This window comes from Manihot esculenta, chromosome 7 (assembly GCF_001659605.2).
Source record: "Manihot esculenta cultivar AM560-2 chromosome 7, M.esculenta_v8, whole genome shotgun sequence".
In the NCBI taxonomy this organism is placed as follows: domain Eukaryota; kingdom Viridiplantae; phylum Streptophyta; class Magnoliopsida; order Malpighiales; family Euphorbiaceae; genus Manihot; species Manihot esculenta.
In genome coordinates, this window is record NC_035167.2 from 29925183 (window position 1) to 30195754 (window position 270572).

The window sequence follows — 270572 nt, forward strand, 5'->3', positions numbered from 1 at the left end:
AAAAAAACTAAAATTACTCATTATAGAAGGTTGGTGGATGATGTAGACCCATAAACCCGTAAACTATTGTTTAGGATGGATTCAGGTTATCCATCATTGACTGGTCACTACATTCACTGGATCTGATTAGATCTTGATGATTCAATTATGAAAGCGTGATCTGGAGTATAGTCACATCTATCCACCAGTGATGTGGCGATAAGCACATAAATATAATAATTTATTTGGATAAAAACACATCGCCTCTCTTCATCAGGACAAATTCAAACAGCAAACGTGTCACGTGCGATCTTTTGATTTTGCTCATCACCGTTTGGCTAAAATGATTCATTCTTTTGACGTGTACTTCAGAGATTCTGTGTAGTCAGATTGGATAAGTCCCATTCGATTATTATATGGAAAGCTAACTTATAATTTAGTTAAGATCTATACATTATTTTTATATTTAAAAAATTAATTTTTAAATTTTTTAAAAATTAATTTTTAATTTTTTTTAAAAAATAATATATTAGTCCTTATCATGAAAAAATACAGTTAAATAACAATTATTGTATTATTCTAGTAATTGATTTGTTGTACATATTTAAGTTATGGAAATTAAATTATTAAAATGTATGAAATTATAATGACTAAATTTTAAAAAGAAGAAATAAAGCTTACTATTAGAGACTAATTTGTTGATTTTAAAATTACAAAAAATAAAAATTCTGACTTCTAAACGTATAAAAATTAATACACTTAAAGGTTTAGTTTAATGGTAAGTGTATTTGAGTAAATCTGAAATATTTCAGATTTTCTACTTTCTCAATCTTCAATTCTCGTTTTAAAATATATATATATATAAGGATTAGTGTAGATTCCACTCAATTTTAAATCAGAAATTTTAATCAATAAAATTTGATTAAGATAATATTCAGAAAATAAAAGAGTAGAGGTTAAAATTTCTTATTAAATTTTTAAAAATTGAAAAATGTCTTAAACAGGTAAGAAAATAGTTATTTATGATAGCAAAAATCTTAATATAAAAAATTATGAAAAAATTTAAAAAATAATTAAAATATAAAATTAACTCTTAAATGATGAAATTTTCGTCTCGAATTTTATGACCAGACCTGTGACTCTCGTTACTCTTTTGAAAGTCGTGCATCTCGAAATTTTCTTTCTGAAAAGTTATCGTGAGCCTTCAACGGATGTCAACAGCAGAAGTTAGACCTAGTTCAAATTTGCCGTAAAATCCAAAATTAATTGCTCCGCATCATTCCCTTCTACTTGTAAAGAACTCGACCTCGAGTTGTCGCAACAGGGTAATACTGAAATAGATCTGCTATATTAAATGTCTTGAAAATTTTTATATCATCTGGGAGGTCAATCATTAATCTTCTGAATGATCCAGAATGGACCAATCTTCTTTGGGTTAAACTTTTTCTATCATTTACCATGTTTCTTGTGCAAATACATTATAACTTGATCGCCAACATTGAAAGATTTGAAACATTTATGTTTATCAGCTGCAGCTTTATACTTGTTATTGGCTTCCGTAAGACATTGTTGTATCTATTTAAAAACGTCCACATGCCAATTTGTCAAGTTGGTTGCTGCAATACTATTATGAAAACCTATAGGAAGGGAAATAAAATCAACTGTATGCGCAGAAAATTTCATGTATACAACTGCAAAATGGTGATATATTTGTAGAGCTGTGGACAAAACCGTTGTAAGCAATTTCTATTTGGGCAAGAATAAGATACCAAGCAGTTTTCTTATTACTGTAGATGTAGCGCAAGAAATTACTAAGAGTACAGTTCACCACTTCAGTTTGATCATCAGTTTGTAGATGAACAACACTATTGTATCGAAGTTAAGTTCCAGTTCTATAAAGTCACCTAAAAATAAGCTAGAAACTTTATATCTCTGTTAGAAGTGATAGTCTTAGAAATGTTATGTAAACGAACGATCTCTTGAAAAAATAGCTTTGTAATATGAGAAGTACCATTAGTTTTTTTACAAGAAATGAAATGCACTATTTTGTAGAACCCGTCAACAAAAAAAATGGAATCAGATCCACATCGAGTACGTGGAAGGCCAAGAATAAAATTTATAGACAAGTCCTCCCAAGGATATTATGGAATATGCAATGGAGTGTATAAACCCGTATTTTATAAATGATCTTTCTGAATTTGACAAACTGAGCACTTCTGGACCATCCGATTTGTATCTTTTTTTAATTGTGGCAAATAAAAACGCTCTTGTAAACTAGCAATAGTCTTATCATATCTCAAATGACCACTCAAACCTCCTCTATAGACCTTTCGAATTAATTTTTCCTAAAAAAAAAATAAAGAATGCATAACCTGTTCTTCTTAAAAAGAAATTTATCATGTATTAAAAATCCACCAGCAAGCTGGCGATCCTGAATCTTCGCCAATATATTAATAAAATCATCAGCATGCAAATCTTCCGAATCTTCGCCCATATATATTAAATATAAAATAATTTTTTTTTAAATATATTATTATTATATACATATATATTAAAAAAATAAATTTTATTTATAACAATTTTAAATCGCTGCAGAGAAAACTCTAAAATATAATAAGACAGATTGCATTTATTTATAGCAAGTACTATACATCGGAGCATATGTATGTATGTTAGATTGATTTCATTTTAACCAATTAAATTATGTAAATTTGATTCTTTAACCCTTCATTTTGTCGTAATTCATTTTAAAAGAAAATAAATTATATAAATTTATTTACAATAATAAATTAAAAATTTTAAATTAAAAAAATTTCATTACAGATAAAAAAATTATTATAAAAAATAATTAATTAAATTATTTATAAATTTTAATTAAATTTTTGTGAAATTCTTAATTTTAAATAAAGATTAACCCTCTTTTTGAGATGAATAATTTTATAAAAAAGAATTTAAATGAATTTTTGTATATATGATAAAAGATTTTTAAGTTAAAAAATTTTAAATTTTTTTATTTTAAATAAAATTTTATAAAAAAATTATTGAATTGAATTTTTATAAAATCTTTAAATTTAAACGAAGATATGTGATTTCTTTATTACTAAATAAATCATGTAGAAATAATTTATTTCAGCACATAAGGCTGTAACAAGTTAAATGCTAGAATCATTTCTTTAAAAATTGAATTATATAATATTGTATTGTGGACTAATTTTTTTAGGAGTCTTCTTCAAGCCACTCAATTTTAATTTTTTTATTATTAAATATATAATTTAATTTTCTCATTCTAATCTTTTCATTATTAATTTTTAATATTTAATTTTTATAAAAATATAATTCTTAAATTTTATAAAAAATAATTATTTAAGTATAAAAAATTAATAAAAATAATATCAGCTTATTTTTATTAAAAAAATAAAAATATAAATTGTGTATTTTATATTTACATGCAAAAATTAAATAATTATATTTTTATAAAGATCATTTATTAAAGATTAATTATTATGCTAACTATTTTTTATATAAAAATTAAACATCAAATTATATATTTAGCTTTCTTAAAATTCCTTCACATTCAATCTCAATATTACTAAAGTCTTTCTTTTCATATCAATATAAATAACAATTATTTTTCTCCCATCTCCTCTCTCCTAATATAAATAATAATTTTTTATTATTTTATTAATGTGACTATAAATATTTAATTTTATTATATTTATTTAATATTATTGTTGATTTTAATATTATTAATTATTATAAGCCCCTGCTATGAAAAACAATTAAAAACTTTTATCTAATTAAATATTATTTAATATTAATTTTTAAAATAAAAAATAATAAAATGAATATAAGCAATATCAAATTCATCATCTTTTCTTTTTCTTTTTTTAATTTATATCCTTTATTTGCAGAAAATACAATATATTTGTACAAAATATTTTCTATGAAAAATATTTTTAATTTTTAATTATTTGATTGTAATGTAAAAAAAAAGGAATATACTACTGTTGACAAAATTTTTAAATTTTAAATTATTATAAAAAATAAAAATTTAATTATAATTTTTTATTAATAAATAATTAATAATTATATTATAAATATATTAAATGATCGATAAATAAGTTGATATTTTATTTTAGTGATTATTTTTATAATAATTTAATTGATAAATTTTATTTGTTGTATTTTTATTTTTTATTAATAAAAAATTTTATAAAATATTTCAAGTAATATGTGACAAATATAACTAACTTCACAAAGCATGAGTAACTTCTCGTGGAAATGTGGATGGGCATTAAAAAAAAAAAAAAGTCATAGGGTAGGGAAGTGGGAGCACTTGCATCGACTTCTCCATTATATCCTTTTGAATATATTTAAAAAAAAATCATATGATAATTTGAGTAGGCCCCACTTTTAAAGTTAAATATATTTAAATATGTGCTTCAATAATTATATTCCTATTTAATATTATCCACTTATTCCCATAAAAATTACATTTATTAAATCAAAATTAGTAATATAATTTAATTATACAGTTAAATCTTAACATGATTTGTCAAATATTTTCAAATTATGAAATATTATTCTAATTATTTTTTTTTCATTCAATCATATCCATTAAAAATTTATGTGCTAATGGATCAATTTGCACAATAAATTCTGATAAATTTTAAATTTGATTATTCAACAAAAACTCGACTAAGGCTTAATTAGAATTTAAGTGCCAGTGGCTAGCAGTCATCGAATATTAGTTTTGAAAATAAAATTAATAATAAATATAATAAAGTTAATAACTATGATAAAGTTATAGTTTTAATGAAAATTATAAATAAATTAAACAAAATTTAAATTTTGATTGATAAAAATATACAAAAATTTTAAAACTTTTACAAATTTGGCTAACCATACCAAAATTTACACTTTTGAATTTTAACACTAAAAAAAAATTGACATATCTTTGTAATTAGGCCTTTTTTTTTTATCTCTATTATTTTTTCTATTTAATTAAATGTAATGTAATGTTGTACAATATTTTTCATATTATATTGTAATTTTCACTTTTTGGTTTTTACTTATAAATCAATTACACGCATAGAATTCAATTAGAAATAAATTTCACTATTCCATATCAATTTAAAATGTAGAATTTAGTTAAATTTTATTTAATTTGGCATAATTTTATAATTAAAATTCATTTCTTACTTTCTAAATTATCCTCAATAATAAATTTATAATTTGTTTATTTATTAAAAACGTGCGTATATCTAACAAATCAATAGAAATTAACAAAAAATTCTTCTCAAAAAATAAATATAAATATTAATTAGTTAATTAATAATATATCTAACAAAACGTGCGCTAATTGATAAAATGCTCTCTTATCTAAGATGAAAATGAAAAAAGGAAAAGAGAAAGCAGGGATTGAGGAAGGTTTGTATTATAAATGTGAATATCGACATTGTGAAGTCCTGACTAATTAGATTAGGTATTAACTGAGGCACGTCGTATTGAAAAATATTTGATTTAGTTAAATTTAAAACTAAATTGAAATTATTAATTTTTTAAATATTTAGCGACCAATAAATTACTTAAAAAATATCACCGATAAATTATAAAATTGATCGCTAAATATAGTTCAATACTCTTTGACGAACATATAGCTTAATCATCGCTAAATTAATAGTTGATATTTAGAAACTATTCCCCTCAACATTCAGTATTTCAATACTTTTTTGACACATTTTTTTATTGTTTACAAATTTATAAGTGCAATCTTTAATATATATACCTTCTTTATTATGACTTTTCATTATTCTTTATATTATGTTGTGCAATAATATTATTAATTATTTGTGGTGTGTTAAAAAGATATAATTAATTTATTAATTTAAAAATATTTTATATTTTCTACCATTAATTTATATTAGTGTGTGATTTTATGTTAATACTAGAGTAATATTTATTTATATTTTTGTTGTTATTTTATATTTAATAATTAATTTAATATTTATTTTGCATCGAATGCTTCTACTTTAAATCACTGTATAAACAAATTATGACTACCTACTATTCAAATTACTGTTATATCGAATAAGTTTTAAAATAATTATTATTTTAAAATTATAGACACTAAATAGTTATATTTTAAATTATAAATATTAATTAAAAATAAATAAATTTTTCTTATTTTATTTATAATAATAACTTAAATAAATGAAATTATTAAATGATTGACGGTTTAAAAAGACAAGTTACTATTTAATGTGTTTTAAAAATAAAAAAATTAATTAATAAATTTTCTTACATAAATAATGCCATCGTTATATATATATTTTCTAATATTGCTATACTACTTCCTCTAAAAATATTTTTATTTTCTATTAAACTAACTTTACAGGCACTCACAAGTTTAGTCTAGTGGTAAGTATATTTGAGTAAATTTGAGATGTTTTATATTCTATTAATTAATTAATATTTTCGTCTCTCTATTTTTATGACTCAACATTTAAGTCACTCACATCCTCTTCCGTCCAAATTCATAAATTTTTCGTAAAAACATGACCGTTTGGTCAAAGAATTTAGAACGGAGATAAGATTTTTTATCAAAAATATCCTTAATAAACTTAATAAAATCACTCTCAATGTAAAATCTCTCGATTCTTCTTCTCCCTCGTTTCTTTTCTTTTGGGCCATTCTTTATTTAGTATTCGGCTTGAAAGATGAATAGGCACATATTCCAGGATTTTGTTCAAACTACACCGCATCTTCCTTCGGCAACCCATGCTTCTACTCCTTCACCATCCTTGGTGTCTATAAAAATGGCAACCTTATAAAGTTTCAAGGCAGTGACTACCCAACTGGGCTTTTCCCACCCAAAATCAACCTCATATAATGGTTGTTTGCACCAACTACTGAAAGAAAATGGCAACCTTATAAAGTTTTAAGGCAGTGACTACCCAAATGGGCTTTCCCCACCCAAAATCAACCTCATATAATGGTTGTTTGCACCAACTACTGAAAGAAAATGTAGGGTATTCGCCGAACTCCCGGCCTATTTTGCTCGGTCGCTGCATGTACTCACCATCACTATGGATCTTTTTCACATAGTCATTATTTACCTTCCCTATTGACTCGTGAAGCTTTCTTGCTAAACCATTATAGTCTGGCAGTTCCTCATCATTCTTGGAACAATAAGCCAATGCTACTTCATACATGTTTCCAATTGCTAGCTTTGGTAGCTGTGGATTCATTCTTTTTCGCATACCCACCGGGCATGGATGCAATACTTGTCCTTTTTTTTTTTTTTGATTTCAGCTATCACAGCCTTCCAAATGAGGGCTGCTATAGCCTCAAATCGTGTTGGAGGATTCAAACACGGTCTACTGGCTATTTCTTTTCTCAGGGCAGCTAACTTCGAGCAATCAAACACGAACTTTTTCACCATAATGTTTCTTAAGTTCTTTTTGCGAGACTCACAGAACGAGAAACCTTGCAAGTCTAGTGGAGGGAAAAGCGAGGTGCAATCAAAGGTCACACCTTTAATATCGTTACCGGAACCCCTGGCAATTGCAGCTCAATAATTGCTAAAAGGAGAATCAACGACAGAAAAGAAAAGAGAAAATACCAGGAAGAAGAAGAATGGAATGGAGGGATTTCAAGTTTATTAAGGTCATTTTTTGTAAAATAAATTTTTATTTTTTATTTTTTATTTTAAATTTTTTTATTAAATAATTATTTTTTATGAAAGGATTATGAATTCGGATGGAAAAATAAATAAAAAATTTAAATATTGAATTGTTAAAATAAAAGAATAAAAGTGTTAATTAGGTTAAAGTGTAGAGATTAAAAAATAATTTTTTTAATAATAATAATAATAATAATAATAAATTTGTAACTTAAATAATTAATTCTAAATCTGATTTTAGAGGTTTAATTGTGATAAGTTTTTTTTTTTGAGAATTGTGATACGTTTAAATAAGTGAAAGAAAATATAAAAAAATATTGAAATTAGTGAAAAAAATTGATGTGTTAATAGGAGTTTTTAATATTTTAAAATGATGAAAATATAATATAAAATAAGAATTTTAAAAATGATTCCATTTTTATTCTGCATTTTTTATTTTATTATAATATATATATATATATATATATTATTTTAGTAACAGCAATTTATTGTAAGTAGCCGTTACTCGTCGTCACTAATCTACAGGGTGGATTGTAGCCCAAAATTGAGATGTACAGATGGCCACGTCTAGCTATGAGTTGCCTTGCTGAGGTAATCCACCAGAACACCTCAACCTGTTATAAAAAGCCTACTTTTAGTGGGAACATGATGATATGAACTTAAAACTGATTTGATGCACTCTCTCTGTTTTTTTCTTTTTAAGGAATTTAATATTTAGTTGCAGATATGAAGAAATTTATTAATTAATTTATTAATTTTAAAAAATATATTAAAATATTTTTAAATTTTTAAAAAATGTATTAATTAATTTTTTTTAATTTTAATGGTTAAATGCTTTATAATTGATTTTCTCTAATATAAAAAAAATCAATTAATGAATTCTTTAATTTTATATAGATATTTAATAATTAACTTTTTAATATTGAGAATTATTTTTTTATAATTTTTAACAGTTTAAATTAATTAATAAATTTTTTAAAATTTTAAATATATTTTAATATATTTTTTAAAATTAAATGACTAATTAATAAATTTTTTTATATATTAAAGAGATGATTAAATAATGATTTTTACACATGACTAGAAATAGATATATCGATTAATCTGCAAAAGAAAAAATATGATATGGTTAGCGTTCGTTGACAGTAATTTTGACACTTAAATCAATCAATTAATGAAATAGGCGAATATAATGAATCGCTTTTTGATTAAAATGAGTGTATTGAAATATATATTTTAAATTCGATATATATTTATTTTTATATCGTAATTCTGTTGGATATTCAACTGGTATAGACCAATAAACAAAATTCCATGTTTATAAATGCAGTGAAAATTTATTTAGATTACATTTACTAACAATAACTTTTTATGAACACTCAGCCCGTTAAAGTAAAAATGAATTTTGATAAAACATAGAGTGTTACGGTATTCTACTCTTCTTTTTTTATGGATAAAACTCCGCAACTCTTATAAAGTAATCCAATATTAAAACGACAACTCATTATTTATTTTAAAAAATTATTATACAGCATCAATTACTTGATTTATCCATTATGAAAATAATTTTAATATTAATAGCCCTATTTTTTAAAGCATATTTTTTATATATAATAATAATAATATTATTATTATTATTATTTTGTTGGCATATAGTAATGGCTATTGGTTGTAGGTTAATGGGTTCTCCATGCTAATCCACGTTACATCTTTGACAAATCAACTAGCCTCATCACGCAAATATACATGGTCGCATGAGTTGTATCTTTCCTTTTGCCACCTTCCTTCAAAGTTTAGGATAATAAAAAAAATCAATTATTATTACAAAAATTGGATTAGGATAGATGTAATTATTTTTTATTTAAAATAATTTTTTATTATTAAATTCATTCAATTTGTTTATTATACAAATTATAAAATAAATAATTAACATACCCTTAACTTTTAAATTTTAAATAATTAACATGTAAAATATTTTATTTTTTTTAAATGAAAATTTTAAGAATAAAATTTAAAATCTCTTAAATATATTTAAATATATTTATTATTAGACTAAATCTATGAATATAATATTTTATTTTATTACATAAATAGATAGACAAATTAATAAGATGATTTATGGTCTTATTAGAGTCGCATATTCTTTCTGCTATGTATAGCGTCTTTCATTTTTTATAAAGAAATTAAATTATAAATTATTTTTTTATTTAAATATAAATAAAAATTTGAACTTTTTAACTTTTTCGATTTTTTTAATTTCTAAATAAGGAAGTATTAGAGTTTCCTTTCCTTTTACTTTTTGATAGAGTTCTATTCTTCTCCTATCCTCTAAAAAAACAAAAACCAAAACAAAAATAATACACACTTTTTTATTTTATTTTCCACCCTCTATGCTTTCCCTCTAAAAAATTAGCTGTAAGCTGCAAAATAAATAATGGTGGTGAGAGGAGAAAGAGCAGACGCACAACTTAATACATAGACGGAAAAAAAAAGAAAAAACAGAGTTTCTGGCTATTTCTTTCCCTGTTTCAAAATTACATCATTTTCTTCCTGTTTCACGAGTTCTCCAGATCCTTGAATTCCACCAAACTCTCACTTCTCGAGAAGGAAAGCTTTTAAACTCTTCTTCTTTTTCACGTTCTCGGGATTTGCAGAGATTTTACAACAGGAGATGGCAGCAGAAAGAGAGAATTTCTATCTTCCTTCCTCACTCTGTTATTAGCAATCAGCCCTCTCTGTTTGGTTGCCGAGAAATATATTTCCAGTTGTGTTTTTCTTCCCTTTTTCTCCTTTTACGTTATACGTGCGTTTTCTTTTTCTGCATTAGTGAGGAACTGCTTTAATTGTTTGTTTTTTCTTGTATTTTCCCAGTTACCAAACAAAGAGATATTAAATTGAATTATGAAGGTCCACTTTTGAATACTTCATGCATATTTCCTTCTGAAAAATCTGTGAATTCTCGCTTCCCTCTCTTTTCTTTCTTTCCTTTTATTCTTACATTTAACGGTCTTGTTATGTTTAAATCTTTACTACATTTCCATATATATATATATATATATATATATTTCTTTTTTTTCCTTGGTTGCTTGCGAATTATCCATCTTCTATCTCACTTATACGTGATCGGAATCAAATTTTTTGCAACCCATTATCGATTGTTGCCTTATAAAAGAAACCTTCCAAAACAATATTGATTTTATTTTGTTTTCTTGGCAGAAAACCTTCTGCTTCATAGCGGGATTCGTCTCCCCTGCCGTGAGTTCTTGAGTTCGAGTCCCACCCAGAGCCAATTGAAATTATTTCTTGAGGTCCTTCTTCATTTCCTAGAATTCATTTCTTGATTTTCATTCTAATATTTACCACCACAATCGTCTTTATGTATATCAGACAGATTGGTTTTGCAGGGGAATATTTGTGAGAACAGAGAAAATGAAGAATTCTGTTTCGGAACAGAGCTTTTACATAGAGAGCGATGAGGAGGAAGAACAGAAGGAGCTTAACAGAGGTGGAGAAGGTGAAGAAAACGATGAAAATCCATCAGATTCTGATAATTCTTTAGCCGATAACCGGCAGCAAAGCAAAACTGGTTCTTACAATACTACTTGGCCTCAAAGCTACAGGTTCCCCCCTCTCTCTCTTTCTCTCTCTGTTTTCACCTTTTAGAGTCTATGATTTAATTTTCTGTTTGGTAGGGACAAAGTATGAATAGCACCACAAAAGCTTTGAGGGAAAATTATGAGGGTGGGGTAAATTTAATAGGTCTAGAAAGAACAGAGTACTGTGTTCATATATTATTTAAAAAAAATGATTGAATGATTTATCAATATCTTAATTAATGGTTTCTTACCCACAATTGTTCACTGATTTGTATAGGCAGTCCATTGATCTATATAGCAGTGTACCATCTCCAAGTATTCTTCTGGGAACTCCTACACTGTCAAGATTTGGGAGTTCATTCTTATCTTCTTCCCTAACAAGAAGACACACCCCTGAAACACTCCCTTTTGCGACAGAACCTTTAATATCAAAGGCAGAAGATGAGAAGTTGCCTCAACAAAGGCGCAGTTCTCATGCTCTCCTTCCTCCAATTCCCCATAGAAGATCTTCAATTAGAAAGGGTGAGAAACCATCCCAGATTTCACATGAACTTCCCATTTCTCGCCATAGCTCCTATGGACAAGCTGTTCTTAATGGTAAGTTTGAGTTAGCAGAAATATTCATTATTACTATTTGATCTAAATCCCTCAGTTGTTTGGCTTAATAGTGCTGTAGAAAGTTTTTTGTTTGGATTCTTCAGTATTAGTAAGTTAGTACGAAATAAGTGAATGCGAGAGAATTTTTTAGAATTTTTTGTCTAGACCCGATCTGTGGATCAGACACAATATATCCGTGAGACCCACATGTAAAATAAGTGGATCTAGATAGGAGTTGTCCTATGATTGTCATTAGCGGTCATCCAACATGTGCAAGTCGTGCCACTTGCCGCATTACGATTAATACAACTTCCAAGCTTAATCCTCTTTGAGCCCTACAAAATTCAAATGTAGGGACCACATACACCAATCATGTAGAATTTAATATAATATCCTATCAATTCTAAGAAAATCATTCCTCTTGCTGCAAAATTTAGAAATGGCTGTCTGCTACATGATTCAGCAGCAAATATGACTTGCATGTTTCCAAACTGATAGAAAAACTCCTTTGTTTGTATGAATAAATACAGGACATATGAGTTGGTGCTTTTTGTCTTTTGCTCACTATTATTTTACCCAATAGATATAAAGACAATCTTGCATATATTGTTCATGAACTTTGATCTGATTTATCAGTCCCAATTGCACATGCTGCACATGAAAATGACCAACTAAACTGCAAGAATGCCTCATGCCTGTCTAATTGTTCTTGAACTTTATGCCTCTAGAAATAAATCTTTATGTTACTATAGAGTTACATTTTCACGGATCTTATTCGCTATTTGCTAATTGTAATTGATTAACTAAAATCAAGTTCATTTCATCATCTTTGAAATGGGTAATTCTGGTATAAAATACAGGCATGAATGTGCTGTGTGGAGTTGGGATCTTGTCCACTCCTTATGCTGCCAAAGAAGGAGGATGGCTTGGGCTCTCTATATTGCTCATATTTGCAGTGCTTTCCTTTTATACCGGCATGCTCTTGCGTTACTGTTTGGATAGTGAACCAGAGCTTGAAACATACCCCGACATTGGTCAAGCTGCATTTGGCACTGCTGGTCGGATTGCCATATCTGTAAGTCTAGCTCAAAATTTCAACTTCTGTGGAGACATTAAAAGATCTTAATAAAATGTTCAAACAATGCGCAATCTAAATTCTTTAGCTATTTTCAGAACATCAGTAAGTAAAAAAAATAAAGGGTGTCCCTAGTGCAGGAGGCTTCCCTCTTTTCAAGGGTCATTTTCCTTGTTACTATTCAAACCCGTGACCTTCTGTTACAAAGGGAACAGAATAGCAGAAAGAGAACAGTATTAAGAAGTGAACAAGTGATAGAGAATGAGCAACACATTGCTTCTACACCATTCACTAGTGTACAAACATGAGTAGTCACTAATCTTTTGCTTTGTTTTCTTCTTGTTGCAGATAATTTTATATGCGGAGTTATATGTAAGTACAGCTGGTGCTTTTCATATCTGACTCATCATTTGTGAATTGTGATCTCTGACCAACCAAGCATTCTTGTCTTGGAAACATTTGTATTTAATATGATTTGGTCCCAAGATTTGGACCACTTTATGTGACACAAGCACCAGAGGCCTGCCTCACATACACAGATACATTCCTTTTTGCCTGTATGATGCTGGATCAAATCACTTGCCTCTCATCTGCATGTTTGGCTCTCGTTTCCAAATGCCAATAGATTGATTGACATTTCAGTTTTAATTTTTCCTACTTCAGTTAGGAATTTTATTTTAGTTTTCATATTTAAGTTAGGACTTAGATATTTAGTTTTAGTTCTTTCCTAATTTACTTAAATTCCTGTTGTGTTTGGGGGTATCTAAATTCCTAATTAGCAGATTTATATTTTCCTAGTAAGTTTAGGACTCTAAGCTCTATAAATGCTCCTCTAATTCTATCAATGAATGAAATTTTCAGTAGACGGCTTTCTTTCTAAATACTTTGTGTGAATGGATGTTATTTTTATGCTCACAGAGAAACACATATTCACAGATAAGTGTTCGAGAAGAAAATTCTTTCTTGGAAATTCTATTACATAAAAATTGAACTTCAATGCATGGAATTGTGGAGCATTTATAAGATTTAGGTTTCTAAATAAACCAGGAATTTATATCTATTACTTTGTAATTTTAGATAAACTAAAATACAGTAGGAACTGTTAGATAAAATAGGCAATAACTAAATCTTACGTGAAATAGGAAAAACTAACATCTAAATCTAATGGAAATAGGAAATACCAAAAAATTAAATCTGCATATAAATCTTGTCAAAATGGGAATAAACAAAGAAATGAAATTGATCTTCCCACACCTGTCAGCAAGAGACACATTCTGCCCGTGTTTCTTGGCTCTGGAGCAAGCTCCGGGCGTGTTCTATCCTGCCCCAAAATATGCCTCAAGGGCAGAACAGAACACGTCCAGGGTGTGTTCCTTGCTGGCTATTGACACAATGTACGGATAAAAATGCCCCAGGCAATTTTCTCCAGCCCATACCCATTTTGATTTCCTCATCAGCAAGATTTTTAGCAGGTATTATGGTTTTAATGTTTCTTAATTCTGTTAGGATTTTTATTTTCATATTTTAATTAGAAATTAACTATTTCTTATTTTATTTAGGATTTTTAATTCTTTTCTAAATTATCTAGAATCATCATTTTGTTGAATGTTTGTAAATTTCTATTTGGTAGATGATTTATATTTCATTAGTTAGTTTAGGATTCTAAACTTACTTTCTTAATTTCATGTATTAAAATTTAGTTTACCATTGATAGTTCTCTTTCCAAAGACTCTTGCATCTTAGTTGTATTATTTCATGTTCACGGAGTAACACACACACACACACACACACACTCACAAATAAGAGTCTCTGAGAGGAAAATCTTCTGCTGAAATTTTATTCAATGAACTAAACTTTAATACATGGAATTTATGGGGCATCTATAGGGTTTAGATTTCTAAACTCACTAGGAAATTTACATCTACTGTCTAGGAATTTTATATAAATTAAAATGTAATGTAGTAGGAAAACTTTAGATTAAATAGGCAAAAGTGAATCCTAGTTGGAATTGGAAAACTTAACAACTAAACCTAATAGAAATAGGAAACATAGGAAAACTAAATAGCCCCTAAATCTTTCCAAAATAGAAATAAACATAGATCTGGAATTGATCTTCCTGCCCCTTGTCTAGCAAGAAACAGTCCCTGGTTGTGTTTCTTGGTTCTGGAACACGCCTAGGCATGTTCTGTTCTACCCAAATATATGCTTTGCATTATGACATGGTGTCAATTTGAAAGGGCAGAGCATAGCACGCCCAAGGTGTGTTCCTTGCTGGCTCTTGATAAGATGTACAGACCAAACCCACCCCCACCCCCATCAGGTGTGTTTCTCCAGCTCAGACCCATTTGATTTCCTCACTGGGGAGATTCAGATCGATTTTATAGTTTTAATGTTCCTATTTCAGTTAGGATTTTTATTTAGGGATTTTTTTAATCAGGACTTAACTATATCCTAAGTTATTTAGGACTTTAGTTCTTTCCTAATTTATTTAGGATTACTGTTTTTTTTTTTTTTTTTGGGGGGGGGGGATGTTTGTAAATTTCCCAGTCAGAGGATTTATATTTCCTGGTTAGTTTAGGACTCTGAACTCCAAAATACTACCTTATATCCATGTATTAAAGTTTAAATTTTCATTGAATAAAATTTCCAGCATAGTGTTATTTTGTGAGCTTCACCCTGTGTTTTCTAGAGGGGAATTCGGTATCACTAATCAAAATCTCTTTTATCATTATAGTTTAGTTGCTTATAACATCAAGAAATTTTGGTTGCGTAAAACCATGTATGATGTATATCAATTCTTTGAATATCTTAACATGTTGTAACTAGGGGCAAATTCAAAGGAGAATAAAGATTCACATGGTTTTGCTTCTTTTATTTAGATGGTCATGCTTGGTGAATGCTGCTACATGTTTTTCATCCATTTTTCTTTGTCTTTTCTAGTTCCAATAGTGGAGTATACTCCTGACATTTTTGAGAATTCTTCATTAGTAAGTTCTATCTGCTCATTTAAATCTTCTGCATATGCAGGCTTGTTGTGTTGAATATATAATTTTGGAGAGTGATAATTTGTCCTCCTTATTTCCAAGTGCACATTTAAGTCTGGGTGGATTGGAGCTAAATTCACACTACTGCTTTGCTATTCTGACCACCCTTGCTGTTCTTCCAACTGTTTGGCTTCGAGACCTCAGTGTGCTTAGTTTCATCTCTGGTGAGAACTCTTAGCTCAATACTAGATTCTGCATTAATATATATATATATTGAGGCCCAGGTGATCTAAATCAGAATCCTTCTGAACCCAGCTTCTATAGGTCTCATTAATCCATCTCATGTGATATTTCTGTCCACATCCTTCCAATTCTTGCTCCACAATTTCTCAGAAGCGGTGACATACTGAGTATTTTCTTTGAGACAAAAGCTAAAGCTTTTGAGATATTCTTATTCTCTGCAATTTTCTTGCAGCTGGTGGAGTTATTGCATCAGTTCTGGCGGTCATCTGCTTATTTTGGGTTGGTCTGGTTGATCATGTTGGTATTCATAGTAAAGGGACAGTACTGAACCTTGGAACTCTTCCAGTAGCTATCGGTCTCTATGGTTATTGTTATTCAGGACATGCTGTTTTCCCAAACATCTACACTTCAATGGCACAACCTAACAAATTCCCTTCGGTCCTTTTAACATGGTAAGCCAAAAAAGAAACTAAAATGTTCTCGATCTAATGGAGAATGCCAACTAATGGAGCCTGGCTTGATTTTACTATTCCTTCAGCTTTGCTATTTGTACTCTAATGTATGCTGGAGTTGCTGTTATGGGATACACCATGTTTGGAGAATCAACAGAATCTCAATTCACTCTTAACATGCCTCAAGATCTAATCGCCACAAAGATTGCTGTGTGGACTACGGTATGTTCATTAGATAAATCTCAAGTGTTTTTGAGGAATGGTGATGTTGTTAAATTTGGAGAAGATGTTGAGCATATTAGATACTAGATATTATTCATTTTATATGGGCTTATATAAATAATTAAGTTGCTTTACACATCATAATAACTAGCAAATTTAATGTTGCAACCCAACCACTAAATTCAATATTTCGTAGTTATCTACAACGATGGTATTCATTCTCAATGCACCCTCTTCAAGTGAAACCACATGGTTAGCACTTGACAATTAATTTTCATTAACCCAATACAGGCCTAATTATAGGCCTTTTTGGGCAACTGAAACTCACCACCCAAATATGCACTAATACCGTGTTAAATTTAGAGAGTTCTGAGCCCCTTCAAGTGCAAACACATGGTTAATACTTGACAACTAATTTGCATTAATCCATTGTGGACCTAATTATAGAGCCTTTATAGGCAGTCCCATAACTCGGATTTGATACCACGTTAAATTTGGAAAGTGCAAACACATGGTTAATATTTGACAACTAATTTGCATTAATCCATTATATAGGCAGTCCCATAACTCGGATTTGACAACACATTAAACTTGGAGAGAGCGTTGTGCACATTAGATATTAGTTCATTTATATGGGTTTACATAAATGGTGAGTTACTTTGCCTATCAAAATGATTAGCCAATTTGATATTGCAATCCTACCATATATATCTACCATTTCATGGTCATTTGTTTCCAATGTGGTATTCATTCTCAAAAGCTGTTCAACTGCAACCATTTTAACATCATTAGGTATTTGATGTTAAAAGTTTAAGATTTTTGGTTACTTCTATCTTACATCAAGTTTTTATCTTTTAGTAGTAAAGCTAACATGTTAGAAGTCTCTATGGGATTTGAATTGTTGCTTTTCAAGCATGTTACGAATGTTTATCTTAGTAGTATGCAGAATTGGGTGTTTAGAAACTATTTACTAATGGTTCTTCTGCAGGTAGTGAATCCATTTACCAAATATGCACTAACCATATCTCCAGTGGCAATGAGTCTTGAGGAATTGATACCATCAACCCATGTCAAGTCACACATTTATGCTATCTGCATCAGGACATCCCTGGTTATCTCTACCTTGATTGTTGGTCTCTCCATTCCTTTTTTTGGTTAGTCTCCCTTGATTTGGCTCTTACTTTTCTGTGGTTTTCTTCATTTTTTTACTGTATGAAGATTATATTTTCAATCTTGTATTCCATTTAATTGTAATCGTTTTCATATCAGGGTTGGTGATGTCTTTGATTGGATCTTTGCTCACAATGCTAGTAGTAAGTTTTCTCATTGTGTCCACTTAATAACTATTAAATACCTCAGTTGTATTATATTAACAAAGTAATTTCTATCGCAGACCTTGATACTTCCTTGTGCTTGTTTTCTGAGCATCTTAAGGGGTAAAATAACCAGATTTCAGGTATTGAAACCATCTCTACGATTTTCTATTATCAGCAATTTTTTATAAGAGCAATCTTTTAATCAGAATAGTCCATTTTTCCATAAAATGAAGTAATTTCATTGCTAAGAATTGTGCTTTTGAACTTGCAGCAACACTTGTTTTCCATTTCTTTTTTGCCTTTTTGCATTTTTAGAAGCATATAAATTCTAAGATTTTTATCATTACATACAAGTTTTCACTGTACATTTTGAAGCCTATGTCAACCAGCTATATTGGTGGCTAATATTCTTTGATTTCCAATTTCTGATATGATTTCTTCTTTCCTCTTTTGTAGGCTGCACTCTGTATTATTATCATCATAGTGGGGGTGGTATCATCAGCGTTTGGAACCTACTCGGCCCTCTCCAAAATTGTTGAGAGTTTGAGAAGATGAATTTTTGTGTTTTGTCTCCATCAGTAAAGAGTAGATCTTGATTTTGTATACTTTCCAAATTCCTGGAGGCTTTTTTTTGTTATTTATTTTTCTTTAAATTGCATCCCCAGTTCCCTTTAAAGAATTTGTAGTCTGCAATTTTGGTATGTCTATCGAGTATTATTCACAAAATTGGAAATGGTTGCCATTTAGTAATCAAAAAATTCTTACTTGCCTCTACTGTACGACTTTATTTGAATTTTTTTATTTCAAATAAAAGAATTATAAAAAAAGAAATAAATTAAATTAATTTCTTACAAAATTCTATTAGGGAAGTTTAGTATTTTATATTGATTTCCATAAACAATTGTATATTATTAATTGAAGATGTGACATCATGAACCTTATCTATGATGGAGTTAATCTCCATATACATACATACATACATACATATACATACGCATGTATTAATTTGCAGTTTGGCTTTGAGTTTGATCCATTTCAAGCATAAACATGTAACTATGAAGTATAACTGTGATGAAGACAGCATTCATCTTATTTCAGGCAAATTATACAATGCCTTCACTCACAGACATGTGGGATCTACTTCTCATAATTTATGGAAGTGTTCACCTCTATATAAGAAGGTGCATCTAATAATTTTCCATTCAAATACATTCTACTAAAAGAGATTATTAATGATGAACTTCAAGTTAATGTAATGTTAAATTATGCTCATCTTATGATTTCATCTTGCCATGCCTCTTCTTTCATTCACAGCAGAGAAAACAATAATAAAATTAAATTTTTTTTAAAAAAAATTAAGAACTTATCTTTTGACGATAGCTTGTGTGCTATTTCTGCTGCCATTCTTGCGCAACAATCATCCTCCATTATAGCAATTACAGGAGCAAGAGTCCACCCAATGCCCGTGAAAAATCCTTCCATTCTTCACGAAAAGAAGATGCCGAGGGCTAATACCTTTAGTTTTTATGGGATTGAAAGCATTAATTGCGTAAATGGAGAAAAGGGCTACGATGAGCAAATGGCAGATCCATAGAAGAAATGGACGAATCTCCAAAGGAGGATGAGTCGCAGAGTTAGCAGGACAAAGAGACGACTGAGCGATCAGCGAAAGAGTGGTGACCAAATCAAAAATAGAGGAAGAAAGTGCCGCAAAGCTGCAGGTATAATGATTGAGCACATTTGGGAATGAATCAAAGAAGAGGAAGGAAGAGTGAAAGAGTCTTAGAGAGCTCCAGAGCTCACAAACCGTTTGTGACTAACGCATGATCTTGAGCTTATTCAATTGTATAACCTAAAACACTCACTCAGTTTGATTTCTACGCTATCGCTCCTTACTTGCAAAATTTCAATTCAATTGGTTACTTTAAAATAGAAATTTTAATCCTTTGAAAGTTAAATTCTTACCGTTAAATAAAAATTATATACAATGAGCTAAATTATATTTCTAAACTATAATAGAATTATGGATAAATTATATTTTTAAATTATAATATAATTAATAGATTAATTTTTTATTTTTAAAATCGAATACTTAAATACTTCTATTTTCATTCTGTCTCAATTAAAATGCCACTTCATCTATTAATTTCTCAATTAAAATGCCACTTCATCTATTAATTTAGAATAAATGAGTAATCAAACATAATAAAATATATTTTCTTTTCATAATATCTTTATTATATATTTAACAACGTGCTTAAAGAAAATTTTTATATTTGAAAAAACAACTCCTCTTCTTTTCTCTCTCATTTTATTTTCTAAAGGATAGTTGTAAGTAAAAAAATCACTATTTGAAATAGTTATAAAATATTTTGTGATGTAAAAAAAAATTAAGAAAGGTTTTAAAATTATTTTAGAAAAGTTTGAAAGGATTAAAGGTGTATTAGAAAATTTAAAAACTTTATTTTTAATTTGTATATTTTCATGACGTGTGGTAATAGCAAAAATAGTTTAGTTATATAAAAAGTTTAAATGAGTAAAAGCGTTAATTTTTTAATAATTGCTATGGTGTGAAAGGTAAGAGAAATTAAAAATGGTAAAAAATTTGAAAATATTGTAAATTTTATTTGCAGAAATGAATGTATTTTAATATATAAAATTGCAGAAATGAATGTATTTTAATATATAAAATGTGAAGGATGTAGTTGAATTTTATATCTAAAAAATTGCAATAAGAAAATTTCAAATTATTTTGAATAAGAATATATTTTTTAATGTATCACAAAATGAAAGAGTTAATTGTTATATGATTAGTTTAATTTTATATTAAAAATAAATTGAAAATGGTAAAAAATTTAAGAAAAGTTGTAAATTTTATTTTTAGGGACCAATATATTTTAATGTATAAAAATAAAAAAAATTTAAATATTTAAATTTTGAAGCAAATAAAATTAAAAATTACATCAAATTTGAGAATGGAAAATTTTTAAATATTCAAAATAACTTTAAAATTTTAAAGTTATTCAATATTCATTCGGTTCAATTGCAGTTTTTATTTTGATTTTTTAAAATTTTAATTTTAGTGGAAATTTTAACTTTATAAATAAAATTATAATATTATTATGTTTATTTTATATATAGTCATTGATTATATATTTTTAAAAAAATATATATGTATAATTAATATTTAAAAATATATTATAATATTAATATGTGATTCACTCATATAATATAATTAAAAATTATAAAATAATTATTATATTTATAGTTTATATATATATATATATATATATATATATATATATAATACATTATGATTAACTAATTAAATTATTTAAATCATATTATTAAAAATTTTTAATAACTAATTAGATTATATAAAAAGAGTTATATTTAAATTATATATATAATTTAATTTATAAAAATAGTTAAATAGTATTAAATATAAAAATAATTAAATAAAATATATATACACAAAAAAATTAAATTTTTATTAAATTTGAAATAACTCTTAAATAATTATTTTATTTCTATTTTTACTTATTTATAATTTTTTATTATATATCATTTAATAATTTATAAAATTAAAATTCATTAAATAAAATTTTATAATTTTAATAATATAAATTATATTATATTAAAAATATATAAAATATAAAATATATTAAAAAATTATATAATATAATTATAATATCACTAAAATTATTTAAAAAATATATAATATTAATTTTTTAATACAATTTATTAAATAATTAAATAAATTTAATTTGATATGATTCCATTCATCTCATCCGGATCAGTTTTCTTTTTTGACTTTCAGTGCACTTTTCGATTCAATTCGGGATTAAAAAAAATCGTACACAGCCGTGATAAGTATATAAAACAAACACTTTCTATCCAAAAATAAAATAAATATAATTTTAAAGAAAGCTAGCTGTGAACGTTTCGAAAAAATCTCCGTTGTCCATGTTCGTTCTGTAAATTCTCTCTCTCCATCTCTCAATCTATTATTCGATTCTTGGAAATTTGTTCTGAATTCTCCCTATATCTACGAAATAACTTTTCTCTCCCTCTTTTTTTCTTTTTTTTCTTTTTTGCATTCTACATTGCTGTTCAAGATTTCATTATAGAACCAAATTATTATAAATTTTACGTGCATTGATTTTTAGTTTGAAGCAGCTCCTCTCATTGTTTGACGCGGTGCTGTTTCATCAACCTTTCTGTAAGTGTCCCTCAATTCTCAGAGATTTTTTTGTGCCTTTCTTTTTAATCTGTAATTTTGATATGTATTATACATTTACTGATTTTTCTTGTAAATCTTTTTTGTGGATTTCAGTTTTTGTTTCAGATTGATTATTTTATATTTTGGACAAGTTTATGTGGAGATTGGTATAAAAGGTATTGCATCCTCGTCGACGCAATTTCGTGGTTTATTGGTTTGATTTTGATAATTTGTTTGAAGCTCTTTGGCTGCAAAGAAAACGCAAGAAAATAAGAGGAAGTATGTAAAACACGAGAATTATGAAATCTCAGTTGTGCCCTAATTGAATTAATTGTGTTTATTTTATTTGTTATATAATTTTCTACAACCCAAGATAAATTTTTTATTTTAATTTTTAAAATGTTGGTCATTTTCTTGCTGGGAAGGGGAGGGGTAGCTTTCATTACCTCTGGATTTACATACGCACGTCACTATGTAGATAACAATGTTGCAGTTTATCATTTTATGTTAATTTATAAGCTTGGAGTCTAGAATTTTATGCAAACACTCAACTTTCTTCAATTTCAATAATTCTCCAAGTTTAGATTTTCTCACTTTTGTGGGAACTAACAGTATATAAATGGAAGATTTATTTACTTCATTCTTTCAAAAGTTCATAATGAAAGCAAACTGAAAATCTCTATCAAAGCTTTTTTTTTTTCTTTCTTTCTTTAATCTGGTATTTATTGTATTATTTTTCTTGTTGCCTGGAGCAAATTGCAGTTTCAGAGATGGTCCCTGGGAGCAACATAGATATGCCACTGAGCCTAGATGATCATCTGCAAGGGCCCAATGGTAATTTAGAAGATAGTTTGCATAGTGAGCTAGAACTGATACTACAAGCGCACCGCAATCAACATTTAATTAATGGAGAAAAGGGTCTCAATATATTTAGGAGTGGCAGTGCACCACCAACTGTTGAGGGATCATTAAGTGCTGTGGGCAGTCTTCTTAGGAACCCCAATTATAGTAACATTAGTAGCATTAATAATAGCAGCAGTTTGACTGATGATGAGATTCGCTCACATCCAGCATATGTTTCGTATTATTATTCTCACAATATAAATCCGAGACTACCCCCACCATTGTTATCAAAAGAGGATTGGCGTGTTGTCCAAAGGTTTCAAGCTGGTGGGTCTTTGCAAGGAGGCATTGGGGAGTCGAGGAAGAAGTTGGTAGATGAGGGCAATGGTTCATCACCTTTTTTGACGCAGCCTGGACTTTCTGTACAGAAGTTGGAGAATGATTTGATGGAAGTAAGGAATGCCAATAGAAATAATTTCTCTGTGCAGAACTCGGCTGAGTGGCTTGATAGGGGCTCATGTGGTTCAACTGGTTTGCAAGATGTTGGGCTTGGTGGGAGGAGGAAGAGTTTTGCTGACATTCTTCAGGTAACATTTCTTGCATTTCATGTGTTCTTTAATTGCTAACATATGTAATAGTCTTTGATGGTACTTTGCTTAGATGTTCTTAGACTGCATAGCATGAGGATTCTTTTCTAACGTATTTGGTGTTAACTAGATTTGTATGATTGTATCATCTTTTCATGTGTTGGACCTTGATAATTTTGTTACTTTGGGCGATTACTAGAAAACCTCAATATGTATTTGGTCATCTTTTGTTGGAGGATAGATTGGATTGTGCATTTTGAGGAGGTGATTCCTTGCCACATTAGTAGATATAAACAAGCACGATTACCTGTGCCTTGCCGCAGGTTGGCACAATTTGTATATATTGATACCATAGGACTAGAATATTTTTTTTTCCAAGAATTAACTAGCAGATCTTAACAATTAGTGTTGTTTTTATGCACTAACAAAATGACATGTAGCAATATTTGTAAGGGGTATTGGACAAAAAATATTCAAACGTTTATGTTTAAATCTCGGATGATAAAGCTAAATCCTTTCAATTTGCTACAATTATAGTCAAGAGTACTAAATTGAATTTGTATAAATTAATGGTAAATTACAATATAATCCCTAAAGTTCTATTTGAATAATAAAATAATTCTTATATACATATTTTTATTGCAACAATATCATTTTTTATTAATTACATTATTTACTCCCTATTTTCACTTTATATAATATCGTAAATATTAATAAAAAATTTAAAATATGAAAAAAATAGAACTTTACAATTTAAAATATATAATATTTCATTTTATTTAGAATATTATTAGGAAAAAGTTTTCTAAATATAAAAAATGTACACATAATGGATAATATTGAGTATAAATATTCAGAAATATTTTAATATATATTATTTATATGTGATGTTTAATATAATAAAAATTTATTCAATATAATATATTTAATAGTACATATAATAAATATAAAATATATTTAATTTTAATATAAAATTTAAATTAAAGGATTATATGTTTTATTAATAATATAAAACTTTAGGGATTATATTGCAATTTACCATTAATTTATACAAATTCAATGTAGTCCTCTTAGCTATAATTGTGGCAAATTGAAAAGAACTATCCAAAATTTAAAGTATTGGATATAAATGTAAATTACAGTAAACGTTTGTATTTTTTTTATCCAATACACCTATTTGTAATTACTAACTAATAATAATAGTAATAAAAAAAGCTTTTAAAAAGGAAATCCTTTTTATATTAAAGACTAATTGATCCAAAAAGGTCCAATGTTTGCGCGAATTTACATTTTAATTTAAGTCTTTTAATTTTAATTTAATTGGCTCAACTTTTGCCTATTGGTACAATTTTAATTCATTTACAAATTTCTAAATTTTGATAGTTTAGCTCACATGTGTATTATTATTATTATTTTTTATATAAACTAATTATCAAATCTGAAAAAGGCCCAAGATATATATTATTTTGCATTTTAATCCAAACATTTAAATTTTGGATTAATTGGCTTAACATTTGCATTTGGGTGTAATTTTACTCAATTTTTAAAATATAAAAATACTCCCTCTATCCCATAATTTTTGTCTACTTTTTTTTTAATTGTCCCAAAATTATTATCCACTTTCTTTTTTTAGTCTATGGTAACATATAAATTGACTATTATAACCCTATTTTATTTTATTTTATTTTCAAGAAACCTCTCAAAATATCTCTTAATATTTAATAAAATTTAATATATTTAAAATAGATATATTTGGAAAGTTAATAAAAGAGATTGTATTTCTCAACATATGTGAAAAAGTAAAGTGAACAAAAATTATGGGATGGAGGGAATATAAAAATTCAGATAGAATGCCAAATGTAATATTTTATTATCTAAAATTTAAATATATAATAATAATACACGTTGCATGTCAGTTAAACTATCAAATTGCCACATAGACTATTAAATTTAGGAATATGTAGATTGGCTAAAATTGCAAAAAATGCAAAGGTTGAGCCAATTATACTAAAATTAAAAGATTTGGATTAAAATATAAATACGAGTAAACGTTGGGTTTTTTGGATCAATCGGCCTAAATTAAAATGTAAAAGTTAGAAAAAGAGAACAAAAACTTGATTAGATGAGAGTAACTAATTTTATTAAACTTGAGGTCATTTACATTTTGCAGCTCACACCTCACACATCTAGTCAATGTTTGGTTTTATGTTTGGAGATATCTTACTTCCTTCTTTTTCAATAAATATAAAATTGTTTAAGGATAATGAATATAAAGTCTTTCAAGGATACAAGATATAGTTACGATAAGCATATTTTATATGAAAAATTATTATGCACTCATTTCATTAGAATTTTCTTGAATTTCAATTATTATTTTTAGAAGGTAAAATCTTTTTAAAAAGTTTCTTTCTTTCTCTTTTTAAATCAACTTATTTATGATTTATTTTGCATTGTTATTTTTGGCTACTCCATAAATTTCATCCTTATTTATTGCAAAATAAGAACTAAAATTCAGTTACATGTTTAAGTAAAAATGAAGTAATTTATAGTTCTAATTTCCAAATACTGGGTAAAAGTAATGGAAATTGTTTTCTGTGCATCTTTTTGAAAACGTGGAAAACGATTAGCTTAGAAGTGTATGGTAATCTACTTACGACCACTTGGCTGTTGATCACTTGTACTGTGAAAATGTGATTTGACATGAATATTATCAAAGTATTGCGTATTTTTGTTCTTACTTTTCTATGATGATTAACAATTAACATTAGTATGGTTTGCAGGAGGGACTTGATAGGCCTGCTTCTTTATCAGGCCACCTATCACGCCCAGCCAGTGATAATGCCTTTGGTGATCTGCTGCGCACCACAGGGATATGTGATCCCCATCGACCTGAGTCTTGTGGTCGATTGGAGTCCTTGGAGGGCTTGCGTTCAGGATCTGCTTCTCGTAGCTTGGTAGGAGTTCAAAGCCATGGAACAACTGTTTCTTTCTCATCTGCAATTGGTTCATCACTGTCAAGGAGTACAACACCTGAACCGCAGTTAGTTGTCAGGCCTCTTAATTCTGGTCTTCCTCCTGTGGGGAACAGAGTTGGCCCTTTTGAGAAAAAAAATGTTGTTGGCTCTACTGCCCCGAATGGTCATTCTTCTGGCACGACTGACCTTGGTGAGACTGCGGCAACGTTTTCTGGCTTAAACCTATCAAAAAGTAGGCATGCAGAGCAGCAGGATTTTATTTTCAACACATCCAGTGGTCATAACCTTCTGCAGCAAAAATTCATAGAAAAATCCAATGCAGCAAATCTCTTATTTTGTACCAACTATGTCGACGTAGCAAGAAAAAACAGGGTCCTGCCAAACCATAATGTTGCTGATTTTTATTCTCATAGGGAGGTTATGATTCCCAAAAGAACTTGTTCTTTTGCAAATCTTCATTCGAACATGAACTCCTCAGGCATTGGAGGTTCGGAAAGATCAAACGGTCATCATCAAAATGCGAACGTTCATAGCATGGATTTTGTCAGCCATGTACCTGATGCCTACCCCATCAATTACAAGCGAGAAACAACATCCCTAAACCATCTTGATGGAGGTTAGCTTTGTTTTTTTCTTTTTGAAGCTTTGCTGAAACTTGTATATGTCAATAAATTTTCTTCTTGTTCCATGTTCAGCTTTAGGTGGTTATGGAATTGGGCATAGTTTGAATAGAGCAGGAAATCAAGCAGGGCCTCAACTTCATGCTCCAGTTATAGACTCGTGTTATATTCAAAATTTTCAAAGAACTCCTGATTTTGCAACAATTACAAATGGTCCTCAGGTTAGACACTGTTCTGCAACTTCAAATGGAGACTTGGATGTGATCCAGAAAGCACACCTTGAAGCATTGCTAGCTCAACAAAACCAACAATATCAGCCTGCAATAGTTAAGTCTGGCAGTTTGAATCAGGGGTACCATAGGAATTCATCATATGGTGTTGGCATGCCATATCTGGGGAATGCAGCGGTAAACTATGTGCTTCCTGCAGTTGGATGTGGAAATTTTCAGGATGAGCAAGTTGCACACTTTACTTCTATGGTGAGAAACTCAATGGGAGGATCTATTGGGTCGTGGCACTCTCATGTTGGCAACAACATGGAAAGAAAATATGTTTCATCCTTATTAGATGAGTTCAAGAACAATAAATCCAGGTCTTTCGAACTCTCAGACATTGTTGATCATGTTGTTGAATTCAGGTATCATCAAATGCTTGCTTTGGTTTTGTTTCATTCATGAAGCAATTGCAGTATTCAGCTTAACATCCTTGCATGATGCAGTACCGATCAGTATGGGAGTCGTTTTATTCAGCAGAAACTAGAAACTGCTACAGTTGAAGAAAAGAGCAAGATATTCCCTGAAATTATCCGTCATGCTCACACCTTGATGACTGATGTTTTTGGAAATTACGTCATACAAAAAGTATTATACTCATTTGTTTCAAATACTCAAACACTCATTAGATGTCAAATTATTTATTACTTGTGTTTCATGTGCAGTTACTCGAGCATGGTACAGAAAGCCAAAGAAAAGAGTTGGCCTGTCAGCTTACTGGTCATGTTTTACCACTCAGCCTTCAGATGTATGGGTGCAGAGTGATTCAGAAGGTGCTTTTTCCAAACTCTTGTATCAATGATTAACTATAAAATCATAAACTGGCATAAGCATATAAGCTTATTTTTGTGTTCTAGGCTGTTGAATCCCACATCGGTTGTGGAAAGGGGTAATGTGCCCCTTATATGGGCTATAGGCACTCCTCCCTCTTGAGCTAGCTTTTGGGGTGAGTTAGGCCTGACCCAAATTTAACATGGTATCAGAGCCTCCCCATCCGATATTGGGCGCCCCATAAATGTGCCACGCACCAGTAAAAATTCTGGGAGTGAGGGGTGTGTTGAATCCCACATCGATTGTGGAAAGGGGTAATGTGCCCCTTATATGGGCTATAGGCACTCGTGAATTAGGCCTGACCCAAATTTAACATAGGCAAATACTTATAAGATGAAAAATAAAAAAATATTACTGAACCTGAACACGAACTCGTTTAATTTATTCAATTCCATAGCCAGTCCAAAGCCTGATTATTATTCCTTGAAAAATACCTGAACCAGTTTAATATCATAAATTTAGCTTAATAATTTACTTCTATTTATTTCGTGTTAAAAAAGTATAAATATAATATAAAGTATATAAAATATTTTCAATTATTTATTTATATGAAATGGATTTGGATAACGGATACCCAATATATAAAAACTGAATTCTACATGAACCCAACACAAGTGTTATTTTTAAAATCCGAACACATCCTATATTTGATAATATACTACTCAAACCTGTTCTAAGAGGTTGATCAGATAGGACACCCAGAAAACCCCGACCCATGAACATCCCTAATAAAAAGTAACTGTCTGATAATGTTGTGAAATTTGCTACGATCTTATGGGATGATCACTATTGCATCTATTTATTTTGGCTGTGGAAAGTACTGACCACTGTAGAAGTGATCACAGGCGTTGGAGGTAATTGATGTGGATAAGCAGACTCAGATGGTGGAAGAGCTTGATGGTTCAGTCATGAAATGTGTTCGTGATCAGAATGGTAACCATGTTATTCAGAAGTGCATAGAGTGTGTACCTGAAGATCAAATTCAGTTTATAATCTCAGCTTTCTACGGCCAAGTTGTGGCACTTTCCACTCATCCTTATGGCTGTCGTGTCATTCAGGTTGAAATATATAACTTATGTATACGTACTTGGCAGTGATGTATGACATTCTTGACTTGTCAATAATTTCTTTAGATGCCACCTTTTGATGCCAACAGAGGGTCCTGGAACACTGTGAGAACACGAACACACAAAAAATTATTATGGAGGAAATCATGCAATCTGTTTGCATTCTGGCACAAGATCAATATGGGAATTATGTTATTCAGGTATTTAAGGCTCCTCTTAGATTTTCTTCTACACATTATTCGAATTTATATGTGCACTATAGAATACTAAAACTCCATTTGTTTTTTTTAAAAACAAAAAATACATGTGATAAATATTTTCCATTGAAAAATATATATTTGCTAAGAAAATAACTCATTTTTTATTGTTTGATTGCAACTTAATAAATTACATATACAAATTTAGTATTATTAATAAAATTTTTAAAGTGAGAAAATAACTTCTCGGTTAAAGAGAAGATGCCATTTGTTGTCTTAAACATAACTTTTAATTTTCTATTTGATCAAGAAAATGTTTTGTGTTGATCAATTTTTATAAGTGTCTAAACATCAAAAATTATGGAATATTTTTCTTTGGAAAATATTCTCCATGAAACAAAGATAGCCTCACGGTCTAACTGAAAATCAGATTGGTATGCAAAAGCATCAGAGTTTTTTATTTACCATTTTAATGAATCTTGCTAGGTTTCATGTTTAATCTCATTATGCATATTGTATCAAATTATTTTGGTACTTTTAAGAATTGAGAGTTATCCATTTCAAAAAAGAAAAAGAATTGAGAGTTATATTTTGTATGTTATTTTTTTATATAGTTTTTATTGGTGCATCATTGTATTCTAATGTTTATGCTTTTGCTGCTTAGCATGTACTTGAACATGGGAAACCGCATGAACGATCTGTTATTATTAGGAAGCTTGCGGGACAAATTGTAAATATGAGTTGCCAGAAATTTGCTTCTAATGTTGTGGAGACGTGCCTAAGCTTTTGTGGTCCTGACGAGCGTCAAATATTGGTGACCGAGATCCTTGGTTCCACTGATGAAAATAAGCCCTTGCAGGTTTTTACTACCCTTCGCTTCATGCAAATAACTTTTTTTTTTATAAAAAAAAAAAAAAAAATTGGTTCAATGCATAGTTTTGAATTATTTAATTCCCACAATGTAGGAGCAAGTGCTCAACTATCAATTGTGGAACAATTTAACTCCCATGACGTGCCATTGAGTAAATATTATATCTAATCACATGGATTAAATTATTTCAAGTTGAAGGAATAAATATTATGTCTAATCACATGGATTAAGTTATTTCAATTTAAAAGTTGAAGGAATAAATATAATAATGATAAAATTGATGTGGTAAAATAATTTTTGATGAAATTGCGAGGGAAATTACATTTATAGGGAATGACTTTTTTAATTATTTATGTGTATGAGGAATGGTTAAGTAATCATGCATTGCTAGTGTTTTGATCAATTCCCCCCTCCCCAAAATTTGGGAAAAAAAAGAGAGAAAAAGATGGACTATGGACTATGTTCTTTTCCTTGGTTGTTTGCATTTTATTGTTTATCAAACTTATGTAGCAAGTTCTATTATTGGAAAGCGTTTGATAATATCTAGCATAAATTTGCTATCTTATTTCTGGATGTATGGAATGGAAAATTGCAGGCCATGATGAAAGATCCATTTGGAAATTATGTTGTGCAAAAGGTTCTTGAGACTTGTGATGAGCGGAGTCTTGAGTTGATTCTTTCTCGTATCAAAGTTCACTTAAACACCCTCAAGACCTTCACTTTTGGCAAACATATAGTTTCTCGTGTTGAGAAGCTCATCACAACCGGAGGTGAGGAATTCTTGCACTTCCTTTAGGCACGCACAAGAAAAAAGAGTATTTTAACTATCATATTATTTAGCCTTGACAAAAGATCTAAAGGATTTGATTTTTACTGGAACTAAGTAGCTAATTTTGATAAAACACAGGACCTATAGTAACAAACTTATCATTTGCAGAAAGGCGCATAGGATTGTCATCCTCAACCTCATTTTCCTCATAAGGTACACGAGCTAGAAACTTCAGAGGCAGTTTTTCGTTTGCGGTAGCTGAATGTCAGTAAAAGACTAGGAGGAATAATTTTTGCACAGTTAACAGTAGGCAATTTTCACAAGTTTGTCATCTCATCTTTTATTTTCTGCAAAGATTTTAATTGTAAATAAAACCAAAATGAAGGCCTACTGAATGAGATCATTTTGTTTATAAATTGTATATTCAGTTTTCCCTACGTAATACACAATTGTCTTGGCTAGAAATTAGTTAGAGATCAGAGAGGCAATTAACATTTGCTTATTCATTTGAAGAGCACAATATCAAGTGTATATGTATTAGACTTTGTGCATTGAAGAATAACAACACAAATCTTTTTCAGATATTTCCTCTCTCCCTCTCTCTCTCTCTCTCTCTCTCTCTCACACACACACACACACAGATTTTCTCTTCTGTATCCATTTTTTGATGCGTACCCCAACAGGCAAAAGAGAGCATGCTCAAATTGCACCTTCAATCTATCATGGTTAATGAAATATACTAGTGAGGTTTCTCATTATTAATATTCCAGTGTTAATATTTTGGCGGTTGATAGTATATCTTGTAGTAGTAATAAATGTTTCCTAATATATGATGTCGCACTTTAAGAAAGATGTAAAACTCAAAACCAATCAAGATAGTAAAGTCATAAATCACCATTCACGACAAATCTATCAGGTAATGCAATCTACTGGGATATTATCGGCAAATCAAACTCAATCCAGCCACGAGTATCTGTTGCGAGGTTTTAGTTTGCTTCTGCTACCCGAAGGTTTCTGTTTTTATTTTCGCTTGGCCAGCAGTGGTTCACTCTCCATGCTGCTGGTTTCGCGTGTAAAGTTCTACTGATGATGTGTGGCCAAATCTGCAGTTTCAAGGAGAGGGTTTCTAGGTTTTTGCATGGCTTTACTGCTGGGTCTTCCTAATCTGTCTTTGGTCGTAGGAGATTAATAGAGCCTTTGGTATTAGGACACGGCTTGACCCTGTAAGTCGATTCTCCATGGCTAAAAAAGACCGTGACTGTTGTTTACCCCAGCGATGCAAAGATTTCAATGGTACTGCCTGCTTGTCCCAATGAAGAATCTGCTCTGTTAGTCGGCCGCGATTTACTGTTATGGCGATGGTTGAGGCTCTTGTATTGGGGTTGGGCTTTCTGGAGCTTTGTGGTTAGGGAGGCTCTGTTTGTATCTCCCGCCGTGTTAAGCTTTTAATGCAAGTCAATTTCATGATAAAATAAAATAAAATAAAATAAAAAAAAGTTGCTCTCTTCAACATTACATATAAATCTATGGGGGTAATGCAAGTTACCTACCCACAACCTATGATAACAACCAGAACCAGTGAACAGCATATAAAATCAACTTTCAACTCTAAATACTCCCTACACCAGAAACCCTCCCATATCTCCTCTTCTTTCTTCATTGACAGAATCCATTCCCAAGACCAACTTCCTTCAACGGATTGTTTGCTCTTTTCATTTTCAAGATCACATCTGATTCCTTCATCAACTTAAGCCTCCTTAAGAATTGCTGTGCAACTCTTGTTCCTAAAAGACAAGTAACCTTTCAAATGTCTTGTGCATCTTCTGGGACAATCCACTACTACTTAAGGCACAAAATCTTCCTTTCAACTGAATGCTAACCAACAAAGCAAGCAATTTATGAAGAAACCCAACTCTTTTCGCTGCAACATCACTATTATTATCTACATGTGAATAATCTCCATAGGGTGTATATATTAGGAAAGGAAGCTTTTAATCAATCCTGAATCTTCCACCTCAACCTTAAACCCGTTGATGGGAAAAGGGGAAAACTCACATCGCCTACATTGGCTCTCCTGGATATAACTTTTCCTCATTGCATTTTTCTGCAAAATTGACAAAATCTTTCCCATGCTTTCAACACCCAATCCCTTTAATCCATCCGCCAACTCCACAACTCCAAAAGAACCATCAAGATTCTTACCTCAATAAAAATCCTCTCATAAACCCAAATAACATAAAATGCCTTTAATAATCTTGAAAGGCAATACTTCTCCTTGTTAACATAAAATTTTCTAATGTCTGTCTCCAATCCTCATTGACGCTCCCAAGCACCCTTTTCTTTTTTCCTTCAATAGCAGCAGCTTCTGCAGTCTATCTATCAACCTTGATTTTCACCCTTTTCTTTTTTCCTTCAATAGCAGCAGCTTATACTTGGGACTTGCGACCAATGAACTCCTCAAAGTTAGTATGTATCACCTCAAAAACCTAACAACCTTGATTTTCACATCAAAGTGCAGTCCTCTTTTTGATACATCACGAATTGGGATACAACCATCAGGGTTATGAGCTATTAAATCTTCCAAAGAAAAGATAGGTTTGAGCAATTAATATATTATTTTTAGAACAACCATAACTAAGTTAAATATATTTATACCTTCAAAAATATAATCACTAATATAAATATTTTAGTGAATGAGATACTTGGTTACCGTTTACATCATTTTTTAATAAATATATATTTTTTATTAATAAAAAAAATAAAGTGAGACTCAACATGGAAGAGTTTTTTTTTTTTGTCGGACACTGGAAGAGATTTTTTTTTTTTTTGGGTCAAAGACATTGCAAGAGTTGAATCCCACTTTTTTTGGATTCCTTTCTTGCCTGATGTGGCATTAGTAGGACCCAAAAAAGTGTAATTAGGGACTTAAACCACTGTAGATGTTCTTACAGACATGTGCTATCATTGACTAGTGGACTTCATGCATATACTATTTTGTAAAATTATTTTTTTGTGTGGGGTGAATGGTTTAATAATCATGCATTTGGTAGCGTTCTAGACTTCTAGATCAAATCTTTAACCAGCATTTTTGCCCTCCTTTCCAGCTAACAGATGAGGTAAAAAAAAGGGGAAAAAGATGGAATACTTTGGTTCACTTGGACGTTTTGCATTTCATTGTTTATCAAACCCGTTTTAGTTTGCAAAATTTTCCCAGTTAAGTTCGAAAGTGCCCAATAGTGTTTAGTATACAATTTGACTTAGGCAATTGAATATAAATGAATAATTCTCAATTGCATGAAGCTGGTGTGTCCAATATTCTTTACATTGATTACCAAGATGGAGGGAACTCTATAACAGAAAGTGACCTAGGAGTTTGCAATTATTTTAAATTGGTAGAGCTCAAGTCATATGAGCTCTAACAGCTACTACGTTGCCACACATAGTTTAAATAGGCTACCAGGATTTGTCATTGTTAACATTTCAATGTTCATATTATGGTAGTTGAGAGTATGTCTAACTATATATATTACATCACACTTTTAAAAAAATTTATAAAAAAAAAAAAAAGAAAAGGAAAAAAAGATAATGAAACTCATACCTATCAAGAATAGTATAATGACCAGCCATCCAAGTGTATAATGCTGCTTTCTCTTCAATAATAGATACAAGTCTATGGGGGGTACTACAATTAGCCTATCCACAATCTATAATGAAAACCAAAACCAATGAGTCACAAATGAAATAAATTTATTAAATAAATAGATTCACATAAATTTATTATTTTATTAATCCGTCTATTAATATTTTATTATATTAAAATAATTACTATATGCTAAATCGCCACCTGAAAATATTTTAAAATAACTCATTTAATTTATGAACATGAGCATTAACAATTGTACATTTTTTTCTTAAAAAAAAATCAAATTAATAAGTAATATTAAATATTATTAGGATCAAAATTTTAGAGCGGAGATAATTCTTGGGCAAGTTTGTATCTTAGCATTTTTTACGATAAATTTTATAATATAATTATTATATATTAAATAACGTTGGTATAATTATTAATTATGCTATGTTTTATATAAATTTAATAATTTTTACTTCACAAAATATGCATGTTTATTTTTAGAAAAGTATAATTTTTTTAAAAAATAATTTAGAAAAAACACATTTTCTAATAATTTTTAATTATATATATATATTAATTAAAATGATATGATTAATTTTTTTTAAAATGAGAATCGAGAATTAGTATAGTAAAATTTGAGATTTTTTAAATTTATTTAAATACACTTATTATCATACTAAATTTGTAAGTGCAATAATTATAAAGTTAATTAATTAGACTTTATATTTATATGGACATTTTGTTAAGGTCGTTCGAGCTTTTCCTATGAGTATGACATGGATTACTTCAGTACCGTAGCGTTTGGTACTCGAATATTGACTCGAGATATTTTCTCTACTTTTTTTTACTCTGAAAAAATAGGGACACCGTACGTTTTTGAACCGATAATCATCTTTCGGCTAACCTAATCTCCTCTGTTCCTCGGGACCAATAACGGGTAAGAAATTTTTTTTTTTAATTATTTTTAAAAAATTATACTGTTCTGAAAATAACCTGCATTTCTAATCATGAAAAAATATTTTTTTATGAATTAAATATTAATATGATTAAATTTTTGGAGTTAAGACAATTTTTGGATAAATTTGTATTTTTGCACTTTTCTATGATAAATTTTACGATATAATTACTATATATAAAATAATTTTATTATAGATTTTTATTATAGTGAATCTATAGATTTAGTATAAATCAATAATCACTATTTAAATATTATGCATACAAAATTTTTTTTTTTTTCACCTTCCAGTCCAAAAGAAAAAAGATAAATAATAATTTAAATCAAAGAAAAAAATTATTTATTTTCATTCTTATAAAGGAACATAAATTTAAATGCAGGAATCAAAAACCAAAATTTTAAAATTATTTATAAATGAACTCAATCTGAATATATAATTTCATTTTTCAATTTCAGTTTTAAATAAAAAATCAACAAACCGAAATTTTTTTATTTTAATAAAAAAATAAACCGATTTTCAGTTCATACTAAACATAATATTTTGATTTAAATAAGACATTGTGTAATTAACAGAAATTCAATATTTTTGTTATATGTTAAAATACATAAAAATATGAATAAAAATAAAATAATTTATAATTAAGCTAATTTCAAATATTGGGTAATTTAATAATATGATTTTTTATATATATTTTTTAAATAATATTAGTTTTTAATAAATCATAACGGATTAACAAAATAATAAATCATATCATAATTGAAATTTACATATATATATATATATACATATATATATATATATATATATACGCACTAAATTAATTTAAACATTCCTAAATAGTTTCAAATCACAAGATTTTTTTAATAAAAATATGTATATTTATTTCTCGAATAATATAATTTTTTAAAGTATAAAATAAAAAAAAAATACTTCCTAATAATTCTTAATGTTTGCTGCTAATGATTTTTTTTTTTTCAAGAATATTAAGAGTTTATATAAGAAGAAAGTTTTAAAAAATAAATAAATATTATATATATAATAGGAATAGGACTTCAGACAATGGGTTTTATTATTTTTGAAATAAACATAATAGTTTGAAATATTTTTTTTAATAATTTAGTTAAATTTAAATTTTATATAATAATATATACAACATTTTTTACTTGAATAATAAAAAAAATTGTAATAACCCATTGAATATAATTAATTTATCAATCAGAAAATTCTAATTTATTATTATTTTCAATAAAAAAACAAATCATAAACAATTTATTTCACTAGATTGTTACCTTTTATTTTGTTCAATTTTTAAAGAACTAATCATTATAAATATACGAATTGAATAATTTTTTAATTTCTCTCATTTTTATATCTAAAGAAAAAAATAAATAATTTTTTTACTTAATTTTTATTTATTGATTATTTTAAAATTATTATTTATTTTTATTTTTTAGATTATAAATTAACTATTATAATTTTATTTATTTTAAAAAATATTTTAAAAATATTTTTTATTATTTAATAAAATTTGATAAAAGAAATTATAATAAAAATTATAAAATAAAGGGATAAGTTAATTTAATTATTTTAAACAAATATAATAATAAAGTAAATTTAAATGCAAAAATCCAGAACCAATATAAATCAGTTCAAATTGAATATGAGATTATCTCATTTTTCGATTTCAATTTTGATTAAAAATAATTAAATCGAATTTTCTTTTTCCTAATAAAAAATATATTAAAAATATAATCTCATTTCCGATTTCAGTTTTGATTAAAAATAATCAAATCGATATTTTTTTTCCTAATAAAAAATAAATTGAATCTCAAATCCCACTAAACATGATATTTTGATTTAAAATTAGCAATTATCCGTGTAGACAAAAAATTAATATTTTTTTAATAAATTGTAATATTATTTAGAAATTTATATAGAGATATTCGTATTAAATTAATTCAAAAATTTTTAAACAGTTTCAATTCAAATTTTTTTTTTACTAAAAAACATACATACTTATTTTCAGAAAAGTATAATTTCCTAAAATACAAATTTAAAAATAAAACAGTTCCTAATAATTCCTAATTAGTAGATATATATACATATAAATATTTATAATAAAGGTTAATAATCAAATATTAAAGGCTAATAATCAAATTAATTAAACAAATATGATTGATTATAATCTAATTATTCCTAGCTAATTAGAAATTATTTTTAAATTTATTTTTTAAAAAATTATAACTAAATATTAATATAATTAAATTTTTGGAGTTAAGACAGTTTTTGGATAAGTTTGTATCTTGATATTTTTCTATGAGAAATTTTATGATATAAGCACTGTATATAAGATGATTTTATTTTATGGTAGTTTATTTTATTATAGTGGTTTAATATAAATTAATAATCAATATTTAATTATTAGTTAAATAATTTTTTTTTCACCTCTCAATCCTAAAAAAATGATAAATAATAATCTAAATCAAAGAGAAAAATATTTATTTTGATTCTTTTAAAAGGAACATGAATTTAAATGCAGGAACCAAATTCCAAAATTATTTATAGAAGAACTCAATCTGAATATATAATCTTATTTTTTAATTTTAGTTTTGAATAAAAAATAAACAAACTGATTTTTTTTAATAAAAAATAAACTGAATTTAGACTCATAAAAAATATGATATTTTGATTTAAGTAAGCTATTATATGTGTGATCAACAGAAATCCAATGTTTTTATTATATGTTAAGATACATGAAAAGTATGAATGGAAACAGAATAATTTATAATTAAGCTAATTCTGAATATTGGGTCATTTAATGATTGTGATTTTTTTATATTTTTTAATAATATTAATTTTAATAAATTATAATATCAATATATGGATTAACAAAATAATAAATCATATCATATAGAAATTTACATATATATATATATACACTAAATTAATTTAAAGATTCCTAAACAGTTTCAAATCTTATTTACTACAAATATACTTGATTATTTCCTGAATAGTATATTTCCTGAATAGTATTCTTTTTCCTGAATAATAATTCTTAATTAGGTAGATATATATACATATAAATATATTAGAATTTTCAAAATTTTATTCTTCAATAGAGTGTTTGAAGTTTCAATGACAATCCTTCAATTGAAAGGCAACTATTGCGTTTGCAAAGGACATGAGAAACGAATAACTAAAGTCTTGTCGAAAAATAAAGGTAATTATTGTATTTATAATTAGTTATATTATTTTTTTAATTTTAATTATTATTATTTGATTATATGATTATTAGCGCTAATTAATAGTGATTGATATTGCAGGACTTTTCATCAAGAATCTAGATTTAGAAAATGGATTCATTCATATAGATGGAGATATAGATATTGAAAAAGTAATAAAAGAGTTGCAAAAGAAATTTAAAAGTATGCAAGTTGAAGTGGTCGAAAAGACAGATTCGGATGAAGAAACAGATTCAGATAAATGTGAATCGGTACCTCAATCTTTCTTGACCTTACAAAATGGCATTGGTTATAGTGCACCAAGACTTGAATGGGCTGATGCGGGTGGTCAGAGCAGATTTGCACTAAGACCATACGTAGGACTTAACCAGTTAAGGTATGGTGGATATGAAACTACATCAACATATAGTTATGGTAGGCAGAATTATCAAATTGATAATTCAAATTATTATAATCAGCCTGATGATTTAACAAAAATAATTAGGGATGAAAATCCTAGTATTTGTTCTGCTATGTGAGATTGTTATGCTAATAACTTTCTTAAAAATATTAAGGGAAAGTATAAAAATAAATAAATATTCTAGTGGAATAAGACATCACGCCATGGGTTTTATTGCTTGGCCATTTATAATTTTTATAATAAATGCATTAATGATTTTATTTTAATTTTATTTTATTAAAATATATTTATCATATTATTTGAAATAAATTCTTTTAATAATTTAGCTAAATTTAAAATTTATATCATAATATACACAATATTTCTTACTTGAATTAACAAAAAAAATTAATAATCCATTAAATATAATTAATTTATTAATTAGAAAAATCTGATTTATTATTTTGTTCAATAAAAAATTAAAAAACAAAAAGTGTTTACTCTTTACCATTAGCTTAAAAAACAAACGTTTATTTCACTGTAGTATTACCATTGCTTTCTTCAATGGCACATGAGTATCAGCCATGTCTTACACGTAAAGCTTACAGCATTCATAGCAGATTCTTATTTGTAGTACAAACCTAATAACATGGAACTGCTACATGAGAAGTTTAACTGGCTTGTGAAGAACAAATGCAAACTTCATGTATATGCAACAAGAACTATGTTAATATGGAAAAACTCAACAGACAATTGTTATCTTTCCTATATGGCCTCTTTCTTATTAGGGTTCATCTTCTGTATCCTGTAATTGCCACCGCAACAAAATGTTTTCTTCTTATGTAAATTTTGCTGAAAGCTATAGTGGAACTATCTTGTTTGCCAATGCATGACTATCTCCTCCAAGTGTATGTAAGCCTACCGCAAAGATGGAGGAGGCTCTGTGCATTTCTGATATTGTTCTTCAGAGCTCATTTCCATATGATGTCTCCCAAAAATTTAAGTGCTGGACCTCCTCTACATCTCTACATTGACTAAGGGTGCCTGTATCATTGTCAAACTAGAGAGTTCGAGATCATTTAGTATCATTTCAAGGGCACGCATCTGATCCTGAAACGGTTTTAACAGAAACTATTAATGTTGAAATTTGAATATCTTCTTCTGATACTGCTATTACTAGTTTGAATATAAAATTACTATACCCTTCTCTTCATTGCAAATGTGGATATTGCAGTTGTAGAAGTACATATAGCCTGGATGTCCTTCCCCATTTTTGCAAGCAAAGCAGTTTGCATGAGTACTTTCATTCATGAAATAAGAAAACGAAGGTTTCATGCCAAGCTTACAACAGCAAGAATATTCATCATCACTTAATGTATAGATAATACTTAAGTAACTGTAAAAATTTATTACCGTGGAAATCATAACTATGACAAACCCTAGAGTCTGTTTCATGAAAAACCCTACTGGGAGTAGGTGTGCTTCCAGAGAGTTCCTTACACGTCTATGCTATCCTTAACTAGTTGACTTCATGCAAAAGCAAATATTATTTCGTAAAATTATTTATGTGTAGGGCGAGTGTTTAATAATGATGATTTGGAAGTGTTCTAGATCAATCTCTAACCAGCACTTTTGTCCCCTTTTGCAGCTAACAAATAAGGGAAAAAAAAGAAAGATAGACAGTGTTTGTTTACTTTATGTTTTGCATTTCGTTGTTTCTCAAATCGTTTTGTCTTACAAAATTTTTTCGGTGAAGTTTCTAAATGAGAAAAACTTCTAATAATATTTAGTGTCTAAAATAAAATAATATTATTAAATACATGGATTAACGTAAATTTATTATTCTTTTAGTTTTATAATTTTATCCATTTTACTTTGTTATACATATTTAAAAAATAATTTTTTTATTAATTTTTTAATTGTACTCATTTTAAAATAATAAATTTTATTAAAAATAAAAAAAAATTAAGAAATTTTTTAAAAATAAAATAAAATAAAACAGAATTGAAATAATTAATTTATATATATATATTATTATAGTGTAAAAAAATAGAAAATAATTTTGTTACAAATAATAACAAAAAATTATAAAAATAGTTATACGTGAAATCTTCACACGTAAGATATTTAATAATAATTCATTTAATTTATATATATGAATATTCACAATTATATAATGTCCTTTTTTTATATAAAAAAAATCACATTAACAAGTGATAGTAAATATTAGTTTGATAAAATTTTTCTGAGTTAATATAATGTTTGGGTAAGTTTGTATATCAGCACCCTCTGAGAGAAACTTTAGAATATAAATTTTTATTATAATTATTAATAATGTTTGAGTTAGTATAAGTTTAGTATAATTAATAAATAATATTTAATTATTATAAATGCAAGAATTGAATAATTTTTTAATTTCTCTCAAGAAAAAAGATAAATAATATTTTTTTTTCATAACTTTTATTTATCTTTCTTTTAGTTATTTTAAAATTATTATTTTTTTAGACTATAATAATAAATAAATTAAAAATTATAATTTTAATTAATTTTATTATTTTAAAAAAATATAATAAATATTTTTATTATTTAATAAAATTTAATATATTTAAGATGAATATAATTAAAAAATTAGTAAAAAATTATATTTTTTAATATATTTAAAAATTAAAATAAATAAAAATTATAAAATAAAGTGAATAATTTAATTTAATTATTAAAAAAACATAATAATAGAATAAATTTAAATGCAAAAATCAAGAACCAATATAAATCAGCTCTTTGAATATAAAATCTCATTTTTTGATTTCAGTTTTGATTAAAAATAACCAAATCTAATTTCCTTTTCTTAATAAAATATAAACCGAATCTCATACCCGACCAAACATAATATTTTAATTTAAGATTAGCAATTATCTGTGTAATTTACATTAAAAATATGAATTGATAACATGATTATTTTTTTTAATATTCTTTTTTTGAATAATTAATAGTCCTTAATTTTGAAAAAAATTAATATTTTTTTAATAAATTGTAATATTATTTAGAAATTTATATATAGATATAAGTATTAAATTAATTCAAAAATTCCTAAAACAGTTTTTCAATTCAGAAGATTTTTTTTTTCTAAAAAACATACAAACTTATTTTCAGAAAAGTATAATTTCCAAAAAAACAAATTAAAAAAAAAACACTTCCTAATAATTTCTAATTAGGTAGATATATATACATATAAATATTTATAACCATGTGATTAAAGGTTAATAATCAAATTAATTAAACAAATATGGTTGATTATAAAGTTAATTAGCTTTAGTCTTGGACAAATTAGACTATGTATTTATATGGATCTCATCTACCTAATTAGAAATTATTTTTAAATTTATTTTTTAAAAAATTATATTTTCTGAAAATAATAATGCAGGTTTTTAATAAAAAAAATATTTTTTATAAATTAAATATTAATATAATTAAATTTTTAGAGTTAAGACGGTTTTGGATAAGTTTCTACCTATGTAGAAATTTTACGATATAACCACAGTATATAAAACGATTTTATGGTAGTTTTTTTTATTATTATTATAAGTTTAATATAATAATTAATAATTAATATTTAATTATTAGTTAAATAATTTTTTATATTTTTTCACCTCCCAATCCAAAAATAAGACAATAAATAATAATCTAAATTAAAGAGAAAAATATTTACTTTGATTTTTTAAAAGGAACATAAATTTAAATGCAGGAATCAAAATCCAAAATTATTTATAAAAGAACTCAATCTTAGTATATCATCTTATTTTTCAATTTCAGTTTTGAATAACTAAATAAATAAACCGAATTTTTTTATTTTAATAAAAAATAAATCGAATTTAGACTCATATCAAACATAATATTTTAATTTAAATAAACCATCATATGAGTGATTTACAAAAATCCAATATTTTTGTTATATGCTAAAGTACATGTAAAGTATGAATGGAAACAAAATAATCTATAATTAAGCTAATTTTGAATATTGGATCATTTAATGATTGTGATTTTTTTATATTATTTTTTTAAATAATATTGATTTTTAATAAATTATAATATCAATACACGGGATTAACAAAATAATAAATTATATCATAAAGAAATTTACATATATATACATATACTAAATTAATTTAAACATTCCTAAACACTTACAAAAAAAAAATCATCAGATTTTGTATACTAGAAACATGGTTGATTATTTCCAGAATAGTATAATTTTTAAAAAATAAAATTTATAAAAAGAGATAATTCCTAATTAGGTAAATATATATATATATATATATATATATATAAATATATTAGAGTTTTTAAAATTTTATTCTTGTGTTAAAAGTCTGAATGACAATTCTTCGATTGAAGGGTAATTTTTGCGTTTGCAAAGGACATGAGAAACGAATAACCAAAGTCTTGTCTAAAAATGAAGGTAATTATTATATTTATAATTAATCATATTATTTTTTAAATTTTAATTATTATAATCATATAATTGTTAGTACTAATTAATGATGATTGATGATTCAGGACTTTGGATCAAGAATCTATATTTAGAGAATGGATTGATTCATATAGATGGAGATATAGAAATTGAAAAATTAGTGAACGATTTGTAAAAGAAATTTAAAAGTATGCAAGTTGAAGTAGTTGGAGATTCAAATGAAGAGACAGATTCAGATAAATGTGAGTCAGGGCCTCAACCTATCTTGACTTTAGAAAATGGTGTTGGCCATAGTGTACCGAGACTTGAATGGTCTGATATGGGTGGTTTAAGCAGATCGGGACTAAGACCACACGGAGGACTTACTCAGCTGGGATACGGTGGATTTGGAACTACTTCAACATATAGCTATGATGGGCAGAATTATCAAATTTCAAATTATTACAATCAGGATAATGATTTAATAAAAATAATTAGGGATGAAAATCCTAATGCTTGCTCTACAATGTGAGATTTTTCTACTATGCTAATAGCTTTCTTAAATATTATATATGCAATATGTGGAATAAGACATAAGGCAATAGGTTTTATTGCTCTGCAATTTATAGTTTTTTTAATAAATATATTAATGATTTTGTTATTATTTTATTTTATTAAGATATATTTATTATACTATTTGAAACAAACCTTTTTAATAATAATTTAGCTAAATTTAAATTTTATATTATAATATATATAATATTTCTTTCTTGAATTAACAAAAAAATTTTAAACATTATCTCACATGTACATATCACCCTACCAAACGTTTGAATGTTTTTATATATATTTTTTAATAATATTAATTTTCAATAAAAAAAACTTCTTAATTAGGTAAATATATATACATAATAAATATATTAGGGTTTTCAAAATCTTCTCTTTTTAAATAAAATGTTACAATTCCAATGACAACTCTTCAATTAAAAGATAAATTTTGCATCTTAAAGGGATGTAAAACTAAAATTTTGTCAAAAAATAAAGGTAATTATTATATTTATAATTAATCATATTATTTTTTAAAATTTAATTATTATCTTTTTGTCATATGATTATTAGCCTTAATTAATGGTGATTAATGTTTTAAGAATTTTACTCAAAAATTTAGATTTAGAGAGTGGATTGATTCATATAGATGGAGACATAAATATTAAAAAATTAGTAAAGCAGTTACAAAAAAATTAAAGGCGTGTAAATTCAAGTGTTGAAGCTACAGTTCGGATGAAGAGAGAAATTTGAATGTGAGTCTGCATTCAACCCAACTTGATCTGAAAAAAACAGTAGTTATAATGCACAAAAACTCGAAAGGCCTAATGTGGGTGGTCAGGACAGATTAGGACTAGGAGTAAGACTACATGAACCTAACCAGCTGGTTTAGGATGGATAGGAGGGTTTGGAGCTGCTACAAAATATAGCTGTACTGGACAGAATTATCAAATTTCAAATTATTATAATCGGTCTAATGGTTTAAGTAAAATATTTAGTGTTGAAAATCCTAATGCCTGATCTATAATGTGAATTTATTCTACAATGCTAGCAGTGGTTTTAAAAATATTAAGAGGTTATATAAAAAAGTTTTAAAAAATAAATAAATATTATATATGTAAGTAGGAATAAGACTTTTGGTGATAAATTTTATTGCTCGCAATTTATAGTTATTTTTTTAATAAAAGTATTGATTATTTTGTTTTATTAAGCTATATTTACATGTTATCTAAATATACTCTTTAGTAATTTAATTAAATTTAAATTTTATATAATAATATATATAATATTTTTTACTTGAATTAATAAAAAAATTATAATAATCTATTAAATATAATTAATTTATCAATTCAAAAAATCTGATTAATTATTATTTTTCAATAAAAAAAAAATTATTTTCACTCTTTACCATCAATTTCCAAAAAAAAAAAGGTTAATTTCACTATACTGTTAATTTCTCCTTTGCTTTCTTCAATGGCATATGAGCACTCTTACAGGTAATGCTTATTTTTATATTGGCACGCAAGGCAGAACAACTGTAGTCATAGTAGCTTCACTTAAATTTTATATAGAAACTAGAAGGTTACCCACTGTCGCAGCTTCAAAATACTTGAATTTTTATGTTTGACAGCAGAGAAAAATAAGATTATCCTTTTCAATAATAAATTTTTATACATTAATGACAATAATTAGGCTAGTTATTTTTCACAAATATGAATCATCATTTGTAGTTGTTGAGTAGACATAGGAATGTAAATGAATCAAACTGTTTGTGAGCTATTCGAGATTCGACTCGATAAAAACTCAATCGGGTTTAGCTCGTTTAGAATTTGAACTCACTTTTTAAACTCATTTAATAAACAAATCGAACTTGAATTTAATAGTATTCGCCTCGTTTAAGATCGCAAACTCGACTCATTTTCAAATTTGTAAACAAACTTGTGAATTGACTCACGAATAAGTTCGTAAACAGACTTGCAAACAAACTCGTGAACATATTCGTTCACCAACACTAATTCCACGCCGAAAATTAAAGAGATATAGAGAATTGTGGCTTCTCTGTAAAAACACAATCCTTCTAATTTTTTTTTCAATAGTTTTGAATTTGAAAATTTTTAATTAAATAAAAGAATTTAATTTTAAAAAATTTAATTTAAAAATATCTTAATAACCTTATAATTTAAATTTTATTTTTAATTTAAATTTATTTATAATTTAAATTTAATTATAATTTAAATGAATTTGAATTATATTGAATTTATTTATAATATAATAAAATTTAAATTCAAATTTTTTTTAGTGAAATTTTAATTGATCTCGTTAATTTAATAAACGAGCATATTACGAATTAAACTCAAATCGAGCTCGAGTTTAATATTTAGTTCGGTTCGATTCGATTTGATTACAGCCCTATCGTTTTGCAATGTTAGGTAAATGCAAGGAGAAAATGCTAGGTCAATGCAAGGAGAAAAAGGAGAAGACAAAAAAGGCAGCAAAGCAGAGGATGCCGACTGAATTTTGAGGGCAAAACATGAATTCTCTCAGCCAAAATCAATTCAATTCAACTGTTCATTTCACCGTGCAATGGCTAACCGCTCTTTATATGATACTATATTAATTTGTAGTATAAACTTTAAAATATGGAACTATTGCATGAGAAATCTAACTGACTTGAAAAGAACAAATACAAACTTCATGTATATGCAACAAGAACCATGTTAATATGGAAAAACTTAACATGCAACCGTTACCTTTCCTATATGGCTTCTTGATTATTAGGGGTTTCATCTTCTGTATCCTGTAATTGCCACTCAACGAAATGGTTTCTTCTTACGTAAATTTTGTTAAAAGCTGTACTGGAACTATCTTGTTTGCCAATGAATGACTATTCTTATTTTCTTTGGTAACTTAGCTGCTCCTCCAAGTGTATGCAAGCCTACCACAAAGATGGAGGAGGCTCTCTGCATTTCTGATATTGCTCTTCAGAGCTCATTTCCATATGATGTCTCCCAAAAATTTAAGTGCTGGCACTCCTCTGATCTCTACATTGACTAGGGGTGCCTGTATCGATGTCAAGCTGGTGAGTTCAGAATCATTTTGTACCATTTAAAGGGCGCGCACCTGATCCTGAAACGGTTTTAACAGAAACGGTTGATGTTAAAATTTCAATACTTTCCTCTGATGCTGCTAATACTAGTTTGAATATAAAATTACCATACCCATCTCTTCATTGCAAATGTGGATATTGCAGTTGTAAAAGTGCATCTAGCCTGGATATCCTACCCCATTTTTGCAAGCAAAGCAGTTTGCACGAGTACTTTCATTAATGAAATAAGAAAAAAAAGGTTTCCTGCCAACCTTACAACAGCAAGAATATTCATCCATCACTTATCGTATAGATAATACTTAAGTAACTGCAAAAATTTATTACCCTGGGAATCATAACTTTTCCTCATTGCATTTTTCTGCAAAATTGACAAAATCTTTCCCATGCTTTCAACACCCAATCCCTTTAACCCATCCGCCAACTCCACAACTCCAAAAGAACCATCAAGATTCTTACCTCAATAAAAATCCTCTCATAAACCCAAATAACATAATATGCCTTTAATAATCTTGAAAGGCAATACTTCTCCTTGTTAACATAAAATTTTCTAATGTCTGTCTCCAATCCTCATTGACGCTCCCAAGCACCCTTTTCTTTTTTCCTTCAATAGCAGCAGCTTCTGCAGTCTATCTATCAACCTTGATTTTTACCCTTTTCTTTTTTCCTTCAATAGCAGCAGCTTATACTTGGGACTTGCGACCAATGAACTCCTCAAAGTTAGTGTGTATCACCTCAAAAACCTAACAACCTTGATTTTCACATCAAAGTGCAGTCCTCTTTTTGATACATCACGAATTGGGATACAACAATCAGGGTTATGAGCTATTAAATCTTCCAAAGAAAAGACAGGTTTGAGCAATTAATATATCATTTTTAGAACAACCATAACTAAGTTAAATATATTTATACCTTGAAAAATATAATCACTAATATAAATATTTTAGTGAATGAGATACTTGGTTACCGTTTACATCATTTTTTAATAAATATATATTTTTTATTAATAAAAAAAATAAAGTGAGACTCAACATGGAAGAGTTTTTTTTTTGTCGGACACTGGAAGAGATTTTTTTTTTTTGGGTCAGACATTGGAAGAGTTGAATCCCACTTTTTTTGGATTCCTTTCTTGCCTGATGTGGCATTAGTAGGACCCAAAAAAGTGTAATTAGGGACTTAAACCACTGTAGATGTTCTTACAGACATGTGCTATCATTGACTAGTGGACTTCATGCATATACTATTTTGTAAAATTATTTTTTTGTGTGGGGTGAATGGTTTAATAATCATGCATTTGGTAGCGTTCTAGACTTCTAGATCAAATCTTTAACCAGCATTTTTGCCCTCCTTTCCAGCTAACAGATGAGGTAAAAAAAAGGGGAAAAAGATGGAATACTTTGGTTCACTTGGACGTTTTGCATTTCATTGTTTATCAAACCCGTTTTAGTTTGCAAAATTTTCCCAGTTAAGTTCGAAAGTGCCCAATAGTGTTTAGTATACAATTTGACTTAGGCAATTGAATATAAATGAATAATTCTCAATTGCATGAAGCTGGTGTGTCCAATATTCTATACATTGATTACCAAGATGGAGGGAACTCTATAACAGAAAGTGACCTAGGAGTTTGCAATTATTTTAAATTGGTAGAGCTCAAGTCATATGAGCTCTAACAGCTACTTCGTTGCCACACATAGTTTAAATAGGCTACCAGGATTTGTCAATGTTAACATTTCAATGTTCATATTGTGGTAGTTGAGAGTATGTCTAACTATATATATTACATCACACTTTTAAAAAAAATAAAAAAAATAAAAAGAAAAGGAAAAAAAGATAATGAAACTCATACCTATCAAGAATAGTATAATGACCAGCCATCCAAGTGTATAATGCTGCTTTCTCTTCAATAATAGATACAAGTCTATGGGGGGTACTACAATTAGCCTATCCACAATCTATAATGAAAACCAAAACCAATGAACATCATGTAAAATCAACTGCATACTCTAGTTAGTACCTACTTTGTCTACTTGAAACCCTCTTGTTTCTCCTCTTCTATTCTTTCTTCATTGATAATATCCATTTCCAAATCCAACTTCCTTTATTGAACAAATGGATTGTTTGTTCTTCTCCTCTTCAAAATCACCTCGGATTCCTTCATCAACTTAATGTACTTCTTCCTGATCATTGCCATTGGATGCCTCTCCATAGCCAGTTCATCATCACCATATGCCTCCTTAAGAATTGCTGTGCAAGTATTGTTCCTGAAAGACAAGTAAAACATGTGGGGATGCCTTTCAAATGCCTCATGCACCTTCTGAGGCAACTCAAAATACTTCTTAAGGCACAAAAATTTCTTCCTTTCTGCTGAATGCTCAACAAACAAAGAAAGCAATTCGTGAAGCAAACCCACAACTCTTTTCTGTGCAATATCACTATTAGGGTTTAAATGTGATTTATCTTCATAGGGTGATACATAAGGAAGTTTCTAGAATTCTTTAAAACCAATCCAGAATCTTTCTCCTCAACCTCAAACCCTTTGATGGGAAAAAGGGGAAATCAATTGTCTCCATTGGCTCTCCAGAATATAATCCTTTCCTCATTGCATTTTTCTGCAATACTGACAAAAGCTTTTCCCTGCTTTCAACACCCAATCCCTTTAATCCATCTTCCAACTCCACAACTCTGAAATAACTGTCAAAATTCTTATCTGGATACTGCAAAAAATCCTCCGGTAAACCCAAATACCATAACATGCCTTTAATAATCTTGAAAGGCAACACCTTCTCCATACTCATTAATATAAATTTCTTCAATCTCTTTCTTAAATCCTCTTTATGCTCCTCAACCACCTTTTTCTCTTCTCTATCAATTGCAGCAGCTTCTTCAGTCAATCTAAACCAAGGCAAATTATATTTTGGACCGAAAAACTCCTCAAAAGATTGAGGGATATTGTCTCAAAAACCTAGCAACCTTGATCTTCACATCAAATTGCAGTCCTCTTTTTGATACATCAAAGATTGGTACACAGCCATTTGGGTTTTGGGCTGTGAAATCTTTCAAGAAAGGATGGGTTTGAGCTCTTTGGACTTGTGCATGTGCTCTATCCACTCATAGTACGAATCTTTCTTCCATTTCATGTACACATCTACATAGTTGCAGGTTTTCTTGTACTGTTGTGGTAGGTTTTGGTACCGATGATTTGTAAGGGAAAGGAACGGGTTTTCAAAGGTGAAAAAGAACAATCGTTTCAGGACCCTAGAGTTGGGTTGTGCGAGGGACATGAAAATTGAGAACTGCCAGCTACTCTGTGGCAGCAACTATTTGTACCAGAAAGCTGCAAGTGGAGACAAGTAGTGGATTTTAGTGCAGGGTAGTTTGCTTTTGAAAATGTATATATTTATTTAATTTAATTTAGTGAATTCCTTATTTTTATAATAAAATTCTATCATAATTTTTTAAAAGGAAAAAAGTACAAAAACATACAATGTGACTTACAATTTGATATTTTAAGTAAAAAAATAAAAAAGATATCATGTAATTAACACATGAGAACTTAAAAAGTATTAATTATATATTCCTCTAAGAACTCTGAGGTTGTAATTTCTAACCCTCTAACCAGGGAAATGTCCTTCCTTTAACTTTTGCTCCCTTGCTAATAGCGCTCCATTCTCATAATCCTTCTTCATTCCCACTCCTCTTTTATCTTGTATCTCAATCCCTTAAACCTTCGCTCCTCCTCAAAATTTCATCCTCACCTTCTGTTGCTGTTTACATGATCAACCTCACCTTTTATTCCCTGTTGCTCCCCTACTTCTGATTCCTTCTCTTTTGCCAACACTCATCAACAACATGACTATAACATGACTAACCTAATAGCCAAAGCCTAGGAATGGAAATGGGTAGAGTACATGCAGAATACTCAAACCCAAACCTGATACATGTAAAATACCCAAACTCATCCCGAATCCAATAAGAATTTATCTTTTGCTGCAAGTACATGTTCCAAACCCATTATTACATTTGCATACTACTTAAACTTGCTCAAACCTGATCATTTTGTGTTCTACTGAAAATTGTATTAATTATTTAATTTTGTCTTAGAATTTGTGTGAAATGATTCAGATACCCAAACCCAAATCCAAAATATTTAAAAAGCATGAGGAAAATTTTAGGTCCTAAAACGATTAAATAATAATACAACTTCATTTCACACAAATTACATCAGATATATCAAAAAAAAAAGTTAACCATATAAAAGTAATGATAATCATACCAAGTTCAGCAAATTTTTCATAATTTAAAGGAATAAAAAACATAAACTAAAGCTAAAATTCATCATAATCATGATTAAAAGAGCTCTAATTAACTACAAATTTTAATACATAAAGAGGTCATACACATAAACTAATCATTTAAATTACTTGCACTTCATAGAAATATAATTTAAAACTACAACTACGACTTAAATTGGGGGAACAGAATGAAAGAAAACAGGAAAAAAGAAATGAAGAAGCATTCTTGGCTATTTGAAAAGTTTGTATGTGGCTTCTTTCTTCTAGGAATTCAAATTAATTAGAGTTTGCTAGGAATGAAATATTACTGTTAAAAAGAATAGCTCACTCATTTTACAGTAAAAAGGATGTCTTACACATTCCGAATGCTGCAAAATATTCTCATTCACACATTACCAATCCTCAGGTAAAACTCTACAGTAAGTTGACGTGGTTACTGGAAAAAACAAACATTTGTCTAATTCCCTCTGCTTTTATGATAGGAAAATTTATACATAATTTTCTGTCCTCTTATCATCCAAATGCAGAATTTAGTATTATGGATTCAGTTAAAATGAAAACACAACCGAATGAAACTCAGATGCACATATGAGGATCACTTAATTATGGAAGATCTTATACTATCCCTGCAAATTTTGCAATGAAATATGCTCTAGACTCAGAACTTTATGATTGTACTTTTGCAAGAATAATTTTATTACTATGAAGCAGGCAAAAAATTACATGCAACAGCAGGGCCAGGGAGCAAAATGGACTAGTACCGCATTTAATCAACTGAATGCTGAAGTACTGAAATGCATCTGATTGCAATTTGATAACTACGAGCTTGACGAAGAACAGTAGAAGGCAGCAGCAGCTCAATTATTCGCGTTGCAGAAACTCGGTCGACAACAAGAGAGACATAAAGAAGCGGGGAATTAGAGCCATGATAGCCACCGAAACCCTAAGTGGTACAAAGCTCAAGCCAAAAATGGTGATTGGCAGCAAGAAAGGGCGGGATGACGAGAGGGATTGAGGGAGGCGACCGCTCCCGTTCTAAGTAAAAGAGAGGGTATATCCGTAATTGTAAATGGAACCTTATCCAAACGATGCAGTTTTCCATAATGACTTGAACATAAACTTTGAAAAAAAAAGTTATATTTTGTCAATAAGCATTAATCTAATTAGGAATTAAAATTGTATAAGAATCTTTGAATGACTCACAAATGAAATAAATTTATTAAATAAATAGATTCACATAAATTTATTATTTTATTAATCCGTCTATTAATATTTTATTATATTAAAATAATTACTATATGCTAAATCGCCATCTGAAAATATTTTAAAATAACTCATTTAATTTATGAACATGAGCATTAACAATTGTACATTTTTTTCTTAAAAAAAATCAAATTAATAAGTAATATTAAATATTATTAGGATCAAAATTTTGGAGCGGAGATAATTCTTGGGCAAGTTTGTATCTTAGCATTTTTTACGATAAATTTTATAATATAATTATTATATATTAAATAACGTTGGTATAATTATTAATTATGCTATGTTTTATATAAATTTAATAATTTTTACTTCACAAAATATGCATGTTTATTTTTAGAAAAGTATAATTTTTTTAAAAATTAATTTAGAAAAAACACATTTTCTAATAATTTTTAATTATATATATATATTAATTAAAATGATATGATTAATTTTTTTTAAAATGAGAATCGAGAATTAGTATAGTAAAATTTGAGATTTTTTAAATTTATTTAAATACACTTATTATCAGACTAAATTTGTAAGTGCAATAATTATAAAGTTAATTAATTAGACTTTCTATTTATATGGACCTTTTGTTGAAGGTCGTTCGAGCTTTTCCTATGAGTATGACATGGATTACTTCAGTACCGTAGCGTTTGGTACTCGAATATTGACTCGAGATATTTTCTCTGTTTTTTTTTATTCTGAAAAAATAGGGACACCGTACGTTTTTGAACCGATAATCATCTTTCGGCTAACCTAATCTCCTCTGTTCCTCGGGACCAATAACGGATAAGAAATTTTTTTTTTAATTATTTTTAAAAAATTATACTGTTCTGAAAATAACCTGCATTTCTAATCATGAAAAAATATTTTTTTATGAATTAAATATTAATATGATTAAATTTTTGGAGTTAAGACAATTTTTGGATAAATTTGTATTTTTACACTTTTCTATGATAAATTTTACGATATAATTACTATATATAAAATAATTTTATTATAGATTTTTATTATAGTGAATCTATAGATTTAGTATAAATCAATAATCACTATTTAAATATTATGCATACAAATTTTTTTTTTTTTCACCTTCCAGTCCAAAAGAAAAAAGATAAATAATAATTTAAATCAAAGAAAAAAATTATTTATTTTCATTCTTATAAAGGAACATAAATTTAAATGCAGGAATCAAAAACCAAAATTTTAAAATTATTTATAAATGAACTCAATCTGAATATATAATTTCATTTTTCAATTTCAGTTTTAAATAAAAAATCAACAAACAGAAATTTTTTTATTTTAATAAAAAAATAAATCGATTTTCAGTTCATACTAAACATAATATTTTGATTTAAATAAGACATTGTGTAATTAACAGAAATTCAATATTTTTGTTATATGTTAAAATACATAAAAATATGAATAAAAATAAAATAATTTATAATTAAGCTAATTTCGAATATTGGGTAATTTAATAATATGATTTTTTATATATATATTTTAAATAATATTAGTTTTTAATAAATCATAACGGATTAACAAAATAATAAATCATATCATAATTGAAATTTACATATATATACGCACTAAATTAATTTAAACATTCCTAAATAGTTTCAAATCACAAGATTTTTTTAATAAAAATATGTATATTTATTTCTCGAATAGTATAATTTTTTAAAGTATAAAATAAAAAAAAATACTTCCTAATAATTCTTAATGTTTGCTGCTAATGATTTTTTTTTTCAAGAATATTAAGAGTTTATATAAGAAGAAAGTTTTAAAAAATAAATAAATATTATATATATAATAGGAATAGGACTTCAGACAATGGGTTTTATTGTTGGATGATTCATAGTTTTTTTTTAATAAATATATTAATAATTTTATTTTTATTTTATTAAAATATATTTATCGTATTATTTGAAATATTTTTTTTAATAATTTAGTTAAATTTAAATTTTATATAATAATATATACAACATTTTTTACTTGAATAATAAAAAAAATTGTAATAACCCATTGAATATAATTAATTTATCAATCAGAAAATTCTAATTTATTATTATTTTCAATAAAAAAACAAATCATAAACAATTTATTTCACTAGATTGTTACCTTTTATTTTGTTCAATTTTTAAAGAACTAATCATTATAAATATACGAATTGAATAATTTTTTAATTTCTCTCATTTTTATTTCTAAAGAAAAAAATAAATAATTTTTTTACTTAATTTTTATTTATTTTTATTTTTTAGATTATAAATTAACTATTATAATTTTATTTATTTTAAAAAATATTTTAAAAATATTTTTTATTATTTAATAAAATTTGATAAAAGAAATTATAATAAAAATTATAAAATAAAGGGATAAGTTAATTTAATTATTTTAAACAAATATAATAATAAAGTAAATTTAAATGCAAAAATCCAGAACCAATATAAATCAGTTCAAATTGAATATGAGATTATCTCATTTTTCGATTTCAATTTTGATTAAAAATAATTAAATCGAATTTTCTTTTTCCTAATAAAAAATATATTAAAAATATAATCTCATTTCCGATTTCAGTTTTGATTAAAAATAATCAAATCGATATTTTTTTTCCTAATAAAAAATAAATTGAATCTCAAATCCCACTAAACATGATATTTTGATTTAAAATTAGCAATTATCCGTGTAATAGACACAAAATTCAATATTTTTTACATTGAAAATATGAATGGACAACATGATGATTTTTTAATATTATATTTTTAAATAATTAATAATTCTTAATTTTGACAAAAAATTAATATTTTTTTAATAAATTGTAATATTATTTAGAAATTTATACAGAGATATTCGTATTAAATTAATTCAAAAATTTTTAAACAGTTTCAATTCAAAATTTTTTTTTTACTAAAAAACATACATACTTATTTTCAGAAAAGTATAATTTCCTAAAATACAAATTTAAAAATAAAACAGTTCCTAATAATTCCTAATTAGTAGATATATATACATATAAATATTTATAATAAAGGTTAATAATCAAATATTAAAGGCTAATAATCAAATTAATTAAACAAATATGATTGATTATAATCTAATTATTCCTAGCTAATTAGAAATTATTTTTAAATTTATTTTTTAAAAAATTATAACTAAATATTAATATAATTAAATTTTTGGAGTTAAGACAGTTTTTGGATAAGTTTGTATCTTGATATTTTTCTATGAGAAATTTTATGATATAAGCACTGTATATAAGATGATTTTATTTTATGGTAGTTTATTTTATTATAGTGGTTTAATATAAATTATTAGTTAAATAATTTTTTTTTCACCTCTCAATCCTAAAAAAACGATAAATAATAATCTAAATCAAAGAGAAAAATATTTATTTTGATTCTTTTAAAAGGAACATAAATTTAAATGCAGGAACCAAATTCCAAAATTATTTATAGAAGAACTCAATCTGAATATATAATCTTATTTTTTAATTTTAGTTTTGAATAAAAAATAAACAAACTGATTTTTTTTAATAAAAAATAAACTGAATTTAGACTCATAAAAAATATGATATTTTGATTTAAGTAAGCTATTATATGTGTGATCAACAGAAATCCAATGTTTTTATTATATGTTAAGATACATGAAAAGTATGAATGGAAACAGAATAATTTATAATTAAGCTAATTCTGAATATTGGGTCATTTAATGATTGTGATTTTTTTATATTTTTTAATAATATTAATTTTAATAAATTATAATATCAATATATAGATTAACAAAATAATAAATCATATCATATAGAAATTTACATATATATATATACACTAAATTAATTTAAAGATTCCTAAACAGTTTCAAATCATAAGATTTTATTTACTACAAATATACTTGATTATTTCCTGAATAGTATATTTCCTGAATTGTATTCTTTTTCCTGAATAATAATTCTTAATTAGGTAAATATATATACATATAAATATATTAGAATTTTCAAAATTTTATTCTTCAATAGAGTGTTTGAAGTTTCAATGACAATCCTTCAATTGAAAGGCAACTATTGCGTTTGCAAAGGACATGAGAAACGAATAACTAAAGTCTTGTCGAAAAATAAAGGTAATTATTGTATTTATAATTAGTTATATTATTTTTTTCAATTTTAATTATTATTATTTGATTATATGATTATTAGCGCTAATTAATAGTGATTGATATTGCAGGACTTTTCATCAAGAATCTAGATTTAGAAAATGGATTCATTCATATAGATGGAGATATAGATATTGAAAAAGTAATAAAAGAGTTGCAAAAGAAATTTAAAAGTATGCAAGTTGAAGTGGTCGAAAAGACAGATTCGGATGAAGAAACAGATTCAGATAAATGTGAATCGGTACCTCAATCTTTCTTGACCTTACAAAATGGCATTGGTTATAGTGCACCAAGACTTGAATGGGCTGATGCGGGTGGTCAGAGCAGATTTGCACTAAGACCATACGTAGGACTTAACCAGTTAAGGTATGGTGGATATGAAACTACATCAACATATGGTTATGGTGGGCAGAATTATCAAATTGATAATTCAAATTATTATAATCAGCCTGATGATTTAACAAAAATAATTAGGGATGAAAATCCTAGTATTTGTTCTGCTATGTGAGATTGTTATGCTAATAACTTTCTTAAAAATATTAAGAGAAAGTATAAAAATAAATAAATATTCTAGTTGAATAAGACATCACGCCATGGGTTTTATTGCTTGGCCATTTATAATTTTTATAATAAATGCATTAATGATTTTATTTTAATTTTATTTTATTAAGATATATTTATCATATTATTTGAAATAAATTCTTTTAATAATTTAGCTAAATTTAAAATTTATATCATAATATACACAATATTTCTTACTTGAATTAACAAAAAAAAATTAATAATCCATTAAATATAATTAATTTATTAATTAGAAAAATCTGATTTATTATTTTGTTCAATAAAAAATTAAAAAACAAAAAGTGTTTACTCTTTACCATTAGCTTAAAAAACAAACGTTTATTTCACTGTAGTATTACCATTGCTTTCTTCAATGGCACATGAGTATCAGCCATGTCTTACACGTAAAGCTTACAGCATTCATAGCAGATTCTTATTTGTAGTACAAACCTAATAACATGGAACTGCTACATGAGAAGTTTAACTGGCTTGTGAAGAACAAATGCAAACTTCATGTATATGCAACAAGAACTATGTTAATATGGAAAAACTCAACAGACAATTGTTATCTTTCCTATATGGCCTCTTTCTTATTAGGGTTCATCTTCTGTATCCTGTAATTGCCACCGCAACAAAATGTTTTCTTCTTATGTAAATTTTGCTGAAAGCTATAGTGGAACTATCTTGTTTGCCAATGCATGACTATCTCCTCCAAGTGTATGTAAGCCTACCGCAAAGATGGAGGAGGCTCTGTGCATTTCTGATATTGTTCTTCAGAGCTCATTTCCATATGATGTCTCACAAAAATTTAAGTGCTGGACCTCCTCTACATCTCTACATTGACTAAGGGTGCCTGTATCATTGTCAAACTAGAGAGTTCGAGATCATTTAGTATCATTTCAAGGGCACGCATCTGATCCTGAAACGGTTTTAACAGAAACTATTAATGTTGAAATTTGAATATCTTCTTCTGATACTGCTATTACTAGTTTGAATATAAAATTACTATACCCTTCTCTTCATTGCAAATGTGGATATTGCAGTTGTAGAAGTACATATAGCCTGGATGTCCTTCCCCATTTTTGCAAGCAAAGCAGTTTGCATGAGTACTTTCATTCATGAAATAAGAAAACGAAGGTTTCATGCCAAGCTTACAACAGCAAGAATATTCATCATCACTTAATGTATAGATAATACTTAAGTAACTGTAAAAATTTATTACCGTGGAAATCATAACTATGACAAACCCTAGAGTCTGTTTCATGAAAAACCCTACTGGGAGTAGGTGTGCTTCCAGAGAGTTCCTTACACGTCTATGCTATCCTTAACTAGTTGACTTCATGCAAAAGCAAATATTATTTCGTAAAATTATTTATGTGTAGGGCGAGTGTTTAATAATGATGATTTGGAAGTGTTCTAGATCAATCTCTAACCAGCACTTTTGTCCCCTTTTGCAGCTAACAAATAAGGGAAAAAAAAGAAAGATAGACAGTGTTTGTTTACTTTATGTTTTGCATTTCGTTGTTTCTCAAATCGTTTTGTCTTACAAAATTTTTTCGGTGAAGTTTCTAAATGAGAAAAACTTCTAATAATATTTAGTGTCTAAAATAAAATAATATTATTAAATACATGGATTAACGTAAATTTATTATTCTTTTAGTTTTATAATTTTATCCATTTTACTTTGTTATACATATTTAAAAAATAATTTTTTTATTAATTTTTTAATTGTACTCATTTTAAAATAATAAATTTTATTAAAAAATAAAAAAAAATTTAAGAAATTTTTTAAAAATAAAATAAAATAAAACAGAATTGAAATAATTAATTTATATATATATATTATTATGGTGTAAAAAAATAGAAAATAATTTTGTTACAAATAATAACAAAAAATTATAAAAATAGTTATACGTGAAATCTTCACACGTAAGATATTTAATAATAATTCATTTAATTTATATATATGAACATTCACAATTATATAATGTCCTTTTTTTATATAAAAAAAATCACATTAACAAGTGATAGTAAATATTAGTTTGATAAAATTTTTCTGAGTTAATATAATGTTTGGGTAAGTTTGTATATCAGCACCCTCTGAGAGAAACTTTAGAATATAAATTTTTATTATAATTATTAATAATGTTTGAGTTAGTATAAGTTTAGTATAATTAATAAATAATATTTAATTATTATAAATGCAAGAATTGAATAATTTTTTAATTTCTCTCATTTCTATATCTAAAGAAAAAAGATAAATAATATTTTTTTTTCATAACTTTTATTTATCTTTCTTTTAGTTATTTTAAAATTATTATTTTTTTAGACTATAATAATAAATAAATTAAAAATTATAATTTTAATTAATTTTATTATTTTAAAAAAATATAATAAATATTTTTATTATTTAATAAAATTTAATATATTTAAGATGAATATAATTAAAAAATTAGTAAAAAATTATATTTTTTAATATATTTAAAAATTAAAATAAATAAAAATTATAAAATAAAGTGAATAATTTAATTTAATTATTAAAAAAACATAATAATAGAATAAATTTAAATGCAAAAATCAAGAACCAATATAAATCAGCTCTTTGAATATAAAATCTCATTTTTTGATTTCAGTTTTGATTAAAAATAACAAAATCTAATTTCCTTTTCTTAATAAAATATAAACCGAATCTCATACCCGACCAAACATAATATTTTAATTTAAGATTAGCAATTATCTGTCTAATTTACATTAAAAATATGAATTGATAACATGATTATTTTTTTTAATATTCTTTTTTTGAATAATTAATAGTGCTTAATTTTGAAAAAAATTAATATTTTTTAATAAATTGTAATATTATTTAGAAATTTATATATAGATATAAGTATTAAATTAATTCAAAAATTCCTAAAACAGTTTTTCAATTCAGAAGATTTTTTTTTCTAAAAAACATACAAACTTATTTTCAGAAAAGTATAATTTCCTAAAAAACAAATTAAAAAAAAAAAACACTTCCTAATAATTTCTAATTAGGTAGATATATATACATATAAATATTTATAACCATGTGATTAAAGGTTAATAATCAAATTAATTAAACAAATATGGTTGATTATAAAGTTAATTAGCTTTAGTCTTGGACAAATTAGACTATGTATTTATATGGATCTCATCTACCTAATTAGAAATTATTTTTAAATTTATTTTTTAAAAAATTATATTTTCTAAAAATAATAATGCAGGTTTTTAATAAAAAAATATTTTTTATAAATTAAATATTAATATAATTAAATTTTTAGAGTTAAGACGGTTTTGGATAAATTTCTACCTATGTAGAAATTTTACGATATAACCACAGTATATAAAATGATTTTATGGTAGTTTTTTTTATTATTATTATAAGTTTAATATAATAATTAATAATTAATATTTAATTATTAGTTAAATAATTTTTTTTATTTTTTCACCTCCCAATCCAAAAATAAGACAATAAATAATAATCTAAATTAAAGAGAAAAATATTTACTTTGATTTTTTAAAAGGAACATAAATTTAAATGCAGGAATCAAAATCCAAAATTATTTATAAAAGAACTCAATCTTAGTATATCATCTTATTTTTCAATTTCAGTTTTGAATAACTAAATAAATAAACCGAATTTTTTTATTTTAATAAAAAATAAATCGAATTTAGACTCATATCAAACATAATATTTTAATTTAAATAAACCATCATATGCGTGATTTACAAAAATCCAATATTTTTATTATATGCTAAAGTACATGTAAAGTATGAATGGAAACAAAATAATCTATAATTAAGCTAATTTTGAATATTGGATCATTTAATGATTGTGATTTTTTTATATTATTTTTTTAAATAATATTGATTTTTAATAAATTATAATATCAATACACGGGATTAACAAAATAATAAATTATATCATAAAGAAATTTACATATATATACATATACTAAATTAATTTAAACATTCCTAAACACTTACAAATCATAAGATTTTGTTTACTAGAAACATGCTTGATTATTTCCAGAATAGTATAATTTTTAAAAAATAAAATTTATAAAAAGAGATAATTCCTAATTAGGTAAATATATATATATATATATAAATATATTAGAGTTTTTAAAATTTTATTCTTGTGTTAAAAGTCTGAATGACAATTCTTCGATTGAAGGGTAATTTTTGCGTTTGCAAAGGATATGAGAAACGAATAACCAAAGTCTTGTCTAAAAATGAAGGTAATTATTATATTTATAATTAATCATATTATTTTTTAAATTTTAATTATTATAATCATATAATTGTTAGTACTAATTAATGATGATTGATGATTCAGGACTTTGGATCAAGAATCTATATTTAGAGAATGGATTGATTCATATAGATGGAGATAAAGAAATTGAAAAATTAGTGAACGATTTGTAAAAGAAATTTAAAAGTATGCAAGTTGAAGTAGTTGAAGATTCAGATGAAGAGACAGATTCAGATAAATGTGAGTCGGGGTCTCAACCTATCTCGACTTTAGAAAATGGTGTTGGCCATAGTGCACCGAGACTTGAATGGTCTGATATGGGTGGTTTAAGCAGATCGGGACTAAGACCACACGGAGGACTTACTCAGCTGGGATATGGTGGATTTGGAACTACTTCAACATATAGCTATGATGGGCAGAATTATCAAATTTCAAATTATTACAATCAGAATAATGATTTAACAAAAATAATTAGGGATCAAAATCCTAATGCTTGCTCTACAATGTGAGATTTTTCTACTATGCTAATAGCTTTCTTAAATATTATATATGCAATATGTGGAATAAGACATAAGGCAATAGGTTTTATTGCTCTGCAATTTATAGTTTTTTTAATAAATATATTAATGATTTTGTTATTATTTTATTTTATTAAGATATATTTATTATACTATTTGAAACAAACCTTTTTAATAATAATTTAGCTAAATTTAAATTTTATATTATAATATATATAATATTTCTTTCTTGAATTAACAAAAAAATTTTAAACATTATCTCACATGTACATATCACCCGACTAAACGTTTGAATGTTTTTATATATATTTTTTAATAATATTAATTTTCAATAAAAAAACTTCTTAATTAGGTAAATAGATATACATAATAAATATATTAGGGTTTTCAAAATCTTCTCTTTTTAAATAGAATGTTACAACTCCAATGACAACTCTTCAATTAAAAGATAAATTTTGCATCTTAAAGGGATGTAAAACTAAAATTTTGTCAAAAAATAAAGGTAATTATTATATTTATAATTAATCATATTATTTTTTAAAATTTAATTATTATCTTTTTGTCATATGATTATTAGCCTTAATTAATGGCGATTAATGTTTTAAGAATTTTACTCAAAAATTTAGATTTAGAGAGTGGATTGATTCATATAGATGGAGACATAAATATTAAAAAATTAGTAAAGCAGTTACAAAAAAATTAAAGGCGTGTAAATTCAAGTGTTGAAGCTACAGTTCGGATGAAGAGAGAAATTTGAATGTGAGTCTGCATTCAACCCAACTTGATCTGAAAAAAACAGTAGTTATAATGCACAAAAACTCGAAAGGCCTAATGTGGGTGGTCAGGACAGACTGGGACTAGGAGTAAGACTACATGAACCTAACCAGCTGGTTTAGGATGGATAGGAGGGTTTGGAGCTGCTACAAAATATAGCTATACTGGACAGAATTATCAAATTTCAAATTATTATAATCGGTCTAATGGTTTAAGTAAAATATTTAGTGTTGAAAATCCTAATGCCTGATCCATAATGTGAATTTATTCTACAATGCTAGCAGTGGTTTTAAAAATATTAAGAGGTTATATAAAAAAGTTTTAAAAATATAAATAAATATTATATATGTAAGTAGGAATAAGACTTTTGGTGATAAATCTTATTGCTCGCAATTTATAGTTATTTTTTTAATAAAAGTATTGATTATTTTGTTTTATTAAGCTATATTTACATGTTATCTAAATATAATTTTTAGTAATTTAATTAAATTTAAATTTTATATAATAATATATATAATATTTTTTACTTGAATTAATAAAAAAATTATAATAATCTATTAAATATAATTAATTTATCAATTAAAAAAATCTGATTAATTATTATTTTTCAATAAAAAAAAAATTATTTTCACTCTTTACCATCAATTTCCAAAAAAAAAAGGTTAATTTCACTATACTGTTAATTTCTCCTTTGCTTTCTTCAATGGCATATGAGCACTCTTATAGGTAATGCTTATTTTTATATTGGCACGCAAGGCAGAACAACTGTAGTCATAGTAGCTTCAAAATACTTGAAGTTTTATGTTTGACAGCAGAGAAAAATAAGATTATCATTTTCAATAATAAATTTTTATACATTAATGACAATAATTAGGCTAGTTATTTTTCACAAATATGAATCATCATTTGTAGTTGTTGAGTAGACATAGGAATGTAAATGAATCAAACTGTTTGTGAGCTATTCGAGATTCGACTCGATAAAAACTCGATCGGGTTTAGCTCGTTTAGAATTCGAACTCACTTTTTAAACTCTTTTAATAAACAAATCGAACTTGAATTTAATAGTATTCGCCTCGTTTAGGATCGCAAACTCGACTCATTTTTAAATTTGTAAACAAACTTGTGAATTGACTCACGAATAAGTTCGTAAACAGACTTGCAAACAAACTCGTGAACATATTCGTTCACCAACACTAATTCCACGCCGAAAATTAAAGAGATATAGAGAATTGTGGCTTCTCTGTAAAAACACAATCCTTCTAATTTTTTTTTCAATAGTTTTGAATTTGAAAATTTTTAATTAAATAAAAGAATTTAATTTTAAAAAATTTAATTTAAAAATATCTTAATAACCTTATAATTTAAATTTTATTTTTAATTTAAATTTATTTATAATTTAAATTCATTTTATTTTTAATTTAAATTTAATTATAATTTAAATGAATTTGAATTATGTTGAATTTGTTTATAATATAATAAAATTTAAATTCAAATTTTTTTTAGTGAAATTTTAATTGATCTCGTTAATTTAATAAACGAGCATATTACGAATTAAACTCAAATCGAGCTCGAGTTTAATATTTAGTTCAGTTCGATTCGATTTGATTACAGCCCTATCGTTTTGCAATGTTAGGTAAATGCAAGGAGAAAATGCTAAGTCAATGCAAGGAGAAAAAGGAGAAGACAAAAAAGGCAGCAAAGCAGAGGATGCCGACTGAATTTTGAGGGCAAAACATGAATTCTCTCAGCCAAAATCAATTCAATTGAACTGTTCATTTCACCGTGCAATGGCTAACCGCTCTTTATATGATACTATATTAATTTGTAGTATAAACTTTAAAATATGGAACTATTGCATGAGAAATCTAACTGACTTGAAAAGAACAAATACAAACTTCATGTATATGCAACAAGAACCATGTTAATATGGAAAAACTTAACATGCAACCGTTACCTTTCCTATATGGCTTCTTGATTATTAGGGGTTTCATCTTCTGTATCCTGTAATTGCCACTCAACGAAATGGTTTCTTCTTACGTAAATTTTGTTAAAAGCTGTACTGGAACTATCTTGTTTGCCAATGAATGACTATTCTTATTTTGTTTGGTAACTTAGCTGCTCCTCCAAGTGTATGCAAGCCTACCACAAAGATGGAGGAGGCTCTCTGCATTTCTGATATTGCTCTTCAGAGCTCATTTCCATATGATGTCTCCCAAAAATTTAAGTGCTGGCACTCCTCTGATCTCTACATTGACTAGGGGTGCCTGTATCGATGTCAAGCTGGTGAGTTCAGAATCATTTTGTACCATTTAAAGGGCGCGCACCTGATCCTGAAACGGTTTTAACAGAAACTGTTGATGTTAAAATTTCAATACTTTCCTCTGATACTGCTAATACTAGTTTGAATATAAAATTACCATACCAATCTCTTCATTGCAAATGTGGATATTGCAGTTGTAAAAGTGCATCTAGCCTGGATATCCTACCCCATTTTTGCAAGCAACGCAGTTTGCACGAGTACTTTCATTAATGAAATAAGAAAAAAAAGGTTTCCTGCCAACCTTACAACAGCAAGAATATTCATCCATCACTTATCGTATAGATAATACTTAAGTAACTGCAAAAATTTATTACCCTGGGAATCATAACTTTTCCTCATTGCATTTTTCTGCAAAATTGACAAAATCTTTCCCATGCTTTCAACACCCAATCCCTTTAACCCATCCGCCAACTCCACAACTCCAAAAGAACCATCAAGATTCTTACCTCAATAAAAATCCTCTCATAAACCCAAATAACATAATATGCCTTTAATAATCTTGAAAGGCAATACTTCTCCTTGTTAACATAAAATTTTCTAATGTCTGTCTCCAATCCTCATTGACGCTCCCAAGCACCCTTTTCTTTTTTCCTTCAATAGCAGCAGCTTCTGCAGTCTATCTATCAACCTTGATTTTTACCCTTTTCTTTTTTCCTTCAATAGCAGCAGCTTATACTTGGGACTTGCGACCAATGAACTCCTCAAAGTTAGTGTGTATCACCTCAAAAACCTAACAACCTTGATTTTCACATCAAAGTGCAGTCCTCTTTTTGATACATCACGAATTGGGATACAACCATCAGGGTTATGAGCTATTAAATCTTCCAAAGAAAAGATAGGTTTGAGCAATTAATATATTATTTTTAGAACAACCATAACTAAGTTAAATATATTTATACCTTCAAAAATATAATCACTAATATAAATATTTTAGTGAATGAGATACTTGGTTACCGTTTACATCATTTTTTAATAAATATATATTTTTTATTAATAAAAAAAATAAAGTGAGACTCAACATGGAAGAGTTTTTTTTTTTTTGTCGGACACTGGAAGAGATTTTTTTTTTTTTTGGGTCAAAGACATTGCAAGAGTTGAATCCCACTTTTTTTGGATTCCTTTCTTGCCTGATGTGGCATTAGTAGGACCCAAAAAAGTGTAATTAGGGACTTAAACCACTGTAGATGTTCTTACAGACATGTGCTATCATTGACTAGTGGACTTCATGCATATACTATTTTGTAAAATTATTTTTTTGTGTGGGGTGAATGGTTTAATAATCATGCATTTGGTAGCGTTCTAGACTTCTAGATCAAATCTTTAACCAGCATTTTTGCCCTCCTTTCCAGCTAACAGATGAGGTAAAAAAAAGGGGAAAAAGATGGAATACTTTGGTTCACTTGGACGTTTTGCATTTCATTGTTTATCAAACCCGTTTTAGTTTGCAAAATTTTCCCAGTTAAGTTCGAAAGTGCCCAATAGTGTTTAGTATACAATTTGACTTAGGCAATTGAATATAAATGAATAATTCTCAATTGCATGAAGCTGGTGTGTCCAATATTCTTTACATTGATTACCAAGATGGAGGGAACTCTATAACAGAAAGTGACCTAGGAGTTTGCAATTACTTTAAATTGGTAGAGCTCAAGTCATATGAGCTCTAACAGCTACTACATTGCCACACATAGTTTAAATAGGCTACCAGGATTTGTCATTGTTAACATTTCAATGTTTATATTATGGTAGTTGAGAGTATGTCTAACTATATATATCACATCACACTTTTAAAAAAAATTAAAAAAAAAAAAAAGAAAAGGAAAAAAAGATAATGAAACTCATACCTATCAAGAATAGTATAATGACCAGCCATCCAAGTGTATAATGCTGCCTTCTCTTCAATAATAGATACAAGTCTATGGGGGGTACTACAATTAGCCTATCCACAATCTATAATGAAAACCAAAACCAATGAACATCATGTAAAATCAACTGCATACTCTAGTTAGTACCTACTTTGTCTACTTGAAACCCTCTTGTTTCTCCTCTTCTATTCTTTCTTCAGTGATAATATCCATTTCCAAATCCAACTTCCTTTATTGAACAAATGGATTGTTTGTTCTTCTCCTCTTCAAAATCACCTCGGATTCCTTCATCAACTTAATGTACTTCTTCCTGATCATTGCCATTGGATGCCTCTCCATAGCCAGTTCATCATCACCATATGCCTCCTTAAGAATTGCTGTGCAAGTATTGTTCCTGAAAGACAAGTAAAACATGTGGGGATGCCTTTCAAATGCCTCATGCACCTTCTGAGGCAACTCAAAATACTTCTTAAGGCACAAAAATTTCTTCCTTTCTGCTGAATGCTCAACAAACAAAGAAAGCAATTCGTGAAGCAAACCCACAACTCTTTTCTGTGCAATATCACTATTAGGGTTTAAATGTGATTTATCTTCATAGGGTGATACATAAGGAAGTTTCTAGAATTCTTTAAAACCAATCCAGAATCTTTCTCCTCAACCTCAAACCCTTTGATGGGAAAAAGGGGAAATCAATTGTCTCCATTGGCTCTCCAGAATATAATCCTTTCCTCATTGCATTTTTCTGCAATACTGACAAAAGCTTTTCCCTGCTTTCAACACCCAATCCCTTTAATCCATCTTCCAACTCCACAACTCTGAAATAACTGTCAAAATTCTTATCTGGATACTGCAAAAAATCCTCCGGTAAACCCAAATACCATAACATGCCTTTAATAATCTTGAAAGGCAACACCTTCTCCATACTCATTAATATAAATTTCTTCAATCTCTTTCTTAAATCCTCTTTATGCTCCTCAACCACCTTTTTCTCTTCTCTATCAATTGCAGCAGCTTCTTCAGTCAATCTAAACCAAGGCAAATTATATTTTGGACCGAAAAACTCCTCAAAAGATTGAGGGATATTGTCTCAAAAACCTAGCAACCTTGATCTTCACATCAAATTGCAGTCCTCTTTTTGATACATCAAAGATTGGTATACAACCATTTGGGTTTTGGGCTGTGAAATCTTTCAAGAAAGGATGGGTTTGAGCTCTCTGGACTTGTGTATGTGCTCTATCCACTCATAGTACGAATCTTTCTTCCATTTCATGTACACATCTACATGTTGCAGGTTTTCTTGTACTGTTGTGGTAGGTTTTGGTACCGATGATTTGTAAGGGAAAGGAATGGGTTTTCAAAGGTGAAAAAGAACAATCGTTTCAGGACCCTAGAGTTGGGTTGTGTGAGGGACATGAAAATTGAGAACTGCCAGCTACTCTGTGGCAGCAACTATTTGTACCAGAAAGCTGCAAGTGGAGACAAGTAGTGGATTTTAGTGCAGGGTAGTTTGCTTTTGAAAATGTATATATTTATTTAATTTAATTTAGTGAATTCCTTATTTTTATAATAAAATTCTATCATAATTTTTTAAAAGGAAAAAAGTACAAAAACATACAATGTGACTTACAATTTGATATTTTAAGTAAAAAAATAAAAAAGATATCATGTAATTAACACATGAGAACTTAAAAAGTATTAATTATATATTCCTCTAAGAACTCTGAGGTTGTAATTTCTAACCCTCTAACCAGGGAAATGTCCTTCCTTTAACTTTTGCTCCCTTGCTAATAGCGCTCCATTCTCATAATCCTTCTTCATTCCCACTCCTCTTTTATCTTGTATCTCAATCCCTTAAACCTTCGCTCCTCCTCAAAATTTCATCCTCACCTTCTGTTGCTGTTTACATGATCAACCTCACCTTTTATTCCCTGTTGCTCCCCTACTTCTGATTCCTTCTCTTTTGCCAACACTCATCAACAACATGACTATAACATGACTAACCTAATAGCCAAAGCCTAGGAATGGAAATGGGTAGAGTACATGCAGAATACTCAAACCCAAACCTGATACATGTAAAATACCCAAACTCATCCCGAATCCAATAAGAATTTATCTTTTGCTGCAAGTACATGTTCCAAACCCATTATTACATTTGCATACTACTTAAACTTGCTCAAACCTGATCATTTTGTGTTCTACTGAAAATTGTATTAATTATTTAATTTTGTCTTAGAATTTGTGTGAAATGATTCAGATACCCAAACCCAAATCCAAAATATTTAAAAAGCATGAGGAAAATTTTAGGTCCTAAAACGATTAAATAATAATACAACTTCATTTCACACAAATTACATCAGATATATCAAAAAAAAAAGTTAACCATATAAAAGTAATGATAATCATACCAAGTTCAGCAAATTTTTCATAATTTAAAGGAATAAAAAACATAAACTAAAGCTAAAATTCATCATAATCATGATTAAAAGAGCTCTAATTAACTACAAATTTTAATACATAAAGAGGTCATACACATAAACTAATCATTTAAATTACTTGCACTTCATAGAAATATAATTTAAAACTACAACTACGACTTAAATTGGGGGAACAGAATGAAAGAAAACAGGAAAAAAAAAATGAAGAAGCATTCTTGGCTATTTGAAAAGTTTGTATGTGGCTTCTTTCTTCTAGGAATTCAAATTAATTAGAGTTTGCTAGGAATGAAATATTACTGTTAAAAAGAATAGCTCACTCATTTTACAGTAAAAAGGATGTCTTACACATTCCGAATGCTGCAAAATATTCTCATTCACACATTACCAATCCTCAGGTAAAACTCTACAGTAAGTTGACGTGGTTACTGGAAAAAACAAACATTTGTCTAATTCCCTCTGCTTTTATGATAGGAAAATTTATACATAATTTTCTGTCCTCTTATCATCCAAATGCAGAATTTAGTATTATGGATTCAGTTAAAATGAAAACACAACCGAATGAAACTCAGATGCACATATGAGGATCACTTAATTATGGAAGATCTTATACTATCCCTGCAAATTTTGCAATGAAATATGCTCTAGACTCAGAACTTTATGATTGTACTTTTGCAAGAATAATTTTATTACTATGAAGCAGGCAAAAAATTACATGCAACAGCAGGGCCAGGGAGCAAAATGGACTAGTACCACATTTAATCAACTGAATGCTGAAGTACTGAAATGCATCTGATTGCAATTTGATAACTACGAGCTTGACGAAGAACAGTAGAAGGCAGCAGCAGCTCAATTATTCGCGTTGCAGAAACTCGGTCGACAACAAGAGAGACATAAAGAAGCGGGGAATTAGAGCCATGATAGCCACCGAAACCCTAAGTGGTACAAAGCTCAAGCCAAAAATGGTGATTGGCAGCAAGAAAGGGCGGGATGACGAGAGGGATTGAGGGAGGCGACCGCTCCCGTTCTAAGTAAAAGAGAGGGTATATCCGTAATTGTAAATGGAACCTTATCCAAACGATGCAGTTTTCCATAATGACTTGAACATAAACTTTGAAAAAAAAAGTTATATTTTGTCAATAAGCATTAATCTAATTAGGAATTAAAATTGTATAAGAATCTTTGAATGAGTCACAAATGAAATAAATTTATTAAATAAATAGATTCACATAAATTTATTATTTTATTAATCCGTCTATTAATATTTTATTATATTAAAATAATTACTATATGCTAAATCGCCACCTGAAAATATTTTAAAATAACTCATTTAATTTATGAACATGAGCATTAACAATTGTACATTTTTTTCTAAAAAAAAATCAAATTAATAAGTAACATTAAATATTATTAGGATCAAAATTTTGGAGCGGAGATAATTCTTGGGCAAGCTTGTATCTTAGCATTTTTTACGATAAATTTTATAATATAATTATTATATATTAAATAACGTTGATATAATTATTAATTATGCTATGTTTTATATAAATTGAATAATTTTCAATTCACAAAATATGCATGTTTATTTTTAATAAAGTATAATTTTTTAAAAATAATTTAGAAAAAACACATTTTCTAATAGTTTCTAATTATATATATATTAATTAAAATAATATGATTAATTTTTTTTTTGAAATGAGAATTAAAAATTCGAAAGTAAAATCTGAGATCTTTTAAATTTATTCAGATACACTTATCATCAAATTGAATCTGTAAATATAATAATTATAAAGTTAACTAACTTTATTCTAGACAAATTAGACTTTATATTTATATGGACCTCAATCTACCTAATTAGGAATTATTAAGGGGAGAGATTTTTTTTTTAAATTATTTTTTAAAAAATTATACTGTTCTGAAAATAACCTGCATTTCTAATCATGAAAAAATATTTTTTTATGAATTAAATATTAATATGATTAAATTTTTGGAGTTAAGACAATTTTTGGATAAATTTGTATTTTAGCACTTTTCTATGATAAATTTTACCATATAATCACTATATATAAAATAATTTTATCATAGATTTTTATTATAGTGAATCTATAGATTTAGTATAAATCAATAATCACTATTTAATTATTATGCATACAAAACTTTTTTTTTTCACCTTCCAATCCAAAAGAAAAACGATAAATAATAATTTAAATCAAAGAAAAAAATTATTTATTTTCATTTTTATAAAGGAACATAAATTTAAATGCAGGAATCAAAAACCAAAATTCTAAAATTATTTATAAATGAACTCAAATTTAATATATAATTTCATTTTTCAATTTCAGTTTTAAATAAAAAATAAACAAACCGAATTTTTTTTTATTTTAATAAAAAAAATAAACCGAATTTCAGTTCATACTAAATATAATATTTTGATTTAAATAAACTATTTTCTGTGTAATTAACAGAAATTCAATACTTTTATTATATGCTAAAATACATAAAAATATGAATAAAAATAAAATAATTTATAATTAAGCTAATTTTGAATATTGGATAATTAATAATATGATTTTTTTTATATATTTTTTAAATAATATTAGTTTTTAATAAATCATAACGGATTAACAAAATAATAAATCATATTGAAATTTACATATACATATATATATACACCCGCACTAAATTAATTTAAACATTCCTAAATAGTTTCAAATCACAAGATTTTTTTAGTAAAAATATGTATATTTATTTCTTAGTATAATTTTTTAAAAAATAAAATAAAAAAAATACTTCCTAATAATTCTTAATGTTTGCTGCTAATGATTTGTTTTTTAAAGAATATTAAGAGTTTATATAAGAAGAAAGTTTTAAAAATAAATAAATATTATATATATAATAGGAATTAGACTTCAGACAATGGGTTTTATTGTTGGATGATTTATAGTTTTTTTTTAATAAATATATTAATAATTTTATTTTTATTTTATTAAAATATATTTATCGTATTATTTGAAATATATTTTTTTAATAATTTAGTTAAATTTAAATTTTATATAATAATATATACAACATTTTTTACTTGAATAATAAAAAAAAATTGTAATAACCCATTGAATATAATTAATTTATCAATCAGAAAAATCTAATTTATTATTATTTTCAATAAAAAACAAATCATAAACAATTTATTTCACTAGATTGTTACCTTTTATTTAGTTCAATTTTTAAAGAACTAATTATTATAAATATACGAATTGAATAATTTTTTAATTTCTCTCATTTTTATATATAAAGAAAAAAATAAATATTTTCTTTTACTTAATTTTTATTTATTGATTATTTTAAAATTATTATTTATTTTTATTTTTTAGATTATAAATTAACTATTATAATTTTATTTATTTTAAAAAATATTTTAAAAATATTTTTTATTATTTAATAAAATTTAATATATTTAATATTAATATATTTAATAAAATTTAATATTAATAAAATTTAATAAAATTTAATATTAATAAAATTTAATATATTTAATATTAATAGTTTTTGGATAAGTTTGTATCTTGATATTTTTCTATGAGAAATTTTATGATATAAGCACTGTATATAAGATGATTTTATTTTATGGTAGTTTATTTTATTATAGTGAATCTTATATAGGTTTAATATAAATTAATATTTAATATTTAATTATTAGTTAAATAATTTTTTTTTCACCTCTCAATCCTAAAAAAATGATAAATAATAATCTAAATCAAAGAGAAAAATATTTATTTTGATTCTTTTAAAAGGAACATAAATTTAAATGCAGGAACCAAATTCCAAAATTATTTATAGAAGAACTCAATCTGAATATATAATCTTATTTTTTAATTTCAGTTTTGAATAAAAAAATAAACAAACTGATTTTTTTTAATAAAAAATAAACTGAATTTAGACTCATAAAAAATATGATATTTTGATTTAAGTAAGCTATTATATGTGTGATCACAGAAATCCAATGTTTTTATTATATGTTAAGATACATGAAAAGTATGAATGGAAACAGAATCATTTATAATTAAGCTAATTCTGAATATTGGGTCATTTAATGATTGTGATTTTTTTATATTTTTTAATAATATTAATTTTAATAAATTATAATATCAATATATGGATTAACAAAATAATAAATCATATCATATAGAAATTTACATATATATATACACTAAATTAATTTAAAGATTCCTAAACAATTTCAAATCATAAGATTTTATTTACTAAAAATATGCTTGATTATTTCCTGAATAGTATATTTTTTAAAAAAGTAAAATAAAAAAAACAGTTGCTAATAATTCTTAATTAGGTAGATATATATACATATAAATATATTAGAATTTTCAAAATTTTATTCTTCAAAAGAGTGTTTGAAGTTTCAATGACAATCCTTCAATTAAAAGGCAACTATTGCATTTGCAAAGGACACGAGAAACGAATAACCAAAGTCTTGTCGAAAAATAAAGGTAATTATTATATTTATAATTAGTCATATTATTTTTTTAAATTTTAATTATTATCTTTTGATTATATGATTATTTGCACTAATTAATAATGATTGATGTTGCAGGACTTTTTATCAAGAATCTAGATTTAGAAAATGGATTCGTTCATATAGATGGAGATATAGATATTGAAAAAGTAATAAAGGAGTTGCAAAAGAAATTTAAAAGTATGCAAGTTGAAGTGGTTGAAGAGACAGATTCAGACGAAGAAATAGATTCAGATAAATGTGAATCGCTATCTCAACCCTTAGAGAATGGTGGTGGTTATAGTGCATCAAGACTTCAATGGCCTGATGTTGGTGGTCAGAGCAGACTCGGACTAAGACCATATGGAGGACTTAATCAACTAAGGTACGATGGGTATGGTGGATTTGAAACTCCTTCAACATATGGGTATAGTGGGCAGAATTATCAAATTGATAATGCAAATTATTACAATGAGGTTAATGATTTAACAAAAATAATTAGGGATGAAAATCCTAGTATTTGCTCTACCATGTGAGATTGTTATGCTAATAGCTTTCTTAAAAATATTAAGAGAAAGTTTAAAAATAAATAAATATTCTAGTGGAATAAGACATCACGCCATGGGTTTTATTGTTTGGCGATTTATAGTTTTTGTAATAAATGCATTAATAATTTTGTTTTAATTTTATTTTATTAAGATATATTTATCATGCTCTTTTAATAATTTAGTTAAATTTAAAATTTATATCATAATATACACAATATTTCTTACTTGAATTAATAAAAAAAATAATAATCCATTAAATATAATTAGTTTATTAATTAGAAAAATCTGATTTATTATTTTATTCAATAAAAAATTAAAAAAAAAAGTGTTTACTCTTTACCATTAGCTTAAAAAACAAACGTTTATTTCACTGTACAATAACGTTTGCTTTCTTCAATGGCACATGAGTATCAGCCATGTCTTACACGTAAAGCTTACAGCATTCATAGCAGATTCCTATTTGTAGTACAAACCTAATAACATGGAACTGCTACATGAGAAGTTTAACTGGCTTGTGAAGAACAAATGCAAACTTCATGTATATGCAACAAGAACTATGTTAATATGGAAAAAACTTAACAGACAATTGTTATCTTTCCTATATGGCCTCTTTCTTATTAGGGTTCATCTTCTGTATCCTGTAATTGCCACCGCAACAAAATGTTTTCTTCTTATGTAAATTTTGCTGAAAGCTATAGTGGAACTATCTTGTTTGCCAATGCATGACTATTCCTATTTTGTTTGGTAACTTGGCTGCTCCTCCAAGTGTATGCAAGCCTACCGCAAAGATGGAGGAGGCTCTGTGCATTTCTGATATTGTTCTTCAGAACTATCTTCTTCTGATACTGCTATTACTAGTTTGAATATAAAATTACTATACCCTTCTTTTCATTGCAAATGTGGATATTGCAGTTGAGTCTAGTATAAGTTTAGTTATTTTTAATAAATTTGAATATAAATTTTTAGAGTATAAATTTTGAATATAAAAGAGAAACTTTAGAATATAAATTTTTATTATAATTATTAATAATGTTTGAGTTAGTATAATTAATAAATAATATTTAATTATTATAAATGCAAGAATTCAATAATTTTTTAATTTCTCTCATTTCTATATCTAAAGAAAAAAGATAAATAATGTTTTTTTTCATAATTTTTATTTATCTTTCTTTTAATTATTTTAAAATTATTTTTTTAGACTATAATAATATATAAATTAAATATTATAATTTTAATTAATTTTATTATTTAAAAAATATTTTTATTATTTAATAAAATTTAATATATTTAAGATGAATATAATTAAAAAATTAATAAAAAAATTATATTTTTTAATATATTTAAAAATTAAAATTAATTAAAATTATAAAATAAAGGGTATAATTTAATTTAATTTTTAAAAAAATATAATAATAAAGTAAATTTAAATGCAAACATCAAGAATCAATATAAATCAGCTCAAATCGAATATATAATCTCATTTTTCAGTTTTGATTAAAAATAATCAAATCGAATTTCCTTTTTCTTAATAAAAATTAAACTGAATCTCATATCCCACCAAACATGATATTTTAATTTAAGATTAGTAATTATCTGTGTAATTGATACAAAATCCAATATTTTTTACATTGAAAATATGAATTGACAACATGATGATTTTTTTTAATATTCTTTTTTTAATAATTAATAGTCCTTAATTTTGATATTAAATTAATATTTTTTAATAAATTCTAATATTATTTAGAAATTTATATATAGATATACATATTAAATTAATTCAAAAATTCCTAAAACAGTTTTTCAATTCAGAAGATTTTTTTTTCTAAAAAACATACAAACTTATTTTCAGAAAAGTATAATTTCCTAAAAAACAAATTAAAAAAAAAACATACAAACTTATTTTTCATAAAAGTATAATTTCCTAAAAAACAAATTAAAAAAAAAACACTTCCTAATAATTTCTAATTAGGTAGATATATATACATATAAATATTTATAATCATGTGATTAGAGGTTAATAATCAAATTAATTAAACAAATATGGTTGATTATAAAGTTAATTAGCTTTAGTCTTGAACAAATTAGACTGTGTATTTATATGGATCTCATCTACCTAATTAGAAATTATTTTTAAATTTATTTTTTAAAAAATTATACTTTTCTGAAAATAATAATGCAGTTTTTTAATAAAAAAATATTTTTTATAAATTAAATATTAATATAAATAAATTTTTAGAGTTAAGACGGTTTTGGATAAGTTTCTACCTATGTAGAAATTTTACGATATAACCATAGTATATAAAACGATTTTATGGTAGTTTTTTTCTTATTATTATAATGGATCTTATATAGGTTTAATATAAATTAATAATTAATATTTAATTATTAGTTAAATAATTTTTTTATATTTTTTCACCTCCCAATCCAAAAATAAGACAATAAATAATAATCTATATCAAGGAGAAAAATATTTATTTTGATTTTTTAAAAGGAACATAAATTTAAATGCAGGAACCAAATTCCAAAATTATTTATAAAAGAACGCAATCTTAATATATAATCTTATTTTTCAATTTCAGAATAAAATAAATAAATAAACCGAATTTTTTTATTTTAATAAAAAATAAACCGAATTTAGACTAGGGTGAGCATCCGGTCGGTTTGGTTCAAAATCGAACAGAACCGAATAAACTAAAAATCGAAATTTTAGTATTTATAAAAACCAAACCAATTTTGGTCAGAAACCGAATCAAACCGAACCGGTCTGATTCAATTCGGTTCGGTTTGATCGATTTCAATTTTTAATATATTTTTTATTTTTTACACTTTACTTTTAATATTTTAAATTTTAATTAAAATATTTTAATTTTAGTATAATTTAATTTCTCTATATTATTGAAAATAACATATTATTATTATCATTAATCGGTTCGATTCGATTTTTTAGATTTTTTTCTAATTAAAACCGAATCGAACCAAAATAACTGAAAATTTTAAAATTAAAAATCGAACTGAACCGAATTAAATAAAAAATCAAATCGAATTTTGAAATTAATTCGATTAAATCGATTTTTTCGATTTAAACCGAATATCGATAACCCTAATTTTGACTCATATCAAACATAATATTTTGATTTAAATAAACCATCATATGCGTGATTGACAGAAATCCAATATTTTTATTATATGCTAAAATACATGAAAAGTATGAATGGAAACAAAATAATCTATAATTAAGCTAATTTTGAATATTGGATATTTAATGATTGTGATTTTTTTATATTCTGTTTTTGAATAATATTGATTTTTTAATAAATTATAATATCAATAGACGAATTAACAAAATAATAAATCATATCATATAGAAATTTATATATATATATACTAAATTAATTTAAACATTCCTAAACAGTTACAAATCATAAGATTTTATTTACTAGAAACATGCTTGATTATTTTCCCGAATAGTATAATTTTTAAAAAATAAAATTTATAAAAAGAGGTAATTCCTAATTAGATAAATATATATACATATAAATATATTAGAGTTTTCAAAATTTTCTTCATCAACAGAGTGTTAGAAGTCTCAATGACAATTCTTCGATTGAAGGGCAATTTTTGCGTCTGCAAAGGACATGAGAAACGAATAACCAAAGTCTTGTCCAAAAATAAAGGTAATTATTATATTTATAATTAATCATATTATTTTTTAAAATTTTAAATATTATAATCATATGATTGTTAGTACTAATTAATAGTGATTGATGATTCAGGACTTTGGATCAAGAATCTAGATTTAGAGAATGGATTGATTCATATAGAGGGAGATATAGAGATTGAAAAATTAGTGAACGAGTTGCAAAAGAAATTTAAAAGTATGCAAGTTGAAATAGTTGGAGATATAGATTCAGATGAAGAGACCGATTCAGATAAATGTGAATTGGTGACTCAACCTATCTTGACTTTAGAAAATGGTGTTGGTCAGAGTGTACCAAGACTTGAATGGCCTGATGTAGTTGGTCAGAGCGGATTGGGACTAAGACCACATGGAGGACTTACTCAGTCAGGATATGATGGATACGGTGGATTTGGAACTACTTCAACATATAGCTATGGTGGTCAGAATTATCAAATTTCAAATTATCCCTACTTCAACATTAGGGATGAAAATCCTAATGCTTGCTCTACAATGTGAGATTTTTCTACTATGCTAATAGCTTTCTTAAATATTATATATGTAATATGTGGAATAAGACATAAGGCAATAGGTTTTATTGCTCTGCAATTTATAGTTTTTTTAATAAATATATTAATGATTTTGTTTTTATTTTATTTTATTAAAATATATTTATTATACTATTTGAAACAAACCTGTTTAATAATTTAGAGAAATTCAAATTTTATATCATAATATCTACAATATTTCTTTCTTGAATTAACAAAAAAAAAAAATTAAAGCGTTATTTCAAATGTATGTATCACAAGACTAAACGTCTGAATCCTTTATATTTTTTTTAATAATATTAATTTTCAATAAAAAAATACTTTCTAGATATATATACATAATAAATATATTAGGATTTTTAAAATCTTTTCTTTTTAAATAGTGTTACAACTCTCACCATAACTCTTTAATTAGAAGGTAAATTTTGCGTCTTAAAGAATGTGAAATTAAAATTTTGTTAAAAACATAAAAGGTAATTATTATATTTATAATTAATCATATTATTTTTTTAAATTTAATTATTATCTTTTAATCATATGATTATTAGCCCTAATTAATGGTGATTAATGTTTTAAGAATTTTATTCAAGAATTTAGATTTAGAAAATGGATTGATTCATATAGATAGAGACATAAATATTGAAAAATTAGTAAAGCAGTTACAAAAAAATTAAAGATGTGTAAATTCAAGTGGTTGAAGCTACAGTTCGGATGAAGTGAGTCTGTACTCAACCCAGCTTTACCTAAAAAAAACAGTGGTTATAATGCGCAAAAACTCCAAAGGCCTGATGTGGGTGGTCAGGATAGACTTGGACTAGGACTAGGAGTAAGACTACATGGACCTAACCGGCTGGTTTACGATGGATAGGTGGGTTTGAAGCTGCTACAAGATAGCTATACTAGACGGAATTATCAAATTTCAAATTATTATAATCAGTCTAATGGTTTAACTAAAATATTTAATGATGAAAATTCTAATGCCTGCTCTATAATGCAAATTTATTCTTCAATATTACATACAAAAGTAGGAATAAGACTTCTAGTGATAAGTCTTATTGCTCGCAATTTACAGTTGGTTTTTAATAAAAGTATTGATTATTTTGTTTTATTAAGCTATATTTACATGTTATCTAAATATATTTTTTAATAATTTAGTTAAATTTAAATTGTATATAATAATATATATAACATTTTTTACTTGAATTAATAAAAAAATTATAATAATCTATTAAATATAATTAATTTATCAATTAAAAAAATATGATTAATTATTAATTTTCAATAAAAAAATTATTTTTACTCTTTACCATCAATTTCCTAAAAAAAAAAAAAAAGGTTAATTTCACTACACTGTTAATTTCTCCTTTGCTTTCTTCAATGGCATATGCGCACTCTTACAGGTAATGCTTATTTTTACATTGGCACGCAAGGTGCTTATTTTTACATTGGCACGCAAGGCAGAGTAGCTGTAGTCATAGTAGCTTCACGTAATTGTTATATAGAAACTAGAAGGTTACCCTGACTCTCAAATACTTGAATTTTTATATTTGATCGATAGAAAAAAATAAGATTATCCTTTTCAATAATAAATTTTTATACGTTAATGACAATAATTAAGTTAGTTATTTTTCACAATCATAAATCATTTGTAACTGTTGAGTAGACATAAGAGTGTAAATGAACCAAATTGTTCATAGACTATTCGAGATTGAATTTGATAAAAACTTATTGGATTCGACCCATTTAGAATTCGAACTCACTTTTTAAACTCGTTTAATAAATAAACCGAACTTGAGTTTAAAAATATTCGCCTCATTTAGACTCGCAAGCTCGGCTCGTTTTCAAATTTATGAAAAAGCTCGCGAACTGACTCGTGAACAAACTCGTGAATATGTTCATTCGCCTATTTTATATTAAGTTTAAACTTATCAAAATTCAGTCCGGCTCGATTACACTCCTATCGTTTTGCAATGCTATCAATGCAAGGAGAAAAAAGGAGAAGACAAAAAAGGCAGCAAAGCAGAGGATGCTGACTGAACTTTGAGGGCAAAACATGAATTCTCTCAGCCAAAATCAATTCAATTGAACTGTTCATTTAACTGTGCAATGGCTAACCGCTCCTTATATGATACTATATTAATTTGTAGTACAAACTTTAAAAAATGGAACTATTACATGAGAAATCTAACTGACTTGAAAAGAACAAATACAAACTTCATGTATATGCAAACAAGAACCATGTTAATATGGAAAAACTTAACATGCAACCGTTACCTTCCCTATATGGCTTCTTGATTATTAGGGGCTTCATCTTCTGTATCCTGTAATTGCCACTCAACGAAATGGTTTCTTCTTATGTAAATTTTGTTAAAAGCTGTAATGGAACTATCTTGTTTGCCAATGAATGACTATTCCTATTTTGTTTGGTAACTTAGCTGCTCCTCCAAGTGTATGCAAGCCTACCACAAAGATGGAGGCTCTCTGCATTTCTGATATTGCTCTTCAGAGCTCATTTCCATATGATGTCTCCCAAAAATTTAAGTGCTGGCACTCCTCTGATCTCTACATTGACTAGGGGTGCCTGTATCGATGTCAAGCTGGTGAGTTCAGAATCATTTTGTACCATTTAAAGGGCGCGCACCTGATCCTGAAACGGTTTTAACAGAAACTGTTGATGTTAAAATTTCAATACCTTCCTCTGATACTGCTAATACTAGTTTGAATATAAAATTACCATACCCTTCTCTTCATTGCAAATGTGGATATTGCAGTTGTAAAAGTGCATCTAGCCTGGATATCCTACCCCATTTTTGCAAGCAAAGCAGTTTGCACGAGTACTTTCATTAATGAAATAAGAAAAAAAAAGGTTTCCTGCCAACCTTACAACAGCAAGAATATTCATCCGTCACTCATCATATAAATAATACTTAAGTAACTGTAAAAATTTATTACCCTGGGAATCATAACTATGACAAACTCTGGAGCCTGTCTCATGAAAAAGCTCATGCACTTTTATCATCCTCTCCCTCCTTAGTTCCAATTTGTCGGACTGCAAAAAATATATATCATAAAAGTAGAACGAGTACAAAAACTACAAGTACTGGGAGCAGGTGTGCTTCCAGAGAGTTCCGTACAGGTCTATACTAACCTTAACTAGTTGATTTCATGCAAAAGCAAATATTATTTCGTAAAATTATTTATATGTGTAGGGCGAGTGGTTTAATAATGATGGTTTGGCAGTGTTCTAGATCAATCTTTAACCAGCACTTTTGTCTGCCTTTGCAGCTAACAAATAAGGAAAAAAAGGACAGATAGACAGTGTTGGTTCACTTTGTTATTTTGCATTTCGTCGTTTATCAAATCATTTTGCCTTACAAAATTTTCTCGGTGAAGTTTCTGTCTAAGAAAAGCACCTAATAGTGTCTAGAATAAAATTTGACTTGGGCAATTGAATATAAATGAATAATCCTCCAATTGTATGAAGCTGGAGGTCCAATATTCTTTACATTGATACACAGGATTAGATTTTTTCTTCCTTTTTTTTTTCCGTTCAGGACATGGTAACATGCATGCATTGCATTTTTTTTAGTAATATAATGTTGATCACAAAGATGGAGGGAACTCTATAAAATAAAGGCAATGAACATCACGTAAAAGCAACTTTAACCTCTAATTAGTCTCTACCAGTCTGCCTGAAACCCTACTGTTTCTCCTCTTCTCTTCTTTTTTCATTGACAGAATCCATTTCAAAATCCAACTTCTTATATTCAAGAAATGGATTGTTTGCTCTTCTCCTCTTCAAAATCACCTCTGATTCCTTCATCAACTTAATGTACTTCTTCCTGATCATCGCCATTGGATGCCTCTCCATAGCCAGTTCATCATCACCATATGCCTCCTTAAGAATTGTTGTGCAAGTCTTGTTCCTGAAAGACAAGTAAAACATGTGGGGATGCCTTTCAAATGCCTTATGCACCTTCTGGGGCAACTCAAAATACTTCTTAAGGCACAAAAGCTTCTTCCTTTCTACTGAATGCTCAACAAACAAAGAAAGCAATTCGTGAAGCAAACCCACAACTCTTTTCTCTCCAATATCACTGTTAGGATCTAAATGTGAATTATCTTCATAGGGTGATACATAAGGAAGTTTTTGGAACTCTTTCAACCAATCCTGAATCTTTCTCCTCAACCTCAAACCCTTTGATGGGAAAAGGGGAAATTCAATTGCCTCCATTGGCTCTCCATAATATAACCCTTTCCTCATTGCATTTTTCTGCAATACTGACAAAATCTTTTTGGTACTTTCAACACCCAATCCCTTTGATCCAACCTCCAACTCCACAACTCTAAAAGAACTGTCAAAATTCTTATCTTGATGCTGCAAAAAATCTTCCGGTAAACCCAAATACCATAACATGCCTTTAATAATCTTGAAAGGCAATACCTTCTCCTTACTCATTAATATAAACTTCTTCAATCTCTCTTTCAAATCCTCTTTATACTCCTCAAGCACCTTGTTCTCTTCTCTATTAATTGCAGCAGCTTCTTCCGTCAATCTAAACCAAGGCAAATTATATTTTGGACCAACAAACTCCTCAAAGATTGAGGGATATTGTCTCAAAAACCTAGCAACCTTGATCTTCACATCAAATTGCAGTCCTCTTTTTGATACATCAGAGATTGGGATACAACCATTTGGGTTTTGGGCTATGAAATCTTTCAAAGAAAGGATGGGTTTGAGCTCCTTGGACTTGTGTATGTGCTCTATCGACTCAAAGTATGAATCCTTCTTCCATTTCATGTACACATCCACATAATTGCAGGTTTGTGTGTACTGTTGAGGTAGCTTTTGGTAGAGGTGATTAGTACGGGAAAGGATTGGATTTTGAAAAGTGACAAAGAACAATTGTTTCAAGACACTAGACTTGGGTTTTGGAAGGAACATGGAAATTGAAACCACTGGCTACTATGTGGCGGACCCTTTGTACCAATAAGCTGTAAGTGGAGACAAGTAGTGGATGTCGATGCTGGGTCATTTGCTTTTGAAAATTTGAAAAACATAATCAAGTTAAGTGGTTTGTTTAATTTAATTCAATGAATTGTAGTTCTATAACAATTAAATTCAATCAAAATATTTTTAAGGAAAAATACAGAAAAAAAATATTATCTGATTTAGCAATTTGATATTTTAGGATATGTAGTTCAAAAAATATCAAAATGGTACCATGTAATTGTCACCATCAGCAGTTAAGAAGTATTATTTAAATCTTCCTCCAAGAACTCTGAGGTTCAAGCCCTCTAACCCGAGATTTCTCCTCCTTTCTATTTTCAAGGAAAGGTCTTACCTTCCTATGACTTATGCTAATTAGCTATACCCTCCATTCTCAAAGCCCTTGCTCATCCTCCTCCTATTCCACCTGCAATACTCCTTAACCTTTCACCCTCACCTTTTGTTGCCGTTTACATGACCATGCTCATCTTTTGCTTCCCGTTTCTCCCTTCACCTATTTCCTTCTCTTTTGCCATCACGCATCAACAGTATGACTAGACAAGAACATGACTAACCTGATTGCCAGGGTAGATTACGAGCGAAATAAAGAATACTCAAACCCAAATCTTGTTATATAATACCTGAAATCATCCCAAGTCTAATTAGAATTTATCTTTTTATACTTGTACCAGTTCCAAACACCCTAACAATCACCTGCATAAGACCCATGCACGCTCGAACCAGATTATTTAATGTTTTTTTCTCAAAAGGTAGTGTATATTGGTTATTTGAATTTAGATAACCGAACACGAAATCAAAAAAATTAAAGAACATTACAAAGGAAAATTATAGATTTTAAAACAATTAAATAACGATACAATTCCATCTCATACAAACAGGAATCATTTGTTAATTCTTTCTAAAGTCAGCAAATATGTTCCATAAATACTTTCTACTTATCCCATCCTACTCATCCTTCTGTTATTTAATTTGACACAAATAAACATGAAGATTTTTGGGAAAATTTTGAGTATTCTTGTATTTCACTCTTGATTTGTACAATATGTCTACATGGCTATTTATACACAAAGAATCATATCTAAACAGGAAGCAAATAATCAAATAATAATTACAGAGATAATTAAGGATCCTAATCAAATCAAATCAAATCTCTAGAATCAATTAGGATTAGCAAATAAGTCAACACTCCCCCTCAAGTTGGTGCAAAGATGTCACACATGTCCAACTTGCAAATCAGATTATGATAGATCTTGTTGTTAAGCCCTTTAGTAAACACATCCGCAAGTTGCTCAGTAGAAGTCACATGAACTAGGCTCAAGACACCGTCTGTTAATTTTTCTTTAATGAAGTGCCGATCAATTTCAATGTGCGTCGTTCGGTCATGTTGGACTGGGTTTTGTGCTATACTTATAGCAGCTTTATTGTCACAATACAAGGTTATCTTGTCTCTCTCGGACAATCTCAACTCTTCCAATAACTTCTGCAACCATAAGAGTTCACACACTCCTTGGGCCATTGCTCTGTATTCTGCTTCCGCACTTGATCGAGCAACAACACTTTGTTTTTTACTCCTCCAAGTGACAAGGTTTCCCCCCACAACTGTGCAGTAGCCAGATGTGGATCTCCTGTCATCGAGAGATCCTGCCCAATCAGCATCTGTAAAAGTTTCAATTCGGAGATGACCATGTTTGGAATAAAGAAGCCCTTTCCCTGGCGCAGACTTTAGGTATCTCAAGATGCGAAGTACAGCTTGCATATGAGTCTCGCGAGGGTCATGCATGAATTGGCTGACTAAGCTAACAGCATAGGCTATATCCGGTCGAGTGTGTGAGAGATAAATCAACCTTCCTACCAATCTCTGATATCTTCCAATATCCACGGACTCACCAGTTCCTGCTTTCAGCTTGTGATTACTTTCGATGGGAGATTCTGCTGGTTTACACCCCATCATACCAGTTTCTCCCAAAAGATCCAGAATGTACTTTCTTTGAGAGATGAAAATTCCTTTTTCTGATCTAGCCACCTCGATACCTAGAAAATATTGCAGTTTTCCCAGATCTTTGATTTCAAATTCCTGAGCTAACAACCTCTTTAGTTGAGCCATTTCCTCTTTGTCATCACCTGTCACCACTATATCATCAACATACACAATAAGAAGGGTGGTCTTACCCTTATGATGTTTGATAAACAGAGTGTGATCAGCATTGCTTTGTTGGTAACCGAAGGACATCATGGCTCTGCTAAACCTGTCAAACCAAGCTCTGGGAGATTGTTTTAGCCCATACAAAGCCTTTTTTAACTTGCACACCTTTCCTTGTGTCTTCTCATCAGCGAACCCAGGAGGAATTTCCATGAATACTTCTTCCTCTAAATCTCCATGGAGGAAAGCATTCTTCACATCAAACTGTTGCAAGTCCCAGTCCAAGTTGGCCGCGCAAGATAACAGAACTCTGATTGAATTCATTTTTGCAACTGGGGCAAATGTCTCTTGATAATCCACTCCATAGGTTTGGGTGAAACCTTTAGCAACCAATCTGGCCTTAAATCGTTCAATTGTACCATCAGCTTTGTGTTTCACTGTGAACACCCACTTACAGCCAACGAGTTTCTTTCCAGGTGGAAGAGTGACGAGCTCCCAGGTCTCATTTTTAGCCAATGCTTTCATCTCTTCAATCATTGCTTCCTTCCATTTAGGTTCTGCAAGAGCTTTCTTCCAATCCTGTGGAATAGACACAGAGGAAATAGACAAGGCAAAGGCTCTATAGGAAGGAGACAAGGATTCATAAGAAACAAAGTTAGAAATAGGATGTTTAGTACAAGATCTGACCCCTTTTCTTTGTGCAATCGCTTTATCTAAATCATTGAAGCATTCAAGAGTTGTGGATAACTCACCAGAAGAAGATTCTTGACTCTGAGTAGACTGCATAATGGCTTCTTCTGCCTTGTCTCTCCTTGAATACCTTCTCAAATCTGGCTTGTCCAAACGACCAATTCTTCCTCCCTGATTGGACATCTCCCCCTGTCGATTAGAACTCAAACTCTCTAGTTGAACCATATTATCCGGAATCACACAATTTTGGATCATCACCTCTTCTTGCTCATTATTCTCCCCCTGAAGAGGTGAGTGGGTGGTATTGAAGTAGGGTTCAGTTTCTCGAAAGGTAACATCCATACTGACTAAGTATTTTCTAGAGGGAGGGTGATAACACCTATATCCCTTCTGTGTCGGAGAATACCCAACAAACACACATTTAAGGGCCTTGGGGTCCAATTTCCCTGCCGTTCTAGTATGGACAAAACAAACACACCCAAATACTTTTGGTGGAACAACGTATGAATTCTTCCCTTGTAGAACTGCCAAAGGACTCATAAAGTCAAGGGTCTTGAGAGGCATTCTATTTATAAGGTAAGCAGATACAAGAACTGCATCTCCCCAATATGCTTTGGGTAGATTCATGGTGAACATAAGAGATCGAGCTACCTCCAATAGATGTCTATTTTTTCTCTCAGCAACGCCATTTTGAGCACTAGTATAAGGACAACTAGTCTGGTGTACTATCCCATTACTCTCCAAATAGGCAGAAAAGCTACTATCCATATATTCTCTTCCATTGTCAGTTCTCAAAATTTTCACCTTAGTATCAAATTGAGTACAAATCATCTTATGAAAAGATTGAAAACAAGAAAAAACATCACTTTTAGCTTTAATCAGATAGACCCAAGTCATTCGAGTGCAACAATCAATAAAAGTGACAAACCATCGATTACCAGATAAGGAGACAGTTTGAGTAGGCCCCCAAACATCAGAATGAATAGTTGCAAAAGGAATTTGACTTTTATTATGACTCAAAGGATAGGATGTTCTAGTGTGTTTAGCATACTCACAAGCATCACAAAATAAAGAGCCAAAATGGGTTTTAGCAAACAAATCAGGATAAAGTTTTTCTAAGACAAAAAATGATGGATGTCCTAATCGCCGGTGCCATTGTATTATTTCCCGATTGACATCCTTATTTTCTCCAAAACAAGCTTGAGATATCGAAGAACCCGGATCACTCTCCAACATGTATAAGCCATCATGCAGCCTACCATTGCCAATCCTCTTCCCTGTGCGAAGATCCTGAATAACACAATGATCAGGAAAGAATTCAAGTTTACAGTTAAGGGCATTGGTGATAGCACTGACAGATAAAAGGTTGACAGGAAAGTGGGGAACATGAAGGACAGATGATAATTTAATGTTGGATGTGCAAATAACAGAACCTGTTCCGAATATTGGAGTAAAAGAGCCATCAGCAATTCTGACACTATCTTTGGTTAGAGAAGGAGAATAATTGAGAAAGCCTTTAGAAGAGCCTGTCATATGTCTATTCGCACCAGAATCGATAATCCATGGAACATTATTAAAAGAGGAAGCATTACCTGACTTTACAAAGTTAGATGTGGCACCAGAGGATGAAGAGGTGTCAATATGAGACAAGAGACGCTTGAGACTCTGAAGTTCATTAGCGGAAAGAAACTCAGTCGTTGTTGTCTCCTTAAAAGGCTCCTCCACAGTTTCTGCTAAAGTAGCTTGATTTCTAGAGGTACCTCGTTTTCCTCCACGACCTCTAGTGGGACGACCATGTAACTTCCAACAAGTCTCTTTGGTATGCCTCGGTTTCCCACAATAGTCACAGTGTAATTGATCTTTCTCAGAAGTAGGAGGCTGTGGTGTGCTCAAACTAGTAGTCAACCCAGCCTTTTCAACTGGTGCAGTATAGAGCATAGCATGTCGACGACTTTCCTCTTGTTGAACATGAGCGTGGGCCTCTTGTAGAGAAGGAAAAGGATTTCTTCCCAACACTTGGACTCGAATTAGATCATATTCATTATTCAACCCTGCAAGAAAATCATAGACCCGCTCCTTTTCAATCATTCTCTGAAATTTGACTGTATCTCCAGTGCAGTCTGCCTGAAAGTCTTGATAGTAATCAAGTTCCTGCCATAAGCCACATAACTCAGAATAAAATTGGGAGATAGTCATTTCTCCTTGCTTAGTACCATGAATCTTATTCCGAATATCATAAATTTGGGCATCATTCCCAATCTTGGAATAAGTTAAGGACAAAGCTTTCCATATTTTTGCAGCAGTATCAATTAACAAATAGGACTTAGAGATATTAGGTTGCATCGAGTTCAGTAACCATGTCATAACAAGACAATTATTTGAGTCCCATTGAGGAAAATCTGGATCACGCTCATCAGGTTGCTTTTTATTACCAGTGACATAACCCTGCAGCCCTCTAGCCTTGATAAACAACAAACAAGACCTTGACCAAGCAAGATAGTTGGTTCCATCAAGTTTTATGGGACTAATTTGCAAGGAAGGATTATCAGAGTTAGGAATCGAGACCCTTTTACCTTCTGCCATAGTAAAGATTTATGAACCCTGAAAGAATATGAGGTACCCAAGGTTGTACACACAAGAGAGCCCAATTGATTCACCAAAAAGACCGGGTAACAGCACGGGAAGGCCGGAAGATGGTCGGAATCGTCGCCGGAGTGATCGGAGCGGCGAAGCAGTGACAGACGGTGGGTCACGCGCCAAGAAGCGCCGGGTCACACGCCGGGAAGAGGTGGCGCGTGAGCCTCACGCTCAAGCTTTTCCGGCGTCGGAGCAGGTCGGTCGGCTGGCGGCAGTCCGGCGGTTCTTCTAGTGCCGGCGGTGAGAGAGTGAAGGGCTCCTAAATGGGTTAGTACCAAAAAAGTAAATCTAGGGTTTTGAAACCCTAAAGAGGAAAAATTGAATTTGAACCCAAAAAATCAGTAACCAGGCTCTGATACCATGAAGATTTTTGGGAAAATTTTGAGTATTCTTGTATTTCACTCTTGATTTGTACAATATGTCTACATGGCTATTTATACACAAAGAATCATATCTAAACAGGAAGCAAATAATCAAATAATAATTACAGAGATAATTAAGGATCCTAATCAAATCAAATCAAATCTCTAGAATCAATTAGGATTAGCAAATAAGTCAACAAAACATATTAAAGAGTCTGTCAAGTATATAACAGTTTATAAAAAAATTACTAACAAAGAAAACAGGAGTATTATAGCCTAGCTCACTTTCACCCAAAATTCAAATGGGAACATATCCACAAAGAAAAATGTTTAATCATTTTCTGGTCTTTCCCCTCAATTCCTTTTCAATACATTATGCAGCTACTTTCCCATTATTTTTACTGTAATTTCACTGCCAAAAGGATAAACTCCACCTACATCATCATATACTAATCAGTCTCCCACTTCTATTTTTAACAGTCTCAAGAAACCAAACAGATCATACCTACATTACCCCCTCTCTTGCATACTTATTCACACCAAATGGAGGATCAAAATCGCAAACTTATCTACACCTAGCCGCTTATTTCAAGAAAAAAAAAATCATGCCCGCAACCACAACCATCATAATGGAGGATCAAAATAAAACCCATCACCATTTTTGGGCAATTGCTTTTGCTAGTTGGTAGGTTAATTAACGACAAATCTAAGTAGAAAATATTAAATCATCAAAGGCAAATCTAATAGCAAAGGATAAGAAGAAGAAATAAACTCTTACTACAATAGCAAGGTCGATCGAGAGTTTTGGTCCACTGGTCCTTAGCAGAGACAACAGCGGAAACGACAATCAAGGAAAGCGCAGTAGCAGGCAAGGAGCAGAACCAGCAAGCAACAACGAACCAGCGATGGATTTGCTTCTTCTCAGGTGTCACTTGGTCTCAATTTCTTCCCGAAAATGGCTTGAGAGAAAGGATTTCTGGTGATAAAGAAATTATTTCTCTCGGTCTTGAAGAAGAGTTTGCTGGTGATAAGAGTATTTCTCTGGGTCTCGAAGAAGAGCGTGCTGGAGAAGGAAAGGAAGTTAGGGTCTCTCCATATTAGGAAACGACGTAGTATTAGTAATTTTCTGCATAACTTAAAAATTTTAAAATTAATATTTAAAATAAAATTTAAAATTGCTTGTTTTATAACTTAGCAACCAAATTATCGGTCCCATTTTGTCGCTAAATCTTAAACAAATAATGTTGTTCCAATCATTCAGCTACAGGTGTCAAAATTCTTTAACCACTAAACTGTTAACTGTTGATTTGTCGCCAAATAGACACAAATTCGTTGCTCAAATTATTACAAAATATGGCGCCATACTTTCATCAGGAAAACGTGGCCATATCATCGCTACTTTAGTCACTGTTATTTTGCGCCATATATTCCTGCTAAATTTAATGATTATTAAAAATTTTATCACTCTTTAGCGACGAAATAGCTATTGGTGAATTTCTCTTTGAATAAATATAAATTAGCTAAATTTAATTATTATTTTATTATTTTTTAATGATTAGTAATTATTACGAAGAATGAGATTTTTTTAAAAAAAAAAACTCTTTTATATTTCTAATTAAAAAAAATATTTTTTATAAATTAAAATTATATAGAAACTTTTGAATTAGTATCGAGTTAAGTATATATTGTAACATTTTATAGAGCAAAAAAGAAAGTTATAAGTTATTAACGCTGTATATTAATATTTTGTTACATAAAATGATTTTATTGTGATTTTATTGTAATTTTATGATATAACCATTATACATAAAATAAAAAAGAAATTTTACAATATAATCATTATATAAAATAATTTTATTGTAATTTTTTATTTTGATAGGTTTTATATAGATTTAATATAAACCAATAATCAATATTTAATTGTTATGCGTATAAAGATTGAATAATTTTTTATTTTGTTTCACTTTTAAACCCAAATAAAGATAAATAATAATCTAAATAAAAAAAAAAAAAAAGAAATGCTTATTTTGATCCTTCTAAAATGAACATAATGTAGTAAATTTAAATGCATGAACCAAGAATCAAAATTTGAAAATTATTTATAAATAAAATCAAATTGAATATATAAATTTAATTTTCAATTTCATTTTTGATTAAAAAATAAACGGATCGAAATTTTGTCCATACCAAATATGATATTTTAATTTAATTTAAATAGCCATTATGTATGTAATTGATAAAAATTCAATGTTTTTATTATATGTTAAAATACATGAGAGATATGAATTGAAACAAAATAATTTATAATTAAGCTAACTCCGAATATATAGAAATTTACATATATACAAATATTAAATTAATTTAAATATTTCTAAACAATTTCAAATCATAATTTTTTTTTACTAGAAACATGCATGCTTATTTTCTAAATATTATAATTTTCTAAAAAATAAAATTACTAAAAAAATCACTTCCTAATAATTTCTAATTAGGTACATACATATATATACATTTAAATATATTAAGATTTTCAAAATCTTCTGTTTTTCAATAGTGTTAGAAGTTTCAATAATAACCATCCATTAGAAAGATAAATTTTAAGTCTGTAAAGAATGTGAGAAAGATAATAAATAAAAGTCTTATCTAAGAATGAATTTTGTTTTTTTAGTAATAAAAATGAATTTTATTTTTTTAGTAATAAAAGTGTTTTATGAGTAATATTTGATTATTTAATAAATTTTTTAAACTATTTAAATTTTAAAAATATAATTTAAATTTAAAAAATATAATTTTAATAAATAATAAATTAAATATTTAAATTTTAATCAATGAACAATAGATAAAAATTATTATAATTTTAATATATTATTATTAACTTTTATAAAAAGAAATTGCTTATTTAAATCCACCTCTGACTTAAATTTCTAAGTCCATCGCAACACTATTCACACCCCAATTAACAAATAAATTTCAAATCTCACCCCTTTAAAAGTTATTTTCTTCTCACAATATCCTGGCATATGAGCATAAGCTAAGTCTTGCATGTAAAGTTTATTTTTTTATTGTCATGCAAGGTAAAGTAGCTGCCGTCATAGAGATGATTTAACTTATAAACCGGTTTAACCAGTTTATAGTAGTTTCACTTGCCAAAAAAACAACTGATGCACATTCAAAAGGACTTGGTATATGCTACAAAAACAATAGAAATTTCAATTAGCATATGCTACAAGAACCATGTTAATGTGGAAAAGTTAACCGGCAAAACCAGAGTTGACTCTTTAGATCCCTGATATCATACAGCTTTTCACCATTCAAATTTGCTATCAGGGTCAACTGTTACCTTCCTTACATGGCTTCTTGCTTATTGAGGGCTTCACCTTCTGTGTCTTGTAATTGCCATTGGAACAAAATGGTTTCTTCTAATGTGAATTTTGCTAAAATCTGTAACGGAATTTGTTTGCCAATGCACGAGTATTTTTGTTTGGTAACTTTTCTGTTCCTCCTGAGTGTATGCAAGCCTACCACAAAGATTTGGGAAGCACTCTGCATTTGTGACATTGTTATTCAGAGCTCATTTCCATATGATGTCTCCTAAAAATTTAAGAGCTGGGACGCCTCTGATCTCTACATCAACTAAGGGTGCGTGTATCAATGTCAAGCTGGAGAGTTCAGGATCATTTTGTATCATTTCAAGAGCACGCATCTGATCCTGAAACGTTTTTAACAGAGAATGTTAATGTTATATCTTCATTATCTTCTTCTTATACTGCTATTGGAAGTTTGAATAATAAATTACTATACCCTTCTCTTCATTGCACAAAACTTGCAGTCGGAGGCAGATGGAGGAAGAATTTGATTAACAATAAGCCTCTTAACAGGAACATTCTCCTTTTGCAGGGAGGCGCGCAACCTAGACGACTCACTAACCGCCATTACCTGAAAAAGATAAATCGTGTAATAAGAGAATGTCACTGAATATTTGAATTTTGGACATTCAAAGGTGGATATTGCAGTTCTAAAAGTACATCTAGACTGGATATCCTTCCCCAGTTCGCAAGCAAAGCAGTTTGCATGAGTACTTTCATTAATGAAATAAGAAAAAGAAAAAGAAAAAAAAAAGGTTTCTTGCCAAGCTTACAACAACAAGAATATTGGGCTTTTTGTAAATTTAAGGGCGGGGGAATTAAAATTTACTGATTTGGGGTTGGGAAAAACTTATTGACGGATTTGGGGTTCGCCTGCCACGTGGCAGGCGAAAAGAGAGTCTGGCGCTTCTTTGAGAAGCGCCAGACCCTGGCTCCTCTTTGAGAGGCGCCAGGGCCATCAGGCCACGCTGGCGCCTCTCAAAGAGGCGCCAAGGCTGCGTGGCCTGTCGGCTCTGGCGCCTCTTTGAGAGGTGCCAAGCTTGCCATGCATCAAGATTATATGTGTAATATAATATATTTATATCTAAAATTAATTTAAAAGATAAGAACATTAATAATAATTAAATTTAATTATACAAAAATTGACATAATATTCTGAATGATGTCTAATGATGATTATGCAAATGACCGCCCGTGCCACAATGTCTTAGTCTTCTCTCATCAGGACGTCTTGTGTTGTACCGACAACCGTCAAATGATGGCTCCTGTTGAGTTTCTTGAGAATTGCCAACATCATCGTCAGCCATAGATATATTTAAATCAGGAGGTTGAGATCGATGTCTTGAACTCTCCCCAACAAGTGGATCCTGAGTTGCAAAGCCGAAATCTCCTGAATAAGGGGTTGCCGAAAATAATTCAGGAAAATCCGAGGAAAACAAGCTAAGTCGGCTTGAGGGATCATCCAGTGATTGTCGAGGGAATGCTGGAAAAACAGACTCTGATGGAGTATGTGGTTGCGCAGGGGAGAAGAAGTCGAATGACGTGCTAGCCATGCCTTCCCCTCCAGTCTGATCGTAATTGGAAGGAGTTGGAGTAAACGACTGAAAAGGCATAGAAGAAGGCCTTGGTGTCCATCCTGTATACTGACTATGAAAATCGTCTCCATAAGTTGGCATTTGTGAAGATTGACCCAATTCTGTATATGAGCCGTATGGATGGAATGCAACTGGTGATGGTATCTGCATTACAACAGGATTTGGCGTAGGCTGTGGAATTTTCGTCTCCCTTGATGGTCTGGTAGTGTGGCGACGATGTCGTGGAGGATTCCTGGAGGAGGAGGGTGCGTCATGTACGTCATCCGGAACCGGTTGGGAAGGTGGCGCAGGCTGTGGAGGTGGTATTTGGGAAATGCGATCGAACAAACGAAGTGCATGAAACATTGAATTAACTGCATTTCCAATCTTGTCTACTATTGGGTGACGAACTTGACTAGCCCATAAGCGGCAGTTCTCCAGACCATCCTCCTGCAAAATGTATTTATTAAGATATGTATCCCAAAAGTTAAGTAATGTAAATATTTATACAATTAATACAAAAATCAAAGCGCCCATTACCACAGCGCCGATTGATGCACCCTTTTGAGACACCCACCGACGTGCAATCATTCTGTACCATTCCATATACTGTGAATGGTAATGTAACGGCTGGGTCATAGTATTGCTGGCCACAATCCGTCGGTGCCTTGATTCCTAGAGCGTAATCCAATGTTGGTTCTCGGTCATCCAGTTAGTAGCTGAAGAAGTCAATTTTATTGAATGCATATCATCTATTTGACGTGGTGGTTGTGGAATGGGTTGAGAAAATCCAAATTGTCTCAGCACCCTGTCAGGTTGATGCCACTCAACAATATGAAAACAAATCAGTGGAACAACCGATCTCCATATTTGTCTACCCTGTAGACAGTAATCTGGCATAGCGTCCACCACATCATCAGAGTATGGCTCCCATATAAACTGTGTAGATAAGATAATGTCAAATATAAAAATGATATAATTTGAATTGACATGTAATTTAATAGTATCCAATGATGACCTCTTCGGCTTCCATGCGGTCCAGTTGGTACCGAAGTTGCACCAGCACATGCGTTGTAACTTCGATAATACTTCTAGCATTACTCCACCTACACAATTTATACTTTGGAATTAGTTACAAGATGCTGGATTTGATGGTGTAGTAGTACAATCTATAGCCCTCTTGTTGCTGCCGATGAAATTGATGCCTTCTTGTATCGAAATAATACGCACATTGATAAAATATTTTTTCAACCATTGCTGTAATAGGCAATGCTCGAAAGCCTTTCAACATTCCATTGACAGACTCAATGGTGTTAGTTGTCATTGATCCATATCGCTTCCCACCATCGTGGGAACGAGTCCACTTCTCCAGAGGTATCTTCACAGCCCATTCAAAGGTCTCGAGATTGAGTTCCTTAATTTTATTCATCGCGTCATAGAATTTTCTCTTTTGGTTATGATTAGCTGTCACGGTAATAATATATCATTGAAAATGAATAGGTAGCATACAATAAAATTTAAAATTTAAAATTAGACCACGCAGATAAAGATTTACCAGCCTTTCGCAAACATTCCTTCATTGTTGCATTCTTGAATTTTGTATTGTAATTGCTCAAAATGTGCCGTATGCAGTATCGATGGTGTCCACTTGGTGGTTGCCACCAATCTTGTTCCATAGCCAATTAAAGCGGCGCCAGGTTTCTCGGGACTGCATCCTGGCGCCACTTTAAGTGGCGCCATGATGGTTTTGTAGCTGTCCCGAGGCGTCCAGTGTTGTACGCCTCGGGACAGCATTTTGGCGCCACTTAAAGTGGCGCCAGGATGGTTTTGTAGCCGTCCCGAGGCGTCCAGTGTTGCACGCCTCGGGACATCATTCTGGTGCCACTTTAAGTGGCGCTAGGACTTTTCTCTTCACGCCTCGGGACTTTTCTCTTCACGCCTCGGGACTTTTCTCTTCACGTCCCAGCGCACCAGTTCGGCCCCTCTCTTCATAGCAGAGAATCTCTGACATGAAGAGACGAACTGTTCATGGCAGAGATTCTCTGCCATGAACAGTTCATGGCGCCAGTTTAAGTGGCGCCACGAACTCTTCTCTCCATGAAGAGAAGTCTCTTCATGGCAGAGATTCTCTGCCATGAAGATGAACTCTCTGCCATGAAGAGAGTTCATGGCGCTATTTTAAGTGGCGCCACGAACTCTGTCAGGACGTTGCATGGCCAACTTTTTTTTTTTTTATTTTTTTCTTTCAAATTAATTAATAAATGACAAATTTTCAAATTATAATTCTTTATTTATTTATTGGTCTTATAATTAATAAACTCTGCCAGGACGTTCATGCATGGCCAATTTTTTTTTTTTTTTTTACTTTCAAATTAATTAATAATTGACAAATTTTTAAATTATAATTCTTTATTTATTTATTGGTCTTACAGATATTGTGATTATAATACTTCAAATAAAAATTTTAAAATGAGTCAAAAAATTAATTATTATTAATTATAAAAATTAATTATTTTTTTTCTCATTAATTATATAGTTATGTACCTTATAATTTACTACAATGTAATTCTTTTATTAAAAATTTAATATTTTACATATGTGAAAAGTATAATTTTTAATGTACTTTAATTTTTCAATGCATTTATAATTAATTACAATTAAATTAAATATATTTTTTTAAATTTTAAACTTTATTATTTAAGAACAATTACTTCCATATTATATTATATACTTTTCATTATAAAGGCAGTTTTTAAGTTATTATCCAATCAAATTATAACAAAAAAAATTTTGAATAAAAATTTTAACATTAAATATATGTAACATAACAAAATATACATTTTAAAATAAAAAAGATAATATAAATTTAAAATACTAACTCATTACATATATTTTCATTTTTCTATTTATTTTTACATTTTCCAAATTTGCGACCTTCGCTTGAACGTTTAGCGGATTTAAATGTTTTTCCCCTTCTTTGTTCCAAATAGTCATACAGATTCGCTTTATAACTGGTACGTTCACCTCCTCCTGAAATTAATAAGTGAATATAAAGTTAAAAATATACATTACATTAAATATTAAATTTAACTAAATACGTACCTCTTAATCTTCTATTCTCTCTTTTACAGAATTCTTTTTGCGAAATAGGAAGACTGTGTTGCAGACGCATCCAAGGTTCATAATCCAATTTTTCATAAACACGAAAATAATAATTAACTATATCAGAATAATTTTTAATTTCGGGTTTTGACCAAATAAAATTTAAAATTTTAAAATAACATAACGGAACTGTTTCGATCAAAACATTAATCATTTCTATATTCCGAATATTATAACCAGAGCAAATTATTTCTTGTAAATAATAATTAAGCCATAAAATATGTTGAAAAAAATTATTTTCAGAATCTACTCTTAATTTATATATTTCTCTCCACATTTTTTTCACTCTATTTTTAGTTAATTTATCTCGTAAAACTTTTGAAACAACATAAATATAAGCCATAAGTTACCTAAAACAGAAAAAACAAATAATAAAAAAGTGTGCAAATTAATTATCAAAAAATAAATAAATAAAAGGAGAGGGAAAATATGAGAAAGAACAGAAGAAAATCAAGACTCGTGGTGGAGGGGTATTAAGTCAAAGGATAGGTAAATATGAAGAAGAGTAAAATGGTGAAGAAGAGTAAAATGGTGGATATGAAGTCTTGTAAAAGGGAGCAGGAAAATGGTGGTGGAGGGGGTATTTATGGGGTCGGGGTAGGGGGGTTGGCGCCTCTTTAAGAGGCGCTAGGAATGTGTCCCGAGGCTGACTCTGGCGCTTCTTTAAGAAGCGCCAGGTATGTGTCCTGAGGCGCCAGCCTGCCTCGGGACACAGACTGCGCCTCGGGACACAGACTGGAGCCTCAGGAAGCGTCAGGCGAAACTTCCCGAGGCGCCTAAGTCAGGCTGGCGCTTCTGGCGCTTGTGTAAGAAGCGCCAACCTGATCTGGCGCTTCCCGAGGCGCCACGGTCAGGCTTGCGCTTCTTAAACAAGCGCCAGCGTGACCTGGGAAACGCCGGTCAACGCTTCCCGAGGCGTCAGGCCACGCTGGCGCCCCTCAAAGAGGCGCCAAGACTTAATCTGGCGCCTCTTTGAAAGGCGCCAGGGTCTGGCGCTTCTCAAAGAAGCGCCAGACTCTCTTTTCGCCTGCCACGTGGCAGGCGAACCCCAAATCCGTCAATAAATTTTTCCCCACCCCAAATTAGTAAATTTTAATTCACCCGCCCCTAAATTTACAAAAAGCCCAAGAATATTCATCCGTCACTCAAAATATAGATAATATTTAAGCAACTGTGAAAATTTATTACCGTGGGAATTGTAACTATAACAAATTCTGTGGAGTCTGTATCACGAAAAAGCTCCCGCACTTTTATCATCCTCTCCCTCGGTCGTTCCAATTTGTCAGACTGCAAAAAAAAATATATCATAAAAATAGAATAAGTACTAAACTAGAAGTACTGGGAACAGAAGATATGCTTCCAGTGAATTCCTTACGGCATCCTGTCGAGTTACTTCTTGTCCAAAAACAGATTTGATGGCAGACGTGGCAGAGGATATTTTTTGTTTAAGCTGTGATGAAATGCAAAACAGCTGGAATCAATTCATGGTAACCAAATAAACAATTGTTTCAAATACAATCCATTGTAAAATCATGCTAGACAAGAAACCAGGACAGAAACTAAAATGGTTGTCCAGTCAAATGTAAAAATGAATTAACCACAGTAATAGAATTTTAATTACATTAATTTTATTTTAATTTTATTTTATACAATAATATATACAACTTTTTTTAGAATAACCAAAAAAAATTGTAATAACCCATTGAATATAATTAATTTATCGATTAGAAAAATCTAATTTATTATTATTTTCAATAAAAAAACAAATCATAAACAATTTATTTCACTGGATTTTTACCTTTGCAGTGATTGTATCTTCCAAGGATTAGATCATGGTAATGAAGCAGGTAAAAGAATTAAATGCAGCAGCAGGGCCAAGGAGCAAGTTTATATATTAGTTTGATAAAATTTTTCTGAGCTAGTATAATGTTTGGGTAAGTTCATATATTAGCACCCTCTAAGAGAAACTTTAGAATATAATTTTTTCTTATAATTATTAATAATGGTGAGTTTTCGTATAAATTTAATATAATTAATAAATAATATTTAATTATTATAAATATATGAATTGAATAATTTTTTAATTTCTCTCATTTTTATATCTAAAGACGTAATTTTTATTTATTAATTATTTTTATTTTTTAGATTATAAATGAACTATTATAATTTTATTTAATTTTATTTTTTAAAAAAAATATTTTAAAAATATTTTTTATTATTTAATAAAATTTAATATAATTAATATAATTAAAAAGTCGATAAAAGAAATTATAATAAAAATTATAAAATAAAGGAATAAGTTAATTTAATTATTTTAAACAAATATAATAATAAAGTAAATTTAAATACAAAAATCCAGAATCAATATAAATCAGTTCAAACTGAACCGATTTCAATTTTGATTAAAAATAACTAAATCGAATTTCCTTTTTTCTAATAAACAATAAATTGAATATATAACCTCATGTTCCGATTTCAATTAAAAATAATCATAGCGAATTTTTTTTTCTAATAAAAAATAAACTGAATCTCAAATCCCACTAAACATATTTTGATTTAAAATTTTACCCGTGTAATCAACACAAAATTCAATACATTGAAAATATGAATTGACAACATGATGATTTTTTTTAATATTTATTTTGAATAATTAATAATTCTTAATTTTGACAAAAAATTAATATTTTTTTAATAAATTGTACTAGTGTTGAGAAATTTATATATAGATATACGTATTAAATTAATTCAAAAAATTTTAAACAGTTTCAATTTAAAAAAAAAATATTTACTAAAAAACATACATACTTATTTTCAGAAAAGTATAATTTCCTAAAACACAAATTTAAAAATAAAACAGTTCCTAATAATTCCTAATTAGGTAGATATATATACATATAAATATTTACAATCATGTGATTAAAGGTTAATAATCAAATTAATTAAACAAATATGGTTGATTATAAAGTTAATTAGCTTTATCCGTGGACAAATTAGACTCTGTATTTATGTGGATCTCATCTACCTAATTAAAAATTATTTTTAAATTTATTTTTTAAAAAAATTATAACTAAATATTAATATAATTAAATTTTTGGACTTGAATGGCCTAACACTAAAACCATATAGAGGACTTAACCAGTCGGGATATGGTGGATTTGAAACTATTTCAACATATAGATATAGTGGACAGAATTATCAAATTTCAAATTATTACAATCATGTTAATGATTTAATAAAAATAATTAGGGATGAAAATTCTAAAGTTTACTCTATAATGTGAGATTCTTCTACTATACTAATAGCTTTTTTAAAAAATATTAAGGTTTATGTACGATAAAGTTTAAAGAAAATAAATAAATATTATATATGTAAAATGTGAAATAAGACATCAGCCAGGTTTTATTGCTTTGCGATTTATAATTTTTTTTAATAAATACATTAATGAATTTATTTTAATTTTATTTTATTAAGATATACTTATTATGTTATTTAAATTAAACTCTTTTAATAATTTAGCTAAATTTAAATTTTATATCATAATATACATAATATTTCTTATTTGAATTAAAAAAAATTAATAATCCATTAAATATTATTATTTTTTAATTATATAAAATCTCACATTTGAAAAAAAACTATTAGTAACACAAACATCTCACACTTAAGAACAAACATTAAAATTTTCATTATTGAATATTTATTCTAAATAACTCGCTTAATTAATAATATTGATTTTAATCATTTTACTGCAAGGTTGGGTTTGGTTGAAATCTAAATGATTCACCAAAATCTAAATGGATAATAATTTTGAGATAAGTGATAATTAAAAAAATTATAAAAATTATGAGATGAATAGAATAATTTATTAATCTATTTATTAATATTTTCTTATAATAAAAATAATTATACGTTAAATCTTCACACAAGTAAAATATTTAATAATAACTCATTTAATTTATGTTAATGAACATTCACAATTATATAATGTCTTTTTTTTTATAAAAAGAAAATAAATATTAGTTTGATAAAATTTTTCTGAGTTAATATAATGTTTGGGTAAGTTTATATATTAGCACCCCTAAGAGAAACTTTAGAATATAGATTTTTATTATAATTATTATAAATGGTGAGTCTTGTATAAATTTAATATAATAAATAAATAATATTTATTTATTATAAATGTAAAAATTGAATAACAGTTTAACTTCTCTCATTTTTATATCTAAAGAAAAAAGATAAATAACATTCTTTGTTATATAATTTTTATTTATTTATTTATTATTAATTGTTTTAAACTTATTATTCATTTTTATTTTTTAGATTATAGTAAAATATAAATTGATTATTATAATTTTATTTATTTTTAAAAAATCTCTCAAAATATTTTTTATTATTTAATAAAATTTAATATTAATATAATTAAAAAACTAATAAAAGAAATTATAATAAAAATTATAAAATAAAGAGATAATTTAATTTAATTATTTTTAAAAAATATAATAATAAAGTAAATTTAAATGCAAAAATCAAGAACCAATATAAATTATAATAAAAATTATAAAATAAAGAAACATGCTTGGTTATTTTCCAAATAGTATAATTTTTTAAAAATAAAATTAAAAAAAAAAAAAGAAACAGTTGCTAATAATTTCTAATTATGTAGATATATATACATATAAATATATTAGAATTTTCAAAATTTTCTTTTTTAACAGAGTGTTTGACGTCTACAACCCTCCAATTGAAAGGCAAGTATTGCATTTGCAAAGGACATGAAAAATAATAATCAAAGTCTTGTCGAAAAATAAAGGTAATTATTATATTTTATAATTAATTATATTATTTTTTTAAATTTTAATTATTATCATTTGATTATATAGTTGTTAGTACTAATTAATGGTAATTGATGTTTGAGAATTTTTTATCTAAGAATTTAGATTTAGAGAATGGATTCGTTAGAGATATAGATATTAAAAAATTAATAAAAAAATTATAAAAGAAATTTAAAAGTATGCAGATTGAAGTGGTTGAAGAGACAGATTCAAATAAAGAAAGATTCAGATAAATGTGAATCTCTATTTCAACCTATTTTGACCTTAGAAAATGGTGGTGGTTATAGTGCATCAGGACTTGAATGGCCTTTTGTTGGTGGTCAGAGTAGACTCGAACTAAGACCATATATAGAGGACTTAACTATGGGTATGGTGGATTTGAAACTACTTCAACATATGGTTATAGTGTGCAGAATTATCAAATTGATAATTCAAACTATTACAATCAGGCTAATGATTTAACAAAAATAATTAGGGATGAAAATCCTAGTATTTACTCTATTATGTGAGATTGTTATGCTAATAGTTTTTTTAAAAATATTAAGAGAAAGTTTAAAAATAATTTATAATTAAGTTAATTCTGAATATTGAGTCGTTTAATGATTGTGATTTTTTTATATATATTTTTTAATAACATTAATTTTTAATAAATTATAATATTAATAGACGGATTAACAAAATAATAAATTATATCATGCTTGGTTATTTCTTAAATAGTATAATTTTTTTAAAAATAAAATTGAAAAAAACAAATCATTCCTAATTAGGTAGATATATGTACATATAAATATATTATAATTTTCAAAATTTTCTTCTTCATTAGAGTGTTAATGAAAAACAAATAATCAAAGTCAGTGTTAAAAATTGAAGTAATTATTGTATTTATAATTAATTATATTAATTTTTAAAATTTTAATTATTATCATTTGATTATATAGTTGTTAGCACTAATTAATGTTAATTGATATTTCATGACTTTTCATCAAGAATTTAGATTTAGATAATAGATTGGTTCATATACATGGAGATATAGAGATTGAAAAATTAGTGAATGACTTGCAAAAAAAATTTAAAAGTATGCAAGTTGAAGTAGTTGGAAAGATAAATTCAGATGAAGAGACACATTCAGATAAATGTGAATCGATGCCTCAATCTACCTTGACCTTAAAAAATGGTGGTGGTCATAATACACCAAGACTTGAATAGCCTAACATTAAAGCCATATAGAGGACTTAACCAGTCGGGATATGGTGAATATAGTGGATTTGAAACTATTTCAACATATAACCAGTCGAGATACGATGGATTTAACAAAAATAATTAGGGATGAAAATTCTAAAGTTTGCTCTATAATGTGAGATTCTTCTAAAATACTAATAGCTTTCTTAAAAATATTAAGAGTTTATATAAGGGAAAGTTTAAAAAAAATAATAAATATTCTATATGTAATATGTGGAATAAGACATTAGCCGGATTTTATTGCTTTGCGATTTATAAATTTTTTTAATAAATGCATTAATGATTTTATTTTAATTTTATTTTATTAAGATATATTTATTATGTTATTTAAAACAAACTCTTTTAATAATTTAGCTAAATTTAAATTTTATATCATAATATACATAATATTTCTTATTTGAATAAAAAAAATTAATAATTCATTAAATATTTTTTTTTTAATTATATAAAATCTAACATTTGAAAACAAATTATTAGTAACACAAGCATCTCACACTTAAGAACAAACATTAAAATTTTTATTATTGAATATTTATTCTAAATAACTCGCTTAATTAATAATATTGATTTTAATCATTTTACTGATTATAATCACCATGATACTGCAAGGTTGGGTTTGGTTGAAATCTAAATGATTCACCAAAATCTAAATGGATAATAATTTTAAGATAAGTGATAATTAAAAAAATTATAAAAATTATGAGATGTATAGAATAATTTATTAACCTATTTATTAATATTTTATTATAATAAAAATAATTATACGTTAAATCTTCACACAAGTAAAATATTTAATAATAACTCATCTAATTTATGTTAATGAACATTCACAATTATATAATGTCTTTTTTTTTATAAAAAGAAAATAAATATTAGTTTGATAAAATTTTTCTGAGTTAATATAATGTTTGGGTAAGTTTATATATTAGCACCCCAAGAGAAACTTTAGAATATAGATTTTTATTATAATTATTATAAATGGTGAGTCTTGTATAAATTTAATATAATTAATAAATAATATTTAATTATTATAAATGTAAAAATTGAATAACTTTTTAACTTCTCTCATTTTTATATCTAAATAAAAAAGATAAATAACATTTTTTGTTATATAATATTTATTTATTTATTTATTATTAATTGTTTTAAACTTATTATTCATTTTTATTTTTTAGATTATAGTAAAATATAAATTGATTATTATAATTTTATTTATTTTTAAAAAATCTCTCAAAATATTTTTTATTATTTAATAAAATTTAATATTAATATAATTAAAAAACTAATAAAAGAAATTATAATAAAAATTATAAAATAAAGAGATAATTTAATTTAATTATTTTTAAAAAATATAATAATAAAGTAAATTTAAATGCAAAAATCAAGAACCAATATAAATTTGCTCAAATCCAATATATAATCTCATTTTTCAATTTCAGTTTTGATTAAAAATAATTAAATCGAATTTCTTTTCTCCTAACAATTATCTGTGTGATTCACACAAAATCCAATATTTTTTATATTGAAAATATGAATTCACAACATGATTGATGATTAAGCTAAGTCCTAATATTACATGTTGTTTAATGATGTGATTTTTTTTAATATTCTTTTTTTAATAATTAATAGTTCTCAATTTCGATAAAAAATTAATATTTTTTAATAAATTATAATATTATTTAAAAATTTATATATAGATATACATATTAAATTAATTTAAAAATTTCAATTTCATTTCAGAAGATTTTTTTACTAAAAACCATACATACTTATTTTCAGAAAAGTATAATTTTCAAAAATAAAAAATAAAAAAAACACTTCCTAATAATTCCTAATTAGGTAGATATATATACATATAAATATTTATAATCATGTGATTAAGGGTTAATAATCAAATTAATTAAACAAATACGAGTTGATTATAAAGTTAATTAGCTTTAGTCTTGGACAAATTAAACTGTGTATTTATATGGATCTCATTTACTTAATTACAAATTACTTTTTTTTTAATCAAAATTACAAATTACTTTTAAATTTGTTTTTTAAAAAAATTATACTTTTCTAAAAATAATCATACAGGTTTTTAATAAAAAATATTTTTTATAAATTAAATATTAATATAATTAAATTTTTGGAGTTAAAGACGGTTTTTGAGTAAGTTTGTACCTTAATGTGTAGAAATTTTATGATATAATCATTGTATATAAAACGATCTTATGATAGTTTTTTATTTATTTATTATAGTGATCTTATATAGGTTTAGTATAAATTAATATTTAATATTTAATTATTAGTTAAATAAAATTTTTTTTCACATCCCAATCTAAAAAAAGGCCATAAATAATAATATAAATTAAAGAGAAAAATGTTTATTTTGATTCTTTTAAAAGGAACATAAATTTAAATGCAGGAACCAAATTTTAAAATTATTTATAAATGAACTCAATTTAAATATATAATCTTATTTTTTAATTCAGTTTTAAATTAAAAAATAAACAAACCGAATTTTTTTATTTTAATGAAAGATAAACCGAATTTGTACTCATATCAAATATGATATTTTGACTTAAATAAATCATTATGTTTGTAATTCATGGAAATCAAATGTTTTTATTATATGCTAAAATACATGAAAAGTATGAATGAAAACAAAATAATTTATAATTAAGCTTGATGATCGCTGGATTTCTTCACCCCGGTATAAAGGCCAGGCCCATAAAAACAGTCCATGATCCGAAGGCTTCAATATTCCCCTCGAGAGCCAGGTTCAGCCCGCTCAGTCACAGGGCCGGACTCCGCCTAGACTCCTCAATCAAACCGGCCCAAGCCTCTCGGCCCAGTAATCAGGCCCTCACCAGGCTCAACTTCAGCCCTACTATTCAACCCAGCCCGGAAAGGGGAAAATGACCAAGATGCCCCGCTGGTAGGTCCTTCCGCATGCGTATCAGAGGAGAATTAATGGCCGTTACGCGTGGAGCAGGCGCCTGATACATCCGTACAAACGGAGCTAGGCGACAGAAGACAGCTAGCATTGTGGCAGAGAGACAGACATATATATCACGGTAGAGGCCACACAGGGAGGGGCTCTCTTCTTCTTCTTCTTTCTCCTTCCTGGACACCATTTTTATTCTTTCTGTAACCCTTGCCTAAATATATTACTCTGAGCCATAAAATCTGACTTGAGCGTCGGAGGGCCTCTGCCGGGGCACCCCCGGTAGGCCCCTGACCATTCTTTCTTATTTTACAGATCCTTTCACTAGGTAGAACATGGAGAGACCCACCAGGGAGCCCAACAAGAAAGGACCCAGAAGAAAACCAGATCTATCATGGACCAGGAAGTGGAAAATATTTATCAAATGGCGCCGTCTGTGGGAACCGAAGGGGACCTTTTCGTCACCGGAGTTCCTAAATCCACCCATTGAGATCCACATGGAGGTATGAAAGCTTATGCGAAAAAGAAAGCTGGAGATTTACAGTAACCCAGCTGAAAAGAAAGACCCACCTGGTTTAAGAATATCTTGACAGCCTTTTAATCTTCATTTTCCTACCCTCATTGTTTATTTTAACATTTATTGAATTTTATTACTACTAACTTTTTCTTTGAGATCTGACGAGGTGAAACTTCAGATCGAAATGCTTGTCCCTGAGTGAGTGTAGATTTTAATCTTTTTTGTAAAAGGAAAAAAGAATGAGAAGTATATATATATTTGTTGAAGTTGTGAGGTCGGCTGTAAAATTCCAGGTTAGCAAGTTAGAGAGAGAATTAATAAATAAAAAATAGGCGAGGTCTGGCTAACATTTCAGGTCGGATAAGGCATTACGTCGGATGAGACACGATTCAGGGCCATCCAACTCGGTTGCAGAGCAGCGCCCCTCAAGCATCGGAGCAACATGGAGACAATGAGAAATGAGACAATGAGAAATGATCAAACATCCGGGCTGCTCGAGATGGATCAAATCAAAGGTCGATTAGGTTACGAGGTCGGCAATCCTTCAACCTTTCATTGAACAGACCTGTGTTAGCACCAGGACGCTTGATCGAAGCATCGGGAAATCTGTATGGTCAAGCCCTTAGATTGGACACCCAAGAGCTAGACAAGTTTCGGGAAAGTTTGAGCGGATAATCCAGCTGAAAAGAAAGGTTCATTATGCTAAAGAATGTTTTGATGGTCTTTCAGATAATTTATTTTAATATTTTTTAGATTTTACTATGGCTGGTTTTTTCCTTTCAAGTCTGGTGAATATTTTCTGTTAAAAAGAAAAGAGGGTGAGTAGTATATGTATTTGTCGAAATCCTGAGGTCTGCTGTAAAAAAAAAAAAAAAAAGGAGGCGAGAGAAAGAGAAGAGGAGTCCGTGAGAAAAAAGCAGGTCGGATGGTGGGAATGGCAATAGTAGAAGGAGCTCGAGCTGTCAAAGACGCGCCGACCTGAGGAGGAAGTTGCTAGTCTGGTCGAGCTCCAAGAAGTAAGGTCGGCGCGGCGCGGAAATGGGCTAATGGACAAAAGATGCATCGATCTGATGAGGAAGTCGCCGGTCTGGTTGAGCTCCAAGAAGGTCGGCACGGCATGACCAGGTAGCAATCCGACCTTGTAGGTCGGCACGGCATGACCAGGTGGCAATCCGACCTTGTAGGTCGGCACGGAAAAGAACAATGTCGGGACTGCCGATTTCGCCGCCATCGATCTTGGGATGACCGGCGTCACTAGCGCTCCAGGGCACGAGTCCTTCGAATTTGATGTCCGGAGTACCACTCTCTCATCACCACCCATCTCTTCTCTTCCGCCTCTCGACCCACCCTCGAGTCCTACGGCCAGGATTCTTAAGAGGGATTGGCTTCACAAGCACCGCACTGGGGTTACCGCTGTCGTCGCCTCTATTTATTTCCGACCATGTTTATAAATTTGCATCCCTGAGAAATCAGTGACTCCCGCGGCTGCAAGAGTTGGCGAAATCGCCAAGAGAGAATCGATTGCCGTGAACTGGGTAAGGATGGTCGACTTCCTGCGCAAGGCCCAATCGGAAGAAGTTATTTTGCTGCCATGAGCTAGGGGCAGGGCCCCAAACGACGTCGTGGCCATGGAAGAAGGGAAATTGTAGAAGATTCCCGGCTCTCGAGAGAGAAGGATAGAAAACAACTCCGGATCTCTGTCGATGAACAGAGAACCAAGACTCATGTGAGTTGACTGCGAAAATTGGGAGAAGAGCAATTTGGGTCCCGCAAGGGCTAAGGTTTGTTTTGTGGTCTGAAAGATTTGACCACCAAATTCAATGATGGTAATATCTGTCAAACAATCATGGGACCGCCCCAGCTAGGAAATCCCAACCGAGAACAATCCTCTACAGCCATGACCACTTCCGAAGAACGGATCAGACGTCAATCACGCTTTGACCCCACGATCATGGTTCCTCGAGGACACAGAGGTACGATCCCATAGAACGAAGAATTACTATTTTAGTTTTTAAAATTAATAATATTTAGATAAAAATAAAACAAGATAAATGTAAAATAATTAATATATTACTCAGTAAATAAATAGATCAATAAAACAATAACAGCATAACTTTAATTATTATTTTAAATGCCCATGATATATATGCTCCAGGACCCAAATGGCATGCTTCGCATGTAAATAGTAAGACTAAGTTTAATATACCTCTATGACTCTATGAGTTCGGATATCCTGATAGTGGCTTATATTTTATAGATTGAAAAATCCTGGAGATTTACACATGCAAAAATATTGTTCATTGCATCCCTGAAATTGCATGAGTTAATACTTGCATGCATCTGAAAGATGAAACCGAGTGACATGTGTGACATATTATTTATTGACGGATATTATTGAATTAACAACAAGCATTCTCGTTATATACGCTCTGTGCAAGCTCTTATTTTGCAGAAAAATTCAGAAAAATGAACAAGACCTCAGTTAGGCACAAAACCAGCTGAGATGACAAAGCGACAGTAAGGCCAATGAGCCTGAATCTTGTGCAAAAACCTCAAGAAAGCACAAAAAACTGCCGGCGGGGACCCGCGGTCACCCCGGAACGGCCGGCGAGGATCTTAAAGATGCCTCCCGGAGCATGAAGACCGGGATCCCCTAGAACTCCCGGGAAAACAAAACAAAAAACTGCCGGCGGGCCCCGAGGTCACCCCGGAACGGCCGACGAGGATCTTAAAGATGCCTCCCGGAGCATGAAGACCGGGATCCCCTAGAACTCCCGGGAAAACAAAACAAAAAACTGCCGGCGGGCCCCGAGGTCACCCCGGAACGGCCGGTGAGGATCTTAAAGATGCCTCCCGGAGCATGAAGACCAGGATCCCCTAGAACTCCCGGGAAAACAAAACAAAAAACAGCCGGCGGGGCCTCGAGGTCACCCCGGAACGGCCGGTGAGGATCTTAAAAGACCTCCCGGAGCATGAAGACCGGGATCCCCTAGAACTCCCGGGAAAACAAAGAAGACCGGGATCCCCTAGAACTCCCGGGAAAACAAAACAAAAAACAGCCGGCGGGGCCCCGAGGTCACCTCGGAACGGCCGGCGAGAATCTTAAAGATGCCTCCCGGAGCATGAAGACCGGGATCCCCTAGAACTCCCGGGAAAACAAAGAAGACCGGGATCCCCTAGAACTCCCGGGAAAACAAAACAAAAAACAGCCGGCGGGGCCCCGAGGTCACCCCGGAACGGCCGGCAAGGATCTTAAAGATGCCTCCAGGAGCATGAAGACCGGGATCCCCTAGAACTCCCGGGAAAACAAAATAAAAACGGCCGGTGAGGATCTTAAAAGACCTCCCAGAGAATGAAGACCGGGATCCCCTAGAACTCCCGGGAAAATAAAATAAAAACGGCCGGTGAGGATCTTAAAAGACCTCCCAGAGAATGAAGACCGGGATCCCCTAGAACTCCCGGGAAAACAAAATAAAAACGGCCGGTGAGGATCTTAAAAGACCTCCCGGAGAATGAAGACCAGGATCCCCTAGAACTCCCGGGAAAATAAAATAAAAACGGCCGGTGAGGATCTTAAAAGACCTCCCGGAGAATGAAGACCAGGGTCCCCAAGATCTCCTGGCAAAAGAAGACCTCAAAAAGGTCTTGACAAGAGAAGACCTCACTGAGGTCCTAGCAAAAGAAGACCTCAAAAAGGTCTTGACAAAAGAAGACCTCACTAAGGTCCTAGCAAAGGAAGACCTCAATAAGGTCCTGACAAAAGAAGACCTCACTGAGGTCCTAGCAAAGGAAGACCTCAATAAGGTCTTGACAAGGAAGACCTCAATAAGGTCTTGACAAGAGAAGACCTCAATAAGGTCTTGACAAAAGAAGACCTCACTGAGGTCCTAGCAAAGGAAGACCTCAATAAGGTCTTGACAAGGAAGACCTCAATGAGGTCTTGACAAAAGAAGACCTCACTGAGGTCCTAGCAAAAGAAGACCTCAATGAGGTCTTGACAAAAGAAGACCTCACTGAGGTCCTAGCAAAAGAAGACCTCAATGAGGTCTTGACAAAAGAAGACCTCACTGAGGTCCTAGCAAAAGAAGACCTCAATAAGGTCTTGACAAAAGAAGACTTCACTGAGGTCCTAGCAAAGGAAGACCTCAATAAGGTCTTGACAAGGAAGACCTCAATGAGGTCTTGACAAAAGAAGACCTCACTGAGGTCCTAGCAAAAGAAGACCTCAATAAGGTCTTGACAAAAGAAGACCTCACTGAGGTCCTAGCAAAAGAAGACCTCAATAAGGTCTTGACAAAAGAAGACCTCACTAAGGTCCTAGCAAAGGAAGACCTCAATAAGGTCCTGACAAAAGAAGATCTCACTGAGGTCCTAGCAAAGGAAGACCTCAATAAGGTCCTGACAAAAGAAGACCTCACTGAGGTCCTAGCAAAGGAAGACCTCAATAAGGTCTTGACAAGGAAGACCTCAATGAGGTCTTGACAAGAGAAGACCTCAATAAGGTCTTGACAAAAGAAGACCTCACTGAGGTCCTAGCAAAGGAAGACCTCAATAAGGTCTTGACAAGGAAGACCTCAATGAGGTCTTGACAAAAGAAGACCTCACTGAGGTCCTAGCAAAAGAAGACCTCAATGAGGTCTTGACAAAAGAAGACCTCACTGAGGTCCTAGCAAAAGAAGACCTCAATAAGGTCTTGACAAAAGAAGACTTCACTGAGGTCCTAGCAAAGGAAGACCTCAATAAGGTCTTGACAAGGAAGACCTCAATGAGGTCTTGACAAAAGAAGACCTCACTGAGGTCCTAGCAAAAGAAGACCTCAATAAGGTCTTGACAAAAGAAGACCTCACTGAGGTCCTAGCAAAAGAAGACCTCAATAAGGTCTTGACAAAAGAAGACCTCACTAAGGTCCTAGCAAAGGAAGACCTCAATAAGGTCCTGACAAAAGAAGATCTCACTGAGGTCCTAGCAAAGGAAGACCTCAATAAGGTCCTGACAAAAGAAGACCTCACTGAGGTCCTAGCAAAGGAAGACCTCAATAAGGTCTTGACAAGGAAGACCTCAATGAGGTCTTGACAAGAGAAGACCTCAATAAGGTCTTGACAAAAGAAGACCTCACTGAGATCCTAGCAAAGGAAGACCTCAATAAGGTCTTGACAAGGAAGACCTCAATGAGGTCTTGACAAAAGAAGACCTCACTGAGGTCCTAGCAAAAGAAGACCTCAATGAGGTCTTGACAAAAGAAGACCTCACTGAGGTCCTAGCAAAAGAAGACCTCAATGAGGTCTTGACAAAAGAAGACCTCACTGAGGTCCTAGCAAAGGAAGACCTCAATAAGGTCTTGACAAGGAAGACCTCAATGAGGTCTTGACAAAAGAAGACCTCACTGAGGTCCTAGCAAAAGAAGACCTCAATAAGGTCTTGACAAAAGAAGACCTCACTGAGGTCCTAGCAAAAGAAGACCTCAATAAGGTCTTGACAAAAGAAGACCTCACTGAGGTCCCAGCAAAGGAAGACCTCAATGAGGCAGAAAACCTCAAAAGAGGCAGAAGACCTCAAAGAGGCAGAAGACCTCAAAGAGGCAGAAGACCTCAATGAGGCAGAAGACCTCAAAAAGGCAGAAGACCTCAAAGAGGCAGAAGACCTCAATGAGGCAGAAGACCTCAATGAGGCAGAAGACCTCAATAAGGCAGAAGACCTCAAAGAGGCAGAAGACCTCAAAGAGGCAGAAAACCTCAAAGAGGCAGAAAACCTCACTGAGGCAGAAGACCTCAATGAGGCAGAAGACCTCACTGAGGTAGAAGACCGGCAAAGATCTCAAAGATCTCCCGGAGCAAAAATAGCCGGAATCCCCAAGATCATCCGGTGCAACAAGCAAAAACAACTCATAAAGAACATAGTTCTGATCTCACATAAAAGATTGGGGCACGGGACCATAAATGAAAAAGCTAAACTCCGACCTCCCAAAGGAGCTCAAGTCATCAGGTAGAGAGACTTTAATCTCACACAACAGCCAAAAGTACCAAAGCATCATGCCGATCTCAAGAAAACGAGCGCAGTACTGGTAAACCCGATAAGACAGACCGAATTAAGGCAAGGCGATTCCTAAGCAAACTGCATACCAAAATACAAAGCCAAACAGAGAATCAGGGGTAGTCATGAGAGGCAACGACCTCGAGAATTGACCGCTCACACTAAACCAACTCACCTGACCTAGAGAAAGGTCCAAGCAACAAAGAGCCCGCAAAACGCTCGAAAGAAGACAGCCCATAAATACTCAGGGGCAAAAAACATACACGAGAGTCCAACGCTCAGACAAAAATAATAAAAAGGCAAGAAAGGGATACTTTCGACAAGAGCAGTTCTCAGACCGCACGGTCGTGAATAGAGTTTAAAGATTTATCCCCTCACCAGTCATGAAATAACTGCTGAGGAGATAAAGGGGCAATTGATGATCGCTGGATTTCTTCACCCCGGTATAAAGGCCAGGCCCATAAAAACAGTCCATGATTCGAAGGCTTCAATATTCCCCTCGAGAGCCAGGTTCAGCCCGCTCAGTCACAGGGCCGGACTCCGCCTAGACTCCTCAATCAAACCGGCCCAAGCCTCTCGGCCCAGTAATCAGGCCCTCACCAGGCTCAACTTCAGCCCTACCATTCAACCCAGCCCGGAAAGGGGAAAATGACCAAGATGCCCCGCTGGTAGGTCCTTCCGCATGCGTATCAGAGGAGAATCATTCGTATCAGAGGAGAATTAATGGCCGTTACGCGTGGAGCAGGCGCCTGACACATCCGTACAAATGGAGCTAGGCGACAGAAGACAGCTAGCATTGTGGCAGAGAGACAGATATATATATCACGGTAGAGGCCACACAGGGAGGGGCTCTCTTCTTCTTCTTCTTTCTCCTTCCTGGACACCATTTTTATTCTTTCTGTAACCCTTGCCTAAATATATTACTCTGAGCCATAAAATCTGACTTGAGCGTCGGAGGGCCTCTGCCGGGGCACCCCCGGTAGGCCCCTGACCATTCTTTCTTATTTTACAGATCCTTTCACTAGGTAGAACATGGAGAGACCCACCAGGGAGCCCAACAAGAAAGAACCCAGAAGAAAACCAGATCTATCATGGACCAGGAAGTGGAAAATATTTATCAAAGCTAACTGTGAACATTGGGTGATTTAATGATTGTGATTTTTTTTTATATTTTTTTTAAATAATATTAGTTTTTAATAAATTATAATATCAATAGACGGGTTAACAAAATAATAAATCATATTATATAGAAATTTATATATATATGCACTAAATTAATTTAAATATTCCTAAACAATTTCAAATCATAAGATTTTATTTAGCCGAAACATACTTGCTTATTTCTCAAATAGTATAATTTTTTAAAAATAAAATTAAAAAAATACAGTCGCTAATAATTCCTAATTAGGTAGATATATATACATATAAATATATTAGAATTTTCAAAATTTTCTTTTTCAACAGAGTGTTTGAAGTCTCAATGACAACCCTCAAATTGAAAGGCAAGTATTGCGTTTGCAAAGAACATGAGAAACGAATAATCAAATTCTTGTCGAAATATAAAGGTGATTATTATATTTATAATTAATCATATTATTTTTTTAAATTTTAATTATTATCATTTGATTATATGATTGTTAGCCCTAATTAACAGTGATCGATGATGCAGGACTTTTCATTAAGAATTTAGATATAGAGAATGGATTCATTCATATAGATGGAGAGATATAGATATTGAAAAATTAATAAAGGAATTGCAAAAGAAATTTAAAAGTATACAAGTTTAAGTGGTTGAAGAGAGAGATTCAAATTCAAAAACAGATTCAGATAAATGTGAATCGTCAGAGCAGACTCGGACTAAAACCATATGGTTATGGTGGATTTGAAACTATTTCAATATATCGTTATGATGGGCAGAATTATCAAATTGATAATTCAAATTATTACAATCAGACTAATGATTTAATAAAAATAATTAGGAATGAAAATTCTAGTATTTGCTCTACTATGTGAGATTGATATGCTAATAGCTTTCTTAAAAACATTAAGAGAAAGTTTAAAAATAAATAAATATTCTAGTGGAATAAGACATCACGCTATGGGTTTTATTGCTTGGCAATTTATAGTTTTTGTAATAAATGCATTAATGATTTTATTTTAATTTTATTTTATTAAGATATATTTATCATGTTATTCGAAATACATATTTTTAATAATTTAACTAAATTTAAATTTTATATCATAATATACACAATATTTCTTACTTGAATTAACAAAAAAAAATTTAAGAATCTATTAAATATATTTAATTTATTAATTAGAAAAATCTGATTTATTATTTTATTCAATACAAAATTAAAAAAAAAAGTGTTTACTCTTTACATTGATTACCAAGATGGAGGGAACTCTATAATAGAAAGTGACCTAGGAGTTTGCAATTATTTTAAATTGGTAGAGCTCAAGTCATATGAGCTCTAACAGCTACTACATTGCCACACATAGTTTAAATAGGCTACCAGGATGTCATTGTTAACATTTCAATGTTCATATTATGGTAGTTGAGAGTATGTCTAACTATATATATTACATCACACTTTTAAAAAAATAAAAAAAAAAAAGAAAAGGAAAAAAAGATAATGAAACTCACACCTATCAAGAATAGTATAATGACCAGCCATCCAAGTGTATAATGCTGCTTTCTCTTCAATAATAGATACAAGTCTATGGGGGGTACTACAATTAGCCTATCCACAATCTATAATGAAAACCAAAACCAATGAACATCATGTAAAATCAACTGCATACTCTAGTTAGTACCTACTTGTCTACTTGAAACCCTCTTGTTTCTCCTCTTCTATTCTTTCTTCATTGATAATATCCATTTCCAAATCCAACTTCCTTTATTGAACAAATGGATTGTTTGTTCTTCTCCTCTTCAAAATCACCTCGGATTCCTTCATCAACTTAATGTACTTCTTCCTGATCATTGCCATTGGATGCCTCTCCATAGCCAGTTCATCATCACCATATGCCTCCTTAAGAATTGCTGTGCAAGTCTTGTTCCTGAAAGACAAGTAAAACATGTGGGGATGCCTTTCAAATGCCTTATGCACCTTCTGAGGCAACTCAAAATACTTCTTAAGGCACAAAAGCTTCTTCCTTTCTGCTGAATGCTCAACAAACAAAGAAAGCAATTCGTGAAGCAAACCCACAACTCTTTTCTGTGCAATATCACTATTAGGATTTAAATGTGATTTATCTTCATAGGGTGATACATAAGGAAGTTTCTAGAATTCTTTCAACCAATCCTGAATCTTTCTCCTCAACCTCAAACCCTTTGATGGGAAAAAGGGAAAATCAATTGTCTCCATTGGCTCTCCAGAATATAATCCTTTCCTCATTGCATTTTTCTGCAATACTGACAAAAGCTTTTCCCTGCTTTCAACACCCAATCCCTTTAATCCATCTTCCAACTCCACAACTTTAAAATAACTGTCAAAATTCTTATCTGGATACTGCAAAAAATCCTCCGGTAAACCCAAATACCATAACATGCCTTTAATAATCTTGAAAGGCAACACATTCTCCATACTCATTAATATAAATTTCTTCAATCTCTCCCTTAAATCCTCTTTATGCTCCTCAAGCACCTTTTTCTCTTCTCTATCAATTGCAGCAGCTTCTTCAGTCAATCTAAACCAAGGCAAATTATATTTTGGACCGACAAACTCCTCAAAAGATTGAGGGATATTGTCTCAAAAACCTAGCAACCTTGATCTTCACATCAAATTGCAGTCCTCTTTTTGACACATCAAAGATTGGTATACAACCATTTGGGTTTTGGGCTGTGAAATCTTTCAAGAAAGGATGGGTTTGAGCTCTCTGGACTTGTGTATGTGCTCTATCCACTCATAGTACGAATCTTTCTTCCATTTCATGTACACATCTACATAGTTGCAGGTTTTCTTGTACTGTTGTGGTAGGTTTTGGTACCGATGATTTGTAAGGGAAAGGAATGGGTTTTCAAAGGTGAAAAAGAACAATCGTTTCAAGACCCTAGAGTTGGGTTGTGTGAGGGACATGAAAATTGAGAACTGCCAGCTACTCTGTGGCAGCAACTATTTGTACCAGAAAGCTGCAAGTGGAGACAAGTAGTGGATTTTAGTGCAGGGTAGTTTGCTTTTGAAAATGTATATATTTATTTAATTTAATTTAGTGAATTCCTTATTTTTATAATAAAATTCTATCATAATATTTTAAAAGGAAAAAAGTACAAAAACATACAATGTGACTTACAATTTGATATTTTAAGTAAAAAAATAAAAAAGATATCATGTAATTAACACATGAGAACTTAAAAATTATTAATTATATATTCCTCTAAGAACTCTGAGGTTGTAATTTCTAACCCTCTAACCAGGGAAATGTCCTTCCTTTAACTTTTGCTCCCTTGCCATAGCGCTCCATTCTCATAATCCTTCTTCATTCCCACTCCTCTTTTATCTTGTACCTCAATCCCTTAAACCTTCGCTCCTCCTCAAAATTTCATCCTCACCTTCTGTTGCTGTTTACATGATCAACCTCACCTTTTATTCCCTGTTGCTCCCCTACTTCTGATTCCTTCTCTTTTGCCAACACTCATCAACAATATGACTATAACATGACTAACCTACTAGCCAAAGCCTAGGAATGGAAATGGGTAGAGTACATGCAGAATACTCAAACCCAAACCTGATACATGTAAAATACCCAAACTCATCCCGAATCCAAGAATTTATCTTTTGCCGAAAGTACATGTTCCAAACCCATTATTACATTTGCATACTACTTAAACTTGCTCAAACCTGATCATTTTGTGTTCTACTGAAAATTGCATTAATTATTTAATTTTGTCTTAGAATTTGTGTGAAATGATTCAGATACCCAAACCCAAATCCAAAATATTTAAAAAGCATGAGGAAAATTTTAGGTCCTAAAACGATTAAATAATAATACAACTTCATTTCACACAAATTACATCAGATATATCAAAAAAAAAAAGTTAACCATATAAAAGTAATGATAATCATACTAAGTTCAGCAAATTTTTCATAATTTAAAGAAATAAAAAACATAAACTAAAGCTAAAATTCATCATAATCATGATTAAAAAAGCTCTAATTAACTACAAATTTTAATACATAAAGAGGTCATACACATAAACTAATCATTTAAATTACTTGCACTTCATAGAAATATAATTTAAAACTACAACTACGACTTAAATTGGGGGAACAGAATGAAAGAAAACAGGAAAAAAAAATGAAGAAGCATTCTTGGCTATTTGAAAAGTTTGTATGTGGCTTCTTTCTTCTAGGAATTCAAATTAATTAGAGTTTGCTAGGAACGAAATATTACTGTTAAAAAGAATAGCTCACTCATTTTACAGTAAAAAGGATGTCTTACACATTACTAATGCTGCAAAATATTCTCATTCACACATTACCAATCCTCAGGTAAAACTCTACAGTAAGTTGACGTGGTTACTGGAAAAAACAAACATTTGTCTAATTCCCTCTGCTTTCATGATAGGAAAATTTATACATAATTTTGTGTCCTCTTATCATCCAAATGCAGAATTTAGTATTATGGATTCAGTTAAAATGAAAACACAACCGAATGAAACTCAGATGCACATATGAGGATCACTTAATTATGGAAGATCTTATACTATCCCTGCAAATTTTGCAAAGAAATATGCTCTAGACTCAGAACTTTATGATTGTACTTTTGCAAGAATAATTTTATTACTATGAAGCAGGCAAAAAATTACTTGCAACAGCAGGGCCAGGGAGTAAAATGGACTAGTACCACATTTAATCAACTGAATGCTGAAATACTGAAATGCATCTGATTGCAATTTGATAACTACGAGCATGACGAAGAACAGTAGAAGGCAGCAGCAGCTCAATTATTCGCCTTGCAGAAACTCGGTCGACAACAAGAGAGACATAAAGAAGCGGGGAATTAGAGCCACGATAGCCATCGAAACCCTAAGTGGTACAAAGCTCAAGCCAAAAATGGTGATTGGCAGCAAGAAAGGGCGGGATGACGAGAGGGATTGAGGGAGGCGACCGCTCCCGTTCTAAGTAAAAGAGAGGGTATATCCGTAATTGTAAATGGAACCTTACCCAAACGATGCAGTTTTCCATAATGATAATGAATGAAATACAGGTGATTTCTTAAGCTTATGATACATATTTATATGGATCTTCAATTAATCTAATTAGGAATTATTAGGAGAGAATTTTATTTTTCAATTTTCTAAAAAATTATACTCTCCTGAAAGTAACCATGCATGTTTCTAATAAGAAAAAAAAGTTTTCTTATGAATTAAAATTGTATAAGAATTTTTGAATGAGACGAATTAAGTATATATTATAACATTCAATATAGTAAAAAAAGAAATAAGTTATTAAACAAATAGATTCACATAAATTTATTAGTTTATTAATCCGTCTATTAATATTTTATTATATTAAAATAATTACTATATGCTAAATCGCCACCTGAAAATATTTTAAAATAACTGATTTAATTTATGAACATGACCATTAACAATTGTACATTTTTTTCTAAAAAAAAAATCAAATTAATAAGTAACATTAAATATTATTAGGATCAAAATTTTGGAGCGGAGATAATTCTTGGGCAAGTTTGTATCTTAGCATTTTTTACGATAAATTTTATAATATAATTATTATATATTAAATAATGTTGATATAATTATTAATTATGCTATGTTTTATATAAATTTAATAATTTTCAATTCACAAAATATGCATGTTTATTTTTAGAAAAAGTATAATTTTTTTAAAAATAATTTAAAAAAAACACATTTTCTAATAGTTTCTAATTATATATATATTAATTAAAATAATATGATTAATGTTTTTTTTTTGAAATGATAATTGAAAATTGAAAAGTAAAATCTGAGATCTTCCAAATTTATTCAGATACACTTATCATCAGATTAAATCCGTAAGTGTAATAATTATAAAGTTAACTAACTTTAGTCTAGACAAATTAGACTTTATATTTATATGGAACTTAATCTACCTAATTAGGAATTATTAAGGGGATAGAGATTTTTTTTTTTAATTATTTTTTAAAAATTATACTTTACCTGCATTTCTAATCATGAAAAAATATTTTTTTTATGAATTAAATATTAATATGATAAATTTTACCATATAATCACTATATATAAAATAATTTTATCATAGATTTTTATTATAGTGAATCTATAGATTTAGTATAAATCAATAATCACTATTTAATTATTATGCATACAAAATTTTTTTTTTCACCTTCCAATCCAAAAGAAAAAAGATAAATAATAATTTAAATCAAAGAAAAAAATTATTTATTTTCATTCTTATAAAGGAACATAAATTTAAATGCAGGAATCAAAAACCAAAATTTTAAAATTATTTATAAATGAACTCAATCTGAATATATAATTTCATTTTTCAATTTCAGTTTTAAATAAAAAATAAACAAACCGAATTTTTTTTATTTTAATAAAAAAATAAATCAAATTTACATAATATTTTGATTTAAATAAGCTATTATCTGTGTAATTAACAGAAATTCAATATTTTTATTATATGCTAAAATACATAAAAATATGAATAAAAATGAAAATATATATTCAGCTAATTTATAATTTATAATTAAGCTAATTTCCAATATAATATTGGGTAATTTAATAATATGATTTTTTAAATATAATTTTTAAATAATATTAATTTTTAATAAATCATAATGGATTAACAAAATAATAAATCATATCATATTAAAATTATATATATATACGCACTAAATTAATTTAAACATTCCTAAATAGTTTCAAATCACAAGATTTTTTTAGAAAAAATATGTATACCTATTTCTCAAATAGTATAATTTTTTAAGGAATAAAATAAAAAAATTCTTCCTAATAATTCTTAATGTTTGCAGCTAATGATTTTTTGTTTTTAAGAATATTAAGAGTTTACATAAGAAGAAAGTTTTAAAAAAAAATAAATATTATATATATAATAGGAATAAGACTTCAGACAACGGGTTTTATTGTTGGATGATTTATAGTTTTTTTTTAATAAATATATTAATAATTTTATTTTTATTTTATTAAAATATATTTATCGAATTATTTGAAATATATTTTTTTAATAATTTAGTTAAATTTAAATTTTATATAATAATATATACAACATTTTTTACTTGAATAATAAAAAAAATTGTAATAACCCATTGAATATAATTAATTTATCAATCAGAAAAATCTAATTTATTATTATTTTCAATAAAAAACAAATCATAAACAATTTATTTCACTGGATTGTTACCTTTTATTTTAAATTTGTTCAATTTTTAAAGAACTAATTATTATCAATATACGAATTGAATAATTTTTTAATTTCTCTCATTTTTATATCTAAAGAAAAAAATAAATACTTTTTTTACTTAATTTTTATTTATTGATTATTTTAAAATTATTATTTATTTTTATTTTTTAGATTATAAATTAACTATTATAATTTTATTTATTTTAAAAAATATTTTAAAAATATTTTTTATTATTTAATAAAATTTAATATATTTAATATTAATATAATTGAAAATTCGATAAAAGAAATTATAATAAAAATTATAAAATAAAGGGATAAGTTAATTTAATTATTTTAAACAAATATAATAATAAAGTAAATTTAAACGCAAAAATCCAGAACCAATATAAATCAGTTCAAATTGAATATATAATCTCATTTTTCGATTTCAATTTTGATTAAAAATAATTAAATCGAATTTTTTTTCCTAATAAAAAATAGATTAAATATATAATCTCATTTTCAGATTTCAGTTTTGATTAAAAATAATCAAATCGATATTTTTTTCCTAATAAAAAATAAACTGAATCCCAAATCCCACTAAACATGATATTTTGATTTAAAATTAGCAATTATCTGTGTAATAGACACAAAATTCAATATTTTTTACATTGAAAATATGAATGGACAACATGATGATTTTTTAATATTATATTTTTGAATAATTATTAATTCTTAATTTTGACAAAAAATAATATTTTTTTAATAAATTGTAATATTATTTAGAGATTTATATATAGATATACGTATTAAATTAATTCAAAAATTTTTAAACAGTTTCAATTCAAAAATTTTTTTTTACTAAAAAACATACATACTTATTTTCAGAAAAGTATAATTTCCTAAAAAACAAATTTAAAAATAAAACAGTTCCTAATAATTCCTAATTAGTAGATATATATACATATAAATATTTATAATAAAGGTTAATAATCAAATATTAAAGGCTAATAATCAAATTAATTAAACAAATATGATTGATTATAATCTAATTATACCTAGCTAATTAGAAATTATTTTTAAATTTATTTTTTAAAAAATTATTACTAAATATTAATATAATTAAATTTTTGGAGTTAAAGACAGTTTTTGGATAAGTTTGTATCTTAATATTTTTCTATGAGAAATTTTATGATATAAGCACTGTATGTAAAACGATTTTATTTTATGGTAGTTTATTTTATTATAGTGAATCTTATATAGGTTTAATATAAATTAATAATCAATATTGAATTATTAGTTAAATATTTTTTTATCTTTTTTCACCTCCCAATTTAAAAAAATGATAAATAATAATCTAAATCAAAGAGAAAAATATTTATTTTGATTCTTTTAAAAGGAACATAAATTTAAATGCAGGAACCAAATTCCAAAATTATTTATGGAAGAACTCAATCTGAATATATAATCTTATTTTTTAATTTCAGTTTTGAATCAAAAAATAAACAAACTGATTTTTTTTAATAAAAAATAAACTGAATTTAGACTCATAAAAAATATGATATTTTGATTTAAGTAAGCTATTATATGTGTGATAACAGAAATCCAATGTTTTTATTATATGTTAAGATACATGAAAAGTATGAATGGAAACAGAATCATTTATAATTAAGCTAATTCTGAATATTGGGTCATTTAATGATTGTGATTTTTTTATATTTTTTTAATAATATTAATTTTAATAAATTATAATATCAATATATGGATTAACAAAATAATAAATCATATCATGTAGAAATTTACATATATATATATACATTAAATTAATTTAAATATTCCTAAACAGTTTCAAATCATAAGATTTTATTTACTAAAAACATGCTTGATTATTTCCTGAATAGTATAATTTTTTTTAAAAAAAAAAAAAAACAATTGCTAATAATTCCTAATTAGATAGATATATATACATACAAATATATTAGAATTTTCAAAATTTTATTCTTCAACAGAGTGTTTGAAGTTTCAATGACAATCCTTCAATTGAAAGGCAACTATTGCGTTTGCAAAGGGCATGAGAAACGAATAACCAAAGTCTTGTCGAAAAATAAAGGTAATTGTTATATTTATAATTAATCGTATTATTTTTTTTAAATTTTAATTATTATCATTTGATTATATGATTATTAACACTAATTAATGGTGATTGATGTTTCAGGACTTTTCATTAAGAATTTAGATTTAAAGAATGGATTCATTCATATAGATGGAGATATAGATATTGAAAAATTAATAAAGGAGTTGCAAAAAAAATTTAAAAGTATGCAAGTTGAAGTTGTTGAAGAGACAGATTCAGACGAAGAAATAAATTCAGATAATTGTGAATCGCTATCTCAACCCTTAGAGAATGGTGATGGGTATAGTGCATCAAGACTTCAATGGCCTGATGTTGGTGATCAGAGCAGACTCAGACTAAGACCATATGGAGGACTTAATCAACTAAGGTACTATGGATATGGTGGATTTGAAACTCCTTCAACATATGGTTATGGTGGGCAGAATTATCAAATTGATAATGCAAATTATTACAATCAGGTTAATGATTTAACAAAAATAATTAGGGATGAAAATCCTAGTATTTGCTCTACTATGTGAGATTGTTATGCTAATAGCTTTCTTAAAAATATTAAGAGAAAGTTTAAAAATAAATAAATATTCTAGTGGAATAAGACATGCCATGAATTTTATTGCTTGGCGAGTTTTTGTAATAAATGCATTAATGATTTTATTTTAATTTTATTTTATTAAGATATATTTATCATGTTATTCGAAATACATCCCTTTAATAATTTAATTAAATTTAAATTTTATATCATAATATACACAATATTTCTTACTTGAATTAACAAAATAATAATAATAATCCATTAAATATAATTAATTTATTAATTAAAAAAATCTGATTTATTATTTTATTCAATAAAAAATTAAAAAAAAAATGTTTACTCTTTATCATTAGCTTAAAAAACAAACGTTTATTTCACTGTAGTATTACGTTTGCTTTCTTCAATGGCACATGAGTATCAGCCATGTCTTACACGTAAAGCTTACAGCAGTCATAGCAGATTCCTATTTGTAGTACAAACCTAATAACATGGAACTGCTACATGAGAAGTTTAACTGGCTTGTGAAGAACAAATGCAAACTTCATGTATATGCAACAAGAACTATGTTAATATGGAAAAACTTAACAGACAATTGTGTTATCTTTCCTATATGGCCTCTTTCTTATTAGCTAGGGTTCATCTTCTGTATCCTGATATTGCCACCGCAACAAAATGTTTTCTTCTTATGTAAATTTTGCTGAAAGCTATAGTGGAACTATCTTGTTTGCCAATGCATGACTATTCCTATTTTGTTTGGTAACTTGGCTGCTCCTCCAAGTGTATGCAAGCCTACCGCAAAGATGGAGGAGGCTCTGTGCATTTCTGATATTGTTCTTCAGAGCTCATTTCCATATGATGTCTCCCAAAAATTTAAGTGCTGGACCTCATCTACATCTCTACATTGACTAAGGGTGCCTGTATCATTGTCAAACTAGAGAGTTCGAGATCATTTTGTATCATTTCACGGGCACGCATCTGATCCTGAAACGGTTTTAACAGAAACTATTAATGTTAAAATTTGAATATCTTCTTCTGATACTGCTATTACTAGTTTGAATATAAAATTACTATAGTACCCTTCTCTTCATTGCAAATGTGGATATTGCAGTTGAGTCTAGTATAAGTTTAGTTATTTTTAATAAATTTGAATATAAATTTTTAGAATATAAATTTTGAATATAAAAGAGAAACTTTAGAATATAAATTTTTATTATAATTATTAATAATGTTTGAGTTAGTATAAGTTTAGTATAATTAATGAATAATATTTAATTATTATAAATGCAAGAATTGAATAATTTTTTAATTTCTCTCATTTCTATATCTAAAGAAAAAAGATAAATAATATTTTTTTGTCATAACTTTTATTTATCTTTCTTTTAATTATTTTAAAATTATTATTTTTTTAGACTATAATAATATATAAATTAAATATTATAATTTTAATTAATTTTATTATTTAAAAAAATTAAAATATTTTTATTATTTAATAAAATTTAATATATTTAAGATGAATATAATTAAAAAATTAATAAAAAAATTATATTTTTTAATATATTTAAAAATTAAAATAAATAAAAATTATAAAATAAAGGGAAATAATTTAATTTAAAAATATAATAATAAAGTAAATTTAAATGCAAAAATCAAGAATCAATATAAATCAGCTCAAATCGAATGTATAATCTCATTTTTTGATTTCAGTTTTGATTAAAAATAATCAAATCGAATTTCCTTTTTCTTAATAAAAATTAAACAGAATCTCATATCCCACTAAACATGATATTTTAATTTAAGATTAGCAATTATCTGTGTAATTGACACAAAATCCAATATTTTTTACATTGAAAATATGAATTCACAACATGTGATGATTTTTTTTATTATTCTTTTTAAAATAATTAATAGTTCTTAATTTTGATAAAAAATTAATATTTTTTTAATAAATTGTAATATTATTTAAAAATTTATATATAGATATACGTATTAAATTAATTCAAAAATTCCTAAAACAGTTTTTCAATTCAGAAGATTTTTTTTTTCTAAAAAACATGCAAACTTATTTTCAGAAAAGTATAATTTCCTAAAAAACAAATTTTAAAAAAAAAACACTTCCTAATAATTTCTAATTAGGTAGATATATATACATATAAATATTTATAATCATGTGATTAAAGGTTAATAATCAAATTAATTAAACAAATATGGTTGATTATAAAGTTAATTAGCTTTAGTCTTGGACAAATTAGACTATGTATTTATATGGATCTCATCTACCTAATTAGAAATTATTTTTAAATTTATTTTTTAAAAAATTATACTTTTCTGAAAATAATAATGAAGGTTTTTAATAAAAAAAATATTTTTTATAAATTAAATATTAATATAATTAAATTTTTAGAGTTAAGACGGTTTTGGATAAGTTTCTACCTATGTAGAAATTTTCCGATATAACCACAGTATATAAAACGATTTTATGGTAGTTTTTTTTTTATTATAATGGATCTTATATAGGTTTAATATAAATTAATAATTAATATTTAATTATTAGTTAAATAATTTTTTATATTTTTTCACCTCCCAATCCAAAAATAAGATAATAAATAATAATCTAAATCAAAGAGAAAAATATTTATTTTGATTTTTTAAAAGGAACATAAATTTAAATGCAGGAACCAAATTCCAAAATTATTTATAAAAGAACGCAATCTTAATATATAATCTTATTTTTCAATTTCAGAATAAAAAAAATAAATAAACCGAATTTTTTTATTTTAATAAAAAATAAACCGAATTTGGACTAGGGTGAGCATTCGGTCGGTTTGGTTCAAAATCGAACAGAACCGAATAAACTGAAAATCGAAATTTTAGTATTTGTAAAAACCGAATCAATTTTGGTCAGAAACCGAATCAAACTGAACCGATCTGATTCAATTCGATTCGGTTTGATCGATTTCGATTTTTAATAAATTTTTTATTTTTTACACTTTACTTTTAATATTTTAAATTTTAATTAAAATATTTTAATTTTAGTATAATTTAATTTCTCTATATTATTGAAAATAATATATTATTATTATCATTAATCGGTTCGATTCGATTTTTTTGATTTTTTCTAATTAAAATCGAATCGAACCGAAATAACTGAAAATTTTAAAATTAAAAATCGAACTGAACCGAATTAAATAAAAAACCAAACCGAATTTTGAAATTAATTCAATTAAATCGATTTTTTCGATTTGAACCGAATATCGATAACCCTAATTTTGACTCATATCAAACATAATATTTTGATTTAAATAAACCATCATATGCGTGATTGACAGAAATCCAATATTTTTATTATATGCTAAAATACATGAAAAGTATGAATGGAAACAAAATAATCTATAATTAAGCTAATTTTGAATATTGGATCATTTAATGATTGTGATTTTTTTATATTCTGTTTTTTGAATAATATTGATTTTTTAATAAATTATAATATCAATTAACAAAATAATAAATCATATCATATAGAAATTTATATATATATATACTAAATTAATTTAAACATTCCTAAACAGTTATAAATCATAAGATTTTATTTACTAGAAACATGCTTGATTATTTCCCGAATAGTATAATTTTTAAAAAATAAAATTTATAAAAAGAGATAATTCCTAATTAGGTAAATATATATACATATAAATATATTATAGTTTTCAAAATTTTCTTCATCAACAGAGTGTTAGAAGTCTCAATGACAATTCTTCGATTGAAGGGCAATTTTTGCGTCTGCAAAGGACATGAGAAACGAATAACCAAAGTCTTGTCCAAAAATAAAGGTAATTACTATATTTATAATTAATTATATTATTTTTTTAAATTTTAATTATTATAATCATATGATTGTTAATACTAATTAATGGTGATTGATGATTTAGGACTTTGGATCAAGAATCTAGATTTAGAGAATGGATTGATTCATATAGAGGGAGATGTAGAGATTGAAAAATTAGTGAACGAGTTGCAAAAGAAATTTAAAAGTATGCAAGTTGAAGTAGTTGGAGATACAGATTCAGATGAAGAGATAGATTCAGATAAATGTGAATTACCTCAACCTATCTTTACTTTAGAAAATGGTGTTGGTCATAATGCACCAAGATTTGAATGGCGATGTAGGTGGTCAGAGCAGATCGGGACTAAGACCACATGGAGGACTTACTCAACCGGGATACGATGGATACGGTGGATTTGGAACTACTTCAACATATAGCTATAGTGGTCAGAATTATCAAATTTCAAATTATCCCTACTTCAATATTAGGGATGAAAATCCTAATGCTTGCTCTACAATGTGAGATTTTTTTACTATGCTAATAGCTTTCTTAAATATTATATATGTAATATGTGGAATAAGACATAAGGCAATAAGTTTTATTGCTCTGCGATTTATAGTTTTTTTAATAAATATATTAATAATTTTATTTTTATTTTATTTTATTAATATATATTTATTATACTATTTGAAACAAACCTGTTTAATAATTTAGAGAAATTTAAATTTTATATCATAATATCTACAATATTTCTTTCTTAAATTAACAAAAAAAAAAATTAAAGCGTTATTTCAAATATCCGTATCACAAGACTAAACGTCTGAATGCTTTATATTTTTTTTCAATAATATTAATTTTCAATAAAAAAAATACTTCCTAGGTATATATACATAATAAATATATTAGGGTTTTCAAAATCTTCTCTTTTTAAATAGTGTTACAACTCCCAACCACAACTCTTTAATTAGAAGGTAAATTTTGCATCTTAAAGGGATCTGAAATTAAAATTTTGTTAAAAACATAAAAGGTAATTATTATATTTATAATTAATCATATTAATTTTTAAAATTTAATTATTATCTTTTAATCATATGATTATTAGCCCTAATTAATGGTGATTAATGTTTTAAGAATTTTATTCAAGAATTTAGATTTAGAGAATGGATTGATTCATATAGATGGACACATAAATATTGAAAAATTAGTAAAGCAGTTGCAAAAATTTTAAAGGTGTGTAAATTCAAGTGGTTGAAGCGAAAGTTGGGATGAAGATACAAATTTAGATGAATGTGAGTCTGTACTCAACCCAGCTTGACCTAAAAAAACAGTGGTTATAATGCACAAAAACTCCAAAGGCCTGATGTGGGTGGTCAGGATAGACTAGGACTAGGACTAGGAGTAAGACTACATGGACCTAACCAGCTGGTTTACGATGGATAGGTGGGTTTGAAGCTGCTACAAGATATAACTATACTAGACGGAATTATCAAATTTTAAATTATTATAATCGGTCTAATGGTTTAAGTAAAATATTTAGTTATAATGCGAATTTATTCTATAATGCTAGTAGTGGTTTTAAAAATATTAAGAGGTTATATAAAAAAATTAAAAATATTAAAAGGTTATATAAAAAAGTTTAGAAAAAATAAATAAATATTATATATGTAAGTAGGAATAAGACGTTTGGTGATAAGAATTGCTCGCAATTTATAGTTGTTTTTTTAATAAAAGTATTGATTATTTTGTTTTATTAAGCTATATTTACATGTTATCTAAATATACTCTTTAATAATTTAGTTAAATTTAATTTTTATATAATAATATATACAATATTTTTTACTTGAATTAATAAAAAAATTATAATAATCTATTAAATATAATTAATTTATCAATTAAAAAAATCTGATTAATTATTATTTTTCAATAAAAAAAATTTATTTTTACTCTTTACCATCAATTTCCAAAAAAAAAAGGTTTATTTCACTACACTGTTCATTTCTCCTTTGCTTTCTTCAATGGCATATGAGCACTTATTTTTATATTGGCACGCAAGGCAGAGCAGCTGTAGTCATAGTAGCTTCACTTAAATTTTATATAGAAACTAGAAGGTTATCCGCTGTCGCGGCTTCAAAATACTTGAATTTTTATGTTTGACAATAGAGAAAAAAATAAAATTATCCTTTTCAATAATAAATTTGTATACATTAATGACAATAATTAGGCTAGTTATTTTTCACAACCATGAATGATTTGTAGTTGTTGAGTAGACATAGAAGTGTAAACGAACCAAATTATTCGTGAGCTATTCGAGATTGGATTTGATAAAAAATTATTGGATTCGGCTCATTTAGAATTCGAACTCACTTTTTAAACTCGTTTAATAAACAAACCGAATTTGAGTTTAGAAGTATTCGCCTCGTTTAGACTCGTAAGCTCGGCTCGTTTTCAAATTTATAAACAAGCTCGCGAGCTGACTCGTGTACAGACTCACAAACAAACTCGTAAGAAGACTCATGAACAAACTCGTAAATATATTCATTCGCCTACACCAATCCCACACCGAAAATTGAAAGAATATGAAGGATTGTGGCTTCTTTATAAAAAAAAACAACCATTCTATATTTTTTTCATTAGTTTGAGATTTAAAGATTTCAATTAAATAAAAAAATTTAATTTAAAAATCTTTTAATAATTTTTTTTTAATCAATCTTTTAATAACCTTATAATTTAAATTTTATTCTTAATTTAAATTTATTTATAATTTAAATGAATTTGAATTATGTGAAGTTTGTTTATAATATAATCAAGTTTAAATTCGAATTTTTCGAGTAAAATTTAAATTGACTCATTAATGTGATAAACGAGTTTATTATGAATTAAACTCAAATCGAGTTCGAATTTAATATTTATTTTATAAATCAAATTCGAGTTGAATTTGAATTCAAACTTTTAAATTTATTTTGTATTAAATTTAAACTTATCAAAATTTAGCTCGATTCGACTCGGTTTGATTACACTCCTATCGTTTTGCAATGCTAGGTCAATGCAAGGAGAAAAAAGGAGAAGACAAAAAGGCAGCAAAGCAGAGGATGCTGACTGAATTTTGAGGGCAAAACTTGAATTCTCTCAGCCAAAATCAATTCAATTGAACTGTTCATTTCACTGTGCAATGGCTAACCGCTCCTTATATGATACTATATTAATTAGTACAAACTTTAAAAAATGGAACTATTACATGAGAAATCTAACTGACTTGAAAAGAACAAATACAAACTTCATGTATATGCAACAAGAACCATGTTAATATGGAAAAACTTAACATGCAACCGTTACCTTCCCTATATGGCTTCTTGATTATTAGGGGCTTCATCTTCTGTATCCTGTAATTGCCACTCAACGAAATGGTTTCTTCTTATGTAAATTTTGTTAAAAGCTGTAATGGAACTATCTTGTTTGCCAATGAATGACTATTCCTATTTTGTTTGGTAACTTAGCTGCTCCTCCAAGTGTATGCAAGCCGACCACAAAGATGGAGGAGGCTCTCTGCATTTCTAATATTGCTCTTCAGAGCTCATTTCCATATGATGTCTCCCAAAAATTTAAGTGCTGGCACTCCTCTGATCTCTACATTGACTAGGGGTGCCTGTATCGATGTCAAGCTGGTGAGTTCAGAATCATTTTGTACCATTTAAAGGGCGGGCACCTGATCCTGAAACGGTTTTAACAGAAACTGTTGATGTTAAAATTTCAATACCTTCCTCTGATACTGCTAATACTAGTTTGAATATAAAATTACCATACCCTTCTCTTCATTGCAAATGTGGATATTGCAGTTGTAAAAGTGCATCTAGCCTGAATATCCTACCCCATTTTTGCAAGCAAAGCAGTTTGCACGAGTACTTTCATTAATGAAATAAGGAAAAAAAGGTTTCCTGCCAACCTTACAACAGCAAGAATATTCATCCGTCACTTATCGTATAGATAATACTTAAGTAACTGTAAAAATTTATTACCGTAAAAATTTATTACCCTGGGAATCATAACTATGACAAACTCTGGAGCCTGTCTCATGAAAAAGCTCATGCACTTTTATCATCCTCTCCCTCATTAGTTCCAATTTGTCAGACTACAAAAAATATATATCATAAAAGTAGAACGAGTACAAAGACTAGAAGTACTGGGAGCAGATGTGCTTCCAGAGAGTTCCTTACAGGTCTATACTAACCTTAACTAGTTGATTTCATGCAAAAGCAAATATTATTTCATAAAATTATTTATATGTGTAGGGCGAGTGGTTTAATAATGATGGTTTGGCAGTGTTCTAGATCAATCTTTAAACAGCACTTTTGTCTGCCTTTGCAGCTAACAAATAAGGAAAAAAGGAAAGATAGACAGTGTTGGTTCACTTTGTTGTTTTGCATTTCGTTGTTTATCAAATCGTTTTGCCTTACAAAATTTTCTCGGTGAAGTTTCTGTCTAAGAAAAGCACCTAATAGTTCTAGAATAAAATTTGACTTGGGCAATTGAATATAAATGAATTATCCTCCAATTGTATGAAGCTGGAAGTCCAATATTCTTTACATTGATACACAGGATTAGATTTTTTTCTTTCTTCTTTTTTTTTCTGTTCAGGACATGGTAACGTGCATGCATTGCATTTTTTTAGTACTATAAAGTTGATCACAAAGATGGAGGGAACTCTATAAAATAAAGGCAATGAACATCACGTAAAAGCAACTTTAACCTCTAATTAGTCTCTACCAGTCTGCCTGAAACCCTACTGTTTCTCCTCTTCTCTTCTTTCTTCATTGACAGAATCCATTTCAAAATCCAACTTCTTATATTCAAGAAATGGATTGTTTGCTCTTCTCCTCTTCAAAATCACCTCTGATTCCTTCATCAACTTAATGTACTTCTTCCTGATCATCGCCATTGGATGCCTCTCCATAGCCAGTTCATCATCACCATATGCCTCCTTAAGAATTGTTGTGCAAGTCTTGTTCCTGAAAGACAAGTAAAACATGTGGGGATGCCTTTCAAATGCCTTATGCACCTTCTGGGGCAACTCAAAATACTTCTTAAGGCACAAAAGCTTCTTCCTTTCAACTGAATGCTCAACAAACAAAGAAAGAAATTCGTGAAGCAAACCCACAACTCTTTTCTCTCCAATATCACTGTTAGGATCTAAATGTGAATTATCTTCATAGGGTGATACATAAGGAAGTTTTTGGAACTCTTTCAACCAATCCTGAATCTTTCTCCTCAACCTCAAACCCTTTGATGGGAAAAGGGGAAATTCAATTGCCTCCATTGGCTCTCCATAATATAACCCTTTCCTCATTGCATTTTTCTGCAATACTGACAAAATCTTTTTGGTACTTTCAACACCCAATCCCTTTGATCCATCCTCCAAAAAAACAACTGATGCACATTCACTTGCCAAAAAAACAACTGATGCACATTCAAAAGGACTTGGTATATGCTACAAAAACAATAGAAATTTCAATTAGTATATGCTACAAGAACCATGTTAATGTGGAAAAGTTAACCGGCAAAACCAGAGTTGACTCTTTAGATCCCTGATATCATACAGCTTTTCACCATTCAAATTTGCTATCAGGTTCAACTGTTACCTTCCTTACATGGCTTCTTGCTTATTGGGGGCTTCACCTTCTGTGTCTTGTAATTGCCATTGGAACAAAATGGTTTCTTCTAATGTGAATTTTGCTAAAATCTGTAATGGAATTTGTTTGCCAATGCACGAGTATTTTTGTTTGGTAACTTTTCTGTTCCTCCTGAGTGTATGCAAGCCTACCACAAAGATTTGGGAAGCTCTGTGCATTTGTGACATTGTTATTCAGAGCTCATTTCCATATGATGTCTCCTAAAAATTTAAGAGCTGGGACGCCTCTGATCTCTACATCAACTAAGGGTGCCTGTATCAATGTCAAGCCGGAGAGTTCAGGATCATTTTGTGTCATTTCAAGAGCACGCATCTGATCCTGAAACGTTTTGAACAGCGAATGTTAATGTTAAAATTTCATTTTCTTCTTCTTATACTGCTATTGGAAGTTTGAATAATAAATTACTATACCCTTCTCTTCATTGCACAAAACTTGCAGTCGGAGGCAGATGGAGGAAGAATTTGATTAACAATAAGCCTCTTAACAGGAACATTCTCCTTTTGCAGGGAGGCGCGCAACCTAGACGACTCACTAACCGCCATTACCTGAAAAAGATAAATCGTGTAATAAGAGAATTAGTCACTGAATATTTGAATTTTGGACATTCAAAGGTGGATATTGCAGTTCTAAAAGTACATCTAGACTGGATATCCTTCCCCAGTTCGCAAGCAAAGCAGTTTGCATGAGTACTTTCATTAATGAAATAAGAAAAAGAAAAAGAAAAAAAAAAAAGGTTTCTTGCCAAGCTTACAACAACAAGAATATTCATCCGTCACTCAAAATATAGATAATATTTAAGCAACTGTGAAAATTTATTACCGTGGGAATTGTAACTATAACAAACTCTGTGGAGTCTGTATCACGAAAAAGCTCCCTCACTTTTATCATCCTCTCCCTCAGTCGTTCCAATTTGTCAGACTGCAAAAAAAAATATATCATAAAAATAGAATAAGTACTAAACTAGAAGTACTGGGAACAGAAGATATGCTTCCAGTGAATTCCTTACGGCATCCTGTCGAGTTACTTCTTGTCCAAAAACAGATTTGATGGCAGACGTGGCAGAGGATATTTTTTGTTTAAGCTGTGATGAAATGAAAAACAGCTGGAATCAATTCATGTTAACCAAATAAACAATTGTTTCAAATACAATCCATTGTAAAATCATGCTAGACAAGAAACCAGGACAGAAACTAAAATGGTTGTCCAGTCAAATGTAAAAATGAATTAACCACAGTAATAGAATTTTAATTACATTAATTTTATTTTAATTTTATTTTACACAATAATATATACAACATTCTTTAGAATAACCAAAAAAAATTGTAATAACCCATTGAATATAATTAATTTATCAATTAGAAAAATCTAATTTATTATTATTTTCAATAAAAAAATAAATCATAAACAATTTATTTCAATGGATTTTTACCTTTGCAGTGATTGTATCTTCCAAGAATTAGATCATGGTAATGAAGCAGGTAAAAGAATTAAATGCAGCAGCAGGGCCAAAGAACAAGTTTATTTATTAGTTTGATAAAATTTTTTTGAGCTAGTATAATGTTTGGGTAAGTTCATATATTAGCACCCTCTAAGAGAAACTTTAGAATATAAATTTTTCTTATAATTATTAATAATGGTGAGTTTTCGTATAAATTTAATATAATTAATAAATAATATTTAATTATTATAAATATATGAATTGAATAATTTTTTAATTTCTCTCATTTTTATATCTAAAGACGTAATTTTTATTTATTAATTATTTTAAAATTATTAATTATTTTTATTTTTTAGATTATAAATGAACTATTATAATTTTATTTTTTTAAAAAAATATTTTTTTATTATTTAATAAAATTTAATATAATTAATATAATTAAAAAAGTCGATAAAAGAAATTATAATAAAAATTATAAAATAAAGGAATAAGTTAATTTAATTATTTTAAACAAATATAATAATAAAGTAAATTTAAATACAAAAATTCAGAATCAATATAAATCAGTTCAAACTGAATCGATTTCAATTTTGATTAAAAATAACTAAATCGAATTTCCTTTTTCCTAATAAAAAATAAATTGAATATATATTCTCATTTTCCAATTTCAATTAAAAATAATTATAGCGAATTTTTTTTCTATTAAAAAATAAACTGAATCTCAAATCCCACTAAACATATTTTGATTTAAAATTTTACCTGTGTAGTCAACACAAAATTCAATACATTGAAAATATGAATTGACAACATGATGATTTTTTTTAATATTTATTTTGAATAATTAATAATTCTTAATTTTGACAAAAAATTAATATTTTTTTAATAAATTATAATATTATTTAGAAATTTATATATAGATATACGTATTAAATTAATTCAAAAAATTTAAAACAGTTTCAATTCAAAAAAATTTTTTTTACTAAAAAACATACATACTTATTTTCAGAAAAGTATAATTTCCTAAAACACAAATTTAAAAATAAAACAGTTCCTAATAATTCCTAATTAGGTAGATATATATACACATAAATATTTACAATCATGTGATTAAAGGTTAATAATCAAATTAATTAAATAAATATGGTTGATTATAAAGTTAATTATGGACAAATTAGACTGTGTATTTATGTGGATCTCATCTACCTAATTAGAAATTATTTTTAAATTTATTTTTTAAAAAAATTATAACTAAATATTAATATAATTAAATTTTTGGACTTGAATGGACTGACACGGATATGGTGGATTTGAAACTATTTCAACATATAGATATGGTGGACAGAATTATCAAATTTTAAATTATTACAATCATGTTAATGATTTAATAAAAATAATTAGAAATGAAAATTTTAAAGTTTGCTCTATAATGTGAGATTCTCCTACTATATTAATAGCTTTCTTAAAAAATATTAAGTGTTTATGTACGATAAAATTTAAAGAAAATAAATAAATATTATATATGTAATATGTGAAATAAGACATCAGCCAGGTTTTATTGCTTTGTAATTTTTTTTAATAAATGTATTAATGATTTTATTTTAATTTTATTTTATTAAGATATACTTATTATGTTATTTAAAACAAACTCTTTTAATAATTTAGCTAAATTTAAATTTTATATCATAATATACATAATATTTCTTATTTGAATTAAAAAAATATTAATAATCTATTAAATATTATTTTTTTAATTATATAAAATCTCACATTTGAAAAACAATTATTAGTAACACAAACATCTCACACGTACGAACAAACATTAAAATTTTCATTATTGAATATTTATTCTAAATAACTCGCTTAATTAATAATATTGATTTTAATCATTTTACTGATTATAATCACCACGATACTGCAAGGTTGGGTTTGGTTGAAATGTAAATGATTCACCAAAATCTAAATGGATAATAATTTTGAGATAAGTGATAATTAAAAAAAATTATAAAAATTATGAGATGAATAGAATAATTTATTAATCTATTTATTAATATTTTCTTATAATAAAAATAATTATACGTTAAATCTTCACACAAGTAAAATATTTAATAATAACTCATTTAATTTATGTTAATGAACATTCACAATTATATAATGTCTTTTTTTTATAAAAAGAAAATAAATATTAGTTTAATAAAATTTTTCTGAGTTAATATAATGTTTGGGTAAGTTTATATATTAGCACCCCTAAGAGAAACTTTAGAATATAGATTTTTATTATAATTATTATAAATGGTGAGTCTTGTATAAATTTAATATAATAAATAATATTTATTTATTATAAATGTAAAAATTGAATAACATTTTAACTTCTCTCATTTTTATATCTAAAGAAAAAAGATAAATAACATTCTTTGTTATATAATTTTTATTTATTTATTATTAATTGTTTTAAACTTATTATTCATTTTTATTTTTTAGATTATAGTAAAATATAAATTGATTATTATAATTTTATTTATTTTTAAAAAATCTCTCAAAATATTTTTTATTATTTAATACAATTTAATATTAATATAATTAAAAAACTAATAAAAGAAATTATAATAAAAATTATAAAATAAAGAGATAATTTAATTTAATTATTTTTAAAAAATATAATAATAAAGTAAATTTAAATGAAAAAATCAAGAACCAATATAAATTATAATAAAAATTATAAAATAAAGAAACATGCTTGGTTATTTTCCAAATAGTATAATTTTTTTTAAAAAAAAAAAAAAAAAAGAAACAGTTGCAAATAATTCCTAATTAGGTAGATATATATACATATAAATATATTAGAAATTTCAAAATTTTCTTCTTCAACAGAGTGTTTGAAGTCTAAATGACAACCCTCCAATTGAAAGGCAAGTATTGAGTTTGCAAAGGACATGAAAAATAATAATCAAAGTCTTGTCGAAAAATAAAGGTAATTATTATATTTATAATTAATTATATTATTTTTTTAAATTTTAATTATTATCATTTGATTATATAGTTGTTAGTACTAATTAATGGTAATTGATATTTGAGAATTTTTTATCAAGAATTTAGATTTAGAGAATGGATTGGTTAGAGATATAGATATTAAAAAATTAATAAAGGAATTGCAAAAGAAATTTAAAAGTATGCAGATTGAAGTGGTTGAAGAGACAGATTCAAATAAAGAAAGATTTAGATAAATGTGAATCCCTATTGGTTATAGTGCATCAAGACTTGAATGGCCTGATGTTGATGGTCAGAATTATTAAATTGATAATTCAAATTATTACAATCAGGCTAATGATTTAACAAAAATAATTAGGGATGAAAATCCTAGTATTTACTCTATTATGTGAGATTGTGATACTAATAGCTTTCTTAAAAATATTAAGAGAAAGTTTAAAAATAATTTATAATTAAGTTAATTCTGAATATTGAGTCGTTTAATGATTGTGATTTTTTTATATATATTTTTTAATAACATTGATTTTTAATAAATTATGATATTAATAGACGGATTAATAAAATAATAAATCATATCATGCTTGATTATTTCTTGAATAGTATAATTTTTTTAAAAATAAAATTGAAAAAAACAAATTATTTCTAATTAGGTAGATATATGTACATATAAATATATTATAATTTTCAAAATTTTCTTCTTCATTAGAGTGTTAGAAGTGTCGATGAGAGCTCTCCGAATGAAGGACAAATCTTGTGTCTGCAAAGAATATGAAAAACAAATAATCAAAGTCGTGTTAAAAAATAAAGGTAATTACTGTATTTATAATTAATTATATTATTTTTTAAAATTTTAATTATTATCATTTGATTATATGGTTGTTAGCACTAATTAATATTAATTGATATTTCATGACTTTTTATCAAGAATTTAGATTTAGAGAATAGATTCGTTCATATAGATGGAGATATAGAGATTGAAAAATTAGTGAAGGACTTTGCAAAATAAATTTAAAAGTATGCAAGTTGAAGTAGTTGGAGAGATAAATTCAGATGAAGAGACACATTCAGATAAATATGAATCGATGCCTCAATCTATCTTGACCTTAGAAAATGGTGATGGTCATAATACATCAGACTTGAATGGCCTAAAACTAAAGCCATATAGAGGACTTAACCAGTCGGGATATGGTGGATATAGTGGATTTGAAACTATTTCAACATATAATCAATCGGGATACGATGGATTTAACAAAAATAATTAGGGATGAAAATTCTAAAGTTTGCTCAATAATGTGAGATTCTTCTAAAATACTAATAGCTTTCTTAAAAATATTAAGAGTTTATATAAGAGAGAGTTTTAAAAAAATAAATAAATATTATATATGTAATATGTGGAATAAGACATCAGTCGGATTTTATTGCTTTGCGATTTATAAATTTTTTTAATAAATGCATTAATGATTTTATTTTAATTTTATTTTATTAAGATATATTTATTATATTATTTAAAACAAACTCTTTTAATAATTTAGCTAAATTTAAATTTTATATCATAATATACATAATATTTCTTATTTGAATAAAAAAAATTAATAATCCATTAAATATTATTTTTTTTAATTATATAAAATTTAACATTTGAAAACAAATTATTAGTAACACAAGCATCTCACACTTAAGAACAAACATTAAAATTTTCATTATTGAATATTTATTCTAAATAACTCGCTTAATTAATAATATTGATTTTAATCATTTTACTGATTATAATCACCATGATACTGCAAGGTTGGGTTTGGTTGAAATCTAAATGATTCACCAAAATCTAAATGGATAATAATTTTGAGATAAGTGATAACTAAAAAAATTATAAAAATTATGAAATGTATAGAATAATTTATTAACCTATTTATTAATATTTTATTATAATAAAAATAATTATACGTTAAATCTTCACACAAGTAAAATATTTAATAATAACTCATCTAATTTATGTTAATGAACATTCACAATTATATAATGTCTTTTTTTTTTTATAAAAAGAAAATAAATATTAGTTTGATAAAATTTTTCTGAGTTAATATAATGTTTGGGTAAGTTTATATATTAGCACCCTAAGAGAAACTTTAGAATATAGATTTTTATTATAATTATTATAAATGGTGAGTCTTGTATAAATTTAATATAATTAATAAATAATATTTAATTATTATAAATGTAAAAATTGAATAACTTTTTAACTTCTCTCATTTTTATATCAAAATAAAAAAGATAAATAACATTTTTTGTTATATAATATTTATTTATTTATTATTAATTGTTTTAAACTTATTATTCATTTTTATTTTTTAGATTATAGTAAAATATAAATTGATTATTATAATTTTATTTATTTTTAAAAAATCTCTCAAAATATTTTTTATTATTTAATAAAATTTAATATTAATATAATTAAAAAACTAATAAAAGAAATTATAATAAAAATTATAAAATAAAGAGATAATTTAATTTAATTATTTTTAAAAAATATAATAATAAAGTAAATTTAAATGCAAAAATCAAGAACCAATATAAATTTGCTCAAATCCAATATATAATCTCATTTTTCAATTTCAGTTTTGATTAAAAATAATTAAATCGAATTTCTTTTCTCCTAATAAAAAATAAACTGAATCTCAGATCCCACCAAACATGATATTTTAATTTAAGATTAACAATTGATGATTAAGCTAACTCCTAATATTACATGTTGTTTAATGATGTGATTTTTTTTAATATTCTTTTTTTAATAATTAATAGTTCTCAATTTTGATAAAAAAATTAATATTTTTTAATAAATTATAATATTATTTAAAAATTTATATATAGATATACATATTAAATTAATTTAAAAATTTCAATTTCATTTCAGAAGATTTTTTTACTAAAAACCATACATACTTATTTTCAGAAAAGTATAATTTTCAAAAATAAAAAATAAAAAAAAACACTTCCTAATAATTCCTAATTAGGTAGATATATATACATATAAATATTTATAATCATGTGATTAAGGGTTAATAATCAAATTAATTAAACAAATACGGTTGATTATAAAGTTAATTAGCTTTAGTCTTGGACAAATTAAACTGTGTATTTATATGGATCTCATTTACTTAATTACAAATTACTTTTCTTTTCTGAAAATAATCATACAGGTTTTTAATAAAAAATATTTTTTTATAAATTAAATATTAATATAATTAAATTTTTGGAGTTAAAGATGGTTTTTGAGTTTGTACCTTAATGTGTAGAAATTTTATGATATAATCATTGTATATAAAACGATCTTATGATAGTTTTTTTTTATTATTATAGTGATCTTATATAGGTTTAATATAAATTAATATTTAATATTTAATTATTAGTTAAATAAAATTTTTTTTCACATCCCAATCTAAAAAAAGGCCATAAATAATAATATAAATTAAAGAGAAAAATGTTTATTTTGATTCTTTTAAAAGGAACATAAATTTAAATGCAGGAACCAAATTTCAAAATTATTTATAAATGAACTCAATTTAAATATATAATCTTATTTTTTAATTCAGTTTTAAATTAAAAAATAAACAAACCGAATTTTTTTATTTTAATGAAAGATAAACCGAATTTGTACTCATATCAAATATGATATTTTGACTTAAATAAATCATTATGTCTGTGATTCACAGAAATCAAATGTTTTTATTATATGCTAAAATACATGAAAAGTATAAATGGAAATAAAATAATTTATAATTAAGCTAACTGTGAATATTGGGTCATTTAATGATTGTGATTTTTTTTTATATTTTTTTTAAATAATATTAGTTTTTAATAAATTATAATATCAATAGAAGGGTTAACAAAATAATAAATCATATGATATAGAAATTTATATATATATGCACTAAATTAATTTAAATATTTCTAAATAATTTCAAATCATAAAATTTTATTTAATAGAAACATACTTGGTTATTTTTCAAATAGTATAATTTTTTTAAAATAAAATAAAAAAAATACCGTCGCTAATAATTCCTAATTAGGTAGATATATATACATATAAATATATTAGAATTTTCAAAATTTTCTTCTTCAACAGAGTGTTTGAAGTCTCAATGACAACCCTCAAATTGAAAGGCAAGTATTGCGTTTGCAAGAAACATGAGAAACGAATAATCAAATTCTTATCGAAATATAAAGGTAATTATTATATTTATAATTAATCATATTATTTTTTTTTAAATTTTAATTACTATCATTTGATTATATGATTGTTAGCCCTAATTAACGGTGATTGATGATGCAGGACTTTTCATTAAAAATTTAGATATAGAGAATGGATTCATTCATATAGATGGAGATATAGATATTGAAAAATTAATAAAGGAGTTGCAAAAAAAATTTAAAAGTATACAAGTTTAAGTGGTTGAAGAGAGAGATTCAAATTCAAAAACAGATTCAGATAAATGTGAATCGCTATCTCAACCTATCTTGACCTTAGAAAATGGTGGTGGTTATAGTGCATTAAGACTTGAATGGGCTGACGTTGGTGGTCAGAGCAGACTCGGACTAAAACCATATGGTTATGATGGATTTAAAACTATTTCAATATATGGTTATGGTGGGCAGAATTATCAAATTGATAATTCAAATTATTACAATCAGGCTAATGATTTAATAAAAATAATTAGAAATGAAAATCCTAGTATTTGATCTATTATGTGAGATTGATATGCTAATAGCTTTCTTAAAAATATTAAGAGAAAGTTTAAAAATAAATAAATATTCTAGTGGAATAAGACAACACGCCATGAGTTTTATTGACAATTTATAGTTTTTGTAATAAATGCATTAATAATTTTATTTTAATTTTATTTTATTAAGATATATTTATCATGTTATTCGAAATACATATTTTTAACAATTTAACTAAATTTAAATTTTATATCATAATATACACAATATTTCTTACTTGAATTAACAAAAAAAAAATTTAATAATCTATTAAATATATTTAATTTATTAATTAGAAAAATCTGATTTATTATTTTATTCAATAAAAAATTGAAAAAAAAAAAGTGTTTACTCTTTACATTGATTACCAAGATGGAGGGAACTCTATAACAGAAAGTGACCTAGGAGTTTGCAATTATTTTAAATTGGTAGAGCTCAAGTCATATGAGCTCTAACAGCTACTACATTGCCACACATAGTTTAAATAGGCTACCAGGATTTGTCATTGTTAACATTTCAATGTTCATGTTATGGTAGTTGAGAGTATGTCTAACTATATATATTACATCACATTTTTAAAAAAATAAAAAATAAAAAAAAAAAAGAAAAGGAAAAAAAGATAATGAAACTCACACCTATCAAGAATAGTATAATGACCAGCCATCCAAGTGTATAATGCTGCTTTCTCTTCAATAATAGATACAAGTCTATGGGGGGTACTACAATTAGCCTATCCACAATCTATAATGAAAACCAAAACCAATGAACATCATGTAAAATCAACTGCATACTCTAGTTAGTACCTACTTGTCTACTTGAAACCCTCTTGTTTCTCCTCTTCTATTCTTTCTTCATTGATAATATCCATTTCCAAATCCAACTTCCTTTATTGAACAAATGGATTGTTTGTTCTTCTCCTCTTCAAAATCACCTCGGATTCCTTCATCAACTTAATGTACTTCTTCCTGATCATTGCCATTGGATGCCTCTCCATAGCCAGTTCATCATCACCATATGCCTCCTTAAGAATTGCTGTGCAAGTCTTGTTCCTGAAAGACAAGTAAAACATGTGGGGATGCCTTTCAAATGCCTTATGCACCTTCTGAGGCAACTCAAAATACTTCTTAAGGCACAAAAGCTTCTTCCTTTCTGCTGAATGCTCAACAAACAAAGAAAGCAATTCGTGAAGCAAACCCACAACTCTTTTCTGTGCAATATCACTATTAGGATTTAAATGTGATTTATCTTCATAGGGTGATACATAAGGAAGTTCCTAGAATTCTTTCAACCAATCCTGAATCTTTCTCCTCAACCTCAAACCCTTTGATGGGAAAAAGGGAAAATCAATTGTCTCCATTGGCTCTCCAGAATATAATCCTTTCCTCATTGCATTTTTCTGCAATACTGACAAAAGCTTTTCCCTGCTTTCAACACCCAATCCCTTTAATCCATCTTCCAACTCCACAACTCTAAAATAACTGTCAAAATTCTTATCAGGATACTGCAAAAAATCCTCCGGTAAACCCAAATACCATAACATGCCTTTAATAATCTTGAAAGGCAACACCTTCTCCATACTCATTAATATAAATTTCTTCAATCTCTCTCTTAAATCCTCTTTATGCTCCTCAAGCACCTTTTTCTCTTCTCTATCAATTGCAGCAGCTTCTTCAGTCAATCTAAACCAAGGCAAATTATATTTTGGACCGACAAACTCCTCAAAAGATTGAGGGATATTGTCTCAAAAACCTAGCAACCTTGATCTTCACATCAAATTCCAGTCCTCTTTTTGATACATCAAAGATTGGTATACAACCATTTGGGTTTTGGGCTGTGAAATCTTTCAAGAAAGGATGGGTTTGAGCTCTCTGGACTTGTGTATGTGCTCTATCCACTCATAGTACGAATCTTTCTTCCATTTCATGTACACATCTACATAGTTGCAGGTTTTCTTGTACTGTTGTGGTAGGTTTTGGTACCGATGATTTGTAAGGGAAAGGAATGGGTTTTCAAAGGTGAAAAAGAACAATCGTTTCAAGACCCTAGAGTTGGGTTGTGTGAGGGACATGAAAATTGAGAACTGCCAGCTACTCTGTGGCAGCAACTATTTGAAACAGAAAGCTGCAAGTGGAGACAAGTAGTGGATTTTAGTGCAGGGTAGTTTGCTTTTGAAAATGTATATATTTATTTAATTTAATTTAGTGAATTCCTTATTTTTATAATAAAATTCTATCATAATATTTTAAAAGAAAAAAAGTACAAAAACATACAATGTGACTTACAATTTGATATTTTAAGTAAAAAAATAAAAAAGATATCATGTAATTAACACATGAAAACTTAAAAATTATTAATTATATATTCCTCTAAGAACTCTGAGGTTGTAATTTCTAACCCTCTAACCAGGGAAATGTCCTTCCTTTAACTTTTGCTCCCTTGCCATAGCGCTCCATTCTCATAATCCTTCTTCATTCCCACTCCTCTTTTATCTTGTACCTCAATCCCTTAAACCTTCGCTCCTCCTCAAAATTTCATCCTCACCTTCTGTTGCTGTTTACATGATCAACCTCACCTTTTATTCCCTGTTGCTCCCCTACTTCTGATTCCTTCTCTTTTGCCAACACTCATCAACAATATGACTATAACATGACTAACCTAATAGCCAAAGCCTAGGAATGGAAATGGGTAGAGTACATGCAGAATACTCAAACCCAAACCTGATACATGTAAAATACCCAAACTCATCCCGAATCCAATAAGAATTTATCTTTTGCCGAAAGTACATGTTCCAAACCCATTATTACATTTGCATACTACTTAAACTTGCTCAAACCTGATCATTTTGTGTTCTACTGAAAATTGTATTAATTATTTAATTTTGTCTTAGAATTTGTGTGAAATGATTCAGATACCCAAACCCAAATCCAAAATATTTAAAAAGCATGAGGAAAATTTTAGGTCCTAAAACGATTAAATAATAATACAACTTCATTTCACACAAATTACATCAGATATATCAAAAAAAAAAGTTAACCATATAAAAGTAATGATAATCATACTAAGTTCAGCAAATTTTTCATAATTTAAAGAAATAAAAAACATAAACTAAAGCTAAAATTCATCATAATCATGATTAAAAAAGCTCTAATTAACTACAAATTTTAATACATAAAGAGGTCATACACATAAACTAATCATTTAAATTACTTGCACTTCATAGAAATATAATTTAAAACTACAACTACGACTTAAATTGGGGGAACAGAATGAAAGAAAACAGGAAAAAAAAATGAAGAAGCATTCTTGGCTATTTGAAAAGTTTGTATGTGGCTTCTTTCTTCTAGGAATTCAAATTAATTAGAGTTTGCTAGGAACGAAATATTACTGTTAAAAAGAATAGCTCACTCATTTTACAGTAAAAAGGATGTCTTACACATTACTAATGCTGCAAAATATTCTCATTCACACATTACCAATCCTCAGGTAAAACTCTACAGTAAGTTGACGTGGTTACTGGAAAAAACAAACATTTGTCTAATTCCCTCTGCTTTCATGATAGGAAAATTTATACATAATTTTGTGTCCTCTTATCATCCAAATGCAGAATTTAGTATTATGGATTCAGTTAAAATGAAAACACAACCGAATGAAACTCAGATGCACATATGAGGATCACTTAATTATGGAAGATCTTATACTATACCTGCAAATTTTGCAAAGAAATATGCTCTAGACTCAGAACTTTATGATTGTACTTTTGCAAGAATAATTTTATTACTATGAAGCAGGCAAAAAATTACATGCAACAGCAGGGCCAGGGAGTAAAATGGACTAGTACCACATTTAATCAACTGAATGCTGAAATACTGAAATGCATCTGATTGCAATTTGATAACTACGAGCATGACGAAGAACAGTAGAAGGCAGCAGCAGCTCAATTATTCGCCTTGCAGAAACTCGGTCGACAACAAGAGAGACATAAAGAAGCGGGGAATTAGAGCCACGATAGCCATCGAAACCCTAAGTGGTACAAAGCTCAAGCCAAAAATGGTGATTGGCAGCAAGAAAGGGCGGGATGACGAGAGGGATTGAGGGAGGCGACCGCTCCCGTTCTAAGTAAAAGAGAGGGTATATCCGTAATTGTAAATGGAACCTTACCCAAACGATGCAGTTTTCCATAATGATAATGAATGAAATACAGGTGATTTCTTAAGCTTATGATACATATTTATATGGATCTTCAATTAATCTAATTAGGAATTATTAGGAGAGAATTTTATTTTTCAATTTTCTAAAAAATTATACTCTCCTGAAAGTAACCATGCATGTTTCTAATAAGAAAAAAAAGTTTTCTTATGAATTAAAATTGTATAAGAATTTTTGAATGAGACGAATTAAGTATATATTATAACATTCAATATAGTAAAAAAAGAAATAAGTTATTAAACAAATAGATTCACATAAATTTATTAGTTTATTAATCCGTCTATTAATATTTTATTATATTAAAATAATTACTATATGCTAAATCGTCACCTAAAAATATTTTAAAATAACTGATTTAATTTATGAACATGACCATTAACAATTGTACATTTTTTTCTAAAAAAAAATCAAATTAATAAGTAACATTAAATATTATTAGGATCAAAATTTTAGAGCGGAGATAATTCTTGGGCAAGTTTGTATCTTAGCATTTTTTACGATAAATTTTATAATATAATTATTATATATTAAATAACGTTGATATAATTATTAATTATGCTATGTTTTATATAAATTTAATAATTTTCGATTCACAAAATATGCATGTTTATTTTTAGAAAATTATAATTTTTTTAAAAATAATTTAGAAAAAACACATTTTCTAATAGTTTCTAATTATATATATATATATTAATTAAAATAATATGATTAATTTTTTTTTTAAATAAAAATTGAGAATTGGAAAAGTAAAATATAAAATCTTTCAAATTTATTCATATACACTTATAATCAGACTAAATTTATAAGTACAATAATTATAAAGTTAATTAATTTTAGTTTTAGACAAATTAGACTTTATATTTATATGGACCTCAATCTATCTAATTAGGAATTATTAAGGGTGAGAGTTTTTTTTTTATTATTTTTAAAAAATTATACTCTTTTGAAAATAACCTGCATTTCTAATCATGAAAAAATATTTTTTTATGAATTAAATATTAATATGAATAAATTTTTGGAGTTAAGACAATTTTTGGATAAATTTGTATTTTAGCACTTTTCTATGATAAATTTTACCATATAATCACTATATATAAAATAATTTTATCATACATTTTTATTATAGTGAATCTATAGATTTAGTATAAATCAATAATCACTATTTAATTATTATGCATACAAATTTTTTTTTTCACCTTCCAATCCAAAAGAAAAACGATAAATAATAATTTAAATCAAAGAAAAAAATTATTTATTTTCATTTTTATAAAGGAACATAAATTTAAATGCAGGAATCAAAAACCAAAATTCTAAAATTATTTATAAATGAACTCAAACTTAATATATAATTTCATTTTTCAATTTCAGTTTTAAATAAAAAATAAACAAACTGAATTTCTTTTATTTTAATAGAAAAATAAACTGAATTTCAGTTCATACTAAAAATAATATTTTGATTTAAATAAGCCATTATCTGTGTAAATAACAGAAATTCAATATTTTTATTATATGCTAAAAAATATAAAAATATGAATAAAAACAAAATAATTTATAATTAAGCTAATTTCGAATATTAGGTAATTTAATAATATAATTTTTTATATATTTTTTTAAATAATATTAATTTTAATAAATCATAACGGATTAACAAAATAATAAATCATATCATATTGAAATTTACATATACATAATATACACACGCACTAAATAAATTTAAACATTCCTAAATAGTTTCAAATCACAAGATTTTTTTATAAAAATATGTATACTTATTTCTTAAATAATATAATTTTTTAAAGATTAAAATAAAAAAAATACTTCCTAATAATTCTTAATGTTTGCTGCTAATGATTTTTTTTTTAAAGAATATTAAGAGTTTATATAAGAAGAAAGTTTTAAAAAATAAATAAATATTATATATATAATAGGAATAAGACTTCAGACAATGGGTTTTATTGTTGGATGATTTATAGTTTTTTTTTAATAAATATATTAATATTTTTATTTTTATTTTATTAAAATATATTTATCGAATTATTTGAAATATATTTTTTTAATAATTTAGTTAAATTTAAATTTTATATAACAATATATACAACATTTTTTACTTGAATAATAAAAAAAAATTGTAATAACCCATTGAATATAATTAATTTATCAATCAGAAAAATCTATTTTATTATTATTTTCAATAAAAAACAAATCATAAACAATTTATTTCACTGGATTGTTACCTTTTATTTTAAATTTGTTCAATTTTTAAAGAACTAATTATTATAAATATACGAATTGAATAATTTTTTAATTTCTCTCATTTTTATATCTAAAGAAAAAAATAAATAATTTTTTTTACTTAATTTTTATTTATTGATTATTTTAAAATTATTATTTATTTTTATTTTTTAGATTATAAATTAACTATTATAATTTTATTTATTTTAAAAAATATTTTAAAAATATTTTTTATTATTTAATATATTTAATATTAATATAATTGAAAATTCGATAAAAGAAATTATAATAAAAATTATAAAATAAAGGGATAAGTTAATTTAATTATTTTAAACAAATATAATAATAAAGTAAATTTAAATGCAAAAATCCAGAACCAATATAAATCAGTTCAAATTGAATATATAATCTCATTTTTTTATTTCAATTTTGATTAAAAATAATTAAATCGAATTTTTTTTCCTAATAAAAAATAGATTAAATATATAAATTTTCAGATTTCAGTTTTGATTAAAAATAATCAAATGGATATTTTTTTTCCTAATAAAAAATAAACAGAATCTCAAATCCCACTATTTAAAATTAGCAATTATCTGTGTAATAGACACAAAATTCAATATTTTTTACATTGAAAATATGAATGGACAACATGATGATTTTTTAATATTATATTTTTGAATAATTAATAATTCTTAATTTTGACAAAAAATTAATATTTTTTTAATAAATTGTAATATTATTTAGAAATTTATATATAGATATACGTATTAAATTAATTCAAAAATTTTTAAACAGTTTCAATTCAAAAATTTTTTTTTACTAAAAAACATACATACTTATTTTTAGAAAAGTATAATTTCCTAAAAAACAAATTAAAAAATAAAACAGTTCCTAATAATTCCTAATTAGTAGATATATATACATATAAATATTTATAATAAAGGTTAATAATCAAATATTAAAGGCTAATAATCAAATTAATTAAACAAATATGATTGATTATAATCTAATTATACCTAGCTAATTAGAAATTATTTTTAAATTTATTTTTTTAAAAATTATAACTAAATATTAATATAATTAAATTTTTGGAGTTAAGACAGTTTTTGGATAAGTTTGTATCTTGATATTTTTCTATGAGAAATTTTATGATATAAGCACTGTATATAAGATGATTTTATTTTATGGTAGTTTATTTTATTATAGTGAATCTTATATAGGTTTAATATAAATTAATAATCAATATTTAATTATTAGTTAAATAAAATTTTTTTTCACCTCTCAATCCTAAAAAAACGATAAATAATAATCTAAAAAAGACAAAAATATTTATTTTGATTCTTTTAAAAGGAACATAAATTTAAATGCAGGAACCAAATTCCAAAATTATTTATGGAAGAACTCAATCTGAATATATAATCTTATTTTTTAATTTCAGTTTTGAATAAAAAAAAAACAAACTGATTTTTTTTAATAAAAAATAAACTGAATTTAGACTCATAAAAAATATGATATTTTGATTTAAGTAAGCTATTATATGTGTGATCACAGAAATCCAATGTTTTTATTATATGTTAAGATACATGAAAGTATAAATGGAAACAGAATAATTTATTTAATGATTGTGATTTTTTTTATATTTTTTTAATAATATTAATTTTAATAAATTATAATATCAATATATGGATTAACAAAATAATAAATCATATCATATAGAAATTTACATATATATATATATACACTAAATTAATTTAAATATTCCTAAACAGTTTCAAATCATAAGATTTTATTTACTAAAAACATGCGTGATTATTTCCTAAATAGTATAATTTAAAAAAAAAAAAAAACAGTTACTAATAATTCCTAATTAGATAGATATATATACATACAAATATATTAGAATTTTTAAAATTTTATTCTTCAACGGAGTGTTTGAAGTTTCAATGACAATTCTTCAATTGAAAGGCAACTATTGCGTTTGCAAAGGGCATGAGAAACGAATAACCAAAGTCTTATCGAAAAATAAAGGTAATTATTATATTTATAATTAATCGTATTATTTTTTTTAAATTTTAATTATTATCATTTAATTATATGATTATTAGCACTAATTAATGGTGATTGATATTTCAGGACTTTTCATTAAGAATTTAGATTTAGAGAATGGATTCATTCATATAGATGGAGATATAGATATTGAAAAATTAATAAAGGAGTTGCAAAAAAAATTTAAAAGTATGCAAGTTGAAGTGGTTGAAGAGACAGATTCAGATGAAGAAATAGATTCAGATAAATGTGAATCACTATCTCAACTCTTAGAGAATGGTGGTGGTTATAGTGCAGCAAGACTTCAATGGGCTGATGTTGGTGGTCAAAGCAGACTCGGACTAAGACCATATGGAGGACTTAATCAAGTAAGGTACTATGGGTATGGTGGATTTGAAACTCCTTCAACATATGGCTATGGTGGGCAGAATTATCAAATTGATAATGCAAATTATTACAATCAGGCTAATGATTTAACAAAAATAATTAGGGATGAAAATCCTAGTATTTGCTCTACTATGTGAGATTGTTATACTAATAGCTTTCTTAAAAATATTAAGAGAAAGTTTAAAAATAAGTAAATATTCTAGTGAAATAAGACATCACGCCATGGGTTTTATTGCTTGGCCATTTATAGTTTTTGTAATAAATGCATTAATGATTTTATTTTAATTTTATTTTATTAAGATATATTTATCATGTTATTAGAAATACATCATTTTAATAATTTAACTAAATTTAAATTTTATATCATAATATACACAATATTTCTTACTTTGAATTAACAAAAAAAATTTAATAATTCATTAAATATAATTAATTTATTAATCAGAGAAATCTGATTTATTATTTTATTCAATAAAAAATTAAAAAAAAGAAGTGTTTACTCTTTACCATTAGCTTAAAAAACAAACGTTTATTTCACTGTACTATTACGTTTGCTTTCTTCAATGGCACATGAGTATCAGCCATGTCTTACACGTAAAGCTTACAGCATTCATAGCAGATTCCTATTTGTAGTACAAACCTAATAACATGGAACTGCTACATGAGAAGTTTAACTGGCTTGTGAAGAACAAATGCAAACTTCATGTGTATGCAACAAGAACTATGTTAATATGGAAAAAACTTAACAGACAATTGTTATCTTTCCTATATGGCCTCTTTCTTATTAGGGTTCATCTTCTGTATCCTGTAATTGCCACGGCAACAAAATGTTTTCTTCTTATGTAAATTTTGCTGAAAGCTATAGTGGAACTATCTTGTTTGCCAATGCATGACTATTCCTATTTTGTTTGGTAACTTGGCTGCTCCTCCAAGTGTATGCAAGCCTACCGCAAAGATGGAGGAGGCTCTGTGCATTTCTGATATTGTTCTTCAGGGCTCATTTCCATATGATGTCTCCCAAAAATTTAAGTGATGGACCTCCTCTACACATCTACATTGACTAAGGGTGCCTGTATCATTGTCAAACTAGAGAGTTCGAGATCATTTTGTATCATTTCAAAGGCACGCATCTGATCCTGAAACGGTTTTAACAGAAACTATTAATGTTAAAATTTGAATATCTTCTTCTGATACTGCTATTACTAGTTTGAATATAAAATTACTATAGTACCCTTCTCTTCATTGCAAATGTGGATATTGCAGTTGAGTCTAGTATAAGTTTAGTTATTTTTAATAAATTTGAATATAAATTTTTAGAATATAAATTTTGAATATAAAAGAGAAACTTTAGAATATAAATTTTTATTATAATTATTAATAATGTTTGAGTTAGTATAAGTTTAGTATAATTAATAAATAATATTTAATTATTATAAATGCAAGAATTCAATAATTTTTTAATTTCTCTCATTTCTATATCTAAAGAAAAAAGATAAATAATGTTTTTTTTCATAATTTTTATTTATCTTTCTTTTAATTATTTTAAAATTATTTTTTTAGACTATAATAATATATAAATTAAATATTATAATTTTAATTAATTTTATTATTTAAAAAATATTTTTATTATTTAATAAAATTTAATATATTTAAGATGAATATAATTAAAAAATTAATAAAAAAATTATATTTTTTAATATATTTAAAAATTAAAATTAATTAAAATTATAAAATAAAGGGTATAATTTAATTTAATTTTTAAAAAAATATAATAATAAAGTAAATTTAAATGCAAACATCAAGAATGATTTATCAAATCGAATATATAATCTCATTTTTCAGTTTTGATTAAAAATAATCAAATCGAATTTCCTTTTTCTTAATAAAAATTAAACTGAATCTCATATTCCACCAAACATGATATTTTAATTTAAGATTAGCAATTATCTGTGTAATTGATACAAAATCCAATATTTTTTACATTGAAAATATGATTTGACAACATGATGATTTTTTTTAATATTCTTTTTTTAATAATTAATAGTCCTTAATTTTGATATTAAATTAATATTTTTTTAATAAATTCTAATATTATTTAGAAATTTATATATAGATATACGTATTAAATTAATTCAAAAATTCCTAAAACAGTTTTTCAATTCAGAAGATTTTTTTTTCTAAAAAACATACAAACTTATTTTCAGAAAAGTATAATTTCCTAAAAAACAAATTAAAAAAAAAACATACAAACTTATTTTCATAAAAGTATAATTTCCTAAAAAACAAATTAAAAAAAAAGCACTTCCTAATAATTTCTAATTAGGTAGATATATATACATATAAATATTTATAATCTTGTGATTAAAGGTTAATAATCAAATTAATTAAACAAATATGGTTGATTATAAAGTTAATTAGCTTTAGTCTTGAACAAATTAGACTATGTATTTATATGGATCTCATCTACCTAATTAGAAATTATTTTTAAATTTATTTTTTAAAAAATTATACTTTTCTGAAAATAATAATGCAGTTTTTTAATAAAAAAATATTTTTTATAAATTAAATATTAATATAATTAAATTTTTAGAGTTAAGACGGTTTTGGATAAGTTTCTACCTATGTAGAAATTTTAGGATATAACCACAGTATATAAAACGATTTTATGGTAGTTTTTTTTTATTATTATAATGGATCTTATATAGGTTTAATATAAATTAATAATTAATAATTAATTATTAGTTAAATAAATTTTTATATTTTTTCACATCCCAATCCAAAAATAAGACAATAAATAATAATCTATATCAAAGAGAAAAATATTTATTTTGATTTTTTAAAAGGAACATAAATTTAAATGCAGGAACCAAATTCCAAAATTATTTATAAAAGAACGCAATCTTAATATATAATCTTATTTTTTAATTTCAGAATAAAAAAAATAAATAAACCGAATTTTTTTATTTTAATAAAAAATAAACCGAATTTGGACTAGGGTGAGCATCCGGTCGGTTTGGTTCAAAATCGAACAGAACTGAATAAACTGAAAATTAAAATTTTAGTATTTATAAAAATCAAACCAATTTTGGTCAGAAACCGAATCAAACCGAACCGGTCTGATTCAATTCGGTTCGGTTTGATCGATTTCGATTTTTAATAAATTTTTTATTTTTTACACTTTACTTTTAATATTTTAAATTTTAATTAAAATATTTTAATTTTAGTATAATTTAATTTCTCTATATTATTGAAAATAACATATTATTATTATCATTAATCGGTTCGATTCGATTTTTTTGATTTTTTTCTAATTAAAACCGAATCGAACCGAAATAACTGAAAATTTTAAAATTAAAAATCGAATTGAACCGAATTAAATAAAAAACCAAACCGAATTTTAAAATTAATTCGATTAAATCAATTTTTTTTATTTGAACCGAATATCGATAACCCTAATTTTAACTCATATCAAACATAATATTTTGATTTAAATAAACCATCATATGCGTGATTGACAGAAATCCAATATTTTTATTATATGCTAAAATACATGAAAAGTATGAATGGAAACAAAATAATCTATAATTAAGCTAATTTTGAATATTGGATCATTTAATGATTGTGATTTTTTTATATTCTGTTTTTTTGAATAATATTGATTTTTTAATAAATTATAATATCAATTGACGGATTAACAAAATAATAAATCATATCATATAGAAATTTATATATATATATATACTAAATTAATTTAAACATTCCTAAACAGTTACAAATCATAAGATTTTATTTACTAGAAACATGCTTGATTATTTCCCGAATAGTATAATTTTCAAAAAATAAAATTTATAAAAAGAGATAATTCCTAATTAGGTAAATATATATACATATAAATATAATTAGAGTTTTCAAAATTTTCTTCATCAACAGAGTGTTAGAAGTCTCAATGATAATTCTTCGATTGAAGGGCAATTTTTGCGTCTGCAAAGGACATGAGAAACGAATAACCAAAGTCTTGTCCAAAAATAAAGGTAATTACTATATTTATAATTAATCATATTATTTTTTTAAATTTTAATTATTATAATCATATGATTGTTAGTACTAATTAATGGTGATTGATGATTCAGAACTTTGGATCAAGAATCTAGATTTAGAGAATGGATTGATTCATATAGAGAAGGAGATGTAGAGATTGAAAAATTAGTGAACGAGTTACAAAAGAAATTTAAAAGTATGCAAGTTGAAGTAGTTGGAGATACAGATTCAGATGAAGAGACAGATTCAGATGAAAAGACAGATTCAGATAGATGTGAATGGGTACCTCAACCTATCTTTACTTTAGAAAATGGTGTTGGTCATAATGCACCAAGATTTGAATGGCGATGTAGGTGGTCAGAGCAGATCGGGACTAAGACCACATGGAGGACTTACTCAACCGGGATACGATGGATACGGTGGATTTGGAACTACTTCAACATATAGCTATAGTGGTCAGAATTATCAAATTTCAAATTATCCCTACTTCAATATTAGGGATGAAAATCCTAATGCTTGCTCTACAATGTGAGATTTTTTTACTATGCTAATAGCTTTCTTAAATATTATATATGTAATATGTGGAATAAGACATAAGGCAATAGGTTTTATTGCTCTGCAATTTATAGTTTTTTTAATAAATATATTAATGATTTTGTTTTTATTTTATTTTATTAAGATATATTTATTATACTATTTGAAACAAACCTGTTTAATAATTTAACGAAATTTAAATTTTATATCATAATATCTATAATATTTCTTTCTTGAATTAACAAAAAACAATTTAAAGTATTATTTCAAACTTACGTATCACAAGACTAAACCTCTGAATACTTTATATTTTTTTTTTAATAATATTAATTTTCAATAAAAAAAATACTTCCTAGATATATATACATAATAAATATATTAGGGTTTTCAAAATCTTCTCTTTGTTACAACTCCCAACCACAACTCTTTAATTAGAAGGTAAATTTTACATCTTAAAGGGATCTGAAATTAAAATTTTGCTAAAAACATAAAAGGTAATTATTATATTTATAATTAATCATATTATTTTTTAAAATTTAATTATTATCTTTTAATCATATGATTATTAGCCCTAATTAATGGTGATTAATGTTTTAAGAATTTTATTCAAGAATTTAAATTTAGAGAATGGATTGATTCATATAGATGGAGACATAAATATTGAAAAATTAGTAAAGCAGTTGCAAAAAAATTAAAGGTGTGTAAATTCAAGTGGTTGAAGCGACAGTTCGGATGAAGAGACAAATTTAGATGAATGTGAGTTTGTACTCAACCCAGCTTGACCTAAAAAAACAGTGGTTATAATGCACAAAAACTCCAAAGGCCTGATGTGGGTGGTCAGGATAGAGTAGGACTAGGAGTAAAACTACATGGACCTAACCAGCTGGTTTACGATGGATAGGTGGGTTTGGAGCTGCTACGAGGTATAGCTATACTAGACAGAATTATCAAATTTTAAATTATTATAATCGGTCTAATGGTTTAACTAAAATATTTAGTGATGAAAATCTGAATGTCTACTCTATAATGCGAATTTATTCTAGTAGCGGTTTTAAAAATATTAAGAGGTTATATAAAAAAATTTAAAAAAATAAATAAATATTATATATGTAAGTAGGAATAAGACTTCTAGTAATAAGTCTTATTGATCGCAATTTATAGTTGGTTTTTAATAAAAGTATTGATTATTTTATTTTATTAAGCTATATTTACATGTTATCTAAATATACTCTTTAATAATTTAGTTAAATTTAAATTTTATATAATAATATATACAACATTTTTTACTTGAATTAATAAAAAAAATTATAATAATCTATTAAATATAATTAATTTATCAATTGAAAAATATGATTAATTATTAATTTTCAATAAAAAAATTATTTATACTCTTTACCATCAATTTCCACAAAAAAAAAAGGTTAATTTCACTACACTGTTAATTTCTCCTTTGCTTTCTTCAATGGCATATGAGCACTCTTCCAGGTAGTGCTTATTTTTATATTGGCACGCAAGGCAGAGTAGCTGTAGTCATAGTAGCTTCACTTAAATTTTATATAGAAACTAGAAGGTTACCCGCTGTCGCGACTCCCAAATACTTATATTTGACGATAGAGAAAAATAAAATTATCCTTTTTGATAATAAATTTTTATACGTTAATGACAATAATTAGGCTAGTTATTTTTCACAACCATGAATGATTTGTAGTTGTTGAGTAGACATAGAAGAGTAAACGAACCAAATTATTCGTATGCTATTTGATATTGGATTTGATAAAAAATTATTAGATTTGGCTCGTTTAGAATTCGAACTCACTTTTTAAACTCGTTTAATAAACAAACTGAATTTGAACTTAACAGTATTCGCCTCATTTAGACTCGCGAGTTTGGCTCGTTTTTAAATTTATGAATAAGCTCGCGAGCAGATTTGTGAACAAACTTGCAAGCAGACTCGCTAACATATTCGTTCGCCAACACCAATCTCACTCCGAAAATTAAAGAGATGTGGAGAATTGTGGCTTTTTTGTAAAAAAACAACCCTACTATATATATATTTTTTATTAATTTTAAATTTGAAAGATTTCAATTAAATAAAAAAATTAAATTAAAAATTTCTTAATAATCTTATAATTTAAATTTTATTTTTAATTTAAATTTATTTATAATTTAAAAAAATTTAACATTTGAATTTTTTAAATTTGTTTTGTAAAATTTAAATTGACTTGTTAACGTAATAAATAAATTTATTATGAATTAAACTATACTGAACTCGAATTTAATATGTACTTTAATTGAACAAATTCGAATCGAACTTAAACTCAAAATTTTAAATTTATTTTATATCAAATCTTAATTCGGGTCGATTTGATATTACCGTTTTGCAATGCTAAGTCAATGCAAGGAGAAAAAAGAGTATGACAAAAAAGGCAGCAACGCAGAGGATGCTGACTGAATTTTGAGGGCAAACGATGAATTATCACGGCCAAAATCAATTCAATTGAACTGTTCATTACACTGTGCAATGGCTAACCGCTCTTTATATGATACTATATTAATTTGTAGTACAAACTTTAAAAAATGGAAATATTACATGAGAAATCTGACTTGAAAAGAACAAATACAAACTTCATGTATATGCAACAAGAACCATGTTAATATGGAAAAACTTAACAGGCAACCGTTACCTTCCCTATATGGCTTCTTGATTATTAGGGGCTTCTTCTTCTGTATCCTGCAATTGCCACTCAACGAAATGGTTTCTTCTTACGTAAATTTTGTTAAAAGCTGTAATGGAACTATCTTGTTTGCCAATGAATGACTATTCCTATTTTGTTTGGTAACTTAGCTGCTCCTCCAAGTGTATGCAAGCCTACCACAAAGATGGAGGCGGCTCTCTGCATTTCTGATATTGCTCTTCAGAGCTCATTTCCATATGATGTCTCCCAAAAATTTAAGTGCTGGCACTCCTCTGATCTCTACATTGACTAGGGGTGCCTGTATCGATGTCAAGCTGGTGAGTTCAGAATCATTTTGTACCATTTGAAGGGCGCGCACCTGATCCTGAAACGGTTTTAACAGAAACTGTTGATGTTAAAATTTCAATACCTTCCTCTGATACTGCTAATACTAGTTTGAAAATAAAATTACCATACCCTTCTCTTCATTGCAAATGTGGATAATGCAGTTGTAAAAGTGCATCTAGCCTGGATATCCTACCCCATTTTACTTTCATTAATGAAATAAGAAAAAAAAGGTTTCCTGCCAACCTTACAACAGCAAGAATATTCATCCGTCACTTATTGTATAGATAATACTTAACTGTAAAAATTTATTACCCTGGGAATCATAACTATGACAAACTCTGGAGCCTGTCTCATGAAAAAGCTCATGCACTTTTATCATCCTCTCCCTCATTAGTTCCAATTTGTCAGACTACAAAAAATATATATCATAAAAGTAGAACGAGTACAAAAACTAGAAGTACTGGGAGCAGATGTGCTTCCAGAGAGTTCCTTACAGGTCTATACTAACCTTAACTAGTTGATTTCATGCAAAAGCAAATATTATTTCATAAAATTATTTATATGTGTAGGGCGAGTGGTTTAATAATGATGGTTTGGCAGTGTTCTAGATCAATCTTTAAACAGCACTTTTGTCTGCCTTTGCAGCTAACAAATAAGGAAAAAAGGAAAGATAGACAGTGTTGGTTCACTTTGTTGTTTTGCATTTCGTTGTTTATCAAATCGTTTTGCCTTACAAAATTTTCTCGGTGAAGTTTCTGCCTAAGAAAAGCGCCTAATAGTTCTAGAATAAAATTTGACTTGGGCAATTGAATATAAATGAATAATCCTCCAATTGTATGAAGCTGGAAGTCCAATATTCTTTACATTGATACACAGGATTAGATTTTTTTCTTTCTTCTTTTTTTTTTCTGTTCAGGACATGGTAACGTGCATGCATTGCATTTTTTTAGTAATATAAAGTTGATCACAAAGATGGAGGGAACTCTATAAAATAAAGGCAATGAACATCACGTAAAAGCAACTTTAACCTCTAATTAGTCTCTACCAGTCTGCCTGAAACCCTACTGTTTCTCCTCTTCTCTTCTTACTTCATTGACAGAATCCATTTCAAAATCCAACTTCTTATATTCAAGAAATGGATTGTTTGCTCTTCTCCTCTTCAAAATCACCTCTGATTCCTTCATCAACTTAATGTACTCCTTCCTGATCATCGCCATTGGATGCCTCTCCATAGCCAGTTCATCATCACCATATGCCTCCTTAAGAATTGTTGTGCAAGTCTTGTTCCTGAAAGACAAGTAAAACATGTGGGGATGCCTTTCAAATGCCTTATGCACCTTCTGGGGCAACTCAAAATACTTCTTAAGGCACAAAAGCTTCTTCCTTTCTACTGAATGCTCAACAAACAAAGAAAGAAATTCGTGAAGCAAACCCACAACTCTTTTCTCTCCAATATCACTGTTAGGATCTAAATGTGAATTATCTTCATAGGGTGATACATAAGGAAGTTTTTGGAACTCTTTCAACCAATCCTGAATCTTTCTCCTCAACCTCAAACCCTTTGATGGGAAAAGGGGAAATTCAATTGCCTCCATTGGCTCTCCATAATATAACCCTTTCCTCATTGCATTTTTCTGCAATACTGACAAAATCTTTTTGGTACTTTCAACACCCAATCCCTTTGATCCATCCTCCAACTCCACAACTCTAAAAGAACTGTCAAAATTCTTATCTTGATGCTGCAAAAAATCTTCCGGTAAACCCAAATACCATAACATGCCTTTAATAATCTTGAAAGGCAATACCTTCTCCTTACTCATTAATATAAACTTCTTCAATCTCTCTTTCAAATCCTCTTTATACTCCTCAAGCACCTTGTTCTCTTCTCTATTAATTGCAGCAGCTTCTTCCGTCAATCTAAACCAAGGCAAATTATATTTTGGACCAACAAACTCCTCAAAGATTGAGGGATATTGTCTCAAAAACCTAGCAACCTTGATCTTCACATCAAATTGCAGTCCTCTTTTTGATACATCAGAGATTGGGATACAACCATTTGGGTTTTGGGCTATGAAATCTTTCAAAGAAAGGATGGGTTTGAGCTCCTTGGACTTGTGTATGTGCTCTATCGACTCATAGTATGAATCTTTCTTCCATACAAAATGACATCAGCAGACAGTGGAAGTTATGATATGGTCCACGTGGCAAAAGGAGACCATAGAGGTAGGACTAGTGTCCTTGTGATGATAATTCTAGTTACAGTTAGAAATTGTTGGGAACATGGTTGTGGCATCATTTGATTTTCTTTGGCAAACCGGCCCTTTTTTTGTATTAAAGCATTAAGCATGCACAAATCATGGTTTCGTTTTTGCATTTTAGAGGTCAATGGTTAGGCGACCATAACCTCGGACTTTCTTAGTTAAGTTGTGTAAACGTTAACAAAGACTGGGTGCAGCTCAGGGACCTTGGAAATTTCTCAAATAACTGGAACTGGAGTTAACATTATGGAGGGTACTCATCCACATAACTGCAGGTTAGTGTGTACTGTTGAGGTAGCTTTTGGTAGAGGTGATTAGCACGGGAAAGGATTGGATTTTGAAAAGTGACAAAGAACAATTGTTTCAAGACACTAGACTTGGGTTTTGGAAGGAACATGGAAATTGAAACCACTGGCTACTATGTGGCGGACACTTTGTACCAATAAGCTGCAAGTGGAGACAAGTAGTGGATGTCAATGCTGGGTCATTTGCTTTTGAAAATTTGAAAAACATAATCAAGTTAAGTGGTTTGTTTAATTTAATTCAATGAATTGTAGTTCTATAACAATTAAGTTCAATCAAAATATTTTTAAGGAAAAATACAGAAAAAAAATATTATCTGATTTAGCAATTTGATATTTTAAGATATGTAGTTCAAAAAATATCAAAATGGTACCATGTAATTGTCACCATCAGCAGTTAAGAAGTATTATTTAAATCTTCCTCCAAGAACTCTGAGGTTCAAGCCCTCTAACCCGAGAATTCTCCTCCTTTCTATTTTCAAGGAAAGGTCTTACCTTCCTATGACTTATGCTAATTAGCTATACCCTCCATTCTCAAAGCCCTTGCTCATACTCCTCCTATTCCACCTGCAATACTCCTTAAACTTTCACCCTCACCTTTTGTTGCCGTTTACATGACCATGCTCATCTTTTGCTTCCCGTTTCTCCCTTCACCTATTTCCTTCTCTTTTGCCATCACGCATCAAAAGTATGACTAGACAAGAACATGACTAACCTGATTGCCAGGGTAGATTACGCGCGAAATAAAGAATACTCAAACCCAAATCTTGTTATATAATACCAGAAATCATCCCAAGTCTAATTAGAATTTATCTTTTTATACTTGTACCAGTTCCAAACACCCTAACAATCACCTGCATAAGACCCATGCACGCTCGAACCAGATTATTTAATGTTTTTTTCTCAAAAGGTAGTGTATATTGGTTATTTGAATTTAGATAACCGAACATGAAATCAAAAAAATTAAAGAACATTACAAAGGAAAATTATAGATTTTAAAACAATTAAATAACGACACAATTCCATTTCATACAAACAGGAATCATTTGTTAAAAACCAATATCTAAAACTGTCACGATCATCTAAAGTGCAGTATATAATAAACAGAGAAAAAAATCTAGAAGTTCAGACAGCAAATCCCTAATACTCCTTCATTGTGGTGAAAGCTCCATTGGCCCCAAAGCCAAAGAACTCATATTTGCTAAATTATGAGAGGAAATGAACAATGCAAGACAAAACATGTAAAGCATCAGGAAAAAGTTCAATCAGAAATTAACCTAGAAATAGAGAATTCTCAATTTTCCCTTTATAATGAAACTGCATTTAATACCACATTTTAATTTTTAAAGTCAGCAAATATGTTCCATAAATACTTTCTACTTATCCCATCCTACTCATCCTTCTGTTATTTAATTTGACAGAAATAAACATACTAAAGAGTCTGTCAAGTATATAACTGTTTATAAAAAAATTACTAACAAAGAAAACAGGAGTATTATAGCCTAGCTCACTTTCACCCAAAATTCAAATGGGAACATATCCACAAAGAAAAATGTTTAATCATTTTCTGGTCTTTCCCCTCAATTCCTTTTCAATACATTATGCAGCTACTTTCCCATTATTTTTACTGTAATTTCACTGCCAAAAGGATAAACTCCACCTACATCATCAAATACAAATCAGTCTCCCACTTCTATTTTTAACAGTCTCAAGAAACCAAACAGATCATACCTACATTACCCCCTCTCTTGCAAACTTATCTACACCTAGCCGCTTATTTCAGAAAAAAAAAAATGCCCGCAACCACAACCATCATAATGGAGGATCAAAATAAAACCCATCACCATTTTTGGGCAATTGCTTTTGCTATTTGGTAGGTTAATTAACGACAAATCTAAGTAGAAAATATTAAATCATCAAAGGCAAATCTAATAGCAAAGGATAAGAAGAAGAAATAAACTCTTACTACAATAGCAAGGTCGATCGACAGTTTTGGTCCACTGGTCCTTAGCAGAGACAACAGCAGAAACGACAATCAAGGAAAGCGCAGTAGCAGGCAAGGAGCAGAACCAGCAAGCAACAACGAACCAGCGATGGATTTGCTTCTTCTCAGGTATCTCTTGGTCTCAATTTCTTCCCGAAAATGGCTTGAGAGAAAGGATTTCTGGTGATAAAAGAAATTATTTCTCTCGGTCTTGAAGAAGAGTTTGCTGGTGATAAGAGTATTTCTCTCGGTCTCGAAGAAGAGCGTGCTGGAGAAGGAAAGGAAGTTAGGGTCTCTCCATATTAGGAAACGACGTAGTATTAGTAATTTTCTGCATAACTTAAAAATTTTAAAATTAATATTTAAAATAAAATTTAAAATTGCTTGTTTTAGAACTTAGCAACCAAATTATTGGTCCCATTTAGTCGCTAAATCTTAAACAAATAATGTTGTTCCAATCATTCATCTACAGGTGTCAAAATTCTTTAAGCACTAAACTTTAACTGTTGATTTGTCGCCAAATAGACACAAATTCGTTGCTCAAATTATTACAAAATATGGCGCCATACTTTCATCAGGAAAACGTGGCCATATCATCGCTACTTTAGTCACTGTTATTTTGCGCCATATATTCATGCTAAATTTAATGATTATTAAAAATTTTATCACTCTTTAGCGACGAAATAGTTATTGGTGAATTTCTCTTTGAATAAATATAAATTAGCTAAATTTAATTATTATTTTATTATTTTTTTAATGATTAGTAATTATTACGAAGAATGAGATTTTTTTTTAAAAAATATACTCTTTCATATTTCTAATTAAGAAAAAATATTTTTTTTAAATTAAAATTATATAGAAACTTTTAAATTAGTATCGAATTAAGTATATCTTGTAAGAGTAAAAAAAACAGTTATAAGTTATTAAACACATAGATTTACATAAATTTATTATTTTATTAACACTGTATATTAATATTTTGTTACATAAAATGATTTTATTGTAATTTTATGATATAACCATTATACATGAAATAAAAAAGAAATTTTACAATATAATCATTATATAAAATAATTTTATTGTAATTTTTTATTTTGGTAGGTTTTATATAGATTTAATATAAACCAATAATCAATATTTAATTGTTATGCGTATAAAGATTGAATAATTTTTTATTTTGTTTCACTTTTAAACCCAAATAAAGATAAATAATAATCTAAATAAAAAAAAAAGAAATGTTTATTTTGATCCTTCTCAAAAGAACATAATGTAGTAAATTTAAATGCATGAACTAAGAATCAAAATTCGAAAATTATTTATAAATAAAATCAAATTGAATATATAAATTCATTTTTCAATTTCAGTTTTGATTAAAAAATAAACGAATCGAATTTTTATTCACACCAAATATGATATTTTAATTTAATTTAAATAGCCATTATGTATGTAATTGATAGAAATTCAATGTTTTTATTATATGTTAAAATACATGAGAGATATGAATTGAAACAAAATAATTTATGATTAAGGTAACTCCGAATATATAGAAATTTACATATATACAAATATTTGATTTTTTTTTAGTAATAAAAGTATTTTATGAGTAATATTTGATTATTTTTTAAATTTTTTAAACTATTTAAATTTTAAAAATAAAATTTAAATTTAAAAAATATAATTTTAATAAATAATAAATTAAATATTTAAATTTTAATCAATGAACAATAGATAAAAATTATTATAATTTTAATATATTATTATTAACTTTTATAAAAAGAAATTGCTTATTTAAATCCACCTCTGACTTAAATTTCTAAGTCCATCGCAACACTATTCACACCCCAATTAACAAAGAAATTTCAAATCTCACCCCTTTAAAAGTTATTTTCTTCTCAAAATACCCTGGCAGATGAGCATAAGCTAAAGTCTTGCATGTAAAGTTTTTTTTTTTTTTTTGTCATGCAAGGTAAAGTAGCTGCCGTCATAGAGATGATTTAACTTATAAACCGGTTTAACCAGTTTATAGTAGTTTCACTTGCCAAAAAAACAACTGATGCACATTCAAAAGAACTTGGTATATGCTACAGAAACAATAGAAATTTCAATTAGTATATGCTACAAGAACCATGTTAATGTGGAAAAGTTAACCGGCAAAACCAGAGTTGACTCTTTAGATCCCTGATATCATACAGCTTTTCACCATTCAGATTTGCTATCAGGGTCAACTGTTACCTTCCTTACATGGCTTCTTGCTTATTGGGGGCTTCACCTTCTGTCTTGTAATTGCCATTGGAACAAAATGGTTTCTTCTAATGTGAATTTTGCTAAAATCTGTAATGGAATTTGTTTGCCAATGCACGAGTATTTTTGTTTGGTAACTTTTCTGTTCCTCCTGAGAGTATGCAAGCCTACCACAAAGATTTGGGAAGCTCTGTGCATTTGTGACATTGTTATTCAGAGCTCATTTCCATATGATGTCTCCTAAAAATTTAAGAGCTGGGACGCCTCTGATCTCTACATCAACTAAGGGTGCCTGTATCAATGTCAAGCTGGAGAGTTCAGGATCATTTTGTATCATTTCAAAAGCACGCATCTGATCCTGAAACGTTTTTAACAGAGAATGTTAATGTTATATCTTCATTATCTTCTTCTTATACTGCTATTGGAAGTTTGAATAATAAATTACTATACCCTTCTCTTCATTGCACAAAACTTGCAGTCGGAGGCAGATGGAGGAAGAATTTGATTAACAATAAGCCTCTTAACAGGAACATTCTCCTTTTGCAGGGAGGCGCGCAACCTAGACGACTCACTAACCGCCATTACCTGACAAAGATAAATCGTGTAATAAGAGAATTAGTCACTGAATATTGGAATTTTGGACATTCAAAGGTGGATATTGCAGTTCTAAAAGTACATCTAGACTGGATATCCTTCCCAGTTCGCAAGCAAAGCAGTTTGCATGAGTACTATCATTAATGAAATAAGAAAAAAGAAAAAAAAAAAAAAGGTTTCTTGCCAAGCTTACAACAACAAGAATATTCATCCGTCACTCAACATATAGATAATATTTAAGCAACTGTGAAAATTTATTACCGTGGGAATTGTAACTATAACAAACTCTGTGGAGTCTGTATCACGAAAAAGCTCCCGCACTTTTATCATCCTCTCCCTCAGTCGTTCCAATTTGTCAGACTGCAAAAAACAATATATCATAAAAATAGAATAAGTACTAGCCATCAGGGTGTAGTGATGACGGACCAGCCTCTGAAGAAGATTCTGCGCAGGCCGAAAACATCAGGTCGGATGCTCGCTTGGTCCATGGAGATTAGCCCTTACTGCCTAGAGTATCGACCTCGAACTGCTATAAAATCTTATACCCTTGCTGATTTCATAGCAGAATGCTCGTTCAACGAGGAGCGGGGAGAGTCATCTTCTGAAGCGTTGGGAATGGGAAAGAAGGAGAGCCTCTCCAAGAATTCGACTGGAAGTTGTATGTAGACGGGGCATCAAGTGTCGGGGGCAGTGGCGCCGAAATAATGCTTAAAGGACCTGGAGAATTTAAAGTCTGCTACGCCCTACGCCTGGAATTCAAGGCCTCCAATAACGTGGCAGAATATGAAGCCTTAATAAATGGAATGCTGGTGGCAATGGAGGTAGGGGCAACCGACCTCGAAGTGAATAGTGACTCCCAGCTGGTGATCAATCAGGTAACTGGGGCATATCAAGCCAGAGATCCAACCATGCAGAATTACCTAGCAAATGTAAGAGCCATAGAAGCCAAGCTCAAGAGTCAGGGAACCATCGTCAAATACCAAAGAATACCTCGAGAAGAAAACGAGGAAGCAGACATGCTTAGTCGGTTATCCCGGGAAGAACTAGAACAGCGCCTCGATGAAGTATACATACAGCATGTCAGTACACCTGCTTTTAATAAATTAGCCACTGTGTTACAGGTAGAACAAAGCCAGACTTGGATGACTCCGTACCTGAAATATCTGGAAAAAAGAAAGCTCCCTAAAGACAAGGATGAAGCGAGAAAGATAGCAGCTCGTGCTGCTAACTACCAAGCAGTGAGGGGAACCTTGTACAGAAGAGGGAAGTCCAGCCCATGGCTCCGATGTGTGAGCCTAGAAGAGGCAATGAAGGTAATGCAAGAGATACATAGAGGAATGTGTGGAGCTCACGAAGGAGCAGGAACGCTGGCCAATAAAATATTCAGGCAAGGGTACTACTGGCCTACTGTCAAAAAAGAAGCAGAAGAGTTCATCCGGAGATGCGATGTATGCCAAAGGTTTGCCAACGCCATCAATATACCAGTCACTCCTCAGTCCAGTATATCCAGCCTATGGCCGTTCTCACAATGGGGAATAGACATCCTGGGACCCTTTCCCAAAACCACAGGGCAGAAAAAGTTTGTAGTGGTGGCTGTGGAATACTTCTCAAAATGGCCAGAGGCAGAGGCAATTCCCACAATCACAGCTCGCCAGATGATAGATTTTGTATGGGGGCACATCATCTGCAGATTTGGCATACCCAGAGTACTCATCTCAGACAACGGCAGTGTAACGACCCGAAAATCGGACCGCTACCGGCGCTAGGATCCGGGTCGACTTAAGGCCGCCGGGACCCGTAGCAAGCCTGACATGTAACCTGTAAACCTGTTTAATCCCATACATGATCAACAATCATACATAAAAATTTAAACTTTTCCTCATACATACTGTCATCAACTAACTCAACCTGTGCATACCCTGAACATATACATAACATAGTCCCTCTGTGGGATCTCATCATGCCTTAAAGGCAAAACAGCCTGTGTTGAGTTAGTTTACATAAACATCATAACATAAGATCATGTATAGACAAAAGGGATTAACAATACATTATGGTCAAGCACAACTCTATCCTCAATAACCTCATTACATAACATTCTGAATATTTTTACATTTCATCAATTGTCATGTCCACAAACTAATTATTACATACATAAGACATACTTCAAAACTCTGGCTAACCCTCTGATCTACCCTGTACCTGCACATCTGGGGTTAGGGGAGAGGGGTGAGCTACAAAGCCCAGTGAGCAGAATAGTATAAAACATTATATTAAAATTTTATGCTTTCATGGAATGCAACACATCACAACAAATCACATCTCGGATGGTATTGTCACCTATAGTCCTCTACATAGGTCCAACTGTGCCGGGACGTAGAATGGGTCAACCGGTCTTTCCCTTATCATAACATATCATATGGACCAACTGTGCCAGGGACGTAGAATGGGTACAACCTGGTCTTTCTCTTACATCGTGCCAGGGACGTAGAATGGGTACAACCTGGACTTCCATACCATAACATCAATCATATCATATGAGGACTAAAGGATCATCCAATAACCAATCCACATCAACATTAACATCATAAATGCAATGCAACATATTCGTGAATACTAATGCAAGCAACCTATTATATCTCATGGCATTCATGATGCATGGATCATGCTCAAAATTCATATTTCATTTATTTAAAACTTAAGGTTTATTCCACTCACCTCTGGCTAGCTCTGACAAACTCTGTAGCAGCTGGCTCACTGCTGGGGTCCTCGGTTCCTCGGGTCCGAACCTACACAGGTGGACTCCAATGAGGGACCAAACATACATAAACATAACTCTAACATACTCCCCAAAAACCCCCTAAAACATCATGAAACAATCACATAACAACATGCAAGAAATGGCTGGACAGGGCACTTTCGGCGGCAGGTTCGGCGGCCGAAAGTCCCTCCAGAGCCGAAAGTCAGGCAGGTTCGGCGGCACCTTCGGCGGCCGAAACTCCCAGACAGAGACGAAACTCATGCATGTTCGGCGGCACCTTCGGCGGCCGAAAGTCCCAGACAGAGACGAAAGTCTCCCTTCGGGGGCAACTTCGGCAGCCGAAAGGCCTACCTCACCAGCCATGTTCGGCGGCCGAAAGTGCCTTCGGCTGCCGAACCTGGTTTCTGTCGAAGGGCAGAAACTTGGCTCCCAAATGCATTTTCGCCTCCAAACTCACCAATCATGCATATATCTCAGTTAAAACATGCATACAAGTTCCTAGGGGCCTCAAAACATCAAATACCCCAACTACAACACTTCAAACACACAAAAACAACATACATTGTCCAAGACATCAAGATTAACCCATAACTCCACATATAACCTAACATGCATTTCTACCCATAGATCTAGCATAAAACTTACTTAAAACACATGACGAGCTTAAGATCGACTCTTACCTCTTGAAAGTCGAGAGGGAGACGACCTAAACTTGGAGATCCACGAAGATGAGCTCCTGAGTTCCCAAAGCTCCAAAACTTGTTTCAAAAGTTCAAAACCTTCAATGCAAGCTTAAAACTCAAGAAAAATGGTGGGGATTTGGAGGAAGAACACTAGGTTTGCAAAGGGAAAGTCGGAAACTTGCTGTGGCCGAAAATGGGAGAAAGCTCGCCCATTTCGGCTAAGTGCCCCTTATATAGTGGCTGGCCAGGCCACGTTCGGGGGCCGAATGTGCCTCCGCATCCATGCAAATGTTCGGCGGCCGAACTTGACTTTCGGCGGCCGAACCTGAACTTCCCTAACTCATGCTTTCGGGGGCCTAACGTGCCTCCAAAACGCATGCATGTTCGGCGGCCGAACTTGACTTTCGGCGGCCGAACCTGGGTTTTCCTCCAATGCTATTTTCATGCAAAAACTCATTTAGTTTCATACTTTAAAACATTAAAATACATGAAAACATTTTATAAAACATGTTCTTACCCTTCTAGAGGTCTCCGACATCCGAGATTCCACCGGACGGTAGGAATTCCGATACCGGAGTCTAGCCGGGTATTACATTCTCCCCCCCTTAAGAACATTCGTCCCCGAATGTTCCTCAACTAGCACAGGCATAGCAAACAACACAACATATATAAGCACATAAACACATAGGGATCTAACCTTAAAAGAGATGAGGGTATTGCTGGAGCATGGACTCCCGTGTCTCCCAAGTGCATTCTTCCAAGTTGTGGTGGTTCCATAGGACTTTCACCATCGGGATTTCCTTGTTTCTTAACTTTCTGATCTGGGTGTCTATGATCCGCACTGGCTGTTCAACATAGGTGAGATCCTCTTGGACCTCCACATCAGGCTCACTAAGAACCTTACTCGGATCTGACAAAAACTTCCTCAACATTGAAACATGGAAAACCGGATGGATTCTCTCCATCGAAGCAGGTAAATCCAGCTTGTACGACACATTCCCAATCCTTTGCAAGATCTCAAAGGGTCCGATGTATCGTGGGGCTAGTTTACCTTTCTTCCCGAAGCGAACCACTCCCTTCATTGGAGACACCTTGAGCAATACCAACTCCCCCTCCTGAAACTCTAACTGTCTTCTGCTGACGTCTGCATAGCTCTTCTGTCTGCTTGCAGCAGTCTTGATCCTTTCTCTAATTATGGGTACCACCCTGCTGGTAATCTCTACTAGCTCAGGCCCTGCCAAGGCCTTTTCTCCAACTTCCTCCCAGCAAACAGGTGACCTGCACTTCCTCCCATATAAAGCTTCATATGGAGCCATCCCGATGCTAGCATGATGGCTGTTGTTGTAGGCAAACTCCACCAAAGGTAGATGCTGCCTCCAAGAACCGCCAAAGTCCAGTACACACATTCTGAGCATATCCTCGATAGTCTGGATGGTCCTTTCTGACTGTCCGTCGGTCTGGGGGTGGAAGGCAGTACTGAAATCCAACCTAGTACCCATGGCATTCTGCAGACTCCGCCAAAACCTGGAGGTGAACTGGGGCCCTCTATCTGACACTATCGAAACAGGAACCCCATGCAACCTGACGATCTCATCCACATATACCTGCGCCAACTTGTCCACAGAGTAGCCACTCCTGACAGGGATGAAGTGAGCAGATTTGGTGAGTCTGTCCACAATCACCCATATGGAGTCCAATCTGTTGGACGTTGCCGGTAACCCCACTACGAAGTCCATAGCTATATTCTCCCATTTCCACTCTGGAATAGGTAGCGGGTTAAGCATTCCAGCCGGCTTCTGATGTTCCAGCTTCACCCTCTGACACACTTCGCAGGCGGACACAAACTGTGCCACTTCTTTCTTCATCGCTGGCCACCAATAAACTTTCTTCAAATCTTGATACATCTTGGTGGCTCCGGGGTGAATGCTGTATCTCGCATTATGAGCTTCTCTCATAATGTCTCCTTTTAGCCCAATGTCATCTGGTACACATAGTCTGCTCCCATAGCGGAGGATCCCCTTACTGTCGAATCTGAACTCACTATCATTGCCTGACTGAACAGTCCTGGCAATCTTCACTAACTCCGGGTCCTCATGCTGTTTCTGAGCCACCTGCTCTAGAAACACGGGTGCCACTCTCATCTGGGCCACTAAGGCACCTGTACCAGATAACTCCATCTGTAGACCTTCCTCAAAAAGCTTATAGAACTCCTTCACCACTGGCCTCCTCTCTGCCGATATGTGGGATAAACTACCGAGTGATTTCCGGCTTAAGGCGTCTGCCACAACATTCGCCTTACCCGGATGGTACTGAATCTTGCAATCATAGTCACTCAGCAGCTCCACCCATCTCCTCTGTCTCAAATTCAAATCCCTCTGACTCAAGATGTACTGCAGGCTCTTATGATCTGTAAAGATCTCACATTTCACTCCATAGAGGTAATGCCTCCACATCTTGAGTGCAAAGATTACTGCTGCCATCTCAAGGTTGTGTGTGGGGTAATTCAACTCATGCTTCTTCAGCTGCCTAGAAGCATAAGCAATCACCTTCTCATTCTGCATCAGTACACAACCCAGTCCCACACGGGACGCATCACAAAAGACTGTAAAGTCCTCTCCACTAGATGGCAGAGCTAACACTGGTGCTGAAGTCAACTTCTTCTTAAGCTCTTCGAAACTCTCCTCGCACTGGTCGGTCCACAGAAACTTCTGACCCTTCCTGGTTAGTCTGGTTAGAGGAGCTGCTATTTTTGAGAAGTCCTGAACGAACCTCCTGTAGTAACCTGCCAAACCCAAGAAACTTCTAATCTCTGTCACTGAAGTGGGTCTAGGCCAGTTAGCCACAGTTTCTGTCTTATTGGGATCTACCTCAATACCATTCTCTGACACTACATGCCCCAAGAACGAAATGCTCCTCAGCCAGAACTCACATTTAGAGAACTTGGCATACAAGCCATGTTCCCTCAAAGTCTGCAAGACCAACCGCAGATGATGGGCATGCTCCTCTGCATTCCTGGAATACACTAAGATATCATCTATAAAGACAATAACAAAGTGATCCAGGTATTGATTAAACACTCTGTTCATGAGATCCATGAATGCTGCAGGGGCGTTGGTTAACCCGAACGGCATTACAAGGAACTCAAAATGCCCATATTTGGTCCTGAAGGCTGTCTTCGGCACATCCTCATCCCTTATCCTTAGCTGATGGTACCCCGATCTTAGATCTATTTTGGAGAAACAACCTGCTCCGGCTAGCTGGTCGAATAGATCATCGATCCTTGGCAATGGGTACCTATTCTTGGTAGTGACTTTGTTCAACTGCCTGTAGTCGATACAAAGTCTAAGGGATCCATCCTTCTTCCTCACAAACAAGACCGGAGCACCCCAAGGTGAGGTACTCTGTCGGATGAAACCCTTTTCTACCAGCTCCTGCAATTGCTCTTTTAACTCCTTTAACTCTGCTGGGGCCATCCTGTAGGGAGGGATAGAGATCGGTCTAGCTCCAGGTACCAACTCTATCTCGAACTCTATCTCCCTAGCAGGTGGTAAACCTGGAAGTTCATCAGGAAAGACATCCTGAAACTCTCTGACAACTGGCACCGAGGCTGGCTCCCTGACCTGACTGTCTAGCTCTCTCACATGAGCTAAGTACCCCTGACATCCCTTCCTAAGCAACCTACGAGCCTGAAGAGCTGATATCAGACCTCTAGGTGTACCCCTCTTGTCTCCTCTGAAGACGACCTCTGACCCGTCATGATCTCTGAACTTGACTACCTTGTCCCTGCAGTCCAAGGTAGCACCATGGGTAGATAGCCAATCCATCCCTAGAATGACGTCAAAGTCTGTCAAATCTAGAACCACAAGGTCGGCGGAGAGGCATCTTCCCTCTACAAAAAACTGGACTGTACTGGCAGACTGACACTGCCACTGACGGGTCACACTTGGGTCCACTGACCCATAGGGGACACTCTAACCCAGAGACTATCAGACCCAACCTCTCAACGGCTCTCGGAGCAATAAATGAATGAGATGCACCCGGGTCCATTAATGCATACACATCAGAACACCCAATGACGAGATTACCTGACACCACGGTGTTGGATGTGTTAGCCTCCTGCTGTGTCATGGTGAAGATCCTGGCTGGAGCTGATGGACCTTCACCTCGGGAACCAGAAGAAGAGGCTGCCCCTCTCCCTCTACCTCTGCCACTGCCCTGAGTTGTGGCTGGAACTGCTGGCTGTGCCACACTACCAGAAGCTGTCTGCTGGGGCTGGCCCATAAAAGGTGCTCTAGGACAATCCCGAGCCATGTGTCCCTCCTGTCCACATCTGAAACATGTGTTAGTCCCAGCTCGACACACTCCCCTGTGCGGTCTTCCACATCTCTGACATTCTGTACCATCTGAGCCTGAGCTCGAGCCACCGCCGAATCCCAAACCGGATTTCAACTTGTTCCAAAACTTATTCTTCTTCGACTTCCTGGTGGTGTTATCCCACCTCTTCTTGCCTGAACTCTGAGAAGAGAACCCTGGTCCTCTCTGCCTGGGGTCTTAACCCCTGAAGACTGGGTCACTGACTGCTTCACTGACCCCTCAACTATAGCACTTGCCTTCATTCTTCGAGCCATATCCACCACAGTGTGGAAACTTTCTCTCTCAGCTGACTGAACCAACGAGGAGTACCTGAAATGCAGCTTCATAACATATTTCTTGGCTTTCTTCGTATCTGAATCTAGAGCTTGCCCTGAAAAAGGCAATAGCTCCAAGAATTTATCCGTGAACTCCTCTACACTCATGTGCTCTGACTGCCTCAGTTGCTCAAACTCAATCATTTTCAGTTCTCTAGAACTGTCTGGAAAAGCCCATCCAGCGAACTCATTCGCAAATTCTTCCCACGTCATACCGTCTAGTCTCGGGTCCACATAACACTTGAACCATTCCCGTGCCTTCTTGCACTTTAAAGTGAACCCTGCCATCTGAATGGCCCTACTGTCACTTGCCCCTAGCTCATCAGTTATCGTCTTCACCACTCTCAGATACTCAAAGGGGTCATCCCCTGACTTGTATTTGGGAGCATCTAACTTGAGGTAGTCTGTCATCTTTACCTTGCTCCCATCAACTGAGCTAGGTCTAGGAGGTTGAGTAACTGGGGCTGCTGGTTCTGTAGGTGGTGGAGGTGGAGGTGCAGCATTCCCCGAGGTGGGGTTTGCCGGGTTTGGATAGAAGGGTGAGGGTGGATAAGCTGGGTACTGTGTGTAGGGTGGATAGAAAGGTGGATAAGGCATGTAGGTAGGGTAGGGGTGAAAGCTGGAGTAATCCGATGTACCTCCCATCGGATACCCTGAACCCTGTGGGAAGGGTGGATAATGGGGTGGAAAACCATACCCCGAGGCCTGAACGCCTCCCTGTGACTCCCCTGTCCCTTCTTCCTGCATGCTCACATCCAGGTTCCCATCCCTCCTCTGATCCTCTTCCATAACCTCCCTCACATCTGAAGAACTTCCTCCTCTATCAGTCCCCCTTCTGCTAGCATCAAAAGACCTTCTAGGGTCCCTTGACACTCTTTCTCTGTTGGCTCTACAAGACATTGCCCTAGGCAATGTAGGAGGACGGGCGCTCGTGCCCTCATCCTCAGGTGGCACTCCAGTCAACCGTGCAGATCGACGAGTTCCTCTCATCCTGTTTTCTGAAAACAGTACACAACATACAAACATTAGCATCATATGGTTCATGTGAGCACACATGAACCCTCATCACATACATCACATAGTATATCATATCATTAATGCACATGCATAAAGTCATGGCATTTCACATCATCATGCAAGACAGGACTCAACATCCTATCCTAGTGGACATGACCTTCCTATTGTGCTTGACCTTCTATAACATCTATGAGCCCGACACTCTAGGTCCGACCATATGAACCTAGGGCTCTGATACCATTCTGTAACGACCCGAAAATCGGACCGCTACCGGCGCTAGGATCCGGGTCGACTTAAGGCCGCCGGGACCCGTAGCAAGCCTGACATGTAACCTGTAAACCTGTTTAATCCCATACATGATCAACAATCATACATAAAAATTTAAACTTTTCCTCATACATACTGTCATCAACTAACTCAACCTGTGCATACCCTGAACATATACATAACATAGTCCCTCTGTGGGATCTCATCATGCCTTAAAGGCAAAACAGCCTGTGTTGAGTTAGTTTACATAAACATCATAACATAAGATCATGTATAGACAAAAGGGATTAACAATACATTATGGTCAAGCACAACTCTATCCTCAATAACCTCATTACATAACATTCTGAATATTTTTACATTTCATCAATTGTCATGTCCACAAACTAATTATTACATACATAAGACATACTTCAAAACTCTGGCTAACCCTCTGATCTACCCTGTACCTGCACATCTGGGGTTAGGGGAGAGGGGTGAGCTACAAAGCCCAGTGAGCAGAATAGTATAAAACATTATATTAAAATTTTATGCTTTCATGGAATGCAACACATCACAACAAATCACATCTCGGATGGTATTGTCACCTATAGTCCTCTACATAGGTCCAACTGTGCCGGGACGTAGAATGGGTCAACCGGTCTTTCCCTTATCATAACATATCATATGGACCAACTGTGCCAGGGACGTAGAATGGGTACAACCTGGTCTTTCTCTTACATCGTGCCAGGGACGTAGAATGGGTACAACCTGGACTTCCATACCATAACATCAATCATATCATATGAGGACTAAAGGATCATCCAATAACCAATCCACATCAACATTAACATCATAAATGCAATGCAACATATTCGTGAATACTAATGCAAGCAACCTATTATATCTCATGGCATTCATGATGCATGGATCATGCTCAAAATTCATATTTCATTTATTTAAAACTTAAGGTTTATTCCACTCACCTCTGGCTAGCTCTGACAAACTCTGTAGCAGCTGGCTCACTGCTGGGGTCCTCGGTTCCTCGGGTCCGAACCTACACAGGTGGACTCCAATGAGGGACCAAACATACATAAACATAACTCTAACATACTCCCCAAAAACCCCCTAAAACATCATGAAACAATCACATAACAACATGCAAGAAATGGCTGGACAGGGCACTTTCGGCGGCAGGTTCGGCGGCCGAAAGTCCCTCCAGAGCCGAAAGTCAGGCAGGTTCGGCGGCACCTTCGGCGGCCGAAACTCCCAGACAGAGACGAAACTCATGCATGTTCGGCGGCACCTTCGGCGGCCGAAAGTCCCAGACAGAGACGAAAGTCTCCCTTCGGGGGCAACTTCGGCAGCCGAAAGGCCTACCTCACCAGCCATGTTCGGCGGCCGAAAGTGCCTTCGGCTGCCGAACCTGGTTTCTGTCGAAGGGCAGAAACTTGGCTCCCAAATGCATTTTCGCCTCCAAACTCACCAATCATGCATATATCTCAGTTAAAACATGCATACAAGTTCCTAGGGGCCTCAAAACATCAAATACCCCAACTACAACACTTCAAACACACAAAAACAACATACATTGTCCAAGACATCAAGATTAACCCATAACTCCACATATAACCTAACATGCATTTCTACCCATAGATCTAGCATAAAACTTACTTAAAACACATGAGGAGCTTAAGATCGACTCTTACCTCTTGAAAGTCGAGAGGGAGACGACCTAAACTTGGAGATCCACGAAGATGAGCTCCTGAGTTCCCAAAGCTCCAAAACTTGTTTCAAAAGTTCAAAACCTTCAATGCAAGCTTAAAACTCAAGAAAAATGGTGGGGATTTGGAGGAAGAACACTAGGTTTGCAAAGGGAAAGTCGGAAACTTGCTGTGGCCGAAAATGGGAGAAAGCTCGCCCATTTCGGCTAAGTGCCCCTTATATAGTGGCTGGCCAGGCCACGTTCGGGGGCCGAATGTGCCTCCGCATCCATGCAAATGTTCGGCGGCCGAACTTGACTTTCGGCGGCCGAACCTGAACTTCCCTAACTCATGCTTTCGGGGGCCTAACGTGCCTCCAAAACGCATGCATGTTCGGCGGCCGAACTTGACTTTCGGCGGCCGAACCTGGGTTTTCCTCCAATGCTATTTTCATGCAAAAACTCATTTAGTTTCATACTTTAAAACATTAAAATACATGAAAACATTTTATAAAACATGTTCTTACCCTTCTAGAGGTCTCCGACATCCGAGATTCCATCGGACGGTAGGAATTCCGATACCGGAGTCTAGCCGGGTATTACAGGCAGGCAATTTGATTGCAGCGCCTTCAAAGCGTTTACGGCAAACATGGGTATATGGCACAAGTTCTCCTTAGTAGCCCATCCTCAGACCAACGGTCAAACAGAGATCACCAACAAAGCAATCCTCCAGGGATTGAAGAAACGGCTAGATGGGGCTAAGGTGAACTGGGCGGAAGAGCTCAACAGCATCCTGTGGACACTCCGAACTACCCCAAGAACGTCCACTAAAGAAACGCCCTTTGCACTCGCTTTTGGCACAGAGGCCGTAGTCCCAGTCGAGCTGCAAATCCCAACTCATCGAGTCCAATTTGCTAGCGAGAGCACTAACGAGGACAAATTAAGAAGCAACCTGGATGCTCTCGAAGAGGTTAGGGAGGAAGCTCTAGTCCGAACTGCCGCTTACCAACAACGGGCAGCCCGTTATTACAATCAAAGGGTCAGGGAAAGAAGCCTGAAGGTAGGAGACTTGGCCTTGAGAAACCTGGAGGCTACGGGAAAAAGAGCGGCAGTAGGCAAGTTGGCACCGACTTGGAAGGGCCCCTTCAGAATAGCAAAAGTAGTCAAGGCAGGAGTATACCGAATTGAAGATATGCAGGGAAACCCTGAACACCATGCCTGGAATATCCAGCACTTGAAAAGGTACTTCCCCTGAGGTATCGTCAAATGTAAAAACCTATTGTATCTTAAAAGCGTGATAATAAGATAGATGTTGATTATCGTCTCAATTCATTACTTGTCTCTACTCACATTGTTTTCATGAAAGAAACAAAAAAGAAAAATGAAACAGGTACAAATGCCCACGACCTTAGTTAAGTGGGTGGCCGAGCTCCCAAAAGGCCCCCAGCACCACAGAACCGGCTAAGGTAACGAAGCGACAGTAAGGCCAATGAGCCCGAATCTTGCGCAAAACCTCAAGAAGGTACAACGGCCGGCGGGATCCCCAAGATCTCCCCGGAGCAAAAACGGTCAGGATCTCGTCGGATCTCGTCAGATCTCCTGGAGCAAAAACGGCCGACGGGATCCCTAAGATCTCCCCGGAGCAAAAATGGTCAGGATCTCGTCAGATCTCCTGGAGCAAAAACGGCCGGCGGGATCCCCAAGATCTCCCCGGAGCAAAAACGGCCAGGATCTCGTCAGATCTCCTGGAGCAAAAACGGCCGGCGGGATCCCCAAGATCTCCCCGGAGCAAAAACGGCCAGGATCTCCAGGATCTCCCTGGAGCAAAAATGACCAGGAGCCCTGAAACACAGCCCGTATAAGGCTTGTCAAGAAAGCAAGAAATTAAGTATTGACTTCACAATGAAGAAGGAGAATTTTCGAACTCCTGAGCCCGTCACACAAACAGCGCAAAAGCTGTGGCACAAAAGCCCAAGCAAAGAATAAAAATCCGAGCTCCTTAATCCGCTGAATGGACGAACTCACGACAATAGCAAACGATCCCGCCCACAGCTCGGATTAACTCACAGTAAACAAACACTTAGCAAAAATGACCCTGGGAGAGGAAAACAACAATACAGCTGAACTCCCCCTCCCAGTGGGGCATACAGCCCATACCGCACCAACTGACAAAGGATCACCTCAAGAGGGACCAGATATCCGAGCTCATTACCAGACATAGAGGTAAAATCGTCTAAAATAAAGCAGCGCCATTCCAAATGAAGTTTAGGGATTTACCCCCTCACCACTCATGTAATAAATGCTGAGGCGGTAAAAGGGGCAACTCGAGGAGAAATCCAAGGGTATGAGTAGATGAGACCCCAGCTTCAGCTCTTATCAAATCAGAAGTAAAGGCAAAAAGGCCAGCCCTGCTCATCATCTTTAAAGGTACATGATCTGACTTATTGTTATTAAACAAAGGTTGTATGCCCGTGCTCATAATAACGAAGTAATAAGAGAAAAATGAGGATGTCCTTACAAGAATCATAAAAATTCGTAGGTCGAGAGTCCAGCCCAATGTTAAAAACAGAGCTCATGGGTACGGCTAGTCCAACTCGGAAAGAGCTTACAAGTAAGAGTGCCTTAGTGAAATAGATAAATTTATAAGTCAAGGTTCAGTTAGTTGACAGGATTTTAGTTCTGATGGGCTGGACAAGCAAAGTAAATAAAAATGAAATTTCACTCAAAGAAGAAAAAGATTTACAGTCTAATCACTCACTCTACTGAAAGAAAAAATTATCCTCAAAGGACTTACATGCCTAGGCGCATTATCATCTACATTTACATCATTATCACCTGCATTATTCTCTTAGCTTTCAATTCAGAAGAATCCTTACAGTTCGGAAGAGGAGCTTCACGAGTCTGCCGGATCCCCCACTCTCAGCTCGGCGGACTCCCTATACTCCCTTAGACGCTCCTTACACTCCAGCTGAACTCTGTCTCGTCATTATAGGAGAACTGAACAAGTTAATACCCATAAGCATCTCTCACTGTTCCATCATATGCTGTGTGTATATCACGCATGAAAAACATAAGTCTTCAAGTTAAAGTCCCAGGAAGATCAACCTTGTCGACTGGTTACTGAATGAACAAAACATTCCACGGGAAAATTGACGAGGCATTTTGAAGAGCAATGGAACAAGTGAATGTTGCAAACCTACACACATACTATGTTGGACTAATTTTAGCAGATTACCCTTGTTTATGTTACATGTGTGAACGACATCTTGTATCCCACAATAAATCTTAGAAACCATGTTATTCCATGAGTTTGAGTTAGGAGCAGACGTCAGGGGCACCACGAGAACCTTCTCCTTCTTCCCGAGAGGAAGAAAAGCAGGAGCCGATCTTCTAGAAGCCCAAGACTTCTTTTGAACGCGAACCAGGACAAGCACTTCGATAGGGATGGGACGCTTGCCCCCAGCCTTCTCTGCTACACCCCCGTCATCTACAAAGCTGAGTTCCCTATCCTCGGCAGTTGGGCCGACCTCGGAAAGGACCCCATGAACATTCCTCACAGAGGCAATCGCAGCCCCGCTTGCAAGGGTCCCCATCTCAGCTATGGAGGCCTCAAGCCTCTCTCCAGAAGCATCGCCGAAGGACGGGACAAGCTTCGCTCCCGTCAACCTAGAGTCCTCGCTCGGCCTCGAAGTCCGAAGGGACCTGAGAGCTTGAACAACTAGAGCGGCTGAGACCGACCTGTCGATACTTGGCAGCCTTGAAAACTCGACACCTCGAAAGCTCGGCTCCAGAGCTCGGGCAGGGGCAGGAAGAGGAGGTCGGCTGGACGATGTGAACGATATGACTTCGGCCACTTGTTGGGTAAACCCCCCCGCCGATCGTCCTACTAGGAGGGCATCCGAGGCGACGTTCAGGCTCCCCTTGGGCAGCGTAAGAATTTTAGAAGGCTCAACCTGATCCATCTTCATCTTAGAAGCTGCAAAAAATCCAGAACCGGGGCAAGTCAGAATGACTCTCAATAAAAATCACAAAAGCAAGATTAAAACAGACCTCCACTAGAGACAAAGTAATAAGATTTTTGGCTCGCCTTGGCTAACAAAAAAAGGGGAGAGAGGGATATCGAACAGGCACCCTGTGGATGTAAAACCTCCGCCCAGACAGATAGATTCGAAAAAAAGACATGAAGAGAATGAAATTAAGGGTCAGTGTTCGAGAAGCAACCTCGAAATACTAGAAAACCCCGTGAAAGGAAGAAGTTAAGGGAAGAGATAAACCATACTCTTTCTGTTTAGCAGGGAAGACTAAGCTCACATCCTTCTGAAGACAGAAGTACGCGGATCGGAAAGGAAGATCCTTTCATTCCGATGAGGGTCCTGAAGGTGGCAATGGGAGTAATATCAAGATGTACCCTAAGAATGAGGTTTTTATGCTGAACGGGAAGATGCTAGACTCTAGGCCAACGGTACCAGGATCCTTAAAAGATATTCATGAGAAAGGAAGGAAAACATATCTTGAAAATAAGAGCAGGAAGTGGAGATGGCAGTATGCACGAAAAACAGAGGAAAGCCAGAAGTGGAAAGAGACAGAGGGGATTCGAAAGTCAAAGTGACAAAAAGATGAAAGGGTATTATGAGGGAAGCAGTACATAAACAGGCGCGGTCATAATGATTCTTGGGATTTACCCCCTCGTCAGTTGAAGCAATAACTGACGAGAAGGTAAAGGGGCAATTGATGACCGCTGGGTTTCTTCTCCCCCCGACTAAGGCCAGGTCCATTAGGGCAGCCCATAATCTGAAGGCTTCTAAACCTCCTCTAAGAATCAGGTCTAGCCCGCCCGGCTCAAAGACCAGGCTCCAGTCAGTTTCTTCATCAGGCCGGCCCAGCTCTTCCGGTCCAATGAACATATTCCCTTTGGGCCTAGTCTTAACCTTCTCTTCCGGCCCAGCTCGAAACCAGGAAGGAATTCAGCCCATTCGTCTTGTGGGACCATCCGCATGCGCGCCCAGGGAGAATCAGGGGGCCGTTACGCATGGGGCAACGATCTGATTTCCTCATACGCCCCTATCAACGTAACAGGAACAGGTGGCCCAATGACATACATTATGTTACACGTCACTAGCGGACAAAAGAAAACATATAAAAGGAAAAATACTCTCCTCTAAATCTAAGTTTTTCCCAGTTTTATAGAACCCTTGTAAAATCTTATTTTCTGGATCTCAGATCATCATAATATTTTAATTGAGAGATGTATGCATATTTTCTTTTAAATATATTTTTGGATTTAAACGTACTTTTAAACTGAAATATGTCTTAATAATAAGTAGTTGTGGTATTATTTTAAAGTTCAAAAACTCAATGTTTTGATTTCAATATAACTTCATTTCATCACCATATTAGTTATTTAGCAAAAGTTTCGACTATTAAGCTTTGCTTCATACTTATATATGTATTTTAGGTTTTTTTGAGTTCAAATAAATTTTTCAATTTTTCTTAAATAAATAAACTTTTCAGGTTTTAAATAGATCAGGTAAGTTTTTACTCTGAATTTATGTATTTTATTTATGTTTTAACACTAACTTTCTTCTACAATATATGTGAGATTATATTACTTATTCACCTCTATATCAAAAGGTAACACTTTTTCTTTCTATGTTTTACCTCTGCCTTTTCCAAATAATAAATTTAAAATCTATATCTAAATCCCGATTAATTTGTCCCACATTCTATAACATATACTACTTTTTTTAATAAGAAAAAAATATAAAAAAAAATATCTTCTAGTTTTATCAATTTTTCATTTTAAAACTTATAATTCAATTTGTATACATGTGGTATCGTGTGATTAGCAAATAGCGGCAATCTTTAGACATTATTAGAAATATTAATATAAAAATTATATTACAAAATATTAATTTAATACAGATTCAATTACAAGTTTTTAAATAAAAATGAGTGAAATCACATAATATTTTTTTATATATTTTTTTAATTAATAATTATATTTTACTTGTTATATCAGTATTTTTTAACAATGTCAAAAAATTACCGCTATTTATTAATAACATAATAATATAAGTAATATTTAAAATAAATTAAACTATAAACCATAATGTAAATTAAATTATAAACTCTGAAGTAATAATGAGTAAAATCACATTATACTTTTTTTATATTTTTCCCTTTTAACAATATCTACTAAATTCTTAAAGAGAAATTTAGTTAACAATATCTACTAAATTCTTAAAGAGAAATTATAACTAAACCTGAGCCCCTTATTTGGAATAAAAAAAATTTCACAATAATTCAATTCAAATTCAATTCTTTTCCAACAAATTTCTTGTTTGAAATATAAAAATTCATTTCATTTTTAATTTTTAAAAAATTTCATTTTCAAATAAAATAAAATTAATAAAAGCTCATTTGAATTCTTTTTTTATAAATGAATCATGCCAATACATGCTTAAAGAAATCAATCACAATATATACACAAAGTGATTGATGCTTGTAATACCCGGCTAGAGTCCGACATCAGAATTCTACTTTCCGATGGAGTTTCGGATGCCGGAAGTCTCTAGAAGAGTTAGCTTTATGTTTTTCTAAAATGTTTTGGTATGTTTCATAGTTTTAAAGCATAAAGAAATGAGTTTTTGAGTGAAATGAACCAAGGCAGAAAAGTCAGGTTCGGCCGCTGAACATGCATGGCTTTCGGTTTCACGTGTGGCCGCCGAAGGTGGTCTGGCCAGCCACCTATAAAAGGCCCTCAGTCGGTTGAAACGATAAGATCACCATTTCTTTGACCTGCTGAGGTGAGACCCTATCCTTTTGAGAGTTTTCTTCATGTTTTCATTAAATCATGCAAGGGGTACAGAGTACAGAGTACAGAGTACAGAGATAGTGCATGCACAGATTAAGTCTTGGTACAGAGAAAAGAGTTTTTATTTTCACAGAAAAAGTATGATCATGTATGAGATTTACAGGTACACAGAGAGTATAGCAGGCTTGCTACGGGTTCTGGCGGCCTTAAGCCGATCTGAATCCTAGCGCCGGTGACGGTCCATTTTGGGGTCGTTACAATGCCTATAACAGTTATTTCGACATTTAAATCAATAAATTAAAAAAAAAAAGACGAATGGAATGAGATACTTTGAATTCAATAGTAGTTATGACAAAAGAGCGTATATTGATCTCCATATTCATAAGCTTATATACGGTAAGAAAATGGAGTTGGTTATTACGTCTCCTGGAAATCCGACTAGCACCGACTAATGAATATGAGATTCCGTGATTATAGGTACAATGAAAATTTGCTAGATTGCGTTCTCTAACAGTAACTTCTTATAGAGTCTCACCCTATAGTTGAGTGGGCGAGACTTGACAAAAAAAGCTGAGACCTATGATGTTCAAATTCTCTTTTCTACCCGTGAGATTGAGTATCATCTGATCAAACTCTTATCATGTGTTCTTATTTTCGTGTGTTAGCTCATGAATTATTTTTGGTAATTGTTATATTATGTTACTAAAATTTGAATTTATGGTTCTGAGAAAAAGATGGAGGAGAAATATCTACAGAGAAGTTTTAGCTTTAGAGTATAGAGGTGAGAAAACAGTTAAGCTATATACATTGTGAAAGAAAATTAATAAAAATATATATATATATATAGTATTAAAAAAAAAGAAATGAATTGGAAGCGATAATTTATTTGATTTTTTAAATGAAATTATGAATGTTTATATATTTCTATAGCTTCTTTGATCTATACTTAAAATTTGAAAATTTTTTTAAAAAAAATTTAAAGGGCTCATTTAGACCTCAAAAAACTTCAAAATTTTATTTAAAATTATCGAAAATTTTTATATACTCATTTAATTGAGAGTTTTAAATATATTTTATTTATTAAGTAGTCAAAATGATATATAAAAATACTAGTTCCATCTCATAATTTTTTTTTCTTTTTTTTATTATCCTAAAATTATTATCCTTTTTTTTACACTATAATAACATATAAATTAACTATTATAATTCTATTTTATTTTATTTTATTTTTAAAAAATTTTTTTAAAAAAAATTTATTATTTAATACAATTTAATATATTTAAAATGTGTGTAATTAAAAAATTAATAAAAAAATTATATTTTTAATATATCTAAAAATATAAAAATTATAAAAAAGCATTAAATTACTATTATACCATTCTAATTTATTCCATTTCCTCCCTTCCCTTTCCGCCCAAGCTAGTATCATTCATGCACTCAAAGTAGTCAAAGTAATTAAGGCCAAAATCCACATTATCTAAATAATTTTTAGATTTCGTTTTTATTTGGCTTTAAATTATTAATTAAACCGAATTGATTTTAAATAGAAATCAAATCGAATCAAATTAATCTGATTCGATTCGATTTGATGGATTAAATTTTTTAATAGATTTTCTATTTTTTTATGTTTTATTTTTAATATTTTAAAATTTAATTAAAATATTTTAACCTTAAGTATTGTTTAATCTTTATATTATAAAAAATAATATATTATTATCATTAATTAATTTAATTTAAATTTTTAAATTTTTTTAATTAAAATTAAATCAAATTAAAATAATTAAAATTTTTTAAATTAAAAATTAAAATAAATAAAAAATTAAACTAAAATTTTAAATTAATTTAATTCAATCATTTTTTAATTTAAATTAAATACAGCTCGCCGTATAAATAACTTCTTCCAATGAAAGTTTTAACAATTAATTTTTTTTCAACTTGTGTATTTATTTAATGACAATTAATTAAATTTAATATTTAAATTTAATCATAATATATTAATTATACAACATTACAAATTAATAGAAAATTTAGAGGGATTAATTAGAAATCATCATACTTATATAATATTTTTTATTTTTTAAAGCAATGTATTCTTTTTATAATGTTTAAAGAAATTAGCAAAATTTTAGCAATTAAAAGAATTATTATTTAATTCTGTAAAAAAATTCATTAATTAGTTGTATAATTTTAAAAAATATATTAAGATGTTTTTAAATTTTTAAAAAATTTATTAATTTTAATTATTAAATATCATAAAAAAAATTTTAAACTTCCTTTAATATAAAAGAATTAATTTTAATTTTTTATAAAATTGAAAAATTAATAAATAAAATTTTAATATTATACAAAATAAATTATAAAATATTTATCTATTAAAATTAATAAAAATATTAATTAATAAATTTTTAAAAAAATTTCAGACATTTTTTACGTATTTCTCAAAACTTAGCAAGATTAGACGTCAAGCTTATGGGCCAAGTTCAGGACCTCAAAGTCAAAACTTAAAGGGCCAAGTTCGCACAACTCGTTTGCCTCTCTGCTAAGGTGCGTGTTACATTTACAGGAACGGAAACCGGGAACTTGCGATCTTGGACAGCAACCATTCATGGCGGCTGCTAGAAACATCTTGCAGATGAGGCGAGTGGTTTCTTTTCTTGGACATAATTCCAATCAACGCTATATCTCTCCCACTAATAGAGGTTCTCTCTCTCTCTCTCTCTCTCTCTCTCTCCGCTTCGCTATGCTTATCTCTTTATGTTTGTGTTTTATAAGCTGAGAGTTTAGTTCATAATTTTGTAGATTCTTTAAATTTTTTTTTTTAAAGTCTTATGGTGAAGAAGAGGATATGGGTTTTTAGAGACTCAAACAAAATGAAGAAAACTCTTGCAAATTGAGTGATTCTGCCCCGCCTTGAATTTTTAGGGCTATAACTTCGGAAAATGATAACATGTAGTTGTGCTGCGTTTGGTAGCTCGAGTTTTGAGCTTCAGTGATTTTCTACGAATTCAAAGTTTCAAACTTTTATCCTCTGTTTGAAATCAAGAATTTCTCGAGAATTGAATTCAATTGATTTCTTTTCAAACAATTTTGTTGTCAAGAATGAAAGAATTCCTTTTTTTTAAATTTTCATTTGAAACAAGGAGTTGATATTTTGCATTATTTTGTAAGAATCCATTTGATTTTTTTTTTTTTTCTGGAAAATGAATCCTGTCAAATGAAGGGTTAGGTTGTCTATCCAATTCGATAGCTTTTTTTTTTTTATAATTTGTGTGGCAGGATTTGATGGTTGAATTGGAAGATCAATTTGAAATGCACATACAAGATGGATAACTAGCGTTCTAGTTATACACTGCCAAACAATGAAAGAAAACTGGTATCTGCTATTTCTTTTACAAGTTTCATACAGTATTTTACCAGTTTAGACTACCATCCGTTCAGAAATTACCAGTTTTTTCTGAAATTTTCTGAGGCTCTGAGCTGAAGATAGCATTTTTCATGTGGTGTATGCTTCTCCCTTGATCGTTTGGGCTAAGGCTAAGTTTGCTTGTTTTGCATTTTGGCTTTTGTGAACCCGAGGTTAACACAGATTTTAGGGTCTTGTAACCTATATATTGAGTAATGCTTGACCAGTGAGATTTCTTTTAGCTCAGGTCATTTTATCATTTAATCAACCCAATTGAGCTTCAGCCAATCTGTTTTGGGATAGCTGTTCTCCTGTAATAATAAAATTATTTGTATTCTACATTTTATTTCTGATTTACACATTTGCTCAGAGCCTCTATTCTAGATTTTTCCTATTAGGGTTGATTTACTGTTCTTGTCAAACAAGCTTTTAGTCCATGGGTGTTCCATGTATTAAAGACAAGTAAATTTAGTCTCTTTATATTTGACGGATAAAATTCTTGGTGGCAGAACCAACCTGGCAACTTCTTCCTTCTGCAAGTTCTATATTCGCCCGAGATGATTTTTTCAGAAGGTTTCACACTCAAATAAATCCAGCTAGTCATCCTAATGAGGATTCAGAAAACCATGAAACTGGTAGTCTCGCACCAAGTCATGACTCGGCAACTGCTCCTTCCCAGACAAATGGTGGCAATAATTCTGCTGTAGAGTACTCCACTATATCCAACTTGAAAACATCACCAAGGCATGATCTTGCAATGATCTTTACCTGTAAGGTCTGCGAGACAAGATCAGTGAAGACAGTTTGTCGCGAATCATACGAGAAAGGTGTGGTGGTGGCACGTTGTGGTGGCTGTAATAACTTACATCTGATTGCAGATCGGCTCGGGTGGTTTGGAGAAATTGGAAGCATTGAGGACTTCCTGGCTGCTCGTGGGGAGGAAGTGAAAAAAGGGTCTGTAGATACACTGAATTTAACACTTGACGATTTAGCTGGAAGCAAAATTTTAAAAGAGTAGACAATTTCAGCTGCCATGTATCAGTGTATGAGAGAATCGATTTGTTGAATCGTGTAAGAATTACAAATTTTTTATGACCTAATTCTCATTGCAATTTGGAATTGCATTTCTCATGTACCTTGAAAATGAAATGTGACTATGAACTTTTTCTTCTTATTATTAATAAAATTTAAATTTTTCTAAAGTCATTTTAGATTTGACAGAAATATTGCAATTTTTTTATTAATTTTAACTGTTAAATTAAATTTTATTATTTAGTTGATATAATATGAAAATTTTTTTAGCAATTAAAACAGTTAATTTTTTAATTTTAAAAAAATAAAATATTCTCGAATTTTTTTAAAAAAAATTACTATTTATTTTAACACCATTTTAAAACCTTCCTCTTATATTTTTTTTAAATGAAAATTGAGGAATTTAAAAAAAAATTACTATTTGTTTTAACAGCATTTTAAAACCTTCCTCTTATATATTTTTTTTTAAAATGAAAATTGAGAATTAAAAGATTCACTTATGGTTAAATCTAGAGGGTATCTTCCTCTGGTATTTAACAGTTATTAAAATTTTTAAAGCTATTTTTTAAAATAGTAGTGAGTTTCTCATATTACAAGAATTGATTTTACCTTATATATTTGACCCGTAACGTGTACGAATACACCGCATAATCCAAAAAACTTAGCATCGGTTCATCGCCAGAAGAAGCGAAGTGGGAATCAAAATGGCTGCTTCCTGCTGTGCAGTTCGTTCTTCTTCATTTTCTCTTCATGGGTTATTCACTTCAAAAAAATCCATGGCAGCTGTGGGTATGCTATCTTTTGCACCCAATTTCCATGCTCCAACGTCTCTCAATAGAAGCTTTATCTCCCTCTCCATTAAGCAAAAGCTTCCCAGGAATTCACTTCGAGGTGATTTCTTCAATTCCCAATTGTTATCAATTGCTATTTTTTGTTGGGTATTATCTTTTTAGTCCGGTATAATTTCCATGTTATCAATTTCAGTGAGGGGCTGGCGGTAGCATTTTATTGACTGCTTGATTTATAAATTGTCATTGAGACATGAATTGGATGTGTGGCTATGTCTGTGGTTATGAGATTTTTCTACTTAATTGGGTGTTTTGGAATTAAAAATATATGCACTTTTGATTGGTGACTTGTCTGGATTTTCGACAACACAAGGGGAATAAAAGGAGAGAGAGTAGTTAACAGTGCTTATTTAGGAATGACAATTATGGGGAGAAAGGAAGCTTGGGCACTATAATACAGGATTTCAGTGCTTCCTTATTTTGACTTTATTAAGGAAAGGCAAAAGGAGATGAGCGTCATTGGCTTCAAACAAGATGTGAAATTTGAAGTTGGAAAAATGCTTGAGGTCTAAACTCTAATGGGTTTTCATTCACTTCCTTCTCTTTTAAAAAAATAAAAAAACAAATTTGTTTGTTCTGATATTATTATGTGGAATATGAGAATTTTTGTTTTTCTGTTTATATTTTCCCATTTCCTTTTTCTTTTACTATGTAAAATTAATGCAGTTCCTATTATGCCACAAGAATTTGTGCTACGTTTTCATTTGGTTGTTCAGAAACTGAATGAGAATTAAAGAAACAAAACTTTGGATTGCAAATAACTAACTATTTTCTTAACCAGATAGTCTTTGGGTGTTGGCTCAGCTGGTAAAAGATTTTGGCACTAGGCTGGATCCCATGTTAGGCTAAGCAGTCAAAAATCGAAATGTAGAAAAGAGATTAATATGAGACTTAACTATTACTTATCACAGCCAAAGAGAGTAAAATTTTTTGTAATCCTAATGGACCTCATCACCTGCTATTTGTTTTTTGTTTTTGTTTTTCTTTAATGGTGAATGATAGACTGGATAAACTGAAATGTGAGTTGAAGTTGTGTCATGATATTTGGTGGTTTGACGAAGTATCTTAGACAACATTTTTTTGCTGAGCTTGTAACTTGTTAGGATAACTTGGATGTGATGAAAATTAATTTGTCTTATCTTATGTTATATTTTTGTCAGTGAGATCAGTGGCTGCTCCAGCAGAAGATGTTGCTGGATTTGATGATATGGTTTCAGGGACTCAGCGGAAGTACTATATGCTTGGCGGAAAGGGAGGGGTAGGAAAGACCAGTTGTGCTGCTTCACTTGCAGTAAAATTTGCAAACAATGGGCATCCTACCTTAGTGGTTTCAACTGACCCAGCACATTCTTTGAGTGATTCTTTTGCTCAGGTTTAAGACTTAAACATTTGGTTATTTTATTTTCTGAGATCTGCTAAAACCAGCTTTACATTTAGCGGTAACTATCTTTCTCATTCAGAATTTAACTGGAGGGACATTAGTACCTGTTGAAGGACCTGATTACCCACTGTATGCACTTGAGGTATGTGGTACTGACCATCATATTTTTTACAACTAACTGTAATTTTGCTCCTTTTACTCCATTGTAGTTGATAATGTAACAAGAAAAGAACTGTCTGTAAATCATTTTGTTAGTATTATTATTATTAATATTCTGATTAAGATTTGTTGTTTTATAACAGATAAATCCTGAAAAGGCTAGGGAAGAATTCCGTTCAGCAACTCAGAAAGATGGAGGAACCGGGGTGAAAGATTTCATGGAAGGCATGGGCCTTGGAATGCTTGTTGAACAGGTAATATTTAATTATGGCTGTTGGCAATGCAAACTTAGGTAGTTTCTCATTTATTGTTGCTTCCAAGTGACTTCAAAGCTTTATTAATGATTCTGTACCTTTGCGAATATCCACTTCCTCAAGGATAGGATGAACCTCCACCTTGCACTTTAAATCTCTCCCTTCCTCTCTATATATAAACAAAAGTGAAAAGTATATTTATATAATTGAAGTTTGCCTTATTGTGGTCCCTGCTGCTGCTGTCATGTTTTTCATCCCTTCATTGACAAAGCTGGGAGAATTGAAATTGGGAGAGCTACTGGACACACCTCCTCCTGGTTTGGATGAAGCTATAGCAATTTCAAAAGTATGTTCTGCATTGGTCATTATGCTTGTTATACTGAATATGTCCTGTCCCATTTTCTTGCTTCCTTGCTGATTATAGGGCCTCTTGACAGGTAATGCAATTCCTGGAATCTGAAGAATATGGCATGTTTACTCGAATAGTTTTTGATACTGCACCCACGGTGAGCAGACATACCACATATTAATATAACAGTTTCTCAAAAGATTCCGTGGAGGTTCATGATTGTTCCTTACAGGGCCATACATTGCGACTTTTGTCCTTGCCAGACTTCCTGGACGCATCCATAGGAAAGATATTGAAGGTAGAAATATCAACCTGAAGTAACTAAACCTTTTTGTCATTTTTGTTAAGATCAATTACTAATAAGTCTGTAAAACAGTAGGAATTTTCATTCGTCATCTAGCTATTGTGTTATTCAGGAGTGTAGTTTATTCTATATTACAGTTACACAAAGCATTAATGCTCACAACTTGCTGAAGATGCTGTTGATTCTCTGTATTCTAACACAAATGGTGTACATTCAAATCTTCACCTTTTGAGCTAGTATTGCATAAATGAAGCTAATAATGAAGGGATGATTCTCTAGGGACTTCATGTCATTATCATGGGCAAAAGAGTTTGGGTTGATATAGTTAAGTACATAAATTTGATATTTATGGTTCTTGGCCAAGTTTAAGAAGTTGAACTCGAACAAATGGAGATTGGAAGTTGTTATCTAATGTTGATCTCACACTTAATGTTGATTTGGTAGCATTCATTTGAGTGGTTTGGGGGAAGAGAGAAAGAGAGAGGGGAAACTAAATCCTACTTTTTGTTTTTGTGAATGATATACCTTTTTCTTCTATGTTGCTTATTAGTAACTATTTGCGTGACTTCATTTTTATTGAGTTGATAATCTTTTCTAAAGTGTTCTCCAATAGGATATGTTTGATTTAGCTGTTGGATATAATTGATAGTTGTTGTTGGTCGTTGATCATTAATTAGCGAATTGTAATGATATAAGCGTTTTAATAAAACTACATATAGGCTTTGTTGTTGATATGGGTGTATTATATACAAAAAGTAATTATATATTTTAAAATTTTAATTTTTTAATTCTTATACATGGTATATAATAAATTAATATATTTTAAATTTATATTTTTAATTCTTATATAGTTATATAATAAATTAATAATTATATCAGCTATACATATTTTTATACCATATACGAATAAACACCGTAACTAATTTAAATGATTATTTGTAATATTTTTATATTTATCTATTATTTCTTATAATTTTAAATGATTTATTGATTTGAAGGAATGAAAATAATTTTAGTTAATAAATTTTGAAAGGGTAATATAATCTAAATAAAAGTAAAATCAAACAAGTTATCAACTGATGAGAAACAAAGCTAAAAGTTGAAGTTGATGTATGAGCAGTTGATTATGATTGATATTAGTTATCAATTACTTCAAAAAGCTAAACCAAACACCAATTTAATTTACTGTGTTTGTGAAGATCAGTTAGCTATAAACCATACTTCTTTATTCATTGGTTGATCTGTTTTAGACTTCCCTTCACTGTCCATGCGGCTATCATATTGCTGTGCTGGTTGGTTATCCTACCTTTAGTTTTTGCAAATATGATCATTTCTTAGCCTTATTCTCGGAAAACTTTTTCCAGTGTCCTTTTACATAGAATACGATTGAGCAAGTACATGAACCCCCAACTGTCTTCTATTACTGTGGTTAATTCATTTTTACATTTGACTGGACAACCATTTTAGTTTCTGTCCTGGTTTCTTGTCTAGCATGATTTTACAATGGATTGTATTTGAAACAATTGTTTATTTGGTTACCATGAATTGATTCTAGCTGTTTTGCATTTCATCACAGCTTAAACAAAAAATATCCTCTGCCACGTCTGCCATCAAATCTGTTTTTGGACAAGAAGTAACTCGACAGGATGCCGTAAGGAATTCACTGGAAGCATATCTTCTGTTCCCAGTACTTCTAGTTTAGTACTTATTCTATTTTTATGATATTTTTTTTTGCAGTCTGACAAATTGGAACAACTGAGGGAGAGGATGATAAAAGTGCGGGAGCTTTTTCGTGATACAGACTCCACAGAGTTTGTTATAGTTACAATTCCCACGGTAATAAATTTTCACAGTTGCTTAAATATTATCTATATGTTGAGTGACGGATGAATATTCTTGTTGTTGTAAGCTTGGCAAGAAACCTTTTTTTTTTTTTCTTTTTTCTTATTTCATTAATGAAAGTACTCATGCAAACTGCTTTGCTTGCGAACTGGGAAGGATATCCAGTCTAGATGTACTTTTAGAACTGCAATATCCACCTTTGAATGTCCAAAATTCCAATATTCAGTGACTAATTCTCTTATTACACGATTTATCTTTGTCAGGTAATGGCGGTTAGTGAGTCGTCTAGGTTGCGCGCCTCCCTGCAAAAGGAGAATGTTCCTGTTAAGAGGCTTATTGTTAATCAAATTCTTCCTCCATCTGCCTCCGACTGCAAGTTTTGTGCGGTGAAGAGAAGGGTATAGTAATTTATTATTCAAACTTCCAATAGCAGTATAAGAAGAAGATAATGAAATTTTAACATTAACATTCTCCGTTAAAAACGTTTCAGGATCAGATGCGTGCTCTTGAAATGATACAAAATGATCCTGAACTCTCCAGCTTGACATTGATACAGGCACCCTTAGTTGATGTAGAGATCAGAGGCGTCCCAGCTCTTAAATTTTTAGGAGACATCATATGGAAATGAGCTCTGAATAACAATGTCACAAATGCACAGAGCTTCCCAAATCTTTGTGGTAGGCTTGCAAACACTCAGGAGGAACAGAAAAGTTACCAAACAAAAATACTCGTGCATTGGCAAACAAATTCCATTACAGATTTTAGCAAAATTCACATGAGAAGAAACCATTTTGTTCCAATGGCAATTACAAGACACAGAAGGTGAAGCCCCCAATAAGCAAGAAGCCATGTAAGGAAGGTAACAGTTGACCCTGATAGCAAATTTGAATGGTGAAAAGCTGTATGATATCAGGGATCTAAAGAGTCAACTCTGGTTTTGCCGGTTAACTTTTCCACATTAACATGGTTCTTGTAGCATATACTAATTGAAATTTCTATTGTTTTTGTAGCATATACCAAGTCCTTTTGAATGTGCATCAGTTGTTTTTTTGGCAAGTGAAACTACTATAAACTGGTTAAACCGGTTTATAAGTTAAATCATCTCTATGGAATACTTTTGTTAAATGGTTAGCCTCATTATAATAATTTGGAATTTGATGATTTTGCCCACTATAGCCATAACATGGAGCAGCTCCAAATCTACCATACCCTAACTGGTTAGGTCCATGTGATCTTAGTCCTAGTTTGTCTTGACCACCCATTTTAGGTTCTTCGAGTCTTGGTCCATTATGACCACCAGCTTTCTAAGATCAAGTTAAGTTGAAGTATAGTTAACATTCATCTGAATTTGTCTGTTAATTTGAATCTGTGTTTTTAACCACTTTAACTTTGTACCCTTTTAAGCTTCTTTTGCAATTTTTTTACTAATTTTTTAATATTTATATTTCTATTTATATAATACATTCTCTAAATTTAGATTTTTAACCTTAATTCCTAAGCATCCATCACCATTAATTAGTGCTAATAATTAAATCATTAAGCGATAATAATTAAATTTAAAAAATAATATAATTAATTATAAATATAATAATTACTTTAATATTTGTATTTGTATATATGTAAATTTCTATATATTCGGAGTTACCTTAATCATAAATTATTTTGTTTTAATTCATATCTCTCATGTATCTTAAGATATAATAAAAACATTGAATTTCTATCAATTACATACATAATGCCTATTTAAATTAAATTAAAATATCATATTTGGTATGGATAAAAATTCGATTTGTTTATTTTTTAATCAAAACTGAAATTGAAAAATGAATTTATATATTCAATTTGATTTTATTTATAAATAATTTTCGAATTTTGATTCTTGGTTCATGCATTTAAATTTACTACATTATGTTCATTTTAGAAGGATCAAAATAAACATTTCTTTTTTTTATTTAGATTATTATTTATCTTTATTTGGGTTTAAAAGTGAAACAAAATAAAAAAATTATTAAATCTTTATACGCATAACAATTAAATATTGATTATTGGTTTATATTAAATCTATATAAAACCTACCAAAATAAAAAATTACAATAAAATTATTTTATATGATGATTATATTGTAAAATTTCTTTTTTATTTTATGTATAATGGTTATATCATAAAATTACAATAAAATCATTTTATGTAACAAAATATTAATATACAGCGTTAATAACTTATAACTTTCTTTTTTGCTCTATAAAATGTTACAATATATACTTAACTCGATACTAATTCAAAAGTTTCTATATAATTTTAATTTATAAAAAATATTTTTTCTTAATTAAAAATATAAAAGAGTTTTTTTTTTTTATAAAAAAATCTCATTCTTCGTAATAATTACTAATCATTAAAAAAATAATAAAATAATAATTAAATTTAGCTAATTTATATTTATTCAAAGAGAAATTCACCAATAACTATTTCGTCGCTAAAGAGTGATAAAATTTTTAATAATCATTAAATTTAGCAGAAATATATAGCGCAAAATACCAGCGACTAAAGTAGCGATGACATGGCCACGTTTTCGTGATGAAAGTATGGCGCCATATTTTGTAATAATTTGAGCAACGAATTTGTGTCTATTTGGCGACAAATCAACAATCAAAGTTCAGTGGCTAAAGAATATAATTTTGACACCTGTAGATGAATGATTGAAACAACATTATTTGTTTAAGATTTAGCGACAAAATGGGACCAATAATTTGGTTGCTAAGTTATAAAACAAGCAATTTTAAATTTTATTTTAAATAATAATTTTAAAATTTTTAAGTTATGCAGAAAATTACTAATACTACGTCGTTTCCTAATATGGAGAGACCCTAACTTCCTTTCCTTCTCCAGCACGCTCTTCTTCGAGACCCAGAGAAATACTCTTATCACCAGCAAACTCTTCTTCAAGACCGAGAGAAATAATTTCTTTTATCACCAGAAATCCTTTCTCTCAAGCCATTTTCGGGAAGAAATTGAGACCAAGAGATACCTGAGAAGAAGCAAATCCATCGCTGGTTCGTTGTTGCTTGCTGGTTCTGCTCCTTGCCTGCTACTGCGCTTTCCTTGATTGTCGTTTCTGCTGTTGTCTCTGCTAAGGACCAGTGGACCAAAACTCTCGATCGACCTTGCTATTGTAGTAAGAGTTTATTTCTTCTTCTTATCCTTTGCTATTAGATTTGCCTTTGATGATTTAATATTTTCTACTTAGATTTGTCGTTAATTAACCTACCAAATAGCAAAAGCAATTGCCCAAAAATGGTGATGGGTTTTATTTTGATCCTCCATTATGATGGTTGTGGTTGCGGGCATGATTTTTTTTTTCTTGAAATAAGCGGCTAGGTGTAGATAAGTTTGCGATTTTGATCTTCCATTTGGTGTGAATAAGTTTGCAATAGAGGGGCTAATGTAGGTATGATCTGTTTGGTTTCTTGAGACTGTTAAAAATAGAAGTGGGAGACTGATTAGTATATGATGATGTAGGTGGAGTTTATCCTTTTGGCAGTGAAATTACACTAAAAATAATGGGAAAGTAGCTGCATAATGTATTGAAAAGGAATTGAGGGGAAAGACCAGAAAATGATTAAACATTTTTCTTTGTGGATATGTTCCCATTTGAATTTTGGGTGAAAGTGAGCTAGGCTATAATACTCCTGTTTTCTTTGTTAGTAATTTTTTTATAAACTGTTATATACTTGACAGACTCTTTAGTATGTTTATTTCTGTCAAATTAAATAACAGAAGGATGAGTAGGATGGGATAAGTAGAAAGTATTTATGGAACATATTTGCTGACTTTAAAAATTAAAATGTGGTATTAAATGCAGTTTCATTATAAAGGGAAAATTGAGAATTCTCTATTTCTAGGTTAATTTCTGATTGAACTTTTTCCTGATGCTTTACATGTTTTGTCTTGCATTGTTCATTTCCTCTCATAATTTAGCAAATATGAGTTCTTTGGCTTTGGGGCCAATGGAGCTTTCACCACAATGAAGGAGTATTAGGGATTTGCTGTCTGAACTTCTAGATTTTTTTCTCTGTTTATTATATACTGCACTTTAGATGATCGTGACAGTTTTAGATATTGGTTTTTAACAAATGATTCCTGTTTGTATGAAATGGAATTGTGTCGTTATTTAATTGTTTTAAAATCTATAATTTTCCTTTGTAATGTTCTTTAATTTTTTTGATTTCATGTTCGGTTATCTAAATTCAAATAACCAATATACACTACCTTTTGAGAAAAAAACATTAAATAATCTGGTTCGAGCGTGCATGGGTCTTATGCAGGTGATTGCTAGGGTGTTTGGAACTGGTACAAGTATAAAAAGATAAATTCTAATTAGACTTGGGATGATTTCAGGTATTATATAACAAGATTTGGGTTTGAGTATTCTTTATTTCGCGCGTAATCTACCCTGGCAATCAGGTTAGTCATGTTCTTGTCTAGTCATACTGTTGATGCGTGATGGCAAAAGAGAAGGAAATAGGTGAAGGGAGAAACGGGAAGCAAAAGATGAGCATGGTCATGTAAACGGCAACAAAAGGTGAGGGTGAAAGTTTAAGGAGTATTGCAGGTGGAATAGGAGGAGGATGAGCAAGGGCTTTGAGAATGGAGGGTATAGCTAATTAGCATAAGTCATAGGAAGGTAAGACCTTTCCTTGAAAATAGAAAGGAGGAGAATTCTCGGGTTAGAGGGCTTGAACCTCAGAGTTCTTGGAGGAAGATTTAAATAATACTTCTTAACTGCTGATGGTGACAATTACATGGTACCATTTTGATATTTTTTGAACTACATATCTTAAAATATCAAATTGCTAAATCAGATAATATTTTTTTTCTGTATTTTTCCTTAAAAATATTTTGATTGAACTTAATTGTTATAGAACTACAATTCATTGAATTAAATTAAACAAACCACTTAACTTGATTATGTTTTTCAAATTTTCAAAAGCAAATGACCCAGCATTGACATCCACTACTTGTCTCCACTTGCAGCTTATTGGTACAAAGTGTCCGCCACATAGTAGCCAGTGGTTTCAATTTCCATGTTCCTTCCAAAACCCAAGTCTAGTGTCTTGAAACAATTGTTCTTTGTCACTTTTCAAAATCCAATCCTTTCCCGTGCTAATCACCTCTACCAAAAGCTACCTCAACAGTACACACAAACCTGCAATTATGTGGATGTGTACATGAAATGGAAGAAAGATTCATACTATGAGTCGATAGAGCACATACACAAGTCCAAGGAGCTCAAACCCATCCTTTCTTTGAAAGATTTCATAGCCCAAAACCCAAATGGTTGTATCCCAATCTCTGATGTATCAAAAAGAGGACTGCAATTTGATGTGAAGATCAAGGTTGCTAGGTTTTTGAGACAATATCCCTCAATCTTTGAGGAGTTTGTTGGTCCAAAATATAATTTGCCTTGGTTTAGATTGACGGAAGAAGCTGCTGCAATTAATAGAGAAGAGAACAAGGTGCTTGAGGAGTATAAAGAGGATTTGAAAGAGAGATTGAAGAAGTTTATATTAATGAGTAAGGAGAAGGTATTGCCTTTCAAGATTATTAAAGGCATGTTATGGTATTTGGGTTTACCGGAAGATTTTTTGCAGCATCAAGATAAGAATTTTGACAGTTCTTTTAGAGTTGTGGAGTTGGAGGATGGATCAAAGGGATTGGGTGTTGAAAGTACCAAAAAGATTTTGTCAGTATTGCAGAAAAATGCAATGAGGAAAGGGTTATATTATGGAGAGCCAATGGAGGCAATTGAATTTCCCCTTTTCCCATCAAAGGGTTTGAGGTTGAGGAGAAAGATTCAGGATTGGTTGAAAGAGTTCCAAAAACTTCCTTATGTATCACCCTATGAAGATAATTCACATTTAGATCCTAACAGTGATATTGGAGAGAAAAGAGTTGTGGGTTTGCTTCACGAATTTCTTTCTTTGTTTGTTGAGCATTCAGTAGAAAGGAAGAAGCTTTTGTGCCTTAAGAAGTATTTTGAGTTGCCCCAGAAGGTGCATAAGGCATTTGAAAGGCATCCCCACATGTTTTACTTGTCTTTCAGGAACAAGACTTGCACAACAATTCTTAAGGAGGCATATGGTGATGATGAACTGGCTATGGAGAGGCATCCAATGGCGATGATCAGGAAGAAGTACATTAAGTTGATGAAGGAATCAGAGGTGATTTTGAAGAGGAGAAGAGCAAACAATCCATTTCTTGAATATAAGAAGTTGGATTTTGAAATGGATTCTGTCAATGAAGAAAGAAGAGAAGAGGAGAAACAGTAGGGTTTCAGGCAGACTGGTAGAGACTAATTAGAGGTAAAAGTTGCTTTTACGTGATGTTCATTGCCTTTATTTTATAGAGTTCCCTCCATCTTTGTGATCAACTTTATATTACTAAAAAAATGCAATGCATGCACGTTACCATGTCCTGAACAGAAAAAAAAGAGAAGAAAGAAAAAATCTAATCCTGTGTATCAATGTAAAGAATATTGGACTTCCAGCTTCATACAATTGGAGGATTATTCATTTATATTCAATTGCCCAAGTCAAATTTTATTCTAGAACTATTAGGCGCTTTTCTTAGACAGAAACTTCACCGAGAAAATTTTGTAAGGCAAAACGATTTGATAAACAACGAAATGCAAAACAAAAAAGTGAACCAACACTGTCTATCTTTCCTTTTTTCCTTATTTGTTAGCTGCAAAGGCAGACAAAAGTGCTGTTTAAAGATTGATCTAGAACACTGCCAAACCATCATTATTAAACCACTCGCCCTACACATATAAATAATTTTATGAAATAATATTTGCTTTTGCATGAAATCAACTAGTTAAGGTTAGTATAGACCTGTAAGGAACTCTCTGGAAGCACATCTGCTCCCAGTACTTCTAGTTTTTGTACTCGTTCTACTTTTATGATATATATTTTTTGTAGTCTGACAAATTGGAACTAATGAGGGAGAGGATGATAAAAGTGCATGAGCTTTTTCATGAGACAGGCTCCAGAGTTTGTCATAGTTATGATTCCCAGGGTAATAAATTTTTACGGTAATAAATTTTTATAGTTACTTAAGTATTATCTATACGATAAGTGACGGATGAATATTCTTGCTGTTGTAAGGTTGGCAGGAAACCTTTTTTTCCTTATTTCATTAATGAAAGTACTCGTGCAAACTGCTTTGCTTGCAAAAATGGGGTAGGATATTCAGGCTAGATGCACTTTTACAACTGCAATATCCACATTTGCAATGAAGAGAAGGGTGTGGTAATTTTATATTCAAACTAGTATTAGCAGTATCAGAGGAAGGTATTGAAATTTTAACATCAACAGTTTCTGTTAAAACCGTTTCAGGATCAGGTGCGCGCCCTTTAAATGGTACAAAATGATTCTGAACTCACCAGCTTGACATTGATACAGGCACCCCTAGTCAATGTAGAGATCAGAGGAGTGCCAGCACTTAAATTTTTGGGAGACATCATATGGAAATGAGCTCTGAAGAGCAATATTAGAAATGCAGAGAGCCTCCTCCATCTTTGTGGTAGGCTTGCATACACTTGGAGGAGCAGCTAAGTTACCAAACAAAATAGGAATAGTCATTCATTGGCAAACAAGATAGTTCCATTACAGCTTTTAACAAAATTTACATAAGAAGAAACCATTTCGTTGAGTGGCAATTACAGGATACAGAAGATGAAGCCCCTAATAATCAAGAAGCCATATAGGGAAGGTAACGGTTGCATGTTAAGTTTTTCCATATTAACATGGTTCTTGTTGCATATACATGAAGTTTGTATTTGTTCTTTTCAAGTCAGTTAGATTTCTCATGTAATAGTTCCATTTTTTAAAGTTTGTACTAATTAATATAGTATCATATAAGGAGCGGTTAGCCATTGCACAGTGAAATGAACAGTTCATTTGAATTGATTTTGGCTGAGAGAATTCATGTTTTGCCCTCAAAATTCAGTCAGCATCCTCTGCTTTGCTGCCTTTTTTGTCTTCTCCTTTTTTCTCCTTGCATTGACCTAGCATTGTAAAACGATACGATTGTAATCAAACCGAGGCGAACCGAGCTAAATTTTGATAAGTTTAAATTTAATACAAAATAAATTTAAAAGTTTAAATTCAAACTCAACTCGAATTCGATTTATAAAATAAATATTAAACTCGAACTCGATTTGAGTTTAATTTATAATAAACTCGTTTATCACATTAATGAGTCAATTTAAATTTTACTCGAAAAATTTGAATTTAAATTTGATTATATTATAAACAAATTTCACATAATTCAAATTCATTTAAATTATAAATAAATTTAAATTAAGAATAAAATTTAAATTATAAGATTATTAAAAGATTGATTAAAAAAAAAGTTATTAAAAGATTTTTAAATTAAATTTTTTATTTAATTAAAATCTTTAAATCTCAAACTAATGAAAAAAATATAGAATGGTTGTTTTTTTTATAAAAAAGTCACAATTCTTCATATTTTTTCAATTTTCGGTGTGGGATTGGTGTAGGCGAATGAATATATTTACGAGTTTGTTCGTGAGTCTGCTTACGAGTTTGTTCGTGAGTCTGTACACGAATTAGCTCGCGAGTTTGTTTATAAATTTGAAAACGAGCCGAGCTTACGAGTCTAAGCGAAGCGAATACTTCTAAACTCAAGTTCGGTTTGTTTATTAAACGAGTTTAAAAAGTGAGTTCGAATTCTAAATGAGTCGAATCCAATGTGTTTTTATCAAATCCAATCTCGAATAACTTACTAACAATTTGGTTTATTTACACTTCTATGTCTACTCAACAATTACAAATGATTCATAGTTGTGAAAAATAACTAGCCTAATTATTGTAATTAACGTATAAAAATTTATTATTAAAAAGGATAATCTTATTTTTCTCTATCGTCAAACATAAAAATTCAAGTATTTGGGAGTCGCGACAGCGGGTAACCTTCTACTTTCTATATAAATTTTAAGTGAAGCTACTATGACTACAGCTACTCTTCCTTGCGTGCCAATATAAAAATAAGCATTACCTTTAAGAGTGCTCATATGCCATTGAAGAAAGCAAAGGAGAAATTAACAGTGCAGTGAAATTAACCTTTTTTTTTGGAAATTGATGGTAAAGAGTAAGAATAATTTTTTTTTTTTGAAAAATAATAATTAATCAGATTTTTTTAATTGATAAATTAATTATATTTAATAGATTATTATAATTTTTTTATTAATTCAAGTAAAAAATATTGTATATATTATTATATAAAATTTAAATTTAACTAAATTATTAAAGAGTATATTTAGATAACATGTAAATATAGCTTAATAAAACAAAATAATCAATACTTTTATTAAAAAAACAACTATAATATTCCTACTTACATATATAATATTTATTTATTTTTTTTAAACTTTTTTATATAACCTCTTAATATTTTTAATTTTTTTATATAACCTCTTAATATTTTTAAAACCGCTACTAGTATTGTAGAATAAATTCGCATTATAACTAAATATTTTACTTAAACCATTAGACCAATTACAATAATTTGAAATTTGATAATTCCGTTTAGTATAGCTATATCTTGTAGCAGCTTCAAACCCACCTATCCATCGTAAACCAACTGGTTAGGTCCATGTAGTCTTACTCCTAGTCCTAGTCCTAGTCTATCCTGATCACCCACATTAGGCCTTTGGAGTTTTTGTGCATTATAACCTCTTTTTTTAGGTCAAGCTGGGTTGAGTACAGACTCACATTCATCTAAATTTGTCTATTCATCCCAACTTTCGCTTCAACCACTTGAATTTATACAACTTTAAATTTTTTGCAACTGCTTTACTAATTTTTCAATATTTATATCCCCATCTATATGAATCAATCCATTCTCTAAATCTAAATTCTTGAATAAAATTCTTAAAACATTAATCACCATTAATTAGGGCTAATAATTATATGATTAAAAGATAATAATTAAATTTTAAAAAATAATATGATTAATTATAAATATAATAATTTTTATGTTTTTAACAAAATTTTAATTTCAGATCCCTTTAAGATAATAAAGAGTTGTGGTTGGGAGTTGTAACACTATTTAAAAGGAGAAGATTTTGAAAACCCTAATATATTTATTATGTATATATATCTAGGAAGTATTTTTTTATTGAAAATTAATATTATTAAAAAAAATATAAAGCATTCAGATGTTTAGTCTTGTGATACGTACATTTGAAATAACGCTTTAATTTTTTTTTGTTAATTTAAGAAAGAAATATTGTAGATATTATGATATAAAATTTGAATTTCTCTAAATTATTAAACATGTTTGTTTCAAATAATATAATAAATATATCTTAATAAAATAAAATAAAAATAAAATCATTAATATATTTATTAAAAAAACTATAAATTGCAGAGCAATAAAACCTATTGCCTTATGTCTTATTCCACATATTACATATATAATATTTAAGAAATCTATTAGCATAGTAAAAAAATCTCACATTGTAGAGCAAGCATTAGGATTTTCATCCCTAATGTTGAAGTAGGGATAATTTGAAATTTGATAATTCTGACCACCATAGCTATATGTTGAAGTAGTTCCAAATCCACCATATCCATCATATTCCGACTGAGTAAGTCCTCCATGTGGTCTTAGTCCCATTCCGCTCTGACCAACCACATCAGGCCATTCAAGTCTTGGTACACTATGACCAACACCATTTTCTAAGGTTAAGATAGGTTGAGTCACCGATTCATATTTATCTGAATCTGTTTCTTCATCTGAATCTGTATCTCCAACTATTTCGACTTGCATACTTTTAAATTTCTTTTGCAACTCGTTCACTAATTTTTCAATCTCTACATCTCCCTCTATATGAATCAATCCATTCTCTAAATCTAGATTCTTGATCCAAAGCCCTGAATCATCAATCACTATTAATTAGTACTAACAATCATATGATTATAATAATTAAAATTTTAAAAAATAATATGATTAATTATAAATATAGTAATTACCTTTATTTTTGGACAAAACTTTGGTTATTCGTTTCTCATGTCCTTTGCAGACGCAAAAATTGCCCTTCAATCGAAGAATTGTCATTGAGACTTCTAACACTCGGTTGATGAAGAAAATTTTGAAAACTCTAATATATTTATATGTATATATATTTACCTAATTAGAAATTATCTCTTTTTATAAATTATACTATTCGGGAAATAATCAAATATGTTTCTAGTAAATAAAATCTTATGATTTGTAACGGTTTAGGAATATTTAAATTAATTTAGTATATATATATATATGTATATATAAATTTCTAAATGATATGATTTATTATTTTGTTAATCCGTCTATTGATATTATAATTTATTAAAAATCAATATTATTCAAAAAAAGAATATAAAAAAATCACAATCATTAAATGACCCAATATTTAAAATTAGCTTAATTATAGATTATTTTGTTTCCATTCATACTTTTCAAGTATTTTAAAATATAATAAAAACATTGAACTTCGATCACTCAGATAATTAAATATTAATTATTAATTTATATTAAACCTATATAAGATCCATTATAATAAAAAAAACTACCATAAAATCGTTTTATATACTGTGGTTATATCGTAAAATTTCTACATAGGTAGAAAAACTTATCCAAAACCGTCTTAACTCTAAAAATTTAATTATATTAATATTTAATTTATAAAAAATATTTTTTTATTAAAAACCTTCATTATTATTTTCAGAAAAGTATAATTTTTTTAAAAAATAAATTTAAAAATAATTTCTAATTAGGTAGATGAGATCCATATAAATACATAGTCTAATTTGTTCAAGACTAAAGCTAATTAACTTTATAATCAACCATATTTGTTTAATTAATTTGATTATTAACTTTTAGTCACATGATTATAAATATTTATATGTAGATATCTACCTAATTAGAAATTATTAGGAAGTGTTTTTTTTTTAAATTTGTTTTTTAGGAAATTATACTTTTCTGAAAATAAGTTTGCATGTTTTTTAGAAAAAAAAATCTTCTGAATTGAAAAACTGTTTTAGGAATTTTTGAATTAATTTAATACGTATATCTATATATAAATTTCTAAATAGTATTACAATTTATTAAAAATATTAATTTTTTTCAAAATTAAAAACTATTAATTATTCAAAAAAAGAATATTAAAAACAATAATCATGTTGTCAATTCATATTTTTAATGTAAATTACACAGATAATTGCTAATCTTAAATTAAAATATCAAGTTTGGTGGGATATGAGATTCGGTTTATTTTTTATTAAGAAAAAAATATTCAATTTGATTATTTTTAATCAAAACTAAATAAAAAAATGATATTATACATTCGATTTGAGCTGATTTATATTGATTCTTAATTTTTGCATTTAAATTTACTTTATTGTTATATTTTTAAAAAAATTAAATTAAATTATACCCTTTATTTTATAATTTTTATTTATTTTAATTTTTAAATATATTAAATAAATTTAAAAGTTTGAATTCAAACTCAACTCGAATTCGATTCATAAAATAAATATTAAACTCGAACTCGATTTGAGTTTAATTCGTAATAAACTCGTTTATCACATTAATGAGTCAACTTAAATTTTACTCGAAAAATTTGAATTTAAACTTGATTATATTATAAACAAAATCCATATAATTCAAATTCATTTAAATTATAAATAAATTTAAATTATTAATTCAAATTTATTTAAATTATAAATAAATTTAAATTAAATTATAAATAAATTTAAATTAAATTATAAATAAATTTAAATTAAATTATAAATAAATTTAAATTAAGAATAAAATTTAAATTATAAGGTTATTAAAAGATTGATTAAAAAAAAGTTATTAAAAGATTTTTAAATTAAATTTTTTTATTTAATTGAAATCTTTAAATCTCAAACTAATGAAAAAAATATAGAATGGTTGTTTTTTTAATAAAAAAGCCACAATCCTTCATATTCTTTTAATTTTCGGTGTGGGATTGGTGTAGGCGAATGAATATATTTACGAGTTTGTTCGTAAGTCTGCTTACGAATTTGTTCGTGAGTCTGTACACGAGTCAGCTCGCGAGCTTGTTTATAAATTTGAAAACGAGCCGAGCTTACGAGTCTAAACGAGACGAATACTTCTAAACCTAAGTTCGGTTTGTTTATTAAACGAGTTTAAAAAGTGAGTTCGAATTCTAAATGAGCCGAATCCAATAATTTTTTATTAAATCTAATCTCGAATAACTCACGAATAATTTGGTTCGTTTACACTTCTATGTCTACTCAACAACTACAAATCATTCATAGTTGTGAAAAATAACTAACCTAATTATTGTCATTAACGTATACAAATTTATTTTTGAAAAGGATAATCTTATTTTTTTCTTTATTGTCAAATATAAAAATTCAAGTATTTTGAAGCCGCGACAGCGGATAACCTTCTAGTTTCTATATAAAATTTAAGTGAAGCTACTATGACTACAGCGGTCTGCCTTGCGCGCCAATATAAAAATAAGCATTACCTGTAAGAGTGCTCATATGCCATTGAAGAAAGCAAAGGAGAAATTAACAGTGTAGTGAAATTAACCTTTTTTTTTTTTGGAAATTGATGGTAAAGAGTAAAAATAATTTTTTTTTATTGAAAAATAATAATTAATCAGATTTTTTTAATTGATAAATTAATTATATTTAATAGATTATTATAATTTTTTTATTAATTCAAGTAAAAAATATTGTATATATTATTATATAAAATTTAAATTTAACTAAATTATTAAAGAGTATATTTAGATAACATGTAAATATAGCTTAATAAAACAAAATAATCAATACTTTTATTAAAAAAACAACTATAAATTGCGAGCAATTCTTATCACTAGACGTCTTATTCCTACTTACATATATAATATTTATTTATTTTTTCTAAATTTTTTTATATAACCTCTTAATATTTTTAATTTTTTTTATATAACCTCTTAATATATTTAAAACCGCTACTAGGATTGTAGAATAAATTCACATTATAACTAAATATTTTACTTAAACCATTAGACCGATTATAATAATTTGAAATTTGATAATTCCGTTCATCTAAATTTGTCTCTTCATCCCAACTTTCGCTTCAACCACTTGAGTTTACACACCTTTAAATTTTTTGCAACTGCTTTACTAATTTTTCAATATTTATGCCTCCATCTATATGAATCAATCCATTCTCTAAATCTAAATTCTTAAATAAAATCCTTAAAACATTAATCACCATTAATTAGGGCTAATAATCATATGATTAAAAGATAATAATTAAATTTTAAAAAATAATATGATTAATTATAAATATAATAATTACCTTTTATGTTTTTAATAAAATTTTAATTTCAGATCCCTTTAAGATGCAAAATTTACCTTCTAATAAAGAGTTGTGGTTGGGATTTGTAACACTATTTAAAAAGAGAAGATTTTGAAAACCCTAATATATTTATTATGTATATATATCTAGGAAGTATTTTTTTATTGAAAATTAATATTATTAAAAAAATATAAAGCATTCATACGTTTAGTCTTGTGATACATACATTTGAAATAACGCTTTAATTTTTTTTTGTTAATTTAAGAAAGAAATATTGTAGGTATTATAATAAAAAATTTGAATTTCTCTAAATTTTTAAACAGGTTTGTTTCAAATAGTATAATAAATATATCTTAATAAAATAAAATAAAAACAAAATTATTAATATATTTATTAAAAAAACTATAAATTGCAGAGCAATAAAACCTATTGCCTTATGTCTTATGTGGTATTCCACATATTACATATATAATATTTAAGAAAGCTATTAGCATAGTAAAAAAATCTCACATTGTAGAGCAAGCATTAGGATTTTCATCCCTAATGTTGAAGTAGGGATAATTTGAAATTTGATAATTCTGACCACCATAGCTATATGTTGAAGTAGTTCCAAATCCACCGTATCCATCATATCCCGACTGAGTAAGTCCTCCATGTGGTCTTAATCCCATTCCACTCTGACCAACCACATCAGGCCATTCAAGTCTTGGTATACTATGACCAATACCATTTTCTAAAGTCAAGACAGGTTGAGTCACCAATTCACATTTATCTGAATCTGTCTCTTCATCTGAATCTGTATCTCCAACTACTTCAACTTGCATACTTTTAAATTTCTTTTGCAACTCGTTCACTAGTTTTTCAATCTCTACATCTCCCTCTATATGAATCAATCCATTCTGTAAATCTAGATTCTTGATCCAAAGCCCTGAATCATCAATCACTATTAATTAGTACTAACAATCATATGATTATAATAATTAAAATTTAAAAAAAATAATATGATTAATTATAAATATAGTAATTACCTTTATTTTTGGACAAGACTTTGGTTATTCGTTTCTCATGTCCTTTGCAGACGCAAAAATTGCCCTTCAATCGAAGAATTGTCATTGAGACTTCTAACACTCTGTTGTTGATGAAGAAAATTTTGAAAACTCTAATATATTTATATGTATATATATTTACCTAATTAGGAATTACCTCTTTTTATAAATTTTATTTTTTAAAAATTATACTATTTGGGAAATAATCAAGCATGGTTCTAGTAAATAAAATCTTATGATTTGTAACTGTTTAGGAATGTTTAAATTAATTTAGTATATATATATATATATGTAAATTTTTATATGATATGATTTCTTATTTTGTTAATCCGTCCATTGATATTATAATTTATTAAAAAATCAATATCATTCAAAAAAAAATATAAAAAAATCACAATCATTAAATGATCCAATATTCAAAATTAGCTTAATTATAGATTATTTTGTTTCCATTCATACTTATGTATTTTAGCATATAATAAAAATATTAGATTTCTGTCAATCACGCATATGATGATTTATTTAAATCAAAATATTATGTTTGATATGAGTCCAAATTCGGTTTATTTTTTATTAAAATAAAAAAATTTGGTTTATTTATTTATTTATTCAAAACTGAAATTAAAAAATAAGATTATATATTACGATTGAGTTCTTTTATAAATAATTTTGGATTTTGGTTCCTGCATTTAAATTTATGTTCCTTTTAAAAAATCAAAATAAATATTTTTCTCTTTGATTTAGATTATTATTTATTGTCTTATTTTTGGATCGGGAGGTGAAAAATTATAAAAAATTATTTAACTAATAATTAAATATTAATTATTAATTTATATTAAACCTATATAAGATCATTATAATAAAAAAAATACCATAAAATCGTTTTATATACTGTGGTTATATCGTAAAATTTCTACATAGGTAGAAACTTATCCAAAACCGTCTTAACTCTAAAAATTTAATTATATTAATATTTAATTTATAAAAAATATTTTTTATTGAAAACCTGGATTATTATTTTCAGAAAAGTATAATTTAAAAAAAAAATAAATTTATAAATAATTTCTAATAGATGAGATCCATATAAATACAGAGTCTAATTTGTCCAAGACTAAAGCTAATTAACTTTATAATCAACCATATTTGTTTAATTAATTTGATTATTAACCTTTAATCACATGATTATAAATATTTATATGTATATATATCTACCTAATTAGAAATTATTAGGAAGTGTTTTTTTTTAAATTTGTTTTTTAGGAAATTATACTTTTCTGAAAATAAGTTTGCATGTTTTTTAGAAAAAAAAAATCTTCTGAATTGAAAAACTGTTTTAGGAATTTTTGAATTAATTTAATACGAATATCTATATATAAATTTTTAAATAATATTACAATTTATTAAAAAAATATTAATTTTTTATCAAAATTAAGAACTATTAATTATTTTAAAAAGAATAATAAAAAAAATCATCATGTTGTGAATTCATATTTTCAATGTAAAAAATATTGGATTTTGTATCAATTACACAGATAATTGCTAATCTTAAATTAAAATATCACGTTTGGTGGGATATGAGATTCGGTTTATTTTTTATTAAGAAAAAGAAAATTCAATTTGATTATTTTTAATCAAAACTGAAATCAAAAAATGAGATTATACATTCGATTTGAGCTGATTCATATTGATTCTTGATTTTTGCATTTAAATTTACTTTATTATTATATTTTTTAAAAAATTAAATTAAATTATACCCTTTATTTTATAATTTTTATTTATTTTAATTTTTAAATATATTAAAAAATATAATTTTTTATTAATTTTTTAATTATATTCATTTTAAATATATTAAATTTTATTAAATAATAAAAATATTTTAATTATTTTTAAATAATAAAATTAATTAAAATTATAATATTTAATTTATATATTATTATAGTCTAAAAATAATAATAATTTTAAAATAACTAAAAGAAAGATAAATAAAAGTTATGACAAAAAAATATTATTTATCTTTTTTCTTTAGATATAGAAATGAGAGAAATTAAAAAATTATTCAATTCTTGCATTTATAATAATTAAATATTATTTATTAATTATACTAAACTTATACTAACTCAAACATTATTAATAATTATAATAAAAATTTATATTCTAAAGTTTCTCTTTTATATTCAAAATTTATATTCTAAAAATTTATATTCAAATTTATTAAAAATAACTAAACTTATACTAGACTCAACTGCAATATCCACATTTGCAATGAAAAGAAGATATTCAAATTTTAACATTAGTAGTTTCTGTTAAAACCGTTTCAGGATCAGATGCGTGCCCTTGAAATGATGCAAAATGATCTCGAACTCTCTAGTTTGACAATGATACAGGCACCCTTAGTCAATGTAGAGATGTAGAGGAAGTCCAGCACTTAAATTTTTGGGAGACATCATATGGAAATGAGCTCTGAAGAACAATATCAGAAATGCACAGAGCCTCCTCCATCTTTGCGGTAGGCTTGCATACACTTGGAGGAGCAGCCAAGTTACCAAACAAAATAGGAATAGTCATGCATTGGCAAACAAGATAATTCCACTATAGCTTTCAGCAAAATTTACATAAGAAGAAAACATTTTGTTGCGGTGGCAATTACAGGATACAGAAGATGAACCCTAATAAGAAAGAGGCCATATAGGAAAGATAACAATTGTCTGTTAAGTTTTTCCATAGTTCTTGTTGCATATACATGAAGTTTGCATTTGTTCTTCACAAGCCAGTTAAACTTCTCATGTAGCAGTTCCATGTTATTAGGTTTGTACTACAAATAGGAATCTGCTATGACTGCTGTAAGCTTTACGTGTAAGACATGGCTGATACTCATGTTGTGCCATTGAAGAAAGCAAACGTGTTTTTTAAGCTAATGGTAAAGAGTAAACACTTTTTTTTAAAAAAAATTTTTTATTGAATAAAATAATAAATCAGATTTTTCTAATTAATAAATTAATTATATTTAATGGATTATTATTATTTTTTTTGTTAATTCAAGTAAGAAATATTGTGTATATTATGATATAAATATTAAATTTAGCTAAATTATTAAAAGAGTTTATTTTGAATAACATGATAAATATGTCTTAATAAAATAAAATTAAAACAAAATCATTAATGCATTTATTACAAAAACTATAAATCGCCAAACAATAAAATCCATGGCGTGATGTCTTATTCCACTAGAATATTTATTTATTTTTAAACTTTCTCTTAATATTTTTAAAAAAACTATTAGCATAACAATCTCACATAGTAGAGCAAATACTAGGATTTTCATTCCTAATTATTTTTGTTAAATCATCTGCCTGATTGTAATAATTTGAATTATCAATTTGATAATTCTGCCCACCATAACCATATGTTGAAGTGGTTTCAAATCCACGATGCCTATAGTACCTTAGTTGATTAAATCCTCCATATGGTCTTAGTCCGAATCTGCTCTGACCACCAACATCAGGCCATTGAAGTCTTGATGCACTATAACCACCACCATTCTCTAAAGGTTGAAATAGCGATTCACATTTATCTGAATCTATTTCTTCATCTGAATCAACCACTTCAACTTGCATACTTTTAAATTTCTTTTGTAACTCCTTTATTAATTTTTTAATATCTATATCTCCATCTATATGAATGAATCCATTCTTTAAATCTAAATTCTTGATGAAAAGTCCTGAAACATCAATCACCGTTAATTAGTGCTAAAATAATCATATAATCAAATGATAATAATTAAAATTTAAAAAAAATAATATGATTAATTATAAATATAATAATTATCTTTATTTTTCGACAAGGCTTTGGTTATTCGTTTCTCATGACCTTTGCAAACGCAATATTTGCCTTTCAATTGGAGGATTGTCATTGAGACTTCAAACACTCTATTCAAGAATAAAATTTTGAAAATTCTAATATATTTATATGTATATATATCTACCTAATTTGAAATTATTAGCAACTGTTTTTTTATTTTTTATTTTAAAAAAATATACTATTCAGGAAATAATCAAGCATGTTTCTAGTAAATAAAATCTTATGATTTGAAACTGTTTAGAAATATTTAAATTAATTTAGTGTATATATACATATAAATTTTTATATGATATGATTTATTATTTTGTTAATCCATATATTGACATTATAATTTATTAAAATTAATATTATTAAAAAAATATAAAAAAATCACAATCATTAAATAAATTATTCTGTTTCCATTCATACGTTTCATGTATCTTAAAATATAATAAAAACATTGGATTTCCGTGATCACACATATAATAGCTTACTTAAATCAAAATATCATATTTTTTTATGAGTCTAAATTCAGTTTATTTTTTATTAAAAAAAATCAGTTTGTTTATTTTTTGATTCAAAACTGAAATTAAAAAATAAGATTATATATTCAGATTGAGTTCTTCTATAAATAATTTTGGAATTTGGTTCCTGCATTTAAATTTATGTTCCTTTTAAAAGAATCAAAATAAATATTTTTCTCTTTCATTTAGATTATTATTTATCGTTTTTTTAGGATTGAGAGGTGAAAAAAAAATTATTTAACTAATAATTAAATATTGATTATTAATTTATATTAAACCTATATAAGATTCACTATAATAAAATAAACTACCATAAAATAAAATCGTTTTACATACAGTGCTTATATCATAAAATTTCTCATAGAAAAATATACAAACTTATCCAAAAACTGTCTTTAACTCAAAAAAATTTAATTATATTAATATTTAGTTATAATTTTTTAAAAAATAAATTTAAAAATAATTTATAATTAGCTAGGTATAATTAGATTATAATCAATCATATTTGTTTAATTAATTTGATTATTAGCCTTTAATATTTGATTATTAACCTTTATTATAAATATTTATATGTATATATATCTACTAATTAGGAATTATTAGGAACTGTTTTATTTTTAAATTTGTTTTTTAGGAAATTATACTTTTCTGAAAATAAGTATGTATGTTTTTTAGTAAAAAAAATTTTTTTGAATTGAAACTGTTTAAAATTTTTTGAATTAATTTAATACGTATATCTATATATAAATTTCTAAATAATATTACAATTTATTAAAAAATATTAATTTTTTGTCAAAATTAAGAATTATTAATTATTCAAAAATATAATATTAAAAAATCATCATGTTGTCCATTCATATTTTCAATGTAAATCAAAATATCATGTTTAGTGGGATTTGAGATTCAGTTTATTTTTTATTAGGAAAAAAAATATCGATTTGATTATTTTTAATCAAACCTGAAATCGGAAAATGATATTATATATTTAATCTATTTTTTATTAGGAAAAAGAAAATTTGATTTAATTATTTTTAATCAAAATTGACATAAAAAAATGATATTATATTTGTTTAAAATAATTAAATCGAATTTAAATTTACTTTATTATTATATTTGTTTAAAATAATTAAATTAACTTATCCCTTTATTTTATAATTTTTATTATAATTTCTTTTATCGAATTTTCAATTATATTAATATTAAATATATTAAATTTTATTAAATAATAAAAAATATTTTTAAAATATTTTTTAAAATAAATAAAATTATAATAGTTAATTTATAATATAAAAAATAAAAATAAATAATAATTTTAAAATAATCAATAAATAAAAATTAAGTAAAAAAATTATTTATTTTTTTCTTTAGATATAAAAATGAGAGAAATTAAAAAATCGTATATTTATAATAATTAGTTCTTTAAAAATTGAACAAATTTAAAATAAAAGGTAACAATCCAGTGAAATAAATTGTTTATGATTTGTTTTTTATTGAAAATAATAATAAATTAGATTTTTCTGATTGATAAAATCAATTATATTCAATGGGTTATTACAATTTTTTTTTTATTATTATTCAAGTAAAAAATGTTGTATATATTATTATATAAAATTTAAATTTAACTAAATTATTAAAAAAATATATTTCAAATAATACGATAAATATATTTTAATAAAATAAAAATAAAATTATTAATATATTTATTAAAAAAAACTATAAATCATCCAACAATAAAACCCATTGTCTGAAGTCTTATTCCTATTATATATATAATATTTATTTATTTTTTAAAACTTTCTTCTTATATAAACTCTTAATATTCTTAAAAAAATCATTAGCAGCAAACATTAAGAATTATTAGGAAGTATTTATTTTATTTTATTCTTTAAAAAATTATACTATTTGAGAAATAAGTATACATATGATATGATTTATTATTTTGTTAATCTGTTATGATTTATTAAAAACTAATATTATTTAAAAAATATATATAAAAAATCATATTATTAAATTACCCAATATTCAAAATTAGCTTAATTATAAATTATTTTATTTTTATTCATATTTTTATGTATTTTAGCATATAATAAAAATATTAAATTTCTGTTAATTACACAGATAATGGCTTATTTAAATCAAAATATTATGTTCAGTATGAACTGAAATTCGGTTTATTTTTTTATTAAAATAAAAAAAATTTTTGATTTGTTTATTTTTTATTTAAAACTATTTTAAAATTTTGGTTTTTGATTCCTGCATTTAAATTTATGTTGCTTTATAAGAATGAAAATAAATAATTTTTTCTTTGATTTAAATTATTATTTATCTTTTTTCTTTTGGATTGGAAGGTGAAAAAAAAAATTTTGTATGCATAATAATTAAATAGTGATTATTGATTTATACTAAATCTATAGATTCACTATAATAAAAATCTATGATAAAATTATTTTATATATAGTGATTATATCGTAAAATTTATCATAGAAAAGTGCTAAAATATAAATTTATCCAAAAATTGTCTTAACTTCAAAATTTAATCATATTAATATTTAATTCATAAAAAAAAATATTTTTTCATGATTAGAAATGCAGGTTATTTTCAGAAGAGTATAATTTTTCAAAAAATAATTAAAAAAAAAAATCTCCCTCCCCTTAATAATTCCTAATTAGGTAGATTGAGGTCCATATAAATATAAAGTCTAATTTATCTAGACTAAAGTTAGTTAACTTTATAATTATTACACTTATAAATTTAGTCTGATAATAAGTGTATTTGAATAAATTTGAAAGATCTCAAATTTTACTCTCCCAATTCTCAATTCTCATTTCAAAAAAAAATTAATCATATTATTTTAATTAATACATATATATAATTAAAAACTATTAAAAAATATGTTTTTTTCTAAATTATTTTTAAAAAAATTATACTTTTCAAAATTAAACATGCATATTTTGTGAATTGAAAATTATTAAATTTATATAAAACATAGCATAATTAATAATTATATCAACGTTATTTAATATATAATAATTATATTATAAAATTTATCATAAAAGAAATGCTAAGATACAAATTTGCCCCAGAATTATCTCCGCTCCAAAATTTTGATCCTAACAATATTTAATGTTACTTATTAATTTGATTTTTTTTTAGAAAAAATGTACAATTGTTAATGCTCATGTTCATAAATTAAATGAGTTATTTTAAAATATTTTCAGGTGGCGATTTAGCATATAGTAATTATGTTAATATAATAAAATATTAATAGACGGATTAATAAAATAATAAATTTATGTGAATCTATTTATTTAATAAATTTATTTCATTTGTGACTCATTCAAAGATTCTTATACAATTTTAATTCCTAATTAGATTAATGCTTATTGACAAAATATAACTTTTTTTTTCAAAGTTTATGTTCAAGTCATTATGGAAAACTGCATCGTTTGGATAAGGTTCCATTTACAATTACGGATATACCCTCTCTTTTACTTAGAACGGGAGCGGTCGCCTCCCTCAATCCCTCTCGTCATCCCGCCCTTTCTTGCTGCCAATCACCATTTTTGGCTTGAGCTTTGTACCACTTAGGGTTTCGATGGCTATCGTGGCTCTAATTCCCCGCTTCTTTATGTCTCTCTTGTTGTCGACCGAGTTTCTGCAAGGCGAATAATTGAGCTGCTGCTGCCTTCTACTGTTCTTCGTCATGCTCGTAGTTATCAAATTGCAATCAGATGCATTTCAGTATTTCAGCATTCAGTTGATTAAATGTGGTACTAGTCCATTTTACTCCCTGGCCCTGCTGTTGCATGTAATTTTTTGCCTGCTTCATAGTAATAAAATTATTCTTGCAAAAGTACAATCATAAAGTTCTGAGTCTAGAGCATATTTCTTTGCAAAATTTGCAGGGATAGTATAAGATCTTCCATAATTAAGTGATCCTCATATGTGCATCTGAGTTTCATTCGGTTGTGTTTTCATTTTAACTGAATCCATAATACTAAATTCTGCATTTGGATGATAAGAGGACACAAAATTATGTATAAATTTTCCTATCATGAAAGCAGAGGGAATTAGACAAATGTTTGTTTTTTCCAGTAACCACGTCAACTTACTGTAGAGTTTTACCTGAGGATTGGTAATGTGTGAATGAGAATATTTTGCAGCATTAGTAATGTGTAAGACATCCTTTTTACTGTAAAATGAGTGAGCTATTCTTTTTAACAGTAATATTTCGTTCCTAGCAAACTCTAATTAATTTGAATTCCTAGAAGAAAGAAGCCACATACAAACTTTTCAAATAGCCAAGAATGCTTCTTCATTTTTTTTTCCTGTTTTCTTTCATTCTGTTCCCCCAATTTAAGTCGTAGTTGTAGTTTTAAATTATATTTCTATGAAGTGCAAGTAATTTAAATGATTAGTTTATGTGTATGACCTCTTTATGTATTAAAATTTGTAGTTAATTAGAGTTTTTTTAATCATGATTATGATGAATTTTAGCTTTAGTTTATGTTTTTTATTTCTTTAAATTATGAAAAATTTGCTGAACTTAGTATGATTATCATTACTTTTATATGGTTAACTTTTTTTTTTTTATATATCTGATGTAATTTGTGTGAAATGAAGTTGTATTATTATTTAATCGTTTTAGGACCTAAAATTTTCCTCATGCTTTTTAAATATTTTGGATTTGGGTTTGGGTATCTGAATCATTTCACACAAATTCTAAGACAAAATTAAATAATTAATACAATTTTCAGTAGAACACAAAATGATCAGGTTTGAGCAAGTTTAAGTAGTATGCAAATGTAATAATGGGTTTGGAACATGTACTTTCGGCAAAAGATAAATTCTTATTGGATTCGGGATGAGTTTGGGTATTTTACATGTATCAGGTTTGCGTTTGAGTATTCTGCATGTACTCTACCCATTTCCATTCCTAGGCTTTGGCTATTAGGTTAGTCATGTTATAGTCATATTGTTGATGAGTGTTGGCAAAAGAGAAGGAATCAGAAGTAGGGGAGCAACAGGGAATAAAAGGTGAGGTTGATCATGTAAACAGCAACAGAAGGTGAGGATGAAATTTTGAGGAGGAGCGAAGGTTTAAGGGATTGAGGTACAAGATATAAGAGGAGTGGGAATGAAGAAGGATTATGAGAATGGAGCGCTATGGCAAGGGAGCAAAAGTTAAAGGAAGGACATTTCCCTGGTTAGAGGGTTAGAAATTACAACCTCAGAGTTCTTAGAGGAATATATAATTAATACTTTTTAAGTTCTCATGTGTTAATTACATGATATCTTTTTTATTTTTTTACTTAAAATATCAAATTGTAAGTCACATTGTATGTTTTTGTACTTTTTTCCTTTTAAAATATTATGATAGAATTTTATTATAAAAATAAGGAATTCACTAAATTAAATTAAATAAATATATACATTTTCAAAAGCAAACTACCCTGCACTAAAATCCACTACTTGTCTCCACTTGCAGCTTTCTGGTACAAATAGTTGCTGCCACAGAGTAGCTGGCAGTTCTCAATTTTCATGTCCCTCACACAACCCAACTCTGGGGTCTTGAAACGATTGTTCTTTTTCACCTTTGAAAACCCATTCCTTTCCCTTACAATCATCGGTACCAAAACCTACCACAACAGTACAAGAAAACCTGCAACTATGTAGATGTGTACATGAAATGGAAGAAAGATTCGTACTATGAGTGGATAGAGCACATACACAAGTCCAGAGAGCTCAAACCCATCCTTTCTTGAAAGATTTCACAGCCCAAAACCCAAATGGTTGTATACCAATCTTTGATGTATCAAAAAGAGGACTGCAATTTGATGTGAAGATCAAGGTTGCTAGGTTTTTGAGACAATATCCCTCAATCTTTTGAGGAGTTTGTCGGTCCAAAATATAATTTGCCTTGGTTTAGATTGACTGAAGAAGCTGCTGCAATTGATAGAGAAGAGAAAAAGGTGCTTGAGGAGCATAAAGAGGATTTAAGAGAGAGATTGAAGAAATTTATATTAATGAGTATGGAGAAGGTGTTGCCTTTCAAGATTATTAAAGGCATGTTATGGTATTTGGGTTTACCGGAGGATTTTTTGCAGTATCCAGATAAGAATTTTGACAGTTATTTTAGAGTTGTGGAGTTGGAAGATGGATTAAAGGGATTGGGTGTTGAAAGCAGGGAAAAGCTTTTGTCAGTATTGCAGAAAAATGCAATGAGGAAAGGATTATATTCTGGAGAGCCAATGGAGACAATTGATTTTCCCTTTTTCCCATCAAAGGGTTTGAGGTTGAGGAGAAAGATTCAGGATTGGTTGAAAGAATTCTAGAAACTTCCTCATGTATCACCCTATGAAGATAAATCACATTTAAATCCTAATAGTGATATTGCACAGAAAAGAGTTGTGGGTTTGCTTCACGAATTGCTTTCTTTGTTTGTTGAGCATTCAGCAGAAAGGAAGAAGCTTTTGTGCCTTAAGAAGTATTTTGAGTTGCCTCAGAAGGTGCATAAGGCATTTGAAAGGCATCCCCACATGTTTTACTTGTCTTTCAGGAACAAGACTTGCACAGCAATTCTTAAGGAGGCATATGGTGATGATGAACTGGCTATGGAGAGGCATCCAATGGCAATGATCAGGAAGAAGTACATTAAGTTGATGAAGGAATCCGAGGTGATTTTGAAGAGGAGAAGAACAAACAATCCATTTGTTCAATAAAGGAAGTTGGATTTGGAAATGGATATTATCAATGAAGAAAGAATAGAAGAGGAGAAACAAGAGGGTTTCAAGTAGACAAGTAGGTACTAACTAGAGTATGCAGTTGATTTTACATGATGTTCATTGGTTTTGGTTTTCATTATAGATTGTGGATAGGCTAATTGTAGTACCCCCCATAGACTTGTATCTATTATTGAAGAGAAAGCAGCATTATACACTTGGATGGCTGGTCATTATACTATTCTTGATAGGTGTGAGTTTCATTATCTTTTTTTCCATTTCTTTTTTTTTTTTATTTTTTTAAAAGTGTGATGTAATATATATAGTTAGACATACTCTCAACTACCATAATATGAACATTGAAATGTTAACAATGACAAATCCTGGTAGCCTATTTAAACTATGTGTGGCAATGTAGTAGCTGTTAGAGCTCATATGACTTGAGCTCTACCAATTTAAAATAATTGCAAACTCCTAGGTCACTTTCTGTTATAGAGTTCCCTCCATCTTGGTAATCAATGTAAAGAGTAAACACTTTTTTTTAAAATTTTTTTATTTAATAAAATAATAAATCAGATTTTTCTAATTAATAAATTAAATATATTTAATAGATTATTTTTTTTTTGTTAATTCAAGTAAGAAATATTGTGTATATTATGATATAAAATTTAAATTTAGTTAAATTATTAAAAATATGTATTTCGAATAACATGATAAATATATCTTAATAAAATAAAATTAAAATTAAATCATTAATGCATTTATTACAAAAACTATAAATTGCCAAGCAATAAAACCCATGGCGTGATGTCTTATTCCACTAGAATATTTATTTATTTTTAAACTTCCTCTTAATATTTTTAAGAAAGCTATTAGCATATCAATCTCACATAGTAGAGCAAATACTAGGATTTTCATTCCTAATTATTTTTATTAAATCATTAGCTTGATTGTAATAATTTGAATTATCAATTTGATAATTCTGCCCACCATAACCATATGGTTTTAGTTCGAGTCTGCTCAACATCAGCCCATTCAAGTCTTAGTGCACTATAACCATCACCATTTTCTAAGGTCAAGATAGGTTGAGATAGCGATTCACATTTATCTGAATCTGTTTTTGAATCTGAATCTCTCTCTTCAACCACTTAAACTTGCATACTTTTAAATTTCTTTTGCAACTCCTTTATTAATTTTTCAATATCTATATCTCCATCTATATGAATGAATCCATTCTCTATATCTAAATTCTTAATGAAAAGTCCTGCATCATCAATCACCGTTAATTAGGGCTAACAATCATATAATCAAATGATAATAACTAAAATTTAAAAAAATAATATGATTAATTATAAATATAATAATTACCTTTATATTTCGACAAGAATTTAAATATTCGTTTATCATGTTCTTTGCAAACACAATACTTGTCTTTCAATTTGAGGGTTGTCATTGAAACTTCAAACACTCTGTTGAAGAAGAAAATTTTGAAAATTCTAATATATTTATATGTATATATATCTATCTAATTAGGAATTATTAGCAACTGTATTTTTTGATTTTATTTTTAAAAAATTATACTATTTGAGAAATAACTAAGTATGTTTCTGCTAAATAAAATCTTATGATTTGAAATTGTTTAGAAATATTTAAATTCATTTAGTGCATATCTATATAAATTTCTATATAATATGGTTTATTATTTTGTTAATTCGTCTATTGATATTATAATTTATTAAAAACTAATATTATTTAAAAAAAATATAAAAAAAAATCACAATCATTAAATGATTCAATATTCACATTAGCTTAATTATAAATTATTTTGTTTCCATTCATACTTTTCATGTATTTTATACTTTTTATGTATTTTAGCATATAATAAAAATATTTGATTTCTGTGAATCACAGACATAATGATTTATTTAAGTCAAAATATTATTTAAGTCAAAATATCATATTTGATATGAGTATAAATTCAGTTTATCTTTCATTAAAATAAAAAAATTCGATTTATTTATTTTTTAATTTAAAACTGAAATTAAAAAATAAGATTATATATTTAAATTGAGTTCATTTATAAATAATTTTGAAATTTGGTTCCTCCATTTAAATTTATGTTCCTTTTAAAAGAATCAAAATAAACATTTTTCTCTTTAATTTATATTATTATTTATGGCCTTTTTTTAGATTGGGATGTGAAAAAAAATTTTATTTAACTAATAATTAAATATTAAATATTAATTTATATTAAACTTATATAAGATCACTATAATAAAAAAAAAAACTATCATAAGATCGTTTTATATACAGTGATTATATCATAAAATTTCTACACATTAAGGTACAAACTTACTCAAAAACCGTCTTTAACTCCAAAAATTTAATTATATTAATATTTAATTTATAAAAAATATTTTTTATTAAAAACCTGTATGATTATTTTCAGAAAAGTATAATTTTTTTAAAAAACAAATTTAAAAGTAATTTGTAATTTTGATTCAAAAAAAAAAGTAATTTGTAATTAAGTAAATGATAGCCAGACATAGCATCCAAATAAGACATGTAATTGAAACCGGCCGTAGAGTCAACCATTTTATTAATATCAGGGAGGGGATAACAATTTTTAGGACAGACCTGATTTAGGTCAGTAAAATCTATGCATATCCTATATTTGCCATTGGCTTTTTTGACTAATACAGGATTTGCTAATCACTGCGGGTACATGACTTCCCTAATAAAGCCTGCCTCTTCTAACTTCCGTACTTCCTCCCTGGTGGCATGTTGCTTCTCCTTTCCTACCACTCTCTTCTTCTGCTGTACCGGTCTGGCGTCGGGGAGAACGTTCAGCTTATGGGTCATCACTTCAGGGTCGATCCCAGGCATGTCAGAGGGCTTCCAGGCGAAGCTCGATGCGTGACCTCGGATCAGGGCCATGATTTCAGTTTTTTGTTCTTCAGTAAGGCCGGCATTGAGACTGAAGACCTTATCTGTCTTTGTTTCTAATAAAGGAAAAGTCTCCAACTCTTCGACCGGCTCTGTTCTGTCCTCCTTCTTTTCATCCCTGACCTCCAGCACTTCTGAGTCGATTCTTTATGCTGCCGGGCTCGGTTCTGCCACTGTGGCTAAGTACACTGCTCTCGCCTCTTCTTGGCTTCCTCGGACTACTCCCACTCCTACCTCTGTTGGAAACTTCAACGCCAGGTATCTGATACTAGTGACGGCCTCGAAGTCAAACAGTGCAGGTCTCCCCAGGATTGCGCTGTAGCTCAACGGTAGTTTGACCACTAAGAACACCGCATAATGGGTGCGAGTTCTTGGCGCTTCACCTAGGGTGAGAGCCAGCTTCACTTTCCCCTCTACGGGCACTGGCACTCCTCCAATCCCCTTGACCGGTGTCTGGTCCCGGACTAACTGTTCCTTGGGGATTCCCATCTGCTGGAAAACCCGGTAGGGTAATAAGTTCACTTTGCTCCCATCATCCACTAAAATCTTCTTGACTCGGTAGTTGTGAATGACGGCTTCAACGACAAGGGCGTCGTCATGGGGCATCTGAACACCTTGGACGTCCTCCGGAGAGAAGGTGATGGCCACTGAAGAGTGCTTGATGACCTGCATGACCTCAGCGCTGCTGTTTTCCCCCTCTCGACTCCTCTTCTTTCCCCTACGGCTCATCCGACCTCCTGTTCCCCCGACAATCATGTTGATGGTCCCACTGGACCCATCATTCACTAGTCCAGTTCCTGCTCTCCTTGGTATTTGGGCTGCCGGATTGAGCTGAGGTCTCTATCCCTCCGGTTTCCTCACGAAGTTCTTGAGGTGCCCTCTTTTTATCAGTCTTTCGATCTCTGTGATCAGCTGGAAGCAGTTATTGGTGTCGTGGCCGTGCGTACGATGGTACTGACAATATTTGTCAGGATCTCGCTGGTTTGAGTCCGTTTTCATAGGCCTGGGCCATTGGAGAAACTCCTTGTTCTGGACGGCCATGAGCACTTCGGCTCTAGAGGCATTGAGTGGGGTCGGCATCTCTGGAACCCACGGAGGGAGTGGCCTCTGTTCTGAGACCCGAGGAGGGTGAGGTCTTTGGTCCCTTCACTTCCAGGGTTGTCTGTAAGGCTCGGGCCTCTTGCCATGCTTTTTCTCATGCCTCTCCGGCCTTCCTTCCTCTGGTGCTTTCCCCTTATCTGCCGCTCCTCTGGTGAACCTGCTTGTCACCAAGACATCATCCTGCCTTATGTATTTTTCAGCCCGCTTCATCAGCTCGGCCAGTGAGGTCGAAGGCTTCCTGCTTAATGAGCCAAAGAATTCAGCCGAGGTCGTCCCCTTCTGCATGGCTTCTACAGCCCTTCCCTCATCGAGCTCGGAAATTTGCAGGGCCTCCGTATTGAAACGGGCGACGTATTCCCTGAGCGATTCGTCTCTCCTCTGTCTGACCGTCTCTAGGTAACTCGTCTTCCTATCTGCGGGCACCCCGGCGATAAACCGGCTGATGAAGCGAGTGGCCAGATCTCCAAAACTGCTAATACTTCCGGCTTCAAGGCTGTTGAACCATGCCCGCACTGGCCCCGAAAGCGTCGTAGGGAATACCTTACACATCAAGACATCTGAAAGAGTTTGCAGCTCCATAAAAGTCTTGTAGTTCAATACGTGCTCCCGGGGGTTCCCAGCCCCGTCGTACGCGGCCATAGGCGGCATCATAAACTTCTTGGGAACAGTCTCTTGTTGCACCCACTTCGAGAAGGGTGAAGAGGTGGGCAGGAGAGTCTGGTTCTGATCCCTCGTTCCCAGCTCGGCCAAGTGTTGCTCTCTCATCTTTTGCAACTTTTGGTCTACACTCTCCGCTTCCTGCCTGGGCTTCCTCTCCTGGGGGCACTCCTCCTCCCATGTCTCGCTCCCCATCTTTCCGGTGGTTCCGGCGAAATAACTATCAACTTCATCGTTCTCAATCATCTCTCTCACCCTCCTTCCATGAACTCTGGCCTCCGGTTCTTCCTCTTCTCCGGCTCTTCTCCCTCTTTCTCCGGTTTCGCGGCTAACTGTTTGGGGATGGTTGAGAGTAGGTTGAGGTTCATTGGTTTGGGGCTCTTCTACCACTGGCAGTATGTTTGTTGGGGTGCTAAAGCCCCGTTGCTGCATCATCTGCCCCAGCCAATGGGCGGTGCTTTGTAGTTGGAGGGCCATGGTTTGGAGGTAGCGGCGGAAGCATTCTCTGCCAAGCTTGGCGAGGAGTTGAAAGGGATGGGTGTTTGGTTGTTTGGTGTTGTGGGACTGGAAAAAGAGAACTGTTGCCCCTATTGGGCAGAGCTCAGGTCATTGGGAGTGACGTTGTTTTCGTTGTGGTTAGCCATTGTGGATCTCAGTGGGTATTGTGAGAGTGGAACTCCGGTGATGAAAAGATCTCCTTCGTTCCCACAGACGGCGCCAATTGATGATATGAGATCCAAAAAATAGGGTTTTATAAGGGTTCTGTAAAACTGGAAAAAACTTAGACCTAGAGGAGAGTATTTCTCCTTTTATATGTTTCCTTTTATCCACTAGTGACGTGTAGCAGAATGTATGTCATTGGGCCACCTGTTCCTGTTACGTTGATAGGGGCGTACGAGGAAATCAAATCGTTGCCCCATGTGTAACGGTCCCCTGATTCTCCCTGGGCGCGCATGCGGATGGTCCCACAAGACGAAGGGGCTGAATTCCTTCCTGGTTCCGAGCTGGGCCGGAAGAGAAGTTTAAGACTAGGTCCGGAGGGAATCTGTTCATTGAACCGGAAAAGCTGGGCCGGCCTGATGAAGAAACTGACTGGAGCCTGGTCTTTGAGCCGGGCGGGCTGGACCTGATTCTTAGAGGAGGCTTAGAAGTCTTCAGATTATGGGCTGCCCTAATGGGTCTGGCCTTAGTCGGGGGCAAAGAAACCCAGCGGTCATTATATTATATTTTTTTTTTATTAAGAAGTCATGTTATATTTAGTATATCATAATGTAATATAATACCGTCCATTTTTCAATTGAGATTTAAAAAAATATTCAATTGTATTACAGTATACTAAATATAAAATAAAATTTTTACTAGAGTATAGTAAATTATATATTGAGAAATTGAAATTAATTACGGAGCAAATTAAAACACCACTTTGGAGATAATAACGCGCTTTTGCTCTAAAAAACAAAATGTGAAATTGCGTCTTTTACTCAAAGTAACATGTCATTGTCAAATGGTTTATTTCACAAAGTTGAAAAGATTATGGGTTGTTTGAGGCCTATTCTTGTATGTACTTGCAATGGTAGTACATGCGGTGCTGCTAAGATGATTTTAGATCTTGACAAAAATGACAAGCTAATGTAATTCCTTATGGGATTAAGAGATGTCTATAACCATACTTGCAATCAAATACTCATCCTTGATCTACTGCCAAATGTAAATAAAGCATACTCAGTGGTTTTACGTGTCTAAAATACATGAAAATGTGGCTATGATGGTCAAAGAAAGCAATGAGAAGAAGGAGATTGGGAACAAATCTCATAGAGGTGAAAAGGAAGAGGATAGGTTCTGTAACTATTGCAACAAGAATTGCTATACTTGTGAGACTTGTTTCAAACTACACGTTTATCCAGAATGATTTTACAAATTCAAGTAAAAGAAGGTTGGAAAAAGCACAAGCTCATATGATTATATAAGAACTACCGCCGGAGGAGACTAGTAACTAATGGGGGAAGGATTTCTCTATTACTATACATCAAGTGGTGGCCAACTACATGAAAGGAAAGGTGAAAGTCTTGATGCAATAATAACAATTGCAGATAACAATAGAAGCTGTCAGGATTTGTTTCATTTGTTTAAAAGAATGGCTCTGTGGAATTTTCTTTATACATTATTGGGAAAGAAAAAAAATTTCAAGAAATCAAAGTGACCTATTGATCTGCCATTTTTCTACTACACTATTCATTCATGATTCATTCATCTGGGTGCCATAGAAACAGAGAAATCAATTGGCATACCTATTTTCTCAGCCCAATTTTTTGATTCCAAATACAATTTAGACACTCTAACAGCCACCTGCTCCATATCCGGCCGCTTCTCTGGGTCCTCCACCACACACTCCAACCCCACCACCACCATCTTCTCCGCCACATCCACTGGATACGAATCCTTCAACCTCCTATCCACCCAGCTCCTCACCCCACCGGCCCCGCTATCCACCGCCTCTCTTGCCTTCTCAATCACGCTAACTCTGCTAAACCCTCCACTGCTCTCATCAAACACGTATCTTAACGCCTCCTCCCCTGAGACCAACTCCAAAACCACCACCCCAAAAGCGTACACATCGCATTTTTGCGTCACAATCCCATTAGCTTGGAACTCCGGCGACATGTATCCTCTCGTCCCTTCAATTTTCATGCCTTTGCTATTACTCCTACCTAAAGTTCTCGCCTCTGATCTTTCACTCCCCTCTAATTCCCCGCAGAGATCCGCCGTCCCGAAATGGCAAATTTTGGCATTTAACGAATCTTCAGCTACTAAAATGCTTGAACTTTTTATATGATTGTGTATAAAACCTGAATTTGAAGCTGCACAATGGTGGATATAATCGAGCCCATGAGCGATATCTGTAGCAACCTGCATCCGCGAGAGCCAATTTGACAGTATCGTGTAACTGGGATTCTGTGGATTTCTCAGGCAAGTAGCTAAATTAGCACCATTAACGAATTCATACACAAGGTATATACAATTCCCAGATGTGGCGGCACCCAGAAGCTTAATCAAGCTACTATGATGACTCCTACATATGATGGATAGCCGCTGCTGGAGCTCCGGTAATTCGATAGGGTCACGGCGGCGGAACTTGCGCTGGAAAATAATCACCTCTTTCCGGCGAATCTGGCAGCGCCAAGAGGTGGAAGTGGAGGAGGAAGAAAAGGGTTTTGCTAGGAAATTGTTAGTGGCTCTGCAGATATCAGCAAATTCATAAATGTGTGGGTTCTCTGGTAAAAAAGCTTCTTTAAGGCTTTTGAGAGAGAGTTTGCTTGAGATGGAAGAAGAAGACGATTTCGAAGTGTCCTTATTGTGGTTAAAGAATCCTGAAGAAGAGTAATTAACGGATGATGATGGGTAATTGAAACTTGGGTAATTGCTAGATGATGATGATGATAACGATGAAGATGGATTTGCAGCAGAAGCTGATCTTGAAGGACGGGATTTGGGGGTTAGAGAGTTGTTTACGTCTGTGCCTTTTCTTGATTTGCACATGAGGATAATTGAAACAAGCAGAAACGGTCTTGGGTTTTTAGTGGTGGTTGACGGCGGCGGCGGCGGCGGCGTAGCATAGAAACAACCGAGTCTATTAATCAAATCGAGGAGAGAAATTCGAACGTGGAATTGTTTTGGAGGATTGCAGTTGCCAAGATAAAAAAATATGGAGAGAAGGTCAAGGAGGAAGATGAAGAAGAAAAGCTAGACCAGCGGCAACGGAGCAATCCATCATGTAATGACGTGATTCGAGGGAAGCTGCGTTTTGACTTGGACATGGCCATCGACCACCGTCCATGATTTTCGGGTACCGATTAAATTAAATTTATTGAGATAATTGATTATATAAAAAAATTTTAAATGGATTTAATTTTAGAGTAAATTATATTTTAATTTTTAAATTTTAAAATAATTAATAAATTAATTTTTATATTTTTAAAATTAAACACTTGCTATACATCTGTTCATATTAAAAAAATTTTCATTTATTTTTATTATTAAATATATAAAAATATTTTTATTATTTTTTTAAATAAATATTTATTATTTTTTTAAATAAATAAATTATACTTAATCATTAAATTTTAATATAATTAATAAATTAATTTTTATATTTTTAAAATTATATATTTAAATTTTTCTATAATCAATTATTCTCACTTATTTAATATAATTTTAAAGGAAATGATTTTATATACTAAAACATATAATATTTTATTTTATATTATTAATATAAAATATAATTTTTCATATATTAAAAATATATATAATTTATAATAGTGAATATAAAAAAACTAACGTGGGGCTAAAAGGCCCTAAGCCCCTTGAAATTTTTAAATTTTTTCTAGAGGTATTAGTGTAATTTCACACTAATACCTCAAAAATCTACTTCTTTCCTCCTCTTTCCTTTGTTTTTTTTTTAAAAAAAAAACTTCTCCAGCAGTCTCAACCTTCCATTTTCTTCTATTTCTCAATTTCTATTCAACAAATTTCATTCTAATTCACAAATTTTATTTCTTCAAATCCACTATTCAATATCCATCTTCTTTCTATTTCTCAATTTCTATTCAACAAATTTCATTCTAATTCACAAATTTTATTTCTTCAAATCCACTATTCAATATCCATCTTCTTCTATTTCTCAATTTCTATTCAACAAATTTCATTCTAATTCACAAATTTTATTTCTTCAAATCCACTATTCATTATCCATCTTCTTCTTTTTTTCAAAATGAGTTATTTTCTTCTTTTTTTTCATTTTATTTTTTTATATTATTATTTATGATTAAGAATTAATTTATAATTTTTTTATTTTATTATATTGTTAATTTATTATTATTTATTTCACTTAATTATTAATACTATTGTTATGGGTAAATATTTATGATTAAGAATTAATTTATAATTTTTTTTATTTTATTATGTTGTTAATTTATTATTATTTATTTCACTTAATTATTAATACTATTGTTATGGGTAGTAATTTAATCTACTTAAAATTAGAAAAATTGTGTAAATTTTAAATATTATTTTTATGGGTAATAATTTAATTTAATTAAAATTAGTAAAATAATATAAATTTTAAATAATATTTTTATGGGTAATAATTTAATCTAATCAAAATTGAAAAAAAAATTAAATATTAAATATTATTTTATGGATAATAATTTAGTGTAATAAAAATTTAAAAAATTATGTAAATATTAATTATAATTTTTATGAATAATAGTTTATATCTAATTAAAATTAGAAAAATTATATAAATATTAAATATATTTTCTATGGGTAATAGTTTATGTTTAACTAAAATTAAAAAAATTAAATAAAAATTAAATATTTTTTAATGGTAATAATTTAAATTTTGATAAATATAATTTTATGAGTGAATTAATAAAATATCATTTTTAAAAAAAATAAATTTAACAATAGACGTGAAATTAAATAATTAATATATTTAAATTGTGTGTATCATTATAGGGATAGAGCGATTTTTTAAAAGAATATCAATAAATATATCGTCATTAAATCAATATGTTGAATCAACTTCACCTAAGCAAATAACTGTTGAGGATTATAAAGTTGATATTGAAAACGTTCCATCTGAGTTAGGACTTCGACCTAACATAATAAGGTATTCACCTAATATTGGAAATCAGGTACGCAGAGCTTACTTACTAAAATGTCTGCGTTAACCATGCAGTCATAAATTTCCTCAAAGAGTAGAAGAAAATTGAAATAGAAGATTTATTGTGTCTTAATTTGATAAATTTAAGAGTTGGTTAGAATATAGCATAGTTAAAGATGTTGCATATGATTTATATTGTTATCTTTTTTCATCTGGGTATAGTGAAAGGGTCATGATACTTTTGTTATAGAAGGTTTTACTAATTGGAGAAAAAAAGAAAAGATTGAGAGAACATGTAGGAGATCATAATACGATCATAATAGATGTCGCTTGTCAAGATTTAATAAACCAAGCTCAATATATTGAAGAGTATTTCAAAACAATAAGAAAAGTCAAAGACATTGAAGAGTCTATTTCAAAACAATAAGAAAAGTCAAAGATTGAGTATTTTTGTAAATTAAATGCATTGATTGTTTGTCTCAATTATTTTTTTAATGCAAGGTTTGGCTTATTCGAGGGAATAAGAGTCTGAAGAATCATTAAATTAAGAAAATTTTATTGAATTGCTGAAGGTGTTAGCTTTATTTAATGAGGAAATTAATAATGTGTTGAAAAATGCTCCTGAGAATTTGAAGTTCATAACTCCTATTCAAAGAGATATCACTAATGCATGTGCAGTTGAAATAACAAATGTTATAATTAGAGTTTTGGGAGATAATTTATTTTCTATTTTATTCGATGAATGTCGGGATGTATCAGTAAAAGAGCAAATGGGAGTTGTCATTCGTTATGTTAATAAATTTAAATGTGTTGTTGAAAATTTTTTGGGTATTGTGCATGTCAATGATACTAGTGCATCATCACTTGAAAAAACTATAGAGTCTTTAATCTTTACATATGGTTTGAGTGTATCAAATCTGAGAGGTCAAGGATATAATGGAGCTAGTAATTTGCGAGGGGAATTTAATGGGCTTAAGAGTTTGATTTTTAAGAGAGAATTATAGTGCTTATTATGTCAATTGTTTTGCTTATCAACTCCAACTCATTACTATTGCTAAAAAACATTCAAGCATAAGCATTTTTTTTTAATACAGTTTCACGTTTGTGTAATGTTGTTGGAGGTTCCTTTAAAAAAAGAGACATGCTTCAAGAAAAGCAAAGAGAAAAAGTAGTTAAAGTGATTGAAATTGGAGAAATAGCAATTGGACAATATTTAAACCAAAAGATGACAATAAAGAGACCAGGAGATACTCGTTGGAGTTCTCATTATAGTACATTAATTAATTTATTTTCATTTGTGATTGATGTTTTTGAGTGTGAAAATGGGAATGATGATCCACAAAGAGGTGAAGCAATTGAGTTGCTAGATGTTATGAGTCATTTTGAATTTATTTTAGCGTTGTTTCTCATGAGAAAAATTTTGGAAATCACACATAACTTATCACAAGTTTTGTAAAAAAGGGATCAAGATATTATAAATACTATACAGTTAAAGTTTTCAAATGGTAAAAGATGATGGTTGAGAATATTTACTAGCAGTGCAATTTTATAGTAAACATGATACAGTTGTGCGAGAGATTAATGATTTATATACAATGAGAGGGAGATAAGAAGCAGAACTGAAAAGATGACAAATCTTCATTTCTATCGTGTTGAACTATTATACTCTGTCATTGATATGCAGTTTCAAGAATTTAATAATCGTTTTAATGAAGTGAATACAAATTTATTTTTGTGTATGACATGTCTTGATCCTAGAGACTCATTCTCTGCATTTGATATGAGCAAATCGATTGAACTTGCAAAATTTTATCCATGTGAATTTTTTTCGGTTGCTCTACTTGAATCTCAACTTAAGAATTTTATTTTTGATATGCGTATGAATAAGAAGTTTTATGATGTGAAAAAAATTAGACCTCTTGCTGAAAATATAATAGTTACAAGAAAGTATATTGTATTTTCCTTAGTGTATACGTAGGTTAAATTGTCATTACTCTTACCCATTGCTATAACTACAGTTGAAAGAGCATTTTCTGCAATGCATATTATCAAAAATCGGCTCTGCAATAAAATGAGAGATGATTTATAGAACCATTGTTTAACAACTTATATCAAAAGAGATATATTTGTAAATGTTGATAATGAAAATATTATGAATAAATTTTAAATAATGAAAAATAGACTAAAAATATTATAATTTCATTATAACGCTTATCAATTTTTTATAATGTATATTATTTTTTAATTATTTATTTAATTTAAATTCCTAATCAAAATTTTTGTATCTGTTACGGAGAATACCAAATTAATTTTAGTATGAGATGAGTAATTCATTTCTTTTATTTTTTAAGTGAGTAATTTATTAATATACACATTTAAGTGTGGATAATATACCGTTAATCACAGAAAAATTTGTTGTAATAGATATATATGTATAATATTAGATAATTTATAAAAAAATTAAAATACTTTATCAATTAATAAATTTTTTACAAAATAAAAAATCCATTAATAAATTTTTTTAAACTATAAAATTAAATAGTAAAATGCATAATGAAAATATTAATTAATAAATTTTTTAAAATTTTAAAAATATTTTAATATATTTTTTAAAATTAAAAAATCAATAATAAATTTCTCAAAAAGAAGATTCAATTAAATGTAAGAAGTTTCATTTTCTATTTTTGACCAAAATTCTGCCGACTGATAAAAAATTCCACAATAAGAAAAACGTGAGCATCAACATGTTTGATTTTGAAAACCTTTAAATCATGGATTAATTGAAAATCTGTAAAATTAGCTTGGATTCTGTGACTCTCACATGGGTAATTACAGGGACTATGAAGAAAATGTTACCACAAAGAAACATGAATTGTGCAGCAACAGTTCTGAAGACAACTGCAGGAACTAGTCGCAAGTTTCGATGTTTTTAAATTCAGTTTGGTTAATAAGCCGATCAGAACAGGAGCTGAAGGTTTTTAAAATTTAATTATGGTTAAATCGATATTTAATTGGTATGTTATTAAATAAATATTATAAAATAATTATTAATATATTTATTATAATTAAAGCTTTATATTTTTTTATAAATAAATATTAAAATAAGTTTATTGAAGTTTTAAGATCTAAATATTATATATATATATATATATATATATATAAGCTTAAGATTAGAATTTTGTTATAACAAATGAAAAATAAATATTACTATATTAATATTATATAAAATAATAGACAAACATTTATATATTTTTTTATTCTATATCAAATAATAAAATAAAATAAAACAATAATTTAATTTAATTAATAAAATAAATTACTAATAGTATTGATAATTTAAATTGTAATTTTTATTAATTTTTTTAAATATTAATTATAAGTTAGTAGATAGTTATTATTTTCTGTTGCCATGATTAATATAATGTAATTTACATTATATTTCTTGAAATTTAACAAAATTTATAATATAGTCTTTATTTTTTTATAGTAAATAATTTAATTTTGAAAATTTTATTTTATTAATAAAATAGTTAATCTATTGAATTCACTCAACTAAATTTTAAAAAGATTAAATTATTAAAAATATAATAATTTTAAGTATTAAATTATTATAAATTATTAAAATTAATATGACTAAACAGTTATAAAAAATAAAATTTAAAGGACTAAATTAAAATGATTATTTTATTAACATAATCAAATCTTAAGAATTAAAATTCAGTTTGTTTATGAAAAATAACTTAAATTAAGAAAATATCTTTAATAAAAAATATTTTTCTATGAAAAAATTTTTTACTAATAAAATAACTTATTTTTATTATTCAATTTTAATTTAAAAATAAAATTTATTAACAAATTCATATATAAATCCTAACAAAATTTTTAAAATTTTAAAAAAATTATTTTTTAAAAAATTATTTTTCTTAAAATAATAATTTTTTATTAAATTAATTAATTTTCTAAATATCCTAAACCTTAAAAATTATAGAAAATAAAATATTTTCTATGAAATAAATTAATCTTAAATTATTTATTATTAAAATAATAAAAATTAAACTGTAAATTTTATTAATTTTCAAAGAGTTTATTAGAAATTAACCATTAAAAAAAAGTATATAATGACTGTGGAAAATAATTTTTTTTTATTTTTTTTAAATAAAAATTGAAGATTGGAGGAGTAAAATTTAAGATATCTCATATTTACTCAAATACACTTACTATCAAACTAAAATTATGAGTTCGATTATTTATTAATTAATAACGGCTCAATTGTAAATTTTGGTTACAAACCATTTAGGTTTTTTATTCTTCTATATAAAGAAGACAAACAATAAACAACAAATCAATATACAATAATTCAAGAGGGGCAAAAAAAATTTTCAATAGACCATGAGGATATTAAATGCATTTGGATGATGAAATTATTTTATTTTTATTTTTTTTAAATGAAAGTTAGAGGTCGAGAATGGTAGAATCTAAAATTTCTCATATTTATTCAAATGCACATATCATCAGATTAAATCTATGAGTGTATTATTTTTTTTTAATTAAGAACTATTCAATTTGAAATTTTGATTACAAACCATTTAGACTTTTTATTCTTCCACTGTATAAAGAAGACAAACAATAAACAACAAATCAATATACAATAACCTAAGAGGGGCAAAAAAATTTTCAATTTTTCTGATAATTACAAACAAACACGGGAGACGGTACAAATTTGAGAACAACCCAAGATTGGTCTTCATTAGGAAAATTGTATATATACTTTTTTTTTTTTTTTTTATGTAAGAGAAATGATACATATTTGAAGCATTAATCCTTCTGCGTCCAGTCGCTTCCACTTTAATTCATCCGTATCAAGAGTTGAAATTACTGAGAACACACGCAGTCTTCGAACAAAGAAACAAAACACTGGCAATCAGAACATGCTCAGTTTCCCCTATAAAAGGCAGCCTCCTGAAAATAATGTCAAGCAACAAGCAGCAAATACTAGGAAGTGTATTAGAACTAGCTGCCTGGTGTCTTAAAATACTTGCAAGTTTGAGTCTGGAATGACATCAAGTTCAGGAATCTCACTATCATTCATCTTACTAGTAATTGTATCACTACTTGTGGGTTCTGAAGCTGGTGGAATAGCAATCTATTGGGGTCAGAATGGAAATGAAGGGACCTTGGCAGAGACTTGTGCTACAGGAAACTATGACTTTGTAAACATAGCTTTTCTTCCCACTTTTGGCAATGGCCAGACTCCTGTGATCAATCTTGCTGGTCACTGCGATCCCTACAGTAATGGTTGCACAGGATTGAGTTCTGATATTAAGTCCTGTCAAGCCAAAGGCATTAAAGTGATGCTTTCTATTGGTGGAGGAGCTGGGAGTTATTATCTTGCATCTACTGAGGATGCCAAGCAGGTTGCTACTTACCTTTGGAATAACTTCTTGGGGGGACATTCATCGTCTCGCCCACTCGGACCAGCTGTTCTAGATGGAATTGATTTTGACATTGAAGGAGGAACGAACCTACACTGGGATGATCTTGCAAGGTTCCTGTCAGCATATAGCAAGAAAGGTAAGAAAGTATACTTAACTGCAGCTCCCCAGTGCCCATTCCCTGATTCTTGGGTAGGAAATGCCCTTAAGACGGGTCTTTTTGACTATGTTTGGGTTCAATTCTACAACAATCCTCCTTGTCAATACTCCTCTGGAAGCATTACCAATCTTGAAGATGCATGGAAACAATGGACTTCAGACATCCCAGCTGACAAGATTTTCCTGGGATTACCTGCTGCTCCTGATGCAGCTGGTAGTGGTTTCATCCCGGTGGCTGATCTTACTTCTAAGGTTCTTCCGGCAATCAAGGGCTCTGGTAAGTATGGAGGGGTTATGCTGTGGTCCAAATATTATGATGATCAAACTGGTTATAGCAAGGCCATCAAGAGCTCTGTTTGACTTAAACTTCTTTGCAGTTTTATGTGAATGGATTTCTAGTTGTGTGAGCTATGTACAAGCATGTATCTCTACAGTTAGTACTGTTTTAAGTAAATAAATGCAGTAATCTTTGTTCTTGATTTCTGATCCCTGCTTGCCTCTCTTGGCCTTCCCATCAAGAACTCTGATTCACTTCTTGCTTTTTTCATGCATACTTTCAGCAGTATATGCCTATTTGTCAAGTAAAACGTGACACAACTTCTTCCTTATCTACCAAAAAAGGAATATATCACCTTATTTTAAAGAATATATTTATAGATTCAGAGAAAACAAATTTACTTTTTTAGCTACCATTTCATGATTTAATTCAAACCAAACACAAATTAAATTATTGGAAATTGAAAAAATTTGAGTATAAAGCAAAATCATGGTATGCTTCAACAATATGTGCTAAGTAAAGAGATGCAGAATTCTTAAGTCTTTTTTTTTTATGCTTTCTTCTTCATTTTCTACCTCTTCTCAGTACAAGAAGCAAAATCATAGAGCAGCTCAAATTAATTTTAACTTCTTCTGGTTCATTTTGCACAGAAGCCGCAATTCCAAAAAAGTAACTGATCAAACTTGATTCATTCTTTCCCTACATGAAGAGAGGAATTCAGAAAACTGAAAATAAATGATTTCAAGGTCAGTTTTGATATAATATTCTGCATTTTTCTAAAACTGAAATGCAGAGGACAGTGCTTCAAATGATGAAGCTTTCGTAGAGCATTTCAATATAGAAGAGATAATCTGTCCTACTGTTTATTTCATTGCTGTTTTCAAGCACAACTGATATTCATAGCAAGTTCATAATGCAGTTAATGATTAACAGAAGATCTACCAGTCAGTAACACTCAAATTATTTCCCAAAAGAGTTCTTCAACGATATCAGCCTACAAGCTCATTAACACTTCCATTTTCTGGAGGATCATTACCGTGGAGGAAGAGAAAATAAAAGTAAAAGGGCAGGGGAAAAGACCATACAATTTTCTCTTTTGGCACAGCCAAAGCAGAGCAACCGCATAAAAAAAGTTAAAAAAAAAAAACTTTAGAAATCTGATTTCATTGAAAACAAAATCTTCCAAGCAGTTGAAAGTCCTTGCAGCAAAAACATCATAGTATATATAACTAAAATCTCACAACTTCCTTCACCAATTTTCATTCAAAAACTCTTCATTACAGTATCAGTTTAGTTCTCCAGCTTAATATCAAATGAAAACCAAACAAAACCCTGACCCTAAACTTTGCCTGCAAACCTCAAAAGGTATCACGATAGGCCTCAAGAGCTTCACCAGTCAACCTGCAAATCCTCCATTCTGTTAAAATCTTCGCACCCATTTCCTCATAAAACTTGATAGCATTCACATTCCAATCCAGCACCACCCACTCCACTCTCCCATATCCCATCTTTACCGCTTGCGCAGCCACCGCCGACAGCAGCATTTTCCCCATTCCTTTCCTTCTGTAACACTCCCTCACGAACAAATCCTCCACGTACAATCCCGGCTTCGCTAGAAACGTCGAATAGTTAGGGAAGAAGAGGACGAACCCAGCTACCACTACATCATTAGTCCCATTCTTGAATAATTCAGCTTCTGGGTCGATGACTGGAAGGTCGAGTTGGACGATACGCTCAATGGGTGTGAAGTTTGGAGAAGTGATTTTGGGAAGTGGGTTGGGAGAAACCTCCAGAAGGAAGACGGTAAAGGACGAAAAAGGTGCGTGGTTGAACAGGGTGGAAGAGAGGGAGGACTCGGTGGCGATGCAGTGATCAGCTAGGCGCTCGAAGATGGCCATTTGGTGGATCATTTTGTGGATGTGTGGGACATCAGCTGGAGTTGCGAGGCGGATCCTGGAGAAGAGAGGATGGCCGACGGGGATGGAATCGGAGTCAGGGAGTCCAGTAGGAGCCTCCGGGGCAGGGGTTGGTGGAGGAGGCGGAGCAGCGGCTGCCATTTTCGTTAGGAGATGCGGAGAATATAGCCTAGCGACGTTTCTAGCGAAGCGGGGATTGTACGTTTTATAAGGTTAAATAGGACCAAGTTTTACAATTATAACGTGTCAATTATAATGTGAATGGCACGTTTTAAATTATAATCAATTTATAATATTATAAAATTTATTTTTATTCAAAATTTAATTAAATTTATATTAAAATAAATAATAATTTTTATAAAATATATTTAAATACTTAAAATACATTATCTAACTACAATCAACAGATTGATTATAGGGCTATTATTAACGATTTTCCATTTGCATTACAGTCAATCACCTATGTAAATAAATGCAATAATTATGTTTCTATTGGAATAATATCTTAATAAGAGAATTTTCAAAATTATCATTCGTGAAACTCGCTTTATCTCCATATATTTCCTTTCAATGATCTCTCTAATCATTTGGAATCACCTAAATATATGGATCTTTAATGAGATTCGGATTCCTTTACTAATCCAATGGCTCCATTGTTACCACAATTCAATATAACTAGATCAATAATGCCAGGAACCATACTAAGTTCAGAAATGAACTTCTTGATTTATAATCGTCTCCTTTGCTGCCTAGGATACAGAAATGTACTTGGTTTTTGTTATATAATCTGCAATGATCTCTAGTTTGGAACCTTTTCAACTCACTGGTCCATCATTTAGAGTAAAATTATAACCAGATTGAGATTTATTATAATCACATTTGATTGCAAATTTCTATCCAAATATCCATAAACTTTGAATTCAACAATCCCGTCAAGTGACACAGTCAGAAACCCTTTCTTGAATTCCTCCATGCTAAACTGACTGTGCGGCTGTCGAAACCGGTAAAAAATAACTTTCTTGATTATCCACAATTTTATAACTGTAGATAGTGGTAAAAGAATCAAATCCACAGAGAATTGATACTCACATATTTTTCTTATTAAAGACCAAGTAAATAAATTGAAAAATAAATAAGGGGGGTTTTGAAGATTGATATTTTAAACTAAAATTAAAAACAATTAAGTGAAGCAAATAACTAAAGTAAAGGAAATTTAATAATAAGAAAAGTCTAGTTGAAGAATTGGATCCACTTTAATTGTTGGGATTGATCATTGACACATAAGTTCTTTTATTTGACTTAATAAATTAGTTATGGGGATGGAAGATGCTTCTCACCACCATATCCCTCCTTAAGCATAGATTAACTAGGAAACGTTCTCTAATTAATCACTAATCAACAAGTTGCCAAGGAACGTCATTGGAATTTTAGATTCATTCAACTGTCAATTACATTAAGAAATAGAGAGACCTAATTCTAACTATCCAAACGTATGGTGATATTGTTAGATTATGCAATCTCCTTAGTTTTTACACCAAGAGTTACTTGTGTTTGAATAATTCAAGCAATTACAGACTCCAAACTATTCAAACTAACAAATTATTACTTTGCAATCAAGAATCAATGGGTCCTATTGATCTAAACAACAAAACAACAATAGAATTAAGCATGAAATTGCATAAATATTAATAAACAAAAGAAGGACATACTAAATTTAGATCTCCCAATCCATTAACAACTAAAGTTTCACCTAATATTCAACTAGAAAAAGGGGGTTTCAGCCATTCATGGCTAAAACTAACATAAAAATAAAAGAAAGAAAGCAAGAAGAAGAAGAAGAAGGGCCGGTGGTGCTACTGCAAGAGGCGCGCAGATGCTGTCTTCAATTCCGTAGATGATGATGTTCCCTTTGCTGGTTTGGCCATCTATTTATATCTGAATATGCAGTCCTAAGTTTCCTTGATTTGATGGATTCTTTGAAGGCAATTGAATCTTCTTGAGATTTGGCTTCCTTGATAGGTTGGATAGGGTGCTGAGCTGTCTTGAAGAATTATTGAGTTGTCTTCACGTGTTTGGGGAAGGATAGACTTCTTGAAAGTTTGAATTTTAAGTTTCCCACATTTCTACTATCTGATGTCGCAAGGTCTGTTTGCCCAGGTTGCTTGGGTAAACAATCTGGTCAAACAGTCTGTTTTGGTGCTGTCTATCACTCTGCTTCTTTTCCGCGGGGTCTGTTTGCCCAGGTTGCTTGGGCAAACAATCTGGTCAAACAACAAGTCTGTGTTGTTTTTTTTTATCCTTCTCTCATTTCAGCTGCAACTTGGTTTGGGCAAACGGACTTGGGCAAACCAGGCTTGATCTCTTCTACTCTCTTTAGGCAGTTTTAAGGCCATTTTTCATCAAATCATCCTTTTACACTATTTTCTGTAAAATAAGCATAAGATCACAAAATTAGGTAGAAAAGATGTAAATTAATATTAATAACAATATGAAGAATGGATCTAAATTTGGCTTGATCATATACCCCTACACCTAGCCCTTTGCTTGTCCTCAAGCAAATAAACTTAGTCAAACAAACTCTCTTTGCTACTTGATCCTTTATTTCCACTTAAATTCTTACCCTAAACCCCTACTTTGAAGCATTGCAGTGAAGAGTGCATGCACTAATGTTACTTTCCTTCTTTCTTTGTTTCCCTTTACCTACCATGGTTATTAATTGTTTTCCTCAATAGAGAGATTTAATTATACATGCACATATTCTTATTTAGTTTAGACTCTTTCTAGCTCTCAGAGTGATTTGCCCTCTATTTGAAGCACTTTATTCAGCTTTTTGCACTTTTATCCTTACTTGAAAAAGTCACCAACCTTTTGACGCGAATGTACATATTTTTGATATCCACCCCCGGTTACTCAGTTGGTCACCTGTCCAAGTGGCTACTAGTTCTGTTCATAGTCTGACTATTGGAACAATTTTTAATTTGTGCTTTTGAGGTCTTTGCCTTTGCTGAATTTTCTTTTTCTTTTTCTCAATGATTTGAGCAAATCAACACCAATTGCTAAAATAAGTCATATTTTCTTATACACACATCTTTTACTTTTTCATTATTCTCTCTAATGAGTATTGACGTGCATTTTTCACCATAGCAAGCTCAAAGATTTAATTCAAAAGGAAATTTCCAAAAATGAATACAACTCACTGCAATTGATTCAACTTAGGTTTAAAGGATTATCACATCAATGGGGTCATGGAAAGAAAACTCATTCAATACAGCCTATTATGTTTGAGTAAAGCATACTAAAATAGAAAAAAATTGTGGCTACATGTGTGTGTGTGTGAAGTGAAAGCAAAAATGAAAAAAATTAAGTGAAAGCAAAAATAAAAAAGTTTCACCTAATGTATACTAATTAAAGCTTAAAAGAAATAAAAAAGAATGTATGAAGCATCAAAATTCAGAGATATGCACCCCCACACTTAATTCATGCATTGTCCCCAATGCAATGGAAATATTAAAGTGCAAAAGAGAAACTGGATACTCCCTTGGTGTGGTTGTTTGGGCAGCTGTTTGGGCAAACAGCTGGCCAAACTAGGTGCTTCTGTGGTCAGCTGGCAGTAGGTGTTGCACTTGTAGCTGCAGCATGTCTTCCATCGGGCAAATTGCCTCCGCTGGGTTGCCTCCCAGAAGCGCCCTAGTTTAAAGTCGCGAGCTGGACCTTCTCGACTTGATCAATGCTCAAGTAATTGGGGGAGGAAAAAAGGCCCCAACTGAATTAAATAAGAAGTGCAGCAGGCCTTTCATTTTGGTCATAACCCATCCTATTTATTTCATGTACTCATGAAGTAACATGATTAGTTTCTCCTCTTTCAAGTGAGGTGTGCCTCTAGCCCTTATGTTTGAATTTTTAAGGTGATTAGGTAGCACTACGAACTCCAATTCATATTTCTCCATAAAAAGTGGCTGCAATTTGGTGTTGAGTTTGGGTAAATCAAATTCTGCCTTATCCTCTACTGGTGGTCTGGACAAACCACTTTCTGGTTGTGCTGTCTGCATAACTGGTTTGGGCAAACCAAATTCTGCCAAGTTCTGCAATTTGAGCAAACTGCATTTTGTTTTCTAAACTGAATTTGTCTGTCCAGTCTGTGTTGGCAAATAGATTTTTGCCTTATTTGTCTGTTCGAGCAAACTGTTTCTACCCTGCTGTGCAGCCTGCCTGTCTATTTGGCATTTGTTTGGGCAAACAGATTTTCTGGATCACTTTTCGGCAGATTTTCTTCAGCAATCTGTTTTTGCAATTGTGTAGCCCTATCATTCTGAAGCTCTCTCCCATTTCTCAACGTGATGGCACTAACATTTTGCTTTAGATTAATCTCTGTTTGGAAAGGTAATTTCCCTTGAGATTCTAGCTTACTCACGGAAGTAGCCATTTGACTCATTTGCTCTTGAAGGTTTTGCACCGTATTTGCTAATGATTTTATGATCTCTTCAAAGGGCACACTAGATTCCTGAGGTGCTGCTTGGGCTGAGTTTTGATATTGATTTGCCCTAGCATAACTGAAGTTCGGGTGCTCCCTCCAATCTAAATTCTAGGTGTCAGAGTAGGGATCGTATCTCTACTGTCCATTAAATCCTCCATTGGCATTGACTTGCTGTTCTTGATGAATTTGTTGAGCCTGACCTAAAACCAAACTACGGACAACATATTAAATAAAAAATTTGTGAAGCTAAGGAAGATGTACTTACCTCATTAACTCTCCTTGGCAGTTCTCTTTGATCTTCATATTGCTTGGATGCAGTTGCCATTGTTGAAATTAACTCTCTAATTGCTTGAGGTGTTTTATCTTCAATTGAACCTCCACATGCTGCATCAATGAATTTTCTTTTGGATGACAGTAAACCTCTATAAAAATGTTCAATAAGGGTTTTATTAGAGATTTCATGTTGAGGGCAGCTTGTGCACAATCAATTGAATCTTTTCCAATATTCATATAACTCTTCATAATCTTTTTGCTTGATGCAATTGATCTCTCTTTTGATGCTAATAACTTTTGAGGTTGGAAAGTATTTGCTCAAGAAGGCTCTCACCATCCCTTCCCATGAAGTGATGGATTCAGGTGGTAAATAGAACAATCAATCTTTGGCAAAATCATCAAGAGAAAAGGGAAAGACTCTTAATTTAACATGCTCTTTAGAAATACCTAGAGGCCTCATTATTGAGCACACAATGTGAAATTCTTTAAGGTGCTTGTGTGGATCTTCATTCTCCAAATCTCTGAATTTTGAAAGTAGGTGAATTAATCCGGTTTTAAGCTCAAAAGGGGCTGTCAAGGGTGGGTAAGTGATGCACCATAGTGCTCGATCATCCATGGGTGCTGCTAGTTCGCGAAGAGTCCTTTCTTGTACCATTGGAGCTCTCACCTCAATATTTTCAGCTTCAAATTCAGCAAGGACAATAGTTGGTTCAAGAGCAGCAGTTGCTGCATTTTCTGCCTCTTCAGGTGCTGCTGTGACTGTCTTTATTGCAGCTGATTCAGATGCTGTTTGGGGGGCTGATTCTGGCATTTTTTTGGCAAAAATTTCTGGTTTTTGGGTTGGTTTGGGTGTAGTAGCCTGTGTATCAATTATAGATGAATTTGTCACCTCTGTAGTAGATTGTGCAGTGTTTTGTGCAGCAGAGACAACAACTGGTTCTATTTCTTGGGACAACAGGTTTGACAACAGATTCAGCTTTGAATTCAGCAGTAGGTGGCACATATTGTTCTGTTTCTTGGACAACAGTCTTGACAGTAGGGGCAGAAGATGATTCTTAAGCAGCATTGGTCTGAATGTGTTGTGCAACAAATTGAATTGCAGCTTCCAAGTTGGTGGCTTTTGTTGATGAAGACTGTTTTGAGGCTTGGTTCCTCGGATTGTCTTGTCTTGATGTGCACTCAATTTCTGGATCGTAGAGTAGATTTTCTTTACATCCAGCCCTGGTCATGAGAGAAAAATAAGTTAGTTAAATCAAGTCCCCGGCAACGGCGCAAATTTTTGACTGTGCGGTAAAGAAAAAACCAGGGTTGCCCATTCTACGCCCCTGACATTATGGATATATTATGATATGTTTAAGAGGAAGTCTTAAGGAGCACCTGTCGTGGGCCGGGCACTATTGAAATTTGTAGAGGGTTACTGGTGACAAGTCCATCTTGATATGTATTGTTTGTGTTGTGACGTATTTCATTCGATCATATATTTATTAAACTATTTTTATGTTCTGCTCACTAGGCTCTTGTAACTTATCCCTTTCCCCTAACCCCAGATTTGCAGGATCAAAGATAGCTCGGAGAAGTCGGCATAGTTGTTGGTACAGTCTAATGTAATAGTATAGATATGGACATGTATTATTTTATGGTTTTAGAAGTGTGCTTTGCCCTAGTTTTTTCCTTGTAATCCCTATTTACATGATCCTTATGTAAAAGTTTTAAGTATATGTTATGTTTGAATCAAGCTTGAGGCATGTAAGTTAACCATACTGGAGCATTTGATGAGGGCTATGTTTGAGAGGAAGTCTTGAGGAGCACCCGTCGTGGGCCGGGCACTATTTGAATTTGTAAAGGGTTACTGGTGACAAGTCCATCTTGATATGTATTGTTTGTGTTGTGACGCATTTCATTCGATCATATGTTTATTAAACTGTTTTTATGTTCTGCTCACTAGGCTCTTGTAACTTATCCCTTTCCTCTAACCCCAGATTTGTAGGATCAAAGATAGCTCGGGGAAGTCGGTATAGTTGCTGGTACAGTCTAATGTAATAGTATAGATATGAACATATATTATTTTATGGTTTTAGAAGTATGCTTTGCCCTAGTTTTGTCCTTGTAATCCCTATTTACATGATCCTTATGTAAAAGTTTTAAGTATATGTTATGTTTGAATCAAGCTTGAGGCATGTAAGTTAACCATACTGGAGCATTTGATGAGGGCTTTAGTATGGGATTTATGTTTTTAGTTTATGATGCATGCACAAGTTGAGCCTTGATTCATGAGATGTTCATATTTTTGTTATCGTATTATCATGTATGGGATTTTATCAGGTGTAACAAGATGTATAGTAGGATCGCTACAGGCTCCAGCGACCTTAAGTCGATCTGAACCCTAGCGCCGGTAGCGGTCTGATTTCCGGATCGTTACAAAGGGGGTATGGGAAAGTTTACGATTTGAAGAAATCTTTGTATAGTTCGAAGCAGAGTCCCCGTGCATGGTTTGGCAAGTTCAGTGAAGTTGCTCAAAAATTTGGATTGAAAAAAAAAGCAAGTGTGACTATTCAGTCTTCTATAGAAATTCAGATACTGGTATTATTCTCCTTGTTGTATTGTTGATGATATTGTCATCACAGGGAATAACAGTACAGGGATCTTTTCTCTCAAAAACTACTTGCATGCAGTTTTCATACCAAAGACTTGGGTCAGCTTAAGTATTTCTTAGGAGTCAAAGTCTTGAGGAGTAAAAAGGAAATTTCCTGTTTCAAAGGAAGTATATCCTTGACTTACTTGCAGAAACTGGGAAGATGGGAGTTAAACCACGTAGCACACTAATGATTCCTAATATATATCTTACAAAAGATAATAGAGACCCTTATGATGATCCAGAGAGGTACAGAAGGTTGGTTGGAAAGTTGAACTACCTTATGGTGATGACTCGGCCAGATATTGCTTTTGCAGTAAGCGTTGTAAGCTAGTTCATGTCTGCACCTACGGTGAAACATTGAGTCGCTCTAGAACAAATTCTATATTATCTAAAAGGGACTCCTGCACTCGGTATACTCTACAGAGATTATGAGCATACTGCACTTGAGTGTTTTTCTGATACTGACTGAGCGGGATCCAAAAGTGATAGAAGATCGACTACAGGCCACTGTGAATTTGTTGGAGGAAGCCTAGTGTCTTAAAAAAGTAAGAAGCAAAATGTGGTATTTAGATCCAATGCTGAGTCAGAATACAGGGCCATGGCTCAATCCACTTGTGAGATTTTGTGGATAAATCATCTACTGAAGGGAGTTGGTATGGATGTTGCGTCACCCGCAAAATTTTGGTGTGATAATCAGGCTGCTCTTCACATTGTTTTCAATCCAGTATTCCATGAATGGACTAAGCATATTGAAGTTGATTGTCATTTCATCTGTGAGAAGATTAAAAAAAAATTAATCTCCACCAGTTATGTGAAGATAGGAGAGTAACTGGATGATCTACTCACCAAATCTTTAAATAGGCCTCAAATAGAATATCTTTCTAACAAGTTGGGCATAATAAATATCTATGATCCAACTTGAGGGGGAGTGTTAGAGTGTGAATATAATCTGTACATATTATAGAAGATTACATAATTATAGGCTAATTGATTGATAGATGATTATTAGGAGTTGTCTTAACAAAGTCTTGTAATCTGTACATATACCTATTTACTTCAATGGAGAGAAATATACTGAAATTGCCCAATTATTTTTTGCCTTATTATAATTATCTAATAGTTTCTTTTGAATATCCCGCAAATATACATTTATTTGACTTAGCTCCCAGCTTATTAGCTACCAGATGCTTCACATAAGCATCATATCCCCAAATCTTAATATGTGATAAGACTGGCCTTTTGTTAGTTCATATTTCATATGAGGTCTTATCAACAAATTTAGAAGAAACTTTATTAAGAAGGTATATTACAGTTTGCAAGACATATCCCTAAAAAGATAGAGGTAAGTTTGCAAGACTCATTATGGACTGTATTATATCTAATAAAGTATGGCTTCTCCTTTGTGAAACTCCATTGTATTGTAGTGTTCCATGTGTTGTAGTGTTCCATTATAAGAGAATCTTATTCTTTGTTAGATAATCATGCAACTCGTGAGAGTATTCACCACCTCGATCAGATCCGAGTAATTTAATACTTTTGTCAGTTTATTTCTCCAATTTAGAATTCTTTCAACTTTTCAAAAGATTCAAATTTATATTTATTAAATACACATAACCATATCTAGTATAGTAATCAATGAATGTAATGAAATACGAGTATCCACCTATGGCTTGAGTAGTCATTGGTCCACATACATTTGTATGTATGAGATCCAATGATTCTTGTGATCTTTCACCTTTTTTTAAAAAAATGTTTTGGCCATTTTACCCATTAAATAAACTTCACAGGTTTCATATAATTCACAATAAAAAAGGATCAAGATATTATTTTTTATGTAACTTTGTGATTTTTGTCTCATTTATGTGACCAAGTTTACAATGCCAAAGATAAGATAGAAATTGATTATCTAATTAAAATCTCTTGTTATTTATATTGAGAGTAGGCTTTTCAGAAAAAATATTATATAAACCATCTATATAAATTCTAGTTTTATAATAAGCTCCTTTATTATAAAAAGATCAAGTATTGTTCTCAATAATAAACTTGAATTCATTATTCAAGACTCAAAAAATAAAATTAAAAATAATATTTCTGCAAAGTACTAAAACATAATAATAAGTATTCAATTCTAATACTAAGTCATAAGGTAAAGGTAGATAATAAATTTCTACAACTAATGCAGCAACTCTTGCTCTACTTGCCACTCGTAAGTCTATCTCTCATTTCCTCAATCATAAAAATACCTAAAACAAAAACTTTGTTTTTCTTAAGAGTTTTTAACAGTTACAAACATATTCATCAACTCAAGTAGGGTAGCATCTAGTTTGTTCATGTTAAAATTCATAATAAACTGAGCAAAACTAGATGAAAAAGATTGCAAGACCAACTCAACATAAGACTCATGATCTGTGACAAAACCTGATTGGGCCAATTTCTCTATGAATCCAATCATCTTCAGACCATAGGCATGGACTGAAGAGCCTTTTGTCATCTTGCAGCTGAACAATTCTTGAGGTCTCATACTTCTCAGTCCTACCTTGAAAGTTAAACAACTCTTTGAGATGAAAGATTATGGTGCGAGTGTCTATGTTCTCATATTGCTTCTGAAGCTCAGGACTCATGCTAACTAACATCACACATGTAGCTTGCTCATCGTGATCAATATAACGAATGTACATATTTTTAACAACATCGCTAGCCTTCACATCAGGAGCACTAAATGCGTCTTGATCGAGAACATACAACCTCTTTTGCGAATAATTCTCAAACTGTGTAGCAGTCCAAGAAGTTCAATTTAGTTAATTTGTTAGCATCAAGTATACTACGCAGGGATAGATAATTACTCATGGTGGAATTAGATTCTATTAATGCAGAGATATTTAATTATTAGTCTTATATATTTTCTTAATTATTAGATAATGTCTTTAATATTTAATTAGTCTTTCACTATTTTATTCAAATTAATAGCCCTATCTATTAATTCGAGAATTCAGCGGTAGATCTCCTAGTAGGTTATGATCCAATTTAATTTAAATAATCTTGGGTTTGCCCAACAAATTATTATAAATTAAATTAGGCAGATAATATAAATTATCAATCACATTTCTATGCGACTTCTAGATTAGTTAGGTGACAACTCTTTATGTTTTATCATATCATATATGTTATATTTAACTCTTAACCTAAACTTACATGATCATGAGTTTGTCTATACAAATCAAGTAATTTAGTCAAGTAGAACTATTGTTCAAAAATATCAAATATTTCATAGTATTAAATATATTTAGGTGAAATTAACTTTGTGTTTGCCCAACAAGTTAATAAAAACCGAACTCTAATTTTATACTGTAACAATGGGGTAAGTCATCATATTCTTAGTATGTAATTAAATTTTAATTAGAAATTTTAATCATAATATTTCTATTAAAGTCTCATGCATAGACATTGTTGTCGTATAATATACATATCATATATATAAACATACACACTCATAACATGCCATTCTAAAGATGATTAAAAACAATTCCCCTGATAAGTGACAGTTTCTTTAATTTTCAGAAGTTAAAAGGCTCCATCAATGGAACACATCCAATACTCCATGTTTCAACGGCTCTCTTTTTTCTTGAATTTATAAAAATTAATCCTATCTACATATTCTAATTACATAACATTACATATCTTAAAAAAAAAAATCTTGAATTACATTCAAGAGAATTTAAATGGGGTGAGAATTTTACAAGACAAAATAAGAAGAAAATGCATAACACGCATGCCCTATTTAAAAATTATTAAAATGATCTAATCATTCATCCATACACATTAAATTTTTTAAAATTTGTCCATAACCATCCAACATCCAAATAAATCATAATAAATACATATAAAATTAACCATTAATTTTATAATATATTTATTATTGATTTTGTATACTAAAATTAAAAATTAAACAATTTAATATTTTAATTTTAGTGTGAATGAAAAAATAATTTAAAAATAAAATAATTTTATTCAATACTCTAATCATATTAAAAAAAATAATTTTAAGAGTAAATTATAAAATTAAATTTAATGTCATTAATTTTTAAAATTAATTTAATAAATAAAATAATTTTATTTATATTTTTAATTAAATTAGAAAATACACTAAAATTAATTTTAAATTATTGTCAAAATATTTAAATGGTTCAAATTAATAAAAACTATTTAAAATTAAATAGCCATTTAATTTATAGCTACAAAATAATTATTTTCTGCCAAAAGGACTACTTTGAAAATTTTCGAAAACTTTCAGGGACTAATATATAATTTGGCAAAGACTCATCTTCTCCCTCGAGAAATCCTAGCCGCCGCCACTGTTTTCACAGTAGCCAACCGACCAGCCCACTCCCCGTCGCCAGCCTGGATCGCCATCCAAGGCGCAACCATTGTGCGTCCACCAGCCCCTGCAATCCGATGCCGGCAAGCTTTGAAAGTCAAGAAATATTATCTATCAATGTGTAAGATTATCCAAATCAAAAGTTGTTTGACTTTATGTCTTCATCATAAATCTTCAATTTAACATTTAATACATAAAATGAAATGTATATGTAATATTAAATTATATTAAATATTATGTATTAGTTATTAATTTTAAATTTTAAATTTAATTTGTTAATTTTATAACACTTTACACAAAAATTTCATAATTAATGTTAATAAAAAATAAATAAAATATTATCTAATTTAATTTAGAATCATATAACACCTTTCGTATAATTTCTAATATATTCAATTTGTCTCTTTTTATTACTCAAACTAAATAATATGTAAAATAAATTAAAACATAAAAATTTTTATATAAAATTATTTATTTCAAGTTAAAGGATTACTTACACAACCATTACTCAAATAATCTATAAACACATGTTATTTTTCATATGAATTTCTCGGATAAATCAATTCAGTGCACATATTTATAAAATAAATATATATATATTAGTTCTATATATTTTAGATATCTCAACTTATGAAATTAATTATTTTTTATAAGAAAAAAAATAATATAATATGTATCAGTTTTAATTACTTTAATCATTATCTAATCATAATAAGAATATTAACCACGAACATTTGAAAATATTACTTAAATACAGTAGCAATTTTATAATTATAACTATATTATAATTTTATTTACACAGTCGTATAATTTCGTAAATTTTATATTTATTCAAAATTCAATTAAATTTATATTAATTATAAAATATATTTAAATATTTAAAATATATAAAAAATAATATCTAATTACAATTAAAAGATTTCTATCTTTATATTTAATAATGTTCTATGTAAATAACTGCAGTATCTCTCTTTCTCTTCTCATCAATGTCCAATTCTTTGTTTCCTTCGTTTGAGAGAGATTTTCTGCTACAACTTTGATTCATTACTTGCTTTTCTTCCATGCATACTTTCACTATAACTAGTGTAATACCCGGCTAGACTCCGATATCGGAATTCCTACCGTCCGGTGGAATCTCGGATGTCGGAGACCTCTAGAAGGGTAAAACCATGTTTTCATAAAATGTTTTAATGTGTTTTATGGTTTTAAGCAAGTTGGAATTGAGTTTTTGCATGAAAATGATCTTGGAGGAAAACCCAGGTTCGGCCGCCGAACATGCATGCATTTCGGGTGTGCCTTAGGCCCCCGAAGGCATAAGTGAGGGAAGCCCAGGTTCGGCCGCCGAACATGGCATGCATGCGGAGGCACATTCGGCCCCCGAACGTGGCCTGGCCAGCCACTATAAAAGGGTCTCTTAGCCGAAAACGGGCGAGCTTTTTCCTCGTCGTCGGCCAAGGTGAGTTCTCCGCCATCCTTCACCGATCTTGAGTCCTTTCCTTCAAATCTTTCACGATTTTCATTAGTTTTACCTTTGTTTTGAAGATTTTGAGCATTTGAGCAAGTTTTGGAGCTTTGAGGTTCAAGAACCCAAATCTCTCCCAACTCCGAGTTTAGGTCGTCTCTCCCTCGATCTTTAAGAGGTAAGGGCCGATCTTGAATCCTTTTCATGTTTTAAACAAGTTTTAAGTAAGATCTATGGGGTAGAATGCATGTTTAGCTTATGTTTAGGTTTATGGGTTTTTGATGAGTTTTGAACAATGTGGCTTGCAAATGCTTGTGTTTGTGTGTTGTAGTTGGGGTTTAAGTTAGTTGAGACCCCTAGGGGCTTGTATGCATGTTTTGGTTGAGCTAAATGCATGATGGTAGGAGTTTGAGGCATTTGTGCATGTTTGAACCAAGTTTCTGCCCGTTGGGAGAAACCAGGTTCGGCAGCCGAAAGGACTTTCGGCCGCCGAACCCTCTTGTGGAGGCAACATTCGGCTGCCGAAGCTTGCCCCGAAAGGAGACTTTCGTCTCTGTCTGGGAGTTTCGGCCGCCGAAAGTGCTGCTGAACATGCATGAGTTTCGCCTCTGTCTGGGAGTTTCGGCCGCCGAAGGTGCCGCCGAACCTACCTGACTTTCGGCTCTGGAGGGACTTTCGGCCGCCGAACCTGCCGCCGAAAGTGCCCTGACTAGCCTTCCTTTGCATGTTTTTGCATGATTGTTTTGAGATGTTTTAGGGGGCTTTTGGGGGATGTTTTTAGAGTTATGTTCTAGTTGTTTGGTCCCTCATTTGAGTCCACCTGTGTAGGTTTGGACCCGAGGAACCGAGGACCCCAGCAGTGAGTCAGCTGCTTCAGTCATTGTCAAGAGCTAGCCAGAGGTGAGTAGAATAAACCCTTACGATTTAAAGCAAATAAATTATAAAGTTTTGAGCATGTTCATGCATCATGAATGCCATGTAATGATTTTAGTTTGTTTGCATTAGAATCCACGAATATGTTGCATTGCACTTATGATGTTGATGTGGATTGGTTATTGGATGATCCCTTAGTCCTCATATGATGTGATGATGTTACGGCATGATATGGTATGGAAGTCCAGGTTGTACCCATTCTACGTCCCTGGCACGATGTAAGAGAAAGTCCAGGTTGTACCCATTCTACGTCCCTGGCACCTTGGAATGTTATGTTATGTTATGTAAGAGAAAGACCGGTTGACCCATTCTACGTCCTGACACTTTGGATTATGTAGAGGACTATTGGTGACAATACCATCCTTGATGTGATTTGTCTGTGATGTGTTGCATTCCATTATGGCATATGATTTATATGTTTTTATTATTCTGCTCACTGGGCTCTAGTAGCTCACCCCTCTCCCTAATCCCCCAGGTTTGCAGGTACGGGCTAGGCAGAGAAGTCAAGATGAATGAAGTCATGTATATGTAATAGTTAGAATGTGGACATGATAAATTGTAAAATGATGTAAAGTTGAATAGTCATGTTATGTATAATGATATTGAGGATTAGAAGTTGTGCTTGACCCTATTGGTATTGTTATCCCTTTTATACATGATCTTAGATATGTCATGATGCTAATGTAAACCAACTCAACACAGGTTATGTCTCCCATTGGGGAAATGATGAAATCCCACAGAGGGATTAATGTTTATGTATATGCTATGTATAGTGCATGCACAGGTTGAGTTTGGTGTGTGATGAAAAGAAAAGTTTTAATTTTTATGTATGTTTGTTGATCATGTATGGGATTAAACAGGTTTACAGGTTATATGTAAGGCTTGCTACGGGTCCCGGCGGCCTTAAGTCGATCTGGATCCTAGCGCCGGTAGCGGTCCGATTTTTGGGTCGTTACAGAGTGGTATCAGAGCCTGGGCCTCATGAGTACGGTGTGCTGAGCGAGGACGCTCAGGCCTTATGGGGGGTAGAAGCCCTATGAGGTGGATTGAAAGTATCCCACATCGGAAAGAGGTAAGAAGGGGGGAAGGGGGAAGCCTTATAAGGGCAAGCCCCAAGAGACCACAGTAGACGCGTTTTGGGAAGAAAGGGTATCAAATCCCTTGACCCAAGAACAAAACCGTGAGGGGAAGGCTGGGCCAAGGCCCTCGAACCCAAAGCGGACAATATCTACTGTTTTGAGCCCAGAGGATGTTGCAATTAGTGGTATCAGAGCCCTAGGTTCATATGATCGGACCTAGAGTGATGGGCTCATAGATGTTATAGAAGGTCAAGCACAATAGGAAGATCATGTCCACTAGGATAGGATGTGGAGTCCTGTCTTGCATGATGATGTGAAATGCCATGACTATATGCATGTGTATTAATGATATGCTATGATATGTGATGTATGCGATGAGGGTTCATGTGTGCCCACATGAACCATATGATGCTAATGTTTGCTTGTTATGTGCTGTTTTCAGAAAATAGGATGAGAGGAACTCGTCGATCTGCACGATTGGTTGGAGTACCACCTGAGGATGAGGGCACAAGCGCCCGTCCTCCAGCATTGCCTAGGGCAATGTCTAGTAGGTCTGGCAGAGAAAGAGCAGTAAGAGACCCCAGAAGGTCTTTGGATCTGGGTAGAAGCAGATCAGTGAGGGGAATGGTTCAGGGAGGAATGTCAGAGGATATGGGGGATGGGATGGATGTGGACCAGAGGAAGGATGGCAGTCTGGGAGTTAGCATGTCAGAAGAAGGTATGGGAGAGTCCCAAGGAGGCACTCAGGCCTCGGGATTTGTTCAGCCACCCCACTACCCACACTTCTCACAACATCCCGGGTATTCGATGGGAGGTACATCGGATTACCATAGCTTTAACCCTTACCCCACACAGATGCCATACCCACCTTACTATCCACCATACTCACAGTACCCAATGTATCCACCTCCACCCTACTATCCAAATCCAACAAACCCTCCCTCAGGGGATGCTGCACCACCTCCTCCACCAACAGAACCCACAATTCCAGAAAACCCAGTACCTAAGCCTAGCTCATCTGGAGGTAGCAAGGTCAAGATGACCGACTACATGAAGCTGGGTGCTCCCCAATATGAAAAAGGGGATGACCCGTTTGTGTATCTTGAGAGGGTCAGGGTGATCACAGATGAGATTGGGGCCGATGATAGTAGAGCCATTCAGATGGCTGGGTTCACGCTTAAGTGCAAGAAGGCACGAGAGTGGTTTAAGAATTATGTGAACCCGAGGGTGGACAGCATGTCTTGGGAAGAGTTTGCAAACGAGTTTGCAGGATGGGCTTTTCCCGATAGTTCAAGGGAGCTGAAGATGATAGAGTTTGAACAGTTGAGGCAGACTGATGATATGAGTGTGGATGAGGTCACAGACAGATTCTTGGAGCTGTTGCCGTTTGCAGGGCAAAATCTTGACTCAGACCAGAAAAGGTCAAGGAGGTATATCATGAAACTCCACTCCAGATATTCCTCCTTGATCCAGTCAGCGGATAGGGAGAGCTTCCATGCCATAGTGGATATGGCTCGGAAAATGGAGGCCAGTGCCATCATTCAAGGGACAGTTAAGCAATCAGTGGCACAGTCTTCGGGTTCCAAGACCCCGGGTGGGGGAAGGCTAGATCCCTCATCCTTGAGTGCAGCAGCTTCAGACAGCAAAAAGTGGAGTAACACCACGAGGAAGCCCAAGAAGAATAAGTTCTGGAACAAAGTCAAGTCCAGTCTGGGACTAGGGAGTGGCTCAAGCTCTGGTGCGGATAATGCAGTTTGTGCAAGATGTGGTGAGCCACACAAGGGAGTATGTCGGTTTGGGACTACGGCATGTTACAGATGTGGTCAAGAGGGGCATATGTCTCGAGAATGTCCAAGAGCAGCCCCAATGGCACAGTCCCAGCAGACAGCTTCGGGTAGTGTAGCGCAGCCAGCAGCTCCAGCCATGACTCAGGCCAGTGGCAGAGGCAGAGGGAGAGGGGCAGCCTCTTCTTCAGCAGGTTTCAGAGGTGAAGGTCCATCAGCTCCAGCACGGATCTTCACAATGACACAGCAGGAGGCAGATGCATCTAACACCGTGGTGGCAGGTAACTTAGTCATTGGTTGTTTAGATGTGTATGCCTTGATGGACCCTGGTGCATCTCATTCTTTTATTGCTCCGAGAGCCGTCCAGAGGTTGGGGTTGATGATCTCTGAGTTAGAGTGTCCCCTCTGGGTCAGTGGACCCAAGTGTGATCCATCAGTGGCAGAGTCAGTCTGCCAGTGCAGTCCAGTCTTTGTTGAGGGAAGATGCCTTTCCGCCGACCTTGTGGTTTTAGACTTGACAGATTTTGACGTCATTCTAGGGATGGACTGGTTATCTACCCATGGTGCTACCTTGGACTGCAGGGACAAGGTAGTCAGGTTCAGAGGTCAGGATGGGTCAAAGGTTGTCTTCAGGGGAGACAGGAGGGGTACACCTAGAGGTCTGGTATCAGCTCTTCAGGCTCGTAGGTTGCTTAGGAAAGGATGTCAGGGGTATTTGGCTCATGTGAGAGAGCTTAGCAGTCAGGTTAGAGAGCCCGCCTCGGTGCCAGTGGTTAGAGAGTTTCTAGACGTGTTCCCAGACGAGCTGCCAGGTTTACCACCTACTAGGGAGATAGAGTTCGAGATAGAATTGATGCCTGGAACCCGACCGATCTCTATCCCTCCCTACAGGATGGCACCAGCAGAATTAAAAGAGTTGAAGGAGCAGTTGCAGGAGTTGGTAGACAAGGGTTTCATCCGACCGAGTACCTCACCCTGGGGTGCTCCAGTTCTGTTTGTGAGAAAGAAGGATGGATCCCTTAGACTTTGTATCGACTACAGGCAGTTGAACAAAGTCACTACCAAGAACAAATACCCATTGCCAAGGATTAACGATCTATTCGACCAGCTAGCAGGAGCGGGTTGTTTCTCCAAAATAGATCTGAGATCTGGGTATCATCAGCTGAGGATTAGAGAAGAAGATGTGCCAAAGACAGCTTTCAGGACCAGATATGGGCATTTTGAGTTCCTTGTGATGCCGTTCGGGTTAACCAACGCCCCTGCAGCATTCATGGACCTCATGAACAGAGTGTTTAGCCAGTACCTGGATCACTTCGTTATTGTCTTCATAGATGATATCTTAGTGTATTCCAGGAATGCAGAGGAGCATGCCCGTCATCTGAGGTTGGTTCTGCAGACCTTGAGGGAACATGGCTTGTATGCCAAGTTCTCCAAGTGTGAGTTCTGGCTGAGGAGCATTTCATTCTTGGGGCATGTTGTATCGGAAAATGGAATAGAGGTAGACCCCAAGAAGATAGAAGCTGTGGCTAATTGGCCTAGACCCACTTCAGTGTCAGAAATCAGAAGTTTCTTGGGTTTGGCAGGTTACTACAGGAGGTTCGTTCAAGACTTCTCAAAAATTGCAGCTCCTCTGACCAGACTAACCAGGAAAAATCAGAAGTTTGCGTGGACTGACCAGTGCGAAGAAAGTTTTGAAGAGCTTAAGAAGAGGTTGACTTCAGCACCAGTGTTAGCTCTGCCATCTAGTGATGAGGACTTTACAGTCTTCTGTGATGCGTCCCGTGTGGGACTGGGTTGTGTGTTAATGCAGAATGAAAGGGTGATTGCTTATGCTTCTAGACAGCTAAAGAAGCACGAGTTGAATTACCCCACGCATGACCTGGAAATGGCAGCAGTAATCTTTGCACTCAAGATGTGGAGGCACTACCTCTATGGGGTAAAATGTGAGATCTTCACAGATCATAAAAGCCTGCAGTACATCCTGAGTCAAAGAGATTTGAACTTGAGACAGAGGAGGTGGGTAGAGCTGCTGAGTGACTATGATTGCAAGATTCAGTATCATCCGGGTAAGGCGAATGTTGTGGCAGACGCCCTAAGCCGGAAGTCACTAGGCAGTCTATCCCACATCACGGCTGAGAGGAGACCAGTGGTGAAGGAGTTTTACAAGCTCATTAAGGAAGGTCTACAGTTGGAGTTGTCTGGTACAGGTGCTTTAGTGGCCCAGATGAGAGTGATACATGTGTTTCTGGAGCAGGTGGCTCAGAAACAGCATGAGGACCCGGAGTTAGTGAAGATTGCCAGGACTGTTCAGTCAGGCAAGGACAGTGAGTTCAGATTTGACAGCAAGGGGATCTACCGCTATGGGAGTCGACTTTGTGTACCAGATAACATAGGACTGAAGGGAGACATTATGAGAGAGGCTCATAATGCAAGATACAACGTTCACCCCGGAGCCACCAAAATGTACCAAGATCTGAAGAAAGTTTATTGGTGGCCAGCTATGAAGAGAGAAGTGGCACAGTTCGTGTCAGCCTGCGAAGTGTGTCAGAGGGTGAAGCTGGAACATCAGAAGCCGGCTGGAATGCTTAACCCGCTACCTATTCCAGAGTGGAAATGGGAGAATATAGCTATGGACTTCGTAGTAGGGTTACCGGCAGCGTCCAACAGAGTGGACTCCATATGGGTGATTGTGGACAGACTCACCAAATCTGCTCACTTCATCCCTGTCAGGAGTGGCTATTCTGTGGACAAGTTGGCACAGGTGTATGTAGATGAGATCGTCAGGCTGCATGGGGTTCCTGTTTCAATAGTGTCTGATAGAGGGCCCCAGTTCAGCTCCAGGTTTTGGCGGAGTCTGCAGAATGCCATGGGTACTAGGTTGGATTTCAGTACTGCCTTCCACCCCCAGACTGACGGACAGTCAGAGAGGACCATCCAAACTATAGAGGATATGCTCAGAATGTGTGTGCTGGACTTTGGCGGTTCTTGGAGGCAGCATCTACCTTTGGTGGAGTTTGCCTACAATAACAGCCATCATGCTAGCATCGGGATGGCTCCATATGAAGCTTTTTATGGAAGGAAGTGCAGGTCACCTGTTTGCTGGGAGGAAGTTGGAGAGAAGGCCTTGGCAGGGCCTGAGCTAGTAGAGATCACCAGCAGGGTGGTACCCATAATCAGAGAAAGGATCAAGACTGTAATACCCGGCTAAATCCGGCAGCGGAATTCCTATCGTCCGATGGAGTTCAGGGATGTTAGAGATTCTAGACGGGTAGAGTGAAGGTTTTCTAAAAGATTTTTAAGAATGATTGTTTTAAGTATTTTGAAGGATTTAACTCTAATAGGATTGAGATTTTGAAGAGAAAAGGTTATGGGGACAAAGGCCAGGTTCGGCCGCCGAAGGTAACTTCGGCCGCCGAAAGTGCTCAATGTTCGGCCTCCGAAGGTAAGTTCGGCCGCCGAACGTTGCATGGTTTTGCATGCGATTCGGCAGCCGAAGCTGAGTTGCTTGGCCAGCCATTGTGCAACCCTTAGTCAGCATTTTGGACAGGTGTTATCACCAGATCATGTCCAGAAGTTTGGCCACGTTTCCCTTGACTCATCTGCAAGCTTTTAATCAGCTGAAGCAGAGGGTTGATCGTGTAGAAGTGGTTTTGAGAGGAAAGAAGAGTTGTGAGGGTTTGAAGCTTTGGAGGAGGAGTTGCTGAGTTTGGTTGTTCCTCTTCTGATTTCAGGAGGTAAGGGAAGTCTTTAAGTTTGTTTTAATGGTTTTTAACAGCTTTTTAAAGAGGTTATGGGAGTTTATGTAGAGTTGCATGCTTAGGTTAGTTTTGATGAGTTTATGGAGAAGTTTGATTATGTGTTATGCTTGTTGTTTTGTTGGGGTTAATAGGTAGTTTTGGACCCCTTTGTGCATATACCAGATTATATGTGAGTTGAGAGTGAGTTATGCATGTTAGAGAAGAGGAGAGGTTGAAGGAAGGAAGTTGCTGGTGAAGCTGAGTTCTTGAAGAACTCAGGTTCGGCAGCCGAAGAAGCATTCGGCCGCCGAACCCCTTGCATGGTGGCTTAGGCTGCCACAGCTTGCCCCGAGTGTTTTTAGAGGTTCGGCTCTGTTTGGGGGATTCGGCCGCCGAAGGTTAGAGACTTTCGTCTCTGGAATGTGTTGTGGCCCCCGAACCTTGCCCCCGAAAGGGTTCGGCCGCCGAAAGAGGAGATTCGGCCGCCGAAGGTGCTTGAGTTTCGGCTCTGTTCAGGACATTCGGCCGCCGAACCTGCCGCCGAATGTGTTCTGTCCAGCCTTCTTTTGCATGCTTTGTGTGATTGTTTTCAGAGGTTCAGAGGGATTATGGGGGATTGTTTAAGAGTTAATAAGAGTATGCTTGACACCTCATTCGAGTCCATTTGTGTAGGATTGGACCCGACAGTTCAGGGAGGTCGTCAGGATTAGCAATTGCAGAATCAGTCAGGTTTCTGCTTGAGGAGCAGAGGTGAGTAGAACTAAACTTAATCTTTTTATTAAAGAATCAGAATGCTTGTTAGCATAGTTCATGCATCATGGATGCCATGATATGTAATAGGGTGATTGCATTAGAATCACGAAGATGGTGCATTGCATTATACATTGATAGTGAGGATTGGACCAAGGCGACATCAATAGCCCGTCGAGGGAGTTTTGAGGTCATGTCTAATCCAAGATGTGGAATGTTTGAGTTGTGGTGCATTTCATATAAAATGCGTATGAATGAACTGTTTTCTGTGTTTCTACTCACTGGGCTTTAAAAGCTCATCCCTTTCCCTTAATCCCAGTTTTGTAGGTTCAGGGTTAGCTGGGAAGTCAAAAGCATCAGAGTGTTGGCTCCAGTATGCTTGTATAATAGTATAGTGTGGACATGATGTAAATTAAAGAGACATGTGTTACAGATGTAAAAGATAGTCAGTTAATGTGCTTATGGTATAGTGTGTGCTTTGCCTATAGTATGTTTCATCCCTTGTATATGCATGTATCCTGTTTTCAGTTTCTTGATGAGAAATGAGTTAAACCAGGCTTAATAAATGTTGTGTTTCAAAACCCAGTGAAATATAACTGTGAGGGAAGACGGGGTGTAATTCCCTTGACCCAAGACCAGTGCGGAGGGAAGACCAGGTTTGATTCCTGTGACCCATAGAGTAGGCCATTAGAGAAGACCAGGTTTGATTCCTGTGACTCTATGGTAGCCAAGGTTAACTTATGATATGCTGACCCTACAGGGTGGGTTCTATGTTTCAGAGCATAGTGCATGGAGGTTACTTGGTAGAGTATCACTGGTGTAGCCCTGGGGGCTATTTCAGATTGGAATATCTGAGTGGTTTTTAAGGTTAAGTCTGGTAGTTTTTCAGTAAAGGTTTAAACAGCTGGTAGTCCAGTCGGATCATGTATGGGATATTTGGAGTTCAGTTTAGGCTTACTACGGGTCCCGGCGGCCTTAAGCCGATCTGGATCCTAGTGCCGAGCGGTTCGGACCGTTACAGAGAGGTACCGATTCCCGGGGCGTTACAAAGACTGTTGCAAGCAGACAGAAGAGTTATGCAGACATCCGCAGACCGCAAGTAGAGTTTCAAGAGGGGGATCTGGTATTGCTTAAGGTGTCTCCGATGAAAGGAGTGGTTCGTTTTGGGAAGAAAGGTAAACTAGCCCCACGATACATTGGACCCTTTGAAATCTTGCAAAAGATTGGAAATGTGTCGTACAAGCTGGATTTACCTGCTTCAATGGCAAGAATCCATCCGGTTTTCCATGTTTCCATGTTGAGGAAGTTTGTGTCAGATCCGGGCAAGGTTCTTAGTGAGCCTGATGTGGAGATCCAAGAAGATCTCACCTATGTTGAGCAGCCAGTACGGATCATAGACACCCAGATCAGGAAATTGAGAAACAAGGAAATCCTGATGGTGAAAGTCCTGTGGAACCACCACAATGTGGAAGAGTGCACTTGGGAGACACGGGAGTCCATGCTCCAGCAATACCCTTATCTTTTCTGAGGTTGTTCCCTGTGAGTTTTATGTGCTTTGTATGTATGTTATGTGTATGCCATACTATGTGCTAGTTGAGGAACATTCGGGGACGAATGTTCTTAAGGGGGGGAGAATGTAATACCCGGCTAGACTCCGGTATCGGAATTCCTACCGTCCGGTGGAATCTCGGATGTCGGAGACCTCTAGAAGGGTAAAACCATGTTTTCATAAAATGTTTTAATGTGTTTTATGGTTTTAAGCAAGTTGAAATTGAGTTTTTGCATGAAAATGATCTTGGAGGAAAACCCAGGTTCGGCCGCCGAACCTCAAGTTCGGCCGCCGAACATGGCATGCATGTGGAGGCACATTCGGCCCCCGAACGTGGCCTGGCCAGCCACTATAAAAGGGTCCCTTAGCCAAAAACGGGCGAGCTTTTTCCCCGTCGTCGGCCAAGGTGAGTTCTCCGCCATCCCTCACCGATCTTGAGTCCTTTCCTTCAAATCTTTCACGATTTTCATTAGTTTTACCTTTGTTTTGAAGATTTTGAGCAAGTTTTGGAGCTTTGAGGTTCAAGAACCCAAATCTCTCCCAACTCCGAGTTTAGGTCGTCTCTCCCTCGATCTTCAAGAGGTAAGGGCCGATCTTGAATCCTTTTCATGTTTTAAACAAGTTTTAAGTAAGATCTATGGGGTAGAATGCATGTTTAGCTTATGTTTAGGTTTATGGGTTTTTGATGAGTTTTGAACAATGTGGCTTGCAAATGCTTGTGTTTGTGTGTTGTAGTTGGGGTTTAAGTTAGTTGAGACCCCTAGGGGCTTGTATGCATGTTTTGGTTGAGCTAAATGCATGATGGTAGGAGTTTGAGGCATTTGTGCATGTTTGAACCAAGTTTCTGCCCGTTGGGAGAAACCAGGTTCGGCAGCCGAAAGGACTTTCGGCCGCCGAACCCTCTTGTGGAGGCAGCATTCGGCTGCCGAAGCTTGCCCCCGAAAGGAGACTTTCGTCTCTGTCTGGGAGTTTCGGCCGCCGAAAGTGCCGCCGAACATGCATGAGTTTCGCCTCTGTCTGGGAGTTTCGGCCGCCGAAGGTGCCGTCAAACCTGCCTGACTTTCGGCTCTGGAGGGACTTTCGGCCGCCGAACCTGCCGCCGAAAGTGCCCTGACCAGCCTTCCTTTGCATGTTTTTGCATGATTGTTTTGAGATGTTTTAGGGGGCTTTTGGGGGATGTTTTTAGAGTTATGTTCTAGTTGTTTGGTCCCTCATTTGAGTCCACCTGTGTAGGTTTGGACCCGAGGAACTGAGGACCCCAGCAGTGAGTCAGCTGCTTCAGTCATTGTCAAGAGCTAGCCAGAGGTGAGTAGAATAAACCCTTACGATTTAAAGCAAATAAATTATAAAGTTTTGAGCATGTTCATGCATCATGAATGCCATGTAATGATTTTAGGTTGTTTGCATTAGAATCCACGAATATGTTGCATTGCACTTATGATGTTGATGTGGATTAGTTATTGGATGATCCCTTAGTCCTCATATGATGTGATGATGTTACGGCATGATATGGTATGGAAGTCCAGGTTGTACCCATTCTACGTCCCTGGCACGATGTAAGAGAAAGTCCAGGTTGTACTCATTCTACGTCCCTGGCACCTTGGAATGTTATGTTATATTATGTAAGAGAAAGACCGGTTGACCCATTCTACGTCCCGGCACTTTGGATTATGTAGAGGACTATTGATGACAATACCATTCTTGATGTGATTTGTCTGTGATGTGTTGCATTCCATTATGGCATATGATTTATATGTTTTTATTATTCTGCTCACTGGGCTCTAGTAGCTCACCCCTCTCCCTAATCCCCCAGGTTTGCAGGTACGGGCTAGGCAGAGAAGTCAAGATGAATGAAGTCATGTATATGTAATAGTTAGAATGTGGACATGATAAATTGTAAAATGATGTAAAGTTGAATAGTCATGTTATGTATAATGATATTGAGGATTAGAAGTTGTGCTTGACCCTATTGGTGTTATTATCCCTTTTATACATGATCTTAGATATGTTATGATGCTAATGTAAACCAACTCAACACAGGTTATGTCTCCCATTGGGGAAATGATGAAATCCCACAGAGGGATTAATGTTTATGTATATACTATGTATAGTGCATGCACAAGTTGAGTTTGGTGTGTGATGAAAAGAAAAGTTTTAATTTTTATGTATGTTTGTTGATCATGTATGGGATTAAACAAGTTTACAGGTTATATGTAAGGCTTGCTACGGGTCCCGGCGGCCTTCAGTCGATCTGGATCCTAGCGCTGGTAGCGGTCCGATTTTCGGGTCGTTACAACTAGATTCAAGGAACTTGAAAAAATTAATTTAACTTCTTCTGGAGGATCATTACCATGGAGGAATAGAAAAGAAAAGAAACAGAAAAGAGCAAAAGACCATACAATCTCTTTCTGGCACAGCCAAAGCACAGCAGCCACATAAAAAAGGACTTTTGCCCAATTAATTTTTTTTTTTAAAAAATCTTAAATCTGGGTTTGAAATTTTTTTTTTTTCTTTTCAAATCAGAGTATTTTGTCAGAAAATAGATGCAGTAAATATAGTACAAAATTTTTAAAAGAAACGGTTAGGTTGTTAAAATAAATAAAAAAAATAATTAAAAAAAATACTTATATTGTGGTAAGCTCCACATGCACATATATACATAATATAATATATAGTATTAATATATAATCATATATACACTAGCCGCACCGTAAACCTGCATATTATTAAAGTAAAACTTGAAAGATTATATTATTATAGTACAATAGTGAATTTTAATAAAATAATTATTTTATTAATAAAATAAAACTTTATAAATTTAATTGTTTCACATTTTATAGCAGGATTATATTTTTCTCTATCATATTAAAACAAATAATTTAATTTGAGCGTTTATATTTTTTCATTCATTTATCAATATATAAATTTTATAAAAATAATTTATTAATTTATATCAAAATATTTAATACAAGACTATTATAAAATATTTAAATATTAATAAAAGATTAGAGAATTTAAAAGGTTAAAAATTTGAGATTTATTTAGTAAAAAAATATTTAATATAAATTATTATAAAATATTGTAGGAAAAATTACTTTTTAATTCCTGAAATTTAACGTAATTAATATTTATGTCCCTCTATTTTGCCGACCCAACACTTAAGTCACTCATTTTCTTTTCCGTCCAAATTCGTAGTCACTCCTCTTCTTCCTACCATTTCTGCAACTTCTTCTTCTTCTTTCTTCTTTTTTCTTCTTCTTTCTTCTTCTTCCTACCCTTTCTGTAACTTCTTCTTCTTCTTCTTCTTTCTACTCTTTCTACAACTGGAGAGAGAAAAAAAAAAAAAGAATTTCACATTGAGTGAAGGGTATTTTTGGAAAAAATTATCACCTCTCACCTTTGACTTCTTGACCAAACGGTTTAAATGGATGGAAGGACTACGAATTTGAACGGAAAAGAAAGTGAGGGATTTAAGTGTTGGGTCGTCAAAATAGAGGGACAGAAGTGTTAATTATGTTAAACCTCATGAATTAAAAAGTAAATTTCTCAATATTGTAATATAAATTAGCGTTTAAAGAATATAATAGTCAAGGATTTAGAGTTACTTAAAATAAATAAAAAAAAAACTAATAATTTTTTTTTCTATTGAGATTAAATAGTAAATTTGCATAAAAAGAAAATTTGTTTTCGAATTTTATGCCTTCCGCATATTACAGCCATTGTGCCAAATCGCCAACAGAGAAATTTTTATTTATTTTACTCTGCATGAGCAAAAAGCCCAAATTAGTTGCAGAAAACATCTCAGTATCTAAAATCTACAACTTCCTTCGCCAATTTTCATTCAAAAGCCCTACATTACAATATCATTTTAGTTCTCCAGCTTAAATCCAAATGAAACCCCCAGCAACCCTTGACCCTAAACATGGCCTACAAACCTCAAATGGCATCACGATAAGCCTCAAGAGCTTCGCCATTCAACCTGCAAATCCTGCATCCTGTCAAAATATTCGCACCCATCTCCTCATAGAACTTAATAGCATTCACATTCCAATCCAGCACCAACCACTGCACTCTTCCACATCCCATCTTTACCGCCTGCGCAGCCACCGCAGAAAGCAGCATTTTCCCCATGCCTTTCCTTCTGTAACACTCCCTCACGAACAGATCCTGCACGTACAATCCCGGCTTCGCTAGAAACGTCGGATAGGTACGGAAGAAGATGATGTACCCAGCTACCACTACATCATTAGTCCCATTCTTGAATAATTCAGCTTCTGGGTCGATGACAGGAAGGTCGAGTTGGATGATACGCTCAATGGGTGTGAAGTTTGGAGAAGAGATTTTGGGAAGTGGGTTGGATGAAACCTCCAGGAGGAAGACGGTAAAGGACTGAAAAGGTAGGTCGTTGAACAGGGTGGAAGAGAGGGAGGATTCGGTGGCGATGCAGTGATCAGCTAGGCGCTCGAAGATGGCCAGTTGGTGGATCATTTTGTGGATGTGTGGGACATCAGCTGGGGTTGCGAGGCGTATCCTGGAGAAGAGAGGGTGGCCGACGGGAATGAAATCAGAGTCAGGGAGGCCGGCAGGAGCCTCCAGGGCAGGGTTTGCTGGAGGCGGAGCAACGGCTTCCATTTTCGTTGGGCGATGTGGAGAATGGGGACTTTGTGGAAGTAGCAGAAAAGTTTTTGAAGCAGGTGGAAGAAGTTGCGGAGGTAAGTGGCCTGTCCAATTTTTATAAGTCAAGTTTGGTGTAATTTTCTGGATTATCCTCAATTTTTTCTTATTTTCAATTTAATTATTATTAAAACTAATAAATTTTAATAAATTTTTTTATTAAAATCTCCAGAAAATGACATATTTATTACTATAAATTTTGAGATAATTTTTATTGACTATAAAATTAATTTAAATAATAAAATTTATCAGTCATTTCAAAATGTAAATAGTTAAAAATATAAGCGTATATTTATCTTATTACTATAATAAATTGAAACATATCTTCATTATATATATATTATAAATTTTGAGATAATTTTTATTAACTATAAAATTAATTTAAAATAATAAAAATTATCAATCACTTCAAATTGTAAATAATTAAAAATATAAGCGTATTTTTAATAATCGCATAATTATATATTTTCTCACTTATAAATTATAAATCTATATTTAATATTTACAGTTTAATCTAATAGTAAATATATCTGAATAGATTTGAGATCTACTCCTTTCACCCTCAATTCTCAATTAAAAAAAAAATATTAATTTTTACTCAATATATTTATATTAATTTTTACTTAACTTAATATATTTTTTTTTTTCAAAAACGTGTTAACTTTATATGAAATTGAAAAAAATTCTTTAACCCGTTTGAATAATAATAATAATAATAATAAACAACTAAAAGAATCTAACATTTTACAATAAATAAAATTTTAAAATAATTAATATAATTATAAATAATATAACAAACTATGGTTTAGAAATCCAACGCAAAACTTACTATATATAAAATAAAATAACAATGAAATATAGTAAAGAGAGATTTATAATTTAGTCCCTGAGTATTATCATTATTAATAAGTCAATCTCTGTATTTTTAGAAACTTATTAAAACGTCCTTATCTTTTTTCTCCTTTAACAAAATAGTCATTCCGTCTATTTTTGCCGTTAAAAATATAGTAAAAGACTAAATTTTTTCTCCTTCTTCTCCTCTTCCTCCTCCTCCTCCTTCCTTTCCTTCTTCATTAATTCTTCCTTGTTCTTCTGCTTCTTCTTTTTCTCCTCCTTCTTCTTCTTTTGCTTCTTTTTCTTCTTTTTCTTCTTCTTCTCCTTCTTCTTCTTCTTCTTCTTTTTCTTCTTTTTTTCTTCTTTTTTTCTTCTTTTTTTCTTCTTTTTCTTCTTTCTCTTCTTCTTCTTCTTCTTCTTCTTTTTCGGAGAAGGAGAAGAAAAGAAAAGATAGGGACTATTTCGTTGACAAAAAGAAACGATAATAACGTTTTAATATATGTGAGAAAAGATAGAGACTATTTTGTTGACAAAAAGAAAAGATAAGGACGTTTTAATAAATTTCTAAAAATATAGAGATGAACGATTTCGTTGACGGAAAGAAATGATGAGGAAGGACTATTTCGTTGACGGAAAGAAACGATAAGAACGTTTTAATATATATGAGAAAAGATAGGGACTATTTTATTGACGGAAAGAAACGATAAGGACGTTTTAATAGATATGAAAAAAAATAAAAACGTTTTAATAGATTTTTAAAAATATAAGGACTAACTTGTTAATAGTAATAACATCCAAGGACTAAATAAAGGATTTTATTTGAGGGTAAAATTGGATTTTAAAAATTTTCTCTCTCCCCTTTATCTAATTTTAACAGAAAAGAGGACGAAAAGACTATTTTGTTCACGGAAAGAAAACATAAGGTTATTTTAATAGATTTCTAAAAATATAGTGACTGACTTATTAATAATGACAATATTTAGGGACTAAATTATAAATTTTCCTATATTAAAAGCCAGGTGAAATGGTAGTAAAATTTTAAATTTTTTTATTATTTTATAATTTAATTTAAATTTTAAAAATTAATAAAACTATCTAAAATTATAAAGTTTATTTCAATTGTATCAATTTTATAAGTCAATTAGTAAAATTTTATTTGACTGACATGAGAATACCACATGAATTATTTTAGATTTATTTATATAAAAATTTAAAATTTTTGCTATATATAATTTAATTTAAAATTTTAAAAATTGATAAATTTATGTAAAACGGTAAACTTTATTACAAGCTTAAAACTGGAATTGAGGGTGGTGTATTTTGCTGATATGGTAATGCAACATATGTTAATGTTATTATGGCACATAGATGAAAATTATAGATATAAAAAATTTAAAAAATTTTATTATTTTATAATTTAATCTAAATTTTTAAAAATCCGTATAATATAACATATGTTATATTATTTAAATATACTTATTATCATATTAAGTCTGTAAATACGAGTTTAATTATGTTATATGAGAAGTATTTTACTTTATGAAATTTCTATAATTTTTATTTATGATATTATTTTACTTAAATTAAATTTTAAATAAAATTTATAAAATTGGCATCTAAAATTCAATCTCTTCATTTAAAGAATTATCATTGCTAAAATTTATGTCTAATAGACAATAACAAATTAAATTTATTATTATTAAACAAAAGTTTTGTTAAATTTAATAATAATTTAAATTTATTAATCTTGACAAAGGTAATTAACAATACTATCCGATTTATTAAGATGATAATAAAACATTAAATTTAGTAATAATAATAATTAAATATTAAAATAAATTACTAATAAATATATTTAGATATTAAATAATTAAAATAAAGATTATCAATAAATTTATTATTATTATTATTTTTAGCACATAAAGATATTATTGGCACTTTTTATATATGCAATTTTTCACTAAAAGTATTTTACATGTTTTTTGTACTTATTATAAAATTATAATTTTTATGTAATATTAATAAGTTTTTATAATATAATTAATTTTCAATAATCAATTAACTAAAAAATAAAAAAAAATCTCACTATTTAAGCGACAGAACTAAAAAAAAATAGTTTTAAATAATATAATATATTTATGAAAAGTAAAATAAATAACTTTATTTATATTTATTTCTTTATGAGAAAATACTTATACCACATGTTAGGTGGTAGAGTTTGATTCTTATATTTTTTAAAATAATTTTTGAGTTCAAATTTTTTAATAATTTTTTTTTTATAAAATTCAACAAGGAAAAAAGCTTTAATATTTATTTTTTAAAATATTTAATATTACATGACACATTAAAATCATTATTTCAAATTTTCAG

The 270572-nt window shown here is 30.2% G+C and overlaps 14 protein-coding genes, 3 long non-coding RNA genes, 1 other non-coding gene and 6 pseudogenes across 45 annotated transcripts; 8 read left to right on the forward strand and 16 right to left on the reverse strand.

Annotated features, from left to right (window-relative positions):
* Positions 1-6675: 6675 nt before the first annotated feature.
* On the reverse strand, positions 6676-9411 carry LOC110619041 (annotated as a pseudogene).
* Positions 9412-10045: 634 nt separating this feature from the next.
* Positions 10046-18922, forward strand: LOC110619357 (amino acid transporter AVT1C). Of its 7 annotated transcripts, none has more exons than XM_021762754.2 (13): positions 10049-10427; positions 10880-10971; positions 11051-11283; positions 11537-11856; positions 12717-12931; positions 13280-13303; positions 15959-16139; positions 16391-16610; positions 16697-16832; positions 17821-17986; positions 18102-18145; positions 18226-18288; positions 18605-18922. In XM_021762754.2, exons 3-13 carry the CDS (start codon positions 11093-11095, stop codon positions 18701-18703), a joined length of 1659 nt encoding a protein of 552 aa, XP_021618446.1. In that variant the 5' UTR covers positions 10049-10427; positions 10880-10971; positions 11051-11092; the 3' UTR covers positions 18704-18922. The 7 variants fall into 7 exon arrangements, with proteins under 7 accessions (XP_043814265.1, XP_021618449.1, XP_021618446.1 ...); XM_021762751.2 differs by having other exon boundaries at positions 11055-11283; XM_021762753.2 differs by having other exon boundaries at positions 11068-11283.
* Positions 18923-22062: 3140 nt separating this feature from the next.
* On the forward strand, positions 22063-31986 carry LOC110619523 (pumilio homolog 4). Of its 4 annotated transcripts, none has more exons than XM_021763031.2 (12): positions 22063-22370; positions 22485-22649; positions 23133-23800; positions 26581-27391; positions 27471-28032; positions 28114-28255; positions 28333-28440; positions 29344-29556; positions 29655-29765; positions 30427-30621; positions 31229-31403; positions 31541-31986. In XM_021763031.2, the coding sequence occupies exons 3-12, from the start codon at positions 23141-23143 to the stop codon at positions 31612-31614; spliced, it is 3051 nt and encodes a 1016-aa protein (XP_021618723.1). In that variant the 5' UTR covers positions 22063-22370; positions 22485-22649; positions 23133-23140; the 3' UTR covers positions 31615-31986. The 4 variants fall into 4 exon arrangements, with proteins under 4 accessions (XP_021618723.1, XP_021618722.1, XP_021618724.1 ...); XM_021763030.2 differs by having other exon boundaries at positions 22485-22546; XM_021763032.2 differs by having other exon boundaries at positions 22485-22546; positions 31571-31986.
* On the reverse strand, positions 28846-29669 carry LOC122724041. Its single transcript, XR_006351221.1, has 3 exons — positions 29586-29669; positions 29324-29467; positions 28846-28932 (listed from the first exon to the last, which is right to left on the reverse strand). It is a non-coding gene; the product is annotated as an uncharacterized LOC122724041 (long non-coding RNA).
* A 15270-nt stretch (positions 31987-47256) lies between the features above and the next one.
* LOC122724040 lies at positions 47257-59001 on the reverse strand. The gene is made up of 2 exons (XR_006351220.1): positions 58965-59001; positions 47257-47729 (listed from the first exon to the last, which is right to left on the reverse strand). It is a non-coding gene; the product is annotated as an uncharacterized LOC122724040 (long non-coding RNA).
* LOC122721258 lies at positions 49563-53094 on the reverse strand (annotated as a pseudogene).
* A 7931-nt stretch (positions 59002-66932) lies between the features above and the next one.
* On the reverse strand, positions 66933-69057 carry LOC122724039 (annotated as a pseudogene).
* Positions 69058-81472: 12415 nt separating this feature from the next.
* LOC110619525 (protein WHAT'S THIS FACTOR 9, mitochondrial) lies at positions 81473-84453 on the reverse strand. 8 transcript variants are annotated; one of them, XR_006351216.1, is made up of 4 exons: positions 83082-84453; positions 82367-82463; positions 82154-82213; positions 81473-82061 (listed from the first exon to the last, which is right to left on the reverse strand). XR_006351216.1 is itself a non-coding variant. In XM_021763034.2 (2 exons), the coding sequence occupies exon 1, from the start codon at positions 84357-84359 to the stop codon at positions 83115-83117; it is 1245 nt and encodes a 414-aa protein (XP_021618726.1). In that variant the 5' UTR covers positions 84360-84453; the 3' UTR covers positions 81473-82061; positions 83082-83114. The 8 variants fall into 8 exon arrangements, 1 of the variants encoding a protein (XP_021618726.1); XR_006351218.1 differs by having other exon boundaries at positions 82149-82213; XR_006351215.1 differs by having other exon boundaries at positions 82154-82293.
* An 8900-nt stretch (positions 84454-93353) lies between these two features.
* On the reverse strand, positions 93354-99926 carry LOC122724089 (ATPase GET3B-like). Its single transcript, XM_043958628.1, has 4 exons — positions 99731-99926; positions 99544-99642; positions 94056-94190; positions 93354-93963 (listed from the first exon to the last, which is right to left on the reverse strand). The coding sequence occupies exons 2-4, from the start codon at positions 99610-99612 to the stop codon at positions 93826-93828; spliced, it is 342 nt and encodes a 113-aa protein (XP_043814563.1). The 5' UTR covers positions 99613-99642; positions 99731-99926; the 3' UTR covers positions 93354-93825.
* A 16616-nt stretch (positions 99927-116542) lies between these two features.
* LOC110618690 lies at positions 116543-120100 on the reverse strand (annotated as a pseudogene).
* An 11824-nt stretch (positions 120101-131924) lies between these two features.
* LOC110619126 (protein WHAT'S THIS FACTOR 9, mitochondrial-like) lies at positions 131925-134757 on the reverse strand. Its single transcript, XM_043958158.1, has 5 exons — positions 134683-134757; positions 133506-134243; positions 132791-132887; positions 132563-132701; positions 131925-132470 (listed from the first exon to the last, which is right to left on the reverse strand). Exons 1-2 carry the CDS (start codon positions 134755-134757, stop codon positions 133539-133541), a joined length of 780 nt encoding a protein of 259 aa, XP_043814093.1. The 3' UTR covers positions 131925-132470; positions 132563-132701; positions 132791-132887; positions 133506-133538.
* Positions 134758-134840: 83 nt separating this feature from the next.
* LOC122724017 lies at positions 134841-135538 on the reverse strand. Its single transcript, XR_006351185.1, has 3 exons — positions 135452-135538; positions 135265-135363; positions 134841-134990 (listed from the first exon to the last, which is right to left on the reverse strand). It is a non-coding gene; the product is annotated as an uncharacterized LOC122724017 (long non-coding RNA).
* An 8711-nt stretch (positions 135539-144249) lies between these two features.
* LOC122724016 lies at positions 144250-147809 on the reverse strand (annotated as a pseudogene).
* Positions 147810-159566: 11757 nt separating this feature from the next.
* On the reverse strand, positions 159567-162260 carry LOC110619043 (protein WHAT'S THIS FACTOR 9, mitochondrial; the record flags this gene model as incomplete). Its single annotated transcript, XM_043958159.1, has 2 exons — positions 159567-160129; positions 161121-162260. A coding segment is annotated over one exon (1107 nt), but the record flags the coding sequence as incomplete, so codon positions are not given.
* Positions 162261-167018: 4758 nt separating this feature from the next.
* On the reverse strand, positions 167019-167865 carry LOC122721254 (ATPase GET3B-like). Its single transcript, XM_043958645.1, has 3 exons — positions 167733-167865; positions 167328-167462; positions 167019-167235 (listed from the first exon to the last, which is right to left on the reverse strand). Exons 1-3 carry the CDS (start codon positions 167850-167852, stop codon positions 167098-167100), a joined length of 393 nt encoding a protein of 130 aa, XP_043814580.1. The 5' UTR covers positions 167853-167865; the 3' UTR covers positions 167019-167097.
* A 20025-nt stretch (positions 167866-187890) lies between these two features.
* Positions 187891-189987, forward strand: LOC110618530. The gene is made up of 2 exons (XM_021761674.2): positions 187891-188081; positions 189295-189987. The coding sequence occupies exons 1-2, from the start codon at positions 187988-187990 to the stop codon at positions 189801-189803; spliced, it is 603 nt and encodes a 200-aa protein (XP_021617366.1). The 5' UTR covers positions 187891-187987; the 3' UTR covers positions 189804-189987.
* Positions 189988-190450: 463 nt separating this feature from the next.
* Positions 190451-196010, forward strand: LOC110618787 (ATPase GET3B). The gene is made up of 11 exons (XM_043958666.1): positions 190451-190708; positions 191826-192037; positions 192126-192188; positions 192349-192459; positions 192731-192805; positions 192897-192965; positions 193041-193106; positions 194689-194763; positions 194850-194948; positions 195218-195352; positions 195445-196010. Exons 1-11 carry the CDS (start codon positions 190522-190524, stop codon positions 195580-195582), a joined length of 1230 nt encoding a protein of 409 aa, XP_043814601.1. The 5' UTR covers positions 190451-190521; the 3' UTR covers positions 195583-196010.
* A 1823-nt stretch (positions 196011-197833) lies between these two features.
* On the forward strand, positions 197834-202936 carry LOC110618786 (protein WHAT'S THIS FACTOR 9, mitochondrial). 12 transcript variants are annotated; one of them, XR_006351250.1, is made up of 4 exons: positions 197834-199756; positions 199986-202028; positions 202118-202256; positions 202349-202936. XR_006351250.1 is itself a non-coding variant. In XM_043958420.1 (2 exons), the coding sequence occupies exon 1, from the start codon at positions 200036-200038 to the stop codon at positions 201278-201280; it is 1245 nt and encodes a 414-aa protein (XP_043814355.1). In that variant the 5' UTR covers positions 197835-200035; the 3' UTR covers positions 201281-201313; positions 202349-202936. The 12 variants fall into 12 exon arrangements, 1 of the variants encoding a protein (XP_043814355.1); XR_002488569.2 differs by having other exon boundaries at positions 197834-198123; XR_006351249.1 differs by having other exon boundaries at positions 197835-201313; positions 201932-202028.
* A 17435-nt stretch (positions 202937-220371) lies between these two features.
* LOC122724006 lies at positions 220372-221801 on the forward strand (annotated as a pseudogene).
* A 6217-nt stretch (positions 221802-228018) lies between these two features.
* Positions 228019-230055, reverse strand: LOC110619346 (lysM domain receptor-like kinase 3). The gene has a single exon (XM_021762734.2). It carries the CDS (start codon positions 229732-229734, stop codon positions 228445-228447), a length of 1290 nt encoding a protein of 429 aa, XP_021618426.1. The 5' UTR covers positions 229735-230055; the 3' UTR covers positions 228019-228444.
* A 6703-nt stretch (positions 230056-236758) lies between these two features.
* On the forward strand, positions 236759-237933 carry LOC110619347 (hevamine-A). The gene has a single exon (XM_021762735.2). The coding sequence runs from the start codon at positions 236914-236916 to the stop codon at positions 237808-237810; it is 897 nt and encodes a 298-aa protein (XP_021618427.1). The 5' UTR covers positions 236759-236913; the 3' UTR covers positions 237811-237933.
* Positions 237934-238926: 993 nt separating this feature from the next.
* LOC110619348 (probable acetyltransferase NATA1-like) lies at positions 238927-239846 on the reverse strand. Its single transcript, XM_021762736.2, has one exon. It carries the CDS (start codon positions 239782-239784, stop codon positions 239086-239088), a length of 699 nt encoding a protein of 232 aa, XP_021618428.1. The 5' UTR covers positions 239785-239846; the 3' UTR covers positions 238927-239085.
* A 4726-nt stretch (positions 239847-244572) lies between these two features.
* On the forward strand, positions 244573-244679 carry LOC122724275. The gene has a single exon (XR_006351539.1). It is a non-coding gene; the product is annotated as a small nucleolar RNA R71 (small nucleolar RNA).
* Positions 244680-266311: 21632 nt separating this feature from the next.
* On the reverse strand, positions 266312-267383 carry LOC110619593 (probable acetyltransferase NATA1-like). Its single transcript, XM_021763103.2, has one exon. It carries the CDS (start codon positions 267324-267326, stop codon positions 266631-266633), a length of 696 nt encoding a protein of 231 aa, XP_021618795.1. The 5' UTR covers positions 267327-267383; the 3' UTR covers positions 266312-266630.
* Between the last annotated feature and the right edge of the window lie 3189 nt (positions 267384-270572).

Coding starts and splice junctions, on each gene's coding strand:
- LOC110619357 (XM_021762754.2), top strand. CDS start 11,093: ATGAAGAATTCTGTTTCGGAACAGAGCTTTTACATAGAGAGCGATGAG. Junction 16,611..16,696: donor CCTTCGGTCCTTTTAACATG/GTAAGCCAAAAA, acceptor CTATTCCTTCAG/CTTTGCTATTTGTACTCTAA. Junction 18,289..18,604: donor GTAAAATAACCAGATTTCAG/GTATTGAAACCA, acceptor CCTCTTTTGTAG/GCTGCACTCTGTATTATTAT.
- LOC110619523 (XM_021763031.2), top strand. CDS start 23,141: ATGGTCCCTGGGAGCAACATAGATATGCCACTGAGCCTAGATGATCAT. Junction 23,801..26,580: donor GTTTTGCTGACATTCTTCAG/GTAACATTTCTT, acceptor TATGGTTTGCAG/GAGGGACTTGATAGGCCTGC. Junction 29,557..29,654: donor ATGGCTGTCGTGTCATTCAG/GTTGAAATATAT, acceptor TGATGCCAACAG/AGGGTCCTGGAACACTGTGA.
- LOC110619525 (XM_021763034.2), bottom strand. CDS start 84,359: ATGTTCCTTCCAAAACCCAAGTCTAGTGTCTTGAAACAATTGTTCTTT.
- LOC122724089 (XM_043958628.1), bottom strand. CDS start 99,612: ATGATAAAAGTGCGGGAGCTTTTTCGTGATACAGACTCCACAGAATTT. Junction 94,191..99,543: donor TTATAGTTACAATTCCCACG/GTAATAAATTTT, acceptor TATCTTTTTCAG/GTAATGGCGGTTAGTGAGTC. Junction 93,964..94,055: donor TTTGTGCAATGAAGAGAAGG/GTATAGTAATTT, acceptor AAAACGTTTCAG/GATCAGATGCGTGCTCTTGA.
- LOC110619126 (XM_043958158.1), bottom strand. CDS start 134,757: ATGCGTGCTCTTGAAATGACACAAAATGATCCTGAACTCTCCGGCTTG. Junction 134,244..134,682: donor TACAGGCACCCTTAGTTGAT/GTAGAGATCAGA, acceptor TTGTTTTTGTAG/CATATACCAAGTCCTTTTGA.
- LOC122721254 (XM_043958645.1), bottom strand. CDS start 167,852: ATGATATATTGTTTTTTGCAGTCTGACAAATTGGAACGACTGAGGGAG. Junction 167,463..167,732: donor TTATAGTTACAATTCCCACG/GTAATAAATTTT, acceptor TATCTTTGTCAG/GTAATGGCGGTTAGTGAGTC. Junction 167,236..167,327: donor TTTGTGCAATGAAGAGAAGG/GTATAGTAATTT, acceptor AAAACGTTTCAG/GATCAGATGCGTGCTTTTGA.
- LOC110618530 (XM_021761674.2), top strand. CDS start 187,988: ATGGCGGCTGCTAGAAACATCTTGCAGATGAGGCGAGTGGTTTCTTTT. Junction 188,082..189,294: donor TATCTCTCCCACTAATAGAG/GTTCTCTCTCTC, acceptor TCTTGGTGGCAG/AACCAACCTGGCAACTTCTT.
- LOC110618787 (XM_043958666.1), top strand. CDS start 190,522: ATGGCTGCTTCCTGCTGTGCAGTTCGTTCTTCTTCATTTTCTCTTCAT. Junction 192,189..192,348: donor ACCCACTGTATGCACTTGAG/GTATGTGGTACT, acceptor GTTTTATAACAG/ATAAATCCTGAAAAGGCTAG. Junction 195,353..195,444: donor TTTGTGCGGTGAAGAGAAGG/GTATAGTAATTT, acceptor AAAACGTTTCAG/GATCAGATGCGTGCTCTTGA.
- LOC110618786 (XM_043958420.1), top strand. CDS start 200,036: ATGTTCCTTCCAAAACCCAAGTCTAGTGTCTTGAAACAATTGTTCTTT.
- LOC110619346 (XM_021762734.2), bottom strand. CDS start 229,734: ATGTGCAAATCAAGAAAAGGCACAGACGTAAACAACTCTCTAACCCCC.
- LOC110619347 (XM_021762735.2), top strand. CDS start 236,914: ATGACATCAAGTTCAGGAATCTCACTATCATTCATCTTACTAGTAATT.
- LOC110619348 (XM_021762736.2), bottom strand. CDS start 239,784: ATGGCAGCCGCTGCTCCGCCTCCTCCACCAACCCCTGCCCCGGAGGCT.
- LOC110619593 (XM_021763103.2), bottom strand. CDS start 267,326: ATGGAAGCCGTTGCTCCGCCTCCAGCAAACCCTGCCCTGGAGGCTCCT.